This window comes from Hyperolius riggenbachi, chromosome 2 (assembly GCF_040937935.1).
Source record: "Hyperolius riggenbachi isolate aHypRig1 chromosome 2, aHypRig1.pri, whole genome shotgun sequence".
Classification (NCBI taxonomy): Eukaryota; Metazoa; Chordata; class Amphibia; order Anura; family Hyperoliidae; genus Hyperolius; species Hyperolius riggenbachi.
The window spans coordinates 74,986,928-75,275,285 of NC_090647.1; the positions used below are offsets into that span (position 1 = coordinate 74,986,928).

Sequence of the window (288,358 nt, forward strand, 5' to 3'; positions counted from 1 at the left end):
GCCTTCCTAGATCTTTTACGTTTAGACTTAGAGGCTTTGGATGGCTGCTTTATGGATGAAAGAGTAGATGGAACAGCTGATTGAGCTGCTGACAACAACTCATTAAGGGGGTATGGTAATTGAGGTAATCTCAGCCAATTGTGAATTAAAAAGGCCAAGAATTCCAGGGGTCTTTGACTCAGGGTGGTATGATCTAACACATCATAACCCCACATTGACATTTCGCCCCCCAACAGAATGTAGACCATTTGGGGGGCCCAGGTAGACACTGGGGTGCATTGGAATTCAGGGTTCGCTAACAGTTTCGTACACTCAGACAAAAATTCGTCTGCTGATTCAGGTTCAAGTTTTTTAAATCTCTTAAAGGTACAAGAGCCATATTCGACAAAATCGTACAAATCGGAAATTCCGTCTACACTGGGGTTTTGGGTTGGGCTGGTCATTCTGTCACGATTGTGGAACTTTCCCCGTGATCAGCGCACAACGCGTGCGCTGACACGGCGGAGATCCTCCACAAGCGTATAATTTGCAGGAACCCAGCAAAAGGTGCTATGCACCTGTAGAGGGAAATTCCTGTCGGCAGATGGCGCTGGGGAGTGCAGAGGAACCAATCCTCTGTACCTCCACAAGTGCCAGACAGGAATTGTACGAAGCGCAGAACGCAATCGCAAGAGAGGCGATTGTGAATGAGATTGAGCAAAAGGGATAGGTTGTATGTGTGTGCGCCAATCCAGTCGCCACTCCGCGACCGCGCACAAACAACAGCAGATACGAAATAGGAACGCGATCGCGAGAGGTGCGATCGCGAGACGTGACACAAGGCAGAACAGAATAGAATACGAGGGTAGCAAAGGCACAGCAAATACAATAAGGAGATACGGAAAATAACAACCGCTAGCTAACCGCGAACACCGCACTCATTCGCAACAGTGCACGCAGTTATGCGCGATCTCCACGTGATAAGCACAATAGAGACAAGCACGCCTAACTAACCATAAACAGACAAACATTAAACGGGACGCGAGCGCTTGCTTAACGGTTACCTCACCGAGCCTGTAGCAAGCGCAGCGGACAAGACAGACACACGAAAAACAAGAACTAGGCAGGAAGGATCCACCGCTCTTCCGCCAGAGCAAGTGTGATCCAAGCAGGAACATAGATCAGAAAGATCCACAGCCGCTAACGCTAGCGGCTAGTGCGATCTCAGCAAGACAGAACGATTCGCTATCAACCGCCGTTGGTGACAGCGCAATCGCGACCGACAAGACAGAACAGAAGGATCCCCAGCGCTCGCACAAAGTAGCTAGCGCGATCCCAGGAAACAGAACAGAAGGATCCCCAGCGCTAGCACAAAGTAGCTAGCGCGATCCCAGGAAACAGAACAGAAGAGATAGCTGGTAGCAACCGCTGCACCAGCTATACTCCAAGAACATAGATCAGAACCATTTCCTGTCAACCACCATAGGGACAGGACAATGGCAAACAGGCAAGACAAGACAGAACAGGCAATACAGATAATACAACCTGACTGGGCTAGAAGGGGAGCCTAAAGCAACCCCCAGGAATTAACTATACTAGATAGCAATGGCTGACACTCCAGCAGTGTCCATCAGGAACTGAGCAAGGAAGGGAAATGACCAGCAAAGCATTGTGGGAAAGACATAGTACTTATAGTACACACCTCCAATGAATGTGGCCAGGCAATTTGCATGACAACGTATGCAAATTCCTCTGCAAGCACAAGCTGCAAAACTGACAGAAACTCTTCTTTCCAGAGTCCTGCAGCATGGAAACTTACACAATGGTCAAAGGGCTGCCTGTCTGCACAGGCAGCTGAGCAAATCATCACATTCAACTTTAAAAATTCTCTGTGTAGCTGTCATTGTTTTTTGTTTTGCATCTGTGCTTGTAGTTGTATAGCCATGTCTGTAGTTGTGTAGCTGTGCTGGTAGTTGTATAGCCATGTCTGTAGTTGTGTAGCTGTGCTGGTAGTTGTATAGCCATGTCTGTAGTTGTGTAGCTGTGCTGGTAGTTGTATAGCCATGTCTGTAGTTGTGTAGCTGTGCTGGTAGTTGTATAGCCATGTCTGTAGTTGTGTAGCTGTGCTGGTAGTTGTATAGCCATGTCTGTAGTTGTGTAGCTGTGCTGGTAGTTGTATAGCCATGTCTGTAGTTGTGTAGCTGTGCTGGTAGTTGTATAGCCATGTCTGTAGTTGTGTAGCTGTGCTGGTAGTTGTATAGCCATGTCTGTAGTTGTGTAGCTGTGCTGGTAGTTGTATAGCCATGTCTGTAGTTGTGTAGCTGTGCTGGTAGTTGTATAGCCATGTCTGTAGTTGTGTAGCTGTGCTGGTAGTTGTATAGCCATGTCTGTAGTTGTGTAGCTGTGCTGGTAGTTGTATAGCCATGTCTGTAGTTGTGTAGCTGTGCTGGTAGTTGTATAGCCATGTCTGTAGTTGTGTAGCTGTGCTTGCAGTTGTATAACCATGTCTGTAGTTGTGTAGCTGTCCTTGCAGTTGTATAGCCATGTCTGTAGTTGTGTAGCTGTGCTGGTAGTTGTATAGCCATGTCTGTAGTTGTGTAGCTGTGCTTGTAGTTGTATAGCCATGTCTGTAGTTGTGTAGCTGTGCTTGTAGTTGTATAGCCATGTCTGTAGTTGTGTAGCTGTGCTGGTAGTTGTATAGCCATGTCTGTAGTTGTGTAGCTGTGCTTGCAGTTGTATAGCCATGTCTGTAGTTGTGTAGCTGTGCTGGTAGTTGTATAGCCATGTCTGTAGTTGTGTAGCTGTGCTGGTAGTTGTATAGCCATGTCTGTAGTTGTGTAGCTGTGCTGGTAGTTGTATAGCCATGTCTGTAGTTGTGTAGCTGTGCTGGTAGTTGTATAGCCATGTCTGTAGTTGTGTAGCTGTGCTGGTAGTTGTATAGCCATGTCTGTAGTTGTGTAGCTGTGCTGGTAGTTGTATAGCCATGTCTGTAGTTGTGTAGCTGTGCTGGTAGTTGTATAGCCATGTCTGTAGTTGTGTAGCTGTGCTGGTAGTTGTATAGCCATGTCTGTAGTTGTGTAGCTGTGCTGGTAGTTGTATAGCCATGTCTGTAGTTGTGTAGCTGTGCTGGTAGTTGTATAGCCATGTCTGTAGTTGTGTAGCTGTGCTTGTAGTTGTATAGCCATGTCTGTAGTTGTGTAGCTGTGCTGGTAGTTGTATAGCCATGTCTGTAGTTGTGTAGCTGTGCTTGTAGTTGTATAGCCATGTCTGTAGTTGTGTAGCTGTGCTTGTAGTTTCGTAGCTGTCCTTGTAGTTGTGTAGCTGTGCTGGTAGTTGTATAGCCATGTCTGTAGTTGTGTAGCTGTGCTGGTAGTTGTATAGCCATGTCTGTAGTTGTGTAGCTGTGCTTGTGGTTTCGTAGCTGTCCTTGTAGTTGTGTAGCTGTGCTTGTGTAACTATGCCTGTAGTTGTGTAGCTATGTTTGTAGTTGTGTGTTTGTGTTTGTGTAGCTATGTCTGTAGTTGTGTGTTTGTGTTTGTGTAGCTATGTCTGTAGTTGTGTGTCTGTGCTTGTGGTTGTGTAGCTATATCTGTAGTTGTGTGTCTGTGCTTGTGTTTGTGTAGCTATGTCTGTAGTTGTGTGTGTGCTTGTAGTTGTATAGCCATGTCTGTAGTTGTGTAGCTGTGCTTGTAGTTGTATAGCCATGTCTGTAGTTGTGTAGCTGTGCTTGTAGTTTCGTAGCTGTCCTTGTAGTTGTGTAGCTGTGCTTGTGTAACTATGCCTGTAGTTGTGTAGCTATGTTTGTAGTTGTGTGTTTGTGTTTGTGTAGCTATGTCTGTAGTTGTGTGTTTGTGTTTGTATAGCTATGTTTGTAGTTGTGTGTCTGTGCTTGTGGTTGTGTAGCTATATCTGTAGTTAAGAAATGCAGTAGGGGTGTCTCGGCACCCTGTGGAGAAGAAATATAGGAGACAAATATGGGAGCCCAATAGTGCAGTATGTCGATGTACAAGTGGATAAAGAAAATGAAAAAATGCTACTCACAAAGGGGGGTTGCAAAGGGCAACCGACCGTATGAAGCATGTGGAGACCATGAACCTGACTCCACTCGGGGTAGTCCCGGCCGGGACCTGGATGTGGTTGCTCTCTTTGGAAAAATTAGGGACAATCGTCCACTGTGGTGGAAACCACAACTGGTCTGTCACCACCCTTCAGACACTACGTGTGTTGGGGTAAACTAAGCACAATAGGAGTAAAGAGGCATCCTGGTTGAATAAAAGCATCTAAAAACAGCTTAAAAACAATAAGAGAATATGAGGTGGCTTACCTCAATGACGAAATCCTTGTATATCACAAAAGATTTTTATTTAGCACAGGCAACGCGTTTCGCGAGTCTGAGCCCGCTTCATCAGGCCAATAAAAGGTGCCAAATGAATAGGTAGATACAGTGAAGGGAGCCCTTTGCTGTATCTACCTATTCATTTGGCACCTATTATTGGCCTGGTTGCAGTTGTGTAGCTGTCCTTGTAGTTGTGTAGCTATCCTTTTAGTTGTGTAGCTGTGTTTGTAGCTGTGTTCTAAGTTGTGTAGCAGTTCTTGAAGCTTTGTAGCTGTGCTTGTATTTGTGCAGCTGTCCTTGCTGTTGTAGTATGAAATGGGTAAACGTGGGTAATGGAGTTGGGTTGGAGGTTTAAGTATAATAATTTTATTAGACAAAGGACGGATGATTCATTTGGCGGGACCTGCCTGCTTCATCAGGTCTGCAGTACAGTGTCTTATGCAGCTGCATGCAGGGAGGTGCTCCCAGTCCAGGCTCATGTGAGAATAGGGTTAGGTTTAGCAACAGTAAAATATTGGTAAAGTACATTGATATTTTGCTATCGGAATTAGCACTGCCCAATAGTAGAATATCCGTAATTTTGCTGATATTCTACTAGTGCTCAAATTTCTGTGGTGCCCATTTTGCATGAACACAGTTGCAGACATGTAAAAGTTAATATGCTTTTCCTATGCAAAACCACAGGCAATGTCTTTTTAAAATCTTATGTAATTACAAAAAGGATGCATTGCTGAGGGCTGTGATTTTCCTACTGTATTCATCCTGTGCAGAAGGCTGACTTGCCAAATCACTCTCTGATTTTTTTTTTGCAACATAAGTTTTGTAACTACTTCCCTTGCTTTCAGTTTTTAAAGCGGACCTGAACTCAGAACTTCATCTCTGCTCTAAAAGATAAGCAACAGCACAATAACCTTTAAAGAAAAACATTTCTTTGTTACAGCTGATACAAATCCTGCTATAAATCTGCAGCGGGTCTACTTCCTGCTTTCATGGAAGCAGACATAGAGTTAACAATCTGTGTTTACCAGTTAGCTGCGCTGTCGAGGCAGTTAGTTGACACAGCTGAGAGATAAAATTACAGTTGGGATTAGTCACAGATGAGGGGGAATTAGACAAGCTAAACTCTCTAAATACATACAAGGGGCATTTCTTTACATTTTCCTTCTGTCCTGTGCAAGAGTTCAGGTCCACTTTAAAGAGACTCTGTAACAAAATGTTCATCCTTATTTCTTCTATCCTATAAGTTCCTATAGCTGTTCTAATGTGGTCTGTCTAACTGCAGCCTTTCCTAGTTGCACAGTGGCTGTATTATCTCGGTTTTAAGATCTAATCTTCTCTCCTCTGTCTGGTTCAGGCAGTCAGGCTGGAATGTGCTGTGCTGCTTGTGATTGGATAGAAGCTATACACACCCTCTCCAGGCCCCCTGCACAGTCTGTATGACTCACACACTGAGCTACTCTCAGCCTATCATTTGCTATGTCTTTTGTTTGTAAACACTGCATAAAAATGGCAATTACAAGTCAGGATTGCAGCAGGGAGAGACAGAAACAGCACAGAGGGGCTCAGGAGAACATAATGAATAGAATAGTATGCTTTTTTTTGTAAGAGTACAGATTCTCTGTACGCAAGTCTGCAAGTCTGCAGAGTTTGCCGGACTACATAAACATAACATTACAGAAGTAAATGTATTGGAGGCAAGCCAATAGGGGACGTACACAGTTTAGGGACTGTTAAACCCTTTTGCACTGGATAACACTTCAAATACAGTTTCTTAAAGATGTATCAACGTCATATCTTATTTTACTTCAGTTCACAGTTCCTGGAAACTTTACAGTGCTCTTAAACTAGTGATTAGGGCGGCTGTTGGCCCAAAACTGTTACATATTTATCTATGCGGTTTATAAAGCACCGACATCATTACCATGACATTTCAGCAAAATAAAAGTCTTCAGCTACTTTTACAATTCTTCAACTAACTTTTCAGGAACCTGGCAATTAAAAACAAATAAAACAAAGGTTTTACACAGATATAATAGCATAAGTAGCTGTTACAGAAGTGCGTTTTGCATGTCTTGTCACATTGTGCATCTATTTATAGACTTTGTGAGGACTACATGTTCTACATAACGATAACAGGTTATCTCATTGTACTCTTTTTAATAGATTATATGAAAGCAGTTAGGACAGTGTGGCGGTACTGTCTCTAATTGGTGAATCTTTTTTTCTACTTTGGAAGGAACAGGTAAGGAGTCTCATTTGAGCATTATACTGTATGTGTTTTATTATAATTATTTTTTTTTATTCTACAACTGCTATTCAGGCGTTAGGCTAGTGTCACACAGGGGCTTGCACTGTTGCGTCATAATGTACATGTAATGCAATAAAAAACATTTGCAGTGGCCTGTGATGTGACGCAGGCATAGAAGCAACTGACCAACGTGCCCCTTGATTGACAAACATTGTGAGCGTCAGTGTTTTGAAAAAATAATAATAACAGGAAACAAAGCATAAACAAAACCTGCCCAATAGATGGGCAACTTACTAGACTGAAAACTGAGAATCATCTTTACTGGGAGCAAACCTACTGTTTGCCCTAAATCAAAGCAAAACAAAACACAAGCAAATCTGCAAACAGCATGATACATTTAGATTGTTCAGTGCAACACACCATATTGTTCTCAGAATGGGACAGCTATGGACTGAACTAATTGGTCTTTTATTTCCTACCTGAACATCTATCTTACGAAGACCACCAAACAGGGCCAACCTTTACCACAAGTGACCCAAATGGTTGGAGAGCAGTGGGGCTGGGGAGAACCAGTAGTACCTAATGAATCTTGTGTGGAGGGAGGCAGAGCCACCTTATAGTGGAGCCTGTGCCCCCCTTATAGTGGCCCCTGTGTGGTGCCCCTCTATAGTAGTCCCTGTGCCCCCATATAGTGCCCCCTGTGCTGTGTATAGTGGCACCCATTGTTGTTTTCCCTGGGGGCTTAGTATTCTCCCTCCCCCTTAAAGTTTTCTCTGGCCATATAGTGGTCTCCCTCCCCATATTTTCTTGGTCGTTTACCTCCCCTCCCCCTTATATATATTTCCTTTGTAGGCTAGTGGTCCTAGAATAATCTGACCAATGTAACACACGTTTGTTCAATTTTTCCCCAATTATGAAAAAAAATATGATTGAACACTTTGAAATAATTGATTGGGTCCATAAATCAAGAAATTGAAAATCTATCCTACACCAGTCAATTTTCAGAACATTATGATTGGAAAAATCAGCCACTCCCGATCAACTTCTATCAATGAAAATGGAAAATTCAATCAGATAAAAACAAAAAGCAAACGCAGATCTTTGTATCATATGTGGCCACTATTACTCTTACCTAAAAAGCCCTCTGAAACCTGTCTCCTCTATTCGTTGATATAGATAAATGTGTTTCCAGTTCCCATCAGATCTACCCTCTGCTAAAGATCTCTCTCTTTCTCATCCACACTAATCACTTCTTCCCTCTACAGCCTACAGTATTTCTCTATTGCAAGGCTGGAATTATACTTTTTCCACTCCTAGACCAACTTTCTAGCAGCTTCCCTTCCATGTGCAGCACCCCCTCCTATTCCTCGTGCAGTTCCCTCTTCCTTGTCTAACATTCATGTACAGCAGCCCCCTTCAGTTCTATACAGGTCCCTTGGGCAGCAGTTCCCTATTTCCATGTGTTGCTCCTTATTTGCAACATTTGAATTCCATTTGCAGCCTCATATTCCATATGCAGCAATCTCTCTTCCATGTCCAGCCGCCTTATGGCCAGCTGCTGCCCAAGACCCTGGCCTTGGTGGCCTTTCCTGAAATCTAGCCCTGCTCTAATGCTTCTCTCCTCCACACTGACCTTGCTAAAGTACAACTTTTCCAGCATGTAACTCATTATTATTATTATTATTATTTATTGTATTTATAAAGCGCCAACATATTACGCAGCGCTGGACAATAAATATATACAATTATACAAGGATGACATACATAGGGTTATACACATAGAACAAAGTTATACATACAAATTGTACAAAATACATGATCATGCAATATGGGCTGGTTAGGTAGGCCCAGTAATACAAGTACAGGCTGTCATAGGACAGGAGCACATGATCCTGTAGATTACACTAGGGAGTGGAGGACTCTGCCAGAGGCTTACAATCTAAAGGGAGGGGTGGAAACACTAGGGGGGGCTGTTAAATATTCCTTAGAGAGTTACTGTGTGGTAGGAGGTGGGTAGGCCATCATAAAGAGGTGGGTTTTGAGGGCTTGCTTGAATGTGTTGAAAGAGGGAGCAAGTCTGATGGGTGGTGGAAGGGCATTCCAGAGGGTGGGGGCAGCTCTTGAGAAATCCTGGAGGCGGGCATGGGAGTGTGAAATGCGCGGGGTGGTGAGGCGAAGGTCGTTGGAGGAACGGAGGGGGCGACCTGGTGTATACTTGTGAACAAGCTGCGAGATGTAGGTAGGGCATGTTTTGTGCACAGATTTATACGCCAGGCATAGAATCTTGAAACTTATCCTGAGACGGATAGGGAGCCAGTGCAGGGATTCACAAAGGGGAGATGTGGATGCAGAGCGGTGCGAAGAATGGATGAGTCTTGCAGCCGCGTTCATCACTGATTGAAGGGGGGCAGTGCGTTTCAGGGGGAGGCCAGAAAGGAGTGAGTTACAGTAATCAAGGCGGGAGATGATGAGGGCATGGATGAGCAGTTTGGTCGTGTCCGGGGTTAAGAATGGGCGGATCTTGGAGATATTACGGAGGTGGAAATTGCAGGCTCTTGTGATGTTTTGGATGTGTGGGATGAAGGAGAGGTCAGAGTCCAAGGTGACACCCAGGCAGCGGGCCTGGGAGGTAGGGAGAATGGTTGTGTTGTCGATTGTGAGGTGGAAACCTGGGATAGGTGCAGCAGCATGGGGTGGAAGGATCAGGAGCTCAGTTTTGTCTAGGTTAAGCTTTAGGAACCTAGCTGACATCCAGGAGGAAATTGCTGAGAGACACGAGGAGACCTTGTTTATGGTGGTGGCTGAGAGATCGGGGGTATGGAGGTAAATCTGAGTGTCATCTGCATAAAGGTGGTAATTGAAGCCCAGGGAGGAGATAAGCTTGCCAATTGAGGAAGTGTATATGGAGAAAAGAAGGGGGCCTAGAACAGAGCCCTGGGGGACCCCAACTGAAAGGGGGGCAGGAGTTGAGGAGGAGCCATTGAAGGAAGTGGTGAAGGAGCGATTGGATAGGTAGGAGGAGATCCAGGCCAAGGCAAGCCCATGGATGCCCATGGACTGTAGTGATTGGAGGAGGAGGGAGTGGTCAACAGTGTCAAATGCTGCAGAGAGGTCAAGGAGGAGCAGGATGGAATAACTGCCTTTGGCCTTGGCAAGGGTAAGGTCGTTGACCACCTTGGCGAGGGCTGTTTCAGTTGAGTGCGCAGGTCGGAATCCAGACTGTAGGGGGTCAAGTAGGGCATTGGTGTTGATGTATTGGGTAATGCGCTGGTGGACTAGGCGTTCGAGGAGTTTAGAAGCATAGGGAAGGAGGGAGATTGGGCGGTAGTTTGAGGGTAGGGATGGGTCGAGTGAGGGTTTTTTCAGCAGGGGAAGCACAGTGGCCTGTTTGAATGCTTTGGGGAAGATGCCTGTGGAAAGGGAGAGATTGAACAAGGAAGTGAGGACTGGGGCCAGGTCAGAGAAGTGGGGACGAAGAGTATTCGCGGGTACCGGATCACAGGGAGAGGATGTGGGGGGGGAAGCCACTAGCAGCAGGCTGACTTCATCAATGGTGGCAGGAGCAAAAGAGGCGAGGGGTTGATGAGACAAGGGAGCCGCTGGGAGGGAAGGCAAGGGGACAACCTGAGACGCATTGGTAAGGGAGGGATGGAGGAGGGAAATTTCATTGCGTATTGTTGCAATTTTAGTGGTGAAGTGGTTGGCAAGGTCATTGGCTGAGAGGGAGGAGCTGGGAGGGGGAGGAGTGGGGTTGAGGAGGGAATTGAAGGTAGCAAAAAGCTGTCGAGGGTTGGAAGCTTGGGTTACAATCAGTGCTGCAAAGTACCTTTGTTTAGCCTCGGAGAGGGCAGTGTGGAAGAGTAACAGTTTGGCCTTATAATCTAGGAAGTCAGCATTGAGATGTGATTTCCTCCATTTCCGTTCGGCTGCTCGAGTTTCTTTCCTGAGGTTACGTGTGTGGGTGTTGTGCCAGGGTTGGGGGTTGGGGGGCTTGATAGGGCGGAAGATTGAGGGGGCAGCTTGATCTAAAGCAGATGAGAGGGCAAGGTTATATTGTGCAGCCGCTTCATTTGGGCATGTTAGGGTGGGTAGGTGGGAGGAGAGGGAGAGAAGGGGACTTGCTAGGACATTTGGGTTGAGATTACGTAGGTCTCTCTGCCATCGACCAGGCTGAGGGGTGGGGAGAGAAGTTGTTGGTGGGGAGATAGTGAAGGTGAGGAGGTGATGGTCAGAGATAGGGAAAGGTGCGATGTCCAGGTTGCTGAGGGAGGTGGACTTTGAGAATATGAGGTCAAGAGTATGACCAGCGCGGTGGGTGGTGGAATTTGTGTGCTGAGAGAGACCAAGGGATTTGGTGAGGGAGAGTAGCTGCTTGGCAGCAGTGGAGATAGGCTCATCGATAGGTAAGTTGAAATCCCCGAGTATGATGGTGGGGAGGTCAGATGACAGGATGTGGGGGAGCCAGGAGGCCAGGTTGTCCAGGAAGAGTGAAGTTGGAGCAGATGGGGGGTGATATAGGACCGCAATGATGGCTGGGAGAGGTTGGTACAGGCGGATTACATGGGCCTCGAAGGATGAGAAGTGCAGGGAAGGGGGCGGTGATAGGACCCGGAAGGTGCAGGGTGCGGAGAGAAGCAGACCCACTCCTCCTCCAGACCTGTTGTCAGGTCTGGGGGTGTGGCTGAGATGCAGTCCCCCATAGGAGAGAGCAGCGGCTGCGGTACAGTCAGAGGGGGTGAGCCATGTCTCTGTGAGGGCGAGGAAGGTGAGGGATTTAGAGAGGAAGAGCTCATGGATGGATGTGAGCTTGTTGCGGACAGATCTGGCATTCCATAGACCACAAAACAGAGGGAGAGAGTGCCTGGGGGTTGTATGGATGGGAATGAGATTATTATGGTGTGGTCTGCGGATGCAAGAGGAGTGTGGAGGGGCTGGAAGGGGGTTGGCTGGGAGTTTGGGGACCAGTGGGGGTCTAGGAATGGGTGGGTTGAGGATGGAGGGAGAAAGCACTGGGACCAGCTGGAGAAGCAGGTGGAGGAATAGCATGTGGTAGTGGTGGAGGGGTGGCAAAGGGTTGGTAGGAATATGGTGGGTGAAGTGTGGGTGAGCCAGAGAAAGGACTGGGGGGAAGGGGTGCATTACGTTGTGTGGAGAGGAGGCTGGCAGTGGTTTGGACAGAGGTAGATGTGTAGAGAACGGTGGAAGGTGCATGGAGTAGGAGAGAGGAAGCAATGTGTGTGAGGTTTGAATAGTGATCAGGAATGCAGGTGAGGCTAAAAGATTGAGGAAGTTACCTTGGTGTAATGCTGATTTCTGCTGAATTGCTGTTGAATTCTGGTAAATTCTGGTTAATTTCCACCCTTAGAAGACGACCCGAAGTCGGCCGGCCCGACTACCAGACCTCCTGATATACACACAGCATCAGAGCAAATGAGTAATCAGGATGGTCTGGCAGACGATTTGCAATTAAGCAGGGGGGAGGGCCACTATAGTCTCCTGCAAATCAAACAAGCTTGTAGGTGTTACAACTTTGTTTGAAATTACAGATAGGCCAGCAGTGTGAAACAAAAGCCAGAATTTCAATAGCAAGTAGTAAATTACAATGTAAATATGTTACTTAGGCGCTACTAATATGAAAAGCAGAGCAGGACAGCAGAAATCAGCCACATGTAATATATTAGAGATGAAACATACACAGCAGATGGAAGCAGCAGGAATCGGTTTCAAATTGAGTGCAGGTCAGATTAGAGATGAAACATACACAGCAGATGGAAGCAGCAGGAATCGGTTTCAAATTGAGTGCAGGTCAGATTAGAGATGAAACATACACAGCAGATGGAAGCAGCAGGAATCGGTTTCAAATTGAGTGCAGGTCAGATTAGAGATGAAACATACACAGCAGATGGAAGCAGCAGGAATCGGTTTCAAATTGAGTGCAGGTCAGATTAGAGATGAAACATACACAGCAGATGGAAGCAGCAGGAAACTCATGGGACATAGGCCAATTTATTGCCTCCAACTAAGCTATTTACTGTATATAGTTACTGGGTTGGTAATATAGCACATATTTCAGACAATGGACAGAATCGAGCGGAAGATAAGGAAGCGCCCGCAGGGACGAGACGGAATCGATCTGGGCGCACGCGGGGACGAGTGGGCCAGCGGCTCGATCCGGCGCGGAATTGCATCTGTGTATGCCCAGCATTACACACAGAAAACCCCTCATCCCCCAGGCCATCATTGTAAACTCAAATGCGCAGGATCTTCTCTCCAGCTGTATCTCGATATTGTTGTCTTTGCTGACTGTTAATGTATGCTCAGTGCAAGGTGTGCTGTACAGCTGTGTGTTTTTCCATACTGCCCCTGTTTGTCTATTTAACTAGTTTGTCAAATATTTATTTGTACAACATCACTGAAGATGTTGGGTTCTTTCTGATGCAGGACGCAACAAAAATGCTCGTGTACAGCCTCATTCTATTCTGACTATTGCAACAAATCTTCATAGCAAAAAAGTAACCAGCTGACATGATCCACGCTGGTTATTAGCCACAGTCAGGCCCTAGATGGACTTGCATCATGCATGGTGGGATCTCAGCCTTTTGTGTTAATGTGTCAGATTAATATTATACTGTATTCATAGGGTTTCTATCTTATGTTAATTTTTGTGTGTTGATGCATGTTGATTTTGCTCCACCCCTGGCTTCACATTGGGTGGTGCCAGTTATGGGCGGAGTACACCACATGCATATAAATGAGTTTCATGTCTATGTGTAGTACAGCTATGACTAAGGACTTTCTATGAAGTCTCCATTTAGCTATACATGTTCAAGGTTTGTGCGGGCCAACATATATTTTGTTTGCACCATATCTTTGGGGCCTTGTGGCAGGAGCATACCAATAGCACCCCTCACACCCACCCCTGATACCAACGAGCACAGGGATGAGAAAGAGGGCCATGGGAATACACTCCTCTCCCCACACCCCACCGTATGCTGAACAGTGAAGCAGAACTTAAAGTGTACATGAGGGCTCAAACCCACTAGACAAGACAAGACAAGACAAATTACATTTATATTGCGCTTTTCTCCTTGCGGACTCAAAGCGCCAGAGCAGAGCAGCAGCCACTAGGGCGCGCTCTATTGGCAGTAGCAGTGTAAGGGAGACTTGCCAAAGGTCTCCTACTGAATTAGTGCTGGCTTACTGAACAGGCAGAGCCGAGATTCGAACCCTGGTCTCCTGTGTCAGAGGCAGAGCCCTTAACCATTACACCATCAGCCACTAGAGCGATTTTGTGAGCGTATAGGGAGCGATTTAAAACGCTAGCGATTTTCCCTAAATGCTCAGCTAATGTTAATTGATGAACCAAATTCCACTGGAGCGATTGCGATGACCAAAATCGCAAATGCAGGACATGAAGCATTTTTAGTGTTTAGTGATTAGCATTAGCATTTCTGCAATGTAAAGTATATAAACGCTGGCGTAATCACTCGTCAAAACCTACACAGAGTGATTTTGCTACCGTTTTTACATTACTGCACACTGTAAAAAATTACAATTAATTGAAAGGACCAATCAGAATTAAAAACACTAATCGCTACACATTCGCTGGCAAAAAGCTGACACTTTTTAAAAACGCTACCAAAATCGCCAGCAATCGCTCATGAAATTGCTTAGAAACCGCTCATTAAAAACGTTAGCGATTGTGATAGCGTTTTGTAGTGGGTTCCAGGCCTGAGACAAAGTTTCAGGTTTTAAACTTACTTGGGGCTTCTTCTCTCAATCCAGTGGGAATTCTGTTTAGGCAGGTACTTCAAATTACTAAATGTACTAAATGTAACATAACGATTACAATTGCTCATATTTTACAATACAGTAAAATCTGTTTATAGTAAACTTCAAGGGACCTGCTCAAGTGGTTTACTATATCAGAAGTTTACTGTATCAGAATTAGTCATACATTGTATATTCATACAGGTGCATGGCTCGGACCTGAGGAGTGAGTTTACTATAGCCAGAGGTGTACTATAATGAGATTGTACTGCATTCATTTATAAATGAGTCAGTGTATAAATCTTTGTGTATAAATGAGCCCATTCAGTGTATAAATGAGCCCATTGAGCCCATTGTAAAATCTTTCCTCACCTAAAAATGAGCCCATTGTAAAATCTTTCCTCACCCTGATTTACATTTTTAAATTTATCACAGGTGGCAACATCTTTACTGCTGGCAAGAAGCATCACTGCGGAATGTTTGTTTGTTGCGTGTACTGTAGTTAACAGAAACAACACCTGACAATGTAGCCTGGGCTAAACATTACTGGTGTGTGGGGTTAGATACCAATATAAAGCAATATATAGATATAGGAAGTATTTCTGATGCTGAAACCCGCATAAATAACCTATTTTGGTTTCTGGACGTAGAAACTACGTCCAGAAACCATGCGCGCTACCGCGCGCTCCCGCGGCCGATCGTGCGCGTGCACGCGCACTCCCGGCCGCGGATTCGGTAGCCACGGAATCAATGTATCGGGCTATGGTGCCCGATCACTGATTCCTCTCCCCCGCTGAAAAAGCGACAGCTTCTCTCAGAAGCTGTGCTTTTTCTGGCCGTTGCCTCCCCACTGCGTCACTCTAAGCGTGTGTTACGCTTAGAGTGACGTCATGTAAACAAACTCATGGCCGCCATCTTGTGGCCAAAAAGTAAAACTACAACTAAAAGTAAAAAAAATTGAAAACAACACACAATTACATTATAAAACTATAGTTTACATCCCACCCTCCCAAAAATACCCAAATAAAATGTTTTAATATAAAAAAAATCATTACAATAAAAAAAAAAAACATGTAAATATTTACCTAAGGGTCTAAACTTTTTAAATATCAATGTAAAGATGACATATTTCTATATTTTTTTTTATTTTAAACTTGTAAATAGTGATAGATGCAAAATGGAAAAAATACACCTTTATTTCCAAATAAAATATTGTCGCCATACATTGTGATAGGGACATAATTTTAACGGTGTAATAACCGGGACATATGGGCAAATACAATACGTGAGTTTTAATTATGGAGGCATGTATTATTTGAAAACTATAATGGCTGAAAACTGAGAAATAATGATTTTTTCCGTTTTTTTCTTATTCTTCCTGTTAAAATGCATTTACAGTAAAGTGGCTCTTAGCAAAATGTACTCCCCAAAGAAAGCCTAATTGGTGGCAGAAAAAAACAAGATATAGATCAGTTCATTGTGATAAGTAGTGATAAAGTTATAGGCTAATGAATGGGAGGTGAACATTTCTCAAGTGAAAACGACGGAACGCGAATGGGTTAATGTAAAATTGGGTATCCTGAATAATATATTACATTCTACTATTTGTCACTGCAGTGTCTCTTTTTACATACTGCAGTGCTGGGCAGTACTCTCTCATCTCTGTAACCTCCACTCCTACGACTCCCGAGCCATGTCACGTGACTTGCATTGGGAGCCACATGGAGTGGAGGGAAGCTGCTGTACATCACATGGCTGCAGAGGAGAAAGGACTGTCCAGCGCTGGAAGTATTATGGGGAGGGGAAGTTTAGCGTGGGGAGGGGGGGAAGGCGTGCACACTTGTGTGCGTGGTTGGGGTGAAGTGCTATACGAGGGAGGGGAGAGTATACTGCCTCACTTGCTATAAGAGGCAGCCAGAAAGTTAGACTAGCTACTCTTGTTAGGGGGATTGGGGACCATACAGATCACACTTATGGTTATGGTGGGCATGGTGACGTGTGTAGAAAAGCTATGCAGTTACACTTGCTGTGTGTGTGTGGGGGGGGGGGGGGGGGGGAGGGGGTTGCGTTGTTGGCACACTTGCCATGTTGGGGGGAGGGGGATGGCAACATTTGTTGTGGGGGAGAGGAGGCAGTTATAACATTTTATGGGGCTAAAGTGGACCTGAACTCTTGCACTGGACAGAAGAAAAACAGAGAGAAATGCACCCTGTATGTATTTAGAGAGTTTAGCCTGTGTGATTCCCCCTCATCTGTGACTAATCACATCTGTAATTTGATCTTTCAGTTGTCTTAGCTCAGGAATCTCCTCTGCCTCAGCAGAACAGCTAATTTGTAAACACAGGATGTTAACCCTATGTCTGCTTCCACGAAAGTAGGAAGTAGACAACGCAGATTTTTTGCAGGATTTGTATCAGCTGTAACAAAGAAATGTTTTTCTAAAGGCTATTATGGTGTTGCTTATCTTCTAGCGCACAGAGGAAGTTCTGGGTTCAGGTCCGCTTTAACGTGGGGAGGGGACCTAGGAAGTAGGGCCCAATGGTTTGTAGCTATGCCCCTGCCTGGCAGCTCTGTGGACCACCACCGCCTTGTTCCAGAAACATGTCTGATCAGATGTGTTACAGTGTCCTTTCTCAAGGGCACTAGAAGTGGGCAGAGAAGTCAGTGGCTGATGTTATGTAGCCACAAGTCTGTGAGATTGATAAAGAAATTTACATTTATCTTTTAACATTAACGGTTCTTTTCTGCCATATAGGTAGATTTTTTTCTTTGAGTTTTCCTTTGATGAGTACAACCAAAGAGGGATTAAAGGCAGCGCCCTTGCGTGATAAGACATCCTTAACTGTACATCAATGTACTTCACTAAAGTAGATAGGAACAGAGAGGTAAACCTTACAAAAATATGGATAATAATACCCCCCCCCCCCCCCCCCCACCCCTTGATGTTCAGAATATAACATAATTCATCTAATCTTTGCACAAGGATGATAAGTATGGACTCCCAGTATGGAAACCCAATGAGCTGGGAGCTTCTATCAGAGTAAAAGCATAAGAATGGATGCTGGGAATAGGAAGACGATGGTTCGCTGTATTGTAAGTGGCGCCAGGTCTCTTAGCAGCAAGGAATGAGTTGGAAGCAGCAATTATTGGATTTAGAAGAGCTCTTTGTATGAACTCTGTATAGCATGTGGACAGGGCCGGCCTTAGGTTTCACAGCGCCCTGAGCAAAACCTGATTTTTGTGCCCCCCCTTCATCCTCTTCCCACATGTGTGCACACACAAGCACTCACACACACAGGCCCATATGCAATTCACCTTTTCTCCTGAGATATCTCCTAGGACAGTGGTTCCCAGCCTTTTGACATTGTGACACGTCACACCAAATGCTCAGATTTCCGTGACACGTCACATATGTATGATAGAAAAAATACTATTAATAACCACGAATGGATGGAAAGAGTGCATTATCCTGAATATACTTTAAAATGAAGGCTAGAACCTTTTAGGAATATTAATCAAAACAATCAGTGGGGCAGTTAGCCGCCCCCCATCCCCTTGGAATGATAGCACAGCACCGACAATTTGCACCACGCGTTATAGCCGCAGTGCGCCCCCCCCCCCCCAAACAAAACACCCCCAGACTCAGTATAGGTAGGTAGCCAGGTATAGATGTCCCCAGTATAGGATCTCATGTGTAGGTGCCCTCAATATAGGTTGCCAAGCATAGGTGCCCCCAGTATAGGAAGTCAGTTGAAGGTCTCCATCCCCCCATAGGTAGCCAAGCGTAGGTTCCTCCAGTATAGGTAGTCAGGCGTAGGTGTTCAGCAAAGGTAGCCAGCTATAAGTGCCCTCAGTATAGGAAATCAGATGTAGGTGCCCTCAGTATAGGTAACCAGCTATAGGCGCCCCCTTGGAAGCCGGCGCCCTGAGCGACCGCTCCGGTCGCTCAGGTCAAAGAGGCCGGCTATGCATGTGGATTATTCATTGGCGGGATGGCGGTGTCCAATTTCACACAGTATTGGATCATGAGAGTTCCTCCAGTGCCTGTTTTAATAAATAAATGGATTAGGGAGACCAGGGTGCTCTTATAAATATGCTTTCTAATGAAAGGATTTGTGGCACAAATACTACTACTACTAATAATAATAATAATGACAAAACACTAAGGCAGCATTGTCGTGTAGTCAGTGCATAGCACTCTTACCTTGCAGTGCTAGGGTACCAGTTTTGAAACCAGACCAGGACACTATCTGCATGGAGTGAGTATGTTCTTTCCATGGTTGTATGTTTCCTCCAGGCACTCTGGTTTCCTCCCACATTCTGAAAACATACAGATTGAGCAAAGGTTCCCCCCAAAGTTGTTCCTAGACTATTGTAGGAATCGCAGACTCTGGCTATGGTTAGGGACATTAGATTATGAGCTCCTGTGAACGAGAGAGTTGGGACAGGATACTGTAATAGACTTAGGAAAATGCTATGAAAGGTTTGATAATATATAGATATATAAAAACAACAATAAGGATTATTATTCTCATTGTTTGTACAATTCTGATCTAAATAATAATAATATTGAAAATGTACCACACATTATTACTTTCAGAAATATTATCATTAGTGTATAAATGTAAAGGTACTTACACACCTTTGACTTGTGTTGCCCGTGGAAGATCGAGACCTGACCAACCCTTGGGCAACATCGCTGGTCTGGCCAGTACAGACGCATGTCAGCTGTGTAGCTGATGACGTGTACTGTTGCTATGGGAGGGGATGTGGAGGTACAACGGAGTGGCCCGTGCATGACGTCACACAGAAGGCGGGAGAGCAGCGTCTTCAAAGAAGTTGGTATCCGTAATGTGGGTTGATCCGCAGATCTCTTGCGGGTTGGGGGTCGGAAGCTGCCGTATTGATTTAGTCAAGCGTGTGCACAAGCCTTAAACCAGGAGTCAGGAACCTTTTTGGCTGAGAGAGCTATAAACGCCTCATACTTTTCCATGAGAGCCATACTATATGTTTCAAACTGGGACAGTGTGCATGCGCAGCAGAGGGCTCAAGTCCCTGTTGCCATAATTATGTATACATTGCCATGGTGATGTGTATACAGTTGATCCTCTTGGCAGCGGAAGTGTCAGACACGTATTCAGCTTCTCTTGGGTTTCAGCAACATCAGCAATTTCCCCAAGAGCCAGACAGGAGAAATACCGACTAACAGCTTGTACAATTAGCTAGCTGACTTGGGAGTTGATTCACTTTGTAGGACGAGATCTCCGCACTTTTCCCCAATAGGCTGCCTGTCAAGTGACAGACAGTCTATTAGGCCAATCAAAGTGCGGGGATTTTGTCTTACAAAGTCACCGGACCTGACAGGATCCAGGGTGGGACAATTGGAGCGGCCGTTAGTTTTGGAGTAGTGCGAGTAATTTAGTAGCACATGCTACAGCAGTAGTGTGCCTACTTTGAAAATTTGACTTGCGCTGCCACGCTGAGCTGCACTTAGTAGCAGTGTAGCTTAGTGAATCAACCCCCTACTGAATTGTCTGTGAAACAGATGTAGCCATCAAAAGAGCCACATCTGACTCCCGAGCCATAGGTTCCCTACCCCTGCCTTAACCTGTGCAAACAACAATAATAATCTCATCATCATCACTAATAATAATCATTATCATCACTATTATTATTATTATCCATTTCTGTGATTATTATTATTATATTTCTGATCATCATTATATTTCTGATCATCTTATGGTATAGGTCAGATCTTTGCAGAACAAAACTTCACTATGTATGGTTGGGTTTCCTCTGGAAAAAAAGTTACATACTGAGTAGAGGGAAGCCTCTGGGTGGGCTAGAGGCTTCATGTGTCTTCCACGACCCCACCGACTCAGCACTGGGACCCTCTGAACATTCCAACAAGAGCTTGTTGGATATGTTCCTATGGCCATGCTCCCTGCCATGTATAAGCATGGATAAATGGCTGTTCTGCGCGTGTGCACGTCGATTATAAGAAGCTTTGTTGTACTGCGCATGTGCAATATGGCCATGCTGGCCACAGAGAGGAACGCAGCTGCAAAGAAGAAGGGTCACAGTCGGCAGCGGAAGCATCTGGAGCATCTAGAAACTTCCCTCTACTCAGGTAAGTATTTTAAATTTTATTTTATTTTCCCTTTCAGGTTTAATTTTAAAGGGAACCTGAGATGTTTAATAGTGGTGTATTTATACAGAGGAAAACGGGTGAAAAAGCTTTGTGAATCATGCTCAATGATTATGTAGCGATTAGATTGTGAGCCCTTATGCACTAAAAAATCAACATGGCAACTGCGGTGTGATTTTCACTCATTTACAAGCGTGCGTTTCACCCCGATTACAAGCAGGGCTGTGGAGTCGGTATAAAAATCTTCCGACTCCAACTCTGACTCCTCAGTTTATGAAACCTCCGACTCCAACTCCGACTCCAGGTACTCCAACTCCGACTCCAGGTACTCCAACTCTGACTCCAGGTACTCCTCGGTTCCAACTCCTTAGTCTCATACTTACCAGGGCTGTTGATTTTGTTCAAAAATCATCCGACTCCAACTCCTCAGTTTATGAAATCACCGACTCCAACTCCGACTCCGGGTACCAAAAATTGCTCCGACTCCTCGACTCCGACTCCTCAGTTTATCAAAATCACTGACTCCAACTCCGACTCCGGGTACCCAAAATGTCTCCGACTCCTCAACTCCGTCTCCACAGCCCTGATTACAAGATCGCAAAATAAATTGCCTAGCACTGTGTTCCCCATGCGATTGCATATGCTCTTATTCATTTAACCCAATAGCACAGGCCGGGCCGAGGCATAGGCTGGAGAGGCTCCAGCCTCAGGGCGCAGTGTAGGAGGGGGCGCACAATTCATTCACCTGTCATTCCTAATTGTGTTTGAAGCAGAAAGAAATAAGAAAAGGGGATACATGGCAGTGACTGCAAGCCATATAACTAGATATTAAGGTGTTGGGGAGGTTGTGGGCCCTGTGGCGCTTCTTAGTCTAATAGCAATCAGTGTGTGATGGCTGGGGTAGCAGGGATGGAGGGGCGCATTTTGGTGTCTCAGCCTTGGGTGCTGCAGGACCTTGTCCCAGCTCTGAGCACAAGAAAAATGCAGCAGACACTACGGTTGCAATTGGGTAAACACGGATGACACTACTCTGTACAGGGCACTGACATTATTGTTAATCACGGTGTCTTTGCAATCAGCAAAAACACACGCGCCTCGATTATTAAACCGAAACCCATGCAGTGTGTTACGGCCTTTTACACCGGCCACCAAGATTTGCCAATTTAAGGGCACTGCAATAACATGGTAAGCGCTGCACCGTTTTTTCTCTGCAATTTTTCCTGTGTTCACCAATTGGTATTTACTCCCGTCACCCCCAGTGTAAATAATGAAAATCACAACTGCATTATAGTGCGTTTGCGATGCTGATTGCAATTTTTGATGTAAAAGGCCCCTAAGCGACATAACTGCACACTACATACAAGCTTTGTAAAAAAAATCTGCACTATATAAATGGTATTGTAGAACAAATTCTGGGATACGATCCTTTGTATTGTGGAGGATCAAAGAACACAGTCCTTTTTGGGGCAATCCACCTTGCCCTCAGATACTCGTTTATACTTTTAAAAAGGACTAAATCTACTAAAATGCAATCTCAAACAGGCAAAAAAGTCTCTGAAAAAACTTTATTGACACACGTACAAAAAATAGAAAAAATGGTTCTTCAGCATCACAATAGTGGGTCTTAAAAACACATTGGTTGGTTTGAAGCAACAAATGGTTGTAGCTTTGTGGGCATTTGAACTTCAAGGCAACGACACATGTTCGTTTCGGGCTTTTGTATAGAATTATATGTGCCCTTCGTCAGGCCGTAATACCCAATTCTATAAATAAGAACAATACACAACAGCATATTAAAATCACAAAGTATGATTCATTAATAGCGAACAATATAATTTTTCGCAAAGGGAAAAACCACCACCAAGTGAAAATAATGGCACATTTCACCAGGTTCAATCCAAGAACCTAAATGCCTAAATAATTCCGAAAAAAAGTGTGCAGTATGAGCAAGAAAAATTAGACCAAAGACCATAGAGATCTAGAAGTGTGTCAAGATGAAGAAGAGGACCAATGGAATCACTTACAAAGAGTAGATAGGACCACCTCGTGAAAACCAGTAAATATCCACGCATAGAGCCTCTTCTACGGTGCTTTGGCAATTTGTAGATTGTATATACTTTATTCTTCATTTTGGGGTTGTCTCCAGCAGAGCAATCTATACCATGTTTTTTCATATATTTTCACTTACCATGATGAGATACTTGTAGTATGTCCCCCATAAAAAATCTACTTGTAGTATGTCCTCCATAAAAAATCTTCTTTTACCTTCTTTAAAGTAATTTTTCCGATTGAGGGGCCCTTTAATAATTATTATTATTTTTATTTATGTCCAAAAAACTTTTATGGGCCATTGCCATGTTTATAGGGCGACTTTCTGGCTGTCCTTATTTTATAGCATCTATTATGTATTGAATATACGTATAACTCATACATACCCTTCCTTGCGCTCCAGCGTGGTTACGAGCTGTCATTTTATTGGCCGCTCTCTTAGATACACACCTTCTCCTGCGCTCCAGCGTGGTTACGAGCCGCACACCAGACAGTGTCGATCTACTGGCCCATGTGATGCTTGACGTCACCTCTGCAGAGGACTTCCCTCCTCTGCTCTCCGCAAATCAGGAGACGCGCTTTACGTAGCACGGATTCCGTGCCCGGATGCGATATGCGCTCCAAGGTGGTTCTGTACCTGCCGGGCGTTTGATTGGCTGGTAGCTTTAGGTCAGCGCTGCCTGCTGGGATATTTAAATGGCATCCCACGCCATTACAGATTGGGTTCCCGTCTAGCAGCTTTTCATTACAGCCTCTGGGAAGGTAAGATTTGCTGACACATTTTGTTTTCCTGTGTATTTTTATTGACATTCGGGTGTACTACCCTTTTGCGTGTCTCCAGCTGAGCGCCTTTCCATATTGTGCCCTACCAATCACCATCCTTATTACATTGTGCAATTTATGCTTCAGGGTGGTGTTTTCTGCTGGGCCATGCCCCTAGGCACTATTATGCGATTTTTTTGGCTCTAAATTATCCCCTTTAAAGTCTGTAGCCTGCAGTTACAATTAGGAGTATAGGTTTCCAGGACAGGGGTCCCTGTGTATATATATTTGCTGGGCATTATATGGGCTAATGTATACATGACCATATGTATCATAGGGTCTTTATCCTTATCTTTGATTGCTGTGTGGGAGATGACCTCATGTTTCTATATGCCTTAGCACTGTATATCCTCTTTCTCCTTTTTGGGGAGTGTTATTTAGTACCTTCTTTATTGTTTTAGGTCTAGTGCGTCTGGTGGGTTCAGATGCCCCCCATTTTTTGGCTCTTCGCCTGATTGGTCTCTTTTCTCTGGTTGAGCTACGCAGGTTTGTCGATGATCATGTTTCCCACTGCTCCTTTTCTCACTATTTTTCCTTCTATACTAAAAATCTGGTCTGGGTCTCTCTGTTTTCATCGGCTCTATGCGTGGATATTTACTGGTTTTTACGAGGTGGTCCTATCTACTCTTTGTAAGTGATTCTATTGGTCCTCTTCTTCATCTTGACACACTTCTAGATCTCTATGGTCTTTGGTCTAATTTTTCTTGCTCATACTGCACACTTTTTTTCGGAATTATTTAGGCATTTAGGTTCTTGGATTGAACCTGGTGAAATGTGCCATTATTTTCACTTGGTGGTGGTTTTTCCCTTTGCGAAAAAATTATATTGTTCGCTATTAATGAATCATACTCTGTGATTTTAATATGCTGTTGTGTATTGTTCTTATTTATAGAATTGGGTATTACGGCCTGACGAAGGGCACATATAATTCTATACAAAAGCCCGAAACGAACATGTGTCGTTGCCTTGAAGTTCAAATGCCCACAAAGCTACAACCAATTGTTGCTTCAAACCAACCAATGTGTTTTTAAGACCCACTATTGTGATACTGAAGAACCATTTTTTCTATTTTTTGTACGTGTGTCAATAAAGTTTTTTCAGAGACTTTTTTGCCTGTTTGACATTGCATTTTAGTAGATTTAGTCCTTTTTAAAAGTATAAACGACTATATAAATGGTACAAACCAGTCTGGAAGGTTTGGTTCTGTCTTGACCGATCCACAATGCAAAAGTGCTGTGGAAAATATACAGTACATTAAAGAGAATCTGTATTGTTAAAATCGCACAAAAGTAAACATACCAGTGCGTTAGGGGACATCTCCTATTACCCTCTGTCACAATTTTGCTGCTCCCCGCCGCATTAAAAGTGGTTAAAAACAGTTTTAAAAAGTTTGTTTATAAACAAACAAAATGGCCACCAAAACAGGAAGTAGGTTGATGTACAGTATGTCCACACATAGAAAATACATCTATACACAAGCAGGCTGTATACAGCCTTCCTTTTTAATCTCAAGAGATCATTTGTGTGTTTCTTTCCCCCTGCAGCTATCTTCCACTGAAGTGTCAGGCTGTTTCTTCCTGCAGAGTGCAGACAGCTGTGCCTGTATGTAATTCCTCAGTATGTGAAAGCCCAGCCAGCTCAGAGGAGTATTTATCCAGCTTGTAAAAGATAATAGAGCAGAGAGAAGCTGCACTAATCTAAATAACACACAGGCTGTGTGCAGAGAGGGGCCTGGAGGGGGAGATGCATCACAGAACCACAACACTGAAGAACTTGGCAGCCTTCCAGACACTGGCTGACAAGTCTGACAAGAGAGAGATAAGTTGATTTATTACAGAGATGGTGATAGTAGAACGTGCTGCAGTAAGCTAGAGCACATTAGAATAGATTTTGGAACTTGTAGGATGGAAGAAAACCGGATGAAATTTTTGTTACGGAGTCTCTTTAATAATAGCAAATATAATTTTTTTCCTTAGATGAATATTAATATTAACCACCTTGGCGGTATTGACAAGCTCAGCTCGTCCATAACCGCTGGAGGGCAACCCTCAGGCCCTACCGGGCCAATTTTCTTAATTTTTTTTTTTAAAACACGCGGGCTAGCACTTTGCTAGCTGTGTGTTGGTGACAATCGCCGCCGATGCACCGCTACCCGCCGCGTTACAGTGCCCCCCCCCCCCGAGACCCCGTGCGCAGCCTGGCCAATCAGTGCCAGGCAGCGCTGAGGGGTGGATCGGGACTCCCTGTGACGGCACGACGTCGATGACGTCATTCCGTGGCGACGGGGGAAGCCCTAAAGGAAATCCCGTTCAGAACGGGTTTTCCTTATGGGCATACGCGCCGGCGGCTATCAGAGGGGTAGGAGGGGCGCCGCAGGGAGGGGGCATCATGTAGCTAGCTCTAGGCTAGCTACATGATTTTAAAAAAAAAAAATACTGCACAGCCACCCTGGCGCATTGAATAGAACGCCAGGGTGGTTAATAACATCAGCACCTCTATCAGGAGAAAATGCTATACACCTCCATTCCATTAGGTATTGTTACCCTAACACTGCTGCCAGTACTTTTAGTATATGATTTATACTCTAGTTTGCTGCTCTTGCATGTGGTGCCTCGTTTGATCTGTGTGTCAGTCAGTAAGCAGCAGCAGCAGCAGGCTGGGTGTGACATATTCCAGGCACAGTGCTCAGAGTTAGCTGTAATCTTTAGTCAGGTGCCTGCCTGGCTCTGGCTGCTCGCACCATAGACACTGTACTACACTCAGTGAGGCCACGCCCCTCCTCTCCCAGCGCTGTGCCGCCGCACGCCCATTGGCCCGGACGCCTGTCAGTCAGAGGGTGTGTCCCGGCTACAGGTGCGGGGTAGTAGGGCACGAGCAGTGGCTGCAATATACATTGTAACATTGTAGCATTGCACTAGCAGCGCCCAGCCTAGACTCAGTGATGCCAGCGTAGCGCTAATCACCAGCATCCTCCCCAGCAGGGGTCTTCTCGCCGGACACATGATGACTGACCAGGGCATGGACAGGCTGGACCTCAGCTTCCTCAGGGTGGAAGAAGCCAGCAAGATCCTGGCGGTGCTGGACCGGGACGAGCAGCTGCGGAGGGCAGAGAAGGACAGACTCAGGTAGGTCATGATGGGACATCACTGGTAAATCAGAATGAATGGGCACTATGCGAGATAATGGCTTGAGCTGCCCCTGCTGCCCATATTACTTGTATTGGTAATGAGAGGAGTGAGGAAGGGACATTCTAGGAAGTGGCATCCATGCCCTAAATACCCGTGAGGCCATAGGAATCTGCCTAGGTTGCCTTATGTATAAACTGGCTCAGTGAATATGGTGCCAGAGATGTCTGCTGACAGAGAGAAGAGGGTGCTGGGCAAGAGGGCAATTAGCTGCACCCAGTGTGGCATTTGCAGGGCACCCTTAGGGTCTGATTAGGCATCAAGGCAGCTGGGAAGAATACTGTTGTAGTTGCCCAGAGCAACCAGTCAGACTTCAGTCGCTAACATGCCGCCACAGTTCTCTGCATCTCATGGTCAACTTCACTCCAGTTTTCTTTGCAACTTTATTGATCAATCACTGCTTACCTGGCTGGCATGACATGGATGTGCTGTATTTCAATACAGATGACCCAAGCTGACTCTCCCATGCAGCGCTGCACAGGACTGATGGGAAACAAGGTGAAGCAGAAGAACTCACAGAACAGGAATAGATCCTGATCCTGACACATTATGCACAGCCAGAGAGTAAACACTCAGCTATCCTCCCATGTCACCTATGCACTCAGAAAGGCCCTGAAGATTTACGGCTGGGGTAGCCGGAGTTCTTCGCAAGCTGCTGCTCCACTTGACATCTGCCTTCTGAAGACACACCTGGCTGATTTATTAAGTCTGGGGGCCCAGAAAGCTGTTGCCTGTAGCAGCCAGTGGCATGCCATGTTTACAGTGTAGCTTGTCTGACCAGAGAAAGGAGAATTGGAGCAAAGTTACTGCCAAGCGATGCAGACATGGAGCAATTGCTCCGATCGCCCAATCGAAATCTGTGGTCTGGACGTCCGCTCCATTTTTGCACTAGTTCTGCTGCGGTTTAGTTGCAGTGATTTTGATAAATCTGCCTCATAGTTGTCTGAGCACTTCGTATTCTTGCCTAAGGTACGGAACTCTACTTGTTGCAGGTACAAAAAAGTAAAAAACGGAGGAAGCAGGCATGTTCATGAAGTGGTCCTCATACCCACCGCTCCCCCCTGGTCTCCTCCGTCCCCCTCCTTTCTTGCACAGATGCCCCCAGCAGCCACTTCCTGGTCAGCTGGGTCGGGTATTAGTGCGCAGCTGCCCCGGCTGCGCGTGTCCTTGATCCCGTTGCCAGGAGCGATCTGAGCATGCACACAACATCATGCACAGAGCTCTCCTGGCCGCGGGCGCGCAATCAAGTACGCGTGCAGCCAGGCTCAGCGTCTGTGCTCTAATGCCCGACCTGGGCTGCTGGGGGTATTTGCGCAAGAAAGGAGGGGGAGGGAGAAGAATGCATGGATCGGTGGGCACAAGGACTACTTCATGTATATGCCTGCTCCTCCTGTTTTTACTTTTTATTTCGGCTCTGGCATCCTTTAAAGGGGTTCTGTGGGGGGACGTGGGGGGGGGGGGGGGGGGTGTTGAAGTTAAAAACAGACACTTACCTGGGGCTTCTATCAGCCCCCAGTAGCAGTAATGTCCCATGCCGTCCTCCTCTGATCCGCCGCTGGCCCCAGTCTGGCGCGGCATGCCATCCAACTTTCTGCGGCTGTAGCCGCGTGCCTGCTCGCTTCCGTGCGCGTCATTGGAAGCTTACTGCGCAGTACAAGAAAACTTTGTACTGCGCCTGCGCAGTATGCATCTGATGACGCGAGCGGGAGCGCGCATTATTTGTCTTGTTAGACAAATAATTGCCTAGTGCCGGCGGCGGGGAACGGCGGATCAGAGGAGGACGGCATGGGACATTACTGCTACAGGGGGCTGATAGAAGCCCCAGGTAAGTGTCTGTTTTTATCTTCAACACCCCCACACAGAACTCCTTTAAAGGACTTCCGAGGAGAGGGGGACTAAACAGATTTTTATCACCTGGGGCTTCTTCCAGCCTCTTGCAGCCGTCCCAGTCCCTCGCCGCAGCCCCGGTCCTCCGCGTTGTCCCGCTGGCTGCCCGTGATGATCGCAACTCCGCCGACGGGTCGGGTCTTGTCTTCTGCACCTGCGCGGGCATTTGTGCCAGCGCATCCACGTCATCTGGTGTATACTGCGCCTGCGCAGTAGTTATTATTATTATTTAGTATTTATATAGCGCCGACATGTTACGCAGCGCTGTACAGTGTGTATATATATATATATATATATATATATATATATATATATATATATATATATATATTGTCTTGTCACTAACTGTCCCTCAAAGGAGCTCACAATCTACTCCAGTAGTTGTGCGCAGGTGCAGTATGCGCCAGATGACATGGACCCGCGTGCGCGAATTCCCGCGCAGTCGCTGGCAGGGTCACAATCATCATGGGCGGCCAGCGGGACAACGCAGATGAGCGGGGCTGCGGCGAGGGACTGAGACGGCTGCTAGGGGCTGGAAGAAGCCCAAGGTGAATAAAATCCGGTTAGTTAAAGGAAGTCCTTTAAAGTGTACCTAAACCAATTGCTGAAAAAGAGATTCACTTACCTGGGGATTTTCCCAGCCCCCTGCAGCTGCCCTGTCTGGCGCCGGTCCTCGGCCGCGGCTTAGTTTTGTTTTGCATCGACTGGGAGTCGGTGAGCCACAGCACCTGCGCGGCTCTCGCCATGCATAGCTTCGCTCGCGTTCCTGTCCACAATAGAGTCCTGTGCAAAATTAACCTTGTTGATGTTCCAAATTGAAATAAACATAAAACCTGGCGCTCCTCACTACCTCCTTGCTTTCCTCTCTCCTATATCAATCTGGTTCGCTTACTGCATAAAAAGTGTGTGTAACACTCACAAAAATATTAAAAACATAAAAGCAGAGCGATCAACAGTAACAAGAACTGCAACACTAATGTTGCTAAGTAATCAATGTCCTCTTTGGCGTAAGCCTAATGCTGTCCAAACAAAGTTCATCCACATTTGATAAGTATAGGCTCTTCACTGTAAAACTTCCTCCAAAGAAATTGATAAATTTCTGTCACAGCGCTTATCACTATACGCTCACCAGATCGGTTGGCCAATCTTTTCAGATCAGCAGTCAGCGTTTTTGTCCTTGCCAGCAAGAGATTCCTCCGATCACTTCACCAGCCTCTCCAGGCATCCGACCATAAGCTCAGAATAAAACAAGGGAAATGCAATAGTGTGATACCATTTGGATAGAGCTTAATATTATCACCAGTGCACCCCTTTTCCAGAACAGTGCCACCAACGTGCTTCCACCATAAACAGATACACTAGGCGCTCACCAGATGCACTGGCCGACCCGCAACAGACCAGCAATATAGCGTGTTGTTATAACTTCAGTTTTTGGGATAAAGGACATCCTAGGACTCAAACAAAGCCGACCATAGCATAATTCCGTTTGATTTTAATAAGTAATAAAAGTAGTGCACTTACAAATTTGCAGTAAAACATGCGCATATAAAAAAACGTAGCACAGGATCCTCCAGCGTCTCCTCGATTGAGCCCCTGATGAGTCATTGGACGAAACTAGTAGGGCGGAGCCTAAGGAGCTGAGGAGACACTGGAGGATCCTGTGCTACGTTTTTTTATATGCGCATGTTTTACTGCAAATTTGTAAGTGCACTACTTTTATTACTTATTAAAATCAAACGGAATTATGCTATGGTCGGCTTTGTTTGAGTCCTAGGATGTCCTTTATCCCAAAAACTGAAGTTATAACAACACGCTATATTGCTGGTCTGTTGCGGGTCGGCCAGTGCATCTGGTGAGCGCCTTGTGTATCTGTTTATGGTGGAAGTACGTTGGTGGCACTGTTCTGGAAAAGGGGTGCACTGGTGATAATATTAAGCTCTATCCAAATGGTATCACACTATTGCATTTCCCTTGTTTTATTCTGAGCTTATGGTCGGATGCCTGGAGAGGCTGGTGAAGTGATCGGAGGAATCTCTTGCTGGCAAGGCCAAAAACGCTGACTGCTGATCTGAAAAGATTGGCCAACCGATCTGGTGAGCGTATAGTGATAAGCGCTGTGACAGAAATTTATCAATTTCTTTGGAGGAAGTTTTACAGTGAAGAGCCTATACTTATCAAATGTGGATGAACTTTGTTTGGACAGCATTAGGCTTACGCCAAAGAGGACATTGATTACTTAGCAACATTAGTGTTGCAGTTCTTGTTACTGTTGATCGCTCTGCTTTGATGTTCCAAATTGACTGAACGATTCTAAAGGTGATTGACAATTTAGTTGATACGAAAAACTTTTTTTTATATAGTCAGTTATGATGGATAGGAAGTACAGATGGGTTCATTCATGGTGAAATAATTGATATATTACGTCATTTTATTTCTGATCGCATTTATCTGATCGCTTGAACGATTCTTCACTTAAAATTGTACTGTTAGTAGGCATTCTTGAAGGAAACCTAAACCAATAACTGAAAAGGAGATTCTTACATGGGGCTTCTTCCAGCCACCTGCAGCCGACTTGTGCCCGCAAAGTTACCAAACGATCCTCCGTTCCCCCGCCACGGCTCACTTTCGCTTAAGGCAGTTGCCATCCACTGCGCCTGCGCGGCCCTGGCTGAGCGCGACCTCGTCCATGCTCCGTCACCGGGAGTGTACTGCGCAGGTGCAGTAGAGTGGATGTCGACTTACAAGTTGGAGTGAAGAAAAGGGAGCCACAGCGGGGAACAGAGGCTTGTTTGGAAACGGCGCGGGACAGGACGGCTGCAGGGGGCTGGAAAAAGCCCCAGGTAAGTGAAACTTTTTTTTTTTTAACCTCCTGAGCGTTACGCCGCTCAGGAGGTTTTGAAGCCTAGAGTCCCTCAGTATAATTTTAACTGATCCCATGCCTGTAAAAGCTTCAGCTAGCACTAGGCTAGCTAGTACAGGTGGCCGGCATCCCCCCGATTGCTGATGATCCCCCCGATCGCCCGCTAATACATTACCCAGCCTGGATCCAGCGATCAGCGCAGCCTCCCCGGACAGCTCCGCTCTTTATGGGAAGGATCGCACATCGGGCATACCGCTAAGGAGGTTAATATTTCTTCAGGTCTGGTTTAAACTAGTTGGTTGGTGGTGTGGATAGTGACTTCTTCTGGGTCTCCTATTTCTTACAAGTGGAAGCGGCCATTTGTCTATGGGGATTCCCCTTGGGCCCCCTAAAGTAGAAAGTAGACTAGCCCTTCAATTTTGCTCAGAAATCGATCAAAATTACATTTGAATGGACAGATTCTATCACAGTGTATGGGAACTTATAATAAAGCAACTATCACCATTTATTTTGTTGTCTTTTATCCCTGGTTGGAGTTGATAGGTGTCTTTTTTTCAGCCAAGCTATGTAAATATGTAACCATGATTGTACGTTATAGACCTCCAGACTGCAATCACCTATTCCATGTTGAAGAAACACCATAGCAGATTGGCGTACTGTAGTTTTTAACAAACACGCTGTTTATCGCTGGTAACCTGTGGTTCTAAACTCTGGAGAAAAAAATAAAAAGCAGAACATGGCCTCAGAACCATTCCCTGGGCCCCATACCGCTATTTCTTCTAGCAATAATTAGTGGTTACGGTCAGCAATCTGTTACTGCATGCAAGTGATTGAAAGGTGGCGCATGGTCACAACTGTTAGTAAGCTATGAAAAATAATGGGTCTAACTTAAAGAGAAACTCCGACCAAGAATTGAACTTAATCCCAATCAGTAGCTGATACCCCCTTTTACATGAGAAATCTATTCCTTTTCACAAACAGGCCATCAGGGGGTGCTGTATGACTGATATTGTGGTGAAACCCCTCCCACAAGAAGCTCTGAGTACCAAGGTACTCCTGGCAGTTTCCTGTCTGTGAACCTTGTTGCATTGTGGGAAATAGCTGTTTACAGCTGTTTCCAACTGCCAAAACAGCATACAGCAACTACATCACTTGCCAGCAGTAAAAATGTCGCCATGTGATAAATGTTAGAATATAAATCAGGGTGTTAAAAGATTTTACAATGGGCAAACACTGACTAAATCATTTATACATAATTATTGTAAAAATGAAGCACTTTTTTATTACATTTTCACTGGAGTTCCTCTTTAAAATTATGTAACACCAGGTTACTGGCTGTAGCCACTGTGTTAAAGTGTCTAACTTACTGTACCCATGCATTATGCCTTATGTATTACTGAGTCACAAGCAAGCATCGCTGTCCTTGATTCCGCTGTGTCATAACTTTCTCTGCAGACAAAAGGATGCCTGTAAAACTTATATAAATAGAAAAACACAAAGTACATAGCAACTTAAAGGGAGTCTGAAGCTAAATAAAAAAAAAAAAAAAGAAAAACATAGCTGAGGAGAGGTAAGGCTCTGGGTCCTTTAGAGCCTTCCTTTTCCTCTCACGGTCTGCTTGTTCCAGCGCTGGCTCCCCCATTCAAATCAGGGCTGTGGAGTCGGTACAAAAATCAATCGACTCCTCAGTTTATGAAACCACCAACTCCGACTCCAAGCACCCAAAATTGCCCCAACTCCGACTCTTTAGTCTAATTTTTACAAAAGGCTATGGATTTGGTTCAAAAATCATCCGACTCCAACTGCTCAGTTTATTGAAACTCCGGGTACTCCAGGTACTTAAAATTACTCTGACTCCACAGCCCTGGTTAAAATCCTCCTCACTCTGCTGTAGCCTCTGTAGTGCCGCTGGGTCTTCTCTACCTCATGGGGTGACTGCTGCGGCCGTTCTCCTCTTTGCCTCGTTTCCCGCTCTTTCCGCCGCCTCCTGACTCCTCTCTGTCTCACACTCTGGCGCGCTCTAAACTGGCTCCAACCAGTTCCCACCAGCTAGGTCTCGCATGCTCTGCTCCTCCGCACCTGCGCTGTAGTTCCTGACAGGCCACGCAGGGCTTCTGGAAAGTTCCACTGCTCTGTGTACCTGGTCGCCTAGCAACCAGTCTGATGCGACCATCTCAGCGCTTCAGCTCCTCTCTCATGCGTCGTTTTAGTTCCACAAGTTAACATTTAAGGCGAAATTTAGCCTTAGATGCTAAAGTCACCACACACATAGAAATGCATTAGCAAAATCCTGTGGCCCTCTTTTAGAGGGTTACAGCCTTCCCTCTCTATTAAGCTTCATGTGCTTGGAAGAACAAAGAAAAATTGAGAGCCCAATATGGTGTAGTATTGTTAAGTTGGTTGTGGTTTAAAGCAAAATATTTAGAAATACTCACAAACATGGGTTACCCATAGGCAACCACTTCAAGTGCAGGTGGGGAGTATTAGAACCTGACCCCACTCAGGTTATTAAGATGTCGCTCTCTGTAGATAGGAAACGGGGTAGCACCCCTCCACCGAGGGTGGAATCAAGATTTCAGCAAGGCTTGGTGTACAGAGGCGCCAGAGTAGAATAAAAATGTTTAAAAACCGTCTAAAAGAGGGGGATGTTCAGGTGGACTTACCTCCCTCAAAAATATAGAACTCAATTGAGTCACAATATATCAATACAAAAAACGTTTTATTTAACTCCACTTAGTGCAACGCGTTTCGCAGGTGTGGTCCTGCTTCATCAGGCAAACAGGAGTATAACTCAATGGGTCTAGATGCAGAAGTGAGCGCCTTCTAGATGCAGAGGCGCTCACTTCTGCATCTAGACCCATTGAGTTATACTCCTGTTTGCCTGATGAAGCAGGACCACACCTGCGAAACGCATGGCACTAAGTGGAGTTAAATAAAACGTTTTTTTGTATTGATATATTGTGACTCAATTGAGTTCTATATTTTTGAGAGAGGTAAGTCCACCTGAACATCCCCCTCTTTTAGACGGTTTTTAAACATTTTTATTCTACTCTGGCGCCTCTGTACACCAAGCCTTGCTGAAATCTATTAAGCTTCATGCTCCTTTTAAGGTGCCATACACTTGTCACCATTTCACAGCAGATTTGATCATTATGATATAGGAAGTGTGTCTGTTGCTGAAACCAGTATACCGTAATTAATGTAAAAATGGGTATTCTTAATAATTTACTACATTCTACTACAGTATATGTCATTACAGTAATGAGCAAAAGTTTTGAGAATGGCACAAATACTGGTTTTCACAGTTTGCTGCTTCAGTGTTTTTAGATCTTTTTGTCAGTTTTTTTCTGTGGTGTGCTGAAATATAATTACAAGCGTTTCATAGGTTTCAAAGGCTTATATTGACAACTAGTTGATTGCCCGGTGTTGCCCTTGTATGCATTTGACTGGTGTTGGCTCCACCTACTTTTTCTAACCCTAACACACAATTTTTCACTGACCGACTTTGTGAGCTTTGCGGTCTTTGGTATCAATAATCTGCATTGAAATGAAACAAATCAGATTGGCTGTTTGTGGCTTCACCCCCTCTCCAGCATTTGAACCCCAGTCACCCAATGACCAACTGTAGCAGGTTTGAGGCATCTGCTATTAACAGTGTAAAAATGGCAGCAATTTAAATATTCCACTTGAAAATCAACAGGTGAATTTTGATTGGCTATTATAGGCTCCACCCACTTCCCTTACTATTAATCTCAGTCACTCAGTGACCGTCTGGGCAAAGTTTGGGAACCCTGAAATAAACAGTGTAAGAAAGGCTGCAGTTTACACTTTCCCAGTGAAACCTGGACACAAAGTCACTACTCAATGCCCAAGTTTGTGAGTTTTGGGGTCCTTGGCATCAATAATTTGTATTTTCCCATGAAATGAAACAAATCTGATTCTCTGTTTGTGGCTCTGTCCCCTTTTCTGAATTTGAACCCCAGTGACCCATGACCAACTGTACCAGGTTTGAGGCTTGTGCCATCAACAGCGCAAGAATGGCAGCAATTTTAATATTCTCCTTGAAAAGTGGCATGTGATTTATGATTGGCATTTTTAGGCTCCACCCACTTTTCTGAATATTAATCCCAGTCACCCAGTAACCAGCTATGCTAAGTTTGAGAACCCTGCCATTAACAGTGAAGAAGGGCTGCAGTTTACAATTTCCCAGAAAAATCTGTTTTTAACTCCACCCAGTTTTTGTAACCTTGACACACAGTCACTACTCAATGACCAAGTTTGTGAGCTTTTGGGTTCCTGGCATCAAAATTGTGCTAATGGAAGCAGTTTATCCAGCAAAGAAATCTGGCTGTTTTTGGCTCCGCCCTTTTACTGAATTTGAACCCCAAGCACTTAACGACCGACTGTAGCAGGTTTGAGGCTTCTGCTATTAACAGTGTGAGAATGGCTGCAGTTTCAATATTCCCCTTGAAAATCAATAGATGAATTTTGATTGGCTCTTGTAGGCTCCACCTACTTTTCCAAATATTAATCCTAGTCACCCAGTGACCAACTGTGTGAAGTTTGAGAACCCTGCCATTAACAGTGTAAGAAAAGCTTCAGTTTACATTTCCCCATGTAAAAAGTTAGTTGTTTTTGGCTCCGCCCACTATTTGTAATCTTGACATACAGTCACTTAAAGTGAACCTCCAGACTAAAAATCGACTCAGCAGCACTGAAAAGGCCTGGTGTTTCTTTAACAGTTTCACAGCATCAGAACTTTGTTTCTCTTATACAAATCTCATTTTTAGCTGCACAGAAGAAAACTGCCCGGGCATTTTTCCCCTGGTGCTGTGCAAAGCATGATGGGATTTCTGATGTTGTTGTTCTCGTTCTGCTGTTTTGGTGCAATTTTTTTTTTTTACATTCTGAATTTAACATTTGAAGCCTAGTGTGTGCAGCTGGGAGGGGTTATCAGGACAAAGGACAGTTGGAACTGTGTCTTATGCTCCCTGTCACCTCCTTTCAACCAAAAAGATGGCTGCCCCCATAACAAAGATGGCAGCCCCCATAACAAAGATGGCAGCCTCCATGAATCACAAACATTTGCCTGTTCTTTTAAAACAGGGTGGGTAAAAATTATATTACCTATCTATTCTAATTAACATAACTAATGTAACTTAATGACAGTATGTTTGTTTAGGCTGAAGTTCCCCTTTAAAGGGAACCTTAACCGTGGGCCCCCAAAAAAATTCACTTACCTGGGGCTTTCCCAAGCCTCCTGCAGCCGTCCTGTGCCCGCGCCAGTCCTTCGGTGCCCTCCGGTCTCCCTCCGGGGCTAAGTTTCGTTTTCGGCTGACCGCCAGTCGTCCTCCGGCAAAGCGTCCTCTTCTTCCGGATTCCCCGTCGTAAAGAGCCGTAAAGCTCGTCCACATGACGCAAGACGCGTCATGCGGACGCGCTTTACGGCTCTTTACGACGGGAAATGCGGAAGAAGAGGAAGCTTTGCCGGAGGACGACTGGCGGTCGGCCGAAAACGAAACTTAGCCACGGAGGGAGACCGGAGGGCACCGAAGGACCGGCGCGGGCACAGGACGGCTGCAGGAGGCTTGGGAAAGCTCCAGGTAAGTGAATTTTTTTGGGGGGCCCACGGTTAAGGTTCCCTTTAATGACCAAGTTTATGAGCTTTGGGGTCTTTGGCATCAATAAGTTGCATTTTACCATTGAAATTAAACAAATCTGATTGGCTGTTTTTGGCCCGCTCCCTTCAGAATTTAAACTCCCAGTGACTGACTGTAGCAGATGTTAGGCCTCTGCCACTAACAGTGTAAGAATGGTAGCAATGTGAATATTCCCCTTGAAAATCAATATGTACATTTTGATTGGCTGTTGTAGGCTCCACCCACATTTCTGAATATTCATCCCAGTCACCTAGTGGCCAATTGTGTAACGTTTGGGAACCCTGCAATGTTAAAAATGAAGGTTTTTTTTAACCTTTTTCTAACCTTGACATACAGTCACTCAATTATCAAGTTTATCAGCTTTGTGGTCCTTGGTATCAATACTTTCTATATTCCCATTGAAAAATAAACAAATCTGGCTGTTTGTGGCTTCGCCCCCTTCCTGAATTTGGACCCTAGTCACCCAGTGACCAACTGTACCAGGTTTGAGGCATCTGCTATTACCAGTATAGGAGAATGGTAGCAGATGAAATATTCCCTTTGAAAATCAAAAGGTGAATTTTTTTTGGCTGTTGTAGGCTCCACCCACCTTCCAAAATCTTAATCTGTCACCCAATGACCAACTGTGCAAAGTTTAAGAACCCTGCCATTAACGGTGTAAGAATGGCTGCAGTTTATATTTTCCCAGTAAAAGTTGTTTTGGCTCCGCCCACTTTTTGTAACCTTGACACAGAGTCACTCAATGACCAAGTTTGTGAGCTGTCAGGTTCCTAACATCAAATTTGTGTGACTGGAAGCAGTTTATCCACCAAGGAAATCTGATTGGCTGTATGTGGCCCCGCTACTTTAGTGAATTTGGACCCCAGTCACCCAATGACCGACTGTAGCAAGTTTGAAGCCTCTGCCATTAAAAGGGTAAGAATAGCAGCAGTTTAAATATTCCCCTTGAAAATCAATAGGTGAATTTTGATTGGCTGTTGTAGGCTCCACCCACTTTCCTGAATATTAATTCCAGTCACCCAGTGACCAAGTGTGCAAAGTTTGAAAACCCTGCAAGTGTAAGAATGGCTGCAGTTGAGATTTTTCCATTTAAAATGAATGGCTGAAATTTGATTGGCTGTTTTATGTTCCGCCCACTTTTCCTGGATTTGTAACCTCGGTCACCAAGTGACCAACTGTGCCAAGTGTGGGGACTCTGGCTTGATTACTGTGAGAATGGCAGCCTTTTACATTTTTTCCATTGACTTGAATGGGTGGAATCTGATTTGCTGTTTGTAGCTCCGCCCAGGTGTGCAGGGGGGACACAAGACCCTCAGAACGTATCATCCCAGGTAGTAAGGGATCTGCATACCAAGTTTCGTTCAAATCGGTCAAGCCGTTTTTGCGTGATCGCGACACACGCACGCACGCACGCACGCACACACACACACACACACACACACACACACACACGATTTTATATATATAGATTAGAGGCCTTTACCTCTCCCCCACCCTCACCACTTCCCCATTACCGTTTGGTTCGCCTTGCCCCTCCCTCCACCCATAACAGTATTAGGGTATCTAAATATTAAACATGCAGAGTGCACACAGTAGAGCGTTCTCATTTGTCCGGCTTACTCGCTAAACTTCTAAATGCAAAAAGGGCATCTGGAAATGTTGGAACCCGAAATATTGGCTAGTAGAATATTGGTATTCAACTATTATAAAGTGCAAATTACGATAGTAAAATATTGGTAAATGCTACCAATATTTTAGTAAAGCAAAGCCTATCCCTTTCCTCACACAGAACCCTCCCTCTACCTATGCCTAACCCTAACCACCCCCACCCTGCCGATGCCTAACCACTCCCCTAATGCCTAACTCTAACCACCCCCCTGCTGATGCCTAACCCTAACCACCCCCACCCTGCCAATGCCTAACCACTCCCCTAATGCCTAACTCTAACCATCCCCCTGCTGATGCCTAACCCTAACCACCCCCACCCTGCCGATGCCTAACCCTAACCATCCCCACCCTGCCGATGCCTAACCACTCCCCTAATGCCTAACTCTAACCATTCCCCTGCTGATGCCTAACCCTAACCACCCCCACCCTGCCGATGCCTAACCACTCCCCTAATGCCTAACTCTAACCATTCCCCTGCTGATGCCTATCCCTAACCACCTCCCTCCCTACTGATGCCTAACCACCCCCCTAAAGCCTAACTCTAACCACTCCCCGCTGATGCCTATCCCTAACCACCCCCACCCTGCCGATACATAACCACAACCCCCCCCCTGCTGATGCCTAACCCTAACCACTCCCCTGCTGATGCCTAACTCCCCCCCCCGCCCATGCTTAACCTTAATCCACCCACCGAAGCCTAACCATAACCGCCCTCCCCACACCTAAAGTTAACTCCCCTCCCATGTCTGACCTTAGCCCCCTCCGCCACAGGTGTCTAACCTTTATCCCAAAACGGTAAGTATTGGACACTGCAATAAATGGTAAATATTGGGTGCCACCATAGGCGCCCATACAGATATCGCTTATAGCAGCTGCCAAAATTTCCTGCTATAAACAATATTTTTATGGACTCCTATGGTGACGACCAAACTTCCACAGCTCTCCGGCACCCAAATTTCCTGCACCTGAATTATACTGTACGGCGCTGCTGAAGACGTATGATGTTTCCGCTGCTGTGCTCTCTGCATCTCACACAGCTGTCCCCGGTAGCCCCTCCCCGGACCCCCCTGCAACAGCGGGGATCACAGGGGCCATTGGTACGCTCCTGTTTTGGTGTACTTCAGCTTTGTAAATAAATTCCATTTTAGGGCCTATGGGTAAAACCATTATTCAAGCCGTGATATTTATAGCAACTTACTTGTCAGTTGTGACGTATACTTAATGATACACTAATCTGCATTCTGCGGCTCCTGTAGTAATTGATAGGTGTTTGCATTTTAGGTTAATTAGAAGAACATGTGTCTGCTTGTTGTTCACGAAGCAGTGATACATATAGCTTCCTGTTTGTGGTGAGGTCAATTCAAAAGTTAATGTTTGGTTGCAGAGAACTCTGTGGAATCCACACTTCTGTTGTTTTATTGAATCATTTATGTAACATGGAGCCGTCACTGTCTCATGAGCGCTCAATGACCCAGACGTACATTGTAATTATAACAGGCCAGTACCAGCAAATACAAATATTCTACTTTTGTGTTGTGAGGTGAGAGATTACAGTCTGCTTTGTTCCTCTGTGAGACATTCTCTCGCTTTCACTCCAGGGACCTCATTCAATTAACTTTTTTATTTCCTGAATTTTCTCCCAGGAGATACCAGAAGTTGATCAACATATATACAAAATAACTTTCCAGCACTTAAGCTGCTGATCATCTGCCTCTAATACTTTTTAGCCATAGCCCCTGAACAAGCATGCAGCAGATCAGGTGTTTCTGACATTTTTGTCAGATCTGACAAGATTAGCTGCATGCTTGTTTCTGGCATAATTCAAACACTACTGCAGCCAAATAGACCAGCAGGGCTGCCAGGCAACTTATATTGCTTAAGGCTGCTTACACACAGGGACGTTACAGGCGCACGTTAGTGCGCCTGTAACGCTCCCCCAACGCACAGCAATGTAACACAAGTGGGCTGTTAACACAGCCCACGTTGCGTTACATGTAACGCTGCACGTTCTTCCGAAAGTGCAGCATGCTACGGCGTTACAGCGGCTTAAGCCGCGTTAGACTGTTTGCACATGCGCAGTCATGTTGGGGAGGAGCGGAGAGCGGCCAGGCACATGGCTAATTAATATTCACTGCACGTTGTGACGTGCAGTGTTTACTTCCTCGTGCGGCCACTCTGTGTGGCGATTGGCCGGCGGGACCACGTGATGCCGCATGCGTCCAAGAGTACGCATCACGGCATCACGGACGCCAGAGTGAGCTGCACAACGCGGCTCACTCCGACGTCCATCGAAGAGCACCAGGCCTTGCGTTAGGTGCACGTTATGCGACCATAACGTAGCACCTAACGCAACGTCTTGGTGTGCAAGTAGCCTAAAACCTCACTACAGTTGCCCTATCAAGACATATCAGACATATTATTTTGTTTTTAAGCCTGGTACACACCATGCAATTTCCCGTCAGATAGATGGGTCGAATAGATCATTTCCGACAGGTCCGATCTTATTTACGATCGTTTTTCTGATCGATTTTTATAGAAGTGATCAGAAAATCGATCAGATCAGGATTTCAGATCAGATCTGTTGGAAATGATCTATCGACCCATCTATCTGATGAGAAATTGCATGGTGTAGACATATTTACACTTCAATGAAGCTAACTGATAATTGCTGGTTGCAGAACAAATTGTCATGTTGTCTTGTAATTAAGTAATGGTTGCGCAAACAAAATAGAGAAAGTTCTCTGCATACAAGTTTTCCAACAGGACTGCTTGTGAATGGAAAGGGGGAAGGTCGGATAGTAGGAGGAGTCAGCGTGTCACGTGGTGTATACCACAGTTGTCTCCAGTTGTCCATCAAGCCTACACTGGTGTGTCAGCAGTGTGAGGTTTGGACCCTAGAAAGCCCTAAGCTCGATTTTAAAACACGGATAAAAATGCAGAAACGGAATGCAAAAGCAAAACATTTTCAATACCCAAGCAGGCCATTGACTTCAGTGGTGACTGGGGTGGTGCACGTATGCAGCAAAACACCTGCAATCCTTGCAAGTGTGACCCTACCTTAAAGTTTTGGCTGATTTATTTAGCAAACCTGAGTTTATCTCCTAGGAGATCATTTTCATTTTCTCTTGAAACAAACTTTTCAGCATTTTACAATTGTAAAAGTACCCAAAAGCAGGTGAAAAAGTACTATCAAAATTTATTTTGAGTATTTTCTTGCTTGCTGGTAGTAGTTCTGCGCCTGCGCAGTCCACTCCGGCCCACGTGGCGGTGATTGACAGCGCCGATCGCGCAGGCGCAGTACAGAGCGACCTCCAGGTCGCCCTGACGTCATCGCCGGGGACCGGGTCGGAGCTCCGGCAAACGACTGCTTGCAGAGATGCGGCGAGGGAGGTCCTGGGAGCTTGGGGCTGGAGGAAGCCCCCGGTAAGTAGCGTTTATTTTATTAAAAATTGCCTGACAACTCCTTTAACCACTTCCACACCATGAAATTTTATGCTGATCTGTGCAGCGTGGGCTCTCCAGCCCACAGCACAGATCAGCTAGCAGCCAGGGCGATCAGACTTCCCCCCTTTTTTCCCCACTAGGGGGATGTCCTGCTGGGGGGGTCTGATCGCCGCCGGCTGCTTGCGCTTGCGGGGGGGGGGCTCTTTAAAGCCCCCCTCCGCAGCGCTTCCTGGCCTCCTTCCCCTTCCCTCCCTCTCCCTCCCCCTGTGAGCGGCGCAGGACGGATTTCCGTCCTGCGCCTGATGGGATAGGCTTTAGCCTATCAGATGCCGGTGATCCCCGGCCAATCAGAGGCCGGGGATCGCCGATCTCCTCTACGGCGCTGCTGCGCAGCAGCGCCGTATACATGTAAACACCGGGGAAGATCTTCCCCGTGTGTTTACATTTACCCTGCGAGCCGCCGATCGGCTCGCAGGGTGTTCACGGAGACACCCTCCGTGAACTGACATGGAACGGCCGCTCATACGAGCGGCCGTTTCCATGGTATACACTTCAGGATTCAGGGGCGTGTATATACGCCCTGAGAATCCGGAAGTGGTTAAGGGCTCTTTCACACTAAGACATTGCGTTTGATGCGACATTAAGGTCGCATAACGTGCCCCTAACGCAACGCATGTTAGCTTTGAAGTTGGACGTTATATTGAACTGCATTATGCGTCTCTTGATGCGTACTTGATGCAAACTTTTTGACGCATACGGATCGAACAAAAACGGCGCATGCGGCACTTTTAAAAAAAAAAAAAGAAAACATTACTGAGCATGTGCAAACAGTCCAACGTAGCTAATAATGCAGACAACGCACAGCATGCAGCACTTTCTACATATTGCTACACGTTACACACAACGCTACATGAGCACTGTGAATGTAACACAGACTTTGTGCTGCTGTGCGTTAGCCTGCGTTATTACTTTGTATAATCTGCGGCTGTAACATCGCACTGTGAAAGCAGCCTAAAAGGGCATTTTATAACAAATTGTGAAAATATCACCCAGGAGAAAACTCAGGAGAAAAGGGAAAATGCATATGGGCCCAGGAATGTATTTCTGAAATGTTGTCTCTAAAGTTCGTACCAATGACCCGATTGTTCGATGATTTTTCACAACAAACTATAATTTTTGCGATATCACGCAACATTGTTTATTGAAAATAATACTGAACAACTGTCACAACGCATCACTGGATAAGCGATTGTTACAATCGGTATTGTAGGTAGTTATCGAGGTAGTTTCCATGATCGTTGGTTTCACCATACATGAACGATGCTTCCAGATTAGGCCAGATGGATTGGGGAATGATCGTTTGACGGCAGAGATCCCCGATCCGTTTGTCCGTGGGTACTTAGCTTTAGGTATCTGACGTCACTTGGATCAGATTTCTATTGTGATAATAACTGAATGGACTGTAAATTAGAGGTTACGTTACGTCAAATGCTGGCACCTCTACGGAGAACTTATTTTTAGTAACTCTTGGCTGTCCTGGATTTATGAAGGAAGCCCTGTCTGTAGCTGTGTACATGTGTGATGACAGTAGCACAACCCTGACTCATCAGACTGTCTGCAGCCCTTGCTGTGCAGTTATATCACCTGGGTGAGAGTAAATCACACCTAACCTAGCAACACACCGTTTAACCCTTTAGCAGACAATTTATTTAACCTCCTTGCCGGTTATCCCGAGCTCAGCTCGGGCTAACCCGCCACGGAGGATTGCTCTGGCCCTGCTGGTCCGATTTGCATAATTTGTTTTTTGTTACATGCAGCTAGCACTTTGCTAGCTGCTTGTAGCATCCGATCGCCGCCGATCCGCCGCGCCGCCCCCCCCCCCCATTTCAGACCCCTTGCGCAGCTTTCCAATCAGTGCCAGGCAGCGCTTAGGGGTGGATCGGGACTCCGTCTGATGTCATGACGTCAGTCTGATCGTCGCCATGGCGACAGGAGAAGCCCATACAGGAAATCCCATTCAGAACGGGATTTCCTGTTGGGTAATAGCGCCGGAGGGGATCGGAGGGGTGGGAGGGATAGCGAAGGGAGGGGGGAAGCATGTAGCTAGCGCTAGCCTAGCTACATGCTAAAAAAAAAAAAAATAGCAAAAAAAAACCTCCCGCTGCCGTGCGCAGCAGAAAATTAGAAGGCAAGGAGGTTAAAGGCTTGCAAGTGCTCCAGGCATATTTTTTTTTAGCACATTTTTGTTATTTCTTATTTATTACACTTTCCTGTTTCTAATTAGTACTGTTGTAATGTGTATTTATGGTCCTTTGTCACTAGGGTGCAATGTGAGACAATAACAGAGGTCTTCTGTTTTCAGTTTCTATATTTTCTGCTAGTAGAGAGAGATCAAAGCATTCCAAGAATTGACAGCACAACGAGTTCTGCTGACTGAGGTAAAAAGCAATGCACTCATCTCAAAGGAGAGAACTCTATTGAAGTTGCTAATAGGTCAAACGCCAGGCTTGCAGGATCACATAATGTATGCTCTCTCTGGGAAATATTATTAATATTATTGATTTATAAAGCGCAAGCCTTTCTGTGGCGCTGGACAACAGCATACAGGGTATAACAATACAAAGTAAACAAGACAACAGTTAATAGTACAAGGCAATGGTGGCGTACAACTGATACAGTAAACAAATCAACTACAAGTTTTTACACAGGGGTGGGAGATGGGCACACACAATACACAGAATTGTAAAGGTAGCCATACATCTGAAGATAATGGGCAGATTCGACAGAGAGACAAATTTATCTGTAATCGAATCTGATTAGAGAGAGATTTGCATCTCTGTCAAAACTGCCCATATACTGCACGCCGATTCCCGTCCGTTTTCAGCATGAAATCTCCAGGGAATCGGCCGAGCCCGCCGCTGCCCCCTATCGTCAGTCGGGCCTGCACTTGGCGCCACCGATTTTCAACCAATCCAATAATAATAAACAAATTGGTTGTTCGATCAGCCACCAAAGTCGACAGATGTATGTGCACCTTGAAGGGGAAGACAGCCCTAGCCAAAAGGTCTTATGCCTGGTACACATGATGTAATTTTCCGTCATATTGATGGTTGAATCGATTAGTTCCGACAGGTCCAATCCGATTTTCGATTGTTATTCTGATTGATTTTGTATAGAAGTGATCGGAAAATCAGAAAAATGATTGGAAATCAAATCGGACCTGAGGGAAATAATCGATTTGACCGTAAAACTAACGGAAAATTGATTTGTGTGTACAGTCTAAAGGTTTAAAGGATAGGACAGTAGGTGAAGGGAAGCTGTGTATGAGATGGTGGTCAGTGGCCGAAGGGTCCTCCTTAGAAGGAGAGTAGGTAGGTAGGAGAGTATGTTTGCCTGAAGAGGAGGTGAGTTTTCAAGTTGCGCATTAAAGGGGTAAGTGTGGGTGAATGGCAGAGGGAGGGTGTTCCATAGGAGGGTAGAGGATCGAGAGAAGTCTTGTAAGCGGGAGTGAGAAGAGGTGACCAGAGAAGAAGACAGGAGAATATTGTTGGAAGAGCGGAGATTGCGTGTAGGATGGTATCTGGAAATAAGTTAATTTTAGAATCAGGATGATACCATTTATTGGCTAACTTAGAGATAAATAAACAGTAAGCTTTCGGCTAATAAGCCTTTTTTCGGACTTGGTTCCTGCAGTATATGAAAGCTTAGATGCTTTCCTTGCAATGAAAGACATCCATGGCTATAATTACTGGTTAATGCCCAGTAGTGTTGATCCAGGGATTTTATCTGATTGCCATCTGGAGTCGGGAAGGAATTTTTTCCCTTTTGGGGCTAATTGGACCATGCCTTGTAAGGGTTTTTCGTCTTTCTCTGGATCAACAGGCATTTGTGAGGGAGCAGGCTGGTGTGTACTTTGTTTTCTGGTTTAACTGGATGGATGTGTGTCTCTTTTTCAACCCAAATAACTATGTAACAAACGAAAGCTTATTATTAGCCAAAAGCCTACTGTTTATGTATCTCTTTAGACAATAATAAGTTAGACAATAAATGGTATCATCCTGATTCAAAAATTCTTGCTTTTACTGATTAAACAGTACAACGCTCTACTGCTTGTACTATGGTTAATTTAGATAAGGAGTTAGGGTGTAAAGAGCTTTGTAGACGAGAGTCAAGGTAAGAACACACTAGGAAGAAACTCTCTTTCCAATGTACTAAGCTTCAACACCTCCACCACATCATTGGTCCAACCGCACTCACCAAATCCTATGATCATATACGCTTGCATTCAGTCTTTGCTTGTCTGGTCTCTGTGGGGCTCAGTCAATGTTAGTTCCCCAGCCAATATTTTCCAGCATGTAAAAGCATAATAGACTCACAATAGTGTAGTACCGTTAAAATTTTTTTTTAAATTATTCCTCCATATAAAACGATATTTTAAAACTCACACAATTCAAATGCATGTCTGTCACAGTCATACAGAAAAGCACAAGTTTTGTAGGTAAATGGAGATTGCCTCAAGCCTAACGACTCCTTTTGGTTTGGCTGTTGGCATGATTCCCTGCTCACTCCTCTCCTCCCTGGCTAGCTAAGCTTAGCTATCCCCGACTGGTTTCGTCTATGTGAATTTTTTGTATGATCATAGGATTTGGTGAGTGCGGTCAGACTATTGGTGCGGTGGAGGTGTTAAAGCTTAGGACATTGGTCAGACGGAGCAGGGGCGTAACAATAGACCCTGCAACGGATGTAGCCACAGGGGTGCCCAGAAGCCGCAGGAGGCCCTGTGGGGGAAGTTTATTTTCCCTGTCCTGAGAGAATGACAGCTAAGGGCAAAAAGAGGAAAAACTTTCTGCTTTGCACAATTGTTCTAATGACTACATCTGCTCAGCCACTGATTACGAATCATACAAAGTTTTGTAGACAAAGATTTGTTGACAGTCACTATTCCGTGTTCAGCAGGGTCTTGTGTACAGTGCGAAGAAGGGGGCTTCCAAAGTTTCGCAGGGGGCCCCAGTGATTTCTAGTTACCCTGAGACAGAGATGGAAAGCGCTGGTTATTTGGAAATATTGACATGCATAAACATTGTTGCCGATGGCTGCATGCCCAGTGACAGAAACGCAGAGATTTTGACAGAACAGGCACAGGATCGTATTTATGGGCTGATTCATGAAGCTGTGCTGCTGTGACATCACCTTGATCTAAATCCAAGGCTGCACGCTACACTCGGTGTTGCAGCGTACCAGGCCTTCCTTAGTTACACGCACTGCTTCATAGCAAGGCATGTTCCTTTAAATGCTGCCGGCCGCTGCTGTGAAATCTTGCAATCAGGATACTTCACTAGATCGGCCGCTACTATGTTAACTGACTAGTAACATAGTAGCAGCCGCTCCAGTGAAGTATCACTTCACAGCAGCGACTGGCGGCATTTGAAGGAACGGGCCTTGCTATGTAAGCAGCACGCGTAACTAAGGAAGGCCCGCTACGCTGCAACACTGCGCATATTGTGCATCCCTGGATTTAGGTCACTGTGCTGTCATGGAGCTCGCACTGCTATAGCAGGACCGCTACATGAATCGGCCCCTATGTTCCTTATGGTTGTTAGAGCCCAGGAAGGATATGTTAAATGTACTGTAGTCCTTTGAACAGAACTCTGTGAAATGTTTGCGCACTGGGCCTCAGCACAGGTCGGTGAAGGCTTGCTTGGCTCACCTTACAGTCCATTTTGCTTTCACTTGTAATACATTGTGTGTGTATATCGCTCTGCAGATATCAGACAAATGGCATGCGCTGGAGGTATACATTTTTGTGTTGTGTTATGCACGCTTTGTTTGGGTTTTTAGTACATTTTTTGCATTTTCTGTCTGTACACGAATACTATGTGAAAAACTGAAAGAATGTCCTCATGTCTGTAGGGTACACTGTGCTGTCAGTGGTGGTAGAAGCATGACCACATGTCCTGAATCTCAAACAATTATAAAATAGTCATAAAGTTTCAAGTGAAAAAAAGATAGCTGTAAATTTTAATTCAGCCGTGGAATGTTAAGATAGAATTAAGCTATTCAGCTCCCTTGCAGCCCACAGTTACATGTACCCTCCAAGCCATCTTCTTGGATTATTTCATGAGACACTGTGACCTTCAAGGACAACTGAAGTGAGAGGTATATGGAGGCTGCCATGTTTATTTCCTTTTTAAAATGAACCTCCAGACTAAAAATCTACTCAGCAGCACTGAAAAGGCTTGGTGATGCTTTAACAGTTTCACAGCATCAGAACTTTGTTTTTCTTACCCAAGCCTCATTTTTAGCTGCACAGAAGAAAACTGACCGGACATTTTTCCCCTGATGCTGTGCAAAGCATGATGGGATTTCTGATGTTATTGCTCTTGTTCTGCTGTTTTGGTGCAATTTTTTTTTTCTTTAATTTTGAATTTGAAATTTGAAGCGTGCACAGCTGGGAGGGGTGATCAGGACACAGGACAGTTGGAACTGTGTCTCATGCTCCTTGTCACTTCCTTTCAACCAAAAAGATGGCTGCCCCCATGAAAAAGATGGATGCCCCGTGAAATCACAAACATTTGCCTGTTCTTTTAAAACAGGGTGGGTAAGAGATTATATTACCTATCTATTTTAATTAACATAACTAATGTAACTTAATGACAGTATGTTTGTTTAGGCTGAAGTTCCCCTTTAAGCAATACCAGTTTCCTGGCATCCCTGATGATCCTCTGCTTTTAACACATTTAGCCATAGCCCCTGAACAAGCATGCAGCAGATCAGGTGTTTCTGACATTATTGTCAGATCTGACAAGATTAGCTGCATGCTTGTTTCTGGTGTGTGATTCAGTCACTACTACAGCCAAATAGACCAGCAGGATGGCCAGGCAACTGGTATTGTTTAAAAGGAAATGCATATGGCAGCCTCCTTGTACCTCTCACTTCAGTTGCCCTTTCAGCCTCCCCAGGTTTCATAGAGAGCATAGAACTGTCCATGTATGTCCCCCACCTCATCTGTTCAAGTGATTGAGCCATGCAACATTGATAAGAGTTGGAAGGGGAGGGGCTGATGCACTAAACTCTGGTAAAGTTGCCATGCGCAGGGGGCAAATTTAACGTTACTCGCGTAGTGAAAGCACCTGCCTTTAACACATTATTAATGGGCTGCGCCAGTAAGGCTTGGGCTACGTTTGTCTCGTAATACAAAATCCCACATAATGCTTTTCATTGGTGATGCACGCATTTCGTAACTCCACTATTTTGCAGCCGTGATTTGCGTTCATAACTAATTCTCCGCTGCTAGCAGGTTCCGGCAGCCTATGGTGGTTGATGCACACATAAAAACATGTATAGAATGCGAAAAATCCTCCTAAAAAAATTGCCGGCGTTTTCTGCAGACACAGGTGTGGCCTCGCCCTGCCGGTAAAATTGTTATGCATTCCCTGCGCACGGCAACTTTACCGGGGTTTAGTGCATCCGGCCCTATAAGTGATACAGTTAGCACTTGAACTTCTACGGGGGAAAGCTGGACAGTGAGAAAGTATAACTAACGTTTAAGTGTAAATGAAGAGTAAGTATACTGTTTGGGCTACATAGGAGTAGAGTGGACCAGAGTCTTACAATTTTTGCCTGGAGCTGTGCTTTCAATTGTGACTGAATTCTGAAAAAAAGGTATTACTTTATTCTCTACTAAACCATTTCCTGTGGACAAATCGATGACGTGCGTGGAAGCGGATTGCTAGAATGTGTAAATTAAAAAAAAAACGCGTCGCCATAGACTTACATGACTTTCGGTTCACGGCACTTCACCACAGGTGCCGCACGGTAACGTAGGTATGCGCTTGCGTTAGGGTTCTTCCAGGGCACCGCACTGCATGCCATGTGAACTACCCCATAGACTGTCATTGCCCTAGCGTTAGGCTGTGGCAAAATGCCCCACCACACCGTGGGAAAGACCCCTTAATGCGCGCTCCATAGCGACCATGTAATACAGCTTGCCTCAGCTTCTGTGGGGTCCTGCAGACTACATCTGTGTTACACCTCATCTTATAATATCCAACTTCCACACAGGACTCAGCCCTTGCAGAATAAATATCTGTCTCTGTTATTGCCCCTCCCCTGACCGAAGCCTGGCCTCTGCCCTGTCACTGTTATTGCCCCTGACCTGACTGATGCCTGGCCTCTGCCCTGTCACTGTTATTGCCCCTCCCCTGACCTGACTGATGCCTGGCCTCTGCCCTGTCACTGTTATTGCCCCTCCCCTGACCTGACCGATGCCTGGCCTCTGCCCTGTCACTGTTTTTGCCCCTCACCTGACCGATGCCTGGCCTCTGCCCTGTCACTGTTATTGCCCCTCACCTGACCGATGCCTGGCCTCTGCCCTGTCACTGTTATTGCCCCTCACCTGACTGATGGGTGGCCTTTGCCCTGTCACTGTTATTGCCCCTCACCTGACCGAAGCCTGGCCTCTGCCCTGTCACTGTTATTGCCCCTCACCTGACGAATGTCTGGCCTTTGTCCTGTCACTGTTATTGCCCCTCACCTGACCGATGCCTGGCCTCTGCCCTGTCACTGTTATTGGCCCTCACCTGACCGATGCCTGGCCTCTGCCCTGTCACTGTTATTGCCCCTCACCTGACCGAAGCCTGGCCTCTGCCCTGTCACTGTTATTGCCCCTCACCTGACGAATGTCTGGCCTTTGTCCTGTCACTGTTATTGCCCCTCACCTGACCGATGCCTGGCCTCTGCCCTGTCACTGTTATTGCCCCTCACCTGACCGATGCCTGGCTTCTGCCCTGTCACTGTTATTGTCCCTCACCTGACCAATGCCTGGCCTTTGTCCTGTCACTGTTATTTCCCCTGACCTGACTGATGCCTGGCCTTTGCCCTGTCACTGTTATTGCCCCTCACTTGACGAATGTCTGGCCTTTGTCATGTCACTGATATTTCCCCTGACCTGACTGATGCCTGGCTTCTGCCCCGTCACTGTTATAGCCCCACACCTGACGAATGTCTGGCCTTTGTCCTGTCACTGTTATTGCCCCACACCTGACGAATGTCTGGCCTTTGTCCTGTCACTGTTATTGCCCCACACCTGACCGATGCCTGGCCTCTGCCCTGTCACTGTTATTGCCCCTCACCTGACTGATGCCTGGCCTCTGCCCTGTCACTGTTATTGCCCTTAACCTGACTGATGCCTGGCCTTTGTCCTGTCACTGTTACTGCCCCTGACCTGACTGATGCCTGGCCTCTGCCCTGTCACTGTTATTGCCCCTCACCTGACCGATGCCTGGCCTCTGCCCTGTCACTGTTATTGCCCCTCACCTGACCGATGCCTGGCCTCTGCCCTGTCACTGTTATTGCCCCTCACCTGACTGATGCCTGGCCTCTGCCCTGTCACTGTTATTGCCCCTCACCTGACTGATGCCTGGCCTCTGCCCTGTCACTGTTATTGCCCTTAACCTGACCGATGCCTGGCCTCTGCCCTGTCACTGTTATTGCCCCTCACCTGACTGATGCCTGGCCTCTGCCCTGTCACTGTTATTGCCCTTAACCTGACCGATGCCTGGCCTTTGTCCTGTCACTGTTATTGCCCCTGACCTGAACGATGCCTGGCCTCTGCCCTGTTCAAGTCCTAAGTCAGGTTCCCTTTTTTTATAATTGAATTTCATGGAAATGCAATTACAAAAAGTCTATAAAAAATAATTGCAATACGTTTAGTAGTTACAAGGTAAGCATCAGAAGGTCAAGTAGAATTACAGCTTAACATAACATACAATTACAAACTCGTCTCACTGCTTCTTAACTAGTCCAAAGTAATGTCATCTGTATGAAAATAACATCCCCTCGCCTCCATCACAGCTTCCTAATGTCCTGTAACCTGTAACAGAGGAGGGGGGGGGGGGGGGTTGGATTTGTGATTTTCATACAAATTACTTGATTTTGGGTCCTCCTTTTGCTTCATCACAGACTGCATGCACTGGAAGTAGCCATCTTGCATAATAATGTAATGTCCAGTTCAGTCTGTAAGCAGCATATGGCTCCTGAACTGTCTGTCAGGCAAGAGCTTGCTGTTAGAAATTACAATGGCTGAGCTAGTGAAGCAGAAAGGGAATGTTGCCCGTAATACCCAAGCTGCAAGCTGTCATGGGGGGTCAGGTCGGCACCCGCAAAAGCTGGCGGCCCCCATGCACAGACCCGTACTTCTCCAGTACCCAGCAGCCAGTTCAGCAGTCTGCTGGGCCAAACAGCACCATAGTAATGTGTTTCAGATCCTTGCTGTAGTCCTGGTTTCCTACTGATTTACATCCAGTGTGCCGGCTGTTACTGTGTTGGAAATAAAAGTTAATGAATGGAAATCACAAGCGCATTGGGAAGAATCGCTTAGAAACGCAAGTGCATTTGCATTTTTTGATAAGGGGAAGGGGCCTAAAGGCACCAATATGCTATTTAATATTGTTAATAGATTGTTAACAAAATCTATTAAAAATGAGGGTGATATCTACAGTACAAAGCTAGCAGTGGTTGTGGAAAGGGTGCAACCTGGTCTGCAGGTAAATGATCATGGAGATATTGATACCCTGATCTAATTGTGCTTGACCACTCTGACAGGATGTGCATGCAACAGGTAGAGATCTTCTTTAACTTGACTTAAAATACTTACAGATACACAAACTGCCCCACAAATACTACTAATCACTAAATGTTAGTAATAGCACACAGTCAGCAGGTGGCCTAGCCACAGTGATTGGTTGAAGCTAAGCTACACGGTACTCCCGTATTGGTCCAGTGACTGTAACACCGGCGTACGTGTGCCAGGATCATGTGCATATGCCCCTGGTGTTACAGTCGCTGGACCAATACGGGAGTACGAATGGAGGACTTAGAGCTGTATAGCAGTGTACAGCTGTATTGAAAGTAGCCCCGGGCCGCCCATGAGGTGAGGTGAGGCGGGTTCCTCAGGCAGAAGTTGGAGGGCAGTGCCCGCCTGGCCGTGGGAAAGATGCTAGAAGAGAAGAGGAATGCAGGGCCGGAGCGAGGTGGGAGAGAACAGCGCTGGATGCAGTAACTGCTTCCCTGCACACTCTGCACAACATTTTACAGTACATTTAGTCAATAAGGCACACCCACTTTTTTCCTGCAGGTGGTAAAAATATTTGTGAATTGTCATGAAGTTTGATACTTTACCAAACTATTACCAATAGACCTCCCAACTTTTTGAAATGAGAAAGAGGGGCACTTAAAAAGACTCTGAAGCGGGTTAAAAAATGGCTTTTTAGCTTATAATCAACATGGGCATATTTGCCCCAGCTAAAACGCTGCTATCCCGCGGCAGAACGAGGGGTCTTTACCTGCCAAATCCCCCCCTGCAAAATCCACGACCAACTTGGTCATAGATTTTGCTGCTCATGGAGGCAGAGCTAATGGCTATAGCCCTCCCTCCATTCGCGTCTGTCAGCAACGGATCTCCGCCTCTCCCCGCCCCTCTCAGTGAAGGAAGACTGAGAGGGGCGGGGAGAGGCGGCAATCAGCGCTGATAGACGCGCTGAGAGGCAGGGCTGCAGCCATTAGCCCTGCCCCAAGCAGGAAGCGATCCCCGCACAGCAAGGAGGGGATTTGGGGGGTAAAGACCCCTTATTCAGCCGCGGGATAGCTGCGTTCTTGCTGGGGCAAGCATGCCCATGTTGATTATAAGCAAAAAAGGGATTTTTTTTTAAACTCTCTTCAAACTCTCTTTAAGCCACACCCCTGCTACACCCCTAATCACGCTCCCACCACGCCCCTGGTCACACATACCATAAACATTTCATAAGAAAAATATGTTGTTTTATAATTCAAAACCACACTGGTCCTTTCTATCCTGGTCCGTTTTTTTTTTATATATATATTAACATTTGAAAATAAGAAATGTCAATTTAAATCATGGGAAAAAAAAGGTTTAGAGACAATTAAACACATTTGACAGTAGAAAAATACAAATATTTGCATAGATCTGTACATCAGTGCTGAAAGAGGGACAGATGAGGAGGAAAGAGGGACAGAGGGACCGGGTTCCCAAGGAGGGACTGTCCTTCTAAAAGATGTGCAGTTGGGAGCTATGATTACTGCATATGTTAATGGTAAATCTTAGTAATTTACTTCAAATTAAATTTTTACCAAACAGGTTTTAGGGCTGTGGTCCACAGCGATTTCCGTCGATTCCAAAAGCGCTAGACTAATTAAAGTCAATGCAGTTGAGCCCACAGAGCAAATGCAATTTGCTGAGATCACAAACAAGGAACCTGCAGCATTTTCAAAGAGATATAATATAGGAAAGAGATGGACTAAAAAAATCGCATCCCTCTAAATCTCTGCAGAATTACTTGTTCTTAAAGTGCATCCAAGGTGGCCGGGGGGGGGGGGGGGATGGGAGACAGAGGCATGTTCCCTTTTCTGTGTCATTCCTCTGGGTGTTGTTCCTCACTCTCTGACACCTCCCCCCCCCCCCCCCCCCCCCGCGCCACACTGTTGACAGTTGGCAATCTAGGAGGGGAAGGGGTGTCCCTTGCAGGAGAAGCACTCCTGAAAAATTCCCACTCTGGCGTTATGAACACCCCTTCCTCAGCTCTAATTGGCCAGCTTTTTCTCCTCGGTCCCATCTAAGCTTCTGGCATGCCTCTCCCCCACCTACCTGCTCTGTGTTGAGACACATAGAGCCAGAGCTTCAGCTTAGCGACCCCAAGGGTTGCGGAATTTTTCTTTTTATTATTTGGCGATTGTGGGACATGGGACCGGCAGTAATTGGCACTACCTGATCAGGCTAGCCGTCCCGGATCAGGCAGCATTTCTTTTTAACAAAACTTTGTCTTTATGTTGCAAAATCACTCTCTGGATTTTTGTTTGATGCTCTCTGTATCTTTAAATTTTAAAATGTTTTTTTTTTTTTTTTAATTACCCCATAGCTCTACCATTCAGATACGTAGCAACTGTGCGGTTGCCACTGCTCAGAGCTGCTTGACTTTTTTCCACTATAACACGATATGGACTGGGAGATGTATTGTTCTAACAGATGATTGGCAGGTTTCAAAAGGCATCATATCTGTTTATGATAATTGCGCAAATACGGAAGGGATTTTCTAGATAATAACCTAAAACTATAATGACCCCATTAATAAATTATCAAGGAACAACAGTCTTTTGTTATGAAGAAAGCAATCCGCTTTACGTTTTTTAGGATTTATGAATATCGCAACAATTCTACTGTCAGTCTTCCATCATGTGGGAAGAAAGGCTGCGCTATGATGACATCATGAAGTGTGTGTTGTGGGCGTGGCTATCACTAGGCAGATCCATCAGGAGCCAAGTGATTGGCCACAGTGTGAAGCATGCACTCCAAGGTGTGCTGAGATTGGTGACTGAAATGTCCTCTTCCATGCCACAAGGCAATGATGGTGGGTAATGGGTTTGTTTTTTCTCTCCTATCACACAGAACCACTTATGGGGGGATAAAGGCTCATCTACAAAACATTGCATCTACATATGAAAAAAAACAGAATATACAGTTTTCAAAGGTTTCTTTATTAGTGATGGTCCTGTCTAGGAGAATAGAAGGCTCTGATTTGCTGTGATGAAGTAGTCGACCAGCAGTGAAGATTTTCAATTTTCTGTTTAATTCACAAAGGCAGTGAGTATACAGCCATCACCCGGTGTAGGTATCGGGTGTAAGTATAGCTCTCAGGTGTAAGTAGCTCTCAGATGCTCACAGTGCTGTAGGGCACACTTGGATGTGAGTGTGTCTACAATGCAGCCGGGCAGTAAAGCACAACGGACAGTCACAGTTCGAGCAGTCTCCCGAGTCTCCCGCTCTTTGTCGAGTGCAGTGGCATGGTACCCTACAGCGCTGTGAGCATCTGAGAGCTATTTATACCTGAGAGATATACTTACACCTGATATCTACACCGGGTGATGGCTGTATATTCACTGCCTTTGTGAATTTAACAGAAAATTGAAAATCTTCACTGCTGGTCAACTACTTCATTGGATTTCAAGTCTAGAAGCCACACAGACTAGACCGTGCAGGAAGGATCTATAGCAAGTGAGGTCTGCTGTTCAGGAAAACAAAAGTTTGATTGATTAAAACAAAAAGAATTTGCGATAATTCAGGCTGGAGTTAGCTCTGAGATGTCTCCCGGAGCATCACTGCTGAATATATGCAAATAAACCATTTGTTGCCCTTAGAAGCTAAACACACCTCCAGATCCACTGGAATGCAATGATATTTTACAGCACCACGGAAGATGCTGGCGCTATATAAATCAAAAATAATAATAATAATGTGTTAGCTTGTTAATTTGTACAGAGCCATAATAATCCAACATGCATACAGACTGTTTCAGATTGGTTAATCCTCACCAGTGCATGGCATGGATTAAAGGGACACTGAGGAGTGCCTGAAATTAAAAGACTGCACTTACCTGGGGCTTCCTCCAGCCCACCGCAGGCCGCGAGGTCCCCCGGCGTCCTTCTGGCTCTTCGCCGCGCCTCTGCTGCCCCCCCCCCCCCCCCGTTACCGGCGACACCCGAGACGGCCCTTCCTGGTTCGTTATGCCACTCGTCATCACGCCGGCCGCTATATGTCAACACGGCGGCCGGCGTGACAGGTCTGCGCATGCGCGGTTTACCTGGAGGAAGCCCTAGGTAAGTACAGTCTTATAATTCACTAGTTAGTGTCCCTTTAATTTGGCTCTATGGAGTAGAGCCAAATTAATCCATGCAATGCACTGATGAGGATCAACCAATCCGAAACAGTCTGTATGCATGATGGATTATTATGGCTCTGTACAAATTAACAAGCTGACACATCATTGCATTCCAGCGGTTCTGGGGGTGTGTTTAGCTTTTTAAGGGCAACAATGGGTAATTTGCATATATTCAGCAGTGATTCCCTGGGAGACATCTGAAGCTCACTCCAACCTGAATTATACTTTCTGTTTTAAGAAAGCAAACTTTTGTTTTCCATAGTATTTTAGTAAGGGTGCTTTTAGGACCATTGTAGCCCCTTACACACTCCAATGAGTTCTGGTTCACCATAAGCTTGCTGGTTAGTCTGTACCGCTGTTCAGGAAGTATACCTGATTTGCTGTGATCACATCCTGCTTTAGCACATGATCATGACCAACAAATCAGAGACTTACAAATTTATCACCTGACTAACCTGAACACATGCTTCTCCATGAGTAGGAAAATGTAAAACCAAAGAAATTTTTTTTATAAATGAATCTCCCAATAAGGGAGGTTTTAAACTGAGCATCTTTGTGGATACGAGTACAGAAAATGCATTACAGCACACGCTCACAACACTGCCGGGAGATACAAACTGCAGTCGCTGCGGCCAGTTTAGAACCTCCCTTAAAGTGAACCTCCGGACTAAAAATCTAATCAGCAGAATTGAAAAGGCTTGGTGTTTCTTTAACAGTTTCACAGCATCAGAAATTTGTTTTTCTTACCAAAGCATCATTTTTAGCTGCATTTTTAGCTAAGTTCCACCCATCAAAGAAAACTGCCCGGGCTTTTTTTCCCTGATGCTGTGCAAAGCATGATGGTATTTCCTATGTTGTTATTCACGTTGCCTAGCAACTGGGAGGGGTGCTCAGCACACAGGACAATTGGAACTGTGTCTCATGCTCCCTGTCACCTCCTTTCAACCAAAAAGATGGCTGCCCTCATGAAATCAAACATTTGCCTGTTCTTTTAACACAGGGTGGGTAAGAGATTATATTACCTATCTATTTTAATTAACATAACTAATGTAACTTAATGACAGTATGTTTGTTTAGGCTGAAGTTTCTCTTTAAGTAAGGGAAGTTGCTTGGTTCCCTTTTAACCCCTAAGTTGACCGTACACTATACAACTGCGTTTTCGATGGAACCGCGATGGACATTACGATTGAGCCAGCGCCGTTCTCTTGATGTTGATTGAAATGTCAATCGTGGTGCCAATGAAAACAAGAAATTTTGCCCAATTTGACACTTCCGTCTAATTGAATGTCTAATTGGACAAAATAATTGTATAGTGTATGGCCATCTTTACAGTAAAAAAGCTCTGAGTAAGATTTGGACTTTACATGCACATATTTATTTCATCATGTCACATGTTCCTTCCGGGACCTTTTAAATTTAAATAAAATTGTGTGAAATTTTGTGAAACCAATAAGCAGTGCCAGGGGCTGGATGTTGTGGCTGTCAGCGGTAGTACAGGGTACGTGGGTATCGAGTGGCACCATCAGCTGTCACAATGCCAGGGCGGGGGGCGGAGGTGAGTATATACACTGTTTTTTCATCCTTCTGGTTACTGGTTTCAACCAGAGATCTCTGCTGAAATCCACAAGGAATGTCTGATACATCCAGCCAACACAGGCTGCACATGGTGACAAGTCATCATGACATTGACATAATAAAACTCATGTTTATTTTTTCCATATACTCATAGATGATTCTATAAGTATATTGTATTTGTTTATTTACAGCACCATCGCTCTTAAGCTTCTACAAAACATTGCACTGTAACCACAGATCTCCCGGGCTGTGGGATTGCTGAGGTGTTTGCCTCCTAAGCCATTGGCACAATGCTGCTTGCTTCATATCTTAGTGTTTATTGTTTTATTTCCAGCTCTTGCAATGTTGTGCTGTCTTTTCAGTTCCAGGCAGGTGAACACCAATGTTCTTATATTCTTTGTCAAGACGCAGAACATTTATATCACGCTTTTCTCCTTGCGGACTCAAAGTACCAGAGCTGTAGCCACTTGACAGCATCATAGGATTCGGCCCAAACTACTCGCTTTTCCACCGAGCGATTAAGGGATCGACTTTATTTGGTGATCAAAAATAGTGTGGTTGATGGACGGATGGCCCACAAAATACAATCGAGATCCTGTGCGATTACACTTCCCTGATTGAGTTGAACGATGTTCTGCCTCTATGCGCTGAAACCAAAAACAGATTCTGTGCTGATCGAAATCATGAGAACAGTAGACGATTCCTTCAAGTGGCCCTGAACAGACCTTAAAAATGCAATACTGAACTTATCTGGCGCTTCCTCCAGTTTCCCGTAGCCCACGAGGTCCCTTGGTGTCCTCTCCGATCTCCCGCTGGCAGCTCCTTTAGCTGTGCGGCATAGCGTGACTCCCTACCAAGTTGCGCAGTTAATGGAGCAATCAGATCAGAGGGGACCCAGTGGATGCCAAGGGACCTCGCGGGCTACGGGGGGCTGGAGGAAGCCCCAGATAAGTTCAGTATTGCATTTTTAGGGCTGTTCAGGGTCACTTTCATGATCGATTTCTACCATGATTAATCCAGTAAATTGGTTGATTTCACCAGATTTGTGCCAATTTCCGTAGTTCGAGCAGAATGCAACATAATCGAGTCTCCCCCAATCCGCTAAAATTATTGAATCGAATTGTCGATTCATCAGGAAAATCAAGAAATGTATGAACACCTTAAAGGATTTCCAAGGCAAAAAAAGGACTTAAAAGGAGTTCATGCTTTTGTCAGCAATGTTATCCAGTGGAGGACTGTGTCCTCCATTCCCCCTGGCAGCCTCAGTTTCTCTGGAAATAGACCCAGACTAGGCCCCGATTCCGCTCTGGTCGGGGTCTTTGAATCGGATATAGTATTACTTTCTGTGCCCTGCGCATGCGCTGTTCTGTCCTGTACACCAATATGGGTGCACTCCGGGGGGCCTCCTTAGTGCGGTACAATGTGCATTGTTTAAAAGGAAATAAATATGCCAACATCCATATGTCTCTTACATCGGGTTCCCTTTAAAGTGGACCTTAACCCAGGACTGCCTCTTTGCTCTAAAAGATAAGCAACAGCATAATAACCTATACAGAAAAAAAATGTATTACTGCTTACAAAGCTCCTCAGAGATGCTGCAGTGTAGTTACTTCCTGGTTTCATGGAAGCACATACAGGGTTAACCTCCTGTGTTTCCATATAGCCTGTCGGCACACCTGGGCACAGTTCAGACAAAGATGACAACACAAATGACAGTGGCTCATTACTAGGAGATAAGAGAGAATTAGACAGGCTGTTATCGCTACATACATACAGAATCAGAATCAGAATCCTTTATTTCGCCAAGCATAACAGGGTTATACTCGGAATTGGATTTGGCACGATACATCGCTCAAAAAAAAGAAAGAAGAAATACATAAAGGGTACACAGCATGCAGGAACATCAGCAGAGGAACAACGATAACCATTTACAGTGTTCGTTCAGGACAGATCATCCTGTGGTTCCTGTCCGCCCTCAGATCCTGTCTTACGTAGAGTTAGTCAGACTTGGGGGACGGACAGATCAGTTCAGCAGTGTCACAGCTCGGATCGTGATCCGTGATGGGGTTGTAGTGCTGATGGGAGTATTTGGAGGGAGTTGAGGAGGCTGACAGCCGAGGGGAAGAATGCATCCATGTGCCTCGCAGTCCTTGTTGAGATGGCCCGAAGCCTCCGGCCCAATGGGAGCAGGTTAAAGTAGCGGTTTCCTGGGTGGGAATGGTCGTTTGCGATCCTCAGTGCCCTAGATTGCAGCCTTGAGTTGTGAAGGTGGGCAAGTGAGGGGAGGGGTCTCCCAATAATTCTCTCCGCCACCCTGATGACCCTCTGCAGTTTGCACTTGTCGTTATCATTGGCGCCGTTATGCCAGACCAGGATGGAGGAGCAGAGAATCGATTCAATGGTGGCGGTGTAGAAGCTTGTTAGGACCTCCTGGGCCATGCCGAATTTCCGCAGTTGGCGTAGGAAGTAGAGCCTCTGCTGGGCTTTCCGCTGGATAGCAGTGATGTTGTCTCTCCAGCTGAGGTCATTGGAGATGGTGGTCCCCAAAAGACGAGCGCATGTTACTCTCGCAACTTCCATGCCGTCGATGAAGATGGGAGGTGGGGTGGAAGCAGCCTTCCTGAAGTCTATGATCAGCTCAACAGTTTTTGTTGTGTTTAGCACTAGACTGTTCATCTTACACCACTGGCAGATTCTCTCCACCTGCTGACAGTACTCCTGGACATTATCCTTGGTGACCAGGCCGACAATGGTGGTGTCATCGGCGAACTTTATGACTTTAACAGAGTCTGCCTCGGATCTGCAGTTGTTCGTGTAGAGGGAGAACAGCAGTGGTGACAGGACACAGCCCTGTGGTGCGCCAGTGTTTGTCGTCACTACCCCTGACTGGATATTGCCCAACTTGACGACTTGTGTCCTGTTGGTGAGAAAGTCTGTGATCCACAGGCGTAGGCCGGGATGGACACCAAGTGCAGTTAGATCATCCTGGAGGATGCGTGGGCAGATGGTATTAAAAGCCGAGCTAAAGTCCAGGAGTAGTATTCTGGCATACACATCTGTTTTGTCAAGGTGATCATAGATGAGCTCCAGGCATATGTTTATGGCATCGTCCGTGGACCTGTTTGCCCTGTAGGCAAACTGGTAGGGGTCGAGGAAGGGCAGGGTGGAGAGTTTCAGGATGGATAGGACCACACGCTCCAGGGTTTTCATTATGACGGACGTCAGTGCCACAGGTCTGAAGTTGATAAGGTCGGAAACACCCTGCTTCTTGGGGACCGGTATGATAGTGGACTTTTTGAAGCATGCGGGGACCTTGCCTTCCTTTAGTGACCGGTGGGTTTCTCTGTGTTTCCTTCTCTCCTGTGGAATAGTTTAGGTCCTCCATTGAACATCTGACCTGCATGCTTGTTCAGGGTCTATAACTAAAATTATTAGAGGCAGAGAATCAGCAGGACAACCAGACAATTTGCATTGTTTAAAAGAAAACAAATATGGCAGCCTCCATATCCCTCTCACTTCAAGTGTAAATCCTATGAATCAGAGTCTCCTGCATTTCACCTTTGTGTACATAGACGGGCTGGGGCAAGCAGTCACCCTGCTCCATGCTGTGTATGCTCTTCCTGTAAGGACTGACACTTTCTACAACTAGTCACACGATTCCAGCTTGTCATCTTACAGTGCAGAAGTTGTTTCTCTCTGTCAATAAAGTTGACAGGCCATGTGACACCTGGATGGCGTTGCCCCGTTCCGCCCACCTGACTCTTGGCCTAGTGAAGTCATCTCAGCCATGCTGGCCATCCTCAGCCTATTGGAAACCTCCAGACAGCAGAGATCTCCATGTGCATGTAGCAGGTGAATGACTCAGTAGCCATTGTAATCCTCAGCGTTGATGTTTGACCTTCAGGTGATTCAGCAGGGACTGGAACAGGATTAGAGCGAGTGATACAAAGCGTGTCCTGTGTGGGAAGACGGTGCCATTATTCTCACTGACATTTGTTCAGACTTGCACTATTCCTTTTACCATCCACAGACCATGGCACTGCACTGCCTAGACTCTGCTATCCAGGGATACAGCACATCATTGTAAATTCCTTGAGTTCTGTGTACAGATCAGACAATCAGGAATTGTTCTTTTGTAGCAGGAGCAGTTTGTTCCAGGTGCTAGGAATTATGCCCTGCCCAGGGCCGGTTCTAGACTTTCTGCTGCCTGAAGCAAACTTTAGAGGATGACGGTGCCGTGGTCCTACCCACCATACCATCGGCACCAGTTAGCAAAAGGAGCAACTGGCAGCTGTGATTGGCCAGTCTGCTTCCAGCACCTCCGCCTGATTGGTTGCGTGCAGAAGCTTCCCCTCTGACTGGCCATGGTGATCTCTCCCCGGTGATTGGTTTTTACTGCAGCATGCCTCGATAAGAGACGTAGTTTGACACCTTACCTGCTTATGTATGACGTCATAGAGAAAGGCGGCATGTGCCATTGGTCGAATGAGATTTGGGATGTGTGAATGAGGAGGGTAGTGTGTGTGCCAGGAAGGTCGGCAGAAGAGCAGAGAGAGGGCTGGCATCAGGTGGCCCAAACTGTTTGTCCAAACGCTACCCTCAGAATTCACGTGATTCAGGTGGCTTCACAGTAGGTTCACCCCAAGTCCTGCCACTTTCTTACTGTTAGTGGAAGTATTGACTGTCTTGGACTTAGGCCCGGTTCAGGAAGGGAACGGATGCGAATGGATCCACTGTTATCTATGGATCCGTTAACATCCATCCGTTCAAAGGGATCTGTTTCGCATGATCCGCTGAACGGACAGCAAGTTTCTTGCAGCACCAAATTTTCTGGACCACTGAGCTCAGCGGAATGGAAACGGAAGCTTTAGCGCTGCATTGGAGGCAATAAGAAAATGGAACGTTTCATTACACTAGTGAAGAAATTGACTGTTCAACACAGAAAAATACACTTTGAGGTGGTGGTCTGGGGGGGAGGGGGGGGATTGGAAACAGAACACAAGCAGAGGAACTGAAACGGAGGGAAAACGGATCCAATCAACTGGTAATCAGATCCGTTCTCACTGATCCGTTTGCCACTCTAACGCAAGTGTGAACCGGGCCTTAGGTGTCCACAAACAGGTGGACCTTTTTGGATTCCTGACCTGTCTGCAGATGGTGTACTGTGCTGGCTCTCTGGTCTCATCATGCAGCAGGTGTGGTCTCTATACAGGGTGGGCCATTTATATGGATAAACTTTAATAAAGTGGGAATGGTTGGTGATATTAACTTCCTGTTTGTGGCACATTAGTATATGTGAGGGGGGAAACTTTTCAAGATGGGTGGTAACCATGGCGTCCATTTTGAAGTCGGCCAAATTGAATCCATCTTTTGTTTTTTCAATAGAAAGAGGGTCATGTGACACGTCAAACTTATTGGGAATTTCACAAGAAACACTATGGTGTGCTTGGTTTTAATGTAACTTTATTCTTACATGAGTTATTTACAAGTTTCTGCCCACTTATAAAATGTGTTCAGTGTGCTGCCCATTGTGTTGGATTGTCAATGCAACCCTCTTCTCCCACTCTTCACACACTGATAGCAACACCGCAGGAGAAATGCTAGCACAGGCTTCCAGTATCCGTAGTTTCAGGTGCTGCACATCTTGTATCCTCACAGCATAGACAATTGCCTTCAGATAACCCCAAAAATAAAAGTCTAAGGGGGTCAGATCGGGAGACTGTGGGGGCCATTCAACTGGCCCACGACGACCAATCCACTTTCCAGGAAATTGTTCAACTAGGAATGCTCGGACCTGTCACCCATAATGTGATGATGCACCATCTTGCTGGAAAAACTCAGGGAACGTGCCAGCTTCAGTGCATAAAGAGGGAAACACATCATCATGTAGCAATTTAGCATATCCAGTGGCCTTGAGGTTTCCATTCATGAAGAATGGCCCCACTATCTTTGTACCCCGTATACCACACCGTCATCTGAAGGCACTTGTCTATGCTGTGAAGATACGAGATGTGCAGCACCTGAAACTACGGATACTGGAAGCCTGTGCTAGCATTTCTCCTGCAGTGTTGCTATCAGTGTGTGAAGAGTGGGAGAAGAGGGTTGCATTGACAATCCAACACAATGGGCAGCACATTGAACACATTTTATAAGTGGTCAGAAACTTGTAAATAACTCATGTAAGAATAAAGTTACATTAAAACCAAGCACACCATTGTTTTTCTTGTGAAATTCCCAATAAGTTTGATGTGTCACATGACCCTCTTCCTATTGAAAAAACAAAAGTTGGATTCAAAATGGCCGACTTCAAAATGGCCACCACCCATCTTGAAAAGTTTCTCCCCGCACATATACTAATGTGCCACAAACGAAGTTAATATCGCCAACCATTCCCATTTTATTAAGGTGTATCTATATAAATGGCCCACCCTGTATTTACAGTGGGTTGCAAAAGTATTCGGCCCCCTTGAAGTTTTCCACATTTTGTCATATTACTGCCACAAACATGCATCAATTTTATTGTAATTCCACGTGAAAGGCCAATACAAAGTGGTGTACACGTGAGAAGTGGATAGAAAATCATACATGATTCCAAACATTTTTTACAAATAAATAACTGCAAAGTGGGATGTGCGTAATTATTCGGCCCCCTGAGTCAATACTTTGTAGAACCACCTTTTGCTGCAATTACAGCTGCCAGTCTTTTAGGGTATGTCTCTACCAGCTTTGCACATCTAGAGACTGAAATCCTTGCCCATTCTTCTTTGCAAAACAGCTACAGCTCAGTCAGATTAGATGGACAGCGTTTGTGAACAGCAGTTTTCAGATCTTGCCACAGATTCTCGATTGGATTTAGATCTGGACTTTGACTGGGCCATTCTAACACATAGATATGTTTTGTTTTAAACCATTCCACTGTTGCCCTGGCTTTATGTTTAGGGTCATTGTCCTGCTGGAAGGTGAACCTCCGCCCCAGTCTCAAGTCTTTTGCAGTCTCCAGGAGGTTTTCTTCCAAGTTTGCCCTGTGTTTGGCTCCATCCATCTTCCCATCAACTCTGACCAGCTTCCCTGTCCCTGCTGAAGAGATGCACCCCCCGAGCATGATGCTGCCACCACCATATTAAACAGTGGGGATGGTGTGTTCAGAGTGATGTGCAGTGTTAGTTTTCCGCCACACATACCGTTTTGCATTTTGGCCAAAACGTTCCATTTTGGTCTCATCTGACCAGAGCACCTTCTTCCACATGGTTGCTGTGTCCCCCACATGGCTTGTGGCAAACTGCAAACGGGACTTCTTATGCTTTTTGTTAACAATGCCTTTCTTCTTGCCACTCTTCCATAAAGGCCAACTTTGTACAGTGCATGACTAATAGTTGTCCTATGGACAGAGTCTTCCACCTGAGCTGTAGATCTCTGCAGCTCGTCCAGAGTCACCATGGGCCTCTTGACTGCATTTCTGATCAGCGCTCTCCTTGTTCGGCCTGTGAGTTTAGGTGGATGGCCTTGTCTTGGTAGCTGTACAGTTGTGCCATACTCCTTCCATTTCTAAATGATGGCTTGAACAGTGCTCCGTGGGATGTTCAAGGCTTTGGAAACCTTTTTGTAGCCTAAGCCTGCTTTAAATTTCTCAATAACTTGATCCCTGACCTGTCTTGTGTGTTCTTTGGACTTCATGGTGTTGTTGCTCCCAATATTCTCTTCGACAACCTCTGAGGCCCTCACAGAGCAGCTGTATTTGTACTGACATTAGATTACACACAGGTGCACTCTATTTAGTCATTAGCACTCATCAGGCACTGTCTATAGGCAACTGACTGCACTCAGATCAAAGGGGGCCAAATAACTATGCACACACCACTTTGCAGTTATTTATTTGTAAAAAATGTTTGGAATGATGTATGATTTTCGTTCCACTTCTCATGTGTACACCACTTTGTGTTGGTCTTTCATGTGGAATTCCAATAAAATTGATTCATGTTTTTGGCAGTAATATGACAAAATGTGGAAAACTTCAAGGGGGCCGAATACTTTTGCAACCCACTGTAAGAGATCTGCAAGAACTCAACTATGCCAGAACTTTGTGTGATGCTTGGCTTGAGTCACTGGACACAACTTTTAGGATAGACATGGCCGTGTATGGATGGTGGCGTCTGTGCGTTTGCATGTCATTTACAGGTGGGTGACCCCTGTCATGTTCAGCCATATTGTTTTAATGGTTTTCAAGTTTTGTATCAGTAAAGGCTATGTAAGGATCCCTCCTGTAGTGTATTCTGTCCATTGCAGTGGAGCTGCAAACGGACAGTTCTGGCTTATCTGCTTGCATTCGGTTGTGCATTCGCAATAAGTCTCATTGTCATTTGCAATCGTTCTGCAGTTCTGGGCAGCTCAGGATGCGGTCATCATTCCACCAATTGCTTGTTGCAGCTGAGCTGCGGCCAGATAGTCCTGGATTTCCTGCATGCATGTTGTTACATAATACTGCATGTATTTCTTATGGGAGTCCTTTGCATTCACAGCCAGCTAGCAAATGGCAATCAAGCCAGCTCAGGATTGAATGATTACCATTCAGCTGTGTGGGAATTTGCATACCTGCATTCATTGGCTGATGCCAGCATAAAAGTCTGCCTCCCATTTTATACCCCGCCCGACATAGCGTTCAGCTCTCTGAGTTGTCCTTGGGTCTATGCTGTGAAAGTTGTTATTGTAAATGTATAATGCCTTGCTCTGTATTGTCATGTCTGCTGGATGTTTGCTGACCTGCATGGGTCAGTAAAGTCCTTCTGATCCTGATAGTTAGATTCTGCCAGCACCACGTTGGTGACTGGTAGCATTCCTTCTAGCCTTGTTCTGGAGGACGAACTATAGCAGCGGTTGCCATTAGTTCGCTCCTACCTGTTAGTCTTGTCTATCTCAGTGTGAATGTTGCCGTCGCTGAAAGGCCTCTTGCACACTGCAAGCAATTCAGATTCAGATTCCGCTTTTTAATCAGTTTTTACCTCCGATTCAGATTCAGATTTGCAGTGTGCAAGGAGCAAACTGCAAATCTGAATCTGAATCGGAAGTAAAAACAGATTAAAAAGCGGAATCTGAATCTGAATTGCTTGCAGTGTGCAAGAGGCCAAACAGCGACTATATTGGCGGAGCATTCCGTCTGTCTATCTGTTGTCTGTCTTGTTAACTATCATTACTTGTACTTTAGCTAGTGAGTTATTTGAGAGCTACATTTCATATATTGCACATCAGCACGATATATTTGTACTCTAGTCAGTCAGTATTGTATTATTTGTAATATTGTGTATTGTTTTGTGTACCGACCTTTGCCTGCCTCTCGATTACGAATCTGCCTAATCCTTCCAATAAGACTGACATCTGAATTAACGTGTATGACCCAAGCCTGTTACCGACTACGTCTGTTGTATCACATAACATCTAGCCTGATAAGCGGCCCAGAGCTTCAGTTGCTCTGGGCAATCTTGCTCCCTTGTTCATTACTCCTGTGTCCATCTGTGTTGCCTCTTCCATTATCCAACTACTTAGCATGTGACTTGCAGTAAACATTATTGAATGACATACCTTGTCTCAGTTCCAGTATTTGCTGCAAAAAGAGGTCATCCTCTGGTCCTCTGTCCAGTATTATTACCCCAGGTACGGGTGTTCTGCAACATCCACTTCTCCTGCTCCTATAGACAACAGAGCACATACAACAGAGAACATCGATGCTTCTCTCTCTTGCTCTATGGGGAAATGGTCTGCCATTACCACCTGCCACTGACCAGCAAATGTTAGTTGATAAAGTATGCCTTTCATGCTTTGTAGCACTCATGAGCACTTAGATGGGTGGTAAGAGGAACCCGAAAATAAGTGAAAATTGTATACAACAGTATGAAATCAAATAGTTTTACCTCACAAGAGGAAGAAGGGTAAGAATTAAGTTCACTGGACGTGTTTTGCAGGCCTTTCCAACTTTTTCAGGTGACAGGTACAGGGTGTTAGTACAGAGAACCACGGACTTGGAGCACCTTTACAGGACTTTATAATAACTATTGCTAAGGTACATCAAGTCTGTGGTGCTCTATACCAAGACATGTGTCTTTGACCTGTCAAAGTGGGTAAGGCCTGCAAAACGCGACGTCCAGTAGTTTCTAATAAACTTAATTCTTACCCTCCTTCTCTTGCAAGGTAAGACTATTTGATTTCATACTGTTGTTCACAAATTTCACTTATTTTGGCGTGCCTGGAGGCCATATTACATCTTATCCCACTGAACAACGACTTCACTGGGGGATTAGTATTTAATGTTGCCGAGAATTGCCACAGTAGGGTGAAACGTCTTTCGGCTTCACCCTACGGTCAAACTTCCCGGCGCCTTCATTGCATGTACGTGGTAAAACTGACCAATCAAAATTACATGTGTACACCAGAGTTTAACTATTTCAGCCCGTGAGTTATTTTCACCTTATGGCCGAGAGGAATTTTCACATTTCAGCGATCCTCCCTTTCATTCCCCATTAACTTTATCACTACCAACCACAACAAAATGATACCTTTTTTTTTTCCGCCACCAATTAGGCTTTCTTTGGGTGATACATTATGCTAAGAATTATTTTATTCTAAATGCATTATAATGGGAATATTAATAAAAAAATGGAAAAAAATCATTATTTCTCAGTTTTCAGCCATTATAGTTTTAAAATAATACATGCTACTGTAATTAAAATCCACACATTTTATTTATCCATTTGTCCCGGTTATTGCAACACTAAATTATATCCCTAGTATAATGTATGGTGACAATATTTTATTTGAAAATAAAGGTGCAGTTTTTTATTTTAACTTCCACCACTAATTTTTAGCCCATAATTTAATAATAATATACCCTCTTGACATACATATTAAAACATTTTTATTCCCTAAAGTCAATAGGTGTAATTTTACAATTTGTCCACAAAATATCCCCGCTGAGTACTTCCTATTCGCCTACCATAAGTACGCTATAGGAAGCAATGTGTTGCTACATTGTAACTAGGGAAGTGACGCAGGCATCAATGGATGCCTGTGATCATGGTGGCCTAGAGGGGAGATTAATGAATGGGAACTTTCTTCCCATTCATAAATCTAATGATTGGCGGCGGTAATCGGCAAGCGGGAAGAAGCACGGCGGCTCTATTTAAGAATGAACACTGTTTTTGAACTAACACAGTGTTCATTCTCGGCAGACATGTACGGATTGGCTTAGGGGGATTTTTTCCCCCTGCAGCCAATCCCCCCTGTTGCCGGCAACATCATGACCGCGGGCATCTGCCTGCACGATCTCGCGCACAGCCCCCCAAGCTGCAGGGACGTGACTATCAGGTCCCTGCAGCTGTAGCAGCTGCCGCTGTGGACGTGAGGCTCCAGTCACAGCGGCAGAAATGTACACACATGCAATAACTGTCAGCTGAACCCACCGATAAGGACAGTTTCAGCCAATGATCGTAGTGTGTGTACAGTGGCTGTCGATCGTTCCAGCTCGGGCATTGGGCATCGTTAAGGATCTGAAATGTCAGATCTTTAAAGAGGAACTCCAGTGAAAATAATGTAATAAAAAAGTGTTTCATTTTTACAATAATTATGTATAAATGATTTAGTCAGTGTTTGCCCATTGTAAAATCTTTTAAATCTCTGATTTACATTCTGACATTTATTACATGGTGACATTTTTACTGTTGGTAGGTGATGTAGCTGCTGCATGCTTTTTTGGCAGTTGGAAACAGCTGTAAACATCTATTTCCCACAATGCAACAAGGTTCACAGACAGGAAACTGCCAGGAGTACCACGGTCCTCAGAGTTTCTTGTTGGAAGCGTTTCACCACAATATCAGTCATACAGCGCCCCTTGATGGTCTGTTTGTGAAAAGGAATAGATTTTTCCTGTAAAAGGGGGTATCAGCTACTGATTGGGATAAAGTTCAATTCTTGGTCGGAGTTTCTCTTTAACATCTCTCGATGCCTGAGCATGACTGATACCGATCAGTTATTTACCTCTCACTAGTAGATAATTTTACTTTTCAGTGCAGTAATAGGTTTAGTGAATTGAGGCCACAGAGACTGCAACCCGGAATGCATGTCTGCCTGTTGCCAGTAGTTTGTAACAGGTTATCTCGGTCTAAGCATCATAAACAAAAATAAACTTTCTATAAACTTAATAGTGTAACAACGTATAATTATCCAACCGTTATGACACCGCAGGAGAGTTGTTGTATGTCCTTGTCTTCCTTTTTGTCCCAGCAACAGCAACACCTGCACTTCTCACTTCTACAGGCATTTTTTCAGTCAAGTCTCTATTTGTTGCTCAACACTGCCCTCTCCCTCACCATAATGGTAATACAGCTGTGAAAACCTGCTTTGGGATCTCTGACACTGCTGCTCTGTGGTTGCATAATCTGCAGAAAGGTCATCTTAGAATGAAGTTATGTGGTGGAACTCAGTAGTGCAATTGAACAGATTCATTTTCTGGCCCAAGGAGTTAAATCTGAGGGGAGAGAAGATTTGGTTTTGACTATACAGTCAGGCAGTAATGTGGATTGGCAGGTGCCTTTTAGTGAACAATGTGGTATGAAGGCATCCAGCGATGTTAGAATTTTGTACAAGGTAAGGGGGCATATTGAGATAAATCACAGGAAAAGGGAAGGGCTAGGGTTAGGCACAGGGCAAGGGGGAATTAGGGTCAGGCACAGGATAAGAGGAGAGTTGGGGTTAGGCACCCAGGGTAAGGAGGAATTAGGGTCAGGTACAGGATAAGAGGGGAGTTATGGTTAGGCACAGGGTAAGGGGGGATTAGGGTTAGGCACAGGATAAGAAGGGAGTTAGGGTTAGGCACAGGGTAAGGTGGAATTACGGTTAGGCACAGGATAAGAGGGGAGTTAGGGTTAGGCACAGGATAAGAGGGGAGTTAGGGTTAGGCACAGGATAAGAGGGGAGTTAGGGTTAGGCACAGGAAAAGAGGGGGGCTAGGGTCATGCACAGGATAAGAGGGGAGTTAGGGTTAGGCACAGGGTGAGAGGGACTTTGGGTCAGGCACAGGATAAGAGGGGAGTTGGGGTTAGGCACAGGGTGAGAGGGACTTGGGGTCAGGCACAGGATAAGAGGGGAGTTGGGGTTGGGCACGGGGTGAGAAGGACTTAGGGTTAGGCACAGAATAAGAAGGGAGTTAGGGTTTTACACAGGGTGACGGGAGTTAGTGTTAGGCACAGGAAAAAAGGGGAGTTAGGGTTAGGGACATGGTAAGGAGGAATTAGGGTCAGGCACAGGGTGAGGGGAGTTAGGGTTAAGCATATGGTGAGGGGAATTAGGGTCAGACACAAGATAAGAGGGCAGTTAGGGTTAGGCACAGGATAAGAGGGGAGTTAGGGTTAGGCACAAGATAAGAGGGGAGTTAGGGTTAGGCACAGGATAAGAGGGGAGTTAGGGTTAGGCACAGGATAAGAGGGGGGTTAGGGTTAGGCACAGATTAAGGAGGAATTAGGGTCATGCACAGGATAAGAGGGGGTTAGGATTAGGCACAAATTGAGGAGGAATTAGGGTCAGGCACAGGATAAGAGGGGAGTGAAGGTTAGGCATAAGGTAAGGCGTAATTAGGGTTAGACACGGGGTATGTGGGCAGGTTGATATTAGTTAGATAAGGAAGGAGTTAGGGTGAGGCACAGAGTAAGAGTGGAGCTTGCAGTTGGGCACAGGATGAGATGGCAAGCTTAGTTAAGCCACAAGGTAAGTGGGGAACTTTGTGTTAAACACAGATAAAAGGAGTTAGGATTGGTCACAGGTAAAGCGGTTAACATTAGGCACAGAGTGGGGGAAGATTAGGGTTAGAAAACAGGGGGGGGGGGGGGGGCTGGGGGTTGAGTAGAGTTCAGGTTAATGGGTGAGGTAAGGGTTAGGCACAGGGAAAGGGGTTAGGTTAGGGTTAGCCACAGAGTATAGAATAAGCTTAGAGTTAGGCACAAGATAACATCAGAGGTTAGGCACAGGGTGAGCTGTAAATCTAGGGGTAGGCACAGAGTAAGGTGTGAGGTTTGGGTTAGGCACAAGGTGAGGTGTGAGGTTAGGCACAGGGTAAAGGGGTGAGTTTAGGATTAGGCACTAAGTGAGGTTAGGATTAGACATAAGGGGTACGTTTAGGGTTAGGCACAAAGTATACAGGAAGCGTACAGTTAGGCAAAGGGTAACATGTGAGGATAGGGTTAGGCACAGGCAGAGGTGTGAGGTTAGAGTTCGGTACTGGGTGAGGATTGAGATTAGGCCCAGGATTAGAGGTGAGGTTAGAATTAGACTTTACATTGGATTTGGGAAAGGGTCAGGGATCATAGAGGCCCTCTAAAATATTTAAGTTTCTGCCAGTTTCATCAACCAAATTTGTTTATTAGAGGATTACAACAATACAGCAAATCTGCATACAATTCACAGTGTCAATTATTAACCAGTTCCTGCCACACAAATGACCCAGCGTCTTGTCACTGCAGCAGACAATATATTCTGGACCACGCCTGGAACAGCTGCAAGTATGCTCGGTCATTAAATTGTATTTTTACCTGCAGACAGGCCACAACTGGGAGCGGATTCTTATGTTTGGTTTAAACCCAGTAAAGACTGAGGAAACACACGTCACACAGAAGTGTCAGAATGTACGTCTTGCATAATCCGGCGTGCTGGGGAATTCATCTCGTGATAAGTCGTTATGCATAACGATTAAAGGATTGTAAGTAATTGCAGCTGTCTCATTAAAGGTGTCAGTAGAGCTATGCAGATCTATCTTAAGAAGTCCCTAGAGTTACATACGGGATTTCATCTGTGCTATAAATATTTTACCACTGATTGTGACATAGTAAGGGGACAGCTGACATAACCAAATCCACCAGTAACTTAGAAATCAGCCCTGTTGCCTAGCAACTGCCGGTCTTTCAAAAGTTAAAGCAAATCTTTACATAAAGGACCATTATCACCCAAAAATGTAAATGTATGTGTAAAATGGGCATTTGATCTAGAATAAAATGCACTATAATTGTTTTTTTCATATCCTGCTGTCGCTTACAGTAGGCAGTAAATATCTGACAGGATTTGGACTAGTCCATCTCCTCATGGGGGATTTTCAGGGTTTTCTTTATTTTCAAAAGCATGTACTGTAAATGTGCCATTATCTGCGTTTTTAAGTAGCAGACATGCTTATCACAGTATATTTCCACTAGATTTTTGCATGGGAATGGTGACAGGGTTTATTATGGAAAGCCACAGTGGCAGGGGCAAACCTTTCAGACTCCTGTACAGTGAGAGATGTTGGGGGTCTTGCAGTTGTATCCCTGAGGTTGTAGGGGCTTTGTTGTTTTATGGTGGTGATGGTAGGTGGCCTGCAGCTATACTGGAGTGGTGCATCAGTGTTCTCTTCTGACTCACTGGGAGTGACTCCTGATGATGTAGATTAGGGGAATTTATGGTGGAGAGTATCGGTGGGAGGGCTGAATGATAGGGTCATGTGATCATTTTGCCGGGGCTTCTGGCTGGGGCTTTTTGGGAGCTTGGCAGAGCATGAGGAAAGGGGAAGGTGTTGTTAATGACAGGGAAGACATTAGCCAGAGGGCGGTGAAGATTTGAATACTTACTTAAGCAGTGTGAAGCCTGCTTCTTGCACGTGCACTGCGCATATTTTTTAAAGGACAGCAAAAGGGGATAGAAGCGGAACCGCATCCTCTATCGGCGGGCTGCCATCATAGCGTCTGCAGGCTGTAGCTTGCCCAGGCCTGGCCTAGGTTCTCAACACATGGTACCCATTTGGTACACAAATACAGTACATACATACACGGAGGAAAAAGACATGCATGTCGGCTTTGTTCTACTGGGCATGTGCGGTTAATACTTGCACATGCCCAGTCTGAGAGCATATTTGACAAGCTCTTGTTGAATATTTTTAGAGGGTCCCAGTACTTGATCAGCGGGGGCTGTAGGAGGAATGGGGGTCTGGACTCTCTAGAGGCTTCCCACTACTGAGGTACCATATCTTATTTTATCATATATATGTGCTGCAGGTATGCTTTGTGGTGTACATGCATTGATTTTCCTCCATAATCAAATTATTAATACGTTTTTCGGATCGATTCTTTTTAAAACTAGCAGACCCAAGCCTGTTTAAAAACGGGCTCCAAGGTCTGTGTTTCTCGCCGCTGCCCGCCGCATGTATTGCGCACACGCGCGCACCTGTTGCACACCTAGGCCACCCGCTCACACGCCCGCCCGGCTTCCTGGCCCCATCCCTGTCTTCCTGTCTCTGTGTAGCTGGATCCGTGCTGCGCACATGCGCAGTAGCAAAAAGCACGGACGCAGCTACACAGGGACAGCGTGACGCAGGGACACGGGTTTTATTATAGAGGATGATCAAATTGGTTATAATTTTTATTCCTGATGATTTCTGATCATTCCCTTCCAATTGCAATTATCAGATGGGAAGGTTGATTGGTGAAACTGGATTATTAGTGGACACTTTTAGGCACCACTGCAGCCAAACAGATCAGCAGGACAGCCAGGGAATTGGTATTGTTAAACCCTATTCTAATCCTTTTTCCAACCTAGCCACCCCCCCCCCCCCTTCCAGCAGTTATTTTTTCTAGGGTGCTGGAGGGGACGTGGGTGATCGGGGGAAAGGGCTTGCATGATGTAGCTCCGCCCCCTTACACCAGAGTAATTCCGATATTACGTGATGCACGGTGGTGTTACAGAGGATGAAAGTGTCTGACACTTTGCTGGCTGACCTCCAGGCTGATTTCAGACACGGACCGAGCGGCAGCGATCGGCGGCAGGATAGGTGAGCGGCAATCGCTGCTGGCGGAGTGGATGCAAAATGGATTTCCATCCATGGATGCTCACCATGTCCATTTTGCATCTGCTCTAGAGGTAACACAGCCTCAGACATGGTCTGATTGGAGATAGGATTGGACAGGGAATAAATATGGCAGCCACCATGTTCTTCTCACTTCAGGTTTTCTTTAAATCCTCAGGTGGGTAGAGTACTGGTAAGGCTGTTGCCTTTGATGTGGTTTGAGCTTTTCCCCAGGGTTCAAATACCAGCTCAAGCCAGAACATAAAACAGTATGGAGTCTTTGGGCAAGACTCCATAATGATCCTGGTTGCCCATGGAACGCTCCGTAAGTGGCTGCAGCCCTGAAGTGATTTGAGGCCGTCAGGAGTCTTGTCTAGATGATCATATGATTGGCAGTTTCTTCATGCGAGCCGTATGTTTATATTGTGTTGGATTCACCAGCAGGGTTTCTGTATCGGAGTGTGAGGCAGGTCTGTCACGGAGGCATTGTTTTGATTTTGTGAACATTTCTTATATAGCGCAGACTGGATAGACTTGCTGAAACCCTGTGCTTGCATTGGCTTCCAGCAGAGCCGGGCGTGTGCAGTACACGCCTCATAGCCTGAGTCAGCGCACATTCACTGCCACATCAAAAATACCTCAATAAAGGATTACTCCGCTTAATGTAAAAATTTGTATGAAACGTTGTCACGGCACGAGCTGTTTTGGCGACAGTAAATGCTACACAAAGAACTCTCATCCCTAAGGAGTAAAATTTCAGACATTTACCGTTTCTCTCGTTTTACTGCAGTAACCCATTCATTACACAGGATGGTAATCATTATTTCCTCTGACCACTTCCTGCCAGTAAGACCAGGAATTTATGGTAGTGCCACACATCATCGGAATACCAGTGTGCAATACGGCCAGTTAAAATACTTTACAATTAGGAATGGTCAGTGAGATGCTGAAAATTCTGAGTATTTGAAGATTTTATGTTAATTTCCTATACTTTTATGCAGGTTAGAAATTAACCAATTAGATGCAGCAGCCACATTTTGCTGCTCTACTGTCACACTTGGTTATGTGGGGTTACCCAGAGCCCTGGATCTAAGGCTTGCTTCACACATAAATCTGAACATTTCTGGTCCTGTCTTGTCCTGTCAGTTTGGTGTCAGTTTTCTATTGCGTCAGGGAGTGAATTACAAAAACACTCAGAAAAACGCTTAGAAAACCGCTAAGCACAAAATCAAATCGCCCACCAAGGGAATCGGAAAAAAAAGATGCCTCAAAAAAACCCAACGCGGATGGACACGCGAACGGAACGCATTGTGAACAAGGCCTAAGTATTTATATAGCGCCGACATATTACGCAGTGCTGTACAGAGTATATATTGTCTAGTCCCCCAATATTGCCATATCTGATCAATGTCTACTGATAACCTTCACTTTTTTGTTCGTTTTTATGTTTATCTCCCCCTCCCCTCTCCATAGCACAAAACATGCTGCTCGTACTGACAGCCAATCCATACAGTGATTGTTTCAAAACTGCCACCTGAAAATATTTATAAAGACCCTTGGAGCACCGCTTGTTGGTTTGCTGGCAAAATCTTGTGGTTCAGCGCGATTTGCGCAGCGGGTTCCGGGGGGGGGGGGCCGGGGAATACTTGTGGGGCGGCAAAATGATTTGGAGTGTATAGATATGTAGGTAGCCAAGTACAGTATGGGTAGCCAACATAGTTGCCCCAGTATACGTAGTATAGTAGTATAGTTGCCCCAATATAGGTAGTATAGTTTTCCCAGTAAAAGGGAGTTTAGTTGCCCCAGTAAAGGTAGTGTAGTTACCCCAGTATAGGGATTATAGTTGCCCCAGTATAGGTAGTGTAGTTGCCCCAGTATAGGGATTATAGTTGCCCCAGTATAGGGAGTTTAGTTGCCCCAGTATAGGGAGTTTAGTTGCCCCAGTATAGGTAGTGTAGTTACCCCAGTATAGGGAGTATAGTTACCCCAGTATAAGGAGTTTAGTTGCCCCAGTCTAGGTAGTGTAGTTACCCCAGTATAGGGATTATAGTTGCCCCAGTATAGGGATTATAGTTGCCCCAGTATAGGGAGTTTAGTTGCCCCGTATAGGTAGTGTAGTTACCCCAGTATAGGGATTATAGTTGCCCCAGTATAGGTAATGTAGTTGCCCCAGTATAGGTAGTGTAGTTACCCCAGTATAGGGAGTATAGTTACCCCAGTATAGGGAGTTTAGTTGCCCCAGTGTAGGTAGTGTAGTTACCCCAGTATAGGGATTATAGTTGCCCCAGTATAGGGATTATAGTTGCCCCAGTATAGGGAGTTTAGTTGCCCCATATAGGTAGTGTAGTTACCCCAGTATAGGGATTATAGTTGCCCCAGTATAGGGAGTTTAGTTGCCCCAGTATAGAGAGCGTAGTTACCCCAGTATAGGGAGTATAGTTACCCCAGTATAGGGAGTATAGTTACCCCAGTATAGGGAGTATAGTTACCCCAGTATAGGGAGTATAGTTACCCCAGTATAGGGAGTATAGTTACCCCAGTATAGGGAGTATAGTTACCCCAGTATAGGGAGTATAGTTACCCCAGTATAGGGAGTATAGTTACCCCAGTATAGGGAGTTTAGTTGCCCCCGTATAGGTAGTGGTTACCCCAGTATAGGGATTATAGTTTCCCTAGTATAGGGAGTTTAGTTGCCCCAGTATAGGTAGTGTAGTTACCCCAGTATAGGGAGTATAGTTACCCCAGTATAGGGAGTATAGTTACCCCAGTATAGGGAGTATAGTTACCCCAGTATAGGGAGTATAGTTACCCCAGTATAGGTAGTGTAGTTACCCCAGTATAGGGAGTTTAGTTACCCCAGTATAGGGATTATAGTTGCCCCAGTATAGGGAGTTTAGATGCTCCAGTGTAGGTAGTGTAGTTACCCCAGTATAGGGAGTATAGTTACCCCAGTATAGGGCGTATAGTTACCCCAGTATACGTAGTGTAGTTACCCCAGTATAGGGAGTTTAGTTGCCCCAGTATAGGTAGTGTAGTTACCCCAGTATAGGGAGTATAGTTACCCCAGTATAGGTAGTATATTTGCCCTTAGTGCCTTCTCCTTTAACCCCGCGGCGGCCACTCGTGCTAACTTAGCTGGCAGCCACTTCCTCTCTTGTACTCCCTGGTCAGCCCCTCTCCTCCATGCCCATCTTCTATTACAGCAGCACATCCCGCGGCTGCTGTGAAGAGGCAGGAAGCAGGAGAGCAGCTTCCTGTAGCGGCCATGTATATCGCCATTACCATGGGAATCTCTCTCCTGCTATCTGACTCTACACAGCAGCCGCGGGACACACTGCTTTAATAGAAGACAGACATGGAGGAGAGGGGCCGACCGGGGAGTATAAGAGAGGAAGCGACCGCCAGCAAAGGTAGCATGAGTGGTGGCTGCAGGGGGAGAGGGAGCCAGAGCCAGACCCGCGGACCGTGAGGAAACAGCCCACCGACCGGCAGTGGGCCGCGGACCAGTGGTTGGGGACCCCTGCTTAGAGCCTTCTCAGTCCTCTCTTCATCTCCTCATTCTTTCGCTGTCCCTCGTTCAAATCTTCTTCCTGGGGGACGCCTCGTAGGCCTTTGGAAGCACCCATTTCCCTGAGTGCTGAGAGAGAACTCTCGCCTTGCACCTTGCAGCGCTGGGTCCCCGGTTTGAATCCCAGCCAGGGCACTATCTGCATGGAGTTTGTATGTTCTTCCTGTGTCTGCGTGGGTTTCCTCTGGGCACTCTGGTTTCCTCCCACACCCCCAAAACACACATATAGACTATAATACATACATCGACTTATAACTATGGTAGCGATTAGATTGTGAGCCCCTCTGAGGGGGACACTTATGTGACAAGACAAAACACTCTGTACAGCGCTGAAGAAGATGTCAGCGCTATATACAGTATAATCCCTTTATAGTAAACTCCAAGGGACCAGGAAAAGTAGTTTACTATATACCAATAGCAGCGGGGGGGGGGGGGGACCACGGACCACATCACTCGCAAGCAAGCCGACCCCCCCAACTTTTGGCCCACTTTTGGGGGATCAAAAATTTGGCTTGCTTGCGAGTATATACGGTAAGAAGTTTGCTATATTAGAATTGGGCATGCATAATATATTTATACAGATGCATTTGCTGGGACCTGAGGACTAAGTTTACTATATCCAGAGGTTTACTATAACAAGATTCTACTGTAAATAACAAATAATAATAATATATTCCAGTATACCAGTAAGGGATCCTATTATGATTCACTTGTATAGTAATTCAAGGAGTGGTCCTCCGCTTTTTGTTTATGAATGGAAATATGAACTGACAGGTTACCTTTTAGGGATCCTAAATGAGACATCAAAGCAAGAGATGTTTTTATTCCCTCATGAATGTGTCCAATAACCGGCCTCCTTCTCGTGAAATGTTTACATTGCGGGGAGGTTCTTGCAGTGATGATGCAAATGACGGAGGTGTCACCCCTGTGTGTGTGGTTGACGTAATTATTTTCTGCACATTATCATTATACAGAAGGAAAACAATGATTAATGCTACATACTTTGATCTGTCTTGTTTCCGGGTGACAGGTGCTGCAAATCATTATCATAGCAAGATGGATGAAACTAGAAGGCGTTGTGTCCCCGTGCTGGGATGTGTTACAGCAAAGAGGCATCTGTTATCTGTGATATAATGATTTACACCCTTTCCAAACATATTATTTAGTATTTACCTTATTTTTCGCCGTATAAGACGCTCCGGAATATAATACGCACCCAGGTTTAGAGGGAAAAAACCAGGGAAAGAGAAATACTAAAACTAAAGCGCCCATGTTCCAGGAGCGTCTTGTAGATGTTTTCCCTTAATTGGTATCCTCCTGTGTCCCCTTTTGTCCCCAGGAGTCCCCCCAGATGTCCCCTGGTGTCCCCATGTGTTTCTGTGCTCCCAGGTGTCCTCCCTTCTGTTCCCAGGTCCTCCCTTCTCTCCTCCAAGGTCCCCCCTTCTGTCCCCAGGTGTCCACTTCTGTCCTCCCAGGTGTCTACTTCTGTCCTCAGGTTCTCCCCTCTTGTCCCCAGCTGTCCCTGCTACCTCCCCTGTGTCCATGCTATGTCCCCAGGTATCCCTGCTACCTCCCCTGTGTCCATGCTATGTCCCCAGGTGTCCCTGCTACCTCCCCTGTGTCCATGCTATGTCCCCAGGTGTCCCTGCTACCTCCCCTGTGTCCATGCTATGTCCCCAGGTGTCCCTGCTACCTCCCCTGTGTCCATGCTATGTCCCCAGGTGTCCCTGCTACCTCCCCTGTGTCCATGCTATGTCCCCAGGTGTCCCTGCTACCTCCCCTGTGTCCATGTTATGTCCCCAGGTGTCCCTGCTACCTCCCCTGTGTCCATGCTATGTCCCCAGGTGTCCCTGCTACCTCCCCTGTGTCCATGCTATGTCCCCAGGTGTCCCTGCTACCTCCCCTGTGTCCATGCTATGTCCCCAGGTGTCCCTGCTACCTCCCCTGTGTCCATGCTATGTCCCCAGGTGTCCCTGCTACCTCCCCTGTGTCCATGCTATGTCCCCAGGTGTCCCTGCTACCTCCCCTGTGTCCATGCTATGTCCCCAGGTGTCCCTGCTACCTCCCCTGTGTCCATGCTATGTCGCCGGTGTTCATGCTTAAGTTCCTGGGAGTTCCTGCTCCCCATTTAAATAAGTGTGTAGCTGCAGGCTCCTCTCTAGAAATGCCCGCCAGGATAGCCGACCTCTTAACCACCGCACTTCTCGCTCTAGTGTTGGCTTGTACTGATGATGCATTCACTAGAGCAAGGAATCCCCGACGTGGCGGCGGGTCCCGGTTCGTAACAGCGGGCATTCGTAAGTCAGGGATTCCCTGCCTTTGCCATATAAGACGCAGGGACTTTTTCTCCCCATTTATTGGGGAGAAAAAGTGCGTCTTATACAGCGGAAAATACGGTATATATTGTTGTCATCTTTCGCAGTGCTGTACACAGTATATTGACTTGTCACTTTACTGTCCTCGGAGGAGCTGACAATCTAATCCCTATCATAGTCATATGTACTGTATGTATTGTGTAGTTTATGTATCGTAGTCTAGGGGCAATTTAGGGGAAAGCCAATTAACTTAGCTGTATGATTTGGGGATGTGGGAGGAAACCAAAGTACCCAGAGGAAATCCATCCAGACATGGGGAGAACGTACAAACATACAAATCCCTTGCAGATAGTTTGCTGGCTGGGATTCGAACCGGGGACCCAGAGAGTGCTATTCACTACAACTTACTACTGCAATAAAGCTAAAATCTGATTGGTTATCATGCTTTACTGCTCTCCCAGGGGCTGGAGCAGACCTCTAAACACGATGTACACTCCAGGGGCTATTTATAAAGGTACTTTAAGCAGGCCTGAACTCAGAACTTCCTCTGTGCTCTAAAAGATACGCAACAGCGTAATAACCGCTAAAGAAAAACTTTTCTTCTTTTTTTTTACGGCTGATAGAAATCCTGCAATGAATCTGCAGTGTGTCTACTTCCTGCTTTCATGGAAGCAGACATAAGTTTAACATCCTGTGTTTACAAATTAGCTACTCTGCCAGACAGCCAGCTGACACAGCCAAGAGAGATCAAATTACAGATGTGATTAGTCAGAGATAATGGAGAATTAGACAGGCTAAACTCTGTAAATACACACAGGGTGCATTTGTCTGTGTTCTCCTTCTGTCCTGTGCACGAGTTCAGGTCCACTTTAAAGCCCAGCTCACGGAAAATATTTTATTTCAGCTTTGGAAAGAGGGTAAGGCTCGGCTCCCACTCTGCTTGGTTCGGAGCAGAGCGTACAGTTCATCATCCGCTCCGTTCCATTTTCTCATTGGGTTCTCATCCAGAGCAGACATATTTCCACCATAGGTTTCTACGGGAAATGCATCAACTATCTTAAAAATGCAGCATGCATCAGGCAACACAGCAAATGGATCCAAGTGGAAGCATGCTCTTTTTTTCTTTTCTTTTTTTTTTTTCTTTTTTTTTACATAGGATCCGTTTGCTGGGAGGTTTGCAATGGCTAAAAATGGATACTTACCTCAGGGAGGGGGAAGCCTCTTGATCCTGGAGGGGCTTCCCCCAGTCATCCCCCACTGGCCCAATCCAGTGCTGGGACCCTCTGCGGAGAAATAGCTGAAACCCAGTCAGGTTCCTGCTACTACGCAGGTGGCTGGGGCTTGCACAGAAGCATGGACCCGATCGGCTCTGCTCTTATTGAGGAAAGCCAAGCGGGTCTGCTAGTGCACATACACTAGCTGTCAACAAGTGATTTTTCAGGGCTCCCAGTGCTGGAATGGGCCAGTGGATCCAGAGGCTTCTCCATCCAGAGGCAAGTATACCTGTAGGGGCACTTTTTTCCCCCACAGGTACACTTTAAGGGACTGAAAAAAGTTCAGTTTAACATACCTGGGACTTTTTCCAGCCCCTGCAGACCTTCAGGTCCCTCATTGTCCTCTTGGTCCAGTCCATTCTGCAGCTGTGCCCCTCCAAAAGCTGGCTGCCTAACTCCTGTCCTGGGCTACTGTGCCAAGTTCCGGACTACTGTACATTCACAACCCTGGCTGGGAGTAATCTGCACTTACACAGTTCGTAAAACTTGCAGCTGCGCATGCTTAGTGGACCAGGAGGACAACAAAGGACCTAAAGGACTACAGGGGACTGGAAAAAGCCCCAGGTCTGTTACACTGAACTTTTTTTGGTCACCTAAAGAGACTTTGTACAAAAAAAAATCCCCTGAGGGGTATTTACCTCGGCTACTCCCATCCCTGTAGCTGCAGGCAATCCAGCGCTGGCTCCCCCGAAGCGTCCCACAATCCTCGCTCCACAAGGCTTGATATATTTACCTTTCCTGGCTCCAGCGGGTGGCGCTGTTGCGGCTTGCAGCACGGAAATAGACAGAAGTACCCGATCTCTGTCGGGTCCGCTCTACTACGAAGGAGCAGGAGACTTGCGCCTGCACAGTAGAGCGGACCGACAGCAAACAGCTATTTCCCTCTATTTCCGTGCTGAAAGCCTCAACAGCGTCACCTGCTGCAATGAAAATTGCAATGAAAATCCCACTGCATTTGCAATTTGTAATGGGAAAGAGCCATAAGGCCTAAAGCACACCTATATGGTTTGTGTGTGTTTTGCCATGCATGCTAAAACATGCACTGCTGCACTGGCCATCATAGTCTATTGCGCTTGCGGATAATTCGCGTTTTGTCCCCGTGATTTTACATCGGGACAGCTTCCAACTTTTTCCCACACAACGCACTCATTCCCCATTCCAATGTATTCCAGCACTTCCAAAAAATCGTGAATGAAAGCAGAGAATTGCGTGTCGGAAACCGTGATACCAGAGCGAACAAAGAATGGGAATCGTTTGGAAAAATGCATTATCAAGTGTGCAAGCTCTGGTACACCGGCTGGACCTGCGGGCAACATCGGGGCTCCTGAATATGCACTTAGCTGCCTTGGCTGCGTGTCATCTAGCATGCTTACCTAGATTTAGTCCATTCATTATAAGCCTGGGCAATTTTGTCGCAGTGTGAAGCCGGAAAAAAAGCTCACACCGCTCCTGCACAAACTCCGGGCCCGCGCTGATCACTAGGCAAGACACAGAACATGTATATTGCACTTTTGTCCTGTTGCCCTTGAAGTGCCAGAGCTGCAGCCACTGTGGCACACTCTAAAGGCAGTTGCAGTGTTGGGGAGTCTTGCCCAAGGTCTCCTCACTGGATAGGTGCTGGCTTACTGAACAGGAAGAGCCGACATAAGCACCCCGGTCTCCTGTGTCAGAGGCAGAGCCATTTACAAGTTTGCAGCGTGCAGCGCTGGCACCAAAACGATTGCTGCAGCGCTGCCCTGATTTCGGCTGCCTCGCTGTTTTCTACCTAAACCCAGCTACACTGTATTTGTACACTTGAGAGAATTCAGATTGGACAACTTGTATACAACTGCTGCCATCACAGCTGCTTCAGTGAGATGTTTGTGCCTCAGATGCCCTCCAGGGGAGTGTGTTCTCACATGATTATATCAAAGATTTACACTCTGCAAACTTCTCTTCAAACCACCTCCGAGGATGTAACAGTTACTGTCCTATTCCGTGTGTCTGAGAGTAGCATGATGGGAATTTATATATAAAAATACTCTTGAACAAAACATGATCGTATACAATCCCTGAGCTGGCCATTGCTTATAATGGCAGGGCACACTTTGCTGTGTATGGCTAAACACCAGGGCCAGTTCTAGACAGGCACATATGAGGGAGCAGTCAGAAATGTGAAGGGGGCACCATGTGTACACAGAGGCGGAGGTGTTGAGAAATGCACCCTGTATGTACAGGGAGTGCAGAATTATTAGGCAAATTAGTATTTTGACCACGTCATCCTGTTTATGCATGTTGTCTTACTCCAAGCTGTATAGGCTCGAAAGCCTACTACCAATTAAGCATATTAGGTGATGTGCATCTCTGTAATGAGAAGGGGTGTGGTCTAATGACATCAACACCCTATATCAGGTGTGCATAATTATTAGGCAACTTCCTTTCCTTTGGCAAAATGGGTCAAAAGAGGGACTTGACAGGCTCAGAAAAGTCAAAAGTAGTGAGATATCTTGCAAAGGGATGCAGCACTCTTAAAATTGCAAAGCTTCTGAAGCGTGATCATCGAACAATCAAGCGTTTCATTCAAAATAGTCAACAGGGTCGCAAGAAGCGTATGGAAAAACCAAGGCGCAAAATAACTGCCCATGAACTGAGAAAAGTTAAGCATGCAGCTGCCAAGATGCCACTTGCCACCAGTTTGGCCATATTTCAGAGCTGCAACATCACTGGAGTGCCCAAAAGCACAAGGTGTGCAATACTCAGAGACATGGCCAAGGTAAGAAAGGCTGAAAGACGACCACCACTGAACAAGACACACAAGCTGAAACATCAAGACTGGGCCAAGAAATATCTCAAGACTGATTTTTCTAAGGTTTTATGGACTGATGAAATGAGAGTGAGTCTTGATGGGCCAGATGGATGGGACCGTGGCTGGATTGGTAAAGGGCAGAGAGCTCCAGTCCGACTCAGACGCCAGCAAGGTGGAGGTGGAGTACTGGTTTGGGCTGGTATCATCAAAGATGAGCTTGTGGGGCCTTTTGGGGTTGAGGATGGAGTCAAGCTCAACTCCCAGTCCTACTGCCAGTTTCTGGAAGACACCTTCTTCAAGCAGTGGTACAGGAAGAAGTCTGCATCCTTCAAGAAAAACATGATTTTCATGTAGGACAATGCTCCATCACACACGTCCAAGTACTCCACAGCGTGGCTGGCAAGAAAGGGTATAAAAGAAGAAAAACTAATTACATGGCCTCCTTGTTCACCAGATCTGAACCCCATTGAGAATCTGTGGTCCATCATAAAATGTGAGATTTACAAGGAGGGAAAACAGTACACCTCTCTGAACAGTGTCTGGGAGGCTGTGGTTGCTGCTGCACGCAATGTTGATGGTGAACAGATTAAAACACTGACAGAATCCATGGATGGCAGGCTTTTGAGTGTCCTTGCAAAGAAAGGTGGCTATATTGGTCACTGATTTGTTTTTGTTTTGTTTTTGAATGTCAGAAATGTATATTTGTGAATGTTGAGATGTTATATTGGTTTCACTGGTAAAAATAAATAATTGAAATGGGTATATATTTGTTTTTTGTTAAGTTGCCTAATAATTATGCACAGTAATAGTCACCTGCACACACAGATATTCCCTTAAAATGGCTAAAACTAAAAACAAACTAAAAACTACTTTCAAAAATATTCAGCTTTGATATTAATTTGTTTTTTTGGGTTCATTGAGAACATGGTTGTTCAATAATAAAATTATTCCTCAAAAATACAACTTGCCTAATAATTCTGCACTCCCTGTATTTAAGGTGGCCATACACTGGCCCGATTCGCCGCCGTTTCGACAGCAGATTCGATCACTGGGATCGAATCTGCTGCCAATCGTTCGCGCTACACGCCGAATTTTGATCCTTTTCGTCCGATCCCGTCGATCGCTCCGTGCGGAAAATTAGCGTCGATCGCCCGTGGGTAGTGAGCGCGTCGCTAGCGGCGTTCGAGTGCCCGACGACCGACGCAATAGAGCCGCATACATTACCTGCTCCGCCGACACGTCTACGCCCGGTCACCGCTGCTCCGTGTCCGCGCTGGTCTCCGGCATGCTTCAGTTCCTCCGGCCCGGCAGGAAGTTTAAACAGTAGAGGGCGCTCTACTGTTTAAACTTCCTGCCGGGCAGGAAGAAGTAAAGCATGCCGGAGAGCGGAGACGGAGCAGCGGTGACCTGGGGACTGGAGTCGCGCCGGCGGAGCAGGTAATGTATGCAGGCATGCGGGCGGGGGCAGCGGCGGCACCACCACCACCACAACAGATTGTGAACAGTTTCAGGCTGAAATCGGTTCACAATCTGTTTGCAGTAAAGGTAGCCATACGATCCCTCTCTGATCAGATTCGATCAGATAGGGATCTGTCAGTTGGTCGAATCTGATGGCAAATCGACCAGTGTATGGCTACCTTTAGAGAGTTTAGCCTGTCTAATTCCCCCTCATCTGTGTCTAATCACAAGTTGAAATTTGTTGATCTCTACCCTGTGTCACCTGACCGTCGCAGAACATAAGTCCATTTGAAAGCACAGGATGTTAACAAAATGTCTTCTTCCATGAAAGCAGGAAGTTGAAACACTGCAGATTATTGCAAGATTTGTATCAGCTGTAACAAAGAAATGTTTATCTTGAAAGATTATTATGTTGTTGCTTATTTTTTGGAACAGAGAGGAAGTTCTGGTTCAGGACAGGTCAGGACAGGACGACAGGCAGAGTGGCAGACCAGAGGCAGTGGTGTGCCTGCAGTGTGACTGGCCATGTCAAAGAAGGGAACAGCGGAATTTGGGGCCAGAACTGACACAATGAATGCTCACAACACAGCACAAGCAGTGCTCTGAGCTGAGCCTCTGTCCATGAGCGCGCTGCATGAAGGAGGAGGAATTAGCCTAGCGGTCATGTGACAGCTGAGCTGTCAGCTGACCCCCGGCCTGACGTCTCTCTCTGCATACGCCGTTGCGTTCCAAAAGGTAACCGGCGGCAGAGGGAGACAAATTGAGGGAGACTCACTTACTGCAGCCATGTGTGCCCCCAGATGATTGAGGGGGCAAGAAATTTATTTGAAAGCGTGCCGCCCCCTCTTGCCCCCCGTAGAGCCGGCCCCGCTAAACACACTCAAATCATATAGGTGTGCTGCCTGCCTGAGGGCTGTTTTCCACTACTTGTATTATTATCACTTAGTATTTATATAGCGCCAACATTCTCTGAAACGTTCAACAGAGTATTTTGGGTTGTCACTTAAAGGGATACTGTAGGGGGGTCAGGGGAAAATGAGTTGAACTTACCCGAGGCTTCTAATGGTCCCCCGCAGGCATCCTGTGCCCGTGCAGCCGCTCACTGATGCTCCGGCCCCGCCTCCGGTTCACTTCTGTAATTTCTGACTTTAAAGTCAGAAAGCCCCTGCGCCTGCGTTGCCGTGTCCTCGTTTCCCCTGATGCCACCAGGAGCGTACTGCGCAGGCACAGACCATACTGAGCTTGTGCTATACACTCCTGGTGACATCAGCGGGAACGAGGACACGGCAACGCAGGCGCAGGGGTTTTCTGACTTTAAAGTCGGAAATTCCAGAAGTGAGCCAGAGGCGGGGCCGGAGCATCGGTGAGTGGCTGCGCGGGCACAGGATGTCTGCGGGGGACCATTACAAGCCACGGGTAAGTTCAACTCATTTTACCCCGACCCCCCTACAGTATTCCTTTAAAGAGAAACTCCAACCAAGAATTGAACTTTATCCCAATCAGTAGCTGATACCCCCTTTTACATGAGAAATCTATTACTTTTCACAAACAGACCAAAAAAATAGGCGTGGTCAAGCATAACGTGGGCGTGGTCGTGGGTGTGGCCAAATATACATGACCTTAGCAGTGATGTAAAAGGTCTGCCGAGGAAGTTTGAGCTCTGCCGTAGTGTATCCCCCAAAAATAGATGTAATCTGACAGCATTTCACCAAAAAGACACATAATCTGGTAGAAGTTCCTCCAAAATACAGATAATATGGCAGTGGTTCCCCCAAAATAGACAATGTGGCAGCAGCAGTTCCCCCAACATACGCATAATTTGGAAGCAGTTCCCCAAAATACGCGAAACCTGGCAGCGGAACACCCAAAATACATATAATCTGGCAGCAGTGGTACCCCAAACATACACAATCTGGCAGCAGTTCCCCAAAATGCACGTAATCTGGCAGCAGCCGTTCCCCTAACAGACACATAATCTGTCAGCTGTTACCCAAAATACATAACAGCGGTTCCACAAAATGCAGCAGTTCCCCCAAAATAGGTACCCCCAGCATAGGTAGGCAGGTCTATAGGTGTCCCCAGTATAAGTAGCCATGAGTATAGTAGTCCCCAGTATATGTAGCCAGAGGTATAGTTGCCTAGTATATGTAGCCAGGGGTATATGTGCCCAGTAGATGTAGCCAGGGGTATATGTGCCCAGTAGATGTAGCCAGGGGTATATGTGCCCAGTATATGTAGCCAGTGGTATATGTGCCCAGTATATGTAGTCAGGGGTATATGTGCCCAGTATATATAGCCAGTGGGATATGTGCCCAGTATATATAGCCAGTGGGATATGTGCCCAGTATATATAGGCAGAGGTATATGTGCCCAGTATATGTAGCCAGTGGGATATGTGCCCAGTATATATAGGCAGGGGTATATGTTCCCAGTGTATATAGCTAGGGGTATATGTGCCCAGTGTATATAGCTAGGGGTATATGTGCCCAGTATATATAGCCAGTGGGATATGTGCCCAGTATATATAGGCAGAGGTATATGTGCCCAGTATATGTAGCCAGTGGGATATGTGCCCAGTATATATATCCAGTGGGATATGTGCCCAGTATATATAGGCAGAGGTATATGTGCCCAGTATATGTAGCCAGTGGGATATGTGCCCAGTATATATAGCCAGTGGGATATGTGCCCAGTATATGTAGCCAGTGGGATATGTGCCCAGTATATATAGCCAGTGGGATATGTGCCCAGTATATATAGCCAGTGGGATATGTGACCAGTATATATAGCCAGTGGGATATGTGACCAGTATATATAGGCAGTGGGATATGTGCCCAGTATATATAGCCAGTGGGATATGTGCCCAGTATATATAGCCAGTGGGATATGTGCCCAGTATATATAGCCAGTGGGATATGTGCCCAGTATATATAGCCAGTGGGATATGTGCCCAGTATATATAGACAGAGGTATATGTGCCCAGTATATATAGCCAGTGGGATATGTGCCCAGTATATATAGCCAGTGGGATATGTGCCCAGTATATATAGGCAGAGGTAAATGTGCCAGTGTAATGATCCGCTCATCTGGCTGCACAGGCAGACAGCTGTTTGACCATTCCTCTAGTCTGTGGGCTGCAGGTCTCTGGAAAAAGAGACCTGTCTTTCCTTTGCAAGTTTCTGATCTGCTCTGCTGCTGAGGAATTTGCATACATTGGTTATGCAAATTGCCCAGCTAATTCCTTTGTAGGCTGGCAGTATAAAGAGCTATGTTTCCCAGAGTCCTTTGCTGGTCATCCTTCAGGGTTTGTTGAAACACTCCTAGAGTGTCAGCCATGCTATTTCTTGTCAAAGTTATCTTAGAGTAATTCTTGGGACTGGACTAGGCAGCTTCCCTAGTGCAGTTAGCTTGCTATCTGTTTTGTCTGTATTGCCTCTCTGTTGCGATTGTCCTGTCACCAACGGTGGTTGTCAGGAAATCGTTCTATCTGTCTGCGGTGCTAACCAGAGCAGCGGTCGCTACTGGTAGCCCTTTCTGTTAATCTGTCTTGTTTGGATCGGACTAGCCTCTAGCGGTAGCGGCTGTGGATCCTTCTGATCTTTGTTCTTGGAGTGTAAGCTGGAGCAGCAGTTGCTACCGGCTACCTCATCTGTCTGTCGTGTTTGGATCGCACTAGCCTCTAGCGGTAGCGGCTGTGGATCCTTCTGATCTGCTTTGTTATCCCTGTACTCGGATCGCACTCGCTCTGACGGAAAGAGCAGTGGATCTTTTCTCTCGTATTCCTGTTTTCCATTTGTCTGTCTTGTCTGATACGAACGCTTGCTGTAGGCTCGGTGAGGTAACCGTTAAGCAAGCGCTCGCGTTCTTTGTTTCATGTTTGTCTATCGGTGGTTAGTTAGGCGTGCTTGTCTCTGTTGCGCTTAACGTGCGGAGATCGCGCTGTAAACGCGTTCGCTGTTGCGAATGAGTGCGGTGTTTGCATTTAGTTAGCGTTTGTTATTTTCGTTATTTCTCATTGTCGTTTGCTGTGCCTTTGCTACTCTTATGTTCTGTTCTGATCTGCCTTGTGTCACTTCTGGCGATCGCCTCTCTCGCGATCGCGTTCATACTTTGTTTCTGCAAATGTGTGTTCGTCGTCGCTGGGTGGCGACTGGATTGGGGAACACACATTTGGTCTTTCTCTGTGCTCTTCTCTTTAAGGGCTGTCTAGCCCTACCCAGTTGCAATTCGGACACTTCTCATCTGGCGTCTGTGGCAGCGCGGAGACCTTGCTCCTCTGTGCTCCACAGCTCCACCTGCCGGTGAGAATTTCCCTCTACTGGTGTTTGCACCAAAGCTGGGTTCCCCCCTTTATACGCTTGTGGAGGATTTCCGCCGTGTCAGCGCACGCTTTGTGCGCTGACCACGGAGATTATTCCGCATTTATTACAGAATGACCAGCCAAACCGAAATTCCCAGTGTAGAGGGAATTTCCGATTTGTACGTTTTTGTTGAATATGGGTCCTGTGTCTTTTAGAGCTTCAAAAAACTGGATTCAGAGACTAAGCAGGATTTCCTCTCTGAATGTGTAAAATTTTGTCTGAATCCTACCTTTCAAATTACTGATCCATCCACGTCGGCTCTTGAATTAGCCCATGTGCTCTTGCAAGGGGATGTGTTCTCCTGGGCTTATAATGTATTAAAAGACAATTCTTGGAATAATAATCTGTATCAATTTCTTACATTGATCTTCTCTCACTGGTTTAAGCTGCCTTGCTTACCACCTGCTCTGTTTGAGGCTGTAGCTGTTAATAAGTCAGCTGATCTATCCCTTCCATCCAAAACCATGCAGTATGACAATCAGTTCAATGTTTCTGTTGCCACTTCAGGTTTTAAACAGATGCAAGAGGAATGCTTTGATTCCTCCCTTGCATTTAAACAGCAGCCATCCAAAGTTGCTAAAAAGAAAAAATCTAAAAAACACAAACATCTGAATAAAACGTTTCCTATTGATGTTGACAATGATGTTGCTCAGTGTCAGGATTTTTTGCCCCAATCTGAAGCATTTGTGGATCCTTTAATAGGCAAAATTATTTTCTATATTAAAGGAGTAAGAAAGTCTATGCATATTCCTGACCCCAACCATTACGAGCGCTACTTAGATACCGGTTGTTTGAGCCCCCATTTGCTCCATGGGATATTGGAGCGTTAGTTGATGAGTTCGAGATTGATTGGAAGGCGTTTTGCCATTTCTACATCGCAGAAAGCGCAGAGACGCTAAACGCTTGATAAATTCTGTGTACACTTTGATAGATTCTGATGAGTGTGACCAATGTTTTGTGGATCCAGTGATGTGTGTGTGGCAGACGATCTTGGATGAGTTGCACACTCACCAGTCAATTGATTCCAATAGAGAGACATCGTTATCGAATGATTGTTCCTGCCTTCCTGGGGTAAAGCATGTAAGTTTAGACACCGTACGATCTGAAATGAATGGGTGTACCTTTGTGGTTGATTCCTGTGAGAATCCTGAAAGATTCTCTCCTGACTGTGTGCAGTTTGAATCTAATGCCTGTTTCTCGGATGTTCCTGCAAAGTGTGATCAACATGAATGTGCCATTACTCTCAAAGATATGCGGGATCCTTTGTCATCAAAAACAGATCTTTAAGATCTTCCATCTATGATCCTGCTATGGGGAAAAGTCCTAAACTATGTAGCATCAAAAGTAAAATTAATATGTCTAATAAAGTTTCTCCTGTTGTTGTCGCTCCTTCTTCTGCAAATGGATCTTTGTCTCATCCTGTTCACACCTGTAAGGGCCTGTTGCCTGATGACAGTTGCTCCAGTGTTTCTGTCCTGAACACCTTGTGGTCTGCTCCGCAGATCGCGGAGGTTTGCGCTATGGAAGCGTCAGTTTCACAACCTAAAGCGATCTTGGATTCGCAAATTTTGCGTTCTGTCTCCTCGGATTCGACATCGTTAGCCGAGTCTAAGAGTGAGACAGCACTTTGGTTTTGCGAATCTGACTCTGAAGCATCTTTGCTGTGTCCAGAGAAGGTTTCTCTGAGCCTGCCCTGTACCATGAATAACAATATGATGTCCAATCGCACTGACATTTGGGAGTCCCTTTCTTCCTCTGAATAAAGTACTGACTCTCCACCCTGTACTCTGGATGAGTCAATATTGCCTTGTACAATATCTCCTGCAGTGACCCTAGAGGCTCGTCTAGGTATTGCTACTATTCTCACCTGTTTCTCCGCTATTTTAGATTTGCAGTCTGGTTTGACTGCTATGGAGGATTCGGCCTGCAGTGAAACAAAACTCATAGAGTCAGAGCTAGTTTCACTAGATATTCCTGTGTCTCTTTGTCCTGATGATGAAATTCAGTCTCAGCTTATGGTGGAACCGTTCCTGGGACATCTGCCCTGCCTGCAGGAGGTATTTAATGCTCTGCCCTGTAACATGGATAGTTCAGAATCCTTAATAGAAAACTTGGAAAATGACATTTCTAAAGTCTTGGTTGATGTTTTGGAGGTTTCCAAGTCCCTCCTAAAGGGTGCAGAACTTCTAGGAGATGCCTCCTGCCCCCCAGATCCGTCTGAGGTTTTGCCCACTTCGGTAGGCATTGCTCTTGTGCTGACTACCTTTGCAGCTCTTGTGGAGCTTCACTCATGTGTAGTCAATGATGATATTTACAGTCTTCTTTTGAAAGACCAGTACCTGTGACCTCTACTCGTGATGATTTTCTGCCCTGTCCTGGTTTTGGTCTTGTCGTGTCGGACTCTGAGGTTTGTTGTTCCCCGACATGTCCTGAGGTTTCTCCTGTGCTGCTGTACCCCAATGTGCTCTGTGACCCAGAAAGCCCAAGTGTGCCTCGGTTACCAGCGTGCTCAGATGCTTCCTCGGTGGAGACATGCTCTGATATTGCCTGCCTGCTTGCATGCCCAGAAGTGGTCCCTGAATGTCCTGATCTTGATGGGTGTCCTGGTAATTCTGAATCCAGAATTATCATAGCTTCCATAGGGGTTCTTGGTAGTTCACCATGTGAGCCTGGTGAGCGTTCTGGCCCCTTGGGATCTCTGCGGAGCTTTAAAGGGTTCTGGGAGAAATTTTGCTTGGTACTCTGAATAAGATCAACAGTGGCTTTTGTGTTGAAAGGGACACTTCGAACAGGTATTGTGGCAGGTTTGGTATTTTCGGACGCTCCCTGGAAGGTGGTGGGTATTGTCTGGAGGGTGTCGATGGCTTCTTCTCTGGCATTCACAGTCCTGATGGGTGTTACACTGAGACTTGTAGTACTGATGGGCATGTTTCGGTGGCTTCTGCTTCCGATGAGGTCGGTTTCGGGCGGGCTGACTCTGGAATTGGGCTTTGTCAGGGTGTCCCGACCTTCATGAGTCTTCGGTTAAAGTTTTGTGGAAATACCAGTTTTGAGAGACGTCTGGAAGCTGTCCCTAGAGGGGGGGTACTGTAATTATCCACTCAGCTGGCTGCACAGGCAGACAGCTGTTTGACCATTCCTCTAGTCTGTGGGCTGCAGATCTCTGGAGGAGAGACCTGTCTTTCCTTTGCAAGTTTCTGATCTGCTCTGCTGCTGAGGAATTTGCATACATTGGTTATGCAAATCGCCCAGCTAATTCCTTTGTAGGCTGGCAGTATAAAGAGCTATGTTTCCCAGAGTCCTTTGCTGGTCATCCTTCAGGGTTTGTTGAAACACTCCTAGAGTGTCAGCCATGCTATTTCTTGTCAAAGTTATCTTAGAGTAATTCTTGGGACTGGACTAGGCAGCTTCCCTAGTGCAGTTAGCTTGCTATCTGTTTTGTCTGTATTGCCTCTCTGTTGCGATTGTCCTGTCACCAACGGTGGTTGTCAGGAAATCGTTCTGTCTGTCTGGGGTGCTAACCAGAGCAGCGGTCGCTACTGGTAGCCCCTTCTGTTAATCTGTCGTGTTTGGATCGCACTAGCCTCTAGCGGTAGCGGCTGTGCATCCTTCTGATCTTTGTTCTTGGAGTATAGCTGGAGCAGCTGCTATCTCATCTGTCTGTCGTGCTTCGATAGCACTAGCCCCTAGCAGTAGCGGCTGTGGATCCTTCTGATCTGCTTTGTTATCCCTGTGCTCGGATCGCACTCGCTCTGATGGAAAGAGCAGTGGATCTTTCCTCTCGTATTCCTGTTTTCCGTTTGTCTGTCTTGTCTGATATGAACGCTTGCTGTAGGCTCGGTGAGGTAACCGTTAAGCTAACGAGCTTAACGGTTACCTCACCGAGCCTACAGCAAGCGTGCTCGCGTTCTTTGTTTCATGTTTGTCTGTCGGTGGTTAGTTAGGCGTGCTTGTCTCTGTTGCGCTTAACGTGCGGAGATCGTGCTGTAAACTCGTTCGCTGTTGCGAATGAGTGCGGTGTTCGCGTTTAGTTAGCGTTTGTTATTTTCGTTATTTCTCATTGTCGTTTGCTGTGCCTTTGCTACTCTTGTGTTCTGATCTGCCTTGTGTCACTTCTGGCGATCGCCTCTCTCACGATCGCGTTCATACTTTGTTTCTGCGAATGTGTGTTTGCCGTCGCTGGGTGGCGACTGGATTGGGGAACACACATTTGGTCTTTCTCTGTGCTCTTCTCTTTAAAGAGACACTGAAGCGAAAAAAAAATTATCATATTATGATTTGTATGTGTAGTACAGCTAAGAAATAAAACATTAAAATCAGATACATCAGTGTAATTGTTTCCAGTACAGGAAGAGTTAAGAAACTCCAGTTGTTATCTCTATGCAAAAAAGCTATTAATCTCTATGACTTTCAAAGTCGTGGAGAGGGCTGTTATCTGACTTTTATTATCTCAACTGTTATTGAACTAATTACTTTTCTTCTGCCAGAGGAGAGGTCATTAGTTCACAGACTGCTCTGAAAGAATCATTTTGAATGCTGAGTGTTGTGTAATCTGCACATATTATAGAATGATGCAATGTTAGAAAAAACACTATATACCTGAAAATAAAAATATGAGAATATTTTCTTTGCTGCTAAGCTTCTAGTAATTATTCATAGTACACAACCAATTCATTATATCATATATTTTTTTTCGCTTCAGTGTCTCTTTAAGGGCTGTCTAGCCCTACCCGGTTGAAATTCGGACACCTCTACTGGTGCTTGCACCAAAGCCTAGTTCCCCCCTTTATACGCTTGTGGAGGTTTACCGCCGTGTCGGCGCACGCCTTGTGCACTGACCACAGAGATTATTCCGCAGTCGTTAGAGCCAGTATATGTAGCCAGTGGGATATGTCCCCAGTATATGTAGGCAGGGGTATATGTCCCCAGCTAGCCAGGTGTGCCCCCAGCAGGAGGGGAGCAGCGCAGAGAAGGCGAGCTATGGGGACAGCGGGGAAGGGCGGACATCCTCCCCCCCCCCCCCCCCTTCCCTCACCTTCGTGCACCCCTTCCTGCCTCTCCCCTCCGGTGTTTTCAAGTGTCGGGCCGGTGGCAAAAGTGGGCGGAGACTTACCGCGCTCCAGTCGCAAGGGACGCTCCGCTCTGTGTGCGGCTAGTCTGGTCTTCTAGCTGCACACAGAGCGGAGCGTCCCTTGCGGCTGGAAGAAGGAGGTAAGTCTCCGCCCACTTTCGCCGCCGGCCCGACACTTGAAAACACCGGAGGGGAGAGGCAGGAAGGGGAGCATGAAGGTGAGGGAAGGGGGGGGGGGAGACGTCCGCCCTTCCCCGCTGTCCCCATAGCTCACCTTCTCTGCGCTGCTCCCCTCCACACAAGCCAGGGTGGACGGCGTTCACTCTCTGGAAAAAGTAAGTGGACGCCGTCCACCCGCGTCCACGCAGGACTCGACCCCTGGTTATATTTGGTTTTAGCTGCGTTAGACTGTTTGCACATGCTCAGTAAAGGGAGAGTCGCTATTGTTCCTAGCCACATGGCTAATTAATATTCACTGCACTGTAGTGTTGTCCAGATCATGAACGATTCGGATCTTTGATCCGGATCTTTTTTGTGAGTCGAATCATCCGGAACATCACAGTGAACGATTCGGTTCACAGTGGGTGTCTGGAAGAAACAGGAACTGCAGCTTCTGTGCACAAGCACAATCTTCCTGCTGCATCTCTCCCTTCCCCATTAGCACCCTCAATGTGCCTTCATCCTCCTGCACCTCTCACTCTGCTGCACCCCTGCTTCCTGCTTCCCTAGTAAAATGATTCAAAGATTTGGTTCAAGGATCCGGATCTTTTCAATGATCCGATCCGAATCAGTGAAAAGATCCGGACTTCCCAGGATAGCACCAAGAGCCTCATAATGCGGCTCAATCTGACGTCCAACTTCAACACCACCATGCGTTGAGTTAGGGGCACGTTATGCGACCTTAACGTCCCCTAAAACGCAACGTCTTGGTGTGAAAGAGGCCTTAAAGAAAAACATGTATTTGTTACAGCTGATACACATCCTGCAATAAATCTGCAGTGTGCCTACTTCCTGCTTTCCTGAAAGCAGACATAGGGTTAACATCCTGTGTTTACAAATTAGCTGCTCTGCTGAGGCAGCCAGCTGACACAGCTGAGAGATCAAATTACAGTTGTGATTAAGCACAGATGAGGTGGAAATAGACAGGCTTAACTCTAAATACATACAGGGTGCATTTCTCTGTTTTCCTTCTGTCCTGTGCAAGAGTTCAGATTTACGTTAAGTTCTATTTTAAGCATACCCATGAAGAAGAGAAACTGAGAAAAGTTTGCCGTGTGTGAAGTACTTTTCCTGAAAGCAGCAGAAAATCTCACATAATGCAGACAAAGCCTGAAGAGGCCTGGGATTTCACAGTCTGGGTCACAGTACAGTAACGTGTGACGATCATTCTAGTGACCACACCCACCCGCTGGCTGGTTCAATAGTTTGTCAGCAGACGTCTGACTGCTGTTTCCTCCTATATCCATAGATAGATGTGTTCATCTTGTGTAGGGATCAGAGTTCCAGCTACTTCAAACATTACTGAGAGGAAAGCACGGTTTCCCTGTTTGTGTGCGACGCAATGATAACAGAATTCACAGTTCAAAGTTTTTCATCTTCATGAATGGCTTTCTGAAATGTAAATATTACACTCCAGGCATGCAACTTAAAGAGGGTTGTAACATCCAAAATTAAAAAAAAAAATTGCCCAAAATAGTGTATTTTCTAAGACAGGTCTTGGTTCCTTTGCCTAACTGCAGAAGCTGTGCAGTGCCAGTGGTGTTGTGGGTAGTTTTTTTGGAGGTTTTTTTTTTAGAGTTTGTTTTTTTTTAGCTATAGTAACACGCTTATCTTAGCATGCAAATAACAAAAAGCTTCCTATTTTTGGATAAGATAAGGACACTATGACAAGAAGATACATGAATTTGCACTGATTTAGTGCACACATAGAATGTTTATAAATGTCCATTTTGTATCAGGTCGTTAAATATCTTACCTGCTAAAATATATGTAATTATATCTAGCCAGACCTGTGATTTATAAAGTGGAGAAACACAGAACAGCCAGGCATATCCTGTCTGTGCCTCCTCCCTGCAGCTGATCAAAACAGCCAAAGCACAGCCATGCCCCTGGTCTGCCGATAGGACAGGGCAAGTCAGCTGCTACACAATGAGGGCCTGTTTCCACTTGCAAAGTGATGTGAGTGCGGCTACCTAGCCGCATCGCATCACTTCCGCTTGTAGTCGCATCACTTCCACATCTCCTGATGCGGAAGTGAATGGTGGAGACGGGACGCGGATGTGATATTGGCCACCTATAGGAAGGTTAGAGGGCAGAGTATCTGAGGCCAATAAAAAACACTGCAGCTTCCGTGTTTCAGCAACTGCCATCAGTCTGCCATGTGTACTGTATGTGGGCAGGCCACCACGTTTATTTATTTCACTGTATACTATGGAGTTAGCTGTGGAGGTACGGTATGAGAGAAGCTAAATGCCTGATTTAGCTACCTAATAAACACTGAAAATCATCTTGTAACTGTCTGGAAGACCGCTGCATTCGGTTTTCCAGGAGATTCAGAAACTGTTTGTGAACATCAGCCCAAGTCTTGATTCACGGACCCCTGCCACACGGCACTCCTGGTCACATGGTTGTATCCTGCTTCGCATTTCAGCTACCTGACTGCTCATCAGACAGCAGCATCTGAGAGGAAGCCGCAAAGCTGAAACAGGAAATGGTGGTGTCACATGACTTGCTGCACAGTGTGGCAGAGGTGTGTCACAAGTTTAGCTATGCAAATTATAAGTCCTTCAGGAGGTGGAAAAAATATTCTGCTGTAAAAACACTCAAATAGGTCTGTAAAATTTTTAATGCATGCATGCAAAATGAGACAACCAACTAACATTTTTGTAACTTGTTTAACTGCTGCGTGTTGCTCAGTAAGTGCGCTGAGTTCATTTATGTTGCTTTGTGTATTTTGACTTTTAAAGTATAGCTCTAGTCGACTGCCCTATAGTAGCTTATTATTAAAATGAGTTTCCTTATATTATGAATATGTACAGGGGTTGGACAAAATAATAGAAACACCTTGAAAATCAACAAAATATATTTTAATAGGGTGTAGGTCCACCTTTTGCAGCAATTACAGCCTCAATTCTCCGAGGTATTGATTCATACAAATTGTGAATTGTTCCAAAGGAATTTTAGCCCATTCTTCAGTTAAAACACCCTCCAGTTATTTTAGAGACGATGGCGGCGGAAATCGACTTCTTACTTGAATCTCTAATAACGACCAGAAATGCTCAATAATGTTGAGGTCTGGGGATTGTGGTGGACAGATGAGACGCTCAACTTCATTAAAATGTTCCTCGTGCCATTCTGTACAAATTCTAGTTGTATGGATTGGGGCGTTATCATCTTGAAAGATGGCATTCCCCTCCGGAAACAGTTCTTGAACCATAGGATGAACTTGGTCACCCAAAATTCCTAAATAGTCTCAGCTGTTAATTCTTCCATGAAGGGAAATCATTGGCCCGTCGGATTTCCAATAAATAGCACCCCAGATGATCACAGAACCCCCTCCATGTTTTGCGGTTGGGAGAATCTCCAAACGAACACTATGCCGGAGGTCGGAAATAAGGTAAATGATGTTTTGTCAGAGAAAATCACATTTTTCCACTGCTCGAGGGACCAATTCTTGTGGTTTCTACACTGCTATAAACGCTTTGAAACATTTGTCTTTGAGAGCAGAGGTTTTCTAATTGCAGTTCTTCCGTGGAATCCAGATTTGTGCAGCTCCCGAAAAACAGTTTTTGTGGAAACTGGGTTCTGTAGGTGTTCATTCAGCTCTGCAGTGATTTTAGGAGCGAGCTTTTCTAACAATTCGATTTAGAGTCTGACGGTCTCTCTCAGACAATTTCGACTATACTTTGCTGAGAATGTTTTTCCTTCCCTCTCAAAGGCTGTCATTACTTTTGAGACAGTACCTCCTGAAATGGCAAGCATTCGGGCAGTTTCTGTTACAGTAGCGCCTGCCATACCAGCACCAACAATTTGGCCTCTTTGAAAGTCTGAGAGATCTGCCATTTTTATAAATTATAACCAACTTTTGTTTAAATATCTGTTAAAAACAATTATTGTAATTAAACATATCAAATAACAAAAACAATATACTTATAACCTGGAATTTTTGATGGCAAAACTACTTGATAGGATGCATGTATTTAACAAAATTTGGGGTGACATCTCATTTCATTAACTACTGTTTTATGTGCCTTTTATGGTTAACTTACCTCATGATTGACCCCTCTCGCTCCTTCTCTTCTTTCCAAACCTACTCTCTAGGTTCTTTCCCACTCCTTCTTACTCTTTCCTTATCTGTCCTCTCACTTTACAGGTATTGTGAGATGAGTTCTGGATAACCCTCACAATTTCCAGTAGAATATTATGCTTGAATATAATAGGTTCAGTTAAGGCTTTCTTCCTGACCTCGGATGGGCCTAATCCCTACATAATAATTTAGGTTGTTATTTATTCAGATTGTATTAATAACTAGTCCTGTGGGTTACAAAAAGCATAATCTGTAATGTTTACCTGAAATAGTTGTATATCTGCTGAACCTTTTCAAAACTTCAATAAAAGTTTAAATAAAAAAAAAAAAAGTAACAAAAACAATAAACAAAAAAAATTAACATATGTCAAGTTTTGATTGCTTAAAACATGTTCAAAGATTATGATGCCAAAATGTTAGGTGTTTCCATTATTTTGTCCAACCCCTGTACTTTACAAACCACTGTACCCATAGGTTAATCAGTGACAATGAATACTTTCTGAATGGAACAAGTCAGAGGAATGTTCCTCTGTCTGGATAGTGTACTGGTTAAGGACACCACCTCTGACGTAGAGTTGGGCCTAACCTCCGATTTTAGGTTCGCGAACCGGGTTCGCGAACGTCCGCGGAAGGTTCGGTTCGCGTTAAAGTTCGCGAACCGCAATAGACTTCAATGGGGATGCGAACTTTGAAAAAAAAAAATTTATGCTGGCCACAAAAGTGATGGAAAAGATGTTTCAAGGGGTCTAACACCTGGAGGGGGGCATGGCGGAGTGGGATACACGCCAAAAGTCCCCGGGAAAAATCTGGATTTGACGCAAAGCAGCGTTTTAAGGGCAGAAATCATATTGAATGCTAAATGACAGGCCTAAAGTGCTTTAAAACATCTTGCGTGTGTATACATCAATCAGGTCGTGTAATTAAGGTACTGCTTCACACTGACACACAAAACTGTTCACTGAACAGAACAGGTATGCAGTGGCGGGTTCACTGAACAGAACAGGTATGCAGTGCCGGGTTCACTGAACAGAACAGGTATGCAGTGGCGGGTTCACTGAACAGAACAGGTATGCAGTGGCGGGTTCACTGAACAGAACAGGTATACAGTGGCGGGTTCACCAAACAGAACAGGTATACAGTGGCGGGTTCACTGAACAGAACAGGTATACAGTGGCGGGTTCACTGAACAGAACAGGTATACAGTGGCGGGTTCACTGAACAGAACAGGTAAGCAGTGCCGGGTTCACTGAACAGAACAGGTAGGCAGTGGCGGGTTCACTGAACAGAACAGGTATACAGTGGCGGGTTCACTGAACAGAACAGGTATGCAGTGGCGGGTTCACTGAACAGAACAGGTATGCAGTGGCGGGTTCACTGAACAGAACAGGTATACAGTGGCGGGTTCACTGAACAGAACAGGTATGCAGTGACGGGTTCACTGAACAGAACAGGTATACAGTGGCGGGTTCACTGAACAGTACAGGTATGCAGTGGCAGGTTCACTGAACAGGTATGCAGTGGTGGGTTCACAGTACAGGTATGCAGTGGTGGGTTCACAGAACAGGTATGCAGTGGTGGGTTCACAGTACAGGTATGCAGTGGTGGGTTCACAGAACAGGTATGCAGTGGTGGGTTCACAGAACAGGTATGCAGTGGTGGGTTCACAGAACAGGTATGCAGTGGTGGGTTCACAGAACAGGTATGCAGTGGTGGGTTCACAGAACAGGTATGCAGTGGTGGGTTCACAGAACAGGTATGCAGTGGCGGGTTCACTGAACAGGTATGCAGTGGTGGGTTCACAGAACAGGTATGCAGTGGTGGGTTCACAGAACAGGTATGCAGTGGTGGGTTCACAGAACAGGTATGCAGTGGTGGGTTCACAGAACAGGTATGCAGCCAGGGACAAGCTAAGCCTAACTAATCTTTCCCTATGAGAGAGAGTGTGCAGCAGCTCGCCCTACTCTCACTAATGCAGGCACACGAGTGACCGTAATGGTCGCCGCTGCCTGCCTTTTAGTAGGGGGGAGTGGCTCCAGAGGCTAGTGTAGCCTAATTGGCTACACTGGGCCTGCTGACTGTGATGTAGAGGGTCAAAGTTGACCCTCCATGGTGCATTATGGGGCGAACCGAACTTCCGCAAAGGTTCGCCTGCGGAAGTTCGCATGGAACCGTTCGCAGGCGAACCGTTCGGCCCAACTCTACTCTGACGTATGGGACCACTGTTAGAATCTTGGCTTTTCCTATTCAGTAAGTCAGACACTTTTTAGTAAAGAATCCTTGGTAAAGACTTCCGAGCACTGCGGGGTTGAGCTTTCAAGTGTGTTGAGTCAGACAGGAGAAAAGTGCTATACAAATATTGCCGTTATTATTATTCTTCATCTCTGTCTGAGTTACATAATGTGAGTTTGATGTCTCATTTCAGCATGAATGGGGTAAAAGAAAAAAAATTGGTGTAGACAAGGAAATTCTGGGACACTGTAGAGAACTTGGAACTCTCCCAGAAATAATCTTTGCTGTTGTCACATAACAGACATGTTCCTGTATGCATTAAAGAGTACTTCAGATGATGCTACTCAAAACATGAGATGATGCTACCTAGAACAAGGGGTATGTGAGATGATGCTACCCAAGGAAGGGCTACTTGAGATGATGCTACCTATAACAAGGGATACGTGAGGTGATGCTACCCAAAAGAAGGGCTATTTGAAATGACCTAGAACAAGGGGATGTGAGATCGATGATGCTATTCAAAACAAAGACTACTTGATATGATGCTACCTAGAACAAGGTATATGGGAGAAGATGCTACCCAAAACAATGGGTAATTGAGAAGATACTACGTAGAACAAGGGAGATGATGCTACTCACAGCAGGGCTACTTCAGATGATGCTACCTAGAACAAGGGCTATTTGAGCTGATGCTACCCAGAACAAGGTGTACTTGAGATGATGCCACCTAGAACAGGGGATACTTGATATGATGCCTCCTAAAACAGGGGGTACTTTAGATTATGCCACCTAGAACAGGGGGTTCTTGGAATAATGCTACCTAGAACACGATATACTTGAGATTGTTAACCACAATAAGGGGTACTTGGTGAACTCTTTCCTCATGAAGATGTACACGCTAAAATCATTTTGAAAAATATTGTTCTATAAGACATTGGTCACTACTAGGGGACATGATCAATATGATGCAAATAATTGCATTCAGATTTCATGTCAATGTTATGCAGCTTGAACTTGGACCAATAACAATTCAAAGGAAGTTATTCTGATTTACATAAAATTTAAATGCAAGGAGAAATGATTTGCCTCACCTTTATCATCCCTAGTCACTACTACTTTTAGCTTGAAATTTTGAAATGAGGTAAACTTAATAGCCAGCTATGCAGATATTAATTCAGTAGGTTACTTGGTTAAAGATACGTATTGGATTAAAATGATCTGGGGAAAGATGTTAAAACAGCATCGTATGTTGATCATAAATGGTGTCCAAGGCCCTCTCCCCAGTTTAGAGGTGGTTGTTCCAGTCTGGCATAGAAAATTTCAGTTGTCGAGACAAAAGAATGATGATAACCCCAGCTAGCAGTGATGAGCAAAAATGCCAATATTCTTTTCACATGAATTTTCACAAAAATAACGTTAAATTTGTTTTGTTGTGTTCTGTGCTTTTCATTAATTTTTGTGGTAAAAATATGGATTTTTCACATTTTCGCACAGTAAATTGTCACGCTTTTCATTATATATTGCGGTAAAAATATTGACATTTCCAGTTGCCGCTGTAAAAATATTGCTTTTTTACGTTTACGGGAAAAAGGCAAAAATACAAGCCTAATATTTGTGGAAATTCTTGAAATCAAAAATAGCATTTCGATGCGAAAAATGACTGGTGAAAATTCGTAAGCAATACTGCCAGCTATGTTCTTCTTGCTGTCCTATTGATCAGAGAGTGATCTATCTAGTGGTCAATATGGTTATGTTGGCAGATCGACAGGTGTATGGCTAGCTTTAGAGCGTGGTTTCCCAGTGTGTACTATAAACATTAGACTTGGCCAGGAGCTCCTGCTATACTGAAAGACACGTTTCAAGGTAACCTGTCTGGTAGCTACACTTCCCTGCATACATGTTCCTAGCTGTCTACCATCCCTACTGGACCACCTAACCAGCATCACCTGTATTGTGTGTCCTCCCCTTCCCCTGCTGGACATCTGCACTTGTCCTTGCACAGTGGGAGTGTCATCTCCGCAATCTGTGCCAGTGACGTTACAAAACATCTGGTCCAACAGGTTTTCACCTCTCGCGTCTGCTGAATGTCTAATGAATCTAATAAACATGTGTAGCTTTGGGAGGACAGATCTCGGCAAGTACAGTCACAAGACAGACCTTCTCCTTTCCTGTCATTGCAGCAAACTACAGGCTTCTAAGCGGGACGTGAAATGGCTGCACGGCGTCTCTGGAGAGTGGTTCGAAGAGATCCAGAAAAAGAAGTTTAAGGATGATCCGGACGTCAGGAGCTTGGTGAGGCCACCCCTGACCCATCATCTCAAGAAGAGAAGCCCTAAGGAAGGTGAGTCAAGAGAGGAGGTGGTGGGATTTCTGTCAACAACAAAGGGGAGAAATGACTTCCACTGATGATACGGTTACTGCAGACACACACACACATCTCATGATTGATGTAAATATGTCTGGATCTTCTACAAAAGGGAATCAAAAGCATCAGAGCAAAAAGCTGAGGTCTGGTGGAACTTCCATCAAGCATTGACACATGGATTTAAGATGATCCCTACTTGTCATAATTTGTATTTTTGAAAAGCAGATACAGTATATTGCAGAATATTATTATTAGTAGTAGTAATTCTAGATGCAATACGAATTCTACAATACAGTTGGAACTCAAAAAATGTGAATATTGTGCAAAAGTCCATTTATTTCAGTAATTCAACTTAACTGTAAATTAATATATGAACTAGGAACCCTGTGCACGTGTTTTGGATGAATTAGCTGATAAGAATCTGACACTTTGAGCCTAGAATATAAAACCTTTACACAATATTCTAATGGGCTGAGATTGATTTTGGGGTTCTCATAAGCTATAAGCCATAATCATCAAATTTATAACAAATAAAGGCTTGAAATATCTCGCTTTGCATGTAATGCGTAAATCTTATATATGAGTTTCACCGTTAAGTTGAATTACTGAAAAAAATGGACTATCGCACGATATTCTAATTTTTCACATTTTACCTGTAAAGATAAAGCTATTGATTTTAGATGATACACCAGTAAAAAAGAAGCTACACCAAAACAGAATACAGTCTTATTTCAGCTTACTGCATTTGACCTAGACAAAATTTTCAGATGTGAAATATTGTTCAAATAATGTTTCTAGTGGCAAGGCGGCGCAGTGCATAACACTCTTATGTAGCAGTGCTAGGGGGTCTAATTCTAAAAGCATACTGGAGGCGGCTAGGGTTCCCAAAAACATACTGCTAAGTTAATTGGTTCCCCCTAAAATTTGGCTAAAGGTGGCGACACACCATGCTGTAAAACAATTCGATAAACACAGTCATTTCTACAGAAAACTCGAAAATTTACCTTTTTTTTTTTCCATTTTTCTTGATCGGGAGTGGTGGAAATTTTTGATCACGTTTTCGCAACATTGTGTGGTGTATGGTAGATAATACACCGATTTTTAATTTTATAATGTAGAGAAGCAAGCAATTTTTTCAGTTTTCAATCTCTTTTTTTCATAATTGGGGCAGAATTGAACACACGTATGGTACCTTGGTCAGATTTTTCAAATGTTACAATCATAAAAATTGATTGTAAATCTTGGATTGAAAAGAAATGTAAAAAAATGGTATGGTGTGTGGCAACCTTTAGACCAGTGGTCCTCAAACTAAGGCCTGCGGGCCAAATGCGGCCCCCTGAGGCTTTTTTACCAGCCCCCACTCATAGAATGTATTACTTATAGATGCGGCAGCAGTGCTGGCCCCACGTTTCCACATGGAAGCCAGGAAGAAGTCATTCGCTGGCTTCCAATCCAATTTCGCATTAGGTGTAGAGTTGGGCCGAACCTCCGATTTTCGGTTCGCGAACCGGGTTCGCGAACTTTCGCGAAAGGTTCGGTTCGCGTTAAAGTTCGCGAACCGCAATAGACTTCAATGGGGATGCGAACTTTGAAAAAAAAAAATAATTATGCTGGCCACAAAAGTGATGGAAAAGATGTTTCAAGGGGTCTAACACCTGGAGGGGGGGATGGCGGAGTGGGATACATGCCAAAAGTCCCCGGGAAAAATCTGGATTTGACGCAAAGCAGCGTTTTAAGGGCAGAAATCACATTGAATGCTAAATGACAGGCCTAAAGTGCTTTCAAACATCTTGCATGTGTATACATCAATCAGGTAGTGTAATTAAGGTACTGCTTCACACTGACACACCAAACTCATCGTGTAACGCACCGCAAACAGCTGTTTGTGTAGTGACGGCCGTGCTTTACTGGTGCGCACCATGGCGAGAGTGCAGGGACGGATCAAGACCAAGTTGCGCCTGGGGCAAGGTCAGGTTTTGGCGCCTAAAGGTCAGGTTTTGGCGCCTAAACTGCCTTTTATTTTGCTGCCTTTTTAAGAATTCAACAAACTGCGCCAGGGGCAAGATACCCGCTTGCCCCCCCCTAGATCCGTCCCTGCGAGAGCGCAGGTTTTGGTGGCTTTACAGCCCATATGGTCACCTGGCTGATGTAGCTGAATGACAGAACAGTGACTGTCCAGCTGATCAAATTTGGTCTGACCACAATGAGGCAACGACCTTATTATCGTGGGTGTGCCCCCCGAGACACTCATCTAGGCGCCGGTCATTGCTCCATTGTGATACGCAAGGCCCTTCACCACGGCAAGGTAATGATCACGAAGGGGAATGGGCGCATGTACATGCCTTTTCTTTTGTTGTTGCAGCTGCCCGCAGTGCAGCCAGAAATATTAGGCAGTCATGTACACGCACCCGAAAAATTATTACAGCGGCCGCTGCTAGCAGCGGCCTAAAAAATTCAGCAATCCGCCTGGAGTCCCGGACCCTGTTGGTGGTGGCGGAGAAGGTAGTCAAGCGGCCTGCAGGCAGACATGCTGTGTGGAGGGACTGGGAGCGACTTAGTCTTCTTGGGGCAGGCCAGGCAGCCAGTCACACGGCGTGCAGGCAGAGATGCTGTATGTGCGGGGACTGACTTAGTCTTGGGGCGGGCAGCAGCCCTCCGGGATCCATGCCTCATTCATTTTGATAAAGGTGAGGTACTTAACACTTTTGTGACTTAGGCGACTTCTCTTCTCTGTGACAATGCCTCCAGCTGCGCTGAAGGTCCTTTCTGAGAGGACGCTTGCGGCAGGGCAGGAGAGAAGTTGGATGGCAAATTGGGACAGCTCTGGCCACAGGTCAAGCCTGCGCACCCAGTAGTTCAAGGGTTCCTCATCGCTGTTCACAGCAGTGTCTACATCCACACTTAAGGCCAGGTAGTCGGCTACCTGCCGTTCCAGGCGTTGGTGGAGGGTGGATCCGGAAGGGCTACGGCGAGGCGTTGGACTAAAGAACGTCCGCATGTCCGACATCACCATGAGATCGCTGGAGCGTCCTGTCTTTGACTGCGTGGACACAGGAGGAGGATTAGTGGCAGTGGTACCTTGCTGGCGTTGTGCCGTCACATCACCCTTAAAGGCATTGTAAAGCATAGTTGACAGCTGGTTCTGCATGTGCTGCATCCTTTCCACCTTCCGGTGAGTTGGTAACAGGTCCGCCACTTTGTGCCTGTACCGAGGGTCTAGTAGTGTGGCCACCCAGTACAGCTCATTCCCCTTGAGGTTTTTTATACGGGGGTCCCTCAACAGGCAGGACAGCATAAAAGACGACATCTGCACAAAGTCGGATCCAGTACCCTCCATCTCCTCTTGCTCTTCCTCAGTGACGTCAGGTAAGTCAACCTCCTCCCCCCAGCCGCGAACAATACCACGGGAAGGTTGAGCAGCACAAGCCCCTTGCGATGCCTGCTGAGGTTGTTCTCCTGCCGCTGTCCCCTCCTCCTCCTCCTCCCCCAAAGAAACACCTTGCTCATCATCCTCTGAGTCTGATTCGTCTTCTGCACACGACTTCTCTTCTTCCTCCTCCTCCCCCCTCTGTGCTGCCGCAGGTGTTGAGGAAACAGCTGGGTCTGATGAAAATTGGTCCCATGCCTGTTCCTGCCGTAACGGTTCCTGGTCACGCTCATTCACAGCTTCATCCGCCACTCTACGCACAGCACGCTCCAAGAAGTAAGCGTAGGGAATTAAGTCGCTGATGGTGCCCTCACTGCGGCTCACCAGGTTGGTCACCTCCTCAAACGGCCGCATGAGCCTGCATGCATTCTCCATCAGTGTCCAGTTGTCGGGCCAGAACATCCCCATCTTCCCAGACTGTTTCATTCTACTGTAGTTGTAGAGGTAGTGGGTCACGGCTTTCTTCTGTTCTAGCAGGCGGGAGAACATGAGCAGGGTCGAGTTCCAGCGAGTCGGGCTATCGCAAATGAGGCGTCTCACCGGCATGTTGTTTTTGCGCTGAATTTCCGCAAAGCGTGCCATGGCTGTGTAAGACCGCCTCAAATGCCCACAGAACTTCCTGGCCTGCTTCAGGACATTCGCTAAGCCAGGGTACTTTGCCACAAATCTTTGAACCACTAGATTCATGACATGTGCCATGCAGGGTATGTGTGTCAGCTTCCCCATATGCAAAGCGGCAAGCAGATTGCTGCCGTTGTCGCACACCACGTTGCCTATCTCCAGGTGGTGCGGGGTCAGCCACTCATCCACCTGTTTCTTAAGAGCAGCCAGGAGAGCTGCTCCAGTGTGACTCTCCGCTTTGAGACAAGCCATGTCTAAGATGGCGTGACACCGTCGTACCTGGCATGCAGCATAGGCCCTGCGGAGCTGGGGCTGTGTAGCTGGAGAGGAGAACTGCCACTCAGCCAAGGAGGAGGAGGACAGCGAAGAGCATGTAGCAGGAGGAGAGGAGGTGGCAGGAGGCCTGCCTGCAAGCCGTGGAGGTGTCACAATTTGGTCCGCTGCGCCCTGCTTGCCATCGTTCACCACCAGGTTCACCCAATGGGCTGTGTAGGTAATGTAGCGGCCCTGCCCGTGCTTGGCAGACCAGGCATCCGTGGTCAGGTGTACCCTTGACCCAACGCTCTTCGCAAGAGATGACACCACTTGCCTCTCAACTTCACGGTGCAGTTGGGGTATGGCCTTTCTCGAAAAATAAGTGCGGCCTGGCATCTTCCACTGCGGTGTTCCGATGGCCACAAATTTACGGAAGGCCTCAGAGTCCACCAGCCGGTATGGTAACAGCTGCCGAGCTAACAGTTCCGCCACGCCAGCTGTCAGACGCCGGGCAAGGGGGTGACTGGCCGAAATTGGCTTCTTCCGCTCAAACATTTCCTTCACGGACACCTGACTGCTGCTGTGGGCAGAGGAGCAGGAACCGCTCAAGGGCAGAGGCGGAGTGGAGGAGGGCGCCTGTGAAGGTGGAAGGGAGAAAGCGGCAGAAGCAGATAATGCACCTGATGGAGGAGGAAGAGGAGAAGGAGGGTGGCTTTGCTTTTGTGTGCTGCTGCTGCTTTTGCTCAGGTGGCCATCCCATTGCTGTTTGTGCCTTTTCTCCAGGTGCCTTCGTAAGGCACTTGTCCCTACGTGAGTGTTGGCCTTTCCACGGCTCAATTTTTGTTGGCAGAGCGAACAGATGGCTTTGGTCCGATCTGAGGCACACACATTAAAAAATTTCCACACCGCTGAGCCACCCTGGGATGTGGGCACTATGGGGACCTCAGCAGCTGATGCTGAAGGGCAAGTTGGCTGGCTGTACATAGGTGGCAATACATGGTGCCGGACACTGCCACCAGCTGTTTCTGACGAAGAGCTGCCCCAGCTTCTTTCAGCAACTTCTCTCCTCCTCCTACTCTCTGACTCCCCCTCTGAACTGTCCCCCTCTTCATCTCCTCTGTTGGGTACATACAGAGGATCCCTATCATCGTCATCATCGTAATCATCCTGCCCAGCTTCGCTTGCCTCAGACAAATCCAAACATGCACCAACATCAGTAGGTCCTTCATCCTCCTTACACGTTACATCCATAATGTTGCCGCGTAACTCAGACATATGAGCTGGTGAAAATTCATCTGGCTGTAACAACAATGGCTGTGCATCAGTGATTTCACCACTAAATAATTCTTGCGAAGTGTCAAATGCAGCGGAAGTGGTGCTAGTAGTAGCACTGGTGGCTGAGCAAGATGAGGTGTTCTGTGTCGCTAAATACTCAACCACGTCCTGACAATCTTGGGAGGTGATGGGACGTGCCTTCTTCCGAGCACTGTACTGTGGGCCAGGTCCACACGAAATTACATTTTCACGACCTCGCGCAGACCTGCCGGGTGGCCTTCCTCTGGCTCTGCCACTACCTCTTCCTCTACCTGTTTTGTCCATATCGGGTATGCACGGAGTGGTATATCACACTGCGTGCACTCACGTAGGTAAGTGGGTTCACTTAACTGCACAGGTATGCGCACTGATGCGGTGGGTTCACTGAACAGAACAGGTATGCAGTGGCGGGTTCACTAAACAGAACAGGTATACAGTGGCGGTTCACTAAACAGAACAGGTATGCAGTGGCGGGTCCACTGAACAGAACAGGTATGCAGTGGCGGGTTCACTAAACAGAACAGGTATGCAGTGGCGGGTCCACTGAACAGAACAGGTATGCAGTGGCGGGTCCACTGAACAGAACAGGTATGCAGTGGCGGGTTCACTAAACAGAACAGGTATGCAGTGGCGGGTCCACTGAACAGAACAGGTATGCAGTGGCGGGTTCACTAAACAGAACAGGTATACAGTGGCGGTTCACTAAACAGAACAGGTATGCAGTGGCAGGTCCACTGAACAGAACAGGTATGCAGTGGCGGGTTCACTAAACAGAACAGGTATGCAGTGGCGGGTCCACTGAACAGAACAGGTATGCAGTGGCGGGTTCACTTAACTGCACAGGTATGCGCACTGATGCGGTGGGTTCACTGAACAGAACAGGTATACAGTGGCGGGTTCACAGAACAGGTATGCAGTGGCGGGTCCACTGAACAGAACAGGTATGCAGTGGCGGGTTCACTAAACAGAACAGGTATACAGTGGCGGTTCACTAAACAGAATAGGTATGCAGTGGCGGGTCCACTGAACAGAACAGGTATACAGTGGCGGTTCACTAAACAGAACAGGTATGCTGTGGCGGGTCCACTGAACAGAACAGGTATGCAGTGGCGGGTTCACTTAACTGCACAGGTATGCGCACTGATGCGGTGGGTTCACTGAACAGAACAGGTATACAGTGGCGGTTCACTAAACAGAACAGGTATGCAGTGGCGGGTCCACTGAACAGAACAGGTATGCAGTGGCGGGTTCACTAAACAGAACAGGTATACAGTGGCGGTTCACTAAACAGAACAGGTATGCAGTGGCGGGTCCACTGAACAGAACAGGTATGCAGTGGCGGGTTCACTAAACAGAACAGGTATGCAGTGGCGGGTCCACTGAACAGAACAGGTATGCAGTGGCGGGTTTCATTAAACAGAACAGGTATACAGTGGCGGTTCACTAAACAGAACAAGTATGCAGTGGCGGGTCCACTGAACAGAACAGGTATGCAGTGGTGGGTTCACAGCACAGGTATGCAGTGGTGGGTTCACAGCACAGGTATGCAGTGGTGGGTTCACAGAACAGGTATGCAGCCAGACAGGAACAAGCTAAGCCTAACTAATCTTTCCCTGAGAGACAGTCTGCAGCAGCTCGCCCTACTCTGACTAATGCAGGCACACGAGTGGCCGTAATGGCCGCCGCTGCCTGCCTTATATAAGGGGGGGTGGGGCTCCAGGGGCTAGTGTAGCCTAATTGGCTACACTGGGCCTGCTGACTGTGATGTAGAGGGTCAAAGTTGACCCTCCATGTGCATTATGGGGCGAACCGAACTTCCGCAAAGGTTCGCCTGCGGGACGCGAACGCGAACCACTGAAGTTCGCATGGAACCGTTCGCAGGCGAACCGTTCGGCCCAACTCTAATTAGGTGGCACTGCTGTTCAATTGTATGGCAAGTTGTCACCTGGGTATGCTTCACTGTCTGGTGTGCAAAAACATGGTGGTGGTGGTGTGGTTAGAGGTAATATGAAAGCAGTGTGTGTACGCGCTCGTGTGTAGGGGGGTAATTTGCAGTCCATGCAATTACTGGGGAAAGGGGTTGTTTTGGGGGGACTTTTGAAAATACAGTATGTACTGTATTTTGAACACTGATTGCTTTGCGTGTGGGGGATTATGTTTCAGGCGCTGTTTACACTACCTAGGTTCAATGTATTGTTTTTCTACATCATTTTATGTGCACTCCGGCCCCCCAGCAGTCTAAAGCATGTTGACCCTTTACTAAAAAAGTTTGGGGACCCCTGCTTTAGACTATAGGTGGGACATTAGACTATGGCTACAGTATAGAAATAGATTGAGAGCTTTTGAGGGACAGTTAGTCTGTATACTATAGGTTTTACTATGTAAAGCGCAGTGAAAGGTGTCAACTCTATATAAATACACCATCGTAATTATAATAAATATTTGTTTCTTTTTGGTTACAAAGGACTACAAACTGTAGTAAACCATAGCGCTCGTGTATACTGTATATAATTGTATATTTAGCATTTATATAGTGCTGGCATCTTCCACAGCGCTTTACAAAGTATATATAGTTTTGTCACTAACCGCCCCTCAGAGTTGTATGTCCCGTCGTAGTGTACAGCCAATTTTTTGTTTTCTTTAGGGAAAGGCCAACTAACTAATCTGTATGTTTTTGGGCTGTGGGAGGAAACCAGAGTGCCCGGAGGAAACACACAGAGACACGGGGCGAACATACAAACTCTGTGTGGGAAGTGCCCTGGCTGGGATTCAATCCAGGGAGGGTGAGGTTTGCGCAAAGTCTACACGGTAACTTGCCTCTTTACACTAAGATAAATGGAGATGTGTGCTGCAATCCTATATTTTTCTGTATGACGTTTGCATTGAATTGGGAAGCCACTTGTATTGTGTACACAACCTGCAAGAGGTTAGCCTGTGTCTTTAGCCTCGTACACACGGACAAGGACTGTCGCCAGCAGGGACCAGGATTTGATCCCTTGGGCAATAGTTTGGGTCTGAGTTCTGTACAGACACGTCACTAGCGTGCAATGTGTTCTGTTGCTATGGAGGCAGGACAGCCAGTGGTGTGGTGGCATGACGGAGCAGCACGGAGCAGGCAGGGTGAGTTGGATAACAATGCCTCAGTCTGCACTTGGCAGAGACAATCTGCCAGCAAGATCTCTCACCTACGTATTGCTGTACACACACTAGATTCCCAGGAGAGGCCGCCCCTGTGCAGTAAGCCAGCGCCACTTGTGCATGAACCGGCATATACCACTGCACAGCCGTGCTCCTGCGGGTGCAGCACAACCACCCACTGTGCAGTAAGCCAGCGCCATTTGTGCATGCGCCGGCATATACCACCGCACAGCCGTGCTCCTGCGGGTGCAAGCACAGCCGCCCATGTGCAGTAAGCCAGCGCCACTTGTGCATGAGCCGGCATATACCACTGCACAGCCGTGCTCCTGCGGGTGCAAGCACAGCCACCCTTGTGCAGTAAGCCAGCGCCACTTGTGCATGAGCCGGCATATACCACTGCACAGCCGTGCTCCTGCGGGTGCAAGCACAGCCATCCCTGTGCAGTAAGCCAGCGCCACTTGTGCATGAGCCGGCATATACCACTGCACAGCCGTGCTCCTGCGGGTGCAGCACGGCCGCAAAAAGAATGTGGCCCGGACCTTCTGGATGGTCCTGGTGAGCTGCGGCAGGAGTGCGGAGGGCCCAGGAAGCCTCTGTAGGCTCCAGACGCTTCCTACTTCTTAGATAAGTGTTTCCTTTTTGACTAAAATGAAAAATGTAAAAGATAACAGAATTTGATGTGACTTTGCCTTTAAGGGACAACTGAAGTGAGAAGAATATGGAGGCTGCTATATTTGTTTTCCTTTTGAAGTGGACCGGAACTCTTGCACAGGACAGAAGGAAAACAGAGAGAAATGCACCCTGTATGTACTTTGAGAGTTTAGCCTGTTTAATTTCCTTTTGTTTGCGTCTAATCACAAGTTGTAATTTGATCTTTCCCCTGTGTCAGCTGACTGCCACTGCAGAGATGGCAGAGAAGCTCATTTAAAATCACAGGCTGTTAACAATATGTCTGCTTCCATGAACCAGGAAGTAAAAACTGTGCAGATTTATTTTTGAATTAATAACAGCTGTAACAAATAAATGTTTTTTGTTTAACCTGTTGCCGCCCGCGTTAAGCCAATGGCAGCGCCTAACACCAATTGGCGTAAAGTCCTGGGGCTGTGTTTTGCAGGAGATCGCGCGCAGGGTGCGCTCGCATCTCCTGCTTGGTGGGCGGAGCCTTCAGTCTCTGAGCGGCGGTAGCTGCTCGGGAGACTGTTAGACAGCGTAATCGCCGTCTATTTACATGTACAGCGCTGCGATCAGCAGCAGCGCTGTACTGGGGACAGCCGTGTGACACGGCTGTCCCCTCCTGAGCAGCAGAGGTAATCGGCTGTCATAGGCTGAAGCCTATGACAGCTGATCACGGGGATTGGCTAGCGGGGGGAGGGAGGGGGGTTTACAACTAATAAAAAAAACCCGATATATTTGACAAAAAAAAATTCAAATAAACAAACACACATAAACAAACAAACATTGGGGGGGGGGGCGATCAGAGCCCACCAACAGAGAGCTCTGTTGGTGGGGAGAAAAGGAGGGAAGAATCACTTTTGTGCTGTGTTGTGTCGCCCTGCAGCTCGGCTTTAAAGCTGCAGTGGCCAAGTTAATCAAAAATTGCCTGGTCTTTAGGGGGGGTTTAACACTGCGGTCCTCAAGAGGTTAAAGGTTATTATGCTGTTGTGTACCTTTTCGAGCAGAGAGGAGGTCTGAGTTCAGGTCTGCTTTAAGCAATACCAGTTCCCTGGCAGCCCGGCTGATCTATTTGGCTGCAGTAGTGTCTGAATCACACCAGAAACAAGCATGCAGACAATCTTGTCAGCTCTGACAATAATGTCAGAAACACCTGATCTGCTGCATGCTTGTTCAGGGGCTATTTGTTTAGTCTAGTCTTGTTTAGTATTGTTTAAAGCGGACCTGAGCTCAGAGCTTCCTCTCTGCTCTAAAAGATTCGCAACAGCATAATAACCTTTAAAGAAAAGAAATCCTTTGTTACAGCTGATACAAATCCTGCAATAAATCTGCAGTGTGTCTACTTGCTGCTTTCATGGAAGCAGACATATTGTTAACATCCTGTGTTTACAAATGAGATCTCTGCCATGGCAGTCAGTTGACACAGCTGAGGGATCAAATTACAATTTATGATTAGTCACAGATGAGGGAGAATTAGACAGGCTAAACTCTCTAAATACACACAGGGTGCTTTTCTCTATCTTTTCCTTCTGTCCTGTGCAAGACTTCAGGTCCACTTTAAAAGGAAATAAATATGGCATTCTCCGTGTCCCTCTGGCTTCAGTTGTCCTTTAACAGCAGCAATTCTTCAAGGTACTCTTGCTTTTATCTTCTGAAGGTACTTGTGTGGGGAGGTGTCCAAACATTCTTGAGAATCTGCCACACCGCAGACACTGAGCGACTCACATGCTTCTGTCTCTGCAAGTAATCCCAGACTGACACCGTGATGTTGAGGTCAGGGCTCTGTGGATGCCACTCCATCTGTTTCTCTGTTCACTGCAGATGGGTGATCAGGATATTGTTTGTGTTTGGGTCATTGTCAAGCTTCAAAACTAACTTAGTTGGTAATGCATGGTTGAAAGCCTTTTGCTTGTACTTCTCCTTTTTAATCCTTGTCCTAGTAAGAAGGGTTTTAAATTCTACAATTTGCTTAGCCCAGTGGTTACCAAACTTTTTTGGGGTGAGGGCACCCTTGATGGCTTTGAAATTTTTTCAAGGCACCCCTCGACAAAAGCAACTACAGAAATGCCATTATGACCCTTAGCAGGTAACGACTCAATCCAAGTAGTTAGTGATGCTGCTTAGGCACTGCGATTCCTCTCATGTTCAACTTCACCCATGGTTGCGGGGACTAAAGGTTAACTAGCAGGTAATGCAGCCAAATTATATATCAATGTGTGGTTGCATTACCTGATGGTATTGCATAAAGGATGGGGATGCGTGCCGAGGCACCCCTGAAAGGTGCCCGAGGCGCACCAGGGTGCCGCGGCACCCAGTTTGAGAACCCCTGGCTTAGCCTATAACAAACATTGTATGTAGCCTGACCAAGTTATGTTTGAATGAGTTACGATGTCTCCTCACCACACTGAATCTGTGGGATGTGATGTTCAAACAGACAAGTGGTCTTATCTTTTTTGTCATAAATGAGCTAGCATCCCTGTGATGCTGGGCATACACAGTGCAATTCTGCTCCGGAATCGATGCCGGCTCATCTGCGCGGGCGCATGGATCAAGCGCGGAGTCGATCCGCCGCGGTGATCGGACAGGTTGAATATTATCAATCGAGCCATCAGCGGCTCGATTGATAACAACTATCGCGCCATGTATGCCCATCATGAGACCCTCTTGATGTTGTAATTAGACATCCAATGACATTTATTGCAGAACATTGTACCTCCTTTTTAATGTCCAGTGTTTTTTTAAGCTAAATGTTGTCAGTATACAGGAATCAGTCTGACGAAGGTTTCATAGCCGAAAGCGTACTGCTTTTTTTCCTAAGTTAGCCAATAAATGGTAACATCTTGATTCAAAACTTCTTGCTTGTACTTCTCCATGGTGAGACTTAAGGCTCATACACACATCAGACTATAGTCTTTGGAAAATGAAAGATCACAGACCAATCTTACCACCCTTCATGTAGTATGAGAGCCATACCTTCACAGTCTTTTCTATGGAGCTGAACTCCACATCAGAAAAAAATCTTTGCAAGATGCTGCACACACAGATGCTGTACAGACACAAAAGATCAGTATCTGCAAAAGATCTGTTCCTGCCAAAAATCCATTCCTGCAAATTGCAATGATAGTCTATGAGATCTGCAGATCAGCATACACACATGATTTAACTGACATTCATCTGCAGATCAAGCAATCATCCGCAGATCTGAAAATCCATCCTGGTGGATCTGATCTGCAGATGAATGTCAGTTAAATCATGTGTGTATGATGATCTGCAGATCTCATAGACTATCATTGCAATTTGCAGGAATGGATTCTTGGCAGGAACAGATCTTTTGCAGATACTGATCTTATGTGTCTGTACAGCATCTGTGTGTTCAGCATCTTGCAAAGGTTTTTTTCTGATGTGGAGTTCAGCTTCATAGAACAGACTGTGTAGAGTATGGCTCTCATACTACATGAAGGGTGGTAAGATTGGTCTGTGATCTTTCATTTTCAAAAGACTATGGTCTGATGTGTGTATGTGGCCTTAGTCTATTCTGGTTCATTTTTTCATATTATCATTTGACTATAAGAAATATAACAGTTTATTGGATGGGGAAAAAAGTCAAAAATTTAATTTTTAGTAGAAAATACATATATTTACATAGAACTGTATGAAATAGGGACAAATGAGGGAGAAAGAGGGGCTGTTCCTCCAAAAGAGGGACAGTTGGGAGCTATGAGATTCATCTCCGTAATACAATAACATCAATAATATCAGTTTAGTAGTATCAGTAGGGTATTGTACTGTGTTAGCCATCAGTAAAAGCAAGAAGTTTGAAATCGGGATGATACCATTTATTGGCTAACTTAAAAGAACAAGAGTGAGCAAGCTTTCGGCTGTATAGCCTTCATCAGGCTTCAATCCTCTTACGGCATTTTAATTTATGCATATTTATGCTTGAAAAAAAATCTATGTATCCGCTTTTGATGTTGCACGTATATAGATGTCTGCTCCAATATCTTGTGAGCAAACAGGATTGAAGCCCAACGAAGGCTATACAGCCCGAAAGCTTGCTTACTTTTAAGGGGACCACACACTGGTCGATTTCAGCGAATTGATCGATCAGCCGCAAATCGAAGATCAATTGATTTCCGGCCGATTTCGATCGATTTAATCTGACAGGATGGCAAATCGATGGCCCGTAGAGTTGCATTGGATCTCATGGTCCAATAATGCCTTAAGATAGATTTCCAATAGATTTCATTCTGAAATCTATTGGAAATCTGTTCCTAGTGTGTGGCACACATCAGATAGAATCCTCACAGGCATCTGACAGAAATCTATCAGTGTATGGCCATCTTTATTCTTTTAAGTTAGCCAATAAATGGTACTTCTTGCTCTAATCAAAAATATCAGGGTGGCATCAGTCCCCGGCTCGTACAGGTGCAATGCAATCATAAAATGAGGAATCAAGCAATAGTAATGGTGCATATACACCTAGTGATTTTGCAGCCTGACCATCTAATTCAATAATTTGATTGAATCAGATGAAAATCGCTCGCCCGATCAACGATTTGATCGATTTCAGCCCGAAAATCAGTTTAATGCATTGATCGGACATGCTGGAAGAGCTCAATCACCAGGCCAGTCAGGGATTATAACGAAGACTAAAGCAAATAAGACACCAAGATCTGCAGGTATGTATAGTAGGGAGCAGTCCGAATCGGGCAGTTGTGCGCAGGCGCTGGCCCAGCTGCACACGTCCTTGATCGCATGGCTGGGAGCACTCTGCGCATGTGTCACTACTATGTTGTGCACATGCCTGGATTGCTCCTGGCCGTGAGCCAGCACCTGTGCACTTCCGCCTGACTCGCTGACCCAGGAGTAGCTGCTGGGGGGGGGGTTATGTGGAAGAGAACGAAGGGGGACGGTTTCAGCTCTGTTATCCTTTAACCTCCCTGGCAGTAACCTCGGGCTAGCCACCGGGAGATCAATGCAGAGCAGACGCAGTGAAGTGCAGCGGGCGTTTTTATTCACCTCCCCGAGGGATCCAGACGCAGGCAGCCATTCTACTTCCTCTCCACGGAGGCTCTGGTGAGATCACCGTCTGTGGTCTCACTACAGAGTTACAGCGCCACCCGGAGGACGGAGGAAGAATTGCAGCACTGGAGCCCAGGGAGGTGAGTGAGTGCAGGGGCTGCTGCTGGCTTTCTGGCAGCATGATTTTTTTCATGGTTTTAGGGTCTGAAACATTCAGAAAATACCCTAAGATCTGGAAATAATTACACTGCCTGGGAGGTTAAAGGCCCACTCCAGTGAAAAAAAAATCAGTTAAAATCCGACAGAACCGACGGGTCTTGGACTAGTTCATCTCCTCATGGGGGATTCTCTGTTTTTTCTTTGTTTTCAAAAACATTTCCTGAACCGCAGTTACTAAATCTAACTGCCAAAATAGTATGCAAGTGATTAGGGAGGCTGACTGGTATCTTAATATGTTGGCATTTAAACTGCTGTTCAATAAATGCTTTTAAAAATAAAGAAAACCCTGAGAATCCCCCATGCGGTGATGGACTAGTCCTAAACCTGTCGGTTCTGACAGACTTTAACTGCTTACTTTTTTCGCTGGAGTGGTCCTTTAAAAAACACTTCCACATTGAGGCAAAAGGGCGATCACACCAAATCTTGATTTTATTGATATTTTACTTTTGTTTTTTGCACATTTTAGAAAATTTCATAACTAATCAAAACCATTCATGAGGCTATTTTTAGAGCAATGATGCTCTGCAACATTTTTCCTGAAGTGCCTGAGGGTCGGCTCTCATAACTCCATTGTGCTGACATAGACAACTTTACATGTCTCCGGTGTCACACTGTGTTGTGGTGCTGTATGGAGGTGTGTCAATCATTGCCATGCATGTCAACGCATTCTGCTGCCCAGAGGAAAGGTGTCGGCTTGTGTGTACCACGGCACACATACATGAAATAAAGGAGCCTGGAAAAAGTGCACTAGTAGAATATCACTAAAACTAGCGATTCCGATAGTAAAATATCAGTAATATTTACCAATATTTTACTATGGCTAAACCTAACCCTACTCTCACACAGAACCCTCCACTACCGATGCTTAACCACTTTCTGTACTGCTACAGTAGATCTACATCATCTGTGGCACCTTCCAAGCTACCATGACGTAGATATACTGACTACGTTTGCAGCCCTGCTGTGCACAATCGGGTGCGCTTCAGAGCACACCCCCCGGCACTGTCAGCTGCATTACTAATTAGTGAAAGGGAACATGTTCCCTTATAGCCAATTAGTCCACCCTCCTCCCATGAACGATCGCTGCAGTAGTCAACAGCAGCGATCCTTCATCTGTCCCCCTCCGTGCAGAAATCATAAAAAAAATCATCCAGCAAGCAGCCTCACTCACCTTACCTCGTTCCTGCGACTAACCTGAAGCCCGAGCCTCCGATCCCCGATTTGCGATCAACCGCGTATTGCCGACTACTCGGGTCCCGGCTTGATGACGTTATCAAGCCAGGACCCGGGTAACCGGCGATACGCGGCTGAATGCAGAGCGGGGATCGGAGGCTCGGGCTTCAGGATAGTCACAGGAACGAGGTAAGGTGAGTGAGAAGGCTTGCTGGAGGTTTTTTTTAATGATTTGTGCAAGGAGGGGGCTTCCTGATGAAGGGGGGGGCACATCTGGCATTCAATAATGGGGGGTGGGGGGTAGGATATGTAAAGGGGGGTACATATTTACTTGGGGGCATTTGATTAACTAAGGGGAGGGGGGATTTAATAATTTGGCACATCTGGGCACCTGGGGGGTGCCCAGATGTCTTGAAACAAATGTCTTGTCTTGAAAAAAACGATATATAGATCATTTAAAGAGAATCGGTATTGTTAAAATCGCACAAAAGTAAACATACCAGTGTGTTAGGGGACACCTCCTATTACCCTCTGTCACAATTTCGCAGCTCCCCGCCGCATTAAAAGTAGTCAAAAACAGTTTTAAAAAGTTTGTTTATAAACAAACAAAATGGCCACCAAAACAGGAAGTAGATTGATGTACAGTATGTCCACACATAGAAAATACATCCATACACAAGCAGGATGTATACAGCTTTCCTTTTGAATCTCTACAAAGAGTCCCTTACACACTCCAATGAGTTCTGGGTCACCATGAGCTTGCTGGTTAGTCTGTACCTCTCGGTTTACAAGCCCTACTCCATAGAGCCAAATTAATCCATGCCATGCACTGATGAGGATCAAACAATCCGAAACAGTCTGTATGCATGTTGGATTATTATGGCTCTGTACAATTTAACAAGCTGACACATCATTGCATTCCAGCGGTTCTGGAGGTGTGTTTAGCTTCTAAGGGTACAATGGTTAATTTGCATATATTCAGCAGTGGTGCTCTGGGAGACATCTCGAGCTCACTCCAACCTGAATTATCGCAAATTCTTTCTGTTTTAGGAAAGCAAATTTTTGTTTTTCTTAACATCTTAGTAAGGGGGCTTTTAGGACCATTGTAGTCCCTTACACACTCCAATGAGTTCTGGGTCACCATGAGCTTGCTGGTTAGTCTGTACCTTTTGAATCTCAAAAGATCATTTGTGTGTTTACCTTCTGTCCCCTGCTTCTCTCATGCACTGAACATTACAGGCTTCCTGCAGACAGCCCTGCCTGTCCCTGTGTTTGTAATTCCTCAGTATGTGTCAGCCAGCTACTTTCACAGCCTAACAGAGGAGGATTGTTATCCAGCTCTCTTCTATCACTGATAAGATAGCAGAGAGCTGGCTTATGTAAATACACACACACTGGAGTGTGCATAGAGGGGCCTGCAGACTGTGCATAAACAGACCAGCACGGAAGAGTTGGCAGCCTTCCAGACACAGGCCGACAAGTCTGACATTGATTTATTACAGAGACAGTTATAGTAGAAAGTGCTGCTGTAAGGCAGAGCACATTAAAGAGACTCTATAACATGAAAAAGATCCCATGGGGGGTACTCACCCTGGGTGGGGGAAGCCTCCGGATCCTAATGAGGCTTCCCACGCCGTCCTGCGTCCCACGGGGGTCTTGCTGCAGCCCTCTGAACAGCCGGCGACAGGCCCGACTGTAATTTCAATATTTACCTTTGCTGGCTCCAGCAGGGGCGCTGTGGCTGCATTCGGCTCGGAAATAGATGGAAATACCCGATCTCCGTCGGGTCCGCTCTACTGCGCAGGCGCCGGAGACTTGCGCCTGCGCAGTAGAGCGGACCCGACGGCGATCGGGTATTTCCGCCTACTTTGGAGCCGACAGCCATCAGAGCGCTTGCGCAGGAGCCAGGAAGGTAAATATTGCGTCACGGCTGTACGGAGGGCTACAGCGAGACCCCCGAGAGACGCAGGACGGCGTGGGAAGCCTCATTAGGATCCTGAGGCTTCCCCCACCCGAGGTGAGTACCCCCCAGGGGACGTTTTACCGTTACAGTTCCTCTTTAAAACAGCTTTAGGAACTTGTAGGATGGTAGAAAAAACTTTGTAATTTTTGGTACAGAGTCTCTTTAAGTGGCACAAGTACAGATGAAGTTATTGCTGATTAAAAAGGGACGCAGCTAAAGCGTCAAAACTGCTCTGGTCCATTAGGGGAAAATAAGGTCCCTCCCCCCACCACCACAGAGCCGCAATTTACGATTAATAAAGTCAATTTTGACACCCGGTGGTACCCGATAGCATTGCTGGCGCCGAGGCATGCGGCCATGCAAATTGCACCCGCTGTGCAATGCCGTAATGTGCATATCAGCATGCCTCGGCGCAGAGGTGCCTGATTGAATTGCGGACGCCAAGGCATGCGGATATGCAAAATAATTTACCTTCTTTGCTGCAAATTGTGGTAATTATAAAAGCCGCAATTGGCGGCGAAGAAGATAAATTTCATCACCCAAATTGCGGCTTTTACAATAGATGCCCTTTTTTTCCGTAAGGGCTCCTGCGCCTTTTTTTCCTGATTCATCACGGCACACAGACAACAGACTTAAGTAGGCGAGACCGTGTGAGGACATACAGTAGCTCTATGGCAGTGATGGCTAACCTTGACACTCCAGCTGTGGTGGAACTACAAGTCCCATGAGGCATTGCAATACTTTTACAGCTCTAAGCATAACCTGAGGAGGTAGAGGCATGATGGGATTTTTAGTTTTGTCACAGCTGGAGTGCCAAGGTTAGCCATCACTGCTCCATGGCATATGACCTATGCATGTCTGGAGCCTGCTGTGGAACAACAAAACACTGCTGAGCCAATCTGACCCGAAACTTCGACTTCCGCACAGTACTATATATATTTGTATTTTATACATTTGTTAAACTTCTGTTCTGTAAACAATAGTATTGTGACCAGGTGCCAGCTGGATGCTTCCGGGATTTTGTCCTAAAATTTGCAGCAGTCTGGCTCTGCAGAGTCAGGAAGCACCTAACTTCTTGATCTTGTATGGAAGACATGCCATTGTAAAGTACAGTATAGCAGAAAGGGAACCTTAAGTTACATGATGAGATAGACTTGTGAATGTACAGTGCCAAGTATGACAATAACAAGGCGGTGTTCCTTTTTCTTCATTTTCTGCCTGAAAGAGTTAACATTCTGATATGCCAATGACAGTTTCTCTCCAGTCGGGACCCAGTTAATGAGCGTAGCTTCTGACTGTATATAATATAAAGTTCAATAGTTCATATATTTTAACTCTCTGGGACCATTGAAAGACTGTGTCATTGAGCAGAGACAAAACAATAAGTCTACTTTTTTAAGTTTAAAATTTGTGATATGTGTAATTAAAAAAGTCATTTTTAGGAATAGGAGGAGAGGTACAATTGTTTATTTCAGCAGTTTATTTTCACAGAGGCAGGGAACACACTTGACACACTTTTGTACGCGTTTTCTGCACTGAAAAACTGAGAACTCAGGTTAATCAATTGCATTTTATGCAGCAATGTTAGTCAATGGGACGCAGAAAAAAATCAGCATAGACCTGCGATTTACAATATGCAGTCTGAAAACGATGGTTTTGTTGCATAATATGCAGGAACTCTGCCAAAACGCACATAATGAAAGTCAATGGGAATGCAATGGATTGCGTCTTGTATGTGTTTTTGATGCATTTTATTTAAAAAAATTAAGATTTCTGAAGTATTTCCGCTTCCTGTTGTCTTCCTAGTGTTTTGCATAAATGTAAATATAAAAACGCATGAAAAACGCATCTGCGTTAAAAAAAAACGCAAACACAGCAAAAACGTATGAAAAATGCAAAAAATCCTTAATGACAACATAAAACATGACATAAAAAGCTACTTTTACATGCTATGTCATATGTGAACCCAGCCTGAATGTGTGTTTTGCACGCAGAAAAAAAACTGACATTCTGCATCATGACCTGCACATTTTGTCAGTTTTCTGTATCAATTACATCAGCTGCTGTGAAAAAATGTGCGCGTTTTCCTGCATAGAAACACACTTGCTGTGCAGAACATGTATGCAGAAAAACGCACGCAGAAAACTGAGAGACAAGTGTGTTCCCTGCCTTAAATACTTGCTGACTGCTCCACGCCAATTAGTGTGAGCAGTGCGGCAGCCCCAGGACTGCTCCACGCCGATTGGCGTGAACGGCCTTCTAGAGGGCTAGCAGGAGATCGCTCGCACGCTGCGCTTGCATCTCCTGCTTCCGCCTTCAGTCTCCCAGCGGCGATCTTCGTCTAATAGGGTAGTACAATGCTGCGATCTAAGGCAGCGCTGTACTGGGGACAGCTGTGTGACACGGCTCTCCCCCTGGGGGACACAGAAGCGATCGGCGGTGATAAGCTGAAGCCTATCACAGCCGATCACTGTGATAGGCTGGCGGGGGGAGGGAGGTAAAAAATTATTAAAGAAACAGGCTTTTTTATTTAAAAAATAATAATAAAAATATTTGTAAAAAAATAAATAAACATTGGGGAGCGATCAGACCCCACCAACAAAGAGCTCTGTTGGTGGGTAGAAAAGGAGGGGTGAATCGCTGAGTTGTGCAGCCCTGCAGCTTAGCCTTAAAGCTGCAGTGGCCTATTTAATTAAAAATGGCCTGGTCACTAGGGGGTTTAACACCGTGGGTTTCTGCAATCAGTATAGGACACAGAGGCACATTCGGCATACTATCACCAGCCTTTGCGTCTTTATACTGTCCCTCCAGCTGCCCCCCCCCCCCCCCCCCTGCTCTGCTGTCCTCCCTTATAAAAAACCGCTAGGCTAGAGACACACAGATTGTCGCTAGCTGGCTGTTTACATTGATGCTGCCACTCACCGCCGCTTCCCCGCCTCCTGTATATCGCGGCTCCCCGACTGCATCCCTTCCCTCCCCACCCCTGTAAGCTGATTGGGGGAAGCTTACATGGCGCAGGCTGCCGGCTGCGAGCGGAGATGGCTTCAAGGGGCTGGAGGAAGCCCCCAGTAAGTATATCATGGGGCAAAAAATGTTTGCTTCCTTTAAGGCTAAAGGTGCCATAATTGCTGACTACAAGAAGCCTTATGCTAGGTACACACCGTACAATTTTCAGGCAGATTTACCTGCTAGATCGATTATTTCTAACATGTCTGAATTTCGATCGATTTTCCAATTGCTTTTCTGATCGATGTCCATTTTCTTTTATGGAAATCGATTGAAAAATTGATCAGAAATACTATTGAAAAAAAGGAAAAATCGAACAAAATTCAAATCGGACATGTTGGAAATAATCAATCTGGCAGGTAAATCTGCCAGAAAACTGTATGCTGTGGACCTAACTATTATTTCCGACAAGTCTGGTTTGATTTACAATCGTTTTTCTGATCGATTTGATCACTTCTATACAAAAGCAATCAGAAAAACAATCGGAAATCAGATCGGACCTGTCGGAAATAATTGATTCAAACCGTCTGACAGTAAATTGCATGTTGCGTCCCAAGCATTACACAGACCTCTGTGTTCAGACACAAGGAACTTATCTGTCAGCTCCCAGTCGTATACAAAGAGAAATATGGCACAATAGTTACATATGTAGTGTTTATAATATACATAGAAAGCAGTTTTAACATTCAACATACAGTATGTGTATGTCTATATGCACACAAACACATATACACACAAATTGAGTACCGGTAAGTGCTCTGCAAGCAATCATAGCTACTATAACGTTTTATCAGGATATCAAAGTGCAGATTTTCCACCTCGTCAGTCACCAGCTGTAACAAGCAGATGCCGGCAAGTGGATTAGCGCATTTGAACTGGTCGTGTGCAAATTCCTGTATCATGCATGCCCAGCAAGAGGAATTCTTCTGTGCAAGCACGGAACTCTGCTTCTTCTTACTGGGCATGCACAATTTGTGAACTTGCGCATGTCCAGTTGTAATAGGCTCATTCACATGCATCGGGCTCACGCAGCTCAGGAACTTGCGCATGCTCAGTCCATATGCGCTCATTAGGCGTTTCCAGTCAGCTGGGAAAAAGGCAATAGAGAGCCGGGCACTAGGAAGCCATAGAACAGTGGTCCTCAAACTAAGGCCCGCAGGCCGAATGTGGCCCCCTGAGGCTTTTTTTACCGGCCCCCCACACAGAAAATGTATTACTTATAGATGCGATCAGCTACTTCTTTAAATATTGGTGGTCCGCATATAAAATTGCAGTGTTGGCACCACCCATCAACATGGAAGCCAGAAAGCAGGAATTCACTGGTTTCCAATCAAATTCTACATCAGGTGATACTGCTGTCCACTGCAGGTTGTCACCTGGGTATGCTTCACTATCTGGCCCGTAAAGACTTCTACGTCATTTTATGTATAGTCCGGCCCCCCAGCAGTCTGAAGTATGTTGACCTGGCCCTCGACCCAAAATGTTTGGGGACCCCTGCCATAGAAATTAATATCCTCATATGGATCAGTACAACATTAAAGTGGACCTGAACTCTTGCACAGGACAGAAGAAAAACATAGAGAAATGCACCCTGTATGTATTTAGAGAGATTAGCCTGTCTAATTCCCCCTCATCTGTGACTCATCACAAATTGTAATCTGATCTCTCCCCTGTGTCAGTTGACTGCCATGGCAGAGAGGCTAATTTGAAAGCACAGGATGTTAACAATATGTCTGCTTACATGAAAGCAGGAAGTAGACACACTGCAGATTATTGCAGGATTTGTATTATCTGCAACAAACTATTTTTTTCTTTAAAGGCTATTATGCTGTTGCTTATCTTTTAGCGCAGAGAGGAAGTTCTGAGTTCAGGTCTGCTTTCATGTTAGAATCTTCTTGGGGTCTTTTCAACCAAAACCGAAACACAAATTGCCATAAACTGAAAGTAAAGCGTTCCATAGAGTTCCACTTTGAGTTAAGTAGAAGATGGTATCACTTTCACCCCACCTGTGCTACTTCCATTGATTACTTCCACAATAACAACAACGTCATTTAACTGATATGTTTATCTTGCATAAAGGTTGACTGCACAGTGTAAACAAAACAAAACGAGTTTATATGTATTATTGTTTACATAAATCTGCACCTACGCGTGTTGGGTGGAATGATGTGGGTGCCGGATGTCTGGCAGTGCAGTACCATATACTTTACTTGCTTCTCTGCAGTACTGCTTTGATTCTGCAGATTTATTGCAGGATTTGTATCAGCTGTAACAAAGAAATGTTTTTCGTTAAATGTTATTATGCTGTTGTTTATCTTTTAGAGCAGAGAGGAAGTTCTGAGTTCCGGTCCGCTTTAAAAGGCAGACCACTAACAGCAGTAGGGGTATGGCTTCCTAGTGCCCAGCTCTCTATTGCCTTTTTGTTGACTCCTGATTCACTGTGAGCACAGGTAACAGACTACAGTAAACATCATCCCTGCCTATCTAGTGCCAGCAACTTTTTCTGCATATTGTCAGCCAACTGGGATGCAGCAGAACAGGGACGGATCTAGACCAAGTTGCGCCTGGGGCAAGGTCAGGTTTTGGCGCCTAAAGGTCAGTTTTGGCGCCTAAACTGCCATTCCCCATCCAGTTTTGGCACCTAAAGGTCAGGTTTTGGCACCTTAAGATCAGGTTTTGGCGCCTAAACTGCCATTCCCCATCCAAATTTTTCCGCCCCTAGATCCGTCCCTGAGCAGAGTCACTCGACCCCAGTAACTACACAGATGTCTATATGTAAGCTTATAGCACAAAGGGCAGTGTTTACAGTCCAGTTTTCCCTGGCCCAGGTACTGTAAGCACTAGCCAGCATTGGAGAACTGCAAAGCAGGAAAAGGTGGGGATGTCAGAGGTTTGCCAGTGTTATGTGGATGGGCGGAGGAGGTCTGCCAGTGTTATGTGTTATATGGATGGGCGTAGGTCTGATTACCAGAGCTGGCACTGAGGCTGCATGGTACGATAACAGATCTGATAAAGAATTTTTGATAAAGGAGTGTTCTTCATTCCGTTTCTGACTTCTGTCGATGATTAACCCCGTCTCTTTCCCCAGACATGCTGCTTCCTTTTATAGTATCTGTTATTAATGATGTATGCCTAGGTGTTTGTGGCGAGAGTGTCTCTGAGCAGTTCACAGGCTGATCTAACAATAGCTGGGTCTTTGGACTTTGAGCGTGTAGATTATGAGCGTGGCTGTGCTTGTCTCATACAACGCATGTTGTACACACCCACACACACACACAGACACACAGACAGACCGCTCTACATGTGACCGCACAGCGCCGCGCAGACCTCACCGCCTCTGATGGCCTATCCTGGGGGTATGGAGACATCTATCAGTCCGCTTCCTTCCTATGCGTGAGATAACAGATGCCTTTTTCTGCTGCAACTGGAACTTCAGACAAAACTTGTGTTTGTTTCGGTAGGATTAGGGAAGAGGTGTTACTTCTGTCACCACTAAAGCAAACGGGTTTTATAGTTATCTGGGATCTCCTGAAGATTTTACCTTACTTCTTCCAAAGAGGAAATCTTTCTACTGGCGAGTCAGACAGCAGTAAATGTTGTCAGAGGATCTAAAGCGAAGTCCACATATGCGTTAATTGTCACCCGTTGGGGATCCGACAAGGTTTGCTCGGGTGACATTTTGGGTACCAATGCTGTACAGATAAATCCATAGCCTTCAGGCTTGCGATGCCTTCTATTGCTATGGAGAGTGGGCAGAGGGAGGACTATCAGTGCACAAAGAAAGTGGATTCCTGCGGGTAGGGGGAGCGGAAATAACATTGCGATTGGTCTTGCTCGGGGGGGTCGCTATGGATACAGCATAATGGTTCCTTAACAACCCCCCTCATGTCCAAGCAGGATAGATTGGGCAGCCCTGTACACACACTCCATTGTCAGCTGAAAAGGTTTTTTTATAGCTTGTTTCGGCCCACAATTATCGCATGTGAGTACATACCTTTTGCCCATTATGTCCAAAGCTAAAACAAAGCAAAACAATTTTGTCTGGAGTCCCATTTTAAGGTTGCTACACAGACTAATACACATACACAATAACACACACACACACTAAGGCTGCTTTCACAGTGAGACGTTACAGGCGCACGTTAGTGCAGCCTGTAACGCACCCCACCGCACAGCAATGAAAAATCAATGGGCTGTTCACTGTGCCCACGTTGCGTTACACAGTAACGCTGCACGTTCGTTTGAAGTGCAGCATACTGTGCGTTCTAGTGGATTAAGCCGCGTTAGACTGTATGCACATGCTCAGTATAGGGGTTTTTTTTTAATTTCAGGGGCGGAGAGGAGGCGGGGAGAGGCCGCTACGTAGCCAGGCACATGGCTACTTGACATTCACTGCACTTGCAGTGTTTACTTCTTGGAGCGGCCGCTGATTGGCTGGCGGGACCACGTGATGCGGAGAGCTCCGCTCACATGGTCTCCGCAGCGCCTCCGACAGAGCAGGCGCACCAAGACCTGCTTGTAACGCGGCTCTTGGTAGCGTCCTGCTCCAACACCACCAGGCGTTGCGTTAGGGGCACGTTATGTGCCCTATAACGTCCCCTAAACGCAATGTCTTGGTGAGAAAGCAGCCTAACACATAACACAAATAAACACACACACCACAAATATACACAGTACACACCACAAACACACACACACCTCTGTGTTGGATATCAGAGGGTCTGCTTTTGACATGTTGGCCCATATGCAATTAACTTTTTTTACTAAGAGATAATTTTTCATCTTTAGTTTAAAATAGCTTTTGCATTTTGCAATTGAAAAAGTACAAAAAAATAGGGGTACTTATCTGTTAGCCGGGCGCATCCGGCAGGTGGCGCTAATTACTATTCCCCCTCCAGGCCGCCATGGATAGTAGGGAACGATGTAACTCTGGTGGAGATTTGTCGCCACCTACAGGATGCGCCCGGCTAACGGAAAAGAACCAAAATAGGTGAAAAGATACTTTCAAACTTGTTTTGATTATTTTATTGTTTGTAGGCAGTTTAATAAGCATTTTATTGACCAGCTGTAAAACCATTACCTGGGAGAAAACTCAAGAGAAAATGTTAATTGCATATGTGGTATAACAACATTGTTATGTTAATTGCATGTGGGTCATTGCCTCATAAATTGGTTTTCTTTGTATTTATAACCTGACTGAACATATTTAAAATTGCACTGGTCAGTGAAAACATTTCTAAGGCCTGGTTCTCACCAGAATCGCAATCGCTAGCCCTTTAGCGATTTTGCTCGTCAATTTTCAGACTGATTTTTGAACGAATGAGAGTTATTGCACATTCATCCATGCTGAATCACTCCAAAAAATGCTACATGCAGCACGTTTGTGATTTAAAAAAAAAAATAAATCACAATGCTGCTGTGGGAACACCCTCATAGGGTTACAGTTGCCAAGCGCTTTGAAAAGTGCTTTAGGTGTGAACTAGCCCTAAAAGTTTAGAATGATGTTTGAATAATGAAAAGGTCAAAAACAAGCCATGAAAGGAGCAGCATTAGAATGTATACTAGTAATCATGTGATACTTTCTCCCATAGACTTGCATTGATTAGTCACTGCTTTATAAATAGCATCAGCTGCTGTTAGGCCCCATTCACACTAGAGCATTTTGCCACGATTTCGGCAAAACGCTCAAACACTAGCGCTTTTTAAAAGCGCTAGTGTAATGAAACCCTATGGGCCCGTTCTTACTTGGGCGATTTGCGCTAATCGCCGCAAATCGCCCAAAAACGCAAACGCGTTGCCTGCACCCAGGGCCGGCCCGCTCATGAGGCGGGGTGAAACATTTGCCTCAGGCGGCACATCTGGGGGGGCGGCACCCGCCTGTCCGTGGGTGGGGGGCCGCCCACCGAGCTGGAGTTGTAGCGGGCAGAAAGGGGGTCTTGGGCCTAGCGGTGGGGAGGGGGGTCGGATCCCTCCTCCCTCGCCTGGGTCCCCCGATCTGGGTTCCCTCCAGCTGTAAATAGTTAAGTACCAGCGGCAGCGTATAGATTGAGGCAACGGGCGGGGATCACTCACCTTTTCCGCGTTCCAGCGAGCGCTCCACTGACGTCACTTCCTGTAACGCCGTCCCCTCCCCACCGCTAGGCCCAATACCCCCTTCCTACCCGCTACCCCTCCAGCTCAGTGCCCCCCACCCGCGGCGGCGATCTTTTAAAATGTTGCCTCAGGCGGCAAAAAGTCTAGGGCCGGGCCTGCCTGCACCATTTTCAGGCAATTTACAGGCAATCGCGTTTCAGTGCTATAGAATCGATAAACGCGATTGCGGCAAAATCGCAGGTGTGAAGAGAGCCTCAGACAGCTTCTTGCAGTAAAAACAGCAATAACGAGAGAGTAAAAATTAAGCCTGGTACACGCATCCAATTTTGATTGGCCTATGATTGGCCAATTTTTCTACTCCCATGTAGTATGAGGACCAATCAGATTTTGAATACTCTGAACAGATTGTGTAGGTAAGCTTTTATACTACATGGAGATGGAGGTGATAAAATTGGTTAATCAGTGGTCAAACAAAATTGGATGTGTATATGCACCCTTGGGGTGGGGATTGGAAGCATTAGCTGAATTTGCAGACTGGCTGCATGGTATTCCATAGAGAACATTTTCTACAATACGGTATAGTTTATAACACTCTTAAGTCAGTGCTACCAGTCACAACACAAGGGGTGCGCAATCACCAATGATTATGCAAACAAAATATGGAAAGTCGGGGATGCACTACCCAATACAAAAGCAAACTATACAGTAGTCCTTTTGCTGTCAATTAACAAGACACAAGTTAGGCATCCATCTTACTCATACATTAAAGTGGACATGAACTCCTGCACAGGACAGAAGGAAAACCAAGAGATGCACCCTGTATGTATTTAGACAGTATAGCCTGTCTAATTCCCCCCTCATCTGTGACTTATCCCAAGCTGGAATTTGATCCCTCACCTGTGTCACCTGACTGCTACGGCAGAGAGCTCATTGGTAAACACAGGATGTTAACAATATGACTGCTTTCATGAAAGCAGGAAGTAGACACATTGCAGAATTATTGCAGGAATTGTATCAGCTGTAACAAAGAAATGTTTTTCTGTAAAGGTGATTATGTTGTTGTTTATCTTTTAGAGCTGAGAGGAAGTTCTGAGTTCAGGTCCGCTTTTAAGGGGTTCTGTGGGGGGGGGGGTTTGAAAATAAAAATGGACACTTCCCCGGGGCTTCTACTGGCCCCCTGCAGCTGTAATGTCCCACGCCGTCCTCCAACAATCCGCCGTTCCTGGTCTAAATCGGCATCTGATCCAACTGCGGCTGTGCGGCAGGAAAACTTGTGCCTGCGCAGTAAGCTTCCGACGACTCACGCAGGAGCGAGCACTATTCGTCTTGTTAGACGAATATCAGACCGGGACCGGCAGCGGGGGGAACCGAGGATCAGGAGGATGGTGCGGGACATTACAGCTGCAGGGAGCCGATAGAAGCCTCAGGTAAGTGTCCGTTTTTATTTTCAAAGCGCCCCCCCCCCCCCCCCACACACACACAGAACCCCTTTAAGTGGAAGATGGATGCTTGTTGTTAATTGACAGCAAAAAGGACCACTGTATAGTTTGCCTTTGCATGTTGTAGCGCATCTTTGTATACGTGATAGTTTGTGTTGTGAATGTTGTCCTATTACAGACAAGTATTTCTGGTCAGGTCCACCCTGGAGTTCAATTATTACAGTAGAATCTCTTTATAGTAAACTCTAACAAGGAACGGGGCCAATTAGTTTACTATCTTAGAAATTGCCATACACAAGCACATAAAATATACCGTAGTACTGTTTCTTCAGTCAGTCCATAATTGGGAATCATTTTTTCTTTTCAATGCTTCAGCAAGTGAGCACAGACAGTGTCTAAGCTAGATCGAAGTTTACGGTGCTCAATATGGAGTGAGTTGAATGCAATAACCATGCAACAGCTTACATAGGAAGCATAGGTCTCACCAATTAAAGTAGGTACAGTACTGATAGTGGGCTCCTCTGTCCACAGACTGTAGTGTTGCAGCCATGCACAAGGAAGTCACAGATGATGGGGAGTAGTTACAGCGGAAGCTTGCAGTCTCATGCACCAGCCAGAACCTAGCCAGAACCTATGAGGTAATCCACGTGGGCCAAGAGATAGCGTGCAGATAGCAAGCAAGGCTACAAGTGGCTGCCGGCCTTTCCACTGACCACGGCTCATGGGTCTCTGACTGACGTATGATGCATGTGCCAGCCCGCCCTCTTTCCACTATAGCCGGATACAGAATACCGCAGGGGCCAAAAAGCAGGTTCACTACAACCGAAGTTCTATTATATCTGCGTTTTCTATTCTAGGCAGTACTCTCACAAAGCTCCCAACTGTCTCTCTTTCGGAGGGACAGTCCCTCTTTGGGAGCCCTGTCCCTCTTTCACCCTCATTTGTCTCTCTTTCAGGACTTTGTCCCTCTTTCTATGTAAATATATGTATTTCTCTACTTAAAAATGTGTTTGATTGACTCTAAACTTTATTCCCATCCTTTAAATTGATATATTACTAATTGTAAAATGTTAATATGAAGGAAAATGAACCAGGATACAAAGGACCAGTATGGTTTGAATTATAAAACAACATATTTTCTTATGAAATCTTTATGGTATGTGTGACTAGGGGGTGTGACAGGGGCGTGGACAGGGGAGTGGCCTAAATGTCCCTCTTTCTCATCTCAAAAAGCTGGGAGGAATGCTCCGATATACTTCCAATGATCTTTGGCTGGGACCTGGAGATTTAGTTTACAATACCTGAAGTTCTGCTGTATCAGAGTTTACTATAACGAGATTATACTGCATTATTATTCAGCATTTATATAGCGCTGGCATCCACAGACTTTATGAATAGGCCGTTAATAATTGTGTTCTGTTGTGCTTGTAGACTCGGAGTCCTTCAGGATGTCGTCACCCAGGACTTTCCAGTCCCAGAAGAACTCTGGTTCTGGATCTGCCTTCATGAGGATCCGATCTCCATTCTCCTCGCTGTTCTCCTTCAGGAAGCCAAAGCAAGAAGCAAAATCCCCGACACAGCAGGAGAGGTAATAAAAAGCCTTTCATCTGCCTAGGGAATGAGTGTGGTCTGCGGCTGATATAATTATTGCTTGGAATGTGTGGAATATGTCTTCAGCTATATAATCTGCATTTTCCTTTCCCTGCCTCACTGAAACAGGGTGTGGCAAGTCCCCCCAGGTCCCAGCCTAGGCTGTCAATGGCTCCCTCACAGGACATGCTGGGGCTTGTAGTCCTTTCAAAAGGTAGAGGGCTGTATATTGTATGGAAATGTATTAGTCATAAAATCCAGCTATAAATACACAGATCAGCCACAACATAAACGCCCCAGTTCAGACTCGTGCTTACCTTAATGCAGGGGTCTCAAACTCAATTTACCTGGGGGGCCGCAGGAGGCAAAGTCAGGATGAGGCTGGGCCGCATAAGGAATTTCACAATCACGGCGCATCGCCGCCTCTGCCCGCCCCTCTCACTCTTCCTTCACAGAGAGGGGCGGGGAGAGGCGGCGATCCGTGCGGCGATTGACGTCAGGAGGGGCAGAGCTGAAGCTGAAAGCTCTGCCCCTTCCAGAAAATGCTTGGGAGCACTGAAGTGAACTATAAGGAAGCTTTTGCCTGTGAGGGCCACAAAATATTGTTTCGAGGGCCGCAAATGGCCCGCGGGCCGCGAGTTTGAGACCCCTGCCTTAATGCGTATTGTGTGAACTATATTTTTTAATAATAAGTAATAATAATAATAAGTTTTGTGCTTTGCAAATAAATTTCAGAATTAAATCCATTGGAAATCTATTGAAAATCGATCTAAAGGCATTACTGGACCATTAGATCCAATGCAACTCTATGGGCCAGCAGCAGATCAACCTAGATTTTCCATCCTGACAGATAGATCAAATCAATCAAAATCGGCCGCACACTGTTCGATCGTGCATCGATTTGCAATGCAATTGACCAGTGTATGGGCCCCTTTAGACTCCTCAGTTTATGAAACCTCCAACTCCGACTCCAGGTACCCAAAAATTGCTCAGAGTTCGACTCCACAGCCGTGGAAAAAAATAAAACTGGCTTAGGCCTGGTGCACACCAAAAACCGCTAGCAGATCCGCAAAACGCTAGCGGTTTTTAAAACGCTTTTTCTTATTTTTATGAAGCGTTTCAGCTAGCGTTTTGCGGTTTTGGGTAGCGGTTTTGGTGTAGTAGATTTCATCTATTGTTACAGTAAAGCTGTTACTGTAACAAAAACGCCTGCAAAACCGCTCTGAACTGGCGTTTTTCAGAGCGGTTTGCGTTTTTACTATACTACATTGGAGGCAGAAACGCCTCCGAAATCCAAAAAATTCCTCAGCCCGGGTGTATGCGTTTCAGAAAAACGCCTCCCGCTCTGGTGTGAACCACCCCATTGAAATACATTACCCTAGCGTATCCACATCCGCAAGCGGCGGTAAAAATGCAAGAAAACCCGTTCGGTGTGCACCAGCCCTTAGTTACAAAAAAAAAAAAAAAAAAAAAAAAAAAAAAGCAATGTGTCTCTTATGATCATTTTTTTTTTTTATCATAAGAGACACATTTATGGTTTTGTGTATCTGCTTTTTTTTCTTTCTTGTAAGTAAGCACAGCCTTATGTTTTTTATTTAGTTACAGTGTCAGTGGCTTTGTTGGTATTGTAAGCAGCAATGATGATTTCAGTGTACTTTAAATGAAAATATTTATTAGATAAACACTGATGCATGGTTTGTAGCGCCTACTGAACTGTTGCTGCTGCGTGTGAATTTGAGGCACTATACATTCAGAGAGTAGGCAGTACTCCTGCAGCTCATGTCACTGGTCTAGTGAGAAGTGTTATCTTCCCAGTGAAAGTGAATGTACATAAACCTGACAGACTCCATGTCTTATCTTGATTGTTATGGGTGGCATTATATAATCTAGGCGTGCTTTGCAGACTGTGAGGCAGAACTCTAGTAAATAATAGAGCAGCAATCGCTTTGGTTTGGTTACAGCAAAAACTGAAGGGCATATAGCACGATCCATGTTCAATCTTACTGAGGCCTCACACACACTACTGTATACGCATTTCCGTGTGCACCACCAATGTGGTTGTGTGCAGTGTATTTTAGCCACAATGCTGCATGCATTTTTGTGTGGGACCACATGCAGTTTAATAGAAATAACAGTGATCACACCATCCTTTATCATGGCAGTGGTCACTCAGTCTCCTGTCATATGATAGACATATTGGCCCATATGCAATTTACTTTTTCTCCTGAGTTTTCTCCTAGGAGATAATTTTTCATCTTCAATTTAAAATAACTTTTTGACAATTTACAATGGAAAAAGTACCAAAAAGTAGGTACAAAATTACTGTAAAAATTACTTTGAGTATTTGTTTGCTTTCTGGTGGCTTAAAAGGCATGTTATTTTAAGTTGTGAAAATATCACCTAAGAGAAAACTCAGGTGAAAAAGTGAATTGCATATGGGTCATGGTCTTTATGCATTATGGCAGTACTCATGTTGCCTCTTGTGTCCTAGCAACAACCAATTAGTCTTGTACCATGGGCGTGGTTACTTTATCATTGCAGTGGTCACTCAGTGTTCTGTATCATGGCTGTGGTCTATCAGTGTCTTGTATCATGGCTATGGTCACTCAATGTCCTGTACCATAGCAGTGGTCACTTAGTGTCCTGTATCATGGCTGTGGTCACTCAGTGACCTGGATCATGGCTGTGGTCACTCAGTGTCCTGTATCATGGCTGTGGTCACTCAGTGTCCTGGATCATGGCTGTGGTCACTCAGTGTCCTGGATCATGGCTGTGGTCACTCAGTGTATTTTAGCCACAATGCTGCATGCATTTTTGTGTGGGACCACATGCAGTTTAATAGAAATGACAGTGATCACACCATCCTTTATCATGGCAGTGGTCACTCAGTCTCCTTTCATATGATATACATATTGGGCCATATGCAACTTTTGTGATCATGGCAGTGGTCACACAGTGTCCTGTGTCATGGCAGTGGTCACTCAGTGTCCTGGATCATGGCAGTGGTCACTCAGTGTCCTGGATCATGGCAGTGGTCACTCAGTGTCCTGTGTCATGGCAGTGGTCACTCAGTGTCCTGTATTATGGCAGTGGTCACTCATTGTCCTGTATTATATAGTTACATAGTTATTTGAGTTGAAAAAAGACATACGTCCATCGAGTTCAACCAGAGAACAAAGTACAACACCAGCCTGCTCCCTCACATATCCCTGTTGATCCAGAGGAAGGCGAAAAACCCTTACAAGGCATGGACCAATTAGCCCAAAAAGGGAAAAAAATCCTTCCTGACTCCAGATGGCAATCAGATAAAATCCCTGGATCAACATCATTAGGCATTACCTAGTATTTGTAGCCATGGATGTCTTTTAACCCAAGGAAAGCATCTAAGCCCCCTTTAAATGCAGGTATAGAGTTTACCATAACTACTTCCTGTGGCAATGCATTCCACATCTTAATCACTCTTACTGCAAAGAACCCTTTCCTAAATAAATGGCTGAAATGTTTTTCCTCCATGCGCAGATCATGTCCTCTAGTCCTTATGGCAGTGGTCACTCAGTGTCCTGTATCTTGGCATGGGTCACTCAGTGTCCTGGATCATGGCAGTGGTCAGTCAATGTCCTGGTTTATGTCAGCGGTCACTTAGCCTTCTGTGTCAATGTGATGGTCACTTGGTGTAATGGGGCGTATGCACTAACTGTGATAAGCAGGATTACATGTGAAAAGTTTTACTCATGATGAATAAAGCATAATGTATTACATGTAATGTGCATTCTGCTCTAAACATCGTGCGGAAAGACTTTACACACATTATTCTGATTACCGCAGTTTAGTGCGTGGATCCCAATAAGTCTTGACTTCTGTGTCCGGGCAGTGGTTACGCAGTCTTCTTTGTCAAGGCATTGGACTCCTGTATCATGGAAGTGGTTGCATTTCAGTGGTAGTTAACGTCTGTGTCATGGCAGTGGCCATTGGTCTCCGTTGAGTGTGATTAACCTGAACATGTAATCTTTCTAAGCGGCCCGTACACACACTCCAGATGCATGGGTCAGCACCCAATCCCTCATGCAGCATCGCTGGGCCGAGGCTGTACAGGTGCATTGTTAGCCTGCAGTACTGGTGGCGGAGGGCCGATGGAGCTGCCCAGATGTGCTTCTTGCTTTTCCATGTGTATCATCCATGTACTGCAGCCCCTCTCTTTCATGAACGGCTCCCTAAGGCATCAGTTTACCTTTTTCATGTATTGCTCCCCATTTTCAGCCTACTCTTTCATGTGTAGCAACCCCTCTTTCATGTTCATGTGCCCCATTGGGCTGCAGCAACCTAAGGCCCGGGCCTTAATGGCCTTTCCAGAAATCCGACCCTGCCTGGCAGATCACTGGTCAGGCACCGGTCGGGGGTTCCTGTGCACATGCCAGATTATAGGCCGCCTCAGCCAACTTAAATCTAGCATGTTTCCAGGCCTCGAGGTGGAAAATCTCCTGAGAATTTGCCTTTGTGAAAATACTTAAGAGAAGTGGACTTCCCAGCAGAATATCAGTCACCAGTAAAGCATATCCCTCAGCATTGTATGGGACACAGATGCAGGCATTGCAGGTATGTACTGTGGAGATCTCAGGGTTATCACAGCTCACACCTATACTTCCTGGACACAGCAAAGCTGACTCCCAGAGACCGCAGCCCATTTCTTATTACTAATTTACATTTCCTGGATCTGGTGAGCTGTAAAAGGAACAATAGAAGTTCATCACATACTTCACATTCCGGACTGTACTGCTGCTCTGCTTATGTGTCTGTGTGCTGCAACCTGTGCCACCTGCCATTGTTCAGTCATGTGACACTGCGGAACACCTTACCTGCTGGTGATGGGCCTGGTCTGTGGGCGGCTTCACTGCTGCTGTTGTACCATCTCTAGAGTCCGTAACATCATGCCAGCATATCTGCAATATTTTTGTTCACTCTCTGTCACTCAGCAAAGAAAACTTTCTCTATTTTGGAGGTGTCCACAAGAATAAAAAAAAAAACTTTAACGAGACTCTGAAGTCTCCCGAAAATGAGGTTTTTACTTTTAAAACCTCATCAACATTATTGTCCCTCTTAAAACGCTGCAGAAGTGCGGCTGAAAACCCTATCACCCCAAACTCACGGGGGTACATCGCGGGCTCCTTCCGCATAGTGGCAGCGCAGCTCTGCCTCTATGCACGTCAATCAGCCCGTATCGCCGCCTCTCCCCCGTGCCGCCTCTCCCCCGCCCCTCTCCGTCTTCCTTCACTGAGAGGGGCGGGGGAGAGGCGGAGATACGCGCTGATTGACGTGCATAGAGGCGGCAGCAAAAACCACGACCAAGAAAGTCGTGGATTTTGCCTGCCGAGTAAGTGGTGAGTTTGGGGTGATTGAGGGGGTTTTCAGCCACGGTTCTGCAGCATTTTAAGAGGGACAATAATGTTAATGAGGTTTTTAAAATAAAAACCTCATTTTTGGGAGACTTCAGAGTCTCTTTAAAACCTGTTAAAAACCGTCCTGTGGGCACCGTTTCGTATTTTAAACACCCCGCGGCAGACTGCGCCCACAGGATAATTTGTTTAGCTCTGCTCAGTGATATGTTCCCTGCTGGACAGGAAGTATGTCACTGGATTTTGAACGATCATTTACTATTATGAGTTATTGCAAATACCTTCTGTTTTAAAGTGTACCCGAGGCGACATGTGACATGGTGAGATAAACATATGTATGTGCAGTGCACAACGTATTCATAACCAGGCTGTTTTACTTGTTTTGTTTTTTGCTGAATGAAAGAGTTAATTTTCAGGCATGCAAGTGACAGCTTCTATCTTGTGGGTTCCTTGTTGGGAATATATAGTTCTGGTTTAACTCGATGGACGTACCGTATATACTTGCATATAAGCCAACCCCCAACTTTTACCCCAGAAAGCAGGAAAAAGTCATTGACTTGCATATAAGCCCTCGCATATAAGAAGGAAATGCACATGGAAGGGGGTTGCTGCACATGGAAGAGGGAGACACACATAGAAGGGAGTTGCTGCACATGGAAGGGGAAGGTGGTTGCTGCACATGGAAGAGGGTGCAGCACATGGAAGGGGAAGGGGGTTGCTGCACATGGAAGAGGCGCAGCACATGGAAGGGGAAGGGAGTTGCTGCACATGGAAGAGGGAGATGCCCATGTAATGGAAAGGGAGTGCTGGGCATGGAAGAGTGAGATGCACATGGAAGGGGGCAGGGGCGTAACTAGAAATCACTGGGCCCCCCTGCGAATTTTTGGATGGCCCCCCCCCCCCCCCATAGGTGCCAAATAATCGTAATGGGGCAGCGTTTCACTGTAAATTAATTGTAAAGTGGGCAGCATTTTACCAGACAATCGTAATGTGGGCCAGAAAATCGTAATGTGAGCAGAGGTCACCAGAAAATCGTAATGTGGCTCTTTAGAAAACCAAATTATGGGTAGAGTTTACCAGAAAATCGTAATGTGGGCACCAGTCACCAGAAAATTGTAACGTGGACAGCATTCACCAGACAATCGTAATGTGGGCAGCGTTCACCAGAAAATCATAATGTGGGCAGAGTTCACCAGAAAATCATAATGTGGGCAGAGTTCACCAGAAAATCGTAATGTGGGCACCAGTCACCAGAAAATCGTAACGTGAGCAGCAGTCACCAGAAAATTGTAACGTGGACAGCATTCACCAGACAATCGTAATGTGGGCAGCGTTCACCAGAATATCGTAATGTGGGACAGAAAATCGTAATGTGGGCAGAGTTCACCAGAAAATCGCAATGTGGGCAGCAGTCACCAGAAAATCGCCATGTGGGCAGCAGTCACCAGAAAATCGCCATGTGGGCAGCAGTCACCAGAAAATCCTAATGTGGGCATCAGTCACCAGAAAATCCTAATGTGGGCAGCAGTCACCAGAATATCGTAATGTGGGCAGCAGTCACCAGAAAATCCTAATGTGGGCAGCAGTCAGTCACCAGAATATCATAATGTGGGCAGCACACACCAGAAAATCCTAATGTGGGCAGCAGTCACCAGAAAATCCTTATGTTGGCAGCAGTCACCAGAAAATCGCAATGTGGGCAGCAGTCACCAGAAAATCGCAATGTGGGCAACAGTCACCAGAAAATCGCAATGTGGGCAGCAGTCACCAGAAAATCCTAATGTGGGCAGCATACACCAGAAAATCGTAATGTGGGCAGCAGACACCAGAAAATCGCAATGTGGGCAGCAGACACCTGAAAATCATAATATGGGCAGCAGACACCTGAAAATCGTAATGTGGGCAGCAGACACCTGAAAATCGTAATGTGGGCAGCAGGCACCTGAAAATCGTAATGTGGGCAGCAGACACCTGAAAATCGCAATGTGGGCAGCAGACACCTGAAAATCGTAATGTGGGCAGCAGACACCTGAAAATCGTAATGTGGGCAGCAGACACCAGAAATCCTAATGTGGGCAGCAGTCACCAGAAAATCGCAATGTGGGCAGCAGTGACCAGAAAATCGTAATGTGGGCTGCAGACACCAGAAAATCGCAATGTGGGCAGCAGACACCTGAAAATCGCAATGTGGGCAGCAGACACCTGAAAATCGTAATGTGGGCAGCACACACCTGAAAATCACAATGTGGGCAGCAGACACCTGAAAATCGTAATGTGGGCAGCAGACACCTGAAAATCGTAATGTGGGCAGCAGACACCTGAAAATCGTAATGTGGGCAGCAGACACCTGAAAATCGCAATGTGGGCAGCAGTGACCAGAAAATCGTAATGTGGGCAGCAGACACCTGAAAATCGCAATGTGGGCAGCAGACACCAGAAAATCGTAATGTGGGCAGCAGACACCAGAAAATCGCAATGTGGGCAGCAGACACCAGAAAATCATAATGTGGGCAGCAGTCACCTAAAAAATCGTAATGTGGGCAGCAGGCACCTGAAAATCGTAATGTGGGCAGCAGACACCAGAAAATCATAATATGGGCAGCAGACACCTGAAAATCGTAATGTGGGCAGCAGACACCTGAAAATCGTAATGTGGGCAGCAGACACCTGAAAATCGTAATGTGGGCAGCAGACACATGAAAATCCCCCTGCAGAATTTCAGAGCGGGCCCCCCCCCCCCCCGGGGCCCGCTCGTGGCCGTTTTTTGGGGGCTGGAGGGGTGGCAGCATGAGGGGAAAGCCTTGCCCACAGTCGGCGGGGAGAGGGGAAGTTCCCCCCTCTCCCTCACCTCGGGGCTCTCCCCTCTGCGCCCCCCTCCAGCTAGTGAATGTGTGTGGGCAGCGGGCAGCAGCGGCGGCGGGATACATACCTTCTTCCTTGCGTTCCATCGCCGCCTTCTCGCTCTAGCCGCTGACGTCACTTCCCCCCCGCGGGTGCAGGCGCTGCAGGGCCTATTGTTACGCCCCTGGAAGGGGGAGAGAGTTGCCCCCTACCCCTGTGATTTGCAGAGCTTTCTGCAGTGGAGCGTTCACTTACCATGACCCCTGTAATGCTGTCGGTGGTTAGAGGAGTGCCAGCGTCACTTGTCCGGGGCCCCGTAACGCTGTCTGCGGGAAGAGGAGAGCTGAGTATCAGCATCACATGTCCGAGGATTCCCTTCTTCCCTGTGTCTCAAGATGCCACTAGATGGCGTCATAGATATGAGACACAGAGAGAGCGTCAGAGAAGAAGGGAATCCCCAGACATGTGATGCTGATACTCAGCTCTCCTCTACCCGCAGACAGTGTTACAGGGCCCCGGACATGTGACGCTGGCACTCGCCAGTCCTACACCATTACAGGGGCTCAGGACTGGTCCGGTAAGTGCTGAAAGCTCCACTACGGAAAGCTCTGCAAAGCACAGAAGAAAGATTCGGGGAGGAATCCGCTCCAATCTGTGAGGAGGCAAATACCGCAGGGGGGAGAAAACACTTTTTTACATGTACCGCTCCAGCGGAGGGGGCAGATACCGGAGCGAGGGGGACACTTTAGCATCATGACTCGCATATATGACAAGACCCCCACTTTTGGGCCACTTTTTTGGGGTCAAAAATTCGGCATATATGCGAGTATATACGGTATGTCTTTTTTCAACCTAAATCACTATGTAACAAGCAGATTACAGCCATAAACGTTTTCCTGGCAGAATACAACTTCTGAAAGCAGAGGGAGATTGGAAAAGGTCAATAGTTCATGCATTTTCATTTAGGGACACTTAATAGGCTGCCACTGAGCAGAGACAACAAAACTTTTAATCTACTTTGTAAATATTTAAATATAAAGTAAAACCATGGGATGTCTAAAGAAAAGGTCATTTTTAGGAGTAGGAGGATAGATACAATTGTTTATCTCAGGTTCACTTTAAGAAGGCAAAATGATACAAGCAGCAAGCAGACTGTTCCCTGCAGCCTGTGAACGCTGGAACACTTGGGGCCGCCCACACTGAGGCTGCTTATACAGACCTAGGAGTTATGAGCAGTGGATGTTATGGTGGTTTTTTGTTGTTGTAGTTTTTTTTAAAGGAATGAAAAATCCATTTATTGGTGAACCATAAACATGAGCTGTAAACAAAGCTGTGGTTTATGAGGCATCATAACTCGCAGGGCAATTGAGTGTTATAAATTGTGTTTAATTACTATGTGAACATTGGCCTGGCTCTCACCCAGCTCTTGTCATCTTATGTCCTGTGACATGTTCACTGGAGGGATACGGTGCTAAGCTGGTTACAGTCCTGCATTGCAGAATCACACACAGCTATGCAGAATCACCAGGACACTTTCTAACCAAATAAACTACTGAGATAAAGGTACAGCTAGTAATGTATGCAGGGCTGTCGGTACAAAAACCACCCGATTCCGACTCCTCACTTTATGAAACCTCCGACTCCACAGCCCTGGAAAAAACAGATGGCCTTGCTTCGTTATAAAAGAAAAAAAAAAAAAAGCAGATACTCAAAACCAGTGGTTCCCAACCTTTTCCGGCCCGGGGAACACTTTCTGACCAAATTTTTCTCCGGGGAACGGCGGGGGTGGGGGCGGGTGTTTGCGCGACCTAGTGGACAGTGCCGTGCGCAGCAGGCTATGGGGAGGGGGGGCTGTGGTGCGGCTGCATAGCTAGCATAGTTGCCCCAGTGTAGGAGGGAGTTTAGTTGCCTCAGTATAGCTAGTATAGTGCCCCAGTATAGCCAGTATAGTGCCCCCAGTATAGCCAGTATAGTGCCCCCAGTATAGCCGGTATAGTGCCCCCAGTATAGCCGGTATAGTGCCCCAGTATAGCTAGTATAGTGCCCCAGTATAGTGCCCCAGTATAGCCAGAATAGTGCCCCAGTATAGCTAGTATAGTGCCCCAGTATAGCCAGTATAGTGCCCCCAGTATAGCCAGTATAGTGCCCCAGTATAGCCAGTATAGTGCCCCAGTATAGCCAGAATAGTGCCCTCAGTATAGCCGGTATAGTGCCCCAGTATAGCCAGAATAGTGCCCCAGTATAGCTAGTATAGTGCCCCAGTATAGTGCCCCAGTATAGCCAGAATAGTGCCCCAGTATAGCTAGTATAGTGCCCCAGTATAGCCAGTATAGTGCCCCCAGTATAGCCAGTATAGTGCCCCAGTATAGCCAGAATAGTGCCCCAGTATAGCCAGTATAGTGCCCCAGTATAGCCAGTATAGTGCCCCAGTATAGCCAGAATAGTGCCCCAGTATAGCCAGAATAGTGCCCCCAGTATAGCCAGTATAGTGCCCCCAGTATAGCCAGAATAGTGCCCCAGTATAGCTAGTATAGTGCCCCAGTATAGCCAGTATAGTGCCCCCAGTATAGCCAGAATAGTGCCCCAGTATAGCCAGTATAGTGCCCCAGTATAGCCAGAATAGTGCCCCCAGTATAGCCAGAATAGTGCCCCAGTATAGCTAGTATAGTGCCCCAGTATAGCCAGTATAGTGCCCCCAGTATAGCCAGAATAGTGCCCCAGTATAGCCAGAATAGTGCCCCCAGTATAGCCAGAATAGTGCCCCAGTATAGCTAGTATAGTGCCCCAGTATAGCCAGTATAGTGCCCCCAGTATAGCTAGTATAGTGCCCCAGTATAGCCAGTATAGTGCCCCCAGTATAGCCAGAATAGTGCCCCAGTATAGCCAGTATAGTGCCCCAGTATAGCCAGTATAGTGCCCCAGTATAGCCAGTATAGTTCCCCAGTATAGCCAGAATAGTGCCCCCAGTATAGCCAGAATAGTGCCCCCAGTATAGCCAGAATAGTGCCCCCAGTATAGCCAGAATAGTGCCCCCAGTATAGCCAGAATAGTGCCCCCAGTATAGCCGCCGCTGTTATTACCTTAGCCGCCGCTGTTATTACCTTAACAGCTGCCGCTCTCCCCTCTCCAGCGCATGTGTTTATTTAAGGCAGCCGCGGTGGCCGCGGGGACGTGCGGGAGGGGGGGGGAAGAGGACGGCACACCAGGCAACGCCGCGGCACACTGGTTGAAAAACGCTGCTCAAAACCATAAATGTTTAGCTTATGATAAAACTTTTTTCATAAGAGATACATTTATGGTTTTGTGTATCTGTCTTTTTTAACTAATCACACACTGTTTTTTTATTTAGTTTATTTAGTGTGAGTGGTTTTGTTGTTCATGTAAACAGCAACCATGATTTCAATGTACCATATTTTTCGGACCATAAGACGCACCTTTTTGCCCCTAAAAGTGGGGAGAAAAAGTCAGTGCGTCTTATGGTCCGAACGTAAGACTTCACACCTGCGCCAAGACTAAATACATCTGTCCTCAGCGTTTCCTCCTTTGTCCCTCCGTCTGTGTCCTGCCCCCATCATGTGCTGCTTTGTCTCCCCCCCCCCCCCCTCCCTGATGTCCGCTATGCCCGCACTGCCATAAAACCAACACAAAGCTGTCCCCAGCGTGTGCTATGAAGCCACCGTCTATGACTCCAGGTACCCAAACATTGCTCCAACTCCTTGACTACGACTCCACAGCTCTGGATGTTTGAGTAGATTGACCATGAGACAGATCTCTGCGTGATGGAGTCTGATCTGCCCATAGACCGCAGAACCGATTTCCGCTGCCCCCCCCCCCCCCCCCATGTAAAATGCCCTCGGTGCACATGCAGTGTAAATTCTCACCTGGTGTGATTCCCATCCCAGCAGCCTGGTGAGAATTCACACTGCACACGGGCACTGGAGGAAGCACGTCGGCACTAATGCTATAGTCCGTGCTCCGCGCAATGGTAATTCGGGATTCCAATGAACGCCAGACCCCCCAAATTACTTCTCTGTCCGAGTTGCTGCGACTCGGACGGGGAATAGTATTTAACGCCGCCCAGAATTTGAGTGGCAGCAGGGAGAGCATTCAGGGGTCCATTCCGTATACTAGTCATTGTGATATCGTACGCCAATACCACCACGCAACTCATCCGATTTGATAAAATTATCGAATTGGATGGTCAATCGGGCTGCAAAGTCACTAGATGTGTGGCAACCTGTATAATGCTGTGAATGCACCATACATTTTTTCAGCAGATAGATGGTTCGATAATTTCTGACATGTCCGATCTTATTTTCGATCTTTTTTCTGATCGATTTCTCATAGAAGTGAATGGAAATTGATAAGAAAATCGATCCTAAAATCGATAGAAAATAAAATCGGACAGTAAATCGACTGAAAAATCTCATGGTGTATTCCCAGCATTACTCCCTTCATGTATTCGCATCCACCAGCCATTCTGCAACAAAAACACTCCACTCTGGGTGGCTGCTTCTGCTTGGAATCTGGAATGAGGGGATAAGCATCAGCTTATCAAGCTACTGCCTCATCTACTGTGGGAGGAGCCCTTGTAGGGGCATCTTTTTCCCATGAACCCTGAGATGCAGCAGCAGCAGCAGTGATAATAATAATGGTAACATCTGTATGGTGCTTTTCTCTTGTCAGACTAGTGCTTGAGACCTGCAGGCGCTTGTTAAGGTGCCCATACACTCGTCAGATTGGCAGCAGACAGATAAGAAATGCATCTGATGATCTATCTGATGCGTTTTTAGAACATTTTTTACCAGGATAGAATTCCAATAGATTTCAGTTTGAAATCTGTTGAAATTCGATCTGATGGCATTTTTTTGCCATCAGATTTCCATTAAGGCCAATGCAAACTGATAAGCAATCTCATCAGATCGACCTAAATTTTCCACCCTGCTAGTTCGATGGAAATCCATCGAAATCGATCGAAATCGATCGAAATCGGCCGTCGATCGGTCGATTGGCCAACCGATTTGCGATCGATCGATCGCGATCGATCGGTCGGCCAGAAAATCGGCTGAGTGTATGGGCTGCTTTATTCTCGCTCAATAGGCCTCCCTGGAGTGTCAAGCCTTATACATAAGCTACATAAAACCAGCACATATACACTATACAGCGCCCCCAATGCTTCCCACACCTCAATCCACCTGGCGCATCACTTCGGCTGAGCAATAGCTGAGAGCATTGTCCTGCCCACTTACCCTGCCCCCGACGTGACATCACTCCTGTGCTTCTCCGTCAGCTCTCCTTCCTCCCCACTCCCGCATAGCAACAGAAAGTGAACCAGAGATGACGCACCTCCATGTATTTTACCATATATATCAGTGGGAACATTAAGGTACATACACACGTCTGATGTCCCACCGGTCGTTCGGACATCAAATCGGGCATGTGTACAAACAAACGTTCAACTGATTTGGCTAGTTTTGACAGATCCACTTGGCGGATCCGACAAAATCAGGCTTATCAGCCGAATGACCGTTTGTACACATGCCCAAAATCAGACGTGTGTATGTACCTTTAGAGAAAACGCCTACCCTGCTCTCTGTTTCATCCTTCACTGCTCAGCCTGCTTGTTATCAGCCCTGTTAATATCCTAGACTGAGCATTCAGTCTGGCTTTGCTCAGGAATCATTATAGCCGAGACGGTCTTCTCTGATGTCTTTTCAAGACCAAGCCTGCCCCCTTCTGGCTTTGCTCTCCTGTTCTGTATAGTACTTGCAGCATCACAGAGAGCTGTGTGATGAGATGGGAGGAGCTGCTGGTGTCTGCTAATGTAAGGGCATAATGAAAAACTTTTTAATCTATATTTGTTAGTCATAAGAGGTTTTTAGAAATGGTGATTTTATTTTGCACACAGCCCACTACATAATATGCTTTTCTGATGAACTCTGTTTTGCATGGAGTTTTAGTAGAAAAACACAAAAAACGGCACACCAGAGCGGCGAAAATACCAGGTATAGTATTTTTTTGTAAAATCTATCGGGGGATATGTTTATTTTGTGCCAAAGCTTTCATCTCTGGTTTCCTTTAAGTCGCTATCGATCAGAAAAGCGATGTAACACGTATTGGGGTTACTCACACTCTGGCGGTTGCGGTGCGTTTGCGATTTCCGCCGATCACAATCACCCTGCATGCAGCATTTTCCAGGCAATTCCTCATCAGCACGGATCGCTCCCACGCCACCGTCCTCCGCTGTCTGCAGCTCCGTTACCGGGTCCTGTCACTTCAGCCAGTTGCGGCCAGTCTACGCAGGAGAAATGCGCCCTCTAGAATCTCTCCAGCGGCTGCTGGAGTAATACGCAAAGAGTGCGCTTCTCTTACGTCAGACTGGCCGCGACTGGCTGAAGTGATGGGACCCGGTACCGAAGATGAAGGCAGCAGAGGACGGCGGAGTGGGAGCGATACGAGCTGATAGGGCTGGAGGAAGCCCCAGGTATGTTTCAAACTTTTTCTTTGATTCAGCTCTGGTACACTTAAAGGATGTTGCCGCGATTACATTTTGCGATTCTCATTTCAGTGAAATGAGAATCGCAATTGCCAGGAAAATGCTGCATGCAGGGTGATTGTGATCGGCAGAAATCACAAAAGCACCGCAACCGCCAGAGTGTGAGTAATCCCAATACGTGTTACATCGCTTTTCTGATCGGTGACTTAAAGGAAACCAGATCTGATCTGACGGTGACTTAAAGGAAACCAGAGATAAACGCTTTGGCACAAAATAAACATATCCCCCCAAAAGATTTTACAAAATAAATACTATACCTGGTATTTTCGCCACTCTGGTGTGCCGTTTTTTGTGTTGTTTTACTAAAACTCCATGCAAAACACAGTTCATCAGAAAAGCACATTATTTAGTGGGCTGTGTGCAAAATGAAATCACCATTTCTAAAAACCTTTTATGACTAACAAATATAGATTTAAAAAAAAGTTTTTCAATATGTCCTTACATACTTAAGTAAATAAAGCAATTTTATTCATTATGATATGTTTACAGTAAATACGTTCAGTGTTTATACCTGATGTGATGAGAAGTGTGCTTTATTAACTACAGTGGAGCTACACATGAATCTCAAAGCCAAAGTCTAATCAATGGATCCACTTCTCAGAATCCCACTGAGATGGGTTACTACTGGCACTAGGAGAAGAGGATTGAGGCCAGTGCTAAGAAACTGTCAGAAGGAAGGCCCTCGCTGGTCCAGTGCCCAGATCAGCACCATAAAACTCCAGCATCACTAACCTGCTTTGTATAAGTAGTGTGTATGAGTGATCTGTCCCTGTGTGATGCAGCTGTGTCTTTAGCTGGTACTCATTCAGCAGCAGCGAGGAGTGAGGAACATTCTTAGGCTGATGGAATCTCCTGAAACCTGCTGATAAAACCCCATGTAGAAACCTATGAAAGAATGCCTTTTACATGTGTGCAACCTGTCGGACTGGTAGAGTAAACCTTTTTACGGAGTGCTTAGCAACATAGCGACAGCAAGCACCCCCGAATCCTTGGAGCACCGAACTATCCGGCCACCAGTGTTTATTGGCATGATGTTTTTTTATATTTATTTTTCAATGTGACCTGAATCTGAGAATAGTGTGACTAGAGTGAGCCTTTCTCTACGTTAATTGATTAGGGCTTTTTTTTCGCACTAGCACTCTATTGCTAGTTGTTGCTCACTTGGTTGGGTGTTGTGAAGGGATTTCTCTTCACCATGGAAATGATTCTGCCATCATCCCCCACTGTTGCCTTCCGTACACGACCAGGTCTTTTTGTGTTGCTGATTTCACCAGTGCTTGTTTTCTTTTTTTTAGGATGTACCAAACTGTAGATTTTGCCACTCGTAATCTCTTGTGTGGATGTTTACTGTTTTTGCAGCTTAAGGATGGCTTCTTTCAGCTGCATGGAGAGCTGCTTTGGCCGCATGTTGTCTGATCACAGCAAAATCTTCCACATGCAAGCGCCACACCTCAAATCAACTCGGTACACTGGCCATTATTTATACTTACCTGGGGGTTCCTCCAGCCCCATGAGCAAAAGGGTTCCCCTCGCCATCCTCTTCAACCCCTCTGTTCTGGCGCAACGACTCCCGGCCTTCTGCGCATGTGCGGCTTGGCCCCTGCCACGTTCCTGTCCTCTGGAGCGTTCTGTGCCTACGCAGTACGCTCCAGGGGATGGGAGCGTGACGAGGGGTGCGTGCACGGCCAAGCATGTGTGGAAGGCCACGACTGCCTGGATTATCAGGAGTTATAGCAGCAGGACTTGGGACCCGAGGAGTATGGCAAGGGAGGCCCCGGTGCTCATGGGGCCGGAGGAAGCCCCAGGTAAGTATAAATAAGGGCTAGTAAACCATCTCTGGTACACTTTAAAGCTGAAAGTCTGCACTTCAACTGTGTATAAGAATAACAATCCTTCTATTGTTAAAAAAAAAAAAAGAAAAAGAAAAACATAATCCTGCATCAACTCGGAATTATTTGCATCTCATTGATGGATCATCCGTAAGGCAAAGCTAGGCACAGATGTCCTTGCATTTTAGACTTCGCCCTCCATGAACCTAGAAACCCCGCGAAACCGCACTGCAAGTGTGCTGGCTGGCCCAGCTGTCACTTCTCCCTTGCACGTCATAGGTAGCTGCAGGTGCCCCTTAGTATTAGGTAGCCAGAAGTACCCTCAATATAAAGTAGCTAGTGATGCCCCCAAGTATTAAGTAGCTAGTGATGCCCCTGACTGAAGTGAAATCTCGTCAGGGGAATGCAGAGAGCTGGATGAAAAACTTCTCATTTATACTCTCATCAGGGCTCTGCATAGGGAATGGGGGAGAGAGGCGCTCGGGGAGTTGAGTGATCTGCCCTTCAATCATCAGGCGCCTGTAGGCAGGTGCCTAAAGTGCCTTATGGAGAATCCGGCCCCGCAGGGAGTGTGTACCCCTGCTTCTCAGTAGGGCCAAACCGGAGAGCTCTCCACTGCTTTTGGGCCTTAGGAGCTTGCAGACAAGCATGTAATGTTACCCCAATAGCTCTGCACACGCAGACGTGATCAGACAGACACTGAGAAATGCTCAGGGTCGCACCCTGCCTGTTATTGGTCTTGTGTTGTGTTTGGGGTGTCTGTGTTGCTTGGTGACCACAGGCATCTGCTCTGTGAGTTGGCTCTTGACATCTTTGTGCACAACAATCAATCCGTACCGGAGCAAGTAAGAACCTGATCATCAGTGAAATGACTGACAAGTGCTATGTGTCACTGCCTTTCCCTGCAGAGTTTCTCTATGCTGCAGACAGGAGACATGGAGTGCTGGGAGGCAGGGCAGGACGCGCAGCAAGAACCACTTTGTTTTTATGTCTGGGCTCTGGCCTCTCTCGCTGCAGGGAACTGTATGGAAGTGGTTTGGAACAGTTTACAAAAGACAAATTCTCTGTGAATGACATCCTGCCTGCTTATCAAATTAAACAGTTTTTGTTGATCAAAAAAGAAAAATGACATCCTGCCGCTTGCAGCTAAAGGTTCACCCAGGGCCGGGCCGAGGCAGAGGCGAGAGAGGCTCCAGCCTCAGGGTGCAGTGTAGGAGGGGGGCACAACTCACTCTGCTATCATTCTCCTATTGTGTTTGTAGCAAAGAGACATAAGAAAAGGGGATACATGGCAGTGACTGAAAGCCAGATAACTAGAGATTAAGGTGTTGGGGGCCCTGGGTAGCCTCTTAAGCTCAACACACACCATACAATCTTGGTTGTACAGATTTACCAAATCTTTGTAGTATAAGGGCCAACAGATTGAAAATACCTTGAATGATTGATTGGATAAGCTCTTATACTACATGAAAGTGGTAAGATTGAACAACCAAGATTGTAGCCAGTGTGTGATGGCTGGGGTGGGAGGGATGGAGGGACGCACTTTGGTGCCTCGGGCTTGGGGGCTGGAGGACCTTGTCTAAGTTCTGGGTTCACCTATTAGATCATGTGACGCTATGTTTTCTGTTGCGGTTGGATATATGTCTGTCAAAGGACAACTGTAGTAAGAGGGATAATGTAGGCTGCCATGTTTATTTCCTTTTAAGCAATACCAGTTGCCTGGCTATCCTGCTGATCCTCTGCCTCTAATACTTTTAGCCATAGACCCTGAACAAGCATGCAGCAGATCATGCTTTATTTCTGGTGTTATTCAGACACTACTGCAGCCACATAGATCAGCAGGGCTTCCAGGCAACTGGTATTGTTTAAAAAGGACATCAATATGGCAGCCACCATATTCTTCTCACTACAGTTGTCCTTTAACAGATATATATTCAACAGCATCAGAAGACAAATGTGCAAAGCTCACAAAATAGCTCCTTGACAAATAGTGATTGTATAAAAAACTGATTCTTGAGGTACCCATTAACCGTACAATCTCCCGAACAATGGATTGGGCTGGGCACCATCGATGACGAACAATCGTAATATTAATTGTTTCATCAATACAAATTTTAGATCGATTCTATTACTCTCATCGGATTCCCTATGTTGGTAGATGCCAACCATCATTTCTGATAACTGCAACAATCGGATAGCCGAGCATTCAGGAGATTGCACCGTTAATGGACACCTTAAAGAGGAACTTCAGTGATAATAATGTAATAAAAAAAGTGTTTTATTTTTACCATAATTATGTATAAATGATTTAGTCAGTGTTTGCCCATTGTAAAATCTTTCCTCTCCCAGATTTACATTCTGACATTTACCACATGGTGACATTTTTACTGCTGGCAGGTGCTGTCACTGGAAGTAGCTGCTGCTTGCTTTTTTGGCAGTTGGAATTTCCCACAATGCAATGAGGTTCACATACAGGAAACTGTCAGGACCATGGTCATGACATCACACTGTGGGAGGGGTTTCACCACAATATCAGCCATACAGAGCCCTCTGATGATGCGTTTGTGAAAAGGAATAGATTTCTCATGTAAAAGGGGTTATCAGCTACTGATTGGGATAAAGTTCAATTCTTGGTTATGGTTTCTTTTTAAGGCCCTTTTTACACTTGCAGGCTAAACCCCTATTCTACCACAAGGGGCTGCAAAAGCAATGAAAGTCTATGGAGACTTTCACACTCAACTTGCGTTTCCTTGCAGGGCGCCAGAAGTATCCGAGCCAACGCAAGGGCAGCAGCGCGTGACCGCAAGCACTGCACATAATGCACAGTGCTTGGGGTAATGGAAGTCTATGAGCAATGCATGCAGTGTAAACGACAAAGAGCGGTGCGTTGTGCCGCACATGCAAAGACCGACGGGAATACCAGTGACGTACCTCCTGCCCAGCACAGAGTACGTCACTGAGTGTGTGGGGGGGGGGGAGCTGTGCTATGCATATGACCCTATCGGCTCACTCTGCTGCTGAGTCACATGATTGCTGTTTTTTGCTTTGAGATGGGATGTGGCAGGAGCATCGCATCCCATTCCCCACCGCAATGCAAAAAAAAGTGTAAACCCAGCCTTAAAAGGTAAACTGCCATATATAAATCTACCTGGCTGATTTTTCTCAGGTATTAATTATTGGTCTTGGGAATGATAATTATTTATCAATTTTTTTCCCCCACATAACTTTTCTAATTTAACTATAAAAAGTGGGACCAGGTCACAATAACACATTGCACACCTGAAACAAGCATACATCTTGTCAGATTTGTCATAGACATGCATGCTTGTTCAGGGTCTATAGCTTAAAGTATTAAAGGCAGAGGATCAGCAGGACAGCCAGGCAATGTGCATTGTTTAAAAGGAAACAAATATGTCAGCCTCCATATCCCTCTCACCTCGGGGTCCCTTTAAATAAATATTTTTGCTTTTAAAAAGAAAAAAAACAGCAGCAAGTCATGTGACACGCGCCATCTGTCACTCTGCCATGCTTGCCCCGCTTCGGCAGTCAGTGAGTAAACATGCAGCCACTGGACGGTCATGACATCGCACCTGAGCCCAGGTCAGTCACTTAACCCTTTCCCGCTCTGTACATTTAAATCCAAATGTCAAGGTAAAGGTTCTTTGTATTAACCACCCTTAAACGGAACACCTTAATTTGTCACTGGCATTAATCACAGGGGGGGGGGTCACATGACTAGAGCGCACACTGACTGCCCTCAGATCACTCTCCCTGGTCTGTAGCACAGCCCTGGAACCGGAGCAGTCGCACACAGCGGGCTCAGTAGACTAACGGTTCTGCTGGAGGGATGTTAATATACTCTGGCTGGCCAAAACAATTAGTTACAGTATTTAGGGCCTGATGCAGTAAACTCAGGTAAAGTTGCAGAGTGCAGGGAGGGGCACTGGCTGTTAACCCATTAGCGCCACGTGTGTAATGCATGTAGTGGTAATGGTTGAATGCCCAGTGCTCCCGCTGTGCTAGTATCATTGCTGTGTGCTCCCTGTGCACGGAAACGTTACCGGAGAAGAGGAGCTGTCAGCCACACTATCTCAGAAAAAACAACTCATATATAAGCAGATAAATACTTGCTCTACTTACATAACATGTATTGCACTGTCCACATCTTGATTTTAGTGTGGCTATTTTGAATCCAATCCTGATGTCCTTTCCTCCCGTAGTCTCTTCTGCCTGATTTGCCCGCCCTTCACTATAGAAAGTGCATTGTCTCAGCATGAGAAATATTGGCCAATCAGAGAGGAACAGAGGTGTGGGAGGGAAAAACAGGAGGGAAAGAGGCTTCAACCAATCAGGCTGCATTAGTTAAGTGTGAGGGGGAGTAGAGCAGCAAAAAAGGACAGCCCAGCATGCCCTGCAACTTCCTTTTTGTGTACCAAATTTTGTGTGTACCAAATAAGAGTCTGGTAAACTGGGGAACGATCATTTATCAACAAGAAAAGTAATAGTGATTTAAAACTTTTGGATTGCCTAGTTAGCATCCTTATTACTTGTTTACCAGATAAAAATAAAGAATTGATTTTACGCCCGACAGTTACACTTTAATTAGATGGCAAGATATTTTTTCCTCCATCCTACCCCCTTGTCCTTTGTAGAAACCTTGTGACAAAAGGCTTATCTGCCAAGCTTATGTATTACTCTCTGATGTATTTATCAGGGGCGTAGCAATAGGGGTTGCAGAGGTAGCGACCGCATCGGGGCCCCTGGGCCAGAGGGGCCCCAGAAGGCCCACCCCTCAACCACAGTATTAGCTCTCTATTGGTCCTGTTCTCATAATAATCACTAAAGCATCGGGGCCAACAGTTCCTAAGCTACGCCACTGGTATTTATACATGTTAAACTGTAATCAAGGATTGAATTTCATCCCAATCAGTAGCTGATATCCCCTTTCCCATAGGAAATCTTTACCTTTCACCGAGGAGATCTTCAGTGGGCTCTGTATGGCTGATATTGTGGTGAAACCCCTCCCACAGTGTGATGTCAGGATCATGGTCCTGACAGTTTCCTGTCTGTGAACCTCATTGCATTGTGGGAAATAATAGCTGTTTACAACTGCCAGGCAACCAGTATCTCCCTCTGTGCATGTGCATATCTATAAAAACATTATTTTGGCCAATGTTAGTGAGTGTGGTCATAAATAATGTCAGCTGGTGCTGTCTAGTTTTTTTCATGTCTGCCAGTAGTAAAGAAAGATGATTACATGCAGACTTGTGGATCAAACAACATGAATGAATTACATGGTGAATATCAATCATTTCTGGATCTATCTTCTATTTTTTAACTTATCACTTTGCAATGTATTGATTTATCCCCCCCCCCTCCCCCCTTTTTCGATAAAGTTCCTCTTTAAGCAGCTCACCCCTTAGCCAGCTAAATAGCGCAGTTTGCTCATTTTTTCTTGTTAATTGTTTGTGATTTGGTTGGAAAGGCATGTGCTGCCCTACAGAGAGGGGAGGGGCAGCCAGACACAAAGCAATCAGCCAAATGATTTTGCTACAGCCAGTTGCATGTTGTTGCTTGTGTTTTGTGAAATGCAGGAGATGAGATACCAGATGAGATACCAGACTGATGGCAGATACAATCACTAATGACCGTTTAAGCAGTCCGACGTTAGTATCTATACGTGTCTTTTCAATGGGAAGATAGAATGACAGCTCTGCAAAGCTTAATACAAATCATTAATGGCAATTCTAGTTCTTCCTCTTTGTTTAGGATTTGTAATAGCCAAACCCAAACACACCCTAATTTCTTGTGCTTTACATACCTCATAATACCTGCCAGCAGAGCTAAAGCCGGTTTCTGAAAAATTTGATTTCTAAATAAAACTGTGAAGAAAAATATGTTACTGAGATTATGTAAACAAGAATTGTTATTTATTTATATTTGCTGCTTTTTAGTATGTTTGATGCCAGTTGTGATTTATGAGACTAAACAATCTAAACTAAATAATCAGTAAAACAAAGAGCCTGTTTTATTACAGCGTTGTTATGTATATTTCCCGTCCTTCTCTCTACCCCTCCCTATCCCCATCTTCCTGTATCCTTTCTACTCACATAGACATATATTATTATTATTTAGTATTTGTATAGCGCCAACATTTTCCGCAGCGCTGTACAGAGTATATTGTCTTGTCACTAACTGTCCTTCAGAGGGGCTCACAATCTAATCCCTACCATAGTCCTATGCCTATGTATGTATCGTGTAGTCGTGTATGTACAGTATTGTAGACTAGGGCCAATTTAGGGGAAGGCAAATTAACTTATCTGTGTGTTTTTGGGACGTGGGAGGAAACTGGAGTACCCAGGGTTGGGAGGTGGAGATAGATATGGATGTCGTTCATCTACCTTCTTTCTTCCACTCCCCATACCTAAATCTATGTGTCCTCTCTTCTCTCGTCTTCTTTCTCTACATACATACAGTACATACAGTATATGGATCTATAGGGTAGATTAATGGATCAAAACTACTCACAGGAAGGAAACAATCGATAATGCGATCAGTTTGGATTGATTATGTCCATCTTCTTCACGGTTTCTAGGCCTGAACGATTTTAGAAAAAATTGAATTGAGCGATTTCTGTCTGAAATTGCGATTTCGATTCGATGCACGGTTTCCTTCCAATCAAGCTTTGTTCCCCCTCTTTGCCTAGTTGTTCCCTCCTCTGTCTCTCTTTGTGCCCCCTTTGCCTCTTTATGCCTCCTCTGGGTCTCTCTCTTGCCCCCTTTGTGCCTCTGTGCCCGCTCTTTCTCTCTGTGTCTCTCTGTGCCTCCTCTGTCCCCCAAGCTGCATCAGTTCTGGACATAGCTTCTAATGCACGGAATACTTCCTGTATGTCATGTGACATACAGGAACCCGGAGTTTTGCCAAGCACACTTCTTCAAACTTCCCCCATGTGAAAATGATGTGATCGCGATAATTGCCGCTTTGACGATTCCGAAATTGTGATCTTGTTGATGACGATTTCGATTTAAATTCGATTTATCTTTCAGGCCTAACGGTTTCCATACAATTCGGGCCCGTTCACACTAGGGGCGTTTTGCACCTTTTTTCAAGCGCAGGCGATGTTTAAAATCGCCCACAAAACACTTGTGCAATGATTCCCTATGAGAGAGTTCACAGCTGAGAGATTCGTTTCTGATCCGCTCAGCAAAACGGTGCCTGTACCATTTTTTAGGTGTTTTTGCTATAATGGAAGGTATAGGAAAAATGCAAAACGCTCACAAAATCACTTTGTGCAGCGATTGCATGAGCGTTTCTGGGTCAAAGAGTTCACTTCCTGACTTGCGTCAGGGAGTGAATTACAAAACTGCTCTGAAAAAGCGCTTAGAAAAGCGCTTTTTACAAAAATGCAGCACGCAGTGGAGCGCCGGGAGGGGGGAAAAAAACGCATGAAAACGCAAAACACTTGCGTTTCCATTTTTAGGTTTGAATGGGACCTCAAAGTGGTCTGATTAAAAATATGATTGTTCACAGCCTTTAACCTCTTTTTTTCTCTCAGTTGTGTCTTTTCCTCTTCACTCATTTTCTCCTATCACTTCCCCTTCTTTCAACACACACACACACACACACACACACACACACACACACACACACACACACACACACACACACACACACACACACACACACACACACACACACACACACACACACACACACACACACACACACACACACACACACACACACACACACACACACACACACCACACACACCACACACACACCACACACACACCACACACACACCACACACACACCACACACACACCACACACACACACACACACACACACACACACACACACACACACACACACACACACACACACACCTCCGTTGGCTTCAATTCATAAAGGTCTGTTCGATACAACAAAACAAAAATCAGGTTGGTAAAATACTGCTTTCGGTACTTTAGACCTGTTTTCCCAATTCATAAAGATTTTCACAGGTGCGCTAGAAGTTCAATAATTTACCGAAAAGCATGGCTTCAATTCACAAAGACATTCATAGTAGAACAGCTGTGGAGAAGGTCTCTGTTCTGTTAAGGTGGCCACACACCATACAATTTTTTAAATATCTGTTCCATTTAAGAATTGCAATACATTTTTCAGACTGATTGCAACATTTAAAAAATCTGACCAATGTACCACACACGTTACATTTTTTACTAATTATGATAAAAATTATTGGAAACTCTGAGAAAATAGATAGGGTGTGTATATTAATAAATTGAAAATCTAACACACACCATACAATCTTTAGAAAAAAATGAAGAATGTCCAGCATTCCGGATCGATAAAAATCGAAAAAAAGGGGGAAATCCGATAGGATTTTTCAGTCGAATGAAAAAAAAAAGCTTTCGTTTTTTTTCGGGAGATCCGATCATATTTATCGAATTGCCTTAAAATCGGATCATTTTATTGTATTGTGTGTGGCCACCTTAACTGTGATGTTCTCCCATGTATGTGCTGTGACAGCATTATAATAGTAAGAAGCATCCCTGGTATCGTTTTAGATCTACATGTTCCCTCCTAGTCCCTCTGAATCTATTAGCCTTTCTTAAAATGTTATTTAATAGGCTGTGTTTAGATGCACTCTTAATAAACATCAAACACACCATGCATAGACCACGCCTCAATGGGATGTATAGGAAAAACACAAAACGCTCACAAAATGAATTTGTGCATCGATTGCGTTTTTAAGAATAAATACATTGTATTTATTCTTTTACGGTTCAAAGAGTTCACTTCCTAACTGACATCAGGAACTGAAAAACCGCAATCGCTCGGCAAAACCGCTTAGAAAAGTGTTAAAAGAAAAAATAGCGCGCAGGAGATCACCGGGAATTGCAAAAAAAAAACCGCCACAAAACCCGCCCAACGCAGACGGGCACGTGAACGGAACACAATGAGAACGAGGCCTTACTGCATGCGCTAACTGACGTGTTGAGGTATTTACCGTACAAGTTGTTCATCTACCTCACTGGTCGGTAATTTCAGCTTTTCATGCAGGTAACAGCCTTTATGAATTGACATTTTACAAAAGGTTTGGTAACTTCAGCTGTTTTCTGCAACACCGCATGTGGTATTGCTGTCAATGTCTCACAAGATCATTTGCAAAGTCTTCCAAACTGATGGTATCTATTTCTTCCTTTGTAGACACAGCATCTTCTCTACTTTTCATCGGCCTACTCCAAGCACAGAGCCGGTGAAAAAGAAGGTTGGTTTTACTGCAGGTTCTACACCTATGTACAAATCTGGGATAAAGATGGCCTAAAACGATCTTTCACAAGAGCTTTGAGTGACCCTTTTTGTTCCCCGATCAAGATGAGCTGGCTGCTCTCTGCCCATTCTGTTCAGGGAGAGGGGAGAAGAAGCAGGAGGTGCCCCACTGTGAGCTACCACAGCAGTCAGCTGAGTGCGTTCTGACTTAGTGGATCACTAAAGGGGAAGGTGCCAACATTGGGAGATTCCTGGCTGTAACCATACTTCCCAACTTTTTGAGATGAGAAAGAGGGACATGTAAGCCACGCCCCTGCCATACACCTGATCACGCCCTTCGCCACGCCCCTAGTCACACATACCATAAAGATTTCATAAGAAAAATATGTTGTTTTAAATACAAACCACACTGGTCCTTTCTATCCTGCTTAATTTTCCTTCATAGGAACATTTTAAAAATTAGTAATATATCAATTTAAAGCATGGGAATAAAGTTTAGAGTCAAACACATTTTTTAATAGAGAAATATATATATTTACATAGAAAGAGGGACAATGACCTGAAAGAGGGACAAATGAGGAGGAAAGAGGGACAAATGAGGAGGAAAGAGGGACAGGGCTCCCAAAGAGGGACTGTCCCTCCAAAAGAGGGACAGTTGAAAGCTATGCTGTAACCACTAGATTTTCACGTCAGATAATCATTTTGGGTGATGAAAAGCTAGTACATTTTAACAGCTGCCTCAACCAAGTGTAATCCAAACTCAGCCAAGTGTAATCCAACCTTTAAAATGCTGCAGAAGATGTCAGTGCTAAATAATTACACAGTAATAAAGATCATGTGGGTTTAGCTTATCATTATGGGAAATCGCAACCAGTTGCATAACTACAGCTCATGAAGCCCTGTAGCAAAATGTTTTTGACACACCTGAACAATGATACCCTCCCCACCCCATGGATATGAGTGGACGTGGCATTATACACTCGCATACAATGCAGGGGTGTATCTGGGTAATGTAGTGTCTATGGCAAACACTGAAATTGCCCCTCCCCCCATAATAACAGCTCCATTTCTTGCATATATTTGTTATCGTCTGTGTTGTTTTCACGGCTGATTCATGACGTTGTGCTGCTATAGCAGTGTGAGCTCCATGACAGCAGCACGAGCAAAATCCAGGGATGCACACTATGCGCAATCTTGCAGCGAAGCGTGCCTTCCTTAGTTATGCGGCTTGCTTATATAGCAACACGCGTTCCTTTAAATGCCGGCCGCTGCTGTGAAGTGCTGCTGCTGCTGCGATACTTCACTAGTGCGGCTGCTACTATGTTAATTAACATAGTTACTATAGTATAGCCGTGTATTTTGCTCGCGGTGCTGTCATGGAGTTTTCTTCATGAATCAGCCCCTTTGTCCTTAGATACTAGCTGGGTTACCCAAATACCAGAATCTACAGTGGTTTGCAAAAGTGTTTGAAGTTTTCCACATTTTGTCATATTACTGCCACAAACATGAATCAATTTTATTGGAATTCCACGTGAAAGACCAACACAAAGTGGTGTACACATGAGAAGTGGCACGAAAATCATACATGATTCCAAACATTAAAAAAAAAAAATAATAACTGCAAAGTGGGGTGTGCGTAATTATTCATCCCCCTGAGTCAATACTTTGTAGAACCACCTTTTTGCTGCAATTACAGCTGCCAGTCTTTTAGGGTATGTCTCTAGTGGTGCTCAGCAGAGCTCGAATATTCGAGTAGCTCGAATATTCAAGCTCTTTTTCAGCTATTCGAGCTCGGTATTCGAGCTCCGAATAGCTGTAGCTATTCGAATGGGCTATCCGAGTACACTCGAATAGCCCATTCACTATTCGAGCTATTCGAGCAACCCGGCGCTATTCGAGCTCGGTACCGAGCTCGAATAGCGTCATAGCCCAGATTGATGTCCTTAGAGCCAATCAGAGGGCTCCCAGGCCCTCTGACGGCAGCCAATCACAGAGGGGGACCCTGGCCAGCCCCTACCCTATAAATAGCGGCCGCCATGTTCCGTTTCTCCATGCTTGCCTGAGACTTGTACAGAGAGAGAGTTGCTCCTTTGTGCTTTGGCTTAGCAAGTGCTCTATTGTGATCATTTACCTAGCGTTTTTGCTCACCTACACCTGCCATATACACCTATATTGTTGTTAGTTAGATAGACATTGTATTTTAGTTAGTAGCTTGTGTGTTACATTAGAGACAGGCAGCTGCTGCAAGCTTACAGGTTTAGGCCTCAGGGGGGCCTTGCCTCTGTGGGCAGCTGTCCTCTGTTTATTTCTCTCATCTATACCAGTATTTCTGCTGTCCTTTACTAATAGTATTGTAGTTATACTGTACTAGGAGTAGGACACTCACTGACTGTCACTGTTTATAGGCTACTAGCTAGCTCCTGCGTGTGTGCACTCACTCACTGTCTGTGTGTACACACACTCTATTTCCTTCTGATTACTGATAGATTATTGTTATTTAGTTGTACTTACTTACTACTTACTCTTACTGTACCCGTAGGGACACTCACTGTCACTGTTCATATAGGCTACTAGCTCCTGCGTGTGCGCACTGCACTCACTGTCTGAGTGTACACACACAACACACACTCTATTTCCTTCTGATCGCTGATTGATTATCGTAATTAGTTAGTTGTACTTACTGTTACTACTTACTCTTACTGTACTAGGAGTCTAGGACACTCAGTCACTGTCCATAGGCTACTAGCTCCTGCGTGCGTGCACTCACTGTCTGAGTGTACACACACCCACACTCCATTTCCTTCTGATCGCTGATTGATTATTGTAATTAGTTAGTTCTACTTACTGTTACTACTTACTCTTACTGTACTAGGAGTCTAGGACACTCAGTCACTGTGTTCATAGGCTACTAGCTCCTGCGTGCGTGCACTTACTGTCTGAATGTCTCTACCAGCTTTGCACATCTAGAGACCGAAATCCTTGCCCATTCTTCTTTGTAAAACAGCTCCAGCTCAGTCAGATTAAATGGACAGCATTTGTGAACAGCAGTTTTCAGATCTTGCCACAGATTCTCGATTGAGTTTAGATCTGGACTTTGACTGGGCCATTCTAACACATGGATATGTTTTGTTTTACCCATTCCATTGTTGCCCTGGCTTTATGTTTGGGGTCGTTGTCCTGCTGGAAGGTGAACCTCCGCCCCAGTCTCAAGTCTTTTGCAGACTCCAAGAGGTTTTCTTCCAAGATTGCCCTGTATTTGGCTCCATCCATCTTCCCATCAACTCTGACCATCTTCCCTGTCCCTGCTGAAGAGAAGTGCCCCCAGAGCATGATGCTGCCACCACCATATTTGACAGTGGGGATGGTGTGTTTAGAGTGATGTGCAGTGTTCTGCCACACATAGCGTTTTGCATTTTGGCTAAAAATTTCAATTTTTGTCTTATCTGACCAGAGCACCTCCTTCCACATGGTTGCTGTGTCCCCCACATGGCTTGTGGCAAACTACAAACGGGACTTCTTCTGCTTTTCTGTTAACAATGGCTTTCTTCTTGCCACTCTTCCATAAAGGCCAACTTTGTGCAGTGCATGACTAAGGCTGCATTTCCACTTGTGCGGTGCGAATCGCCGCGGTAAAAATTCGCATGCGGATACGAAATTCGCATGCGGGTCCATGCGAATTTTCATGCAAATTCGCATGCGAATTGGCATGGATGACGATGTATGCGAATTTAACCATGGCACTGCTGGTGTGCTTTTCCATTGTTTCTATGCGAATTCGCATGAAAATTCGCATACCCAAACCTCATGCGAATTTCCTATTAAATACATTGTATGCGATTCGCATAGCGGTATGCGAATTCTGATGGCTCTGTCATGCGAATTTTTTCTGCACAGAAAAACGCAAAGGAATCCTGACAAGTGGAAACAGTCCTATTCACTTGTATTGCTATGTGAATTTGCATGCGAAAAACGCATGCAAATTCGCGATAGTGGAAATGAGCCCTAATAGTTGTCCTATGGACAGATTCCCCCACCTGAGCTGTAGATCTCTGCAGCTCGTCCAGAGTCACCATGGGCCTCTTGACTGCATTGCTGATTAGCACTCTCCTTGTTCGGCCTGTGAATTTAGGTGGATGGCCTTGTCTTGGTAGGTTTACAGTTGTGCCATACTCCTTCCATTTCTGAATGATCGCTTGAATAGTGCTCCGTAGGATGTTCAAGGCTTTGGAAACCTTTTTGTAGCTTAAGCCTGCTTTACATTTCTCAATAACTTTATCCCTGACCTGTCTGGGGTGTTCTTTGGACTTGATGGTGTTGTTGCTCCCAACATTCTCTTAGACAACCTCTGAGGCCCTCACAGAGCAGCTGTATTTGTACTGACATTAGATTACACACAGGTGCACTCTATTTAGTCATTAGCACTCATCAGGCAATGTCTATGGGCAACTGACTGCACTCAGACCAAAGGGGGCTGAATAATTACGCACACCCCACTTTGCAGTTATTAATTTGTAAAAATGTTTGGAATCATGTATGATTTTCTTTCCACTTCTCATGTGTACACCACTTTGTATTGGTCTTTTACGTGGAATTTCAATAAAATTGATTCATGTTTGTGGCAGTAATGTGACAAAATGTGTGACAAAATGTGGAAAACTTCAAGGGGGGCCGAATACTTTTGCAAACCACTGTATTATGTCTCTGGATGCATAAATTGGTCCCATGGTCTAATTTATGTATTACGTCTCTCAAAATTAAAGAGAATCTGAAGCGAGTATAAAACTCGCTTCTTCTCTTATATTCAGCAGGGGCATGTGTGCCCCTGCTAAACCGCCGCTATCGAGCCGCACAACAGGGGTCCCTTACCCCCCAAATCCCCTCCGTTCTCACCGAGCATCTCTTCCTGGTAAGGCAGGGCTAATGGCTGCAGCCCTGCCTCTCACACGCGTCGGTCAGTGCGTATCTCCGCCTCTCCCCCACCCCTCTCAGTATTCCTTCGCTGAGAGGGGCGGGGGAGAGGCAGCGATGCGCCGCTGATAGACGCGCTGGGAGGCAGGGCTGCGGCCGTTAGCCCTGCCTCCAGCAGCAGCAAAATCTACGACCAAGTTGGTCATAGATTTTGCAGGGGGGGGGTTGGGGGGTTGGGGGGTAAGGGATCACTGTTGTGCGGCGGGATAGCGGCGGTTTAGCAGGGGCACACATGCCCCTGCTGAATATAAGAGAAGAAGCGAGTTTTTTACTCGCTTCAGTGCCTCTTTAAAAAAATAAAGTCACATGGTTTCAGATAAAAGGATCAAATTGTTCCATGCCTTCAGTTAAAAGAATCAAGTAGCCACATGCCCCTTAATAGAAAATATTAAGTATTCACAAGCATCCAGATAAAATAATCAAGTAGCCACTTGCCTCAAGCAGCCCCTACAGTATAGATAATAAGGTGTCCCTCAGTATCAGTAGCCCCCCATTATAGGTGGGGGGAGGTTATCCCCAGTATAAGTAGCCCCCCCCCCCCCATATAGGTAGTGACATGTGTTTGTTCCCCCAGTATAATGAGCCCCCCAGAATAGGTAGTGAGAGTTGTCCCCAGTATAAGTAGCCCCCTAGTATAGGTGGTAAGAGGTGCTCCCACAGTAAAGGTAATGAGGTGTCCCCAGTATAAATAGCCCCCAGTACAGGTAGTGAGGCATTCCCCAGTATGGGGGTGTAACACAAGGGAGGAAGGGGCAGGCATGGCGTCCATGGCATAAGCCAGATCTGCACCCCTCTAAATATGCCACGGATGCAGTGTACAGTGTATGCAGCACGTGGACACAGGAATGTAATGTCAGAAGGTAGAGGGAAATTAAAACAGCTGTGGACACATAAAGGATCACTGGAGCCCCTTCTGCTCCAGGGCCCCATAGAAATCTATTTCTATTAGTAATCCTCTGCATACATGGAAAAAGAAATGTGTTAGTATATGACTACACTATAATAACAATAGTGCAATGTTAAAAATCAGTTTCGGGTTTGGTTGATGGATCCCTTTAAATGTATTCTGTGATCAGCCTGGCAACAGACAACATTCCAGCAAAGATAGGGATGATGGAGGATGTTGGCTAAACATTAAGCTGTGGAATGATTTTTTTTTTGTATTTCACGTACTTTGTTATTTGCATTGCAGTTTGAAATCTACCAGTCGGGAAGAAGCGTGAAACAGATTGCCAGCTTTTTCGAGGCCCAGCAGAAGAGAACGAATGACAAGATTCCATCCAACAAGCAGCTGGAGAGAGAAGCTTTCCAAGGTAAGTCAGGAAATAAAATGAGTGAAGGTTATTCAGGAAAGTAGAGACATGCAGAGAAGAGTAACAGAGCGGAAGCTGTATTCACATGAGATATTATCCAACCACCAGCGAAGGGATATGGCGATATTCAAACGGGTTGTTTGAAGTAACGCAGCATGATAGAAACACGGACCTGGCCATCTTGATTACTTTTTAATAAATTGCAGTTTTGTGGCTACCATACCAAACCTTTCCCTTAAAAGGACAACTGAAGTGAGAGGTATATGGAGGCTGCCATATTTATTGCCTTTTTAAGCAATACTAGTTGCTGGGCAGCCCTGCTGATCTTCTTTCTCTAATACATTTAGCCAAAGACCCTGAACAAGAATGCGGCAAATCAGGTGTTTCTGACATTAAGATTAGCTGCATGCTTGTTTCTGGTGTGATTCAGACACTACTGTAGCCAAACAGATCAGGGCTACCAGGCAACTGGTATTGCTTAAAAGGAAATAAATATGGCAGCCTCTCACTACAGTTGTCCTTTAAAGCGGATCTCCATCCTAATTAATAATATCCTGCAGCCTTGTTGAAAATAATAGTTATATTTGCCTGCAGTGTAACGTCCCATGGAGCCACCCCGAAGACCCAGCATCACTCCACTTCTGGTGCCTGGCCCCGCCTCCCCTCTCTCCCCGGAGGAAGAAACGCCAAGCTATTTACTCTGAGGCGAGAGAGGAGGCGGGGCCAGGCTCCGGAAGTGGAGTGATGCTGGGTCTTCGGGATGGCTTCGTGGGATGAGACTGTGCTGGTAAATATAATTTTTATTTACAGCAAGGCTGCAGGATATTATCAATGAGGATGGAGATCCGCTTTAAGGCAAATCTATAATAAAGAACTTTCCCTGGGGGATACTTACCTTGGGAGGGGGAAGCCTCTGGATCCTAATGCAGCTTCCCCTGTCCTCTTCACCCTCCAGGATCCAGCGCTGCCAGCCATGGAAGATTGGACATGTAAATATTTACCTTCCCCGATCTGGCACAGTAGAGGCTTTCCAATGGGCTCTGCCCAATCGGGTCTGCTCTACTACACTTGCGGTGGGTCGGGGTAAATATTGCAGGCGCTATTACACAAAAGCTGAAAAGCGTTTCGGCTGTATTTGGGGGGCTGAGGCTGAGGAGGATGGACATAATGTGGGGGAGTGGTGCAGACTATGCGATTGGCCGTAGCGGGGGTGAGTTGATCCTCTGGGTGGATCACATGTAGGATGGGGGTTGGCAGCCACTGTACACATGCCTGACTATTGGCTGAGGCGGTCTTTATCAGCCACCTTAGTCAGGCGTGCACGGGCCTTTATATCTATCACCTAATAGATGTAAAGGACAACTAAAACATGGATAGGACAACTGTAGGGAGAGGGATGTGGAGGCTGGCATATTTATTTTCTTTTAAGCTATGCCAGTTACCTGGCTATCCTGCTGATCCTCTGCCTCTAATGCCTTTAACCATAGACCCTGAACAAGCATGTAGCAGATCAGGTGTTTCTGACATATGTCAGATCTGACAAGATTAGCTGCATGCTTGTTTCTGGTGTGATTCAGACACTACTGCAGCCAAATAGATCTGCAGGGCTGCCAGGCAACTGGTATTGTGTAAAAGGAAATAATCATGGCAGCCTCCATATTCTTCTCACTTCAGTTGTCCTTTAAAGAAAATTGTTAACATTCTGCATATACAGCACCCACTTGGCTGAAGTGAATCTGATTGTCAGTGTCTCTGCAATTGCATCCTCTCTCTGTAAGGATTGGTAAAAAAAAAAGCAAAGGCAATATTATGACAGTGAGTCATACATTCCTTTTTATCTAGGTTATTCTAGGAGGGACTGTCGTCTCCCAAGAATACAGAGCTGATTTCAAATGTTTCCTGCAGTGCTGACGTGGGAAATACAAATCTATGGCCGGCGTAACTTTCTCATTATCGGATTTTGTAGCTTCTGTTGTGTTTTTAATGGATTCACTCTTTTACCATATTATTGGTATATTTATCATACTATGGCCATGATGCTCTTTCTTAATTTAAGCCTACTCCAATTCACTATTTCTAAGTTTTCTCCTAGGTAATATTTGCACACCTTATCAATAAAATGCCTTTTAAGTCACCAGCAAGTAAGAAGATGCTCGTAATAATTTTGACACTATTTTTTCACCTACTTTTTGGTACTTTTTCAATTGCAGAGTGCAGAAGTTATTTTAAACAGAACATGAAAAATTATCTCCTGGGTGAAAAGTGAACTGGATTGGGCCCTTTGCCCCTTGTTCAATTTCTTAAAGGGACTCCGAGCAGTGCAGAAACTATGGAAAGATGCACATCATTTTAAAGCTCTCTTTCTCCTCTTTCCATTGATATATAAACCGCCACCCTACGCCTTTTAGTTTTCGCTATTTTCGTGATTGAAATTGCCGCGGCCTAAAGTCAGCAGCTCCATTCTGCTGAGAAAAAGTCGTCCTGTGTAATACAATGTAACTATGGAAAGATGGATATCATTTTAAAGCTCTCTTTCTCCTCTTTCAGGCGACACCTAAATTGTTGCCCTACGCCTTTTAGTTTTCTCTATTTTCGCGATCGAAATCGCGGCCGCTGCAAATTCAATCGCGAAAATAGCGAAAACTAAAAGACGTAGGGCGGCGGTTTATATATCATTGGAAAGAGGAGAAGGAGAGCTTTAAAATGATATGCATCTTCACATAGTTTCTGCACTGCTCGGAGTCCCTTTAAGATATAAACTCTTTAAACTTTTTAAACTCAATGAAAGAAACAAAAAAATAATTTTCCAGCACTCTGCAATTGAAAAAGTATCTAAATGTAGGTGGAATGGTGCTTTTAATATTTTCTTGCTTGTTGGTGGCTTCAAGGGCATTTTATTGATAAGGTGAGAAAATGTCACCTAGGCGGGAACTTGGGAGAAAAAGTATAAGAATAAGGGCCCATATGTCCTTCCTTATTTGTATAATAACTTGGCCTACAGCATGCAGATAAGGGGTTGCTTCACAAAACCACACGAATCTTATGAATAATCGAATTTGTTTATCTCCTGATTTATGTCTCCTTACCTGAATCTCAAAACTTGTCTTAAAAATGATCTCTATTTGGGTTGATGCACAAAACATTGCTAATACTGTCATGCACACGTGGCACTATTACTGTTACTTACGTCTGCAGTACCGCAAGTTACGCTATAAGCGCGACTCATGGTTCTTGGCTACGCGCGACCGTTGCTACCGTAATGATGTTACTAACAACCATTACTCTTAGTAATGTGCGTAAAAATAAGCAAGTGGGATAATTCCTGAGTTAAGTTTGAAGAGAATCTGTAACGTCAAAACGTCCCCTGGGGGGTACTCACCTCGGGTGGGGGAAGCCTCAGGATCCTAATGAGGCTTCCCACGGCGTCCTCCGACCCTCAGGGGTCTCGCTGCAGCCCTCCGTACAGCCGTGACGTAATATTTACCTTCCCGGCTCCAGCGCAGGCGCTCTGACGGCTGTCGGCTCCGAATTAGGCGGAAATACCCGATCGCCGTCGGGTCTGCTCTACTGCGCAGGCGCAAGTTTCCGGCGCCTGCGCAGTAGAGCGGACCTGACTGAGATCGGGTATTTCCGTCTACTTCGTAGCCGAAAGCAGCCACAGCGCCCCCGCTGGAGCCTGCAAAGGTAAATATTGAATTGACAGTCGGGTCTGTCGCCGGCTGTTCGGAGGGCTGCAGCGAGACCCCTGAGGGACGGAGGACGGCGTGGGAAGCCTCATTAGGATCCCGAGGCTTCCCCCACCCGAGGTGAGTACCCCCCAGGGGATATTTTTGATGTTACACTGTCTCTTTAAGTAAATCAATCCCAAACAAATTAATATAAGTTGTTCCTCATTAACTAAAGTGTGGTATTATTTTTACCTTATTCGTATTTGTTTACTGGCTACGTACTGAAAAGGTACAGAAAAAAAATGAGAAAACAAGTTGAGATAAGTCACAAGAACAGCTCAGCTCATCTAGGGCCGTGCCCAAACCAGTTCTCATGACTAACATCACCTTCTTTTTCTGTTATCTGTATAATACTTTATCAAGCCTAAAAAGTATTAAAAAGAAAAAGTAATTTTAAAGTTAAATTAATAAACAACTTGTGAGTACCTGAGTTTTTCTTACTTGCAGCTTCACAAAAAAATGGCAACCCTAACGTGTGCAGATAGTACATATGACGTTTACCAGGCTGTATGCAATTTACGTACGGTGGATAGTTATATAAATTGCACAAATCCCTTAAAACGTGCAACACTTCTATTGCTTGTGTAGCTGGCAACGCAAGCAATGCATGTCTATAGCGAGTTGCGCAGTTTGCGTTTACTGCAAATGCTGGTAAACTTAACGTGTGCTGTCTTCACGCATTAAAGTGAACCAGAGACGAAGCACCCTCATGTATTTTACCATATATATCAGTGGGGACATTAGAGAAAACACCTACCCTGCTCTCTGTTTTATACTTCACTGCTCAGCCTGCTTGTTATCAGCCCTGATAAAATCCCCGACTGAGCATTCACTCTGACTTTGCTCAGGAATCATTATAGCCGAGTCATTATAGCAGAGCCAGAAGGGGGCAGGCTTGGCTTGAAAAGACATCAGAGAAGACTGACTCAGCTATGATGATTCCTGAGCAAAGCCAGACTGAATGCTCAGTGGGGGATTTTATCAGAGCTGATAACAGGCAGATTGAGCAGTGAATAAAGAAACAGAGAGCAGGGTAGGTGTTTTCTTTAATGTTCCCACTGATATATATGGTAAAATACATGAGGGTGCTTCGTCTCTGGTTCACTTAACGTTCACCATTCTTTTGTGAATCAACCCAATTTGTCCCTCTCTATATGGCTGTTCTGACAAATAAGTCTCTCTTCCAATATTGGCACTAGTCTTGCTCCTTTGCTGTTGTATGGGACCAAACCGATTCTGCCCACCTGGTCACCCCACTAAATGTTCATGCCCCCCCCCCCCCAGTGCCCGTGCAGTGTTTATCTCACCTGTCCAGTTGCAGTGACTTCTGGTCTCCCTGAGCACCGCTGTCACACAGAGCACCACATGGTGGCGCGTATACCACATGGCACCTGTTTGACTTCACACACACATGCCTGGCGGCACTCAGAGGGGACTGGGAGTTGCAGCAGCTGGACAGATGAGACTTACAATGCACAGGCACCGGGAAGGGGACATTTACATTAGGGGGAGAGTGGCCGGAGGTCTGTCGCATTAGCCGGTCATCGAGATACTGTTCACCATTACCACTACGCACCTGTTCGACTACTGATGGCCACGATTTTCCAGCTTGCTCAATCAATACATTTTACCAATTTTTGCCCAAAATCAGTCGAATCATCGTTTGGGCTTGCTTGCTGCGGCACAGATTTTCATCCAATTTTAATATAATGATTGAATTGGATTGTCGATCAGGCCACAATATCTGTAGTTGATGGCCAGCAGTAAGCCTCACAGCTGTGAATTAAATCTTTGAAATACCTTGCATCACTGCATCAACTTTTCTTAGTTTTAACAAAAATTAAGCTGATTCACAAACATGTCTCCAAAGTTGCCTGAAAAGTTTTTTTGCAAGTGGTATGAAGAATGTGCATTAACACTCCTTTTTCTGTTTAGTTTTAGGAGATCTGGACCAAACACTGGCACAAGAACAATCTCACAGCAACACACTGAGGAGCAGCAGAGTTTTAACTTACAGGCATGGAAATATATACAACACAGAAAGCTCCCGCCACAATGTGCCAAACCCAAGAAAGGACTACAACACTTTAACCGCTCATGATGGGAGAAGAACCACCTTACTTGGAGAAAATCACAGCTCCCATGCCACATACCAACCAAGGAGGTTTTATGAAATGTACACAGTAAGGCATCGCTCACGCTCCCAGCCAGAGACCGACAGCATAGATTTTAATGCCAGGAACTGTCCTACCCTGACCAGTAAGCGGCCAACTTCTGCTCCTTGTCAAGGAACATTTACCTCCAGCAGTCTGGAACTTCCATCAATGAGCATAGGACTAGAACGGAATAGACAACAGAAGCCTAGAAGGACTCCCATCTCCTCTATTAGATGGAGCAGTGCATCGTCTTCTGATGAGCTAGAGGTTCCTAAAAGACCTTACCGAACACATTCTGCTCTTGATCTTACAAACATTGATAAGTCTCCTCAGCAAAGTCGGATATTTGAACTTTACAAGTACAACAAGCCCCACAGAGGACTTTCAGCTGGCATTAATGATGCCCATAAACATAATTATCCAAATGACTTGACAAGTAGAAGGTTCCATAACAATGTGGGTGATCGTTTATCTCAGTCTTACAAAACAGACTCTAGTGTCACCAGGCCTGTCAGAAGATTTCAAGCATATACAGAAAGCCACAGGGAGAAAGACAATACAGACTTAGTCACAACTCGGGCATCCTCTGTTTCTGGGGTTAATAAGGACAAGGAAATAGAACCCATGGAAATTGAAAAAGAATCCCCATCCGTAGATAATGGCATTTCTGAGTGCAAATTTCAGAATAATACAAAGGCTTTTATTGTTGAAAGCAATGTAACTGATCCTCACAGTTTGAATTTACAAACTGCAGACAGCTCTACTAATATGGACACGATGAAGGTGGATCACATTACAAAAGAAGCAGTTCATGAGTCTTCTACGAGACAGAATTTGTATGCAGATCTCCAGCATGTTCCATCTGAAATTACAAACAATATACAGGAACATGGCAAAATATCACAAAGCGGTCAATTGGAAGCAGACCTTATGGAAGTTGATGTTCCAAAGGATTCTGAGTTGCCTACAGCCACATTTTTATCTGGTGCTAAAGAAATAGCAGTTGGTCACCATGACCAAAAAGACACTTTTGCTCCTTCTGATTTCAACCAAGATTTGTCAACTATTGAATCTCAAGGTTCTGATCATTCACCTGCACTTGATCAATCGAATAAAAATAATTATCATCCTAGAAGTGTGCCTACAGCTAATTCCACACCTCCACGTAGGAGTTCTTCCCTTTTTGGTAAACTTGTAAGGTTGACATTAAGACGAGGCGCAAAGGACGACACAGGCGGATTCAGGTCTGATATGCTGAAGCATCAGAAAAAATATGTATGCTCACTTCCAAATTTAATTGACCAGGGACATGATCAGTTGAACAGTACAAATGAGAAGTGCTCTGTGAATGATGGCGCAGAAAAGACTGTGGCTACCAATTCAACCAGTGTTTTTAAAACTGAGCCTACAAAAGTTACGGCAGGAACACATGAAATATGCTCAGAAAGTCACTCTGGTTCTCAAAATAATGCAAGTCAGACATCAGATTCATATCAAATAAGTTTGGAAGGGTTGCAAAAACCCTACACATATCTTTCAGGTCCTGTTCCTGACAGCACATGCACAGAAAATGATAAAAAGACTACATGGTTGGAGAAAACGTCACACTCAACATCCTCCATTACTGAGACTGATGGAGCTAAAGAATCGTTTACAGAGGCTGCTCCCACATACTTAGATGTATATTCAAAATACAGATCAATGTATTTTAATGGTGGACCTCACAAAAATGCTGTCCAGACTGGAGCTGACACAAATAATAATAGACAATTCACCAAAGGTCTACAAACTCCTGAGGAATTAAGGCAAGCAGATGGATTAAAAACACATTTTACACATACAAAAACAGAGAGCTGGAAACCAGAAAATGTGAAGGATCTGAAAAATAAAATCTTTACTAAACCAAGTCTGTTTGCAAATTATGAAAAATATCCTCTTTCGGCAGTGGATCAGGAGAACCTTAGCAAAAAAACTGAAGCTAAACAACATTTTGAATCAAAAAAGAACATCAACCAAAGCAGTTTTCATCATTTGGAACATCAAACAACCAACACAGTCCCAGTAGCCAGTGAGGAACCTCAAGTTCAAACATCGACTGTAGAGGAACGTTTGCAAAGGAACGTTTCCAGCAATATTAACACTGAGAAAGTACCTCAAAATGTATTTAAAAAGCAGCCAGTTATCACAGAGTCGTTTGAAGAAAAGGCTAGTTCCAAAGAGGACACGGTTTCCCCATGGATGTATTCTACATACTCCAAGGATGATCAGGTGCAAAGCATTTACACGTGTGAAAGTCTGTCTACAAGCATCACATCTAACGTCACTACTGAAGTTAAAGAAACTCTGAAAACGGAAAAAACATACACTTGTCAAAGGATAACAGAAAAAACTCAGATTTATGAGACAAGTTACAGAGATTCTTCGCAGCCAGATGTTGATAAAATTGAATATCATAAGGTTGTTTCAGTCTTTTATACCTTACCTCGTAATTCTTCCAAAAGACTGTCAGATGTAACTCAGAACAATCTGAAAAACATTGATAATACTCTTGAAAACTCCAGAGCACCCAGTGCTCTCTTAGATCGTATCATAAACAGGAATCAAAAATCTGAAGAAAAATATGACTTTGGTTATGAAAACATGGGAGGAACATCACCATTGCATTACACTACAAAACCGATGAGCTTGGTCGATGAGCTTGATTCAGTAGAGAGGTCTCCAGGCAAACAGCACTTTTCAAATTTTAATCTAAATCCTTTGGAAACTAATCTGATGGACAATGAGTCCTTGCCTGGTGAGGAGCCAGCACCTCTAGATTTTGATTTTGTGGATAAAATGAATTCCTTGCACATTTCTGAAAGCAATGTTGGACATAAAGGTAATGAAACATCACACATGCAAAAAAGTACAACAAATAAAAATGAATATAGCCCTACAAGAACTTCACCTTGGTATACACAAAACACTTACTACACATTACCAAATAAAAAATCAAGTCTCCAGGATTTGGAAAAAAGCCTTCTTGAGAATGACATTGCTAGGGCTCGTGACAGGTATAACCTGTACCCTAACCGAGGAAACATGGCACCTACAACCTCAGAGTCCCAAGACATTTTCTTATCACCAACTTTCGGATATGATAACCTTAACGTTACTCCTGCCTATGATGCCACTTATTTTCCAGAGACCAACAAGCAAGGCAGTAACATAAACAACTTAATGAAAACGGATGATTTGTGCAAAGAGCCTTCTTTGGATGATAGTGTGTTTTACAGAGAAGATATTCCTTCAGTCTATAGGTCAAAGGGTTCAAATAATGTAAATAAGCATGAATCCTACCGTAGAAGGGACATCTCACCAGGCGCAGAGTGCAACCTAAGTCCACAGTTATACAACCAGACAAATGTGTCTAAAGTAAACGAGGCTTCAAATCGGACTAGACCAGCTTATTGTTCTGAATACGTTCAAAAGAAAATGAAGCCCATAAATGCAAAGAAATTCACATATTCGTTTGACAACACAGGCCAGCAGGAAGAACTCAAAAACTCTCGGTCAAGCGGATCCAATAGTGATTCCCTCAGGAAGTCTGATGTTGATTCACCATCTGTATTATGTTCACCAAATGACAACAGGCGTTACTATGGCTTGGGAAGGAATAGCCTTGAAACTTCCAATCTGTACCGTTCCAAAAGCTTGAAAATTTTGAATAATGATAATCAAAGTGAAGCAGAGGAGGCCAGGAGAAGAAGTGATGGAAGCTTTTCCTCAAAAAGCTGTGGTGGTCATTTAAAAAGCAGAAATCCTTTAGTATATGGCAACTCTGGTGGCACCATATGCAACAGGACGCATTCAGCTGAGATGATCATCGATGAAAATGACAACTGGCCTAGTAGCAAGGTGGGCCAAGATCGAAAACCAGCGTACACCTCCAAGTCTGTTGACTATGGTATTTTTGGAAAGGAACAGCAGGAGGCACTTTTAAACAATGTAAGGAGAACACTTACTGAGGGCAGGTTATGGAGGCCAAGCTTTCTTAAAAACCCTGGTTTCCTAAACAAAGAGGAACACTGTACTTCTCAGGAATCCCATCAAACCGGTTGCAAACCTGACGATGATGGTCTAAAAAAATCCCTCAACATATATGAGGCTGAGGTCCCTCCTAATTCAGATCCTGAGACTGATACAACAACAGACGATGAATATTACTTGGATGACGACGACAAGGAATCTGAATTGTGAGGGCTCTCAGCTTTAAAACCAAGACAGTATTGGCACTTTTATTAATATGTATGGACATTAGATGTAAAGATATGTAATATATTATAATTATTATGAGACATGGGAAGGGTGAAAGAATTTGATAATATTTTTTTAATTAAAGTGCAATAATAATGGCACCTTTGAACTCATCCACATGTGGATCCACTGAGCAAACCATTGTAAAATTAAGTATTCTACCTACTTTTTTCAGGATACATTTTTTTTTTAGGCAAAAGAAATATTAAGGCAATACTGAAGCGTAAAAAAAAAAACTTACCTCAGTAGTTGGAAGGCAGGCATGGGCTTCCGAGTCTGAAGCCACTTGAATTTGTTATTAAAATGAGGCTTTATTGCCCATGCACACACATGAGGCAATTAAGCCTCATTATAATCACGAATTTGAGCGCCTTCAGACTTGGAAGGTTCTGAATAGTCCAGAGTAATGTTTCCCAACCCAGTCCTCAAAACCCACCTACTGTACCTCAGTTAGAGCCTCAGCAGTGTCGATTTCCACAAAACATGCACTGTTGGTGGGCCTTGAGGACCGTTTTGAGAAACACTGGTTCAAAGGCTTCCCGGATCCTTCTCCAGGCCATGGTTCCAGTATTGGGTTTCTCTATTTCGTCTGCCCAGGGGCATGGCTGTGAACAAGCGCAGCGGCACTGGGTATGCAAAATTAGATTCCATACATGCTCAGTGGAAGGAAGGATCATGCATGTTTTTTTTGTCTTCCATGCATAAACACTTATGTCTACTGGGCATGCACGAACCATACTTGCGCATGCCCAGTGCGAGTACCCTAGTTCACGGCCTTACTCTTAGCCAGAAGCAAATAGGTATAGAGGGAACCAGCGCTGGAACGGTGGGCTGTAAGAGTATCCAGGAGGCCTCTGGACTCTCCACCACTGAGGTAAGCATCTAACGTTTTGCATTAAAGGAATCCTGAAATGAGGGGAATATGAGAGGTACCATTGCAGACATTTGGCTGTTGTACTGATCCTCTGACTGTAATGCCTTCTGACTCAGTGACCCTCTACAAGTACGTAGTCTTGACTTTGACTCTGCTTGCTACATGCTTAAGGCCCGCTAGACGTATCTAGGCCAGGTGAGGTTTGGGACAAGATCCCTCGGGTGATATCACTGGGCTGAGGCTGTACAAGATGCATTGTTGGCCTGCAGACTAACAACATGTTCTGGTGCAATGCAGGGGGGCGGAAGGGCCAACAGAGTGGCGCAGGTGTGAGGTTACAGGGCGGACGGGGTGAAGGAGGAGAACAAAGCCATCGGCCGTCCTACCTTGCTGTATACATGTCGGATTATCGGCAGAGGCAATGTAGCCTGTGTACAGGCCTTCATTTGGAGATGTGTGGCTTATGCTAGCCATACACAGGTTGATAATGACCTGATACAGCAAACAATCGACCACAGGCCTACTGAAATTTGAACGGATCAATTCAACTATGTTTTTCACTCAATCACAATCACATTTCAGCAGATGAAGAATTATTTGAACTGCTAGCATTAACCCTTTACAATCCAATGACAGACTTGGTCAGGCATTGGAATATTCCCCTCTGGCTCCTATGTCGGACATAGGCCAACAAGAAGAAATGTTGCTGCCACTAGAGTCAGGGCGATGTCAGGGCGCCAGATTTAGTCCAGCATGACGTCAGCCCCGTAGATCGAAGTGTCAAATTAGGTCCATCGCTTTGATCATCGCCGACCCCACACTGCGCCACATAATATAAATGATATGTTGGTGCATTTGTGCTTCCTGTGCAGGATCTAGTCTGGCATTGCGTCAGGCTACTCGGATCAAAGTGTTGGACTAAGTCCAGCACTTTGATTCCTTTCGGCGTCACTCTGCACTGCGTAATTACGCTGGCATGCATGCAATGCTGGGCGGAGCTGATGGATGTACTTGAATGCACTAGTGCGAGGAGGGAGAGAACCCTCCGGCACCGACCGCAGCAGCAATCAGAGATCGCCCACGTCATCCCCACACACAACGTTATAAAATGTAAGTGCTGGGGAAACAGGGGTGATCAGAAAATAGGATTGGAAAGACTTAAGGGACGGTCAGTGTGTTTATAAGCCAGTTCTGAGTTGATGCAAATTGTATGCTAAGTTTATGCAGCTTGAAAATGGACCAGTCTGAATTTTATTGGTCCATTTTCAAGCTGCATAAAATTACTATAAAATCTACATCAACTCGAAATTATTTGTATCTTATTCATCATCCATACTAGCGATTTATACAGTACAATGCTATGCGACTGTCGTTCGCCTGCTCAACGTGCTTACTCACCCTTTTGATCAATAAGCTGTCCAGGGTCACTTGCAAGTTAGTTGACCGAGCATGTCTGGGGGCAATAAACCCCTGGCAGATCTGATCAAAGTGACCACTTTGCCTGGAGACACCTATTCGTGAACGGCCAACCTAAGGAGCCCACAGTAGAAAGGGGATCACTAGTACAACAGTTGGGTAACTGGTGTTCTTTACAATGGAACAAAGATGGAAGACTCCATATTCTTCTTATTAGAGGGTTTCTTGAAACTGGCAGCACGATTATTCTGAAGTCTGGTTAAAATGTCCTAAAATGAGGCACTGATCAATAATGTAATATGCTTGCAGTTTCTCCTGGTTTCTAATAGTTATAGGATCTGCCATGTCCCCCCCCCCCCCCCCCTCCTTCTAGCTGCCCTTATTTATCCAGAGGGAAGGTGTGAAGATAAGCATGTGTGACTTCTCTAAACTCTTTGAAGCATAGTGTCTTATCTCCCAGTCCCCACCCCCACTGATGAAAGCTTGTGTCTGCTCTCTGCTAATGTGTGCAATAAAGTAATTACAGCAGTCCTTATCTGCCTAAAACTTCTGTGGTCTTACATGCCCTGCTGTCTGCAGAAGTAAGGTAATAAAAGCCTCTGCTAAACTTTAAATGTAAAAAAAGGTAAAATGGAAGGCTTTTTTCCCCAATAATGAGGCACATTGTTAGCATGCATTTTAATATGCTATTGAGAAGCCCAGAGTGTTAAAAATGCTGCTCGGTTCACTTTAAAGAAATATACTCACAAGTGCGGGCTGCTTGCAAGAGCAATCAACCATTAAGGCATGCAGTGAAATTCCAGATTTTCCAGATGGTCCTTCTGGTGGTTGCTTCCTTTAGAAAAAAAGTGTGTAGCCACCCACCTGATGACAGTGTTGGGGGCCAAGACTTCCTCACCTACAAAGGTGGGTAGGGGATCACAATGGGGGAAAAGAACTGCCCAAAAAAGTATAAAAACCTGTAGCCTTGGGATGCATCTGTATGGCACTTGAACCCAAAATGTCACCCGAGGAATTGAATCCAGAACCCTGCGGTTGACTATATTTATGTAAGCCTATGCATCCTTAGGATTGTAGAGGCAGAAAGTACAAGGGCGTCAGATTTATTATTAATCCATACAGCAAACACCAGGTCTTGACCTGTGAAAAAAAAAACTTTCCTGAGGAAGGGTGAACATGAAATTGGAATCAGGCTGGTGGATGTCCTGATCCACCATGAGTTGCCAATAAAATCACTGAACAACCCATGGATTGCTTGTTCCTAAATTTGCTACTTTTGGGTTTGTTTCAAAAGCAGTGGCAGAATTTTAGAAGGAGCTTTTTCTGATAGGTAGCAGCAGAAACCGTAACTAGTTTACTAACCATCTGATGACAGTATTGGGGGCCAAGACTGCTCTCCTACAAAGAAGAGTAGGAGTTCAGTGATGCAGTTTGTGAACTTTCGTGGACAAGTTGAGAGCTCCAGTTGTACTGTACATGCTGGAGGGTACGTGTCAGTATTCAAATAGAAATTAAAAAAAAATAGGGGGGTGGGGGGGTAAAATCGGTTATGCAAGTACATTACATTATTGATCAGGGCCTTGTTTTAAGATATTTAAGTATATTTAAGCATAAGTACACTGACACTTGAAACCTTCAGTGGTTTTCCAATAATTTTCAAATGTCAAGGTACCCTTTCCAACAATAGCGCTCTCTTCCTGTGAACTGACATGAACAAGGGAAAACCAGGGGTCGAAAGATTCAAAGCACCAAGAGAGAAGCAGCAAGTAAAGTATATGGTACTGCACTGCCAGACATCCGGCACCCACATCATTCCACCCAAACCGCGTAGGTGCAGATTTATGTAAACAATAATAAATATAAACTAGTTTTGTTTTGTTTACACTGTGCAGTCAACCTTTATGCAAGATAAACATATCAGTTAAATGACGTTGTTGTTATTGTGGAAGTAATCAATGGAAGTAGCACAGGTGGGTGAAAGTGATACCATCTTCTACTTAAGTCGAAATGGAACTCTATTTAAAGCTTTACTTTCAGTTTATGGCAATTTGTGTTTCGGTTTTGGTTGAAAAGACCCCAAGAAGATTCTAACCTGAAAGCAGACCTGAACTCAGAACTTCCTCTCTGTGCTAAAAGATAAGCAACAGCATAATAACCTTTAAAGAAAAACATTTCTTCGTTACAGCTGATACAAATCCTGCAATAAAGCTGCAGTGTTTCTACTTCCTGCTTTCATGGAAGCAGACAAATTGTTAACATGCTGTGCTTTCAAATTAGCCTCTCTGCATGGGCAGTCAGCTGTCACAGCTCAGGGACCAAATTGCAACTTGTGATTAGTCACAGATGAGGGGGATTAGACAGGCTAAACTCTCTAAATACATACAGGGAGCATTTCTCTGTTTTCCTTCTGTCCCGTGCAAGAGTTCAGCTCCACTTTAATTCCAGAAAACCCAACTTAAGCCTTTAAAAAAAACCTTAGCTATGAATGTGTCTTAGAATAAATGTTGGTAGCTGTGTGTTGTGATTAACCACTTCATGACATGGGCTAAAGGGTTAAAACGTGTAGGCACGAGGGTGTATGCGCTTTAGCAGAATAGTTGGACTAACATTCTATAAATACTCTATTTGCACTAAAACGTGCATAAATAGGTTGTTTATAAAGGTTAATTTTACATGGCTTTTGAGAGTCTATTATGTAATGCAATGCTGAACAGGAATGGTTCCTTCTCCTGGCTGTTACAGGTCACATAGATGTCACATAAAAAGGTACAACTACCCATACGCTGGCTATTGCAGGAAGAGTTACATTTCGATTGAGGTAGAGTTCAAAGTTCGAATAGTGTAACCGATTGTGGGAAGGCCTCACAACATAGTGTTAATGTGTACATTTACATAACAGGAGCCTATAGGCACAGATGTTTTAGGGCCCTAGACTCCCTCCCAACATATCCTGATGGGAACGCCCCAACAAAAGGTACACAATACACAATAAAGTGTAGCCCCTTTGATATAGGCAGCATATGTGCCCCCCAGTAAAGAAACATGTATGTGCTCCCAGTATTAGGCTGGCCTTCAATTTATAAATTTAGGTACCAGATGTGCTTCCCCCTTCCCAAATAAAGAATCCAGATGTGCCCCCCGTATTAGGCAGGCCTTCAGTTTTGATAGCATTTGTACTCCCCCCCCCCTCCCCCTCCTTAAGTATAGATTCTCCCAGTATTAAGTAGCTCCACAGTATAGGTAGCGGTTGTGCCACCAGTATAAGGCAGCCAGTGTAGCCTTGGAGACAGGAAACTGTATGTGCAGTGCAACTGAAGGGAGATCCCAGCGGAGGAATATCAAGTGCCGGTGAGTAAATTCTCTAGTATGCTCCGCCCACTTACGACTCTGCATGGGGAGGAGGAAGGGAAAGGAGGGGGCATTCAGCAAGAGAAGTAAGACGACTCAACCATTAGGTGTCTAAAGGATTCAGCCTCAGTGCCTATATTGTTGTTTTGTTTGCAGTAAAGCATACAGTCAATGAAAAGCATGCTTCACTGTGATTGTCAACATATGCGTTACGATGCTGTATGCCATTACACTGCAACGGACATATCTCACCATGAATGTAGCATGTGTGAAGCATTGCAGTGCTGCACCACTGTTAACGATTTTGGGAACAAGCCCTGCACAGGCATGCTGCTCTGTTGAGGGGTAGGGATAACAGGCAGTGAATAAGCACTGTCCCACTGTGCTGAGTGCAAAAGAGGACAATGCTGCTTGTTCATTGGTTGCCGTTTAGTAATCTGCATGCTTGATCACTATACAACTTCATAGAGCAGCAACACAACTGATATGGTTCCAAACCATTGTCTCTGGTGAGGATTATCTAGGCTTTAGAGCAGGCGAGTCCATTGGTCATCGTAGTTCTGCCTCGGTCCAGGGAAGGTTTGGCAAAGGTGCAGAGGTCTTATGAAATCCATGAATGAATGCCAAGCAGAGCCTGACTCAAGGAAGGTTACACCGTGGCGCAATCACGGGATCAAAATCCAGAAGGAAGAATGTTCAGAGAACCAGCATACTAGGCTATAAATAATATAACTAATCTGATTAGATTGACGTAGAATACAAGGTTCAGGCCTCGTTCACACTAGGGACGTTTCTGTGCGCTTTTCAGAGCACATTGCGCTGTGTGTTGAGCAAGGTACATTGTATTGTCATTAACTTGAATGTACCTTGTTTGCATCTATGTGCTGCGCTGAGCAGCGTTAGACCCCCGTTCACACTTGCGTTTTGGCAAATAAACGGACCGGATCCTGATCGGATCCTGACCTGATCCTGATCAGAACCGTACGGTTCCGATCCGGATCCGGTCCGTTTGTATCAGGCATGCATCAGGCTGCCATCCGGATCCGTGGGCAAAAAATAGCGAAATTTGAAAAAAAAATGTTGGGGTCAGCAGAAGGTGCACCTGGTGCACGTGTAGAATCAGGTTCCTCTGCTGTAGGCCTCACCTCCACCTCCGACATTATTCCAAACAGCTCCAGCACGTCTGTCACTGCTGCTCCACTCCAGACATGCTTGGCCCATGTGTCCCCATCCGAAATGGCCGCTTGCATACGCATAGGAAGTGGGGTAGAACGTCAGGTTTTTGTAGGCAGTGTGTTCTGTGCCTTCCGTTCCCCATTGGTTTCTGTGTTCCTGATGGTGCTGTCAGGCTCAGGTCCGGCTCCGGACCGGGTGCGTGGGCCGGTGATCCGGACCCAAAAAATAGCGCATGTTGGAAAAGAGTCCGGATCCGATCCAGCTCCGTACTGTACGGAACGGACGCGTGTGAACGTCCGCATAGACTTTACATTGCTATGCGGAACGTATTTTCCGTTTGTACAGTATGCGGTCCGGATCAGATCCAGAAAATCCGGATGGCGAACTCTAATGTGAACTGGGCCTTACAAAAACGTAGTGTTGTATGCATTTCTGTGCATTGAGCTGTAAAGCGCACATCAATACAATTGGCAGACAGCGTGTAATACGCTAGCACGTTCCGACATCACATCATGTGACGTCCTGTTGCCATAGAGACCCGACACGTGACCTCCGTGAGGGAAGTGAGTTTCAAATTTCCCACTGCCCGCGCACAAATTCAACGGGAGGGAGGGGTGGAATTTTAAGAATGCAGCCCATGATCCGCGTAAACATGGCCCAGGCCTAGCCTAAACCAAACCACCCCACCTAATGCCTACCCTAACCCTCACCTCTAAGTGCCTAAACCGAACCGCAAAACCACAGTGTCCAAATGACCGATATTTAACGATGTTGGCTACAACCATTAATTCCCATCTACTAACCAATTAGCTACTTCTCGCATCAGGCAGCCAACTCTGCAATCGAGCGCCCGATTCCTGATGATTAACGCAGGCGTCTATTATGTGCCTGCTAATCCCACGCCCAAATGACCTGCTCCACCTGGAATGAAAGTGATGGCAACAAGCTCAACGATGCAGAGTGCACAATGGAGTGGCTTCCAGCAGGCAGGGTAAGGAGGGTAAAAATACCTTCGGAGGTTTCTCTCATTTAAAGATCCAGCATGCTGAATCTTTAATCACTTTCGGACCAGTTAGCCATCCTTTCCTTCTTTTTGTATTGTGATTGGCTCACAGCAAACAGGCTCCTGACCAACATACGGAAGCTCTGCTGTGGCTACGGCCGGTCAGGAATAAACAGCCGCAAACAAGAGGTAGATTTCAATCACTAAAGTCATTTGGGGGCACATTTGAGGCCATTGCGACTAAGTTCCATCTAGTTCCATCAGAGTGTACAAGGCTTTCACATGGTAGACTTCAGCATTATAGACTGAAGCTGATTACTGAAGGACACGTGAATCAGCGATCTGAACAAGTTCTGTCACTACAGACGGGAAAGGTAAGTGGGCTTTAAAATGGCTCAGTGAACATTCAAATTCCACACCTTGAGCAGCCCGAAGAAAGAGCAATGCAGGCAGTAGATATGGAGTTGTCTCTCTGGCTCGGTGGAAAAATCCAAGCCCGTTCAGCTCCATACTACTGTGTAGGCACAAGCTGTCCATGCCTGCTCAGTGTGGCCGAGCTCCACTGAAGAGCTTGGGGGAGTCTCAGCGCTGGAACCAGGAGGAGGAGGAGGGAAGCCTCTGGAGTAAGGAGGGCAACGAGGGAAGCCTCTGGAGGAAAAAGGGAAACGAGAAAAGCCTCAGAAGGGAAGTACCTAAATTAAATCGGGTACTCACCCCCCCCCCCCCCCCTTTTCAGGTTCTCTTGAATAGGGATGTTCAAATGAGATGCAAATAATTTCGAGTTGATGCACCATTATGCAAATTGTGTATGCAAATTTATGCAGCTTGAACATGAACCAATCAAACCCTGCTGAAGTAAAATTCCATTGCCCATTTTCAAGCTGCATGCATTTACGTACAATATTTGCGTAATCCTGCATCAGCTCAAAATCATTTGCATCTCATTAACCATCACTACTCTAAGTGATAATGCCCCATTAAAGCAAAGCCCAGCCCCCTTGTCCCACATTGCTAGTGCAGAATGTTCTACTGACTGAGGAGAAAACTATGAACTGTTACTCCTGACCCAGGATGGCTGAACGGTGACTTACGCCTACTCAAGTTTATGTTCAGCACGTTAGTAAGTGAACACCACGTGCAATTCAGACACCTTATTTTGTATTCTTCCTACATATTTTGCAAAACAATGTATATAATTGTACAGGGCCACAAATGAATTGACTGCACTTTCGTAATTATTTATTGTTCTTAGAACTGGTTCTCTATGGAATAAACTATATTATAAGTATGTACGAAAAGTAAGTAATGCGTCATATAAAACATGTAAACTATTGATATTGTTGGATATTGTAATATAACAGAGCTTTTTGTATTTTTTCTACTGTACGTAAAATCCAAAGACTTTATTGTGTTAAGAGTTTTGTTTGGGTTTTTTTTGTTGTTGTAAGAAAGCAGATGAATGTCTTAAGAAAAGTGTGAACCAAGACTGCAAAGTTGGGTTATCAAATAAAGATCGCCCATGAAACAAGTGTACCTGTCATTTATTGTGTAATGTATTGGTGTATACAATGATAGAAAGGTTGTGAAGCCTTTAACCACTTCACCACTGAGGGGTTTTACCCCCTGAGCACCAGAGCAATTTTCACCTTTCAGCGCTCCTTCCATTCATTCGTCTATAACTTTATTATTACTTATCGCAATGAAATGAACTATATCTTGTTTTTTTCGCCACCAATTAGGCTTTCTTTAGGTGGGACATTATGCCAAGAATTATTTTTTTCTAAATGTGTTTTAATGGGAAAATAGGAAAAATGTGGGGAAAAAAATAATTATTTTTCAGTTTTCGGCCATTATAGTTTTTAAATAATGCATGCTACTGTAATTAAAACCCATGAAACGTATTTGCCCTTTTGTCCCGGTTATAAAACCATTTAAATTATGTCCCTATCACAATGTTTGGCGCCAATATTTTATTTGGAAATAAAGGTGCATTTTTTTCAGTTTTGCGTCCATCCCTAATTACAAGCCCATAGTTTATAAAGTAACAGTGTTATACCCTCTTGACATAAATATTTAAAAAGTTCAGTCCCTAAGGTAACTATTTATGTATTTTTTTTAATTGTAAATTTTTTATTTTTTTTTTAATTACAAAAAAAAAAAAAATGGGGAGTGTGGGAGGTAATGAGTTAATTTTATGTGTAAAAGTAATTTATTTGTATGTGAAAAATGTGTAGGGTGTAGTTTACTATTTGGCCACAAGATGGCCACAGTAACTTTTTGTTTTAATGCGACCTCCAAGCTTCCTTCCGGAAGCTTGGAGGAAGTATAATGAGCATGGACACGTGAGTTTTTTCTCACAATGATCGCGCTGCCCATAGGAGAGCAGCTGATCATTGCGGGGCTTAGATCAACGAACGGGAATGGATTTTCCCGTTCATTGATCTCTGGGCGAGCGGGCGGCGGCGGTTTTACTAGCGGCGGGCGGCGTGTTTACGAGCGGGAGCGCGGGCAGCGTCGGGAACGCGGAAAGTACGTGTTTCTCCGTCCCTGGTTTTTAAAGGATGGAAAAAGGGGCGGAGAAATACGTATGCGCGGGGGTAAAGTGGTTAAAACCACTTCCTACCAGAGGATTTGGAAATAAGTCACTGCACTCTCCTCTATAACTATATAACTATTTATTAATCTCTGAGCTGATAAAAAGGCTATAGAATTTAAAATAAATGATAGCAAACCCTCTTTCTCCCCCCAGGGAATTAAACAGCAGGACTAGAGCGTAAACATATGTAAAATAAACATTGCAGGAGAAGCGAGACGAAGCTGTGAGTAAAGCATAGAGTCTGTGCCTGATACATGATGAACACAAATGAACTGTTAATAAACAGGAGAGACAGACACGTCAAATGTGTGGGTTTTATGTGCAATATAACTGTTTAGACAAAGGCTATAGTGGATGAAAATGATTTTTTTCCCTTATTTTCCATTTAAATTGCATAGAAAATAAGTTAACTACTAAAAAAAATGTGTGTGTGTATGTATATGTGTATATATATATATAATCACCCACAAAAAAATCTAATTTGAAAAAAAACAATATATAGATCATTTAGGTGCGATAGGTAGTGATAAAGTTATTTTTAAAGTAATCAGAGCTGCAATGAACTGCTTTAAAAAATGTTTTATGAATGTAACCGAAAACATCAAAAACTCTCAAAAGTAGATAGAGAAAATCTTGTTAAAACAAGTGAAAGAAAATAATTTTTGGTCATGTAAAGCAATGAGTAACAATGACTGTGTTGGCCAAGTACCCCTTACGGTGGTTAACTTCATCTCAAGTACCCCTTGTCACTTATATATTCTGTAGGATTAATCTGTAATTGTTTATAAATGCTTTTCAAACATTCATTGATGATCTTAAAGGGAAGGTTCAAGCAAAAAAAAAAAATGAGATTCACTTACCTGGGGCTTCTACCAGCCCCATGTAGCCATCCTGTGCCCTTGTAGTCACTCACTGCTGCTCCAGTCCCCCGCTGGCAGCTTTCTGACCTCGGAGGTCAGGGCCACATTGCATACATTTTTACGCATTCCAGCTAGTGCAGGAACAAAAATTTACGCGTTTCACCACTAACGCGTAAAAATGTATGTGTTAATGATCCTGCACTAGCGGGAATGTGTAAAAATGTACGCAATTTGGCCCTGACCTCCGAGGTCAGAAAGCTGCCAGCGGGGGACTGGAGCAGCAGTGAGTGACTACGAGGGCACAGGATGGCTGCATGGGGCTGGTAGAAGCCCCAGGTAAGTGAATCTCATTTTTTTTTTTTGCTTGGACCTTCCCTTTAAGGCCTGAAACCCACTACAAATCGCTAGCATTTTTAATTAGCATTTTGTAAGTGATTTCATAAGTAGTGATCTCGCGAACCTCCGATTTTCGGTTCGCGAAAGGTTCGGTTCGTGGAAAAGTTCACGAACCGCAATAGACCTCACTGGGGAGGCAAACTTTGAAAAATATTAATCACATTAAATGCTAAATTGCAGGCCTAAAGTGCTTTCAAACATCTTGCATGTGTATACATCAATCAGGGAGTGTAATTAGAGTTCTGCTTCACACTGACACACCAAACTCACTGTGTAACGCAGCTGTTTGCGTAGTGACGGCCGTGCTGGACTGGTGCACAACATGGCCGTGGCAGTTTTCCAGCCCATATGGTCGCCGGGCTGTGGTAGCTCAATGATAGAACAACAGTGACTGTCCAGCTGATCAAATTTGGTCTGTCCACAATGAAGCAACAACCTTATTATCTTCTTTTATGTAGGTAGGCATAGGTAGGAGTCCCAGTATAGGTAGGTAGGCCTAGGTAGGTGTCCCAGTAGTTAGCTAGGCATAGGTAGGAGTCCCAGTATAGGTAGGTAGGCATAGGTAGGTGCCTCAGTAGTTAGCTAGGCATAGGTAGGAGTCCCAGTATAGGTAGGTAGGCATAGGTAGGTGCCTCAGTAGTTAGCTAGGCATAGGTAGGAGTCCCAGTATAGGTAGGTAGGCATAGGTAGGTGCCTCAGTAGTTAGCTAGGCATAGGTAGGAGACCGAGTATAGGTAGGTAGGCATAGGTAGGTGCCTCAGTAGTTAGCTAGGCATAGGTAGGAGACCCAGTATATGTAGGTAGGCATAGGTAGGTGTCCCAGTAGTTAGCTTGGCATAGGTAGGAGTCCCAGTATAGGTAGGTAGGTGCCTCAGTAGTTAGCTAGGCATAGGTAGGAGTCCCAGTATAGGTAGGTAGGTGCCTCAGTAGTTAGCTAGGCATAGGTAGGAGACCCAGTATAGGTAGGTAGGCATAGGTAGGTGCCTCAGTAGATAGCTAGGTATAGGTAGGAGTCCCAGTATAGGTAGGTAGGCATAGGTAGGTCCCCTAGTATAGGTAGGTGTCCCCGTATAGGTAAGTAGGTGCCCCAGTAGTTAGGTAGGCATAGGTAGGTGTCCCAGTATAGATAGTTAGGCAGGGCCTGGCTGGCACAGTAATAACAATTACCAAGGTCCAGCTGCAACAGATAGGGCTGTATAATGCAGTGTCAGTGAGCAACACACACAAAAAAAAACACATCAGGAAAACATTAGCTCTCAAAAGAGCTGTTAAGGGGTGCTATTTTAGCAATAACAATCAGCCAGGAGCAAGCCAAGAGCCTAACTAATCTTTTCCTAGGAGAAAAAATCTGCAGCAACTCTCCCTAGTCTGTCTATTTGCAGCAGGCACACGAGTGAGTGTCATGGCCAGCGAGCCTGCCTTATATAAGGGGGGGGGGGGGGCTCCAGGGCTTAGTGTAGCCTAAATGGCTACAATGTGCCTGCTGACTGTGATGCAGAGGGTCAAAGTTGACCCTCATAGTGCATTATGGGGCGAATCGAACTTCCACAAAAGTTCGCCTGGTCCAGGCGAACGCGAAACACCAAAGTTCGCCTGGAACCGTTCGTCGGCGAACCGTTCGCTACATCTCTATTCATAAGTGTTTTTCAGCAATTTTGGTAGTGATTTTAAGTGTAAGGGTTTTGGCAGCGATTGTGATAGTGATTTGAATTCTGATTGGTCCTTTAAAATTATAATTTTTTTACAGTATGCAGTTGTTTAAAAAACGCACATAGTTTAAAAAACGCACACAAATCACCGTGGCCCCTTTTTCCACTTAATCGGTTGCTCTCAGTTATAACTGAAAGGACAACTGATTTTCAAAGTAATGTCCATGTTTTCCTATGGGACAGTTCACACTTAACGTGTTTTAACTGAAATATTTTTCACAATGCACTGCTATGGAAAAGAAAAAAAATTCGTATCAACTGAGTAAACGGGGCCTGAGGGCCCATTTACACTTAATCAGTTGGTGTGCGTTAGTGTGCATTAGTACGCATTTTTTTCCATAGCAGTGCATTGTGAAAAAGATTTTAGTTAAAATGTGTTAAGTGTGAAAGGTGCCATAGGAAAACATGGGCATTACTTTGAAAATCAGTTTTCTTTCAGTTATAACCGAGAGCAACCGATTAAGTGTAAAAGGGGCCTAAGTGTAGCGATTCATAAGCAATTTGCCAGCGCTTCAATACTTTACATTGAAGTGCAAACGCTCCCAAAATACTGCATGTCCTGCGATTGCGATTTTGCTAATCGCTACTTTGAAATTTGCTATATTTATTTACATTGGCAGAGGTTTTAGGGAAATCAAACAGGTATTCTCCTGATTGTGTTCCACTAGCCTGCGATTTGCGATTTGATTTTGATCACAAATCGCAAGGTACATTAAACTAATGGAAACTGCAGCAGCAATTTCCATTAGTGCGATCCGATTGCGATGCGATTTTGGTAAAAGCGCAATCGTCGTCCTGCCGCGTTTTGTATGCGATTGAGCTGTACTATATGAGTATAGTATCTCAATCGCAATCGCATGGTGGAAATTGAAACGCGATTGCGATCGGAATCGCGATCACATTTCATAGCGGAAAAGAGCCCTAATAGTTATTTAATGATTTATATACGTTTTAATCAATGTGGTATTCATTTTTTATTATTCAAAAAACAGTTTAATCCCGCTTTAATTTACTCTAAATTTATAATTTTTTCATCTCAATCTCAAATCTTGAATTGCCAAAGATAAATTCTAGTACTCCCTGGAGCCTACTAAAGCACCTCCTGGTGTACATGTACCATGTGTTGAGAATCTAGGATATAGATAACTAAAAAAAAGTCAAAAAAATAAAAATCCAATAACATACTTGTAAGTGGCAAAAGTAAGATGGATCCTTAACCTCCCTAGCGTTCTGGACGAGCTAGGCTCGTCCAGAGACGCCGGAGGTGACAGCTCAGGCCCCGCTGGGCCGATTTGAATAATATTTTTTTTAAAACACGCAGCAAGCACTTTGCTTGCTGCGTGCCTTACCCGATCGCCGCCGATCTGCCACTACCCGCTGCGATAGAGCGCCCCCCCAGCCGAGACCCCGTAGGCTGCCTCGCCAATCAGTGCCAGGCAGCGCTGAGGGGTGGATCGGGTCTCCCTGTGACGTCAAGACGACGTCACGACGTGCGTCGCCATGGCGACGGGGGAAGCCCTCCAGGAACGGGATTTCCGGACGGGCCATTGCGCCGGCGGCGATCAGAGGGGTGGGAGGGACGCCCATTAATGATACAATCTTACCACTTTCTATGTATTATGAGGTATTACCCTAAAATATCCTTTCAATGTATATTCAGGGCAGAGGCGAGAGAGGCTCCAGTGCGCAGTGTAGGAGGAGGCGCACAACTCACTCAGCTACTATTCCCCTATTGTGTATGAAACAGAGAGAAATAATAAAAGGGGATACATGGCAGTAACTGCAAGCCAAATAAGTAGAGATTAAGGTGTTGGAGGGGGGGGGGGGGGGCTGGGACACCTCTTAGTCTAACAGCAATCAGTGTGTGATTGCTGGGGTGGACAGGATGGAGGGGCGCACTTTGGTGTCTCAGCCTTGGGTGCTGGAGGACCTTGTCCCGGCTCTGAGTATATTCACTCCATTTACCCTCCTACCACTGTACATAGATTTGGTAAGATTGCACAATCAAGATTGTCTCATTGATGGGCACCTTTAGAATTATCATTAGCGTTGGTGTTCGATTTCAAAACACCAGAATACTGCAGAGCTCCACACTTCAGCACCATTTCAGTACCGAACAAGCGGATGGCATTAGGGGTTCAGTACTTGTGCTTTACAGCACATTCCACGCGACTCCAATGCTTCCTCCTTCCAAAGCCAGCTTGTCTTTTTAAAAATAGGCCTGATAGACCCTAAGCCAGTGCAGCTAATTGTTTTACTGCCTTCTGATAGCTGAGCAACAAGTCTAAGGGTAGGAACACACTAGGCAGAATCATATATGCGTTTTCCATAGCACATAGTGGAAAACGCATATGAGATTCTGCCTAGTGTGTTCCTACCCTTAAGATACTCATACATCTAGTCAGAGCCGGGACAAGGTCCTCCAGCACCCAAGGCTGAGACACCAAAGTGGGCCCCTCCATCCCTCCACCCCAGCCGTCACACACTGATTGCTATTAGACTAAGAGGCACCCCAGGGCCCCCAACACATTAAACTCTAGTTATCTGGCTTGTAGTCACTTCCATGTATCTCCTTTTCTTATTTCTTTCTGCTTCAAACACAATTAGGAATGACAGTTGAATGAATTGTGCGCCCCCTCCTACACTGCGCCCTGAGGCTGGAGCCTCTCCATCCTATGCCTCGGCCCGGCATCTAGTGACTCGGCAGCTGATCGACCATCCAATTTGATAATTATCAAATGGGATGAAAAATGGCGCCAGGTGAAATGCCCGATCGATTATGTGAGAAATTTTGGGCCGAGCACATTGATCAGACAAGCAGCAAGATGTCGGGCCGGCGTGGTCAATCAGGTGCGTGGTGGTATCAAGCAAATTCCGAAGACAAGCGGCTCTGTTCTGCACACTCGGGAGCCGAGCACTTCAGAGGACACCTGAATACACAGCTGGTGGAGATTTGAACAGGGGACTGGTGGGGGAACGAGGAGACTAAGAAAGGACCCAGAGGGCTGTAAGGCTCCTTTCAGATGGACGGCTGAACTTTGCCGAGCGGTTCAGCCTCCCATCTACAGCCCACTAATGCAATTTGAGTGCAATTTAAATGCAGCCAAATTGAAGAAGTTGCAACATCACGTGTCAAGCGTTGACATGCAGTAGAGTGACCAGACGTCCCGGATTGCCCGGGACGCGTCCCGGATTCGGGGTCCGCTGTCCCAGGCTGCATGAGGTCCCGGGAAACGTCCCGCTTTCAGCAGCGGGACGTCCCGGCCTCGGGTCACTCTATCCTCATGAACTGGCAGCGGCGTCTATAGACGCTGTGCCAGTTCATTGCCCGCAGCCCCGCTCCAGCCTCCTTCTTCCGTTGTCTGTTCCGACACCGGCAGGCGAGCAGGGCTACGGCAAGATGGCTGCCGAAGCCCTGTACTGGAGACTATTTGTGTCTCCAGTACAGGGCTTCGGGCGCCATCTTGCCGTAGCCCTGTCAGCGCGGGAGACGAGCAGGAGGAAGGTGGTCCCGGGAGCAGCGCGCCAGAGGCCAGAGACTTCTGCCAGGTGAGTAAATGCTTTCTTTTCCAGGTGAAATTTACTCCCATTTCGTTTCTTTTCTGGTGAAATGTTTGCCCGCATTGCGTTTCTTTTCTGGTAAAATGTTTGCCCGCATTGCGTTTCTTTTCTGGGGAAATGTTTGCCCGCATTGCGTTTCTTTTCTGGTGAAATATTTGCCCGCATTGCGTTTCTTTTCTGGTGAAATGTTTGCCCGCATTGCGTTTCTTTTCTGGGGAAATGTTTGCCCGCATTGCGTTTCTTTTCTGGGGAAATGTTTGCCCGCATTGCGTCTCTTCTCTGGGGAAATGTTTGCCCGCATTGCGTTTCTTTTCTGGTGAAATGTTTGCCCGCATTGCGTTTCTTTTCTGGGGAAATGTTTGCCCGCATTGCGTTTCTTTTCTGGGGAAATGTTTGCCCGCATTGCGTTTCTTTTCTGGGGAAATGTTTGCCTGCATTGCCTTTATTTTCTGGTGAAATGTTTGCCCGCATTACGTTTATTTTCTGGTGAAATGTTTGCCCGCATTGCGTTTCTTTTCTGGGGAAATGTTTGCCCGCATTGCGTTTCTTTTCTGGGGAAATGTTTGCCCGCATTGCGTTTCTTTTCTGGGGAAATGTTTGCCTGCATTGCCTTTATTTTCTGGTGAAATGTTTGCCCGCATTACGTTTATTTTCTGGTGAAATGTTTGCCCGCATTGCGTTTATTTTGTACTGACATGTTTGCCCGCATTGCTTTAATTTTGTACTGACATGTTGCCCGCATTGCGTTTATTTTGTACTGACATGTTGCCCGCATTTCGTTTATTTTGTACTGACATGTTTGCCCGCATTGCATTTATTTTGTACTGACATGTTGCCCGCATTGCATTTATTTTATACTGACATGTTGCACGCATTGCGTTTTTTTTGTGCTGACATGTTGCCCATTGCGTTTATTTTCTGGTGTCCGGGGTAACTGTTACTGCATTTATTATTTAATGGTCATAGATGGCTATGTTTGCTGCTTTGTGGTTACGGTATACTATTAGCATCACACAGTTTCTGCACACCCATGATGCAAAGTCTCGTTTGTCCACATCATGGTGTAAACATTGCTTTCTTATGCCTCGCTGTTACATCATTACGCTAGCTCCGCCCATACAATGTCATGACCACGCCCATCCCCCCCCCCCCCCCGGTCTTCATCGCTGCGCGCTCCTCAGTCCTCCCCACATTTCGCCGCGGCGCGCGCCCCGCGCCCCTCCCCCTCCCTGTCCCAGGTTGGACCCACAAAAATCTGGTCACGCTACATGCAGTGAAGTTACTAGGCGGCAGAGAACCATGACATGTGTAATCTATCGACATGTCGCAACCACGCTCAGTGACAAAGTGACTTCACCGCTTGTCAGCTTTCCATGTGAAAGGGCCCTAAGGGAACCTGAACACTCCCACTTCTTCGGTAAGAATGTAACTTTCTTCTCGCCTGGTGGTGACAAGCATCCTTTAAATAAATCAATATTTCTAATGAAAAAAACAAAACCTCTGAAATGCTGCCAATTTTGATAAGAACTTTATTAAAATGTCATTAAATGCAGGATAGTGGTTCTTTAAGCAGAGTTTGGCAAACAAATGTAAAATAATCCACCCTGAACATTTCCTCCTCCTTGTATTTGTGTCACCGCAGCTGTCACTAGAGCCTTTCCAACTCTGAAATCATCAAACTTTCTCGAACAAAAAGAGCCACAAAAACAGGTGTTGGAGGAGCCCAAACAGACGCCAATCGTGGCTTGTTTTTGCTGATTCAGATGTCTGGACATCCATTAAAGCTAGGTCAGAGCCAAGAGTTACAGAAAATCTTTGTACAGTGTCAGTAAATACCCCCCAGAGAGGCTCACTGCCTGCAGTAGCTGCGTCACTGACATGTCACCTGGGGCGACCTACTGGTTTCCTGGACACCAGAACTACATGAAGCGTACAGTTATACACGAAATGGTGCACCGGCCAAGAAAAATACGCTCAGCTGGGAGATGGCCTTGATAATTAATGAAAAGTATTAATCATTCTGCACCAGCACCTCCCAAAGTGCCGAACAAAGTAATGATCATAACATTATATAATGTAGTACCAGTAGTAGAATTTTCTACTATGTAAACCAGCAAAGTGGTATGAAAAACAGCATTACTTTTTTGCTCTAAAATATAATTTACAGCATAAAAAGTACTACCAGAAAAAAAAACATTTCCCCCATCCTCTCTAGCTTGGGGGAATCCAGCGCTGGCTCCACCAAAACCTCAACAAAGCTGACAAGCAACAGGCAAATATTTACCTACCACAATCCAGCGCAGGCGCAGTAGAGCGGATACGATCGGGCCTGGCTATTTCCAACTTAGCCTGAACGAAGAGCCGCTATACTGCGCCAGATCGCGGTAGGTAAATATTTACCTTGTGCTGTTGGGGGGGTCGAAGCGCTGTATTGCCAGGACCGAGGAGGACAGGGGAAGCTTCGTTAGGATCCAGAGGCTTCCTCCTCTTGGGGTAAGTACCCCCAGGGGACGTTTTTAAAGTTACAGGTTTTCTTTAAAGTGCACAGATAGACAGATCTAGCGCCGATCCCTGCATATCGCTAAAGGTGCGTACACACGCACTACTATAAGGAACGACGGGTCCGTCGGGGCGTTCCAGCAATAGTAGAGCGTGTGTACAGTCTGTCTGCAGACTGATAACACTGTTTCTGAACAATGTGCTCAGCGGATCGCTCAGAAACAGCCTTATCAGTCTGCAGACAGACTGTACACACGCTCTACTATCGCTGGAACGCCCACCCAGCGGGAGGGTCCGACGGACCCGTCGTTCCCTGTAGTACAGCGTGTACGAGCCTTAAAGAGAATCTGTATTGTTAAAATCACACAAAAGTAAACATACCAGTGTGTCAGGGGACATCTCCTATTACCCTCTGTCACAATTTCGCCGCTCCCCGCCGCATTAAAAGTGGTTAAAAACAGTTTTAAAAAGTTTGTTTATAAACAAACAAAATGGCCACCAAAACAGGAAGTAGGTTGATGTACAGTATGTCTACACATAGAAAATACATCCATACACAAGCAGGCTGTGTACAGCCTTCCTTTTGAATCTCAAGAGATCATATGTGTGTTTCTTTCCCCCTGCATCTCTCATGCACTGAAGTTTCAGGCTGCTCTTTTCTTCCTGCAAACAGCTTTGCCCTTGTCTGTAATTCCTCACTATGTGAAAGCCCAGCCAGCTCAGAGGACGATTTATCCAGCTTGTAAAAGATAAGAGAGAAGAGAGAAGCTGCTCTAATCTAAATAACACACAGGCAGTGTGCATAGATTGGCCTGGAAGGGGGAGTTCATAGCAGAACCACAACACTGAAGAACTTGGCAGCCTTCCAGACACAGGCTGACAAGTCTGACAAGAGAGAGATAAGTTGATTTATTACAGAGACTGTGATAGTACAAAGTGCTGCAGTAAGCTAGAACACATTAGAATAGCTTTTGGAACTTGTAGGATGATAAAAAACAGGATGCAATTTTTGTTACGGAGTCTCTTTAAGGGTTAAGGTAGCCATACACTGGTCGATTTACCATTAGATCGACCAGCTGACAGATCCCTATCTGATCGAATCTGATCAGAGAGGGATCGTATGGCTGCCTTTACTGCAAACAGATTGTGAATCGATTTCAGCCTGAAACCGATCACAATCTGTGGAGCCGCCGCTGCCGCCTGTCCCCCCCTCCCCCCCCCCCCCGCATACATTACCTGACGCTGACTCCCGGGCATCGTCTCCGCATCTTCTCCACGCTGCACCCGCTCCATCCTGGCACTTCCTGTGTCACTCCGTGACCGGGAAGTTCAAATAGAGCGCCCTCTATTTGAACTTCCTGGTCACTGCAGTGACAGGAAGCGCCGGGATGGAGCGGGTGCAGCGCGGAGAAGACGCCCGGGAGCCAGCGTCAGGTAATGTATACCTCATCGGATCGGCCGCCGCTAGCGACGCGCTCCCTACCCGCGGGCGATCGAGGGTAATTTCCCGCACGGCGCGATCGACGGACCGATCCGATTTCGGGAGGAAATCTGATCGGCGGGTGCGTTTAGCGCGAACGATTGGCAGCAGATTCGATCCCAGAATCGAATCTGCTGTCGAAACGGCCGCAAATCGGGCCAGTGTATGGCCACCTTTAGTCAAGTGTTCTCAGTGTATTATTATACACTCACCTAAAGGATTATTAGGAACGTTCAATTGCTCATTAATGCAATTATCTAATCAACCAATCACATGGCAGTTGCTTCAATGCATTTAGGGGTGTGGTCCTGGTCAAGAACAGAATGAGAACATGGATCCATCATGCCTTCTTACCACTGTGCAGGCTGGTGGTGTAATGGTGTGGGGAATGTTTTCTTGGCACACTTTAGGCCCCTTAGTGTCAATTGGGCATTGTTTCAATGGCATGGGCTACCTGAGCATTGTTTCTGACCATGTCCCTTCATGACCATCATATACCCATCCTCTGATTATTATTATTTATTGTATTTATAAAGCACCAACTTATTACGCAGCGCTGGACATCAATTTAGGTTACAGACAATATTTAGGGGTGACACACAGCACAGTATGAGTACAAGGTAATGCTTAGTCAGTCACTGGATGGAGAATGGAGATTAGGCAAGTTAGGTTCACTCAAATGCACAGCATGGGTTTACAGTAATGGAGGTGCATGATCAGGTAGGACACAAAAAGAGGAGGACCCTGCCCAAAGGCTTACATTCTAGAGGGAGAGGTAGTGACACAAGAGGTAGGGGACCAGAGTTCAGCTGTGGGTTTAGAGCAATTGTGAGGGGTGGTAGGCCAGAGTGAAAAGGTGAGTTTTGAGGGCCTTCTTGAAGGTGTTGGAGGAGGGGGCTGCCCTAATGGGTGGAGGTAGGGAGTTCCATATTGTTGGAGCGGCTGTTGAGAAGTCCTGGAGGCGTGCATGGCTACTTCCAGCAGGATAATGCCCCATGTCACAAAGCTCGAAATCATTTCAAATTTTTTGAACTTGACAATGAGTTCACTGTACTAAAATGGCCACCACAGTCACCAGATCTCAACCCAATAGAGCATCTTTGGGATGTGATGGAATGGGAGCTTCGTGCCCTGGATGTGCATCCCACAAATCTTTATCAACTGCAAGATGCTATCCTATCAATATGGGCCAACAGTTCTAAAGAATGCTTTCAGCACCTTGTTGAATCAATGCCATGTAGAATTAAGGCAGTTCTGAAGGCGAAAGGAGTTCAAAAACAGTATTAGTATGGTGTTCCTAATAATCCTTTAGGTGAGTGTTATGGCCCGTACTTACGGGCTGCAAATGTTGCCTGTCGCCAGCACACGTGAGCGTGTGGGTGACAGGCCGGCTACAGCTCCTCGCCAGGTCCCTCCGCGTACAAACGCGGAAGAGGGACCAGCGGCGAGGCGGAAGCTGTCGCCGACGTTCCTCTTCCCTCCGCCGGAAGCTCCATATACTTTAATGGAGGTTGCTGTCGCTAGTCCGCGTACTCACGCGGACTAGCGACAGTTGCGGCGGGGGTGCGGCGGCGACTGTCGCCATGCGATTTAAACTTTCAATCGCATGGCGACATGAGCGACGGGCGACAGTTCGGGGTGCGCGCGCGTGCAACGGCCCATACTCACGGGCGACCTGTCGCCGCAACACGCGCGCGCCGCGGGTTGAGGCGACAAAAGTCCCTCGTGAGTATGGGCCATAAGTCAACGGTAATGAAAGTAGCTGGCGGCGAGAGAACGGAGGATCGTGGTGGACCAGCGCAGGACAGGAAGGCTGCACGAGGCTGGCAGAAGCCCCAGGTAATTGAAACACTTTGTTTTAGGAAGATCTTCAGTTCCGCTTTAACCTGCTGAGCGGTCTGGATGAGCTCAGCTCGTCCAGTACCGCCGGAGCCTGCCGCTCAGGCCCTGCTGGGCCGATTTGGCTCAAATAAAAAGCAGCACACGCAGCCGGCACTTTGCCAGCCGCGTGTGCTACCTGATCGCCGCTGCAGCGCGGCGATCCGCCGCATGCAGCGGCGAAAGAGGGTCCCCCCAGCCGCCTGAGCCCAGCGTAGCCGGAACAAAAAGTTCCGGCCAGCGCTAAGGGCTGGATCGGAGGCGGCTGACGTCAGGACGTCTGCTGATGTCCATGACGTCACTCCGCTCGTCGCCATGGCGACGAGGTAAGCGAAACACGGAAGGCCGCTCATTGCAGCCTTCCGTGTTACTTCTGGCCGTCGGAGGCGATCAGAAGAACGCATCCGGAGCGCCCTCTAGTGGGCTTTCATGCAGCCAACTTTTAGTTGGCTGCATGAAATAGTTTTTTTTTTATTAAAAAAAAACCCTCCCGCAGCCTCCCTGGCGATCTTAATAGAACGCCAGGGAGGTTAAAGGAGTTATCAGGCTAAATGAAGAAAATAAGCGCTGTCACAGGAGCCCTAGTGGTCAGACCGCAAATTGCCTTCCAATCGGTTTCAGCACACAGACCATACCAGCTTTGGTCGCGATCTTTCGTCAGAAACCGACAGAAATTTGGGCAGCAGCCCGACTAGAAGAGAGCCTGTGAGGTACGGTGATTACAACTTTACACCAATTCGGGGTATAACTGCCACCACCTCTGTTTTCCGAGACAGAGGAACTCACTAACTGGCTATTCCTCGACCTGCAAATAAAAACGGTTAAACACACTCTATTCTGTCTGGCTAGTAACAACAGTAGCGTCTCTTCAGAAGTCTGAGTTCAGTTTCTGTGTATGCTGAATAATAGGGTAGCGGAACAGTGAATGACTTTGATAAAGTCTTTATTCACGGGCAATATAAATAATTAATATATATACAGAAAATTATTAAAATCAACACTTATTGAGACATGAGATAACACAGTATTAAAATAAAGGGGAGAAAAAACGGATAGAGTTCATGGAGAGATGTCCTTTTGTGGGAAAACTTGTAAAGTTCTTGGTTTCAATCAGAGTTCAGACCAGGTGGATGCCAGCATATCCTCCAGCTGGCACAGATGTGATCAAGATGTTGTCTCAGGGTGGAGGACAGTGAGTTTGGCTCCTCTGCCATTCTTATGCCCCTGATCCAGTAGGAGGGAGTGAGGGCAGGAGCCACACACCCCCTTAGAATATGAGAGGAGTCCTCCCCTTGTCCTGGGGACCAGAAATCATATCTAACCATATATGGGCTCTATCTCACAGAACCGTACAGGTCAGGGCAGATTTACTAACATTTTCAGATTTGTCCCGATTTACCCAGCACCATGATACCAAACATTAGGGGCGGGACCCCTGTGGTATCGCCAGGGCACTTCCGAACTGTCTAACTGGCAGTCTTTACCTCAGAATGTTCTGAAACTTCCCCAGAACCAGCGCCAGACAGGGCCCATCATGCTCTGTTAGTTTGGAGGGTCTGCCAACCTGGCAATACAGAAAATATTACACATAGCAGTTTATGGAATATGATATACATCTGGGATTTACAGCAGGTCATTCCCAGGCAAAGGCTCTTTTGAAGTTTGGGGGCAGCAAGCTACGTGTCAGCTCCCCTGCTGGGACTGTAGCCAGAATTTCTGACTTTTCCCAACTAAATTGGATCTATCATGCTGCTTATCAGCTCTATCTGATGGATGGGCCATCAGCACAGCTTGATGCCGGGGACAGCTGCAGCAGGCTCCTGCCTTTTTTTTTGGGGGGGGGGGGGGGGGGGGGACGGAGGAGGGAAAGGACTGTCTTTATTAAAAAAAGAAAAACCAGGAATGTCAATTCTGCTCGCTGCACTGACTGGCAAATCTGACCGAGAAATCGACTCCTCCCAGCTGTTCCATGACAGCTAGGAGAAAGAGAAACTCCAGGTTGCTACAGGTAGCCCCTACACAGCCAATACAGATTCTATTGATCTGAATCGCAATCGATGCAGAGAATCGACTGCGATCGCATTTTCTTCACGCGCGGTTCTAGGACGCGTCTGCGGCCCCGCAACCGTCCGTGACAAGCACTACTTAACCGGGGCTTCCTCCAGCCCCAAGCTCCCAGCATGTCCCTCGCTGCAGCCGTTTGCCATAGCTCCGTCCCGGTCTCCGGCGATGACGTCATGCCGACCTCCAGGTCGGCCTGTAATGCGCCTGCACGAGCGGCACTGTCAATCACCACCACGTGGACCGGAGCAGACTGTGCAGGCGCAGTTCTGCACCTGCGCAGTCCGCTCCGGGCCACGTGGCGGTGATTGACATGCTGGGAGCTTGGGGCTGGAGGAAGCCCCGGGTAAGTAGTACTCATTTTCTTCATTTAGCCTGATAATTCCTTTAAAGAGGGACTGTAATGACATATTAGAATGCATTAAATTATTATTTCTTTCTATAAATGCCAACATCTTCTGCAGTGCTTTACATAGTACAAAACAAATAGCGGGGATTTTAGATACATAAGAGGTTCAAAACTCTGTACAATCAGCAATACAAATACAGATGGGATGGTATCTGGTGGGATGGTATCTGGAGATTAGTGAGGAAATAAAAGGAGGAGACAACTTATGTAGAGCTTTGTATGATAGGATGAGGAGTTTAAACTGGATCCTTGGGGTAATAGGTAGACAATAGAGCGACTGCAGAGTAGGGTGTTACAGGGGCTGCAGAGTAGGGTGTTACAGTATTCAGAATGGGATAGGATTAGAGCATGTACAAGCATTTTGGTTGCCTCTTGTGAGAGGAAGGGATGAATTCTGTAAATATTTTTTGAAATGGAAGTAGCAGGAGGTTGTTAATGTGTCAATATGAGGTCTAAATGAGAGTCCAGAGTTAACTCTAGGCAGTGAGCTTTAGGAGTTGAGGTTATTGGGATATTTTCTACGATGGGTGGGGGAGCAGAGAGAGAGAGAGAGAAGGTGGAAATTTCAAAATCTCAGTGTCATTCAGACAGACAGTCAGGGACTCAAGATAATAGTCAACTTCCAAAAAGTAACAGCGCTCCAGCTGAGCGTAGGATCCAGGAGATAATGCTCCAATGGGTCACACCAATTATCAAGCTCCACAACTTGTGTGACAAGTGAAAATGAAAAACAAGATAAAACAGCAGCTCTGTATGGTGCATTAACGATTTATTTCTGGTAATAAGGATAAAAGATTGCACTTACAGGATGTAAATGCTATTCAAAGCATATCACCCAACATTATACTCAACGCCGCAAAGACCGTTGAACTAGTCGTAGACTTCAGGCGGAATCCTCCCCCCCTCCCACCTGTCCTCATTGGGGGTACCAAAGTCTCTAGAGTGACATCTGTGCGGTTCCTTGGCACGACTCTCACCAACAACCTGAAGTGGGGGCAGAACACCACCAAAATTCAGAAGAAATCTCAGCAGAGGTTGTTCTTTTTGCGCCAACTGAAGAGATTCGGCATGCCCAGGGAGCTGCTGACCAGCTTCTATACTGCCACCATAGAATCCATCCTCTGCTCCTCAATCATTGTCTGGTACGCGGGGCAACGGCCAGCGATAAACACAAACTGCACTTAGAGAGAATCATCGGGTCTCCTCTTCTACCTCTTGATCTCCTCCACTCCGCTAGGATGATGAAGAGGGCCACTGTGATCTCCCGTGACCCCTCCCACCCAGGCAGTCGCTACTTCAAGCTCCTTCCATTGGGCCGCCGCTACAGGACTATACCATGTAAAACCAGCAGACGGAAGAACACCTTCTTCCCCCAAAGCGGTTCGGCTGCTGAACTCCAACCTCTCTCTGTCAGGCCCGCCTTCGGGCATGCCCTAGCGGGGTCTTTATAGCCAGTTCTCGCCACTGCCCGCCCTGGTTCTCACTGCCCAGGGCAGTATGGGGGCCATCATCATCATTACTACTATTATTATTACTGGACTGATCCTGCACGGCAGGAAGAACACTAACTGACAACCGGGGTCTGTTATTAATGAGGGCCAGACATACACCATTACTGTGATTCCAAATTGTTTGTGTTGTGCGTCTTGTCTTCCTATACTATGCCCATGCCATGTGTACCACAAATAATTCCGAGTATAGCTCTGCTGTATTTGGCCAAATAAATGATTCTGATTCTGCTGGGATTACACGATACTTTTTTTGCGTTCGATTCGGCGCGTAATCTATTAACCATTCAATTTTCTGCTTGATTCTCTTATCTTCCGCTCGTTTTTCTTATCTTTTTTCCATTGACTTCTATAAGAAATCGAGCGGAAACAAATCGAGCGGAACATCGGACATGTCAGAATTTTATCATCGAAGGCATCTATCGGAACGATTCTTACAAAAAACGTATCGTGTAATCCCAGCATTAGGGCTGTGAGTGGCAAGCAGCTACTGTACCTGCATGAGGTCATTGGGACCTCTGGATGTAATTCTGCCCCAGAGGGTTTTTTTTGTGACAGGGTGCTGGGCAGCCGCACGCCCCCCCCCCCCCCCCCCCATTACACAGCCATAGATTGGCGCTTTGAGTCCGCAAGGAGAAAAGCATAATATAAATGTTATTTGTCTTGTCTCACTGCAGAGCAGGTGAGTGCTGGGCAGCCCCCACATTACACAGGCATAAATCACACTGCATTGGATGGACTATCAGTGTACTGAGCAGTCCTCCATATAGCCCAGCCATATATAACACTGCAGAGCTGGGCAGCCCCTCAAATTACACATCACTGAATGAGCTATCAGAGCACTGGGCAGCCACCCATACATCACAGCGCAGAGCTGGAGAGTGCTAGGCAGCCCCACACACAGCTCTGAATGAGCTATCAGAGCAATGGGCAGCCCATCATCACACACAGAGGGGTCTTTGCACAGCTGGCAGTGGCCACTACACACAGCAGCACTGAGGTCTCCTGATTGGCCGCGCAGCTCACCAATCACAGGCAGCCAGATCTTCTGCCCCACTTCCCGTGAGAAAGTTTGAATGAGATTGAGTTGAGTGCTGGAGAGTGCGGGTGACAGAGGGGACACATGGCGCACCCGGGACTGCTGCTGCTGCTCTGCGCCCTGTGTCTCCCCGCTCTGTGCGCCGCCGCTGTCAGCCCGGAGCGGAGCCTGGTGTGGGGTCCCGGGCTGCAGGCGGCCGTCACCCTGCCTGTCAGATACTTCTACATCCAGGCTGCGGACAGCGCGGGGAACAACCTCACCGCCTCCCCAGGTAAGGAGGATCCCCCCCCATACAGCATCCCCCTATCCATAGGATCAGCCTGCAGCCAAATCAATCCCAGTTAAATCCCAGTCACACGCCCCGCCCCCTCCCTCTGACGTCACGCCAGAGCCTTCCTCATACTCGCTTTTAACTCTTTAGCTGCCCGTCATCATCGTTTAAATGCAGCTTCCTGCATTCCTCTGGTCATGGGATGCTGGGATGTGTAATCTGACCATTGTCCCTAATGTCCTATGCAGGGCCAGCAGGCTCGGCTCTTTGTCCCTGGATATGTGCTACAGCAATCACATCTCTGAAGCTGTTTTTTTTTTTTTTTTCCCCTGATAAAATAATTACCTCTATAACTTTAACTCTTTATATGTAGATTTTATATGTGCATAAACATATATGTTTCTATTTAAATATTCATGATGATTTAAAAAAACAAAAAAAAACAAAAACATTCACAGCACGGTGGGGTAGTGGTTAGCACTCTCGCCTTGCAGAGCTGGGTCCCCAGTTAAAATTTCAGCCAGGGCACTGACTGCATGTAGTGTGTTCCTGTGTCTGTGTGGGTTTCCTCTGAGCACTCCAGTTTTCTCCCACATCCCCAAATCATACAGATAATTTAGGGCTTCCCCCTAAATCGGCCATAGACTATGATACATATACTGCACAGCATGGTGGTAAAGTGGTTAGCACTCTTGACTTGCAGTGCTTGGTCTCTTGGTTCGCATCCCAACCATGGCACTCTCTGCACAGTTTGTATGTTCTCCCTGTGTCTGTGTGGGTTTCCTCTAGGCACTCCAGTTTCCTCCCACATCCCAAAAATATACAGATAAGTTAATTGGCTTCCCCCTAACTTGGCCCTAGGCTACAATACATACACTGCACAGCACGGTAGCATATTAGTTAGCATTCTTGCCTTGCAGCGCTGGGTCCTTCAGTTCGCATCGCTGCCATAGCATTGTCTGCACAGGGTTTGAATGATCTCCTCATGTCTGTGAGGGTTTCCTCCAGGCACTCCAGTATCCTCTCACATCCCAAAAACATACAGATAAGATAATTGGTTTCCCCTAAATTGGCCCTATGCTACTATACATACACTACGATACGTACATAGACATATGACTATGGCACTTCCATCGCATCCCGCCATACTGCATCGGTATGATAGTCCCCATAGACTTTCACTGCCCTGCGGTGTGGTGCAGTAAAAACAACGCGCCGCACCGTCGCAGTGTGAAAGGGCCATAAAAGGAAGTACATTTGACAGCTTCCATAGGTCCCTCACAGCTCGTTTTCCTTTTAACGCTTCTGTCTGGGTTTGAGTTAAAGGACCACTGTCACGAAAATCATAACATTTAAAATGTATACCTATAAGAAGTATGTCTCTTCCAGTGTAAAATGAGCCATAAATTACTTTTCTCTCATGTTGCTGTCACTCACAGTAGGTAGTAGAAAGCTGACAGAACCGACAGGTTTTGGACTAGCCCATCTCCTCATGGGGGTTTCTCAGGGTTTTATTTTCAAAAGCATTTAGTGAATGGCAGTTGGTCCGTCCAGCTGGCAAAAAAGTATATGGCGAGCAGGGAGGCTGGTCAGCATCTTTGTATAAATCTTTTTCAGGGAATGGCCTCAATTCACTAAGATTATCTCCTGTCTTTAAAGAGAACCCGAGGTGGGTTTGAAGAATATTATCTGCATACAGAGGCTGGATCTGCCTATAGAGCACAGCCTCTGTTGCTATCCCAAACCCCCCTAAGGTCCCCCTGCACTCTGCAATCCCTCATAAATCACAGCCACGCTGCTGACAAACAGCTTGTCAGAGCTGGCTGTGTTTATCTCTATAGTGTCAGTCTGCTGCTCTCCCCGCCTCCTGCAGAACTCCGGTCCCCGCCTGCGTCCCTTCCCTCCCTGCTGATTGGAGGGAAGGGACAGGGGCAAGGACCGGAGCTATGCAGGAGGCGGAGGAGCAGCTGAGACTGACACTACAGATGTAAATACAGCCTCACAGCACGGCTGTGATTTATGAGGGATTGCAGAGTGCAGGGGGACTTTAGTGGGGTTTGGGGTAGCAACAGAGGCGGGGCTGTATAGGCAGATCCAGCCTCTGTATGCAGATAACATTCTTTAAACACACCTCGGGTTCTCTTTAAAACCTCTTCTAGAGTTGTTACCATGGTGATAAGGCATGTAGTATTCAGGAAACATTTTACCTCAGGCAAACCTAAAGTTAACTCTTCTGTCTTTAAGTTAACTCTCCAAGCCTTAAAATAACTCCAGAGTTAAAGACAGGCTGTTAATTAACTGCATGTGAAAATAACTACAGAGGAGGTAAATTAACTACAGAGGAGGTAAATTAACTACAGAGAAGGTAAATTAACTGCAGAGAAGGTAACTTAACTACAGAGGAGGTAACTTAAGGAATGAAGAGATAAGATAACTCTCTCACTGTGTGGAGGTAAGTTTTCTCTTGCCTTATTATCTCCAGCATGATTTTAGTGAATTGAGGCCAATGGCCTGAATTCACTAAGATCATGCTAGAGATAATAAGGCAAGAGAAAACTTACCTCCACACGTGAGAGAGTTATCTTACCTCTTCATTCCTTAAGTTACCTCTCCTGTAGTTAATTTACCTCCTCTGTAGTTAATTTACCTCCTCTGTAGTTATTTTCACACGCAGCTAATCAACAGCCTGTCTTTAACTCTGGAGTTATTTTAAGGATTGGAGAGTTAATTTAAAGACAGAAGAGTTAATTTAGGCTTGCCTAAGGTAAAATGTTTCCTGAATACTACATGCCTTATCACCATGGTAACAACTCTAGAAGAGTTATTAAAGACAGGAGATAAGTTTAGTGAATTGAGGCCAATGTCTTTATAAAGAATAAAGGCCATGCTGAGAATCCCCTATGGAGAGATGGACTAGCCCAAAACCTGTCGGTAAGTTCAGATTCCTACTAACTACTGTAAGTGACAGCAACATAGGAGAAAAATAATCTATGGCTCATTTTACTCTGGAAGAAACCTACCGGTACTTCTTATTTGAATGTGTTTACATATATTTGAAATGTTAAGATTTTCGCGACGGTGGTCCTTTAACATCTGGAGAAAGACCGTCACATCATCACAGTGGCCCAGCCTCTCGTGTGGACATCTGGTAGGGGGCGTGACACCTGTGCCTTTCACTTTCTTCCTTCACTGCTGATTGGAGGGGAGATGTGGCTGGGTATGGGGTGTGTATTTTGGTGATGTGGAGGTGTTGCAATGTTAGAGACATGCAGGGGTTATTGATAGTGGTGCAGGGGGTGGGAGGGGTGATTAGAACAACAGCTATATTGGCACTTTTCTGGTGAACAGATTCTTGGCCTTTTTATATACAGCCTGGTAAAAACGTCCAATTCTGAGAGGGCAATTTTATCACTTCCATGTAGTATGAGGACCAACAGATTTTGAATACTATAATCAGATTGTGTAGGTAAGCTCTCAGACTACATGGAGATGGTTAAATTGGCCAATCAAAGTTGGATGTGTGTACCAGGCTTTAAAGGACTACTGCAATGAGAGGGGTATGGAGGCTGCCATATTTATTTACTGTTAAACAATATCAGTTAACTGGCTATCCTGCTGATCCTCTGCCTCTAATACTTTTAGCCATAGACCCTGAACTAGCACACAGCAGATCAGATGCTTCTGACATTATTGTCAGATCTGACAAGATTAGCTGCATGCTTGTTTCTGGTGTGATTCAGACACTACTGCAGCCAAATAGATCAGCAGGGCTGCCAGGCAACTAGCATTGTTGAAAAGGAAATAAATATGGCCTCCATTATCCCTTTTGTTACTGTTGTCCTTGAAGTCTCTTGCATGACCTGGCCCTAAATCAGGGGTTTCAAACTCAAATACAAAGTGGGCCGAAATTGTACACTGGGACCAAGTCGAGGGCCAACCTCAAAGTCTACTGGCCACCTCCCTCCATTATAAAGTTCTCAGGTGTCTAATGGCCCCCCTCCAACCCCTATACAGTTCCCTGGTGTCTAGGGGCCCCCACCCTCCCCTCCCCTATACAGTTCCTTAGTGTTTAGTGCTTTCCCCCCATATGGCTTCCTTGCTATTCTAGGGTTTCACCTAAAATATAGCTTCCCTGGTGGTGTAGAGTGGGCCAAACATAATCCAAAGAGGAGAAACCACTTGAGGGCCAAATTGAATGGTTCTAAGGGCCAGATTTGACCCGTGGGCCGGAGTTTGACATGTATGCCCTAAATCGTGCTGCAGACATGGGAGGAGCATCATCACTGAACAATATAATTCCAAATGTATTTATGTTTCAGTTTAAAAAATACTTTACAGTCACCAGTGGTTCTCCCTCTGTTAGGAACTATGTAAAGTATTTATATTTCACAATGAACTCTCTCCAGCCTTGTACATGAGGCAGACAGACCTCTGAGCTACTAGTGCTTGTACTTACCACACTCCCTATTTGCCTTGCTATTTACCTCCAGCTGAGACTGGGAAATGGAAGCAGATTACATTTAGGTGCCAGGTACTGTTTAGGTGAGACAAGTGTATTACAAGGGATCTGTCACTATATTGGAATGCTGTAACAACCTGGACTGAATTCTTTAGCTTTCCAGCCTCCGGACCAGACGTCTAGAGTCTAGACCAAAATTGCCGTCATTATCTTGGATCTATTAATTTGATGTTGCACGCTTCTGTGAAGGTCACAATTATTATTATTATATAGTATTTATAAAGCGCCCACATCTTCCACGTCGCCTTACAGAGTATATAGTCTTGTCACTTAACCTCCTTGGCGTTAACCCCGTGTGTGACACGGGGTAAGCCGCCGGAGGGTGCCGCTCAGGCCCTGCTTGGCCGATTTACATAATTTTTTTTTTGCTGGACGCAGCTAGCACTTTGCTAGCTGCGCCAGCACACTGATCGCCGCCACCCCGCGCCTGATCGCCGCTATCCATTGCGGCACGTGCCCCCCCCCCCCAGACCCCGTGCGCTGCCTGGCCAATCAGTGCCAGGCAGTGCTGAGGGGTGGATCGGGACTCCCAATGACGTCACGACGTCGGTGACGTCATCCCGCCTCGTCGCCATGGCGACGGGGGAAGCCCTCCAGGAAAGGATTTCCTGATCGGAGATCGCCGAAGGCGATCGAAGCGGGTGGGGGGATGCCGCTGAGCAGCGGCTATCATGTAGCGAGCCCTGGGCTCGCTACATGATTTAAAAAAAAAAAAAACTGCTGCGCTGCCTCCTGGCAGAATTTTTCATACCGCCAGGAGTGTTAAAGCGGACCTGAACTCAGAACGTCCTCTCTGCTCTAAAAGATACACAGCAGCATAATAACATTTAAACAAAAAACATTTCTTTGTTACAGCTGATACAAATCCTAAAATAAATCTGCTCTGTTTTTACTTCCTGATTCATGGAAGCAGACATGTTGTTAACAGCCTGTGCTTTCAAATGGACTTATCTGCCATCTCTCCCATAGGCAGTAATGTGACATGGGAGAGATCCGATTACAACTTGTGATTAGACACAAATGAGGGGGAATTAAACAAGCTAAACGGTCTAAATGCACACAGGGTGCATTTCTCTATGCTCTCCTTCTGTCCTGTGCAAGAGTTCAGGTCCACTTTAACTGTCCCTGAGAGGGGCTCACAATCTAATCCCTACCATAGTCATATGTCTGTTGTAGTCTAGGGCCAATTCAAGGGGAAGCCAATTAACTTATCTGTATGGTTTTGGGAAACTGAGTGTACTTACAGACTGCAGTTATTTACATTTACATATGTCCATGCAAAACTAAAATCCTTCAGCAGATAGTATTGAGGGATACAATGTAAAATACATGTGTTATTATGGAGCTATAGTCAGAATTGCCCTTCTTTGTCCCACCGATTAGCCACTCCATTATGCTGGGAATACACGGCTCGATTTAGAGCCATTTAGATGGCTCGATTGATAATTTCCGAGCTGTCCGATCTCCCGCCCGATCGTTTCCGCGCTCGATTTTGCATAGGGAACAATGGGAAAAGATAAAAACTGATGGAAGATAAGAAAATCACCTGCATAATCGAGCGCGGAAAACGATCGGACGCGAAATGGAACGGTAAAATCGGCCCGTGTATTCTCAGCATAAGAACTTCTAGGGACATACAGCGGCTTGATAAAATGTTACTGAAAGGGCTGCGACCTGTTTTTGGCATGTGGGAGCAAACTGGAGTTCCAGGAGGAACCCACATTAACACGGGGTGAACATACAAACCCCTTGCAGGCAATGCCATGGCCCAGATTTGAACCAGTGCTGCAAGGCGAGAGTGCTATCACGTTACCCCAACTCCTTCACAAGACCAGCAGGATGTTTGCATAGTTTATGTATCTGACTTATCCTTCCATTTTATTGTTTTTGCTTTTGTCATTTTGCTCTAGGGAATAAAGCTTTTAAAGTCATCATCACATCTCTGTCTAAAACGGAATACACCCGGATCCACGTGCCTGACCCGCTGGATAGGAACGATGGGTCGTTCCTGATGAGGTACCGCATGTATGGAAGCGTGAGGGAGGGGCTGGTCATCGAAGTTCTTCACAAGGACAAGCATGTCGCTCAATCTCCTTACATACTTAAAGGTATTGCAAGAGGACAGAACACTCTCCTTACAGTGTACAGAACACATTTTGTATTTATTGTAATAAAAAGCATTGCTATGGAAACCAGGATCCAAGCACTGCAATGATGAGAATTAGGAACAAGATGCTGCGTAGCTGTTATGTATGTACCTCACACAAGCATACGTGTTTTCCTGGCTGGTTCTATTTTACAAACATGCCTGGAAAACTTTACCTAAAGAGTTTTGTGGCAACGTTGGAGTCAGTTCCTATGGGCAACTGACAGCCAAATGCAGCATTACTGGTAGAGGCTGGATAGTGAACTGGTTAAAGAGACTCTGAAGCAAGTCTAAATTCACGTTTTTAACTTTTATTAATGTTAAGCACTATAGCTAGTGCTAAACCGCCGCATCCCTGCTGCAAAACAAAGGGTTTATGCCCCCCAAATCCCCTGTGCAAAATCCATGACTTTCTTGGTCATCGGTTTTGCTGCTCATGGAGGGCAGAGCTATGAGCTGCAGCTCTGCCTCCATGCGCGTCAATCTGCCGGGGGAACTCCGCCTCTCCCCGCCCCTCTCTGTGAAGGAAGATTGAGAGAGGCGGAAATCAGCGGGGATTGACGCAGAAGAGGCAGAGCTACAGTCCTAAGCTCTGCCTCAAGCAGGAAGCGCTCCCCAGATTTAGCAGAGGTGTTTTGGGGGGTATAACCCCTCGTTTTGCTGCGGCAATGCGGTGGTTTAGCACTAGCTATAGTGCTTAACCTCCCCGGCGTTCTATTGAGATCGCCAGGGAGGCTGCGGGAGGGTTTTTTTTTTAATTAAAAAAAAACTATTTCATGCAGCCAACTGAAAGTTGGCTGCATGAAAGCCCACTAGAGGGCGCTCCGGAGGCGTTCTTCCGATCGCCTCCGGCGCCCAGAATAAACAAGGAAGGCCGCAATGAGCAGCCTTCCTTGTTTGGCTTTCCTCGTCGCCATGGCGACGAGCGGAGTGACGTCATGGACGTCAGCCGACGTCCTGACGTCAGCCGCCTCTGATCCAGCCCTTAGCGCTGGCCGGAACTGATTGGTCCGGCTGCGCAGGGCTCGGGCGGCTGGGGGGACCCTCTTTTGCCGCTGCTCGCGGCGGATCGCCGCAGAGTGGCGGCGATCAGGCAGCACACGCGGCTGGCAAAGTGCCGGCTGCGTGTGCTGCTTTTTATTTGAGGAAAATCGGCCCAGCAGGGCCTGAGCGGCAGCCTCCGGCGGTGATGGACGAGCTGAGCTCGTCCATACCGCTCAGGAGGTTAACATTAATAAAAGTTAAAACCGTGAATTTAGACTCGCTTCAGAGTCTCTTTAAGGGCCTCTGACACAGGATACCAGGGTTCAAATCTCATCTCTTCCTGTTCAGTAAGCCAGCACCTATTCAATGAGGAGACCTTGGGCATGACTCCTTAGTTACCACTTAGTGGCTGCAGCTCTGGTGCTTTGAGTCCGCCAGGAGAAAACTGTGACCTGTCTTGTCTAGTTGCCCATTTTTATGGCAATGAGAAAGACCAATAATCGCTAACCAAGTGCTTCCAAAATTCTAGCTAAAAAAAATGTCACAAAAAGGCTGTATAACTGAAGCCTTAATGTCTATGTTATCAATAGGATGCATTCACGCTGCCAAATGGAACGCAAATGCATGACGCACCCACTGGACTGCAAATGCAAACTGGCGACCTGCAGCAACGCAAAACATCGACTGCAAACACAAATCGGATGCAATGCAAGCCTATGGAAATGGATGGTGTCCGTCCCCACTAGGCTTCCTGCAGCATGAAAATCGCTCATCTGTCCTATAGAAATTCAGCGCTGCCATCTCATCCTGTCCCCATTCATTCCAGTGACTAGGAAGCATAGGGCTTCCTGCTGGTTTGCAAATGAACCAGTGGAATACGGCGCAGATGACAAGAAAATCTGTGGGCGTACCAGCAGACGGGTGGCAGTGCAACCAGCCAGTGTGAATGGTACAGCGCATCCACTCAGGTCCTGAGTGGCACAGTTTATGCATATGCTGTTTTTGCGGTGTAGTGGGGACCCGGCCTTAAAGAGACTCTGAAGCGAGTCAAAATCCATGTTTTTAACTTTTATTTATGTTAAGCACTATAGCTAGTGCTAAAACGCTGCATCCGCGCGGCAAAACGAGTGGTTTATACCCCCCTAATCACGGCAAAAATCCACAACTTTCTTGGTTGTGGATTTTGCTGCCCAGGGAGGCAGAGCTTTGAGCTGCAGCTCTGCCTCCATGCGCGTCAATCCACCGCGGATCTCCGCCTCTCCCCGCCCCTCTCAGTGAAGGAATACTGAGAGGGGCGGGGAGAGGCAGCGATCAGCGGGGATTGATGCAACGAGAGGCAGAGCTACAGCGCTAAGCTCTGCCTCAAGCAGGAAGCGCTCCCTGCACTTAGCAGAGGGTATAAAACACTTGTTTTGCCGGGGCGTTTTAGCACTAGCTGTAGTGCTTAACATAAATAAAAGTTAAAAACATGGATTTTAACGTTCTTCAGTCTCTCTTTAAAGAGAACCAGAGATGAAGCACCCTCATGTATTTTATTACATTTATCAGTGGGAACATGACAGTAAACACCTACCCTGCTTTTAGTTTCATTGTTATCTGCTTAATTAGTCTATTAGCAACTGTGTTAAGAATCCACCGACTATTCAGTCAGGTTTGACCTGGAATCATTATAGCTGAGTCACTCTTCTGTGGAGTCCTTTCAAGCCCAAGCCTTCCCCCTCCTGGCTTAGATCTTCTGCTTTGCATACTGAGAGCTGTGATGACTGGGAGGGGCTGCTGCTCCTGAGAGAGAAGCTCTGTGGCTGTAATATGATCTCTGTGTGCACTAGATTCTCATAGGAATGAAACTGCAGTTATTATCAATGACACTTCCTACAGGCAGATCATACCAATATGAAAGCACACAGATGAAAGGCTGCATTTAGCCTAGATAGCAGCATAGTCTCATATAGCCTAGACAGCACATCCAGAACAACTCATATAACCCGGAAGGAGAAGGGATATGAGCCGGCGGCCATATTGGATATTTCCTGGAGCAATAATGGATAAAAAACACTAAAAAAGGCACACCAGAGCGACGAAATTATCAGGTAGAGCATTTATTCTTTACAAGCTATCAACTAATATGTTTATTTGGTGTGAAACGTTCATCTCTGGTTCCCTTTAATGATCCAAAACCATTTAGAATATTCCAGAGCTTTTTTTTAACCATATTCCCTACACAGAGGTTTGGTCACACCACACTTCCTGGTGCTTAAAGTGGATCTGAGATGAACTTTTACTCATTGCATGATTGTGTTCCTTTCCTATTGTTTATAGGGCATTCTTCAAGCCAAATACTTTTTCTTTTTTGTTTTAATACTCCAATTCCCTATAAACTAAACAAGCCACGCCCACAGGTTTTCAGAGAGCCAAGGCATTTTCAGACAGTACTAAGGGCTCATGGGAGCTCAGTCTGGGCAGGAGGAGGGGGAGGTATTACTAGCCACAGATTTCAGAGGCAGAGAGGATTGGGGAGGAGGTGGGGGGGATTAGTTTTTTTGCTCAAGATGCAGATAAGCCTGCCTCTGAGTAATGTTTACAAACAACATGTCATTTTATCACAGGAAGAAATAATCATATTCTATTAACCACTTGATGACCCAGCCTTTACCCCCCCCCCCCTTAAGGACCAGCGCTATTTTTTGTGATCTGTGCTGGGTGGGCTCTGCAGCCCCCAGCACAGATCAGCTGGCATGCAGAGCGATCAGATCGCCCCCTTTCCCCCCCCCCCCTATGGGGATGATGTGCAGGGGGGGTCTGATCGCTCCTCCTGGCTGGCATGTTGCAGGGGGGGGGGCACCTCAAAGCCCCCCTCCGTGGCGAAATTCCCTCTCCTCCCTCTCACCCCTGGTGATCCGGGCTGCACAGGACGCTATCCGTCCTGTGCAGCCAGTGACAGGCTGTCCCCTGTCACATGGCGGCGATCCCCGGCCACTGATTGGCCGGGGATCGCTCGCCGATCTGCCTTACGGCGCTGCTGCGCAGCAGCGCCGTACAATGTAAACAAAGGAGACAAATGTCTCCTATGTTTCATTTAGTCTGCGAGCCGCAATCAGCGGCTCGCAGGCTATTCACGGAGACCCGCTCCGTGATCTAACAGGAAACAGCCTCTCGCGCGAGTGGCCTTTCCTGATTAATTAGGGAGGCACCTGGCGACGCAGATCTGCGTCGCTGGTCCTCCAGCTACCACTTTGCCACCGCGCGGTATGAGTGTGCGGCCGGCAAGTGGTTAAAGCTGTTTGCTGCTACATTTGCTGTGTAAACTAATCTCTAAACTTTAGATAAGATATATAGACAAGTTACTTGTTATAGTTAGTTTTTCATCTCTAATCCGCTTTAATGTCTTTTTGAAATGATCAAGACTATGTTCTGACTTGTTCAAGTATTAGGAGATGGCAAAGCTAATTATTAAAGGTGATCTTTAGTGTAATTAAAGTAAAAAAAAAAAAAAAACTAGGAAAGCTGTTTTAAAAAAGAATGTTGAAATCACACAGTATAATCACTGGAAAGGCAGAAAGTCTTTAAAGCTAACCTGAAGTGAAATGAAACTGATGTAAAAAACAATTGTATCGATAGTCCTACTACTACTTTTCTGGAAAGAGTACAGCAGCGCCACCTGGTGAGTTGTTGTGTGCCGGACGATACCAGTAGTGAAAATATAATTCTGCCCATTCTCACACCAACACTCCCTCCTAATGCCTAACACTATCCCACCCCTTTTAGTGTTTAACACTGACCCTCCCCAGAAAAATCTTAACAATAACACCCCCTACACACACTATTGGGTGCCCAATTCAGTGCATTGCTGCCGTATAGCCACATGTTACATTGCAGTCTATTACACGCAGGGCCGGATTTGTACTCTTTACCACCCTAGGCCACTGTCACCAGCCGCCCCCCTTCAGTACCCCTTCCCTCTAGTAAAGGTAGCCTGATGACCCCCCAGCTTAGGTAGCCAGATGACTCCTCCCTTCTTTCCCTCCAGTATAGGTAGCCAGCTAGATGGTCCCTCCCCCTTCCCTCTAGTATATAAAGCTAGATGACTCCTCCCCCTTTCCCTCCAGTATAGGTAGCCAGATGACTCCCTTAATCCCTCCTTTTCCCATATCCCCCCACCCCCCACCTTTCAGTATACATAGCCAGCTCGCCTTCACACCTCGTCTCCACTGCAGAAGCTTCCTCTTCCTTTCCATCTCCAATGCTGCCCAAGTCCGTAGCCGCCGGCCACAAAGCAAACGTGCACAGAGAGCAATGTGGCCACTGTACATGCAGCTAGCAGCAGAGTTCCGCGGTCAGGCACTCGCCTGATCTCCCTGCATTGCAGCATTTGCAAGCTTGCAAATGCTGCACCAATTTAGCCTGCTGCTTTGGTGCCCTTCCTGCTGTGGTGCCCTAGGCTATGGCCTAGATGGTCTTGGCCTAAATCCGGCCCTTATTACACGGCTACCAAGCGTGCGCACCTGAATGAACTGCTTCATCCTGGTAACCCATAGCAAGGGTGTAACTAGAGTGGAGTGGAGCAGCCCGTGCAATCGCAGGGTGGTCCATAGATGTGGGGGCCCCACCTACTAACCTTCCCTTCCCCTGATACAGGGACTATACTTCAGATCAGGTGATTTTGTGGCTGCACTTGTTATGGGTGTGAAGACCATGATGGCCACACTTGTTTAATGACTCTTGTGAGATGGGCCCTCAGGCTGTGAAAGGCATCATGGAGGGGCAAGGGAAGGGGTGTAAACATTGGGGGGCTCATCAAAGTCTTGCTGAGGGGCCCCATGAATTGTAGTTACGACTCTGACCCATAGTCTTATTCTGGTTTTATAGGATAAGAAAGGATGTAGGTTTAACGTTTTGACTGTCTCAGGTACATGAGGGAAGTTCCTTAAATTTTTTTTAATTCAAAATATTTAGTTGCACCACTCTGACACATACAAAGATAAATAAACACTCCTTCAAGCCTATGAGCATTTCAGTGCATGCTTTTCACTCTTCTCTTTCCATAACTAGGGTTATACAGGAGGCAGCCATTACTTCTGAGCTTAGGAGGAGGTTTTAGATCATGGGTGTGTTTGTCATCAGCTACCCTCCCTCACAGGGGCGTCGTCTATGTGAAATCTCACACAAGCTGAGGTCACCTCGCCTGTGACATCATCAGTAGCAGCCTGTGTTTTGTATTTGTTTTTTATCTCCTCCACCAGTCTGCCGGATTCTGTCCCGGCAACATGAAAGGAAGGGAGGGGTTCCTCCACTAAATGTAAAATATTTTATATTTGTCATCATGCAGCTGAAAAAAGGGCTGCTATTTATTATTATAAGTTAGAAAATAGATTTTATTCCTGAAATCTTGTATTTTTAATTTGGGTCCACTTTACGGGACCTCTGTCGCGAAAATCTTAAAATGTATACACATAAGAAGTACCTTTCTTCCAGAGTAAAATGAGCCATAAATTACTTTTCTCTTCTCTGAGGGGGTTCTCAGGGTACGTAGTGAATGGCAGTTGCTCCATCCAAGTGCTGCAAAAGTGTACAGTAAGCAGGGGAGGCTAGCCAGCATCTTTGTTTAAATCTTTTTCAGGGAATGTCTTTCTTCATAAAGAATAAAGGCCATTCTGATAATCCCCCATGAAGAGATGGACTAGCCCAAAACCTGTCGGAAATGTCAGATTTCTACTAACTACTGTAAGTGACAGCAACATAGGAGAAAAGTAATTTATGGCTCTTTTTACTCTGGAAGAAACATACTTCTTATTTGTATGTATTTTAAATTTTAAGATTTTCGCGACAATTCCTCTTTAAGTTGGCCATATACTACGCGATGTATGTCCAGATCGACTATTAGATTGATCACATCTGATCAGAGAGGGATCTATTGTCTGCCCACACACTGCAAAGAGATTTCCAATAGATTTCAGCATCTATATTAATAAAAATATATCTTAAAGAGGAACTTTAAAGCAGAATTGAAATTCATCCCAATCAGTAGCTGATTCCTTTCCCTCGAAATCTGCTCTTTTTCTTGAATAGATCATCAGCAATGTCTGTATGGCTGATATTGTGGTGAAACCCCTCCCACAGTGTGATGCCAGGACCATGATCCTGACAGTTTACTGTGTAACCTCGTTGCATTGTGGGAAATAATGGCAATTTCCAACTGCCAAGAAAGCCATATCTCCGTCTGCGGAATGTTCAATTAGTGAGAGCTCTATGCACAGAGATCATGTGGTAGGACGTGTAAGATGTCACCACCAGTGATACATGATAGAATGTAAATCAGGGTGAGGAAAGATTTTTCAATGGGCAAACTCTAACTAAATATTTTATAATATAAATATAATTTTTATATTGTAAAAAAATAAATAAAATAAGCACTTTTATTAGTAAGGTTATCTTCACTACAGTTCTTTAACCGGTTGTAGTTACAATGGGGTCCAGGGGCAAAAGTAACTTGGTGGCCCCCCTCTAGCAATGCCCCCATCCACGCGGCCTCCGAAACGACTCCCAGAACTCATTTCACCCATCCACACAAAATTATTAGGCGTCCATCATATGTCCCCAAAAGCATTGTTGGGGACCCCATTATTCCCCTTCTTCTCTCCCTTATAAAACCAGAGTGTACACAATTTGGGGTCTTACCTAATCCAGGCAGGACACAGGAGGCAGCACCGTGCTCTACACGGCGGACTCCTCCCCACGGTGCCTCTCTTCCTTATTCCCTGCAGGCATGTATGTGGTCACCATAGCTGGAGGGGAGGACACAAACCTTGAAGCCCCTACAGGCTCTGGGGCCCTGGGGCAATTGCCCCCTTTCCTCTATGGAGGCTCCGGCCCTGTTCCTTTAAGCACTTACCATAACAAATAAAACAAATCTGTAAAAACAGACATTCCCTTGTGCATTTTATTTATGTATATAAAATAGCGCAGACCAAATGATGATCACCAACTATTACTGGAGCAGGAAGACACACCACAACGTCTGTCCGCAGTGTACAAGGTCAATTGCACGTAATGAATTGCACATAATAAAACTTCGTCTGTCTGCAGCAATAATTAGAAGCTGAGCCAGATTATGGAACACTCCTATAATCTCCTCAGGCACACTCCAGGTATGAAGAACTGGCCACACCTGTAAAACAGTCTAAAAAACACAAAACACCATTCTCTTGACTTCTTGTTACCTAAGCCTGAGAAATCATCATAGTCTGCTGAAATATCATTAAACTGTGAATAGCATTGGTGGACAATCCATCAGTGGGGAGGGGAATGTGGAGAAATGGAGACAGCTCAAGACACTCCAAGGATGGGTAATACTTGAGTTTAGTTGAAAGTATTCCAACAGTATTTTGAGTGGAACAATGAAAATGTAGAAAAAAAACCCTTTCTGTACACTTTAAATATATTGCCTAAATGGATGGCTCATCTGCTGCTCAAACTTTTACTGATTGCATAATTGTGTTCCTTTCATATAGTTTGTAGGACATTCCTCAAGCCAAATATTTTTTTTTGTTTTAATACTCTAATTCCCTATATACTAAACAAGCCTCGCCCACAGCTTCTCCAGAGTGCCTTGGCGCTCTCAGACTTGTGTAGCAAGGGCTTATGGGAGCTCAGTCTGGGCAGCAGGAGGAGGAGGTTACTAGCCAGAGATTTCAGAGGCAGATGGGAGGTGGAGAGGGGAGTGAAGTTTTCACAGGCTGAGGGCTGGAGATGCAGATTACCTTGCCTGTGTGTAATGTGACGAACAGAACATGGCCGCTCTCATTGTATCACAGAAATAAATAATCATAAACTGTTGAAGCTGTTTGCAGCTAGATTTGCTGTAAACTATCTAAACTTTGGATAAAATATATAGACAAGGTACTTGTTACAGTTAGTTTTTCATCTCAGATCTGCTTTAAGTGCAATAGCTAGTCCTTAAAGTGGATCCGAGATGAACTTTTATATATTGCATAATTGTGTTCCTTACATATAGTTTATAGGGCATTCCTCAAGCCAAATACTTTTTTGTTTTGTTTTAATACTCTAATTCCCTATAAACTAAACAAGCCTCGCCCACAGCTTTTCCAAAACGCCAAGGCACTCAGACCCATGTAGCAAGGGCTTATGGGAGCTCAGTCTGGGCAGGAGGAGGAGGAGGAGGAGGTTACTAGCCAGAGATTTCAGAGGCACAGGGGAGGAGGGAGCTGAGGGCTGGAGATGCAGTTGCAGATTACCAGTGTAATGATGACAAACAGAACATGGCCGCTCTCATTGTATCACAGGAATAAATCATCTTAAACCGTTGAAGCTGTTTGCAGCCAGATTTGCTGTGTAAACTATCTAAACTTTAGATAAAATATATAGACAAGTTACTTGTTAAAAGTTAGTTTTTCATCTCGGATCCGCTTTAACCCCCTTGGCGGTATGAAAAATACCGCCAGGGGGAAGCGCAACAGTTTTTTTTATTTATTTTTTATTTTTTATCATGTAGCGAGCCGAGGGCTCGCTACATGATAGCCGCTGCTCAGCGGCATCCCCCCAGCCCCGCCGATCGCCTCCGGCGATAGGCGATCAGGAAATCCCGTTCAAAGAACGGGATTTCCTGGAGGGCTTCCCCCGTCGCCATGGCGACGGGGCGGGATGACGTCACCGACGTCAGCGACGTCGGGACGTCATTGGGAGACCCGATCCACCCCTCGGCGCTGCCTGGCACTGATTGGCCAGGCAGCGCTCGGGGTCTGGGGGGGGGGGGCCGCGCGCCGCACCGGATAGCGGCGATCGGGCGCGCGGCGGCGGCGATCGGGGTGCTGGCGCAGCTAGCAAAGTGCTAGCTGCGTCCAGCAAAAAAAAAATTAAGTAAATCGGCCCAGCAGGGCCTGAGCGGCACCCTCCGGCGGCTTACCCCGTGTCACACATGGGGTTACCGCCAAGGAGGTTAAAGGATACATGAGGTAACACGTGACATGATGAGATAGACATGTGTATGTACAGTGCCAAGCATGCAAATAACTAGACTGCGATCCATTTTTTCTTTCTCTGCCTGAAAGAGTTAAACATCAGGTATGCAAGTGACCGTTTCTGTCCAGGGTAGATTATAGCGTAACCCTCACGCTGATAAAGAATTACAACCTTAAAACACTTTCCTAGCAGAAAACGCCTTTTAAGAGCAGGAAGGAGATAATGGGGTCAATAGTTCATAGATTTTAGCTCTGGCGTACTTCAATGAATGTGTTATTGAACAAAGACAATGAAACAGTCAAACTTAAAAAGTAGATTTAAATTTAAAATTAAATCATGGGATACCTAAAAAAAGTCATTTTTAGGAGGAGGAGGATACGATTGTTTATCCCATTCATTTGTTATCACCTTGTGTTTCCCTTTAAAGTGACACTGAAGCGGAAAAAAAATTATATAATGAATTGTATGTATAGTACAGATAAGGAATAGAACATAATTACGGTAGTAAAAAAAAATTGTCTCATATTTTTATTTTCAGTTATAAAGCATTTTTTATAGCATTGCATCATATTGTCATATTTGCAGTTTGCTCTGTCTTATAGTTTTATATACAGAGTGTGGTTTGCAGAGTTCCTTTGAACTTCATTTTTCACAGAACCTTTTCTGAAGCTGTCTGTCCCTGTTTCTTTGATGTATAGTACTCCAGAAATTAGGGACCAAATTGGTGTGGAGCTCAGAGAAGCTCATTTAAATAGATAACTGAAGTTTCTTAACTCTTCCTGTACTGTAAACAATATATGACTTGTTTCTTTGCTATTAATGTTCCATTTCTTAGCTGTACTACTCATACAACTCATTATTTCATAAGTTTATTTTCACTTCAGATTCCCTTTAAGCTTTATGCAATCTTTCTTTTCAAAGTTATCTGGCCATTTGTGCTATACATGCCTGGCAATACTGCCACATTTTGTGCATCAACTGGGGTGTGGTTGGCTGTTCTGTAACTTTTCATAATATTGCTCTTACAGACCCTTTTTACAAAAGTGCTGTTTATTGTTTCCTCTTTCTGTCAGGGCCTGTTTATCATGAGTACTGTAACTGCCCTGTAGAAGACCCTGATGTCTGGTTACAGAGTCTATCTTGCCCCAGCACAGATTCTCAGATCTCTGAAGACTTTGCTCCTTTCCCCAGCATAGACCTGGAGAGAATGCTAGAGGAAGTACCCAGGAGGTTTGCAGAACATCGAGGGGCCATAGTTCACTATACGGTTCTCAATAACCAAATCTACCGGCGTTCCTTGGGCAAGTACACGGACTTCAAAATGTTCTCCGATGAGATATTGCACTCTTTGGCGAGAAAGGTACAGTTACGCCAAGCTTCATTAAAATGTCCAGATATTTGTTCTGTTCTTTTAGCTGTGAACAAGGCTTGGCATGTTGTTATTTATAGATCACAGTGTTTTTTTTGTTGATTAGAAATGTCTGGGTTTGGTGACTGCCTCGGGCACAAGTTTGCCGACATGACTCACCTGCTTACAGCAGTGTGTGAGGATTTGATACTGTAATAACTTGTAAATATTTCTTCCAGGTAACCCTGCCTGATTTAGAATTCTATATCAATGTCGGAGATTGGCCCGTGGAACACCGAAAAGTCAACGACACCCCTGGGCCGTTGCCGATGATTTCTTGGTGCGGATCAGCCGACTCAAGAGACATCATACTTCCCACATATGACATCACTCACTCCACCTTAGAGGCCCTCCGTGGGGTCACCAATGATCTTCTCTCCATCCAGGGCCACACTGGTCAGTACTGTGAATAAAATTTTCAACTACCCAAGGAAAAAACATATTTTGATGATATATCTTGAAATGCCAGCAACCTGGAGACCATGGAGTGCTGTGTATGTTGTCTATAAAGACTGTACTTTATGTCACCAATTAAAGGGACACTATGGCGAAAAATTGTAAAATTTTAAATATGTGCAAACCTAAACAAATAAGAAGTATGTTTTTTTCCACAGTAAAATGAGCCATAAATTACTTTTCTCCTATGTTGCTGTCACTTACAGTAGGTAGTAGAAATCTGACAGAATTGACAGGTTTTGTAATAGTCCATCTCTTTATAGGGGATTCTCAGCAAGGCTTTTATTTTTTATAAAGATATTCCCTAAAAAGTATTTAAACAATGATAGTGGACAGCTTCCCTGTTTGCTACACAGTTGGACGGAGCAACTGCCAATCACTTAGTGCTTTTGAAAATAAATAAATTCCTGTGAATCCCCTGTGAAGAGATGGACTAGTCCAAAACCTGTCACTTCTGTCAGATTTCTACTACCTACTGTAAGTGACAGCAACATAGGAGAAAAGTAATTTATGGCTCATTTTACTCTGGAAAATACATACTTCTTATTTGTATATGATTGCACATATTTTAAATTTTACAATTTTTCGCCAAAGTGCCGCTTTAAAGAAATACTGTGAATCCTCTTGATAGGGTCACAGGCAGCAAAAAATATAAATGCCTTAACCATTCTCACGATACTAGAACATAATGTTTACTTCCGCCAGTGTGTTTTTTTTTTCTTATTTTTGTTAACACTTTTTTTTTTTAATTGAAGTATGCACAAGATAAAAAAAAAGCGAATACAGACTGTATCCCAGTCAGTATATGCTTATTGCGATACAATATTAGTATATTGAGCTCCATAGTAAGTAGTAGGAGTGGACTCAAGTCTGTCGGGATTGATAAATTGCCCAGGAGCATATAGATTCAGTAGTTGAACCAAAAACCACATAATAAACCAAAAGAAACTGTTTGGTCATCAACAAAGAAGTAGATGCATAAAAAGAATACCAAGAGAAGGGTGAAGTATATGAATTAAAATAAAGAAAATAACTTTAAATGACCACCACCCCCATCTGTTTGCACCCTTTTCTGGAATTTGAACTGAACAACTGCTGTTCACTAAGTGCTTTTGAAAATAAAGAGAGATACAGGAAAGGGAGAGATGTAGAGGAGGGACGCCTCGACTCTGGAGCCTTTGAGCTAATGAAGGATGAATAGAAATAAACTCATGTTTACTGTCCCAAGGCCCCCAAGTGCAGTCATGCACTACTTTGGCAGTAAGCTTTTCCATTGGCCTTGTCTAATAAATGTTTAGGAAAATTTCAAAAAGCACTGGAGGGACTACTTTTTTCCAATCTGAGGTTATGGTTAACCGTGTGGCTTTAAGTATAGAATTGGTAAGAGAGAGATACCATTATTTTCCTGTTCAAGGTAACACTTGTGACTCAAAGAGGATTTCACAGTAGACCTTTTTAGCTGGAAGCCAAATAACAAAAAAGCCCAACTGAGATCCAGTCTTTTTCCTGCCTGGAGTATTCCTTGTGATAATGTCAAAGGTGAAAGAAGAGGCTTCTCTTACCCTCTAATCTATTGGTGAAATCTGGAATTTCAGAATTTACTGTAAACATCTTGATGGCAGCTTGGCATTGAGTTCCCGTCTGATTTCACTGGTCCAGATTGCTCTGAGCTTGAATATAATGCTTTCAATACATTCTGAAACAGCAGATTGTAACTTCAGATTCAAGTGAAAGAGGACGCTGTTGACTCTTGCCTTTTCACCATGTAGAAGCCTCTCGAAAATGTAACCCTGTTAAACTGATAACAAGGTTTCTTTACTTGATATTATCTATGAGGCTTCTTGTAAACCGTGGCACACGTGAAGTGATACTTATTTTGTCCCCTCTCAGGTTTGCACCATTTTTGGAGCCATCGTGAAGATCTTGATTGCCCATTTATGGACTTCTTCAGGCCTATGATTCTAAATGTCTTATTTCCCCTCTTGACGTTTAAGGTCCATCTTGGGAAAACAAAACTGCACAGGCCTTCTTCAGAGGACGAGACAGTCGCGAAGAACGTCTCCAACTTGTCCGAATGTCCAAAAAATACCCAGACCTTCTAGATGCTGGTATCACTGGGTATTTCTTCTTCCGAGAGATGGAGAAACAGCTGGGGAAAGCGCCACTTGTCGGGTTCTTTGATTTCTTTAAAGTGAGTTTCAGAGCAGTCTTGTGGGTTGTAATTTCTGTCTCTTTTTAGTGTTATTTTTAGCCCAGAAAATTTTTGGGACAGACAGCTAACTGGATAGTAGAGATTACACATCCAGGGGCGTAATTGTAAATCGCTGCTGATTAAAAAATGCCAGAGCCCAAATTACGGTAAAAATATTGTAATTCTGGCACCAGCAATAGCTGGAGCATGAATTACACAAGGAACTGAAAAAACTGCTTTTTGGATAATCGCATCCTTCTAGATGAAATTGCAAACTGCGATACCTGCAATTATATTATACTTTATTCTGGGATATGCCATGTAAGGGATGTTTTTTATTGGTCACTATTATCTGCAGTTAGGACAGCCCATGGAATCAGGTACTTTTTATGTAGGATTTTAGTGTGTTACTTTATTGATACCATAACATTAAGTTTGTATTTTATTGTAGTCTGATATTTGGCAAAGAAAAGATATTGGTGCAAATCCAGTTATATAACATATTAAATTGAGCCCTGCGAATACCTCATTCTCCATCCAGATCTGAGTTGCTGTATAATTGTTAGGAAATTACCACCATGTTCAACCCTGTACTGATGGTAGTAGGTGTGGGCTCTCCCAGGACGCGTAGTCTAAGTGACCTCAGGTCTTGACTACAGCATGGTTCATGGGATAATGAACCACCAACCGCAACGGGCGATGGACCCTATGCTGTCTAGTGACCACCAGGTCGCAGCCCATGGGGTTGCCCCAGCAGTGAGGAAAGTAAGGTGCTACGTCAAGTCTGAGGAGGTAGACAGGCTGATATCTTAGAGGCAGTATAGGTAACAAAGTTAGAAACAGACCAAGAGTCAGGGCAAGTAGTGTCTAGCAGAGCTGGGACAAGGTCCTACAGCACCCAAGGCTGAGACCCCAAAGTGCGCCCCTCCATCCCTGCCACCCCGGCCGTCACACACTGATTGCTATTAGACTAAGAGGCGCCACGGGGCCCACAACCTCCCCGACACCTTAATATCTAGTTATCTGGCTTGCAGTCACTGCCATGTATCCCCTTTTATTATTTCTTTCTGCTTCAAACACAATTAGGAATGAGAGTTGAATGAATTCTGCGCCCCCTCTTACACTGCGCCCTGACGCTGGAGCCTCTCCAGCCTATGCCTCGGCCCAGCCCTGGTGTCTAGGCAAGGTCCGTAAGGTTGGGGCAGGCTGAATCCAAGTGTGGTCTGAGTAGAAAGCCAAGGGTCAGGGTGGGCGGATTTCAATGAGGCCAGGTCAAAACACAGAGATCAGTAAGTTAGCAAGTTAAGTCACACTGAAAGCTGCAAGGCATACAGCTGTATCCTGTAGTCAGAAGCAAGTCTATATAGGATCAGACCTAATTGGAGACCAGCCCCTTTAAGATACATGTGCATGGGCATTCACACCACAACCCCCAGAATCCGCAGCCCACCGGGAGGCATGTAAGTTGTGACAATAGTGCACTCATTCCAAAAAAAAGTTACATGCATGTAAAGTAAACTTTGTTCAAACTGGAACATATGTATAAGTCACTGGAGTAAGTCTTGCTTTGTGTATCTCATCTGTAATCTGTGTTGTGGTTCACAGTATAAGTACCAGGTGAATGTGGATGGCACAGTGGCAGCATACCGCTTCCCATACCTCATGCTGGGTGACAGCCTGGTGCTGAAGCAAGCATCTCCATACTATGAACATTTCTACACTGCACTGAAACCAGGGAAGCACTTTATTCCCATAAAACGCAGCCTGAGTGATCTGATGGACAAGATACACTGGGCTAAGGTAAGGCCATTACTTTATTAGTAAAGCAAACTTGTGTGCATCACAAATGTGTTAGTAAATTACGGTAGATAAATGTAAGGAGTGATCATTAGGAGTTGCCTATATTCTATTATTTATGTCTTGAGGACCACATGCTTACACCCCCCCTAGTGACCAGGCCATTTTTACAGTACAGCACTACGCAGCTTTAACAAATTATGGCTCGGCCATACAACTTAGCACACAAATGAATTTTACCTCCTTTTCTTGCCACTAAAGGAGGCGGTCTCTGATTGCTGCAGTGATTTTTACTTTATTAATTTAAAAAGTTTTTTTTTTAATAATCCTTTTTTTCCCCCCTCCCTCCCCCGAGATCCTTTACACTACATTCACCTCTCATAGGCATCAGCCTAGCTTGTGAGCCACTCCAGGGGACAGCTAAGTGATAAAGCTGTCCCCTGTACAGTGCTGCACTAGATCGCAACGCTGTACAAGAGTAAATATCCATTTTTTGTCTAACAGCCTGCCAGCTGCGATCGTGGCTGGCAGGCTGATCACGGAGCCCCGCTCTGTTCATCTACGGGCGATCGCACAAGCTAACTTCAAATCTCGCGCATCGCAAGATGACGCCATATGGCATCCAGGAGGAACAAGGAAGACACTCTGCGACCGCCATCCTGTGTTAGGTGGTCGCAGAGCGGTTAAAGCGGACCTGAACTCAGAACTTCCTCTCTGCTCTGAAAGATAAGCAACAACATAATAAACTTTAAAAAAAAACATTTCTTTTTTTACAGCTGATAAAAATCCTGCAATATATTTGCAGTGTGTCTACTTCTTGCTTTCATGGAAGCAGACATAAGGTTATCATCCTGTGTTTACAAATTAGCTGCTCTGCCGAGGCAGTCAGCTGAGATCAAATTACAGTTGAGGGGGAATTCAACAGGCTAAACTCTCTAAATACATTCAGGGTGCATGTCTCTATGTTTTCCATCTGTCCTGTGCAAGAGTTCAGGTCCACACCCACTATAGGCGGATACAGATTACCACAGGGGCCAAAAAACAGGTTTACTATAACAGAAGTTCTATTGTATCAGGGTTTACTATACTAGGCGTTACTCCCATATACTTGTAATCAGTGGCGTAACTAAGGAGCTGTGGGCCCCGATGCAAGTTTCACATTAGGCCCCCCCAAGCACTCTATACATAACAATAGATACAGCACACCAAAACCTGCCAATGACAACTACAGTGTCAGAGGTGCAAGAAGGGAATGGGGAGCAGTTTAATGATTACCACTATTCAAAGTATCTATAGAAGTGATTATTATGAGCACAGGACCAATAGAGAGTTAATATTGCAGTTGAGGGAGGGCACATGGGGCCCTTCTGGCCCAAGGCCCCAATGCAGTCGCAACCTCTGCACCCCCTATTGCTACGCCCCTACTTGTAGTGGTGCTTGGCCAGGACTATAACAAGATTACACTGTAATAATACAACTTTTACTCTGCACTAGACTGGGAACAGAAAGGAAACATCTGCACAATTCAGCTAAAGCATTAAGAGAGTGATCCATGAAATTCCTCTGTAGGGCTTCATCATGAAATAGTTGTGGGATGTTCCTGCGAGAACATGCATACTTGTCTGGTCCTCTGCCAGTCTGGCAATCCTAGTGAGATTTCTGGTATTATGTTCATGTCTGTCTTCCAGGAAACCGATGATGAAGTTAGACGAATTGCCAAGGAAGGCCAGACTCTTGCCAGGGAACTGCTGCAGCCCCACCGCCTCTACTGTTACTATTATAAAGTTTTTGAAGTACGTATTACTAAACCGCCATCACAGAGATTTCTCTTTGAACCTGTTTTCTCTTTTCTTTTAGTTGATTCTGATACTAATATTTGCCATTTGATGTTGGAAGTAAATTACAGAAAAAAACAAAACGCATTTACAATGTACCGTTTGTTACCTATTCAAGGGGCACGCCATGTCAATCAGGACTCAAACCTGGTTCTTAAGGTGCCCATACATCTCTGCACTTGACGGCCAATCGACCATCTGAGTTGAGAATTTATTATCAAATCAAAATCAGTGCATCCAAGAGCATGCCCGATCAACGATGCGTCCAATTTCGGGCCGAAACTGTTCCCAAGTGTTGATCGAACATGCTGCAATGTGTCGGCCCTTTGTGGTTGACCGGGTGCGCAGCGGTAATGGCGAGTGATAACGGGACGAGCGACGAAACCCCCTGTCATGTGTCGCCCACCGTGCAGTGCCCATCCTTCTTCCGCTGCCTCCTCATTCAATAGCAGTATACACGCCGCTGGCACATGGCACGTGGCACACATGTGTGGGTGACACAGGACAAGTAATGTATAAATGCACACATGTATACCAGTGTTCTCCCCAGGCTCTTTTAGCCGGGTGCTCCACCCAGCTAATTTTGGTGACCACCCAGCTGTCATCAGCTCACCTCTTTATCCTTCTCCTATACTGTAAGCAGAGTTGCACCGGCCCTGCAGTCCCCTCCTAGCAACCCACCTGGCTACTTTTTCATGCCTCCCAGCTGGAGAAAAATTCTGGGGAGAACACTGTATACATACATGTATACACTAGGTTTGCAGAAGTAAGGCGGCGGACTCAGACGATTCCCGAGAGATTTCATGCTGAAATTGATCAGGAATCAGCCTGGGGTGTATGGGCAGCCAACAGATCTCTCTCTAATCAGATTCGATCAGAGAGAGATTTGTCTCTTCGTCGATTCTGCCCATCATGGCTAGATGTATGGGCACCTTTAGGCCTGGAAGCCACTACAAATCGCAAATTGCGATTTTAATTAGCCTATTGTGAGCGATTTCATGAGCGTTTTCCGGCACTTTTGGGAGCGATTTTAAAAAGTGTACGCTTTTTGCCAGGGATTTGGGATTAGCGATTTTAATTCTGATTGGTCCTTTCAATGTATCATAATTTTATTTACAGTTTGCAATCGTATTCAAAACGCTATGTGTAGCAATTCATGAGCGATTTGCCAGCGCTTCAATACTTTACATTGAAACACAAACGCTTGCTGCATGTCCTGCAATTGCGATTTTGCTAATTGCAATCGCTACTTGGAATTTGTTACCATGATTTACATTGGCAGAGCGTTTAGAGAAAGCGCTAGCGATTTAAAGCGTTCCCTAAATGCTCAAAAAAATCGCTCTAGTGGGTTCCAGTCCTTACACTTAGGCTCAGTACACACATCCAATTTTAATCTGCAGATGATTGGCCAATTTTACTACTGCCACATAGTATGTGGGCCAACAGATATTGAATACTATGAACAGACTGTGTAGGTTTGCTCTCATAGTATACGGAAGTGGTAAAATTGGCCAGTCATCTGCAGATAAAAATTGGATGTCTGTACGGACCTGTAAGGTAGCAATACATCAGGCGATGATGGGCAGATTGTCTGTTCAAATCTGATCGGAGACAGATGTGTCAGCTGCCTATACTCCGCAGGCTGATTCTCAATCGATTTCAGCATGAAATTTCTCGGGAATAGGCCAAGTCCGCCATATCTGCCGCCGCGCCGCTGTTCCCTAGTGTATAAATGTGCATGTAATGTGTGTATTTATACATTTCCTGTCCTGTGTCCTGGTGCCCAACCATCTTCCAAATCTGCCACTCTTCATTAGCCCTCTACATGCCGCTGGTGTGGCACATGTGTGACGCATGGTCTGCGCCGGCAGCGTGTATAGGGCTAACGCAAGCGCAGTGGATTTGGAAGATGGACGGGCACCGCGACACAGGACAGGTAATGTATATATGCACATTTATACACTAGGAAAGCGCGGCGGGGGTTTCATCGCAGGTAAAATTGTGATAAGGTGAGGAGAAAAGTGATGGGGTGGGAGAGAAGATGAGTGAGGGGTGCAAAAGTGGTTGGGGGGTAGAAAAGGAAAAAGTGGGGAAAGGATAAAAAAAGTGGTAAAAGAAAGGTGTACCGAATTCCAGCCGTGCACTTTTGACCTCGGAAGAAGCGAGGCACCACCCTGCGAAACAGCGTAAGGCTGCGCACCCACTGTCAGCTCCCCTGCACTTGTTTGGTATCAACACTGGTTTTTTCCCCACGGATATTTAAGTGACAGTGCCAGACTATTTTTCCTGCTCTGCTTGTTTTTTTTTTTGTTTTTTTTTTGATTCAAAAGTTTTTTTATTAAATTTTTTATCATACATCAGCAAAGGAGGTTATAAACAATATTGTAGTTGCATGAAACAATTATCAACATTAGCACAATTTCAGTTTTATAATTAACCCACTGAGCCAGTCCAAAGGGCGAAAACACCCATTTCAGTCTTAAATGCTTCTTGGCCCAGTGCTTGTTCTTTTTTTTATTGATATGATTACAGTATCCTAATCATAGCAAAAATAGGTGGAAAAAGTAATGCAGCGATACCTGTGCCCTCGCCGCAGCCCTGGTGCCTCCCGTCCCAGCCCCCCATCGGTGCAGATGCTGACCCTGCCAGGTCGGCATCTACTTGCGTTTCAGCATGCGGCTCACCGAGTCGCACTGATGTCATCCAGATTGTACTGCGCCTGCGCAGTACAGTCCGGATGACGTCAGCGTGACTATGTAAGCCACATGCTAGAGAGCAAGTAGGCCCCTTGTACCGCAGGGGACCCCGAACCACCGGCGATGAGCGGAGCTGCGGCGAGGGCACAGGGCGTCTGCAAGGGGCTGGAGGAAGCCCGAGGTAAGTAGATTTTTGTTTTTCAATCACCTTTTTGTTTTTTGTTTTTTTTCAATATTACTGTCTGAAACACATCAGCCATTTTTGTCTGTCCTGCTTTGATGTCCAGTGGAGTTGAGGCTACGACTAAAGGCCTATATCCACTAAGCAATTTTTTTCTGAACAATTTGTTTTTCTTTCACAATATTGCACAACATTTTGTTTAATGATGTTTCATGACACACGCCGACTACAGCGATCATTTGTTTTTGAACGGCCGCCATGTCCGATTAAATCACTAAGTATCATTCCGGTCCTCATTAACTTTTGCGGGTTTTGCTGCGATCCCTCATTTGGTAATGCTGAAAACAGCTGACTTAACGGAGCACTTTCGAAAATTTTAATTCATCAAAGCTGTTACCGAATGAGAAGCTGAAATGACAGAGCAATGAGATAAATTACCGACATGTGCTCAACACATGTCAGCAAATGTCAGTAAATGTTAATTCATCAAGGTTACCACATTCACTAACACATTCGGTGATTATCTCCATCTCTCCCCTGTCCTTACAGGCTTCCAAAGCCTTCTGTGTGAATGTTTTCATGATTAGCAGGAGCAGGCAGCCAATAGAAACAGCCCCTGTTCTCCTGCAAGTGCTGCTGATAGGTCACACAGGCTTCTCCACACAAGCTTCCAGACCCCCCAGGCAGTGAGCAGAGAGAATGGGACAAAGATATCCCCAGATACCCTTCGGTGGTGTAACCCTTTGAGTCCCTGTTTGAATATGCAAAGATGCAAGTGGTGAAATCACCAAGCATGGCATTTGTAATGTCTCCAGGAAGTTTATCTACGTTGTGGCAAATAAGTAAAATGTTAAGAAAGACTGATGGACAGATTCAGAGCAGCAGAGGCAGTATAAATAACAGTAAATATAACACGTTTACATGTAAAGGGATGTCTGGATGCCTTCTATTGTTATCAGCTTGTAACAACACAGAGACATTCCAAGCTGCTCTGCACCACTCTGCAGTTATCCAACAGCCTTTGATGAATTGAAGCCTAGTAGTTCGGTGAACCTCTACCACACATGTGAAAATATTGATGAATTAGCACAGTGAAGTGTAGAATACCGAATGCGGTATTTTAAGGACTGGGATTTTGTTATCGAACACCCTTTGATGAATTGAAGCCAAAGTAGCACCCATTTTACAATAGCGCCGGCACACCAAATTACCTGCTTTGATGTCTGTCATCATTCTTTCTTGTATAATGTTTGTTGTTGAGCTGTGAACACTAATGATTCCCTGGTTATGACTCTGTATTTTAGATGTATGCAAAGCGCCAATCCAGCCGCCCAGAGATCCGTGACAAAATGGAGCACGTTCCCCAGCCAGATGACAACACCACCATCTGCAAATGCCACAGAAATACCAGCAGGAAAGATGAACTGTGACGTCCTTGGCCCATCCTGCTCTGCAGAAGAGATATTAGAGGTCTACACAGCATCACTGAATAACCGGATTCTATAGTGTAAAGCGGTACTGCTGCAGCCCGAGGAGGCCATTACACATTCTGGAGAGTTGCACAATCTCCCTCCAGTCTATGATATATCCTCTATAAACCTCTGTGTATCAGTGCTTCACCCTATCTGGATGTCACACTTTGAGCCATATTTATTAAGACTGAGCCAAGAGTGAAGATGTTACCCACGGCAACCAAGTTACAGCCATCATTCGCTTCCTGTTGTCAGACTGTCAACAACTGAGCTATGATTGGTTGCTGTGCACTATTGCTTTTAGTATCATTTTTAAAAGTCCTTTTAACTCACACTTGGCAGAGATTATATTCAAACCTCTCTTCTGCACAAAACTGAACAGTAAGTGCCTACAAGGATATATGAAGGTAAAGTACCTGACCCCCGGAGCTCAGCACTTGTCTCCAGGAATTTCCCCAGGGGGAATTTAACATGCACTCTCCATGTTTTTACTGAATCTGAATCCCAGCCGTGTTTGCATATGCCAGATCAGTGGCTGTGTGATCAGCAACGATGGTCCATGTGATGCAAAAAATTCTGTCTTAGATCCAAACTTCATGCAGCTTGGAACTGGCCCAATCAAAATTGACAGAAGTGCATTTTATTGGCCCATACAATTGGCAATGATAATTGTATGTAAGCATTATTATTCGCATCTCATTGACCACCTCTATTGGTCAGTGCTGTTGCAGATGGCGGCATTGTCTGAGTAACAGACAGGAAGTGATCGTAAGAAGGAAAGATGGGACAGAGTACACTAAGTGTAGTGTAAAAACAAATCACCTTGGTAGCCATTTTCCCAAACTGATGATTTAAAAGATACTGGTAGCAACCTAAAAAACAAAAAGCTACATACTTCCCTAAGAGGAGGGAAGGCTCTGGATCCAATAGAGTCCTCTGTCGGTCTCCTTATTCTCCTGCTGTTCCCAATTCAAATTACCCACCGGCTGCCTCTTCAGGTCTCTTTGGAAATATTCAGAAGAAACTCCAAAGACAAGTGGCTCCATACTGCACATGTGCGAGCGTGAGACCTGAGTACTTCTGAAGCCTTCCACAGAGACCCAAAGTACTTCTTTGACATTAAAGTTGGATCATTGCAATGTGTGCCCAGAGGTGGAATGAGGGGCTGCAGAGAGGAACGGGGATCTAGAGCCTTCCCCTCCTCTTAGGTGAGTATCTAAAGCCTTATTTTTAATTTCCTACTTGTGCTACTAAATATTGCCTGTGAAATTCCATGTTTGTTGACATTCAAGGAATCCTTCAGTTCAGCTTTACATATTGTTGGGAGTAATAACGCACATTATTTCACATTATCTGAATTCAGACTCTCAGCTGCTCCACGCTGATCTAACACACTCTGTCAGGACTGGCGGCTTCAGAGTTCCTGTCAGTCACTTAGTGCAGGTGTGGAAGATAAGCAAAAACTATTCCTGTTCTGTGCAGGAGTGGAAATGAACCTGGGCTGTCTGTATTGAAAACTAGCGCAACACAGAGGACAGATAACAGACTAGAAAATTAATGCAACTGAGGCTTACAGTTATTTTTATAAAATGATAGTTGGGTGCACATTGAAATAGGAAAATATTTTTTTTTTCATAACATTACATTGCAAGAACATTTTATCGTGAATTTTTAATGACAGAAGACTCTTAATTACTGAGAGGTGTCAGAATGGACTCGCAATGGCAACCAGTGGGTTTTGTGCTGCATACAACGCCTAACAGCTTCCTTGTGTCTCCATTAGGGATGGTCGGTAATGCCCATTATCGATTCCGCCAATTTCCGATTTTTGTTTTTCTGATTTTCCAATTTTCAAAGAGTATTTTATTTGTCATTTTTTGCATCAGAGAATGCAAAAAAATGACAATATAAAAACTCAGGGCTCGTTTCCACTATCGCGAATCCGCATGCATTGGACGCACGCGAATTCGCACATGTAATGCAAGTGGATGGGCCTGTTTCCACTGTAGCGTTGTTGAGGTGCGTTTTTTCATCGGTGAAAAAACGCACAAAAGAGCCGCAGAATTCGCCTGCGAGTGAAATGCATGCGAATCACATGCAATGTATTTAATAGGGAAATAGCATGCGGTTTCCCCATGCGTTTTTTGCCGCGAATTCGCATAGGTACGAATGTAAATTCACACAGGCTGTGACATGGTTAAAATCACATATACTCTCACCTATGCGAATTTGCGGCAAAAAACGCATGGGGAATCGCATCCGCATGCGATTTCATCAGCGGTGGAATCCAGGCGATTCCGCAACGCAATAGTGGAAACGAGCCTTCAGAAGCCGGAAAAAAACAATCTTGTGATTGCTCTAAAATGACTACGTTAATCATATTTTTTGCAGAAAAGTTCTGCATTCTCTGGTTGGTCCAATGCTTCCAAGTTCTGTGAATGGGATAAAATGACCGAATTTTGGTAGTTTAGAGTTTCTCGGAATTCCGATTTCCAGAGTCCGCATCCCTAGTCTCTATGCCAGTTCAACAACGTAAAGGGAACCTTAAACCTGGATCCTAAAGAAAGTTTCACTTACCCGGGGCTTCCCCAAGCCCCCTGCAGCCGTCCTGTGCCCTCACTGCTCCTTGAGGGTCCTCCGGTACCTGCTGCGCATTAGTTTTGTTTTCTGCCCCTGGCTAAGTGTATTCTTCTCCGCCTTGTCGGCGTCAAGCGTGTGTCCTGCACAGCGGCAAGGTGGAGAAGAATACACTTGGCCGGGGGCCGACTCCCAGTTGGCTGAAAACGAAACTAACATGCAGCGGGGACCGGAGGACACTCGAGGAGCGGCGTGGGCACAGGATGGCTGCAGGGGGCTTGGGGAAGCCCCGGGTAAGTGAAACTTTCTTTAAGTGCCAGGGTTAAGATTCCCTTTTAAGTGAGGATAGGAGTACATGTTTTCCCTAACGTCTTTTTTTTTATTTGTAGATGTTCGTTAATTTTTGCCAGTTCCTTTTGCCTTTAAAACAGCATCTATTTTATCTACCGGGTACACTTGCACGCAATTAAATTAACCTAAGGCGGGTTAAAAAATAAAATAAAAAGTTACCTAGGTAGAGGTAGTCCAGAGGTTTCCTGTGTCTTGGCCCCAAACATTGCCACGCACAGACCCTCTGAACATATCAGACAAGAGCTTGTCATACATGCTTTCATTAAACCCACCCACTACCTGCCATGTACCGACGCAGCCGCACTGAGCCTGAACTTTCAGTGGGTCTCGAGCAGCGGATGGGGCTTTCCTCTTCTTTGGTAAGTATCAAACTTTTTATGATAAAAATGTCTTGGGTTTGCTTTAAGGATTTTGCAGGCAACACAGTTCAGTGCTTAATGAAGCCCTTATACCAACACAGGTACTAGCAACAAGATAAATTATGGTATTTAAAGGATACCACAACCGAATGGTTGTGGTAAAATTGATTGCTGGACTGTGTAGGGGGTGATGAGAGCATACCTGCATTTCCTCCCGCCCCCCTCCGTCTGCCGCCGTTCATACTCTATACACTCCGGTGTGCGGCGACTTGCTTGACCTCTGCCCCGGACATACTGCGCCCTGTGTGCGCAGTATGTCCTTCCCCCTTCGCTTCTGGCCGGTGTTCCGACGTGATAACCTACACGTCGAATTTGCCTACATCCACTATCAAACGTATACCAGGAGGGTTAGGGTTGGGGGAGGGGATAGTAAAAGTCTATGGGATGTAGGTTATTTCGACGTGTAGGATAAAGTGTTGGAGCACCGGCGCATAGTGCCAGGCTCAGAAGCACGCTGTCCCCTTTTTGCTGCGTGTGCGCTCCATTACACCGAGCGTCACATGCTAATCATGTGACGCTCGGTGTAATGGAGCGCACATGCAGCAAAAAGGGGACAGCGTGCTTCTGAGCCTGGCACTATGCGCCGGCCAGAAGCGAAGGGGGAAGGACATACTGCGCACACAGGGCGCAGTATGTCCGGGGCAGAGGTCAAGCAAGTCGCCGCACACCGGAGTGTATAGAGTATGAACGGCGGCAGACGGAGGGGGGCGGGAGGAAATGCAGGTATGCTCTCATCACCCCCTACACAGTCCAGCAATCAATTTTACCACAACCATTCGGTTGTGGTATCCTTTAATCAGAGTGAGCAGTGTAGACTAAAACCAGATGAGACAATGGGCTCTTACAACCAGATCACTGAAGACAGGTCAGTGTAAAAAACAAAATCTTACTCAATGGGGAGACTGAGCACAGCAGCCAGATACAGAAAAGAATTAAGAAGAAATGGGGTCCAGGGCATGATAGCAGTTTTTTCCCACCGCTGAGGGTCACCTGGCTTTTTTAGTAACATTTGGTGGAGGCTAGCATCCACTAGGCCCATAGACCTTCTCCTGGCCCTAGGTAAATGCCTAGGTTTTCCTTGTAGCTGATCCATCTCTGACCAAACACACTGTGGTCTTCCTGCATCTATCACAAAGAAGCCAGAGGTCTCAAAAAAATGACTTGTTTCCAGATCTGGTGCCCTCCTGAAGAAATACAAAACCTGAAAAAGATGAGGACTGAAAATACATTGGTTTGCCTGGGAAACCTATGCTTTGTACACATGCTTCTCCATAGCAACAGAATGCTTCACAAGTCTGTAGCCCCTAGGCCCCAAACTGTCACCCAGGTGACCGAGTCCCAATTTCTTCTGTAGAATGCTGCGTTACGCATCAGCTGATCTATGGTCCGGTGATGAAACGCTCCGCGATCTTTTGCCTAAACTGAAAAACTATCAATGTACTTTGTGCATCATGAAGAGTATTTTCTATGACAAGAACCTGTACAACTGCTGCAAATGTACAGATTTCTATCTACTGTTTTGTAATATAATTTTACAATAAATGTTTTTATGTCTTTAATTACTGTTAGTTAAAAATGGTTAATGAAAAATACTCCCGAGAGAAGCTGTGACATATGACATGGGTCAGATACTGTCATCGCTGTTTTCCCGCACCTGCACCTATATTCCAGCACCTGCAGGGTGAGGAAAGATTTTACAATGTGCAAACACTGACTAAATAATCCAAAAATTAATATGGTAAAAAATAAGCAGTTTTATTAATAACATTATTTTTTCTACAGTTCTTCTTAAAGGGAAGGTCCAGGCTCCACAAAAAAAACAAAATCCACTTACCTGGGGCTTCCTCCAGCCCGTGGCAGCCGACCTGTGCCCTCGCCGCAGCTCCGGAGGCTCCCGGTCTTCTCCGCTGCAGAAGCTGACCTCGCCAGGTCGGGTTCCGGATCGGCTTCAATCCTGATATCGTCGGCCGGACCACGTGACCCACGTCGTGGAACGCAGAAGAAGCCGACCTGGAACCCGACCTAGCGAGGTCGGCTTCTGCTGCGGAGAAGACCGGGAGCTGCGGCGAGGGCACAGGGGCTGGAGGAAGCCCCAGGTAAGTGGATTTCGTTTTTTTTGTGGAGCCTGGATGTATCCTTTAACCTCCCTGGAGGTAATTTCGTTTTTTGGGAGTTTCTGCTTCAATTTCTTTATAGGATGTCAGAATAGCCTCTCAGAGCTGCTGTTTGAATGAAAACTGCCCCCCCCCCCCTATTTATTTTGCTTCAGGATGCTCCAAGGGTTCTCACTATGATAGAAGTCAGTGGTGGATGAGGGCCACATTATGCGTTTCTCTCCTTTTATGCTGATCACAGCCTATGGTGCAGAGGCATTCCGTGCAGCATGAGATGGTGCATTGTTATGCATGAAGATGATTTTGTCATGGAAAGCACGATTCTTCTGTAAGTACCATGGAAGAAAGTGGACAGCCATAAACTCCACATACTTTTTAGAAGTCATTTTCACACCTTCAGGGACCCTAAAGGGGACAACCAGCTCTTTCCCCATGATTCTGACCCAAACCATGACTCCGCCACCTTCTTGCTGATGTCTCAGCCTTGCTGTGACGTGGTGGCCGTCCACCAACCATCCATCTTGACCATCCAGGGTTGCACAGCACTCTTTAGTAAACAAGACTGTTTGAAAAATTATTATTCTTGTAGTTCTGGGCCCACTGCAGCCATTTCTGCTTCGGAGCATTGGTTAGGGGTGACTGAATAGAACATTTATGCATAACTGCAATCCTCTGGAGGATCCAGCACCTTGATGTTCACATGACTCCAGAGGCACCAGCTTGAAACTTTGTAGTAGACAGCACTCCCCAATTTTAAAAGTCGATGTGCCAGGTCACAAGGTCCCGCAGCACTCAGGACCCAACTTGTCAAGAAGGAATTCATTCCTTCCAGAGGCACCAGCAGCTTCAAATATGTGTTTGCAGCTTTGTTATGGCATTTGAGCAGCTCTTCTCTTAATCTGATGTATTTGTTTTGGCAGAACGCTTCCTCATTTTGCTTTTATTGGCAAAAACCCGTTTGTGTTCTGAGTCAGCCACAAATCTTTTAACAGTACGATGATCATGCTTATGTTTTTGTGAAATTTAAAGGTTTTCATACCTTGTCCAAGGCATTCAACTATTTCACACTTTTCGGCAGCAGACAGATCATTTTTCTTTCTCATATTGCTTAAAAATGGTGGTCTTCTTAAAGTGGATCCGAGATAAACGTTTACTCATTGCATAATTGTGCCCCTTACATATAGTTTATAGGGCATATCTCAAGCCAAATACTTCGTTTGTTTTAATACCCTAATTCCCTATAAACTAAACAAGCCTCGCCCACAGCTCCTCCAGCACCTAGGCATTCTGAGTCCCATATAGCAAGTGCTCATGGGAGCTAAGTCTGGGGAGGAGGAGGGTTTTTCCCCTAGAGGAGCAGAATATGGCTGCTCTTATTGTATCACAGGAAGAAGTAATCATATTCTGTTGAAGCTATTTGCAGCTAGATTTGCTGTGTAAACTATCTGAACTTTAGATAAGATATATAGACAAGTTACTTGTTATAGTTAGTATTTCATCTCAGTTCCACTCTAATAATGCGGAACACCCTTTTTTAGTAGTTTTTCCTTTAATCGGGCTCACCTGACATACTAGTAATTAGAGGTGTCCGAGATTGATTTCAGTGATCATAAGTGCCCTGAGACACAAGACCACCTATGAGTTTAATTGAAAAACATTTTTTTTTTAATCTTTATGACACTTAGATACAATTTGCAAAATAACTTGGAACGCAGTGTAATTTCGACAGTACTTTTTCACCTTCTTTTTGGCACTTACACAATTGTAGTGTGCAAAAGTTATTTTAAACAAAAGATGAAAAATCTTCCAGAAGAAAACTTAGGAGAATTGTGAATTGGATCGCTCCCATTGGATCGGGTACCTCCAGAGAAATACTTGCAGCCGTCATCGCTTTGCATCAAATGGCCTCACTTGCAAGGGAAATTGCTGCCAATAATATCGATGATCTGGTAAGTACCAAAGTGAGAGCTTTGATTGCGGTGAGTAAAACTTAAAGTGAACCCGAGGTGGATCTTTGGGGGGCAGATGGGACACAGCCGTGCTCTCTGCCTAATGACATGGCTCTGTGTCCTCTAACCGGCACACTCCGCCCCCCCCCCCCCCCCCCAGCGATATAGCCCCCCAAGTTTAGCGACAAGATTTGTTGCTAACTGAGGTAAACATAGGAGAGAGGAATTCCCCGTTCCTGCCGGGTTTCCTGAGCTGCTATCAAGCAGCTCTCGCATCCTAGCCGCGCCTCCTGTCGTTTCCCTGCCTCCCTGCACGCTATGAGAGACGCACAGTCTTTCAGTGCAGCGTCGTGACCCAGTGGTCGCGCAAATTAAAGTGGGCCATTGCAGCCCACAGGAGCGGCAGTTTTTGCAGCTACCTGATCCCCTTAGCCCTGCGGATCAGGTAGCCTACTTTTTTTTTTCAGCCCACCTCGGGCTCTTTTTAAGGACATCTATGAGTGTCCGGCAAGCAGCAAGGACCATCTCCTCCTGAAGAGTCAACTAGAGATTGCTGTTGCCACCAGTGCAGATCTTGCTCAATAATATGCAGCAGAGTATCTGCAGAACAATAGGTAACTAACCCTAAAGGTGCGTACACACGCACTACTGAAGAGAAAGACGGGTCCGTCAGACCCTCCTGCTGGGCGGTCGTTCTCCCGACAGTAGTGTGTGTGTACAGTCTGTCTGCAGACTGATAAGGCTGTTTCTGAACGATCCGCTCAGCGGGAGGGTCTGACGGACCTGTCGTTCTCTTTAGTAGTGCGTGTATGCACCTTTAAAAATCCATCCTGACAGGACATCTCCATCAATTACAATCATTTCAGCTGAGGAAAATCTGAAGAATATGCCATAGCTTAAAGCAAACCTGAACTGAAAATTAAAACTCAAAATGAACTTGTCATACTTACTTCCCCTGTAGTCTACTCATCAGTCTCTTTCTCATTTCCTGCATCCTGTATGTCCATTGTGATCAATAGAATACTCCGTCCTCCATTTTGAAAATGGCCATTATCTCATAACAGATTCCTGGTCAGCACGTTAAACTGTTCCATGCCCACATGAGCCAAAGGGAAACATGGACATTACCTTGCTGTAAGAAGAAAATGGTGATGAACTTCTGAGAGAAACTGATGGCGAGGTATGTAATGCTCATTTGCAGGTACATCCTGTGTTTATTTGAAATAATATTACTCGGTTCAGGTTCACTTTAAGTTTAGGAGATTAAGCCAATATTTGGAAAATCAATAAAACAGCCAGGCAAAAAGGGCTCTGGAAATTTGGGCGCACCATGCGCCATATTGTGAACTATGGCTATATTGGCACTCAGACAGTAATTTGGGTGCCGTCAAAAGATGGTACCCAAATTACTATAAAACAACGTAATTCGGCCATCAGCAATAGTTGGCAGCCAAAGTATGACTTACACCTGAGTCCATTGCGGCCTCGAGGGGAAATAGTAATTAACGTCACCGGGACTTTTTGAGCAGCAGGTTGAGCCATTTTTTTTACTTCACCCTGCACCCCAAATTTCCCGGTGCCTTAATTACACGAATGCAATAAAACATGGAAATTGCTCATGTACAGGTTAAACTTGAAAAAACTCATGCAAAAAGTTCATTTATGACAGTTATTCAACATAAAAGGTTAAACTAATCTATGAAATAGACTCATTACATGCAAAGCGAGATATTCCAATCCTTTATTTGTTATAATTTTGATGATTATGGTTTACAGCTTATGGGAAACCCCAATATCAAAATCTCAACCAATGGGAAGGCTATATGCCCAGGTCTGAGAATCGCCTGATAACAAAGTTTTAATAAAGGTAACCCTTTGGGCCATAGTTCCTGAAGAATTAGGTCTTAACTCAAAGTATGATAACACTGACTCTACTTCTAAAATTTCGGAAGTCAGATCTGTGACCAGAAAATGTTTCAGGTACAGGCATACGTATGTCTGTGCTAAGAGGAGATCGCACATCCTTCACAGCCGTCTGGAGGGTTTGTATAGATCCAGTCAAAGCGTCCATTACCGTCTGGTGGCTGCCCAGCACTACATTGATGTTTTCCACAGAAGTGGTAAGTGTGCCCAGACGGCTGGTGAGTGCGTCCATTTGCATTTTTTGGTCTGCCGTTCTGTAACGATCGGTGTAACACAGAGAGGGTCTTATTATTGGTGATATGCAGTATCACCAAAAATACAGATATATACCTGATTATTGAAGATCTGCAGTATCACCGACAATCAGATATATTACTAACCTCTGGACACCTGAGAGATATGAGTGTTTGGTGCAACAGTAATACTTTGAGAACAATATCAGGAGGACAGATACAAAGGCAGTAAGGAATACTGCTAGAGTGAGTACCTTTCAGCAGCCTGAGAATCTCCCGCAGGGAGGAGTCCGACTGGGAGAGGAAAGGACCAGAGCGTGAGTGACACCAATAGGAGGATGTCACTGACTGATCTGTGAACTATCTCTTAAAGAGACACTGAAGCGAAAAAAAAATATGATATAATTAATTGGTTTTGTACTATGAATAATTACTAGAAGATTAGCAGCAAAGAAAATGTTCTCATATTTTTATTTTCAGGTATATAGTGTTTTTTCTAACATTGCATCATTCTCTAATATGTGCAGATTACACAACACTCAGCATTCAAAATGATTCTTTCAGAGCAGTCTGTGAACTAAGGACCTCTCCTCTGGCAGAGAAAAAAAAACCAGTTGAGATAATAAAAGTCAGATAACAGCCCTCTCCATGACTTTGAAAGTCATAGAGCTTAATGGCTTTTTTGCATAGAGATAACAACTGGAATTTCTTAACTCATCCTGTACTGGAAACAATTAGACTGATGTATCTAATCTTAATGTTTTATTTCTTAGCTGTACTACACATACAAATCATAATATCATAATTTTTTTTTCGCTTCAGTGTCTCTTTAACTGAGGAGATAGTTCTCAAGGTCGGACAAGCCAGGTCGGCAACCCACGGACATACAAAGTACAAAGACAGGAGGCTGATTCGGTAATCCTAAGGCACGCACGGTTTGGCAACAGAGTAACAGATATAGCGAAGTACTGAATCAGTGAACAGAAGAGTGGTCAGGAAAGCAGTAAGTCATAACAGATAATAAACAATGCCTAGTCTTGGGTGTGAGCTCCGTGATCATCAACACCCTGGAACTAGTCTGACATATAACGGAATGATAACACAAGTCCCTAGTCTTGGGTGTGAGGTCCGTGGAACCTACATGCACTGCTGGCTTAAGCAGGGATACATGGAATGATCTCACACCCCGCATACTGGCAGGAAGATCAATGGCATAAGTAACATTGTTGATTTTCCTGGTTACAGGGAAAGGACCCACGAATCTGGGTCCTAGCTTGGGTGAAGGCTGTTTTAGGGCCAGATGACGAGTGGACACCCAGACCAAGTCTCCTGGGCGGAACTTCCACTCTATGGAACGTTTCTTGTCAGCTTGTCCTTTCTGAGTCTGAAAAGCCTTCTCTAGATTCTTTTTCACAATTCCCCAAATGTTTTTAAATGACTTTTGCCAAGCCTCCAGAGCTGGAAACGGAGTAGAAGCTACTGGCAATGGGGAGAACCTAGGCAACCTTCCTGTTACCACCTGGAATGGAGAGAATCCAGAAGAAGAGCTTTTCAAATTATTGTGTGCAAATTCTGCAAACGGCAAGAACTTGACCCAATCAGTCTGTGCATCCGCAACACAACACCTTAGAAACTGTTCCAGAGATTGATTAATTCTCTCGGTCTGACCATTGGTCTGTGGGTGGTAGCCCGACGAAAACGAAAGTTCCATGCCCAGCTAATGACAGAATGCCCTCCAAAATTTAGAAACAAATTGGACTCCCCGATCTGACACTATATTTTCCGGAATACCATGTAACCGGAAGATATGCAGGATGAAAAGATCGGCCAACTCCTGGGCCGAGGGGAGTCCTTTCAGGGGCACGAAATGGGCCATTTTACTGAATCTGTCGACTACCACCCAAATGACCGTCATGCCCTCAGACTTCGGGAGTTCGCCCACAAAATCCATGGACAAATGGGTCCATGGTTCACTTGGGGTGGGTCAGTGGCGTAGCTAAGGAGCAGTGGGCCCCGATGCAAGATTTACAATGGGCCCCCCCCCCCAAGCACTCTATATGTAACAATTGATACGGCGCACCAAAACCTGCCAAGGGCAACTACAGTGTCAGAGGTGCAAGAAGGGGATGGGGAGAAGCTTGTTAAGGATTACCACTATTCAAAGTATCTATAGAAGTGATTATTATGAGCACAGGACCAATAGAGAGCTAATACTGTGGTTGAGGGAGGGCCCTTCGGGGCCCCTCTGGCCCAAGGGCCCCGATGCGGTCGCTACCTCTGCAACCCCTATTGCTACGCCCCTGGGGTGGGTAAAGGTTGCAATGTTCCCACAGGTGCCTGACGGGAGGGTTTACTTCTTGCACATACTGCACATTCTCTCACATACTCCTTGCAGTCAGTTGCCAATGAAGGCCACTATGCACACCTAGCAACAAGGTCCTGTGTTCTGGTGGCACCAGGATGTTCAGCATTTTTGTGGGAGTGGAACATCTGCAATATCTGGAGGCAGAATGGCAACGGTACAAACATGACCCCTTCAGGCTTTCCCTCAGGGACATCCTGCTGGAAGGGACTTTAAAAGTTTCAGTCCAGTTCCTCCAGGTCTCTGTGGCTGCCAACACCACTTTCTGTGGGAGAATAGTCTCTGGGTCTGAGGCTTTAATGTTTTTACTACCCGGGGTATACGTAATTATAAAGCTGAATTTCGAGAAAAACAGTGACCACCGAGCCTGTCGGGGACTCAATATCTTAGCCCTCTCGATGTATTCAAAATTTTTGTGATCAGTGTAAACTGTAATCGTATGTTCTGCTCCCTCTAGCCAATGACGCCATTCTTCAAAGGCCAATTTAATGGCTAGGAGCTCCCTGTTGCCTATATCGTAGTTTTTCTCTGCGGGTGAAAATCTACGAGAGAAATAGGCACACGGGTGTAACCTTCCCTGCAACCCAGAACGCTGAGACAGCACAGCCCCTACCCCAACCTTTGAGGCATCTACCTCCACAATAAAGGGATAGGAGATGTCAACGTGTCTTAAAATAGGTGCAGCACAAAACAATTCCTTCAGGGTGGAGAAAGCAGCAAGAGCTTCTGAGGACCAGTGGTTAGTATCTGCCCCTTTCTTCTTTGTGAGACTGGTGAGGGGTGCGATGACTGTGGAGTACCCCTTTATGAACCTTCTATAGTAATTAGCGAACCCCAAGAATCTCTGGAGAGCCTTCAGACCCACCGGCTGAGGCCACTCCAGAACAGCAGAGACCTTGGCAGGGTCCATAGATAGGCCCGAGGTAGAAATTATGTACCCCAGAAAGGTGACAGATGTTACCTCAAAAATGCATTTCTCCAACTTGGCATATAACATGTTTTGTCTTAGCTTGCGCAACACAAACCTGACATGATTCCCTATGCTCTGAGAGGTTGGCTGAGAAGATTAGTATATCATCCAAATATACCAGGACAAATTTGCCTAAAACCTCTCTGAACACCTCATTAATGAGCTCCTGAAAGATGGCTGGGGCGTTACACAACCCGAAGGGCATCACCAGGTACTCGTAATGCCCATCGAGTGTGTTAAAGGCCGTCTTCCATTCATCGCCCTCTCTGATCCGTACCAGGTTGTATGCACCCCGCAAATCCAACTTTGAGAAAATCTTAGCATTGGTGACCTGAGTAAATAAATCGTCTATCAAAGGCAATGGATAGCGATTTTTTTACTGTGATTTTATTCAGGCCCTGATAATCAATGCACGGCCTAAGGCCTCCGTCTTTTTTCTTTACAAAAAAGAAACCTGCTCCAGCTAAGTTTTCCCGGATATATTCCTGCATGGCCAACTTTTCGGGCCCAGATAAATTGTAGAGATGACCTCTAGGGGGCATACAACCAGACCGGAGATCAATAGGACAATCGAAAGGGCGGAGTGGAGGAAGTTTATCGGCCGATTTAGGATAAAACACGTCTGCAAACTCAGAATACTGATCTGGCAATCCTTCCACGTGAATCTTGGTCTCACCCAAGGTTACCTTCGCTAAACAATGATGAAAACAATGGGAAGACCACCTCGTTAGCTGACCAGTGGCCCAGTTAATCTGAGGTGAGTGAAGTTGTAACCAAGGCATGCCAAGAATGATCGTGGAGGTTGTCATACGTAACACACAAAAAAAAAAAATTTCCCTATGCAACACCCCGATAGTGACCCCCACTTCTGGAGTCTGTGACAGAGGACTGTTACCCTGCAGAGGGGAATCATCTACTGCAGTAACCTGTATCTGTGGTTTTACCGGGGTGACTGGAATACCAAACTTTTTTGCAAATTCAAAATCCATAAAATTAGCCGCTGAGCCCGAGTCAATAAAGGCTTAGGTGACTTCAGACCTATCTTCCTACGAAATAGTACAGGGAAGAAGCAAACGTTTATCATCTAGGGGTAAAAATTGCATGCCTAGGGTATTACCCCCGACTACACCTAGGCAGTAGCGTTTCCCGACTTCTTAGGGCAATTCTGCACTCTATGACCCCCCTCTGCACAATAAAGACAGAGATGCTCTGATATTCTGCGTTTCCGCTCCACTTGAGACAACTTTGACCGACCAATCTGCATTGGCTCCGGTGGAGGTGAAGCGGGTGGAGGTGGAGTCACTGGGGGTGTAGCGTGGGACACCATTCTCACATGGTTTTTACCCCGGGTCTGTCTCTGATAGCGCAGCCGGCGATCTATCCTGATGGCCGATTGTCACAGGAGCCCTAGTGGCTGACCGCACTTAGCCTTCTAAACGGTGCCAGCGCACAGATCGTGCGAACTCTGGTCGCAGTCAATGCGCAGGAACCGTTAAGAATTAGCCGCAGACAACTCAGAAGGGAGCCTGTGAGACACGGGTAATTACAACGTACACACGATTCCACGGTATCTGCCACCACCACTGGTATGGGCCAGTGGACCCGATTTACTGACTGACTAGTCCTGCGAATAAAACGGTTAAACACACGGTATTCTGTCTAGCCAACAACAAACAAACAGTAGCGTATCTTCAGAGACCCTGGATCAGTTCTGTGTGTGCTGATAAGCAGGGTAGCGTAACAGTGAATGACTTGGAGGAAGTCTTTTATTCACAGCAATATAAATAATTAATATATACAGACAATTATTAAAATCAACAATTATTAAAACAGTAATAGCCAGTATAAAAAATAAAAGAAGGGAGAAAAATACTTAGTTCCTGGAAAGATGTCCTTTAGTGGGAAAAGTTGTAAAGTTCTTGGTTTCAATCAAAGTTCAGAGTTCAGACCAGGTGGATGCCAGCATATCCTCAAGCTGGCACCGATGAGTTCAAGATGTTTTCAGGGTGGAGGACTCAAGCCCGCCTGCTGGCTCTGTGCTTTTGATGAAGCTGGTTTGGGGGTGTGGCAATGCCGGCCCCCTCTGAGCTACCAGCAAATGACAGTTCATTCCCTCTGAGAGATTTTAGAGCTAAACTTATGAATTGCTGTAACTCCTGAACCATACACGTTACATTTAGGGGGGTAACAGCTGCATACTTGGAGGAAAATACAGATTAATATGATATCCGACATGGCTAGTGCAGCAGATCAGGGTCCTGGGTAGATTCATACCTGGGTTGTAGGGGCACCGGGCCCCTCTCGACTGGTATCAAGAGATCCAGCATGACCCTACGGATCCAATGATACCGCTCTCATAACCACCCTATTTATTGTATTCTGTAAATGGGCAAAAGATTATATAGTACATTCATTTCTTCCTGCTAAGGATGGAGTCAGCTTGACTGGAGTCCAGCTGTGTCTGCTTCTTGGGATCTCCTTTTTTTTGAAAGGCCCTGTTGGCTCCTTCAATTAACATCTGAATGTGAGATCAGCTTAGACAAACTTTGAGTTTACACCTCTGGCTTAATCAGCAGTCACAGGGCCAGTCTTCCTGCCAGCTGCTAACAGGGGAAAAAAAACTTCCTATTTAAAAAAAACCCGGAATGTCAATCTCTAAATCGCTGGCCTGACTACCATCCAGGGCGATCGGCGCAATAAACCGATTGCGTTCTAGTTTCTCACGGCTGTTCCGTGACACCTCCCCTTCCTGACGCTGTGTAGAGGGTTGTCAGCAAGACATCCGTCGTAGCAGCCATTGGCGCTGTTGGGCCTAGTTCCCCCTGACACCGGGACAGCCCATCAGCGTTCCGGTGTCGGCCAACCTGGCTGACGGGTCTCGGGTTGCCGGTGCGGCGGGGAAACCTATTGGAGCCTGTGGCTCGGTTCCCCTGGACCGGTCGCGGTCTGCTACCCTCAGGGTTGACCCGACATGGACCGTTCTGGACAGGGCGTTTGCGCCACTGCAGTCGGACGTGGTGTCTGCCGGGACTGCTGACAACGGGCAGTGGGTTGGTTAGGTCAACAGCCAGCCCACGCAGGGTTCCCCTGCTAAGTGGCTGTGGACCTAAGGGAACCCCGCGGGAATCCCTGGACCTTCCCAGCTCCTGACAGACGGCACATGCTCTGAAGTAGTTTGCTACATCCCTGTTCATCCGGGGCCAATAAAACTGTTTCCGAATACCGGCAAGTGTCTTGCGGACCCCTGAGTGCCCTGTCAGAGGATTACCATGTGCGGATTTCAGCACATGTCCCCTGAACGCACTCGGGACCACAAGCCATTTGGTATTCGTGTGGGATCTACCTGTAGGGGGCTGTACAGACTCACTGTACAGTCTCCCACCTTCCCAGTACACCTTGAAAGCGGCCCCGTCTGCGAGGGGCTCAGCGGCTTGCTGCCTGAGCACCTCCAGGCTTGGGTCACTTTGTAGTGCGGCTGAGAATACGGCGCTGTCAGTTTCAGCCAACTGGCTCATGTCACACGAGGGCAGCGGCTGAAAGGTCTCATCCCTGCGGTCAGAGGAGGGGGAGTAGGCCGGAACCCCCTCCACCTGTTCTGAGCTCGGGTTCTGAGCAGTGCAGCTGCGCGGTACTGCTAGCACAGGTACACTGTCAGAATGGCACCGACGGACATTACTCAAATCATCATTGCATGCAGTAATGACATTGACAGGTATAGACATTTTTCCATTACAGACAGGTTGTACAGTAAACTCAGGTACAGCATCATCACAACAGACAGTCTGTACCTCAAACTCAGGTGCCTTTGAAGCAGGCACTATTGAACCTGGTACCCTTGAACTGGGCACATTCAACCCACCTCCCCCTGGTGCTCCCCCAAGTGTATAAAGTACCTGGTGGTGGGTGGAGAGTCCGTCTCCTTCCGTGAGCGACAAGGCGGTCGTGGCAGGTTCATAGTAGGACACAAGCTTGCCCAAATCAGTCCCCAGCAACACAGGGACTGGGAGATCCTTCATAACCCCAACAACCCTTTCGTGGACCCCTCCTCCCCAATCCAGCTTCACTCTCGCGTGGGCTATGTGAAAAGGGGTGCCCTCTACTCCAGTAAGGGCAAGGGATCGGCTGGAGCTGATGCTCTCCTCTGGCACAAGGTGTGAGTGAACTAACGTGATGTCAGCTCCGGTGTCCCTGAATCCGGTGACAACTTTGTCGTTCACTCTAACAAGTTGCTGCTGGTCGGTTCGGTCGCGGATTTCCTTTCCACGGGCAAACAGGACAAACTCTGATGATCCAGGCTGTGGTTCGCTGGCGGGTTGCCTCTGCTGTGGGTGAGGTACAGGGGATACAGATGATCCAGGTGCTGGTGGTGTCTGTCTCCGCTCCGGACAGTCGAATTTCATGTGTCCGGGCTGGCGGCAGTAATGACAGGTGACCTCTCCAGGCGCTGCAGGCCTGGGTGCAGCAGCTGCGCTGGGTGGCCTCTGTGGCTGACGGCTCACAGGGGCAGGAGAGTCTGCCAGAGTATTGGGCTGACCTCCTCTCCAGCTGGATGGGACAGTTCTGCGGGTATCAGCCACCCGGGTAGTTGCAAAAGTCTCAGCAAGGTCTGCAGCGACAGTTGCTGAAGCCGGCTTACGTTCTAGCACAAACTGTCTTACATCAGCAGGGCAAATGTTCAGAAATTGTTCCAGGACTATCAAGTCCTCCAGGACATCATAAGACCCTTTGGTGAGGCCTCGAGTCCACTGGCGGAGTGTGGTGAGCAAGCTGCTGACCACATCTCGGTACGAATCAGAAGACTTTTTCTGCCAGGCCCTGAACTTTTTGCGATAGGCTTCTGGCGTCAGCTGGTACTTAGTAATGATAGCGTCTTTTATAGCAGCATAATCATTATCCTTCTCTGCAGGCAATTCTGCGAAGGCATCAAGCGCTTTGTAGCGCAGCAAAGGTGTCAGATGTCTGGCCCACTGGTCTTGGGACAGACGATACTGACGGCATGCTTTTTCAAAAGACCGCAAAAACAAGTCAATGTCTGTGTCTTTCTCAATATTAGCAAATTTAAATTTTGCACTTACGGGTGCTGCAGCTCCTTCAGCAGGGAGGCTGGGCGGTGAGCTCCGGCTGGCCTGTTGCACTTTTGCCATGTTTAGCTCATGCTGTCGTTGGCGCTCCCGTTCTCGCTCAGCGGCATCCCTCTCCGCGTGGCGTTCAGCAGCAGCAGCTTTGCGTTCCGCAGATTGGCGCTCCCGTTCCTCTCGTGCTTCCATGTACTGCATGTACTTCTCCAGGTCAGTGTCCATCAGATTTTGTAATGCCTGCTGCATTAGCGGATCAGTACAAACGGACAGTCCAGTACTGGCCGGTTCCAGGCGAGTACTTTCAGAAACTCTGGGATTGGGGTCCATACTGACAGTCTCTGGCGTAACTGTTGAAACAGGGCCCGCAGGATGCTCAACCTCTGTACGCCTAGGATCTTCAGCCTCTGGTTCCCCTTGCTTTGAGTCAGATGGGTCAGCGTCTACCTCAGCAGACACATCCAGCTCCCGCAGTTGCTGGGTATCCCATTGAAACAAGTCATTTACCATGTCCTGTTTGTTCCTGCGGAGGGTGTCAATGCCCCGCAGCTGACAAAGATTTTCCAGGTCGGATACGGCCATGAGCTTGTAGTTCCCGGACATTTCCATGCCAAATAAAATAAAACTTTTGGGGAGGGGTACTGGCTACACAGTCTCTCTGTATATATAAAAAATATATTGCCTTCCAGCTACACCAACGAATTCATTCGTTTCTTGATAGCGCTAGCGCTATCTTAGATACTTTCAGCACAACACAGGTCCCAACCGCTGCCTAACACTGTCACAGGAGCCCTAGTGGCTGACCGCACTTAGCCTTCTAAACGGTGCCAGCGCACAGATCGTGCGAACTCTGGTCGCAGTCAATGCGCAGGAACCGTTAAGAATTAGCCGCAGACAACTCAGAAGGGAGCCTGTGAGACACGGGTAATTACAACGTACACACGATTCCACGGTATCTGCCACCACCACTGGTATGGGCCAGTGGACCCGATTTACTGACTGACTAGTCCTGCGAATAAAACGGTTAAACACACGGTATTCTGTCTAGCCAACAACAAACAAACAGTAGCGTATCTTCAGAGACCCGGGATCAGTTCTGTGTGTGCTGATAAGCAGGGTAGCGGAACAGTGAATGACTTGGAGGAAGTCTTTTATTCACAGCAATATAAATAATTAATATATACAGACAATTATTAAAATCAACAATTATTAAAACAGTAATAGCCAGTATAAAAAATAAAAGAAGGGAGAAAAATACTTAGTTCCTGGAAAGATGTCCTTTAGTGGGAAAAGTTGTAAAGTTCTTGGTTTCAATCAAAGTTCAGAGTTCAGACCAGGTGGATGCCAGCATATCCTCAAGCTGGCACCGATGAGTTCAAGATGTTTTCAGGGTGGAGGACTCAAGCCCGCCTGCTGGCTCTGTGCTTTTGATGAAGCTGGTTTGGGGGTGTGGCAATGCCGGCCCCCTCTGAGCTACCAGCAAATGACAGTTCATTCCCTCTGAGAGATTTTAGAGCTAAACTTATGAATTGCTGTAACTCCTGAACCATACACGTTACATTTAGGGGGGTAACAGCTGCATACTTGGAGGAAAATACAGATTAATATGATATCCGACATGGCTAGTGCAGCAGATCAGGGTCCTGGGTAGATTCATACCTGGGTTGTAGGGGCCCCGGGCCCCTTTCGACTGGTATCAAGAGATCCAGCATGACCCTACGGATCCAATGATACCGCTCTCATAACCACCCTATTTATTGTATTCTGTAAATGGGCAAAATATTATATAGTACATTCATTTCTTCCTGCTAAGGCTGGAGTCAGCCTGACTGGAGTCCAGCTGTGTGCTTCTTGGGATCTCCTTTTTTTTGAAAGGCCCTGTTGGCTCCTTCAATTAACATCTGAATGTGAGATCAGCTTAGACAAACTTTGAGTTTACACCTCTGGCTTAATCAGCAGTCACAGGGCCAGTCTTCCTGCCAGCTGCTAACAGGGGAAAAAAAACTTCCTATTTAAAAAAAACCCGGAATGTCAATCTCTAAATCGCTGGCCTGACTACCATCCAGGGCGATCGGCGCAATAAACCGATTGCGTTCTAGTTTCTCACGGCTGTTCCGTGACACCGATGAAATGGCCTCATCGATGGACTTAGGTTCCGGCTGACTTAACATATGATCGAAGACCTCGTCTGACAACCCTGATAAAAAACAATCTAAAAGGGCAAATGTGTCCCACCTGGCCGATACTGACCATCTCCTAAATTCAGCAGCATAATCTTCAACCGGACTCTTGCCTTGACGTAAAAGTTTGAGCTTCCGCTCAGAAGTCGAGGCAATGTCCGGATCGTCGTAAATTATAGCCATAGCTTTAAAAAAATTCCTCTAAAGAGGTTAAGGCCTGGTGACCAATGGGAAGGCTATACGCCCAGGTCTGAGAATCGCCTGATAACAAAGTTTTAATAAAGGTAACCCTTTGGGCTATAGTTCCTGAAGAATTAGGTCTTAACTCAAAGTATGATAACACTCTACTTCTAAAATTTCGGAAGTCAGATCTGTGACCAGAAAATGTTTCAGGTACAGGCATACGTATGTCTGTGCTAAGAGGAGATCGCACATCCTTCACAGCCATCTGGAGGGTTTGTATAGATCCAGACAAAGCGTCCATTACCGTCTGGTGGCTGCCCAGCACTACATTGATGTTTTCCACAGAAGTGGTAAGTGTGCCCAGACGGCTGGTGAGTGCGTCCATTTGCATTTTTTGGTCTGCCGTTCTGTAACGATCGGTGTAACACAGAGAGGGTCTGATTATTGGTGATCTGCAGTATCACCAAAAATACAGATATATACCTGATTATTGAAGATCTGCAGTATCACCGACAATCAGATATATTACTAACCTCTGGACACCTGAGAGATATGAGTGTTTGGTGCAACAGTAATACTTTGAGAACAATATCAGGAGGACAGATACAAAGGCAGTAAGGAATACTGCTAGAGAGTGAGTACCTTTCAGCAGCCTGAGAATCTCCCGCAGGGAGGAGTCAGACTGGGAGAGGAAAGGACCAGAGCGTGAGTGACACCAATAGAAGGATGTCACTGACTGATCCGTGAACTATCTCTTAACTGAGGAGATAGTTCTCAAGGTCGGACAAGCCAGGTCGGCAACCCACGGACATACAAAGTACAAAGACAGGAGGCTGATTCAGTAATCCTAAGGCACGCACGGTTTGGCAACAGAGTAACAGATATAGCGAAGTACTGAATCAGTGAACAGATGAGTGGTCAGGAAAGCAGTAAGTCATAACAGATAATAAAAAATGCCTAGTCTTGGGTGCGAGCTCCGTGATCATCAACAACCTGGAACTAGTCTGACATATAACAGAATAACACAAGTCCCTAGTCTTAGGTGTGAGGTCCGTGATCATCAACACCCTGGAACTAGTCTGACATATAACGGAATGATAACACAAGTCCCTAGTGTTGAGTGTGAGGTCCGTGATCATCAACACCCTGGAACTAGTCTGAAGTATAACAGAATGGTAACACAAGTCCCTAATCTTGGGTGTGAGGTCCTTGATCATCAACACCCTGAAACTAGTCTGAAGTATATCAGAATGGTAACACAAGTCCCTAATCTTGGGTGTGAGGTCCTTGATCATCAACACCCTGTAACTAGTCTGAAGTATAACATAATGATAACACAGATTCTGACAATAAGGTCTGAGTGCTTCCACGTAGTGGTCGCAACGGCAGACAACCAGCGAATTACTAGCACCCGGTATATATAGCCCAGCGCTCTCCAGCGCCTCCCCTAAGTGCTGGACCAATGGGAACTGGTTGAATCGTCAGCTGACCGGCTTGGTCAGCTGACTCCCTTCTGGCTGTCATAAAAGTTCTGCCTCTCAGCGCGCGCGCGCGTCCTTCTGAACCTGTGTGGACTATCAGTCCCAGCCACACCAGACATGTATTGCGTACCACCCGCCACGCTGGACGCGGAACCAGCCGCACCGCTGTCAGGGCATGCGGCAGTTTCTCCGCGTTCAGCCATTCTGGCAGATGTAGGCCTACGCGTGCAAACTGCCGCGTTGGATGCGGAATCAGCCGCCTTGTTCTGAGCACACGCGGCGGCTTTTCCGCGTTTTCTCACAGTCAGTATATTGTGAAAATGTTCAACATTCTAGGCTCAAAGTGTCAGACTCTAATCAGCTAATTCTTCCAAAATACCTGCAAAGGGTTCCTATTTCATAGATTAGTTTCACCTTTAAAGTTGAATTACTGAAATAAATGGACTTTTGCATAATATTCTAATGTTTCTAGTTTCACCTGTACTGGCAGGAAATGTAGGTAAAGACAAAACCTATGACTGGAGATGCCCTCCAGGAATATGTGGGAAGCACGGTGCGTGCAGCACTGGTTCCCCAGTTCAAATCCCAGTTTTCCCTGCTTCTGTCTGCAAGGAGTTTGTATGCTCTCCCCATGTCTGTGTGGGTTTCCTCCCAGCACTCCAGTTTCCTCCCACATCTCAAAAACATACAGATAGCGTAAGTTAGCTGGCTTCCCCCTAAAAAAGAGCCCCTCTGAGGGAAAGTTAGGCCCATATGCAATTCAATTTTTTCACCTAAGTTATTTGCTAGGTGATATTTTCACATCTTGTTATACAATGCCTTTTAAACCACCAGCAAGCTAGAAAATACTCAAAATAATTTTGATAGTACTTTGTCACCAATTTATGGGTACTTTTTTAATGATAAAATGCTGAAAAGTTAATTTAAAGAGAAGATGAAAATGATCTCCCAGGAGATAACTCAGGAGAAAAAGTGTCTTGCATATGGACCCTAGTAACAAGCCCATATACAGTATTCTGTACAGTGCTGTGGAAGATGGCAGCTCTATATACAGTGGTATGCGAAAGTTTGGGCAACCTTGTTAATTGTCATGATTTTCCTGTATAAATCGTTGGTTGTTACGATAAAAAATGTCAGTTAAATACAGGTCCTTCTCAAAAAATTAGCATATTCTGATAAAGTTCATTATTTTCTGTAATGTACTGATAAACATTAGACTTTCATATATTTTAGATTCATTACACACAACTGAAGTAGTTCAAGCCTTTTATTGTTTTAATATTGATGATTTTGGCATACAGCTCATGAAAACCCCAAATTCCTATCTCAAAAAAATTAGCATATCATGAAAAGGTTCTCTAAACGAGCTATTAACCTAATCGTCTGAATCAACTAATTAACTCTAAACACCTGCAAAAGATTCCCGAGGCTTTTAAAAACTCCCAGCCTGGTTCATTACTCAAAACCGCAATCTAGGGTAAGACTGCCGACCTAACTGCTGTCCAGAAGGCCATCATTGACACCCTCAAGCAAGAGGGTAAGACACAGAAAGACATTTCTGAACGAATAGGCTGTTCCCAGAGTGCTGTATCAAGGCACCATAGTGGGAAGTCTGTCGGAAGGAAAAAGTGTGGCAGAAAACGCTGCACAACGAGAAGAGGTGACCAGACCCTGAGGAAGATTGTGGAGAAGGACCTATTCCAGACCTTGGGGGACCTGCGGATGCAGTGGACTGAGTCTGGAGTAGAAACATCCAAAGCCACCGTGTACAGGCGTGTGCAGGAAATCGGCTAAAGGTGCCGCATTCCCCAGGTCAAGCCACTTTTGAACCAGAAACAGCGGCAGAAGCGACTGACCTGGGCTACAGAGACGCAGCACTGGACTGTTGCTCAGTGGTCCAAAGTACTTTTTTCGGATGAAAGCAACTTTTGCATGTCAATCAAAAATCAAGGTGTCGAGTCTGGAGGAAGACAGGGGAGAGGGAAATGCCAAAATGTCTGACGTCCAGTGTCAAGTACCCACAGTCAGTGATGGTCTGGGGTGCCATGTCAGCTGCTGGTGTTGGTCCACTGTGTTTTATCAAGGGCAGGGTCAATGCAGCTAGCTATCAGGAGATTTTGGAGCACATCATGCTTCCATCTGCTGAAAAGCTTTATGGAGATGAAGATTTCATTTTTCAGCACGACCTGGCACCTGCTTACAGTGCTAAAACCACTGGTAAATGGTTTACTGACCATGGTATTACTGTGCTCAATTGGCCAACTCTCCTGACCTGAAACCCATAGAGAATCTGTGGGTTATTGTGAAGAGAAAGTTGAGAGACGCAAGACCCAACACTCTGAAAGAGCTTAAAGGGGAACTGAAGAGAGAGGTATATGGAGGCTGTCATGTTTATTTCCTTTTAGACAATACCAGTTGCCTGGCAGCCCTGCTGATCCTCTGCCTCTAATACTATTAGCCATAGCCCCTGAACAAGCATGCAGCAGATCAGGTGTTTCAGTGGTTCAGACTTATAAGAATGAGTGAATGAGTGGAAGAATGAGTGGAGGAGCAGCGTGGGACATGCGGCGAGACGGGAATGATGGAGGTATGTTTTTGTTACATTTTAAATAGGTAAGGAGTCAAAACTGACTCCTTTACCTATTTAAATCCCTGGCATCTGGGGTATCCTTACTAAAGGAGGCTCCCAGATGCCAAAAGCAGCCCGCAGACACCGGCGATAGGACTTTTCACCTGCTCGGAGCAGGTGAAAAGTTTACACCTATGTTTGGCGGGAAGCATCGCTTCCCAGGGGCGGAAAAATTCAATTGCATAGGGGGCAAGGAACTAGCTGGGCAATTATATCGCCCAAGCAAGTTATTTACCGCCCCAGGGGGTGTTAAATCAAATTGCATTAGGCAAAGTTACTGACACCCAATTTAAGAACTCGCCAGTGCTTATCGCTGGCGAGTTTGGTAATTGCATAGGGCCCTCTGTCTTTTAAGCTATAAAACAAAGCAGAAATATTGACCCTTTGAACTTACCTGCAGTAAAACCTTATCACAAGCTGCCTCTCACTGTTTCTTGGCTGTTAAGTGCTTGAGAAAACAGGACTGTATTCCACCCATTGGGTCGAATAGCTCAGAGAAGCTGTTTTGCATAGATAACTGAAGTTTTTTTTTTTAACTCTTCCTGTACTGGAAAACAATATGAGACGATCTTTGCTACTAATGCTCTATTTCTTAGCTGCATTACACATACAATTCATTACCTCGTAAGTTTATTTTTGCTTCAGGTTTGCTTTAACCGGTTCAGCACCGCGGTGTCGAAAATCTCATGCATCCGAGCAATGGATCATTCATTCGCCAATAACTTTATTGCTACTTATCACAATGAATTGATCTATATCTTGTTTTTTCCACCACCAATTAGGCTTTCTTTGGGTAGTAGATTTTGCTAAGAATTATTTTTTTCTAAATCCATTTTAACATCAAGATTAAGAAAGAAATGAAAAAAATTAATTATTTCTCAGTTTTTGGCCAATTATAGTTTGAAATCAATATACGCTACTGTAATTAACACTTATGTATTTTATTTGCCCATGTGTCCCGGTTATTACACCATTTAAATGATGTCCCTATCACAATTTATAGCGCCGATATTTTATTTAGAAATATGTTGGTGTATTTTGCAGAGTTTGGCACTTGATATTGTGGTAAGGCTTTCATGAATGTAATACTTGTTAGGCTGCATCAGTCACATAGCTGTATTTCGCCTCCCAATACCGGAACGCTGAACACACAATAGCAAGGCGTTTCCCAATAGCATATTGTGAAGTGCTGCGTATGCAATATCAAGAAATACCTAAAGGAGTGGCAGTCAGCACAGTTCACATGACTGAGTGCTCTGATTAGGTGTAAGTCTACTGTTGTGATGTGATCATGTGACAAGGGCTTCATGTCTCCTAGCAACACAGAAGTGCTTCCCAAACACTGTTTATGAACATTAATAATGCTAGGTACGATTTCTGTCAGATTGACGGGTCGAATCGATATTTTCCAACATGTCTCATCTGCTTCCATTTTTGTTTGAGATTGGACATTTCGGAAATTATCAATTCAACCCGTCGATATGACGGGAAATTGCATCTTCATACCTAGCATTAGTCTTCCATTATATGAAGTATAGGCAGGTGTCATGTGACCAGAGGTAATTCACTAGTGGGCATTTGAAGGCCCATGCCATGGGCGCCACATCCAGTGGGTCAGTAAGCGACACATTGAATCTCTCTTTATTATAAATTAATGTAAGAAATGTGTGTGTGTCTCTAGTGGCACTTTACGTGCGCCACTGGAGGAGTCAGAGGAGCTGCTGCAACTGTGCTCCACTCATGCCGCTCTGCATATGGAAGGGATGGGGGCTGCCTAATACAGGGGGAACATCTGGCTATACTGAGGACAGGGGCTACCTAATACCGGGAGAACATCTGGCTATGCTGAGGACAGGGGCTACCTAATACAGGGGGCACACCTGGCTATACTGAGGACAGGGGCTACCTAATACAGGTAGAACATCTGGCGAAACTGGGGAGGGGACTACCTAATACAGGGGGCACACCTGGCTATACTGGGGAGGGGGCTACAGAATACAGGGAACACACCTGGCTATACTGAGGGGGCTACCTAATACAGGTAGCACATCTGGCTACACTGGGGAGGGGACTACCTAATACAGAGGGCACACCTGTCTATACTGGGGAGGGGGCTACCTAATACAGGGAACACACCTGGCTATACTGGGGAGGGGGCTACCTAATACAGGTAGAACATCTGGCTAAATTGGGGAGGGGACTATCTAATACAGAGGGCACACCTGGCTATACTGAGGACAGGGGCTACCTAATACAGGGGGGCACAGCTGGCTATACTGGGGAGGGGGCTACCTAACACTGGGGGCACATCTGGCTATACTGAGGACGGGCTACCGAATACAGGGAACACACCTGACTATACTGGGGAGGGGGCTACTTTATACATGGGCCACATCTGGGGAGAGGGAGCTACATTATACAGGGGACACATCTGGCTATTCTGAGAAAGGGGGCAACCCAATACATGGGGCACATTTGGCATTACTGTGGAGGAGGGGCTACCAAATACAGGGGGGATCTAGTTACACCAGGGGGTACCTGATACAGAGGGCACATCTGGCTATACTAGGAGTGAGGCTGCCTAATACAGGGGATAAATCTGGATATACTAGGAGGCTACATCTGGATATGCTGGTGGCACATTTGATACCTATACTGCGGTGGGCACAAAGGGGGGGGGGGGGGGGGCACTTCTGAATCTCTCTAGTGCTGGTGAAGCTTGTTACGGCCCTGCTTGTGGGTAATCCAGCTCTGACCACTGGTGTAAGGACAACGTGCTGGTCCTCAACACTACAAAAACGGTTGAGATAATTGTCGATTTTAGGAAACGCGCCACCACCCCACCCCCGATCAGAATTGCCGGCACGGTAGTTGAGAACGTCCCCTGTGCACGCCTCCTTGGCACGACAATCTCTAAGGACCTGACATGGAAAGCCAACACTACCTCAACCCAGAAAAAAGCCCAGCAGAGGCTATTTTTCCTACGCCAACTAAAGAAGTTCGGTATGGCCCGCGAGCTTCTGACGAGCTTCTACACTGCCACAATTGAATCTGTCCTCTGCTCCTCCATCCTGGTCTGGTATGCTGGCTCCTCTGCCAGCGACAGACACAAACTGCAGAGGGTCATCAGATCAGCAGAGAGAATCATCGGGTAACCACTCCCCTCTCTTGAACAGATTTTAAACTCTAGACTGCGCTCCAGAGCTCAAAAAAATCGCGAATGACCCGTCCCACCCAGGTTTCCGCTTCTTTAGTAGGCTCCCCCTAGGCCAGAGATTCCAATCCATCTATACCAGGACCACAAGGCACAGGAACAGTTTCTTCCTCTCAGCCGTAAACTATCTGAACTCTTAGAACCCTCCTCATCCAACCACGACAAGTGGTGTCTGGTAGCACCCAGCCTGACCGCACTGCTGCACACTTCATATATACGTGTTCAAATGTGTCCAAATGCTGTAACTGTATCCTTTATATTGTCTGTCTGCTTACATATATGTATCGTTATGTCCTGCTCGTTCTCACACTAGCACTGTACTTGCCAAAACCAATTCCGGGCACGGCCCAGTCGTGCTTGGCGAAATAAAAGATTCTGATCTTACATTGTTTTCCTGTTTATATTGTGGTTGAGTCCCTCTGAGGCTGGTTTCACAGTGAGACGTTACAGGCGCACGTTAGAGCAGCCTGTAACGCACTCCAACGCACAGCAATGAAAAATCATTGGGCTGTTCACAGTGCCCACGATGCGTTACATTGTAACGCAGCACGTCTACATAACGTACTGCATGCAGTACTTTACACGCGTTAGACTGTTTGCACATGCTCAGTAGGGTTTTTTTTTTTCATTTTATGGGCGGACAGGAGGCGGGGAGAGGCCGCTACGTAGCCAGGTACATGGCTACTTATTATTCACTGCACTTGCAGTGTTTACATCCTGGAGCGGCTGCGGATTGGCTGGCGGGACCACATGATGCGGAGAGCTCCGCTCACGTGGTCTCCGCAGTGCCTCCGACAGAGTAGGCGCACCAAGAGCTGCTTGTAACGTGGCTCTTGGTAGCGTCCTGCTCCAACACCACCAGGTGTTGCGTTAGGGGCACGTTATGCGACCATAACGTTCCCTAAAACGCAACGTCCTGGTGTGAAACAGCCCTGAATGTACAGTTGTTTGATTATCTGTTGATGACAAGACGTATCTGCTGTGGACATCTGCTCACTACTACAGGGGTACCACAAAGGTTGCAGGCATGAGTCTAGTTGACACCTTGTAACCGTACATCTCTACGATCCACACAGTTAAAGGTGGCCAAACATCTGTAGATTTGGCGGCCAATGGACTATATGTTTTGATAATCATTATCAAATGAAAATCGGTGCCGCCCAAAGCATTCACGATTGACGATGCAACCAATTCCTGGACGAAACTGGTTGCATGTATCGATCGGACATGCTGTAAAATCTGGGGTGACTTGCTCGGGTGCATGGTGGTAACAGTGTGCGATAATTATGAACGACGAATGCTACATAAACCCTCGGCTGCTGTCCCCTCCCCCCGGTGCCCTGCGTAGTTATACGTCACCTGTCCGGAGCCGCCGCGATGTCCGCACTGCAGATGTGGCTGCCAGCATTATAGCACGTGGGGCTGGAAGAAGAGTGCGGGCACAGCAACGGGTAAAATATAACTCGGAGCACCGGGGGGGGGGGGGGGGGGGGTACAGTAGCCAGGGGTGGCGAGGCAAGGCCGATTGCCAAAAGATTTCAAGCTGAAATCGATTGGGAATCAGCCTGTGGTTTATGGCAGTCGAGATCTGTCTATTGGTCAATCCACCACCCAAATCACTAGATGTATGGGTACCACAGAGTAACCAAGCAGCTTGGGGTGACCCAAAACCGCTAGGAAAGTATACGGGACCAAAAGCGACGGAAAAGCCCTCCTACTAAAAAAGCAATGCTTAGTGTGGTTTGGTGGATCTGAGATGAAAAACTAACTATAGATTGTCACGGAACAGCCGCGAGAAACGCGGGCGAATTGGAAGGAGCCGTGCAGTCCAATTTCTGATCGCTGTCTGGCTAAATTTGTGCAGCCATTACAGGAATCAGAACGAACATTCCTGGTTTTTTTAAAGTACAAGTTTTTCTCCTCTGCCCCTGACTTAAGCTGGCCACTAACGGTCCAATCTCTAGCGAAAAATCGTTCGAGCGATCAGAAATTCTAATCGGACGAAAAATCGTTCACTACACCATCAACTAACCAATCATTGCTTCCTATCTATCACGACCACCAAGAAATTCCAAATTTTCGTTCGACGAAAATTCATTCGGGCGAAATTTTTTTCACTCGTTCATAATCTATTGTGTCCACCAATGGAGATTATTTACAACCAATCCGATCAGAATTTCTGATCGCTCTAACGATTTTTCGCTAGAAATTGGAACGTTAGTGGCCAGCTTTAGATGCAGGATGTCTTTTGATGTGTTAATTAGCTTAGAATGTTTATCTTTCATTACCTCTCTAGTCACCAGCTGGGGACTCTATTCAGAGAAGGCTTCCCTCCCCAGCAGGGGGCTACTCCAAACCTATGTTACCCCCAGACTTCTTGGCACCGATGAATGGCCAACCCAAAAGCCTGGGTGGTATGATTTCCTGTCGGTATACGAAAACCGAATATCGCACAGCTATGAAATTCATATAGTCTTATTCAGTAAAATCTGGCCATCGTGCTGATATGAAATTCATTGTGATGATGGCCCGTCCGGTTATTGAGGTATGACCCTTCTCAAGAACTGGGTCCGCTGCCCTAGCCATGTCTGATGTCATATTAATCTGTATTTTCCGACAAGTATGAATCTGTTACCCCCCTAAATATAACGTATATCGTTCATGAGTTACAGCATTTTATAAAGTTTAGCCCTAAAATCTCTCAGGAATGAACTGTCATTGGTTGGTAATTCAGAGGGGGCTGGCATTGCCACACCCCCAAACCAGCTTCAGCAAAAGTATCTGTGAGGGGCCCTCCCCTCAGTCCTCCACGTTCCATCTGTACAGAGCTGTCTGGTGCTAGCCAGAGGACACATGGCTAGCGGCCATCTTGATCGGCCATCTTGTCTAAACTGAACAAAGGACATTTTCCATATTGCTTGGATTTTAACTTTGCTGAACTTAACAAAAGGAACTCTACAAGTTTTCCCAGAATGGACATATTTCCACAAACCCTAAGTATTTTCTCCCTTTTTTATTTCATACTGGCTATTACTGTTTTAATAATTGTTGCTTTTAATAATTGTCTGTATATATTAATTATTTATATTGCTTTCAATAAACCGACGCTATCGTCAGTTGTTGTTCCAGCTACCCTATTATTCAGCATACACAGGAACTGAACTCAGATCTCTGAAGAGACACTACTATTGTTGATATCTAGACAGAATAGAGTGTGTTTAACCGTTTTATTCGCAGGACTAGTCAGTCAGCGGGCTCCTCTGTCCCATGGTAACAGAGGTGGTGGCAGTTATACCCTGAACTAGTGTGTAAAGTTGTATTTCTGTAACCCACAGGATCCCTTCTGGTCGGGCTGCTGCCCAAATTTCTGTCGGTTTCTGCGCAAAGATCGCGACCAAAGCTTGTATGGTCTGTGTGCTGAAAACAATTGGAGGGCAATTTGCGGTCTGACCACTAGGGCTCCTGTGACATAGATAGATAGTTTACACAGCATATCTAGCTGTAAACAGCTTCAAATGTTTATGATTATATATTCCTGTGATACAATGAGGCCAGCCATGTTCTGCTTGTCACATGCTGAGGGCTGGAGATGCTATCAGCGTGCCTGTGTGTAAATTCAGTCCCCTCTCCTCGTCCCCTCTGAAATCTCTGGCTAGTAACCTACTCCTCCTCCTGCCCAGACTGAGCTCCCATAAGCCCTTGCTACAGTACCAAGGCACAAAACGAGCTGTGGGCGTGGCTTGTTTAGTTTATAGGGAATTTGAGTATTAAAACAAAACAAAAAATGTATTTGGCTGGAGGAATGCCCTATAAACTATATGAAAGGAACACAATTATGCAATGAGTAAAAGTTTATCTTGGATCCACTCTAAAACAGAAGTTACCCTTATCCTTCCTGGACCCCTTTAATGAAAAAGGCTGCAAACTAATGAAATAAACCCTGTAACAACAGAATCCTGAATATGCCCCAGCATCTCTGCGGCCCTTTATCAAGTATTACACATGCCGAAATAAACTCTGTTAATTAAATTCTTCTCCTGCTGAAAGAAGATCTAATTAAGTCTACAAGCCTGGAATCGGTCAAGTAGAAATAATACCATTTTTCAAGCCTGTGCAATAGATTGTCTTGAAATTTGTGTTGCTCATTAAAATGTGCTTAAAGAGAATCTGTACTCTGAAATTCTTACAATAAAAAGCATACCATTCTATTCATTATGTGCTCCTGGTCCCCTCTGTGCTGTTTCTGCCATTCTCTGCTGCAAACCTGGCTTGTAATTGCCAGTTTTAGGCAGTGTTTACAAACAAACTAACCAGCTTCTAATAGGCTCAGCTAAGCAGAGTGTGTTAGTCACACAGAGCCTGCAGGGGGTGTGTACAGCTTCTAGCTAATCACAAGCAGCCCTGCACATTCCAGTCTGACTGCCTCAGCCTGACTGTGCCGACTATAGAGAGAAGATTAGATCATATAACAGAGATAACACAGCTACTGTGCAATTAGGAAAAGCTGCAGTAAGCCAGACCACATTAGAAAAGGCATAGGAACTTATAGCATAGAAGAAATAAAGATAAACAATTTGTTACAGAGTCTCTTTAAAATGGCAAAAGAGAAGCAGAAGTGCTAATTAATTTTATATTTCATATCTTCCAAAGCATTCCAGCATGATCATCAAGAGCAATTTGTAATATGCTAAATCTTTCATCTAAACTCTGCTAAAGCTCATAAACTAATTAGTTTTCCAACAAGAAATCTCGGCAGTTATCTATCCCAGTTAATTGAAAGTGCCATGAAAGCTGGTGCATAGTGATGGCTGGACATATGTAATAAGCCACAGACCAACAAATGAATTAGGACTACAATTAGGGTCATGGTAATGAGTCAGCACAGACCCACCCAGAGCAGTGCATTTAAAGAGGAACGGGTAGTAAAAATAATTTAATGAATAAAATTGCTTATCATTTGCAATATATTTATTAATAGAGTATTTAGTCAGTGTTTGCACATTGTAAAAAATTTCCTCTCACTGATTTACATTTTGAAATGTGGTGACATGTTTAGTTCTGCCAGGTGATCTGTACAGAATGTTCGTTACTGAGAGTTCTATGCACAGAGGGAGATACTGCTTGCTTGGCAGTTGGAAAAAAACTGTTATTTCCCACAATGCAACGAGGTTCACAGACAGCAAACTGTCAGGACCATGGTCATGACATGACATTGTGGAAGGGGTTTCAGCACTATATCAACTATACAGACCCACTGATGATCTGTTCCAGAAAAGGTAAAGATTTCTCAAGGGAAAGGGGGAATCAGCTACTGAATGGAATGAAGTTCAATCCTGGGTTACAGTTCCTCTTTAACCTATTGGGGACTGGCTGTCTAACCCCTCTTAACTATTTGACATTCCTGGACGTGAAACTCACGTCCAGGAAGCCATGTGCGCTCCTGCGCGTCCACGCGGCCGATCGCGCGCGTGCACGCGCGCTCCCGGCCGGCGGTTTGTTAGCCAGTGAATCAGTGAATCGGGCAACGGTGCCCGATCACTGATTCCTCTCCCCCGCAGAAAAAGCGACAGCTTCTCTCGGAAGCTACGCTTTTTCTGCTTCCTATGTCGCTCTAAGCGTACGTGGTACGCTTAGAGTGACGTCACTGTAAACAACTCATGGCTGCCATCTTGTGGCCAAAAAGTAAACTACATCTTAAGGTTAAATAAAAATAAAAATACACATATATTTACAAAAAAAATACAATTTCAATCCCACCCTCCCAAAAATACCCACATAAAATGTTTAATTAAAAAAAAAAAAAAACATTACAATTAAAAAAAAAAAAAAAAACACAAATATTTACCTAAGGGTCTAAACTTTTTAAATATCTATGTCAGATTGAAATATTTCTTTTTTTTTTTATTATAAGCTTGTAAATAGTGATGAATGCAAAACGGAAAAAATGCACTTTTATTTCCAAATAAAATATTGTCGCCATACATTGTGATAGGGACATAATTTAAATGGTGTAATAAACGGGACAAATGGGCATATACAATACGTGGGTTTTAATTATGGAGGCATGTATTATTTTAAAACTATAATTGCCGAAAAGTGAGAAATAATGATTTGTTTCCGTTTTCTTCTTATTCTTCCTTTTAAAATGCATTTACAGTAAAGTGGCTCTTAGTAAAATGTACCCCCCAAAGAAAGCCTAATTGGTGGCGGAAAAAACAAGATATAGATCAGTTCATTGTGATAAGTAGTAATAAAGTTATAGGCTAATGAATGGGAGGTGAACATTGTTCGGATGCATGAAGCGAAAAACGACTGAATGCGAACTGGTTAAGGACCAGGTGAACTTGCGTGCAGGGGGGGGGGGGGGGGGACAGGCAGCCGGATCCCCAGTGTGGCGTGCTGGGCCAGATGTCCCCCCTTTAAAAATGGGCAAGAAGACAAGAAGCCTTTACTCACCTCCCAGGCTCCAGTGATGAGCCGTAGTAGCCCCCTCCACTCTCGCCGGCATCCCTGCTCATACTGCTGCTCAGTTCCGGGTAGCGGCTTGATGACGTCATCAAGCCAGGACACGTCAGCAAGCCTGGACCCGGCACTGACGTCAGAGCGAGCGGAGATGCCAGCCAGAGCAGAGGGGGGCGGCGATCGTCGGGGGAATGGCAGGAAGGTGAGTGGATCCTCTTCTTACCCCCCTCCCTACCGCCGCAGCTCTTGCAGTGGTCACTACGATCTGCCGGTGATCGTAGCGATCACATGATCAGAAGCCATACGCGATGGTTCCTGATCACCGAGGGGAGATGTCAGCTGTCATATTACAGCTTAATCTCCCCTCTCGGGTGCGCACGATCGAGTTGGGAGTGGCGGGCATCGTACATCCTACGCCACATCAGGCTAGAACAGCCACAAGTGCGGCATAGGATCTAACTGAGGCGGTCCCCAAAAGGTTAAAGAATGAGGGTCATCAGGTCGGCGGAGAGGATCATCGGGAGAACCCTCCCCTCACTTGACTGAGTCAAACACATTTTTAGTAGTGAAATAGGTACTATTCCGTTAGCCAGCTGCAACCACCAGGTGGCATTAATTACTATTCCCCCTCCAGGCCGCCATGGATAGTAGGGAAAGATGTAACTCTGGTGGAGTTTTATCACACCTAGTGGATGCGCCCGGCTAACGGAAAAGAACTGAAAAATATATATATTTACATAGAAAGAGGGACAGGGCTCCCAAAGAGGGACTGTCCCTCCAACAGAGGGACCGATGGGAGCTATGGTAAAGTGTCTCTGCTGACATTGACATGACTCCCTTATTGGAAATGGGTAAATTGAAAATTAGGTACTTTTCCGTTAGTCGGGTGCATCCACTAGGTGGCGATAAAACTCCACCAGAATTACATCTTTCCCTACTATCCATGGCGGCCTGGAGGGGGAATAGTAATTAACGCCACCTAGTGGATGCGCCCAGCTAACGGAAAAGTACCGAAAATTACTTTCCTGGACAGAGATGTCGGCATACTGATGGGTTTAGCTCCGCCCCCTAAACCCGATAGGACAGCTCAATTTATGAATTAAAAGAACCCCCCCCCCCCCGCCATTCTCTGTTCCTGTCCTCGAATGGACAGTTCGTTTTTTTTTTTTTTCTTTACATTCATTTTATTTAACAGGTTTTTTCGTTTCTCTTTTTTTTTTTTTTGCTCTTTGTGCGCCGTTTTTTATTTTCTAAAGTCTGGGCGTACCTTTTTTTCTGACCGGGTTCAGCCTCTCCCGGTTAGGCAGCGCGAGCATTGCGACCCCTAAAAGGGGTTTATATATGCAGCAGGGTCTTCCTCCTACCCTCGGTGATAGCGCTGATGTGCTCCCCCAAAAGCGGAGACTGGCACGGTGTTTGCCAGTGTTCTCCGCTTGAGATTATGGCTTCCGCCCGTCTTCCTGTCGGGTCAGAGTCTCGCGTGACTTGCAGCTCTGCGCTGATTGGTCCAGTGAAGGGAAAAGATCTATTTCCGGGCAAGGAGACGCCGGATCTTCAAACTGCCAGAGTGGGTAGCGGCGTCACAGCTGCGGTACCGCTCTCCGGACATTACAGCTATCCTCAGCGTGTTTTGGAGCTCCAGACTTGGATATTCTTCAAACTATTCCCAGCCAGAGCAGAGGTACTTCTTCTGGATAAGGTGATATCTTTCTCATTTTACAGTTAATGACTGTGGTTATGATGTCGGCATTTGTATTTATTGCATAGATGGAAAGGGAGCAGGAGGCTCACCATATGCAAGATTCTGCATCACAGGACAGGTAAAAGAGTGTAGATTGTCACTCTTTTCTCTATTATGGGGTTGAGCACTTGGGTGTCATATTAGAAGCATTTAAAGGCACAGGTTCTTTTTAAAAGAGAGCTTTCTTCCTTCTAGAAAGCGGATGTTTTTAGTGGAACATTTCTTTTTTGTGTCTCCACAGTCCGCATGAGGAAGAAGAGGGGCAGCAGGTAGCTAAAGGCCACCAGTCCTCTAAATCGGGCCAGTCGCACTCAAGATCAGAGTCTGCAAGGGGCCAGTCCGCAGCGGGCACTTCTTATGATGCAAGCTCTTCCAAAAGAAGATCAGCTTCCAAGCATAAGAAATCTCGTAAGGAGAAGAAACAATCTCCCAAGAGACGTTCTTCTAGAAGGCGATCTCCAAGCAAAAGGCGTTCACCTGATCCTTATTACTCATCTTCATATTATGGATCACGTAGAAGCCGCTCACCAAGGCGCAGGCATAATTCGAGAAGCAGATCTCGTGAAAGGAGATATTCTCTGTATAATGACTATCATGGTTATAGATCAAAAAGGAGGTCTTATGCTAGATATAGTAGAAGTAGGTCTCCAAGATCACCTCCCATACAGCCGGGAAGACATTCTCGGCCAGATAAGTCTTTATGCTGGTCCTGTGCGCAACCGGCATTGCCGGATAAGATGGTCTGTGAAGCATGTTTCTTAGAGCTTGGGAAAGATAAAGAGGCAGAGTCTCAACAAGTAATGTCATTTATTCAGCAAGCAGTTCAAGAAACTTTCGAGAAGCTGGCAGCGGCACAGCCGCCTTCATCTTCAGCACAGGTTCAATCTGAGGACAGCATGGCGGTAGGAGGTTTACCACCAGTTGGCTTTGATTTTTCCCTGATCCCAGCTTTTGTGGCACAAATTCGGGCAGCTATAGCCTGGGAGGAGGATGAGGACACAGTCAAGGAACCAGATAAATACTATCCCCATCTGGATAAGCATCCAACAAACTTTCCTTTTATGAAGGTCATAAAGGACATTTTTCTTAAGGAATGGGGAAAAGTTGAGCAAAAGCCATCTTTAGCTAATAGATTTACAAAACTTTACCCTTTGAGTGAGGAAGATTCAAAAATTATGGACACTGCCCCTTTGATTGACGCTTCCATAATGAGGTTGGCGAAACAAGTGACCCTCCCAATGGATGATGCAGTTTCATTTTCCAATCCTTTGGACAGGAAAATCGACACAGACATTAAGAAAGCGTTTCTAGCAGCAGGTTCAGCTTGTAAACCTGCTGTAGCATTGACATCCCTTGCAAAGGCTATTAAAGTATGGGTGGATAATATTGAAGTAGCGCTTAATTCAGACGCAGACAAGCAGGACATCATTAAGGCACTGGATGAGCTAAAGATAGCAAGTGATTTCATTGGCGAGGCTGCAATTGATACCATCAGATCGTCAGCCCGTTCCATGTTACATAGTGTCACGGCAAAAAGAGCCTTATGGCTAAAACCGTGGTCAGCCGACCAGTCGTCACGAAATAACTGGTGCAAGATTCCATTTGACGGGAAACATTTGTTTGGGGCAAAGATGGATTCAGCCATTGCAAAAGTAACTGGAGGTAAATCAGGGTTATTGCCTCAGGATAGGAAATCGAGGCCCTTTCGTCAGCAGGGAAATAGGAGACAGACATCTAACAGATTTCGGCAAGCTCGTTCCTACAAACCTTCCAAGCAATTTAATAAAAACTGGAAAGGAACACAATCATCCTTTCTTTAAACAGCCAGATCCATACCGGCACCAGGAACAAGTCAGAACCCAAAGCCTTTCTGGGGGTGTGTCCGCTCAGGCGGTTCCAGTGGGAGCGAGGTTACGATCCTTCTGGACCGTCTGGGTGGATGTCATCAGGGAGGCGTGGGTTTCGAAAACTTTAAAAAAGGGTCACTTCTGGAGGTTCAAAAGGCCACCCCCAAAGTCAAAATATGTTCAAACAAGGTTGCCTCAAAGCAGGAAGAAATCTCAGCTTCTTCTAGATTATGTAGACTCACTAGCATTATCAAGGGCTATCATTCCAGTTCCAGAGAAGAAACTGTTTTTGGGGGTGTATTCCCCTCTATTTATGGTACCAAAAACTTCAGGAGGATGGAGACCGGTTATGGACTTGAAGTTTCTAAACAAGCATATGAAGGTTCGTCGATTCAAGATGGAATCCCTGCAGACCATTATAAAAGTTTTGAGAGTAAACGATTGGATGACAACAGTCGACCTGTCAGATGCGTATCTTCACATTCCAATCAAATCCAGTTTCCAAAAGTACCTCAGGTTTGCAGTAAATGGAAAGCATTGGCAGTTCCAAAGCCTTCCGTTTGGTCTCTCCACAGCTCCAAGGACATTCACAAAAGTACTTTTACCAGTAATAGCAGCTCTCAGACGGAGAGGTTTGAGAGTCTTCCATTACCTAGACGACATCCTACTGGTAAATCAGAAGTTGTCAATTCTGTTACAGCATCAAAAGATACTGCTGGACACCCTGCAAGAACTCGGGTGGATAATAAACTTTCAGAAGAGCCAGTTGACTCCTTCAAGGGACATGATATTTCTGGGAGCCAGATTTGTCACTTGTCAAAACAGAGTTTGCCTTCCGGATCAAAAGATCTTAGCAATTCAACAAAGAGTCAGATCAGTGCTCTCCAGAAGATTCCTGTCTTCCAGAGATTGCCTGAGCCTATTGGGAACATTGTCTTCAACAATACCGATGGTAAAGTGGGCGCACTGGCATCTGAGGCCGTTACAAGTATTCTTCCTGAAGCATTGGAACAGGAGATATATGTTTCAAAAGTTGATTCTTCCTGCGCATGTCAGCAATTCGCTTCATTGGTGGATGTCGGAAGAAAACCTGACGTTGTGTCATCAAATACAACCAATGGTGCCAGTGGTGATAACATCAGACGCCAGCCTGACAGGATGGGGGGCCCATTGCGGAGACAGTCATGTGCAGCAGAGATGGAAGCTTGCTCCACTTCAGACCCCCTCGAACATTCTGGAGTTAAGAGCAGCATTTCTGGCCATGAAGTCATTTCAGCACCTGATCGTGGGGAAGTCGGTAATTCTCCAAATAGACAATGTATCAGCAGTATGTTACATAAGGAGGCAGGGGGGTACGAGAAGTCAAGCCCTTTTGCAGGAGACTGCACATGTGATGTCATGGGCTCAGAAATACTTATCAGATCTGACGGCAGTTCATCTACCAGGAGTACAGAATACCCTCGCAGACCAGTTGAGCAGGGAGTTTTCAGATCCACACGAGTGGAGTCTGTGCAGCGAAGTGTTCCAGTTGATTGTTCAGAAGTGGGGAGTGCCTCATCTGGACCTGTTTGCCACGGTAGAAAATGGCAAGATCCGGAGGTTCTTTTCAAGATATTACCATCCAGCAGCAGAGGGGATGGACTGTCTTACGTGTCAGTGGAACTTCAGTCTAGGCTATGCGTTCCCCCAATTTCCCCTAATCCTGAAGTTTCTGCAGAGGCTGAGATCGGAAGATTGCATGATCATCCTTATAGTGCCACATTGGCCACGAAGACCCTGGTTCACTCTGCTACTGGAAATGAGCATGGAGGAGCCGATAGAGCTCCCGAAACTCCCGAATCTACTTCACCAGGAGGATCTGCTATACCCGAACATCAGCAGTCTAGATTTGATGGCATGGAAATTGAGAGGAGGAAATTCTTGGAGTTAGGATGTTCAGCGGAAGTGGCATCTACTTTATTGAAGGCTAGAAAAGTGTCAACCAATTCTACATATCACAGGATATGGTCAAGATTTGCAGACTTTGCAACAGTCAATAAATTTGACATGTTGACTCCAAAGGTGCAAGATGTGCTTGCTTTTCTGCAAACGGGGGTAGATATGAAGTTGAGCCTTTCGGCAATCAAGGTGCAAGTTTCGGCCCTCTCTGCTTTAACTAGCCACAAATGGGCAGTAAATCCATTGATTGTACAGTTTATTCAAGCAGTCCAGAAAATAAGGCCTCCAAGAAAATCCTTCTTTCCACAATGGGACCTATGTATAGTGCTAGAGGTGTTATCAAAGCCTCCTTTTCACCCTATCGAGATGTCTAATCTATGGAATATAACTCTAAAGACTATTTTTCTGGTGGCCATTTCCTCAGCTAAGAGGGTGTCAGATTTGCAAGCTTTAGGATGTACTGAGAACCACAGTTCTATCCGGACAGGGTGGTTATTAGGCCTGTATTGAGTCATATTCCTAAAGTGGCGTCATCTTATCATATCAATCAAGAACTGACTTTACCAACCTTCCTGGAAAATCAGGATTTGCATCCATTAGGCCTCTTGCACACTGCATGCATTTCAGATTCCGATTCCGCTTTTTAATCTGTTTTTACATCCGATTCCGATTTTTAATCTTAACTGCATGCTGCGTTTTTTGATCCGTTTTTCTGTTGAATGTATTCAAGGAAAATCGGAAACGGAATCGGAATCGGAAACGGAATCGGAAAACGGATTTGCAGTGTGCAGGGAGCCTTAGATGTAGGCAGTTCTATAAAAGCATACTTAAAAGCAACTGAATCTTTTAGGAATTCAGATAGGCTATTTGTCAACATCCAAGGTCCAAGGAAAGGTGGAGCAACAACTGCTAGAACTCTGGCAAACTGGTTAGTCAAAATGATTCAGCTTAGTTACAGAGCAAAGGGACTAGAGGTGCCAAAAGAGGTGCATGCGCACTCGACCAGAGGAGTGGCAGCCTCATGGGCCGCTTTCTCAAAAGTATCTATGGACATTATCTGCAAGGCAGCCAGTTGGTCCTCACCACATACTTTCTTGAGGCCAGGGGCGTAGCTAGAAATGACTGGGCCCCATAGCAAATTTTTTGTATGGGGCCCCCCTCCCCACAGCCGCCGCCCCCCCCCCCCCCAACGACCTTCCAACCCAACGCACCTCTCGGACCTCCCACATTGGGAGCATTCACCAGAAAAACATCATTATGTGGGGAGCAGTCACCAGAAAACAGTCGCTATGTGGGGAGCAGTCACCAGAAAACAATCGCTATGTGGGGAGCAGTCACCAGAAAACAATCGCTATGTGGGGAGCAGTCACCAGAAAACAATCGCTATGTGGGGAGCAGTCACCAGAAAACAATCGCTATGTGGGGAGCAGTCACCTGAAAACAATCGCTATGTGGGGAGCAGTCACCAGAAAACAATCGCTTTGTGGGGAGCAGTCACCAGAAAACAATCGCTATGTGGGGAGCAGTCACCAGAAAACAATCGCTATGTGGGGAGCAGTCACCAGAAAACAATCGCTATGTGGGGGCAGTCACCAGAAAATAAACGCTATGTGGGGAGCAGTCACCAGAAAACAATCGCTATGTGGGGAGCAGTCACCAGAAAACAATCGCTATGTGGGGAGCAGTCACCAGAAAACAATCGCTATGTGGGGAGCAGCCACCAGAAAACAATCGCTATGTGGGGCAGTCACCAGAAAACAATCGCTATGTGGGGAGAAGTCACCAGAAAACAATCGCTATGTGGGGAGCAGTCACCAGAAAACAATCGCTATGTGGGGCAGTCACCAGAAAACAATCGCTATGTGGGGAGAAGTCACCAGAAAACAATCGCTATGTGGGGAGCAGTCACCAGAAAACAATCGCTATGTGGGGAGCAGTCACCAGAAAACAATCGCTATGTGGGGCAGTCACCAGAAAACAATCGCTATGTGGGGAGAAGTCACTAGAAAACAATCGCTATGTGGGGAGCAGTCACCAGAAAACAATCGCTATGTGGGGCAGTCACCAGAAAACAATCGCTATGTGGGGAGAAGTCACCAGAAAACAATCGCTATGTGGGGAGCAGTCACCAGAAAACAATCGCTATGTGGGGCAGTCACCAGAAAACAATCGCTATGTGGGGCAGTCACCAGAAAACAATCGCTATGTGGGGAGCAGTCACCAGAAAACAATCGCTATGTGGGGAGCAGTCACCAGAAAACAATCGCTATGTGGGGGCAGTCACCAGAAAACAATCGCTATGTGGGGCAGTCACCAGAAAACAATCGCTATGTGGGGAGCAGTCACCAGAAAACAATCGCTATGTGGGGAGCAGTCACCAGAAAACAATCGCTATGTGGGGAGCAGTCACCAGAAAACAATCGCTATGTGGGGCAGTCACCAGAAAACAATCGCTATGTGGGGAGCAGTCACCAGAAAACAATCGCTATGTGGGGAGCAGTCACCAGAAAACAATCGCTATGTGGGGAGCAGTCACCAGAAAACAATCGCTATGTGGGGAGCAGTCACCCCCTGCCCTATCCCCCCCCCCAGCAGCCAGCACCGGGTTGCATCATGGCCGCTGGCAGCCAGCAAGTCCCCCGGGCCGCCCCCATTAACACCCACCTCCATCCACTGCAGCACCAGGCACTGAGCCGAGGCAAACTTACAGGCTGCAGCTGCCTTGCCAGCTTGCCTAGGGTCGGGTCGGCTCGGTGTTCTCCCGCTCTCCTCCTTGCAGCAGTCCGCTCTCCCTCCTGCTCCTCGCACGTCTGAAAGACTCGAGAGAGTCACTCTTCTGCTGTCTCCTCCTCCTTCTCCCTCCCTGGCTGGCCGGAACTATACAGTAAGTGTCGGGCCCGGCCGCCAGGGAGGATCAATGCGCCGCTACGTGGTCCCCCTCCTCACCAGCCACCTTATCAGAGGAGGGGGGCCCGGGAGAGCGATGCGCCGCTGTTTTAAAATTATGGGGGGGGGGGGGGGCGGCATCAATATATATATAAAAAAAAAAAAGTACCCTGAATCAGCACGGGCCCCTGTGGCGTAGGGATACTGCGGGGCCCCATAGCAACGCTATGGTGGCTATACCTAATGCTACGCCCCTGCTTGAGGCATTACCATGTCAATCCTGCATCTTTGACGTCCATTAACTTTGGGAAAACTGTTCTTTCAGCATGTAAATAAATTGTGTGTTTATGCATTCTCCCTCCCTCTCTGTCTGATTTTGTATATCCCATCAGTATGCCGACATCTCTGTCCAGGAAACAGGAAAATTGAATACTTACCTTCCGGTAATTTTCCTTTCCTGGAACAGAAGATGGCGGCATACGAATCCCTCCCTCTCGTCCATTCGAGGACTGATTTTCATGAGAATGGCGGGGGGTGGGGTGGGGTGTTCTTTTAATTTATAAATTGAGCTGTCCTATCGGGTTCAGGGGGCGGAGCTAAACCCATCAGTATGCCGCCATCTTCTGTTCCAGGAAAGGAAAATTACCGGAAGGTAAGTATTCAATTTTCCTGTTTTATTCAGACACTATACATTTGTAACTCCAAATGCACATATTTTGTATTAAATGAAATAAAAATCACTCATTTCGCAATAGTGCCCCATTAATCTTTGCCATCTCCCTTGGACAAATTAGTGCACACGCCTCAATATAGTATTTTCAACATCTCTGCCTGCCTTCGCCAGCAACACCGTAGAATCCACCCACTACTTGCCTTTGCCAGATAAATATCCTATACTTTTTCTCTGCTCTGCTCAATCCCCCAGCGCCCGCCCGTGTAGCCCCCAGCTCTGCTCAGTAGTGATGTCCGGTTCATGAGTGATTGGTTCATTTGAGCCGGTTCTTTCCTGTGAGTCGAGTGAACCGAATCAGTTCAGTGGATTATTCAGGAACTGCAGCTGCACAGGGTCCTTTTCCACTGCAAAACCAATTTTGATGTGCATTTTTTTATGCGTTTGCGTTTTTGACCAATTTTGAGGTGCGTTTTTATGCGTTTGCATTTTTCTGATTGGCAAGTGTCTTGATTTTTGAAAATAAATACTAGTGGTTAAATCAAAACAAAACTCAAAGCGTTTTTCATGCGTTCCTATTCTTTACATTGAAACGCAAAATGCATCATAATCGCACATACATGCGTTTGCGTTTTTTTTAAAATCAAAACGCAGCAGTGGAAAAGGCCACCCAGGGTTATTATTTTAAACAGGATGCACTTAAAGCGGATCCGAGATGAAACACTAACTATAACAAGTAACTTGTCTATATATCTTATCTAAAGTTTAGATAGTTTACACAGCACATTTAGCTGCAAAAGTTTAAAAAGTGTATGATTATTTATTCCTGTGATACAATGAGGGCAGCCATGTTCTTTTTGTCAAATTGTCACAGGCTAAAGGTGCCCATACACTCGTCAGATTGGCAGCAGATAGATAAGAAATGCATCTGATGATCTATCTGATGCGTTTTTAGAACATTTTTTACCAGGATAGAATTCCAATAGATTTCAGTTTGAAATCTATTGAAATTCGATCTGATGGCATTTTTTTGCCATCAGATTTCCATTAAAGAGAGTCTGAAGCGAGAATAAATCTCGCTTCAGACCTCATAAATAGCAGGGGCACGTGTGCCCCTGCTAAAACGCCGCTATAGCGCGGCTTAACGGGGGTCCCTTCACCCCTAAATCCCCCTCGGTGCAGCGGGGGAGCGCTTCCTGGTTGGGGCAGGGCTAACCGCCGCAGCCCTGCCCCACGCGCGTCTGTCAGCGCGTATCTCCGCCTCTCCCCCGCCCCTCTCAGTCTTCCTTCACTGAGAGGGGCGGGGGAGAGGCGGCGATGCGCCGCTGACAGACGCGACTGGAGGCAGGGCTGCAGCCGTTAGCCCTGCCTCCAGGAAGCAATAAATCTGCGACCTTTCTACGACACTCTTTTGCGGGGGGTGGGTTGGGGGTGAAGGGACCCCCGTTTAGCCGCGGGATAGCGGCGTTTTAGCATGAGCTCTGAAGCGAGATTTATTCTCGCTTCAGAGTCTCTTTAAGGCCAATGCAAACTGATAAGCAATCTCATCAGATCGACCTAAATTTTCCATCCTGCCTGGTCGATGGAAATCCATCGAAATCGATCGAAATCGGCCATCGATCGGTCGATTGGCCAACCGATTTTCAATCGATCAATCGATCGATCGATATCGATCGGTCGGCCAGAAAATCGGCTGAGTGTATGGGCCCCTTAAGAGCTGGAGATGGTATCAGCTTTCTTGTGTGTAAATTCAGTCCCCTCTCCTCCTCCCCTCTGCCTTTGAAATCAATGGCTAGTAACACCTCCCCCTCCTCCTGCCCAGACTGAGCTCCTGTAAGCCCTTGCTATTGTCTGAAAGTGCCTTGGCACTCTGAGGGCTTTGGGCGAGGCTTGTTTAGTTTATAGGGAATTAAAATATTAAAACAAAAAGAAAAAAGTATTTGGCTTGAGGAATGCCCTATAAACTATAGGAAAGGGACACAATTATGCAATGAGTAAAAATTCATCTCGGATCCACTTGAAGGCCCCATTCACACTGCACGCGTTGCCGTCCGGATTTCGGGAACGCGTGCAGGAGGCAGACACGCACGGCATCAGACAGTGCATAGACTGAACTGTCTGATGTTCACACTGCATGCATTCCGGACCAGTGCGGTCCACAAATGCATGCTGCACGCATTTTTTAACAAAACGTGCGGCTGACCCATTCACTTTCAGTGAATGGGATCAGCCACGCAACGCATAGAAACGCAGATGGCATGCGTTTGTACACATTGCGTCACAAACGCACGGATATCCGCGTTTGATGATGTCAACGTGGCCTAAGAATTAGCAAACATGCGTTTTGCATTTTTTGTAAAAAACGCAGCTAGTGGAAAAGGGCCCACACACTCACAGCTGAAGGAGGAGCCAGGAGGAGGAATAATAGATGTCTCTGGGCCAATTAGCAGGGGAGAGGAGTGACTAGCAACCAGTTACTGCTAGCCACACTCTCCCCAGTGAAAGGAATCAAATGAATCGGTTCATGATCCGGTTCTTTTTAATGAATTGAATCGATTCATTGAAAAGAGCCGGACTTCCCTTGCCAGTTCTTCTTCCTCTTTGCCCATCCTTGGGAATGCCCCCTGCTGCCTGCACGCCGAGTTTATGGTTCCTCATCATGCGTGTACTGCTGCTGCACACACGCTGTCTGTGGTAATTGAGGTGAGAACAATAGTACTGTATTGGTATCTGACTTCAATTTCCGCAAGCCCGCACAGCTCCCACGCCCGCTGTGTGCAGTACACATGAGGAACCATAAGCTGGGGGGTGCAGGGGGCGTTCCTAAGGACGGGCAAAGAAGAGGAAGACCTGCCACTTCGTCTCCACTCATCATCTGTTCCCGCCAAGTAGAGTGAGTGCACTGCGCCGTTCTTCTCTTTGGCGGGTCTCTGACGTCATGTCCGGGTTCGCCGTTACTATAGCAACGAGACGCTGGACTGCTTCCAAAGTGATTTTATGTGTTGTATGCTAATCGAAGAGTGCAAAACTGGGCTGTGGGTGATTGGTATGGGCACAGCAGGTGCAGAATGAATGTCTTCCGCTCTGCAGCTGCGAGGGGGTGTGAGGCATGAGGCGCCTGGTGTAGAAGGTACAAAGTGAGCTTTGCAGCCTCAGGTAATCCTTCCTCCTTGTACCAGACAGGATGTGTGTTTGTTTCTTCTCTATTTCTGCACAGACACATTTTATTGCAGAGGATTTGCTATTTTAGGTAGTAAGTGTAATTATGGTAAGGCACATCCCTCTTTCTGCAAGTTAGGTGGCCATACATGTTTAAGGTGCGATTTTTCCTTTCAAATCTCTTTGATCGAATTGGATGAGAATCAATTCCTTTTACCGACCTCTCCATGCCAATTGGCGTGAAGGCGGCAGCAGCCCCAGGACCACTCCATACTGATCGGCGTGGAGATCTAGGTACGGGGATTGCAGGAGATCGCGCACGCCGATGCACGCGCATCCCCGCTGGAATGACGGAGCTCTGCTCCACCATCATCTCCCAGTGGCGATGGCAGCGCTGTACTGGGGGAAGCCTATGACAGACAGCCAATCACAGTGATTGATTGGCTCGTGGGGGGGGGGGGGGGAATAATAAAAAAAAAGGCCAAATTTATTAAAAAAATAAATAAATAAACATCCTGGCAGCGATCTTATCCCACCAACAGAGAGTTGTGTGCTGACATGTGCGGCCCTGCAGCGAGGCATTAAAGCTGCAGTGGCCTATTTAGTAAAAAATGGCCTGGTCACTGAGGGGGGGGGGGGGGGGGGGGGGTTTAACACCGCTGTCCTTAAGTGGTTCGAGGTGCCCACACATCTAGAGATGATGGACAGATTTGACCAAGAGACAGATCTCTCTCTGATTAAATCTGATCAGAAAGAGATCTGTTCGCTGCCCATACACCACAGACATCCAGCATGAAATATCTTAGGAATCGGCCAAGTCCGCCACCTTGCCTCTGCCCACGTATTGTATAAATGTAACCCCCTGGGGTGGAATTTATGCATTACCTGACCTGTGTCGCCCACCCCACGGTGCCCATCTGTCTTTGGAACCCCTGCTCTTCCACGTGCTATACGCCAGTTGCATGTATACCGCTAATTGAAGAGCGGTAAGTTCTGAAGGCGGTTGGGCATTGTACGGGGGCGACACAGGACAGGTAATGTATAAATGCACACACAAGGGGTACATTTATTCACTGGGGGAACAGCGCCCAGGGTTTTGTTGTATTTGTCACTCATCCTAATATCATTCACTGTTACTGCTGCACACCCGATCAACCACGGTGGCCTGACCTCTTGCAGCATATCCGATCGATACATGAGACCAATTTCGGCCATAAATTGGTCGCATCATCAATCTGGCATGCTCTTGGCGACACTGGTTTTCATTCGATTTGATAAATATTGGATCGGATGGTCCATCGGCCGCCAAGTTGAGAGATGTATGGGCAGTTTGACTGTTTTAATACAATCGATTTTGACCAAAATAGATTTTCACCATAAAATGTATTGAAAAGCTATCAAACTGCAGCATTGCACTGTTTGATACCGTCTCTGTTTGATTGAAATTTCCGGCCGATTTTAATTTAGCTGAATCCTTGCCACAAATCTATTGAAAATACGATCGAAGCGGGTCACAGATAACCAGCGGATTAGTGATCAAATCAATGCACATGTGGCCATCTTAACCTTTCAAAAGCTTGAGTTTTCCAGCCTCATTATTAGTCAGTAAATGCTATCACCCTAGACATAAACTTCCTGCCTTCAGTGGCTAAGAAAGTATAATATTCTTTTAGTGCTGCATGTAGTACATATCAGTGCTTCAGTCTAGCTCCTGTCATCACTCTGAACAACAGCTCTCAGGCCTGGTGCACACCAGAGGAGTTTTTCTGAGCGTTTTGAGTTTTTAAATCTGCTGCTAATGTTATCCTATGTGTCTGTGCACACTGGAGCAATGAGGTTTTGTAAAAAAAAAACCCATAGCATTACATTGGGAAGAGCTTTTGAAACCTCTAAAAGCTCTTCCCAATGTAATGCTATGGTTTTTTTTACAAAACCTCATTGCTCCAGTGTGCACAGACACATAGGATAACATTAGCAGCAGATTTAAAAACTCAACGCTCAGAAAAACTCCTCTGGTGTGCACTAGGCCTCAGTCTGTGGAGGGAGAGGAGCAGGCTTTTGCTGCCAGTCTTACATTGGTTACCATCCTTATAGGAGGAGAGGGCACATTGATGACTCATCAGAATGTTGCTGCTCTTCATCATGCAGTCAGGATGGCCTGACCCGGCTGTGTTTTCTGAGTGTCCAGGTTATAGTGCTGTCTGTGCTTTGCAACTGTTGTGTCTAAAGTCAGCTGAATCCCAAGACTGGCTTAACAGAATTACAATTCATTTGGCAGATGAGAAATATCCCATATTCTGCATATCATTAGAGTTTAGAGCTGTTTGCCTTGTGTACTGCACTCTACATAGTACAGAACAAATATGTGAGACCATAAATAGATAAGTCCAAAACTCTGTACAATCAGTACATCCCAGTGTTTCCAACTCATCCCTTTAATTACTGACATATATGAATTATACAGGTTTTGTGACTAGGTAGATGCAGTTAAGGCACTGATTATGTGCAAATAGCCCCAGAACCTGTATAACTTAGATGTGTCAGTAATTCAAGGGATGAGTTGGCAACACTGGTACATCCAGCAATACAAGTACATACATAGAGATTGCCCCAACTGTTCGCAGCGTACAGGCCATGGGGAATGACCTCGGGGTAATTTCCGAATTCATCATATTACGCATTACTGTGCAGACGCTTTCCCAGTGGCTGTGCGTCCTTGGTCATGCACCTGCAGCCGGGAGTGCTCTGCGTGATGTTGTGCGCATGCCCAGAGCGCTCCCAGCTGCAGGCGCGCAATCAAGGACGCGTGGCCACCGGGAAAGCGTTTGCGCAGTAATGCGTAATATGACGAATGCGGAAATAACCCAGAGGTCATTCCCCATGGCCTGTTTGCTGCGAATAGTTCGCGACATCACTATACATACATAGTTGATGTGTGGTTTGAGACATCACTAAGGCCTGGAACCCATTAGGAGCGCTTTGTGATTTGAAAAGCTCTTGCTTTGGTGTGATCCCACTTGAGTGATGTGATTTTATAAAAATCCCCCATAGCATTGCATTAGCAAGAGCTTTTTCAAATCACAAACACTTAGAAAAAGGCTGCTAGTGGCTGAGCCCTTAGGCCTGGAACCCACTGGGCCGTTTTTTTTGAGCGTTCAGGGAGCGCTTTCAATCGCTAGCGGTTTCCCTAAACGCTCTGCCAATGTAAATGGGTGGGACAGATTCCACTAGAGCGATTGCAATTAAGGAAATCGCAGTCGCAGAACATGCAGCATTTTGGGAGCATTTCCATTTTAATGGATTGTATAGGAGCAGGGAAATCGCTTGCAAAAACGCTATCACAAATCACTAGCGATTGCGATAGCGTTTTGCGCTTTCTAATGGGTTCCAGGCCTAATACTAGTACACATTCATATGATAACTTACAGCAGAACAGTTTCGGACTGGGAGGTGGAAAAACTGAGGAAATCCACCTGCTGGCCAAGCAGCAGAAACCCTGTGTTATCCCTCCCAATAGAAACCTGCAGCAAGTCTTCACTGTGAGCAGCAACACCTAGTTACTGCTGGTTGGCCAACCAGTGGATTTCCTAAGCTTTTTCAGCTCCCAGTCCGACTCTGCAGCAGAATAAGAAACACAAGGGGTGGTCCCTGTCCTTATGAGCTTACAATCTAGAGGGTAGTGAGGTGGAGACACTAGGGAAGGTTAGAGGATGAGGCAGCAGTGCCCTAACTACAATTCATGCCCCCCCGCCCCAGCGAAAATTTGATGGCATCCCCCAATGTTCACATCCCTTCCCTTGCCTCCCCTTGGTGCCCTTCACGGCCTGGGGGCCCATCTCACAAGAGTCATAAAACAAGAGTGGCCATCATGATCTTCACACCCGTAACAAGTGTAGCCACAAAAACACCTGATCTGAAGTATAGTCCCCTGTACCAGAGGAGGGAAGGTTAGTAGTCTGGGCCCCCCACAGCTCTGGGCCCCCTATGATTGCAGGGGCTGCTCAACCCTAGTTACGCCCCTGTGAGGCAGTGAACCTCCAATGCCACCTATAGTAAATAATAAGCTTGTCTGAACACGTGTGTTTTGAGAGCACATGTGAAGGTTTCAAGGCCTGTGCACGATGGACTGGCTGTGGGAGACCATTCCAAAGGAGAGGTGATGCATGTGAGAAGTCCTGGATGTGGTAGTTAGAGGAGATGACCGAGTTAGATGACAAGAGGGGTCCTAGGAGAAGTAAAGGTTCCTGGTGGGGTGGTAGCTGAAGATTAATGAAGCAAATTTTGAAGGTGACAACTTATGCAGAGCTTTGTAGGATGAGGTGAGGAGTTCAAACTTAATCCTTTGGGTAATTAGTGCCAATTTGGTGCCAATGGCGTGATTAGCAGAAGGATTGCCTCACAGGAGGGGGAGAAGAGGTGCATGAGACAGGCAGCAGAGTTCAGTAGGGACTGGAGAGGTGCCAGTCTGTTTTTTTGATAGACCGCAGCATAGGGTGATACGGTAGTCAAGACGGGATATGGCTCTCACTAGGGATGATCAATCAGATGCAAATACTTCTGAGTCAATGCAAATGTATGCAATTTGTTATGCAAATATATGCAGCTTCAAAATGGCCAATCAATTTAAACCTGGATTTAAATTTAAAATGGTCCATTTTTTAAACGGCATACATTTGCATTGAAATTGGCATAAACTCTGAAGTATTTGCATTTCTTTGATCATCCTTATTTGTCACTAGTGGACTGAGTATGATGGATTCATGCACAGGACATCATCAGAACAGTATGGCCATTCACCAGAGCTGAGGATGTGCACAATGCCAACACAGCTTGTAACAAATGTAATAGCCAAATCTTGTCTTGCAGAAGTAAACAAATAATGATGGAAGAAGCTGGTGAGCCATTGAGGAGCTACCCTGACCCATACAATGCGGAGCAGGAAAAAGCAGTTTGCGTCATCCAAAGAGCTTTCCGTCGGCTGCTGGTAAGTGTTGGACATGGATGTGTGTTATGAACGGGACAGTGACACCAGTGACCTCTGTTTGTTACATCAACCATGCCCTGCAATTATTATGGGAGAACACGAGATGAGGACATTTTACCACCAAGTCAAACACAGATTAGTTGTCTTCCATAAAATCCCAAGCGTAGATTACGAGTGTTTACAAAAGTATTATTTATATAGACCTGTGTTAAGCATCCATAAAATAACCTGTCAGATGTTTGTGTTTGGGAATCTACTCATAACATAATTGATTTGTTTACATTATTCCCTGATGAATTTCTTTTGTTGTAATGCCCTAGCACTAGTGCTGTGATTGGTGGCTGAATAGTGTACTAGTGTAAGGGCTGGATAGTGTAACGGTTAAGGGCTCTGCCTCTGACACAGGAGACCAGGGATCAAATCTCGGCTCTTCCTGTTCAGTAAGCCAGCACCTATTAAGTAAGGAGACATTGGGCAAGACACCCTAACACTGCCTACTAAACGGGCCCTAGTGGCTGCAGCCTTGGTGCTTTGAGTCCACCAGTAGAAAAGTGCAATATAAATGTTCTGTGTCTCGTCTTGTTTGTAACTGTTACAGCTGGGAACCCTGGGACAATAACTCTGAGAGAGGATCAGGAAGACTATATGAGATCCAGAGCCTTCCCTTCCCGTAGCGTACATTTAAATTGGCATCAGGCAAATTTGGGTGCAGGGTAAAGCCAAAAGACAGCTCACCCTGGTTCAGCTGAAACTCTGGGCCATGTTAAATACTATTCCCCCTCCAGGTCGGGGGGGGGGGGGGGGGGGAGTTGTCGAATTACCTGTTTTGTTTTTCTAATGTAAGCTCCTGCAATTGCCAGCACCCAGATTAGTCAGTGGGTGGCGCTACAGCCATAATTCTCATTATGGCCTATGGCGGCGCCAGAATTAGCTGATCCACTCCGATAGAGTACCTGGTTTTTTTTTTTTTTTTTTTTTTTTTTTTTTTAACCAAGTTGCTTCAGTATTGCTTTAATATATGCAATGTTCCTGCCTTCTATTTGATAATTACTTTTCTGTCTCCCGGAAAGCTTTTATTTGCATTTTGAATCTGTTTTTGTTTTTCAGGATAGGAATGTTTTTAAGTATTTCAAAAACCTCGTCAGTTTCAAAAGTCAGGGTGATCCAAGGCTTTTGCTTAAATGTATAAACCCTCAAGAGGTAAGTGCGTCGTGCTTATCCTACATGCTTCTGCCATTTTCACATATATGCTGAATCATTTTAGCGTACTGCAATATTTTGGGATGTGTGTCTCAGGTCCACATCTCGTACGACGATTGGGAACAAGCATTGCTTTTAGTGAAGTCAATATAATGACTTGTCTTTAGGTGTTTACAGCTGAAATTGTGCTGCCCATCAGGATCAAACTCAGCTTCAGTGTAATGATTGTGGAATTCTCTCCGTGATCAGCGCACAAGATGTGCGCTGACACTGCGGAAATCCTCCACAAGCGTATAATTTGAGGGAACCCAGCAAAAGGTGCAATGCACCTGTAGAGGGAAATTCCTGTCGACAGGTGGAGCTGTGGAGTGCAGAGGAACAGCTCCTCTGCCCTGCCACAGACGCAAGACAGGAATTGCACGAAGGGAAGAAACGCAGGGCAAGATAGCCCTGAAAGAGAGAGATCAAAGCAACAGAGGGTATGCGTGTCCACCAAACTAGTCGCCACCGTGCGACGATGAACACACAACCATGAAGACAAAGTGAGAAGGCAATCGCCAGAGGTGGCGATTGCTAACAGCGACACAAGACCGAATAAGCACAGATGAGGAATGTATGTATGTCCACCAATCTAGCCGCCACCTGCGACGGCGGACACACAACAAAGGAAACCGAGCGAGAACGCAATCGCCTGAGAAGCGATTGCGAATGAGATTGAGCAAAGGGACAGATTGTATGTGTGTGCACCAAACTAGTCGCCAACCCGCGACGGTGCATACACAACAGCAGATATAAAGTCGGAACGCAATCGCGAGAGAGGCGATTGCCAGAGGTGACACAAGGCTACAGCAAGGCAGAGCATGAGAGTAGCAAAGGCACAGCAAATATACAATGAGAAGATAAGGAAAATAACAAACGCTAACTAAACGCGAACACCGCACACATTCGCAACAGTGCACGCGTTTATGCGCGGTCTCCGCGTGTTAAGCACAACAGAGACAAGCATGCCTAACTAACCACAGACAGACAAACATGAAACAGAGGACGCGAACGCTTGCTTAATGGTTACCTCACCGAGCCTCCAGCAAGCGTTCGTAGCAGACAAGACAGATACACGAAAATAGGAATAAGTGAGAGATAGGATCCACAGCACTAGCGCAAGAGGCTAGTGCAATCCAGGAAGACAGAACAGAAGGATCCACAGCACTAGTGCAAGGCGAGTGCGATCCAAGCTAGACAGGCAGATGAGATAGCTGGTAGCAACCGCTGCTCCAGCTATACTCCAAGAACAAAGATCAGAACGATCTCCTGTCGACCACCGCTGGGACAGGACAATCACAACAGACAAACAAAACAGATATGCAATCCTAACTGCACTAGGGAAACTGCCTAGTGCAGTCCCAGGAATTACTCTAAGCTAATCTTTAAACAAAGAGCAAGGCTGACACTTCAGGAGTGTACACAGGACTAACCCTTATGACCAGCAAAGGACTCTGGGAAACATAGCTCTTTATACTGCCAGTCATCAAAGGAGGCAGGCAGGGGATTTGCATAACGAGTGTATGCAAATTCCTCAGCAGCAGAACAGACCAGAAACTTGTAATGGAAAGAAAGGTCTCTCTTCCAGAGACCTGCAGCCTACAGACTAGAGGAATGGTCAAACAGCTGTCTGCAGTGCATCCAGCTGAGCGGATCATTACATTCAGCATCCGCTTTTTCAGTGATCTGGGAAAAATCATGCAAGGTGTTGTTGGGAGCAGAACAGTGGTCTGTTGCTTTAAAATACCTCTATCGCAAAAATCTTAAAATTTAAAACATATGTAAACATACAAATAAGAAGG

General features: G+C 45.7%; 3 protein-coding genes across 6 annotated transcripts in view; all 3 read left to right on the plus strand.

Annotated features, from left to right (window-relative positions):
• The first annotated feature begins 26,349 nt into the window (after window positions 1–26,349).
• EXPH5 (exophilin 5) lies at window positions 26,350–177,326 on the plus strand. Of its 2 annotated transcripts, XM_068266913.1 has the most exons (6): window positions 26,350–26,477; window positions 104,751–104,911; window positions 134,709–134,865; window positions 160,702–160,762; window positions 166,925–167,045; window positions 172,709–177,326. In XM_068266913.1, exons 1-6 carry the CDS (start codon window positions 26,353–26,355, stop codon window positions 177,166–177,168), a joined length of 5,085 nt encoding a protein of 1,694 aa, XP_068123014.1. In that variant the 5' UTR covers window positions 26,350–26,352; the 3' UTR covers window positions 177,169–177,326. The 2 variants fall into 2 exon arrangements, with proteins under 2 accessions (XP_068123014.1, XP_068123015.1); XM_068266914.1 differs by lacking the exons at window positions 26,350–26,477; window positions 104,751–104,911 and adding an exon at window positions 129,057–129,101.
• A 27,748-nt stretch (window positions 177,327–205,074) lies between these two features.
• POGLUT3 (protein O-glucosyltransferase 3) lies at window positions 205,075–236,523 on the plus strand. Its single transcript, XM_068266915.1, has 8 exons — window positions 205,075–205,309; window positions 211,739–211,936; window positions 223,008–223,294; window positions 223,522–223,738; window positions 225,793–225,989; window positions 227,595–227,789; window positions 229,475–229,579; window positions 233,803–236,523. The coding sequence occupies exons 1-8, from the start codon at window positions 205,123–205,125 to the stop codon at window positions 233,926–233,928; spliced, it is 1,512 nt and encodes a 503-aa protein (XP_068123016.1). The 5' UTR covers window positions 205,075–205,122; the 3' UTR covers window positions 233,929–236,523.
• A 43,265-nt stretch (window positions 236,524–279,788) lies between these two features.
• Window positions 279,789–288,358, plus strand: part of C2H11orf65 (chromosome 2 C11orf65 homolog) — a 35,252-nt gene continuing 26,682 nt past the window's right edge. The window contains exons 1-3 of one of the 3 annotated variants that reach the window (XM_068266916.1): window positions 279,789–280,067; window positions 285,200–285,317; window positions 286,425–286,517. In XM_068266916.1, coding sequence (XP_068123017.1) covers window positions 279,961–280,067; window positions 285,200–285,317; window positions 286,425–286,517 — 318 coding nt within the window. In that variant the 5' untranslated portion in view covers window positions 279,789–279,960. Of the gene's footprint in view, window positions 280,068–280,109; window positions 280,331–285,199; window positions 285,318–286,424; window positions 286,518–288,358 lie in introns of those variants that run through there. The other 2 variants (XM_068266918.1, XM_068266919.1) reach the window with 2 other exon arrangements.

Coding starts and splice junctions, on each gene's coding strand:
- POGLUT3 (XM_068266915.1), top strand. CDS start 205,123: ATGGCGCACCCGGGACTGCTGCTGCTGCTCTGCGCCCTGTGTCTCCCC. Junction 223,739..225,792: donor CTCCATCCAGGGCCACACTG/GTCAGTACTGTG, acceptor TTGACGTTTAAG/GTCCATCTTGGGAAAACAAA. Junction 229,580..233,802: donor ACTATTATAAAGTTTTTGAA/GTACGTATTACT, acceptor TCTGTATTTTAG/ATGTATGCAAAGCGCCAATC.
- EXPH5 (XM_068266913.1), top strand. CDS start 26,353: ATGATGACTGACCAGGGCATGGACAGGCTGGACCTCAGCTTCCTCAGG. Junction 26,478..104,750: donor GCAGAGAAGGACAGACTCAG/GTAGGTCATGAT, acceptor CTGTCATTGCAG/CAAACTACAGGCTTCTAAGC. Junction 104,912..134,708: donor GAAGAGAAGCCCTAAGGAAG/GTGAGTCAAGAG, acceptor TTGTGCTTGTAG/ACTCGGAGTCCTTCAGGATG.